The 282,819-nt window shown below is 40.2% G+C and overlaps 69 protein-coding genes across 69 annotated transcripts; 34 read left to right on the forward strand and 35 right to left on the reverse strand.

The window, feature by feature from the left end:
- Positions 1 to 711: 711 nt before the first annotated feature.
- N7459_005002 (putative serine/threonine protein kinase) lies at positions 712 to 4,311 on the reverse strand (the record flags this gene model as incomplete). The annotated part of the gene is made up of 1 exon (XM_056944186.1): positions 712 to 4,311. One exon carries the CDS (start codon positions 4,309 to 4,311, stop codon positions 712 to 714), a length of 3,600 nt encoding a protein of 1,199 aa, XP_056801069.1.
- A 6,804-nt stretch (positions 4,312 to 11,115) lies between these two features.
- On the forward strand, positions 11,116 to 13,824 carry N7459_005003 (ankyrin repeat domain-containing protein; the record flags this gene model as incomplete). The annotated part of the gene is made up of 1 exon (XM_056944187.1): positions 11,116 to 13,824. One exon carries the CDS (start codon positions 11,116 to 11,118, stop codon positions 13,822 to 13,824), a length of 2,709 nt encoding a protein of 902 aa, XP_056801070.1.
- Positions 13,825 to 14,959: 1,135 nt separating this feature from the next.
- On the forward strand, positions 14,960 to 17,857 carry N7459_005004 (uncharacterized protein; the record flags this gene model as incomplete). The annotated part of the gene is made up of 1 exon (XM_056944188.1): positions 14,960 to 17,857. One exon carries the CDS (start codon positions 14,960 to 14,962, stop codon positions 17,855 to 17,857), a length of 2,898 nt encoding a protein of 965 aa, XP_056801071.1.
- Positions 17,858 to 18,606: 749 nt separating this feature from the next.
- Positions 18,607 to 19,938, reverse strand: N7459_005005 (bifunctional chorismate synthase/riboflavin reductase [NAD(P)H] ARO2; the record flags this gene model as incomplete). Its single annotated transcript, XM_056944189.1, has 3 exons — positions 18,607 to 19,430; positions 19,488 to 19,849; positions 19,904 to 19,938. 3 exons carry the CDS (start codon positions 19,936 to 19,938, stop codon positions 18,607 to 18,609), a joined length of 1,221 nt encoding a protein of 406 aa, XP_056801072.1.
- A 277-nt stretch (positions 19,939 to 20,215) lies between these two features.
- On the forward strand, positions 20,216 to 21,660 carry N7459_005006 (putative lipoate--protein ligase; the record flags this gene model as incomplete). Its single annotated transcript, XM_056944190.1, has 3 exons — positions 20,216 to 21,187; positions 21,247 to 21,354; positions 21,409 to 21,660. The coding sequence occupies 3 exons, from the start codon at positions 20,216 to 20,218 to the stop codon at positions 21,658 to 21,660; spliced, it is 1,332 nt and encodes a 443-aa protein (XP_056801073.1).
- A 217-nt stretch (positions 21,661 to 21,877) lies between these two features.
- N7459_005007 (bZIP transcription factor) lies at positions 21,878 to 23,120 on the reverse strand (the record flags this gene model as incomplete). The annotated part of the gene is made up of 5 exons (XM_056944191.1): positions 21,878 to 21,965; positions 22,034 to 22,333; positions 22,388 to 22,876; positions 22,930 to 22,984; positions 23,063 to 23,120. The coding sequence occupies 5 exons, from the start codon at positions 23,118 to 23,120 to the stop codon at positions 21,878 to 21,880; spliced, it is 990 nt and encodes a 329-aa protein (XP_056801074.1).
- Positions 23,121 to 23,653: 533 nt separating this feature from the next.
- N7459_005008 (uncharacterized protein) lies at positions 23,654 to 23,965 on the forward strand (the record flags this gene model as incomplete). The annotated part of the gene is made up of 1 exon (XM_056944192.1): positions 23,654 to 23,965. The coding sequence occupies one exon, from the start codon at positions 23,654 to 23,656 to the stop codon at positions 23,963 to 23,965; it is 312 nt and encodes a 103-aa protein (XP_056801075.1).
- A 266-nt stretch (positions 23,966 to 24,231) lies between these two features.
- N7459_005009 (uncharacterized protein) lies at positions 24,232 to 24,912 on the forward strand (the record flags this gene model as incomplete). The annotated part of the gene is made up of 1 exon (XM_056944193.1): positions 24,232 to 24,912. One exon carries the CDS (start codon positions 24,232 to 24,234, stop codon positions 24,910 to 24,912), a length of 681 nt encoding a protein of 226 aa, XP_056801076.1.
- Positions 24,913 to 27,632: 2,720 nt separating this feature from the next.
- N7459_005010 (uncharacterized protein) lies at positions 27,633 to 30,364 on the reverse strand (the record flags this gene model as incomplete). Its single annotated transcript, XM_056944194.1, has 3 exons — positions 27,633 to 29,282; positions 29,333 to 30,172; positions 30,242 to 30,364. 3 exons carry the CDS (start codon positions 30,362 to 30,364, stop codon positions 27,633 to 27,635), a joined length of 2,613 nt encoding a protein of 870 aa, XP_056801077.1.
- A 293-nt stretch (positions 30,365 to 30,657) lies between these two features.
- Positions 30,658 to 32,289, forward strand: N7459_005011 (glycosyltransferase family protein; the record flags this gene model as incomplete). Its single annotated transcript, XM_056944195.1, has 5 exons — positions 30,658 to 30,741; positions 30,810 to 31,447; positions 31,854 to 31,967; positions 32,027 to 32,231; positions 32,287 to 32,289. 5 exons carry the CDS (start codon positions 30,658 to 30,660, stop codon positions 32,287 to 32,289), a joined length of 1,044 nt encoding a protein of 347 aa, XP_056801078.1.
- A 283-nt stretch (positions 32,290 to 32,572) lies between these two features.
- On the forward strand, positions 32,573 to 33,848 carry N7459_005012 (SDR family NAD(P)-dependent oxidoreductase; the record flags this gene model as incomplete). The annotated part of the gene is made up of 8 exons (XM_056944196.1): positions 32,573 to 32,622; positions 32,696 to 32,840; positions 32,915 to 33,001; positions 33,039 to 33,125; positions 33,179 to 33,286; positions 33,373 to 33,564; positions 33,631 to 33,693; positions 33,753 to 33,848. 8 exons carry the CDS (start codon positions 32,573 to 32,575, stop codon positions 33,846 to 33,848), a joined length of 828 nt encoding a protein of 275 aa, XP_056801079.1.
- Positions 33,849 to 34,038: 190 nt separating this feature from the next.
- On the reverse strand, positions 34,039 to 35,459 carry N7459_005013 (methionyl-tRNA formyltransferase; the record flags this gene model as incomplete). The annotated part of the gene is made up of 4 exons (XM_056944197.1): positions 34,039 to 34,780; positions 34,841 to 34,968; positions 35,019 to 35,089; positions 35,150 to 35,459. Coding segments are annotated over 4 exons (1,251 nt in total), but the record flags the coding sequence as incomplete, so codon positions are not given.
- Positions 35,460 to 35,554: 95 nt separating this feature from the next.
- N7459_005014 (uncharacterized protein) lies at positions 35,555 to 38,209 on the forward strand (the record flags this gene model as incomplete). The annotated part of the gene is made up of 4 exons (XM_056944198.1): positions 35,555 to 35,829; positions 35,886 to 35,979; positions 36,034 to 37,311; positions 37,367 to 38,209. The coding sequence occupies 4 exons, from the start codon at positions 35,555 to 35,557 to the stop codon at positions 38,207 to 38,209; spliced, it is 2,490 nt and encodes an 829-aa protein (XP_056801081.1).
- An 885-nt stretch (positions 38,210 to 39,094) lies between these two features.
- rho1 (Rho family GTPase RHO1) lies at positions 39,095 to 40,106 on the reverse strand (the record flags this gene model as incomplete). The annotated part of the gene is made up of 5 exons (XM_056944199.1): positions 39,095 to 39,262; positions 39,336 to 39,470; positions 39,572 to 39,769; positions 39,916 to 39,943; positions 40,039 to 40,106. The coding sequence occupies 5 exons, from the start codon at positions 40,104 to 40,106 to the stop codon at positions 39,095 to 39,097; spliced, it is 597 nt and encodes a 198-aa protein (XP_056801082.1).
- Positions 40,107 to 41,840: 1,734 nt separating this feature from the next.
- On the reverse strand, positions 41,841 to 42,317 carry N7459_005016 (uncharacterized protein; the record flags this gene model as incomplete). Its single annotated transcript, XM_056944200.1, has 1 exon — positions 41,841 to 42,317. The coding sequence occupies one exon, from the start codon at positions 42,315 to 42,317 to the stop codon at positions 41,841 to 41,843; it is 477 nt and encodes a 158-aa protein (XP_056801083.1).
- A 71-nt stretch (positions 42,318 to 42,388) lies between these two features.
- On the forward strand, positions 42,389 to 42,667 carry N7459_005017 (uncharacterized protein; the record flags this gene model as incomplete). The annotated part of the gene is made up of 1 exon (XM_056944201.1): positions 42,389 to 42,667. One exon carries the CDS (start codon positions 42,389 to 42,391, stop codon positions 42,665 to 42,667), a length of 279 nt encoding a protein of 92 aa, XP_056801084.1.
- Positions 42,668 to 43,901: 1,234 nt separating this feature from the next.
- On the forward strand, positions 43,902 to 45,388 carry N7459_005018 (uncharacterized protein; the record flags this gene model as incomplete). The annotated part of the gene is made up of 3 exons (XM_056944202.1): positions 43,902 to 44,200; positions 44,254 to 44,653; positions 44,876 to 45,388. 3 exons carry the CDS (start codon positions 43,902 to 43,904, stop codon positions 45,386 to 45,388), a joined length of 1,212 nt encoding a protein of 403 aa, XP_056801085.1.
- A 540-nt stretch (positions 45,389 to 45,928) lies between these two features.
- N7459_005019 (MFS general substrate transporter) lies at positions 45,929 to 47,621 on the forward strand (the record flags this gene model as incomplete). The annotated part of the gene is made up of 2 exons (XM_056944203.1): positions 45,929 to 47,187; positions 47,249 to 47,621. 2 exons carry the CDS (start codon positions 45,929 to 45,931, stop codon positions 47,619 to 47,621), a joined length of 1,632 nt encoding a protein of 543 aa, XP_056801086.1.
- Positions 47,622 to 48,246: 625 nt separating this feature from the next.
- N7459_005020 (mitochondrial 54S ribosomal protein uL24m) lies at positions 48,247 to 49,391 on the forward strand (the record flags this gene model as incomplete). Its single annotated transcript, XM_056944204.1, has 2 exons — positions 48,247 to 48,663; positions 48,738 to 49,391. The coding sequence occupies 2 exons, from the start codon at positions 48,247 to 48,249 to the stop codon at positions 49,389 to 49,391; spliced, it is 1,071 nt and encodes a 356-aa protein (XP_056801087.1).
- A 342-nt stretch (positions 49,392 to 49,733) lies between these two features.
- Positions 49,734 to 51,351, forward strand: rtt106 (putative negative regulator of DNA transposition (Rtt106); the record flags this gene model as incomplete). Its single annotated transcript, XM_056944205.1, has 4 exons — positions 49,734 to 49,836; positions 49,925 to 50,272; positions 50,344 to 50,700; positions 50,780 to 51,351. 4 exons carry the CDS (start codon positions 49,734 to 49,736, stop codon positions 51,349 to 51,351), a joined length of 1,380 nt encoding a protein of 459 aa, XP_056801088.1.
- A 1,782-nt stretch (positions 51,352 to 53,133) lies between these two features.
- On the forward strand, positions 53,134 to 54,689 carry N7459_005022 (casein kinase I; the record flags this gene model as incomplete). The annotated part of the gene is made up of 5 exons (XM_056944206.1): positions 53,134 to 53,262; positions 53,318 to 53,387; positions 53,450 to 53,598; positions 53,649 to 54,054; positions 54,106 to 54,689. The coding sequence occupies 5 exons, from the start codon at positions 53,134 to 53,136 to the stop codon at positions 54,687 to 54,689; spliced, it is 1,338 nt and encodes a 445-aa protein (XP_056801089.1).
- A 3,744-nt stretch (positions 54,690 to 58,433) lies between these two features.
- On the forward strand, positions 58,434 to 59,100 carry N7459_005023 (putative arsenate reductase (Arc2); the record flags this gene model as incomplete). The annotated part of the gene is made up of 3 exons (XM_056944207.1): positions 58,434 to 58,604; positions 58,681 to 58,795; positions 58,922 to 59,100. The coding sequence occupies 3 exons, from the start codon at positions 58,434 to 58,436 to the stop codon at positions 59,098 to 59,100; spliced, it is 465 nt and encodes a 154-aa protein (XP_056801090.1).
- A 464-nt stretch (positions 59,101 to 59,564) lies between these two features.
- Positions 59,565 to 60,194, reverse strand: N7459_005024 (uncharacterized protein; the record flags this gene model as incomplete). The annotated part of the gene is made up of 1 exon (XM_056944208.1): positions 59,565 to 60,194. One exon carries the CDS (start codon positions 60,192 to 60,194, stop codon positions 59,565 to 59,567), a length of 630 nt encoding a protein of 209 aa, XP_056801091.1.
- A 2,019-nt stretch (positions 60,195 to 62,213) lies between these two features.
- N7459_005025 (uncharacterized protein) lies at positions 62,214 to 62,510 on the reverse strand (the record flags this gene model as incomplete). The annotated part of the gene is made up of 1 exon (XM_056944209.1): positions 62,214 to 62,510. The coding sequence occupies one exon, from the start codon at positions 62,508 to 62,510 to the stop codon at positions 62,214 to 62,216; it is 297 nt and encodes a 98-aa protein (XP_056801092.1).
- Positions 62,511 to 63,225: 715 nt separating this feature from the next.
- Positions 63,226 to 64,278, forward strand: N7459_005026 (regulator of G-protein signaling domain-containing protein; the record flags this gene model as incomplete). The annotated part of the gene is made up of 1 exon (XM_056944210.1): positions 63,226 to 64,278. The coding sequence occupies one exon, from the start codon at positions 63,226 to 63,228 to the stop codon at positions 64,276 to 64,278; it is 1,053 nt and encodes a 350-aa protein (XP_056801093.1).
- An 865-nt stretch (positions 64,279 to 65,143) lies between these two features.
- Positions 65,144 to 67,369, reverse strand: N7459_005027 (RUS1 family protein; the record flags this gene model as incomplete). Its single annotated transcript, XM_056944211.1, has 6 exons — positions 65,144 to 65,980; positions 66,031 to 66,075; positions 66,181 to 66,521; positions 66,582 to 66,682; positions 66,866 to 66,975; positions 67,238 to 67,369. 6 exons carry the CDS (start codon positions 67,367 to 67,369, stop codon positions 65,144 to 65,146), a joined length of 1,566 nt encoding a protein of 521 aa, XP_056801094.1.
- Positions 67,370 to 68,147: 778 nt separating this feature from the next.
- Positions 68,148 to 68,589, reverse strand: N7459_005028 (alpha-ketoglutarate dehydrogenase subunit KGD4; the record flags this gene model as incomplete). The annotated part of the gene is made up of 2 exons (XM_056944212.1): positions 68,148 to 68,431; positions 68,514 to 68,589. The coding sequence occupies 2 exons, from the start codon at positions 68,587 to 68,589 to the stop codon at positions 68,148 to 68,150; spliced, it is 360 nt and encodes a 119-aa protein (XP_056801095.1).
- Positions 68,590 to 70,968: 2,379 nt separating this feature from the next.
- On the reverse strand, positions 70,969 to 72,297 carry N7459_005029 (zinc finger protein; the record flags this gene model as incomplete). The annotated part of the gene is made up of 1 exon (XM_056944213.1): positions 70,969 to 72,297. One exon carries the CDS (start codon positions 72,295 to 72,297, stop codon positions 70,969 to 70,971), a length of 1,329 nt encoding a protein of 442 aa, XP_056801096.1.
- Positions 72,298 to 74,027: 1,730 nt separating this feature from the next.
- N7459_005030 (uncharacterized protein) lies at positions 74,028 to 75,471 on the forward strand (the record flags this gene model as incomplete). Its single annotated transcript, XM_056944214.1, has 2 exons — positions 74,028 to 74,030; positions 74,080 to 75,471. 2 exons carry the CDS (start codon positions 74,028 to 74,030, stop codon positions 75,469 to 75,471), a joined length of 1,395 nt encoding a protein of 464 aa, XP_056801097.1.
- A 973-nt stretch (positions 75,472 to 76,444) lies between these two features.
- Positions 76,445 to 77,331, forward strand: N7459_005031 (mediator of RNA polymerase II transcription subunit 18; the record flags this gene model as incomplete). Its single annotated transcript, XM_056944215.1, has 2 exons — positions 76,445 to 76,947; positions 77,010 to 77,331. The coding sequence occupies 2 exons, from the start codon at positions 76,445 to 76,447 to the stop codon at positions 77,329 to 77,331; spliced, it is 825 nt and encodes a 274-aa protein (XP_056801098.1).
- Positions 77,332 to 77,742: 411 nt separating this feature from the next.
- On the forward strand, positions 77,743 to 79,640 carry N7459_005032 (putative DNA 3'-phosphatase Tpp1; the record flags this gene model as incomplete). The annotated part of the gene is made up of 9 exons (XM_056944216.1): positions 77,743 to 77,833; positions 77,898 to 78,058; positions 78,144 to 78,256; positions 78,319 to 78,624; positions 78,686 to 78,813; positions 78,872 to 79,011; positions 79,064 to 79,124; positions 79,199 to 79,431; positions 79,476 to 79,640. The coding sequence occupies 9 exons, from the start codon at positions 77,743 to 77,745 to the stop codon at positions 79,638 to 79,640; spliced, it is 1,398 nt and encodes a 465-aa protein (XP_056801099.1).
- Positions 79,641 to 80,473: 833 nt separating this feature from the next.
- On the reverse strand, positions 80,474 to 82,029 carry N7459_005033 (uncharacterized protein; the record flags this gene model as incomplete). The annotated part of the gene is made up of 2 exons (XM_056944217.1): positions 80,474 to 81,663; positions 81,747 to 82,029. The coding sequence occupies 2 exons, from the start codon at positions 82,027 to 82,029 to the stop codon at positions 80,474 to 80,476; spliced, it is 1,473 nt and encodes a 490-aa protein (XP_056801100.1).
- Positions 82,030 to 83,650: 1,621 nt separating this feature from the next.
- On the reverse strand, positions 83,651 to 85,602 carry N7459_005034 (polysaccharide deacetylase family protein; the record flags this gene model as incomplete). Its single annotated transcript, XM_056944218.1, has 5 exons — positions 83,651 to 84,107; positions 84,462 to 84,593; positions 84,646 to 84,761; positions 84,846 to 85,423; positions 85,497 to 85,602. 5 exons carry the CDS (start codon positions 85,600 to 85,602, stop codon positions 83,651 to 83,653), a joined length of 1,389 nt encoding a protein of 462 aa, XP_056801101.1.
- An 838-nt stretch (positions 85,603 to 86,440) lies between these two features.
- N7459_005035 (FMN-dependent dehydrogenase-domain-containing protein) lies at positions 86,441 to 88,071 on the forward strand (the record flags this gene model as incomplete). Its single annotated transcript, XM_056944219.1, has 5 exons — positions 86,441 to 86,468; positions 86,515 to 86,573; positions 86,636 to 87,797; positions 87,855 to 87,928; positions 87,982 to 88,071. The coding sequence occupies 5 exons, from the start codon at positions 86,441 to 86,443 to the stop codon at positions 88,069 to 88,071; spliced, it is 1,413 nt and encodes a 470-aa protein (XP_056801102.1).
- A 1,947-nt stretch (positions 88,072 to 90,018) lies between these two features.
- Positions 90,019 to 90,903, forward strand: N7459_005036 (uncharacterized protein; the record flags this gene model as incomplete). The annotated part of the gene is made up of 1 exon (XM_056944220.1): positions 90,019 to 90,903. The coding sequence occupies one exon, from the start codon at positions 90,019 to 90,021 to the stop codon at positions 90,901 to 90,903; it is 885 nt and encodes a 294-aa protein (XP_056801103.1).
- Positions 90,904 to 92,064: 1,161 nt separating this feature from the next.
- On the reverse strand, positions 92,065 to 93,977 carry N7459_005037 (MFS transporter; the record flags this gene model as incomplete). The annotated part of the gene is made up of 7 exons (XM_056944221.1): positions 92,065 to 92,297; positions 92,353 to 92,640; positions 92,696 to 93,066; positions 93,120 to 93,266; positions 93,317 to 93,633; positions 93,687 to 93,738; positions 93,787 to 93,977. 7 exons carry the CDS (start codon positions 93,975 to 93,977, stop codon positions 92,065 to 92,067), a joined length of 1,599 nt encoding a protein of 532 aa, XP_056801104.1.
- Positions 93,978 to 100,205: 6,228 nt separating this feature from the next.
- Positions 100,206 to 101,327, reverse strand: N7459_005038 (uncharacterized protein; the record flags this gene model as incomplete). The annotated part of the gene is made up of 2 exons (XM_056944222.1): positions 100,206 to 101,023; positions 101,072 to 101,327. The coding sequence occupies 2 exons, from the start codon at positions 101,325 to 101,327 to the stop codon at positions 100,206 to 100,208; spliced, it is 1,074 nt and encodes a 357-aa protein (XP_056801105.1).
- Positions 101,328 to 102,653: 1,326 nt separating this feature from the next.
- Positions 102,654 to 103,926, forward strand: N7459_005039 (uncharacterized protein; the record flags this gene model as incomplete). Its single annotated transcript, XM_056944223.1, has 2 exons — positions 102,654 to 102,683; positions 102,790 to 103,926. 2 exons carry the CDS (start codon positions 102,654 to 102,656, stop codon positions 103,924 to 103,926), a joined length of 1,167 nt encoding a protein of 388 aa, XP_056801106.1.
- A 5,844-nt stretch (positions 103,927 to 109,770) lies between these two features.
- N7459_005040 (phosphotransferase enzyme family protein) lies at positions 109,771 to 110,786 on the reverse strand (the record flags this gene model as incomplete). Its single annotated transcript, XM_056944224.1, has 3 exons — positions 109,771 to 109,965; positions 110,410 to 110,537; positions 110,774 to 110,786. 3 exons carry the CDS (start codon positions 110,784 to 110,786, stop codon positions 109,771 to 109,773), a joined length of 336 nt encoding a protein of 111 aa, XP_056801107.1.
- Positions 110,787 to 110,795: 9 nt separating this feature from the next.
- Positions 110,796 to 111,007, reverse strand: N7459_005041 (uncharacterized protein; the record flags this gene model as incomplete). Its single annotated transcript, XM_056944225.1, is given in 2 exon segments — positions 110,796 to 110,948; positions 110,966 to 111,007. The coding sequence occupies 2 exon segments, from the start codon at positions 111,005 to 111,007 to the stop codon at positions 110,796 to 110,798; spliced, it is 195 nt and encodes a 64-aa protein (XP_056801108.1).
- Positions 111,008 to 117,365: 6,358 nt separating this feature from the next.
- Positions 117,366 to 118,479, forward strand: N7459_005042 (uncharacterized protein; the record flags this gene model as incomplete). The annotated part of the gene is made up of 3 exons (XM_056944226.1): positions 117,366 to 117,616; positions 117,685 to 118,034; positions 118,115 to 118,479. The coding sequence occupies 3 exons, from the start codon at positions 117,366 to 117,368 to the stop codon at positions 118,477 to 118,479; spliced, it is 966 nt and encodes a 321-aa protein (XP_056801109.1).
- Positions 118,480 to 119,739: 1,260 nt separating this feature from the next.
- N7459_005043 (calcium-independent phospholipase A2-gamma) lies at positions 119,740 to 120,206 on the reverse strand (the record flags this gene model as incomplete). The annotated part of the gene is made up of 3 exons (XM_056944227.1): positions 119,740 to 119,764; positions 119,827 to 119,911; positions 119,990 to 120,206. 3 exons carry the CDS (start codon positions 120,204 to 120,206, stop codon positions 119,740 to 119,742), a joined length of 327 nt encoding a protein of 108 aa, XP_056801110.1.
- A 2,929-nt stretch (positions 120,207 to 123,135) lies between these two features.
- On the reverse strand, positions 123,136 to 126,692 carry N7459_005044 (uncharacterized protein; the record flags this gene model as incomplete). The annotated part of the gene is made up of 6 exons (XM_056944228.1): positions 123,136 to 123,357; positions 123,500 to 123,507; positions 124,151 to 124,550; positions 124,611 to 126,110; positions 126,161 to 126,401; positions 126,487 to 126,692. 6 exons carry the CDS (start codon positions 126,690 to 126,692, stop codon positions 123,136 to 123,138), a joined length of 2,577 nt encoding a protein of 858 aa, XP_056801111.1.
- A 297-nt stretch (positions 126,693 to 126,989) lies between these two features.
- Positions 126,990 to 127,730, reverse strand: N7459_005045 (DUF3716 domain-containing protein; the record flags this gene model as incomplete). Its single annotated transcript, XM_056944229.1, has 1 exon — positions 126,990 to 127,730. One exon carries the CDS (start codon positions 127,728 to 127,730, stop codon positions 126,990 to 126,992), a length of 741 nt encoding a protein of 246 aa, XP_056801112.1.
- A 2,238-nt stretch (positions 127,731 to 129,968) lies between these two features.
- On the reverse strand, positions 129,969 to 131,329 carry N7459_005046 (uncharacterized protein; the record flags this gene model as incomplete). Its single annotated transcript, XM_056944230.1, has 2 exons — positions 129,969 to 130,345; positions 130,396 to 131,329. The coding sequence occupies 2 exons, from the start codon at positions 131,327 to 131,329 to the stop codon at positions 129,969 to 129,971; spliced, it is 1,311 nt and encodes a 436-aa protein (XP_056801113.1).
- A 470-nt stretch (positions 131,330 to 131,799) lies between these two features.
- On the reverse strand, positions 131,800 to 132,103 carry N7459_005047 (uncharacterized protein; the record flags this gene model as incomplete). The annotated part of the gene is made up of 2 exons (XM_056944231.1): positions 131,800 to 131,984; positions 132,073 to 132,103. The coding sequence occupies 2 exons, from the start codon at positions 132,101 to 132,103 to the stop codon at positions 131,800 to 131,802; spliced, it is 216 nt and encodes a 71-aa protein (XP_056801114.1).
- Positions 132,104 to 133,073: 970 nt separating this feature from the next.
- N7459_005048 (uncharacterized protein) lies at positions 133,074 to 133,441 on the forward strand (the record flags this gene model as incomplete). The annotated part of the gene is made up of 2 exons (XM_056944232.1): positions 133,074 to 133,090; positions 133,144 to 133,441. The coding sequence occupies 2 exons, from the start codon at positions 133,074 to 133,076 to the stop codon at positions 133,439 to 133,441; spliced, it is 315 nt and encodes a 104-aa protein (XP_056801115.1).
- A 1,147-nt stretch (positions 133,442 to 134,588) lies between these two features.
- N7459_005049 (uncharacterized protein) lies at positions 134,589 to 135,003 on the reverse strand (the record flags this gene model as incomplete). Its single annotated transcript, XM_056944233.1, has 2 exons — positions 134,589 to 134,931; positions 134,981 to 135,003. The coding sequence occupies 2 exons, from the start codon at positions 135,001 to 135,003 to the stop codon at positions 134,589 to 134,591; spliced, it is 366 nt and encodes a 121-aa protein (XP_056801116.1).
- Positions 135,004 to 137,512: 2,509 nt separating this feature from the next.
- On the reverse strand, positions 137,513 to 137,775 carry N7459_005050 (uncharacterized protein; the record flags this gene model as incomplete). Its single annotated transcript, XM_056944234.1, has 2 exons — positions 137,513 to 137,654; positions 137,696 to 137,775. The coding sequence occupies 2 exons, from the start codon at positions 137,773 to 137,775 to the stop codon at positions 137,513 to 137,515; spliced, it is 222 nt and encodes a 73-aa protein (XP_056801117.1).
- Positions 137,776 to 236,941: 99,166 nt separating this feature from the next.
- On the reverse strand, positions 236,942 to 237,970 carry N7459_005051 (alpha/beta hydrolase; the record flags this gene model as incomplete). The annotated part of the gene is made up of 1 exon (XM_056944235.1): positions 236,942 to 237,970. The coding sequence occupies one exon, from the start codon at positions 237,968 to 237,970 to the stop codon at positions 236,942 to 236,944; it is 1,029 nt and encodes a 342-aa protein (XP_056801118.1).
- A 1,747-nt stretch (positions 237,971 to 239,717) lies between these two features.
- N7459_005052 (putative short chain dehydrogenase/reductase) lies at positions 239,718 to 240,850 on the reverse strand (the record flags this gene model as incomplete). The annotated part of the gene is made up of 5 exons (XM_056944236.1): positions 239,718 to 239,994; positions 240,046 to 240,486; positions 240,538 to 240,603; positions 240,663 to 240,711; positions 240,763 to 240,850. 5 exons carry the CDS (start codon positions 240,848 to 240,850, stop codon positions 239,718 to 239,720), a joined length of 921 nt encoding a protein of 306 aa, XP_056801119.1.
- A 785-nt stretch (positions 240,851 to 241,635) lies between these two features.
- On the forward strand, positions 241,636 to 242,780 carry N7459_005053 (Peptidase M12B ADAM/reprolysin; the record flags this gene model as incomplete). The annotated part of the gene is made up of 2 exons (XM_056944237.1): positions 241,636 to 241,708; positions 241,780 to 242,780. 2 exons carry the CDS (start codon positions 241,636 to 241,638, stop codon positions 242,778 to 242,780), a joined length of 1,074 nt encoding a protein of 357 aa, XP_056801120.1.
- A 731-nt stretch (positions 242,781 to 243,511) lies between these two features.
- Positions 243,512 to 244,656, reverse strand: encD (Fe(2+)/2-oxoglutarate-dependent oxygenase encD; the record flags this gene model as incomplete). Its single annotated transcript, XM_056944238.1, has 4 exons — positions 243,512 to 243,711; positions 243,746 to 243,851; positions 243,903 to 244,381; positions 244,431 to 244,656. 4 exons carry the CDS (start codon positions 244,654 to 244,656, stop codon positions 243,512 to 243,514), a joined length of 1,011 nt encoding a protein of 336 aa, XP_056801121.1.
- A 1,133-nt stretch (positions 244,657 to 245,789) lies between these two features.
- Positions 245,790 to 249,723, forward strand: N7459_005055 (MFS transporter/fungal specific transcription factor domain-containing protein; the record flags this gene model as incomplete). The annotated part of the gene is made up of 5 exons (XM_056944239.1): positions 245,790 to 246,158; positions 246,206 to 246,597; positions 247,239 to 247,348; positions 247,439 to 247,810; positions 247,871 to 249,723. The coding sequence occupies 5 exons, from the start codon at positions 245,790 to 245,792 to the stop codon at positions 249,721 to 249,723; spliced, it is 3,096 nt and encodes a 1,031-aa protein (XP_056801122.1).
- Positions 249,724 to 249,762: 39 nt separating this feature from the next.
- On the reverse strand, positions 249,763 to 251,028 carry N7459_005056 (alkene reductase; the record flags this gene model as incomplete). The annotated part of the gene is made up of 3 exons (XM_056944240.1): positions 249,763 to 250,370; positions 250,425 to 250,755; positions 250,810 to 251,028. The coding sequence occupies 3 exons, from the start codon at positions 251,026 to 251,028 to the stop codon at positions 249,763 to 249,765; spliced, it is 1,158 nt and encodes a 385-aa protein (XP_056801123.1).
- A 610-nt stretch (positions 251,029 to 251,638) lies between these two features.
- Positions 251,639 to 254,784, reverse strand: N7459_005057 (uncharacterized protein; the record flags this gene model as incomplete). The annotated part of the gene is made up of 10 exons (XM_056944241.1): positions 251,639 to 252,520; positions 252,579 to 252,889; positions 252,935 to 253,301; positions 253,353 to 253,527; positions 253,577 to 253,695; positions 253,844 to 253,975; positions 254,026 to 254,082; positions 254,138 to 254,498; positions 254,554 to 254,729; positions 254,776 to 254,784. The coding sequence occupies 10 exons, from the start codon at positions 254,782 to 254,784 to the stop codon at positions 251,639 to 251,641; spliced, it is 2,589 nt and encodes an 862-aa protein (XP_056801124.1).
- Positions 254,785 to 255,081: 297 nt separating this feature from the next.
- On the forward strand, positions 255,082 to 256,664 carry N7459_005058 (uncharacterized protein; the record flags this gene model as incomplete). The annotated part of the gene is made up of 4 exons (XM_056944242.1): positions 255,082 to 255,787; positions 255,822 to 255,976; positions 256,009 to 256,172; positions 256,226 to 256,664. The coding sequence occupies 4 exons, from the start codon at positions 255,082 to 255,084 to the stop codon at positions 256,662 to 256,664; spliced, it is 1,464 nt and encodes a 487-aa protein (XP_056801125.1).
- Positions 256,665 to 257,011: 347 nt separating this feature from the next.
- On the forward strand, positions 257,012 to 258,289 carry N7459_005059 (aromatic ring-hydroxylating oxygenase subunit alpha; the record flags this gene model as incomplete). The annotated part of the gene is made up of 2 exons (XM_056944243.1): positions 257,012 to 257,811; positions 257,863 to 258,289. The coding sequence occupies 2 exons, from the start codon at positions 257,012 to 257,014 to the stop codon at positions 258,287 to 258,289; spliced, it is 1,227 nt and encodes a 408-aa protein (XP_056801126.1).
- A 930-nt stretch (positions 258,290 to 259,219) lies between these two features.
- On the forward strand, positions 259,220 to 260,254 carry N7459_005060 (Alpha/Beta hydrolase protein; the record flags this gene model as incomplete). Its single annotated transcript, XM_056944244.1, has 1 exon — positions 259,220 to 260,254. The coding sequence occupies one exon, from the start codon at positions 259,220 to 259,222 to the stop codon at positions 260,252 to 260,254; it is 1,035 nt and encodes a 344-aa protein (XP_056801127.1).
- A 151-nt stretch (positions 260,255 to 260,405) lies between these two features.
- Positions 260,406 to 261,124, reverse strand: N7459_005061 (kinase-like protein; the record flags this gene model as incomplete). Its single annotated transcript, XM_056944245.1, has 2 exons — positions 260,406 to 260,990; positions 261,023 to 261,124. 2 exons carry the CDS (start codon positions 261,122 to 261,124, stop codon positions 260,406 to 260,408), a joined length of 687 nt encoding a protein of 228 aa, XP_056801128.1.
- A 1,947-nt stretch (positions 261,125 to 263,071) lies between these two features.
- On the forward strand, positions 263,072 to 264,460 carry N7459_005062 (M20 family metallopeptidase; the record flags this gene model as incomplete). Its single annotated transcript, XM_056944246.1, has 1 exon — positions 263,072 to 264,460. One exon carries the CDS (start codon positions 263,072 to 263,074, stop codon positions 264,458 to 264,460), a length of 1,389 nt encoding a protein of 462 aa, XP_056801129.1.
- Positions 264,461 to 264,778: 318 nt separating this feature from the next.
- Positions 264,779 to 266,938, reverse strand: N7459_005063 (glycoside hydrolase family 47 protein; the record flags this gene model as incomplete). The annotated part of the gene is made up of 2 exons (XM_056944247.1): positions 264,779 to 266,418; positions 266,479 to 266,938. The coding sequence occupies 2 exons, from the start codon at positions 266,936 to 266,938 to the stop codon at positions 264,779 to 264,781; spliced, it is 2,100 nt and encodes a 699-aa protein (XP_056801130.1).
- An 874-nt stretch (positions 266,939 to 267,812) lies between these two features.
- Positions 267,813 to 269,175, reverse strand: rpt4 (proteasome regulatory particle base subunit RPT4; the record flags this gene model as incomplete). The annotated part of the gene is made up of 4 exons (XM_056944248.1): positions 267,813 to 267,933; positions 267,989 to 268,445; positions 268,505 to 268,891; positions 268,959 to 269,175. 4 exons carry the CDS (start codon positions 269,173 to 269,175, stop codon positions 267,813 to 267,815), a joined length of 1,182 nt encoding a protein of 393 aa, XP_056801131.1.
- A 514-nt stretch (positions 269,176 to 269,689) lies between these two features.
- On the reverse strand, positions 269,690 to 271,609 carry N7459_005065 (uncharacterized protein; the record flags this gene model as incomplete). Its single annotated transcript, XM_056944249.1, has 3 exons — positions 269,690 to 270,609; positions 270,688 to 271,307; positions 271,365 to 271,609. 3 exons carry the CDS (start codon positions 271,607 to 271,609, stop codon positions 269,690 to 269,692), a joined length of 1,785 nt encoding a protein of 594 aa, XP_056801132.1.
- Positions 271,610 to 272,151: 542 nt separating this feature from the next.
- N7459_005066 (MFS transporter) lies at positions 272,152 to 273,645 on the forward strand (the record flags this gene model as incomplete). Its single annotated transcript, XM_056944250.1, has 2 exons — positions 272,152 to 272,827; positions 272,885 to 273,645. The coding sequence occupies 2 exons, from the start codon at positions 272,152 to 272,154 to the stop codon at positions 273,643 to 273,645; spliced, it is 1,437 nt and encodes a 478-aa protein (XP_056801133.1).
- A 671-nt stretch (positions 273,646 to 274,316) lies between these two features.
- On the forward strand, positions 274,317 to 275,426 carry N7459_005067 (carbon-nitrogen hydrolase family protein; the record flags this gene model as incomplete). The annotated part of the gene is made up of 3 exons (XM_056944251.1): positions 274,317 to 274,486; positions 274,548 to 274,987; positions 275,032 to 275,426. 3 exons carry the CDS (start codon positions 274,317 to 274,319, stop codon positions 275,424 to 275,426), a joined length of 1,005 nt encoding a protein of 334 aa, XP_056801134.1.
- Positions 275,427 to 276,581: 1,155 nt separating this feature from the next.
- aspf22 (enolase acuN) lies at positions 276,582 to 278,089 on the forward strand (the record flags this gene model as incomplete). Its single annotated transcript, XM_056944252.1, has 4 exons — positions 276,582 to 276,705; positions 276,771 to 276,827; positions 276,893 to 277,232; positions 277,294 to 278,089. The coding sequence occupies 4 exons, from the start codon at positions 276,582 to 276,584 to the stop codon at positions 278,087 to 278,089; spliced, it is 1,317 nt and encodes a 438-aa protein (XP_056801135.1).
- Positions 278,090 to 278,533: 444 nt separating this feature from the next.
- On the forward strand, positions 278,534 to 279,532 carry N7459_005069 (eukaryotic translation initiation factor 3 subunit J; the record flags this gene model as incomplete). Its single annotated transcript, XM_056944253.1, has 3 exons — positions 278,534 to 278,552; positions 278,685 to 278,755; positions 278,828 to 279,532. 3 exons carry the CDS (start codon positions 278,534 to 278,536, stop codon positions 279,530 to 279,532), a joined length of 795 nt encoding a protein of 264 aa, XP_056801136.1.
- A 355-nt stretch (positions 279,533 to 279,887) lies between these two features.
- N7459_005070 (uncharacterized protein) lies at positions 279,888 to 280,376 on the reverse strand (the record flags this gene model as incomplete). Its single annotated transcript, XM_056944254.1, has 1 exon — positions 279,888 to 280,376. One exon carries the CDS (start codon positions 280,374 to 280,376, stop codon positions 279,888 to 279,890), a length of 489 nt encoding a protein of 162 aa, XP_056801137.1.
- Positions 280,377 to 282,819: the final 2,443 nt, after the last annotated feature.

Genomic DNA, 282,819 nt, shown 5'->3' on the forward strand with positions numbered 1-282,819 from the left:
TTCAGTGTTTCATCTAGCGTGCTTTAAATTGACATGGGTATGTCTGAAAAAGTGAAAAAAGTAGACCTACAGCGGGGAGAGTGATGTGATTCGAAGCGGTGTAAATTCCCATTTTCATTCGTCACTTTGTTCTTGCAACAGGCGTCTCCTCGCCTTGACATCATGTATCATGCAAGCATCATTGACAGAAATTCAACAAAGATTGCGGGGCCCCACCCGGCATCATCATTACATACAGATAAAATGTGGAAATAAATAGAGCTCGACAAGACCTGCGCGACCCACGTCAGGCTAAAAACACCAGGTTGAGTACCGCAGATCGGGTGAACCAAACAGCGTCAGAGGCATCGAGGGCGGAGGATGATAAACCATCAAGCCTGCCATGGTCGGCATCGCTGTGGACAGCCAGGAGCAACGAAATCTCACAGCATGGCGGAGGTGGGCACCACCCAGACGAAATGTATATGTACAAGCCATGTAGAATGTATGTCAATAGACTCTAGGAGGCCACGAAGTTCAGAAAAGGGGCGAGAAATGGCCTCGTGGGCGAGCAAGATGATATACAACGACCTCACAGTATACAGGAAGAGTCGAAGTGGAGCGTGGCTGTGACGGAGAAGCTTGTAGACGTGGGGGAAGATGTTTCAGGGAATTTGAGTGATTGATTTGTCGAAGGGCGTACGGGTCAGAGCGTGGATCGGCCGGACGGAATTAGCTCTGCGCAGCCTTTGGAGCTGGCTTCTTTGCGATCACAAGTCCTTCATCTTCTGACTCGTCCTCGTCCTCATCGTCGCAGTAATACCTGGACTCATCCTCTTCAGATGGCCGGGGCGAGGCGATGTGGTGGGCTTTGACCGTTTCTCCAGTGCGGAGGATTGAAGGTATCTGGGTCGAGTCATCCGAATCTTTATCCTTCGACTGCGGGGACGAACCATCGCCAGAAAGAGACGAAGCACCAGAAACGACAGATGGGATGCTGGGGTGAGAGGCGCTCTGAGACATGCCGCTGGTGAAGTCGTCGGCGGAGGAAGAGGAGATCGTTGCAGCGGAAGGAATAGAAGTAGTGAGCCCGCTGCTAGCGGGGTCCACAGCATACCCAGGATCAGGAGGGGGGTTTATTGACGGCAAGTGAAGGGAATCGGTTGAGTACATGGCACTTTCAATCCCGGGCGCTAGAGTATTTTCTGCGCTCGGCTCGATGTCGCTCTTTCTGCGACGCAGGAGTGCCTCCTTGGTGAGATGAAAAGATTCTGCCGAAGACTTGCAGGTAAGTTGCTGGGATCGATTGCGCCGATGCACTACAGATGCCATTGCTGGAGTATGGGAACGGGTCGGGGATTCAGCGTGCCATAAGCCGGTCGACCGCATATGACCAACAGCCGAAGCATTGCTCAATGCAAGACTGGGCTCAGAGCGACGATCTCCATCCAGAGAGGCGGAGTCCCCTGAGGGAGAGGTGCGCCGGCTGCGACTACTAAGAGCGCCTCGTGACGAACGTCTATGCGCGCCACTAAAGAGGCTCCCTAAGCTGGTGGTACCCAGAGCTTCGATGATCGAGGGTGCGCCCGTTCGGTGTCGATAGGTCGGAGTTGCATCCATATTAGATTGCGTCACCGTCTTGGTAGACTCGGCGGTAGACATGGAGGACTTGGCTCGTCGGGGAGGACCTGGTCGAGGTGTCACGGTTGAGGTAAGAGCAGGCTTACTCTCGGGAGCCAGTCCAGCATCGAAGTAAGATCTCCAAGAGGACTCTTCTTCCACTGGACTGGCTGTGACGCTCTGAGCGAGAGGATGTTCTCCTTGGCCACCAAATCTGGAAGTCCGGAAAATTTCCTCATCGCCCCGTAAGCTTGACCGGCGACTCTCGCGCGAGGTTTTCCCAAAGGTGCTCGGGCTCGAGGTCGAGGACAAGTTCTCCGACGAGGGATTTGAAGTGCGCTTGCGAGGCTCCTTGTCTTTGGATGAACGACCGGTAAACCATTTCGCCACATTCGATCGCACACGCTGAATGAATGGCACCTTGCTAACAGCACTCGTGACTTCCTCGTTCGAAACCTCAATCCGCTTGCCCTCGCAATGGTAGCCAGGATCGGTCTCTTCCACCCACGCGCGGGGGTTGGGCAGACCGTACAAGGTCCAGGGGTGATGTTTGATCTCCTTTAAGGTGATTCGCTTCACCGGATCCTTGGTCAAGAGTCGCCGAAGAAGATCGTACAATGTATCGTCAATTTCTTCGTACACAAGCTGGTCGCTATCACGGCAGTTATTTTGGTTGGCGTTGGCGCTCAACGATTCGTCTTTGACAGGCACAAGGCGCTTGCGTGGGATGAAGACCTCTTTCTTCACGATAGTCTGGAACATACTGTATTCGTCATCCGAGACAAATGGAAGACGGCCAAAGATCATTCCATACAAGGTGACTCCCAAAGACCAAACGTCAATGGCGCCAGTAATTTTGGGGACAGATCCGATAGTATCCACAAAGTCATCACCGGTGTAACACAGTTCAGGGGCATAGAAGGCTGGGGTGCCAACTGTCTTGGAAAGCTCACGGGCGTCATCCAGCTCCGCGGCATCAGTCTCGCCCACTTGCTCTTGCTCTTGCTCTTCCTCTTCATCACGCATTGGCCGTCCAAGGTAAGAGACACCGAAATCGGATATCTTGACGCGATGGCTGCTCGTCACCAGAAGATTGGCCGGCTTGATATCGCGGTGAATGATGCCTTGGTAGTGAAGATAGTCCAGTCCAAGAACAGAATCTCGGAATGCGCTGCGTGCTTCATTGATAGTCAAACAGGGAACATAAGACATATCATCCCCATCAGCAGACCACTCTGGCTCAGATGGAGCGTAGCCGAAACTGCTGGACGCCGTGCTAAAGCGCCGCTCGAAAGGATAGTCTGAATAGGCACCGTACATACTACCCTCGACCGCAGCAAGTGACTCATGGGTGGAGGATTGACTGAGGGAGTTTTGGTCATCCGTTACTGCGACGGAACGAGTGGATGCCCGCCTCATTGTGAGCCCAATGTCTCCGTCATCTTCCTCGTCCGAGGACTCGGCACCATGTTCCAAACTCCACGCGGGTATAGGTCCCTGCTGTGCATCGGCGGCCTGCGCTTCAACTCGTTCTCGTGCCCGTTCCCGTTGTCGACGAAGGTGCTGAGCCGTCCGAATGAACTGGTGACTCTCTTCCAGAAATGCAGGAGTATCAGGGATACCGGCCATCTCACGATCGAGCCGTAGCTTATCAACGTGGACAATCTCGCGGAGACCCTTTCTCCGCCAGACAATTTCCCCATTCTCGACGTACTCCAAGACAATATAGACTTTTTGCCGGTTGGGGTCGTCAATAACCTCCAGTAGACTGACCACGTTGGGATGCCGAGCCTTCTTCAGGATAGCGACTTCTTTCTTAACCTTGTCCTCCGGGTTTCCCAACTTGCCAAGCCGGCGGCGTTTGGAGTACCGTTGAACAATCTTGATGGCAACTTTCTGCTTTGTTGTGACGTGGCGGCCCAGCTTCACTTTGCCGTGCTCCCCACGGCCAAGCTCCTCGAGAATCTCGTATTGGTTAATGAGTTTGTTTCCAGTGACCAGGTCGCGGTCCACCTCGGCAGTGTGTGTTTCCTTTGGTGGTTGCAGGTGTGTTGGGTGGAGGTAAGGACTTCCGATCCACCCCTCTTCATCGGAACCGACTGGTGGAGTTGTGCGAGGGCTCCTCATCGAGAACAGGCCTGGACTAGAGATGGGAGTGTTCCCCGCAGTGCGAGCGGCACGAGCAGCTCGGGCTGGAGGGAATCGAGTTGCTGATTCGGGCTGAGATGGGTAAGAGCTGCGCGACCGTAGGTGTGGTGGCTGGTAGGTCGGATGGATCTGAGACTGGAGGGAGGCATAGGATTGATCGGGGTAGACAGGGTAGTCGGGTGCGGTATCTGAATGTCGAGAGGCCCTTCGGGGGCTGCGGCCAATGCTGCCATGCTCGGATCGAGCATCCACCACATAGTCTTCGTTGAGGGCTTGAAGGGAGCTCGAGGAAGAGCGGGTCGACGGTGCTCGTGAATAGACGTGAGGAAAAGCCTGGCGGAGGGTGGCTTGCGCCTCAGAGATTTCTATTGGGATGGTCGGTTTAGAAGGAGCCTGTTTGGTCGTGGTTCGGGCTTCAACCTTGTCGTTGGATGCAGACGATGTCTGAGACGTTTCATCGGCCTGGATGGGATCCCGCTTGGGGTCTCCCAAGACTTGCCCATTACGAGTCACCAACTGGTCCCGTTCTCTTGGACCAGTTAACGATGACCCGCGATCCACCATTTTCATCCCTGAGATATTATATGTATTTTTTGATGGTTTAGGTGTGCGGGCCGGCTGTGCCAGGATTGGCGATGAGCATTCTCTGTCACTTTTGGTCCCTTTTGGCTTTGGAGATAATTTCAACGGGAGCTGACAAGAAGCTCAGAAGGGATACACGAGTGAACCGGCATTACTTTAGGTATAAGGCGTTGGGGACTCGAGGAGAGACAGGGGGGTTCGTGGGACCGTGTACCGGACAGCGGCCAGCGGGGAGAGGAAGGGAGCGATCGAGGCGATCCTAGTAGACCTGCTACTGCACGAGGGACTCGGGCGCTCCCACACACACGTGGGAGATTCGGGAGTCGATTGGAAACGGACAACCCAGACGATGCTAGAGGGACTCGGCGTTAGCGTCGGAGGCCTGGCTCGAGAGGGGGAATTGCCGCGAGATCGCAGAACGCACAATTCGGAGAAGGAATGTCGACGAGGAACCAAAGAAAGAATGCTGAGGGAGAAGAGAGAAAAAGGAGAGCTGTAGTCAGGGTCGCAAAGTTGGAGGGGAAGGGAAAGAGGAAAGGGAGGTTGGGTCCCGGTGGGTAATAGGGCAGAGCGAAGATCGGATGCCAAGGCAAGTCGAAATGCCAATGACGCCGCACCGCTTTCCCCCAAGAAACAACACTTTTTTTTCTTCAAGGGCCGATCACCGATTCGGGGGCTAATTTGGGGTCAAAGTCCCAGGTACCTCCATCTGATACAGCAATACGAAGCGGGTTCAGTATGTACAGCCAGAAACTTACCGGTGGTGGGGCAGGAATTCTTCGGCCGACACTCCGGGTGGTCCGTGAGTCGACTTTACATCCTGACGCCGGATGCTGATACATTTAGATTCTACGAGAGCATGGTGGACCACGCGAGCATACGAGAACCCCGTTGGATTGGGTTCCATTCGTGAACGGTCGAGTGGCGCATTCGCCGCCAAGCACCCTGCAATGGCCTCACCTGGGTTCGCGCGTGGGAGGCGAACCCCGAATGCCTCTGTCGAGGGGATTCCATGGTGCCGTCTCCGTTGACCCAATACGTTCAGCAGCCACTTTTGACCTTCCCAGTTCAAAACTCGCGGTTGTGAAAGTTGAAGCCCAGAGCCCAGACACGGTGTCGACATCATACTCGCTTCTGTGGCTGAGTCTTCACCGCGACGTTCCCGATCACGGCCCACGGTAGCCGGTCCGTTTTTCTGTCTGGCTTTCGACATGACGACGCTTATTCTATCGACGATTCGGTTCTTTTCACCATGGATGACCCGTGCAAATGCCCCTTTGGTCGACCGACATCCATCTCACGGCCTTGACGATTTCGTCGCCCCGTCAGACCAAGGCCTGTTCTCCGCGCGCACCAGCCTACCAGGCCGAGCCGGGGACCAATCGCGCGCATTCCCCAGCTTTTCCAGCGGGACGGCGATGAGTTCAGCTTGGTCAAGTCGCAACTAACTTCTGGTAGCCACCCGAGCTGCCGGGAAAGGTTGAAAGTCTGTCCTGCCCAGCTGCCCAGCTATCCCAAGCCCGGCCCGTGGACAGCACCACCTGGGGATGCAGTTTTGCCTTTTGATGGGCTGAGGTTGACCGTACCAGCGTTTCGCTCGGATGCGGGCGGCGAGCCAGGGGTGATCTGGATGCACGCGGAGCCATAGGGGGGGGGGTTCGTTTATCGTGTAGAGCAATGAGTGTGATAAGAAAATGAGTAGGGAGTAGACATGCCGAGTGGGATATCATCTCATACCATCGAGTTTACCGGGAGGCGCCCTGCAAGGTGCACCTGGGGGAATGCCCGAGCGCAGAATACTGTATGGAGAATACGGAGGATCGACTGGCTGACGCGTCCGTGCACGAGAAGCGAGGCCGGATCGAACGATTCTTACGTCATGCAAGGGTCTGGGCCCCTGCCTAACTAGGTAAGTAGGTAACTATAGTTAACGAGTTATTTAGCGAGCTTTCCTGCGTATGAATGGCGGTACAGTTAGTACAATTAAATCCTGCTCAGATCTTCTCTCCCTCTCCCTCTCCCTCTCCCTCTCTCTCAGCCCATGGATGCACCTGGCCCGTTGCGACCAAGGCTCACCCCATCCTCCAAGCACCGCGAATTCCGGCCAAACCGAAGGTTGAGCGCACAGCTCAACTCTGATGCCCCCCGATCTACCCTGGCGGAGTTCGTGGTTTTGCTTCCATTAATACAGCGGCCTACGTACCTCGTCTGGGTATCACTAGGATGCACAACAGGTCTGTACACATTCTTGAACTTCGTAGTGGCGGATCTACCCATGGTGGCCCACCGGAACAAAGAGAAATATACTCCGAGCGCTGCAGAGCCCAATACGCCCCTGAAACGGTGCCCGATGGCGGGGAGTTGCAGACTAGATGGTATCGTAGGATCATCGCCAAGGTCTCGGAATCACTGACTGGAGAGACGACCTATGGCCGGGCTCCAACTCTGTCGTCCGCGTCGACTCCGAACACGCCCTCCCCAGAATCACCAGTCATCGCAACCCACGGAGCACTGATGCAAATCGCTCGACGATGTTCTTTAGCGCCTCGACCACCGCGCTAGTTGACGATTCCGCCCCAAATCGCGTCGGTAACCCCGCAATCATACTGATGAATGTGGAGATCGGGCGTGGTGTCCAGCATAGACTCTCGCCCGGCAACGGAGAATGACCGTTTCCCAAATGCGCGACGCAGGCCCAAGGCCTCACGCATTCTCATTCTCATTGGGCGCTGCGTGCGAATACGGGCCCCTCGGCCTCCGCGCCCGTCGAGTCTCCGGATCATCGTCAACGCTGGCTCAATCATCTCGTTCTTTTCACTTCGGGTTCATCTTATTTCGCTACCATCCCTTCCCCGCCCGGTACGTTGCCAAATTGTCGAAATTCCCGCAGTTGAACTTCCTCCTGCCTCGGAGCTCCCTTTTACTGGTGCGATCTTTCTGTTCGCCCCAATGTCCCAGGCCCGGAGCGCCTCGTGCATAACAGAGCGATCAATGCACGCGCGTGTTCCTCCCGCAGCGAATCGCTCCCCCGTCCGGGCATTGCTCGTGTGTATGTAATGGCAATGTAGCGCCCGGGGATCTGCACTTTCGGCCTCACTCTCGTTGGTCCGTCTGCTGGGTGACACAAGCGGCGAGCGCCTTGCACACAACCCAGTCTACTGGGGCGAGCCACATCCTGCTCTCTTAATACTCTGTGCTAACGTCCCTCGCGGCCGATTCACAATGTGGCAGGGTGCACCGTGCTGCAGGCACGGTGGCACGGTGGCACTGCGGATCCAGGAGGGTGGACGGAGAGTCGCAGAAGCGAGAGAGAAAAAGGAAGTTAGCGGGAGTTTGGAATAAGAAGCTAACGAGGTGGACTCGAGACGTGTGCATTATCCGGATTGGGATGCCTCCTCATTCTAGAGTCGGGTGTGCCGAAAAGAGGATTTGATCTTGGTGTCTGCCAAACCTAGTCCTGGCTTGGATGCACCCGACACGGAATAACGCGAACATGGAAAGGAATATATTGGCCATTCAACGTCTATATGCCCAGCGAAGGTATAGCGGCCATGGCCAGTCTACGCAACAGGGGGCCAGAAACTGTCGTAACCTCGAAATCCCATCGTCCTTCCCTTCGAGCAACGGACGCTTCGAGCCGTTGAGGGAATGGAGCCTCAAAATAAGCCGAAAAGAAAACCAGATACTCCCAGACAATAATAGTCTTGATATTCAGTGAACCAGGGTCGACAATAGGATTATTCTCCGCAAGCTCATTGGGGCAAATGCATATTCCTGGTCTACACTTAGCTCCCAGAGCTCACTGTGAAGCCACCCCGTTTGCAATGCGCTTGTTCATACTCCATTCGTCGGCCGAAACAGTGAAACTGCCAATCTCGCTCGGGTTTTCCCCCCGCTCTCATTCGTGTCCTGGTTCTTGTGGCTGGTTTCTGACCTGGCTCCAACGAGATGCAGGCGTTAGCTCACACCGAAGCAATTCTAATGCAACCTACCGTAAAAGCTAGATTGCATGACTGCACTATACTTCGCAACATGCTATGGTCAACTAATCCTGGTGAATACTATGGGATTGATTCGGCCTTCAACGATAATCAGGACCGATTGGCGGAGGGTAGGTGGTCTGATAGAATCCACTGGGATCTCAGCTACGTAGGAGATAGCAAGAACTCTGTACGAATCGAGTTCAGTTCTCACTGACCAGAGCACGGTCTGAGCACCTGCATCACAGCGGCAGTCTGGACTGGAGATGAGACTATTTTGTAGAAGTGCATATCATCCCGGCCTGGCGGGTCAATATCTACGTGAACTATTCCACGCACTCGGCCGGACGGCGTATGGATTCCTCTATATCGATGGAAGGTCTCTTTACCTTCCCAATCACGCCTTTTGCTCCGGAATCGTATGGTAGAGCCTGGCTCTTTTTTTTACCTGCAATAAGCAGATATCATGAATCGCTTGCGCCAATTGGAGCTAGGGACGTCAGCTCAGAAGACTGAGCCCCCCCCCTGACTCTCTGCTCTACGTATGCCATTGTTAGCACACCACCACAGTTGGGTTGGCCAGGGCAAATGGGGGTAAACCTCGGATTTGACATACATGGCCAGCTCGGTCGCGCTTTCTTGGGATGGACAATTTGGCACATTGGCACACGACAAAAGATACGACGCAGCGCATGGCTTGGAACGGCGCACTTAACAACTCCATTCAAAACGACTGGCCTGTTGTGAAAGTGTGGCATCACAATGCATAGACTGCGCTTGAGGTAATTTGAACGCTCACTAGATGACCCTTGAAAGACAGGGGATAGAGGGTATCGCATGCGCCTTGGCTCGGACTGGCACCGCCCATGTAGCAATACATGTGTACCAGATCCCCGAAAAGCTCACGACAGGCCATGGGCCCTGTCCGGAACGTGCATGTTGATCCGTCAAGGCCAGTTGGAATGGGAATTCCGGCGTGATTATAATCCCATCTATGCTGCGAACTGGGTACACAGATCATTGAGGCCGATTCCAATTGTCTCTTCGAGGTGAGCGCGCCATGGAACATAGGATGTCGGAGAAGTTTGGGGCTCGCGCGGGGGTTGGCGTGCCAACCCGCCAGTGTTCGTCCACGGTTCACAGCGAGTCTGAGCGTAGACCTAGTAGAAACGCGGGCTGCTTTGGAAGGTAGTTTCGGAAATCGATTAGTGTTACTAGCACGATGTAGGTTGTTGCCCTCTACGTTGAGCGCAATTGGCCTGCCTAATCACTCAGGCATCCGACATCTCAATGACATCACCCTTCTCCTGGCTGGGTTGAACATGTAAAGAATGCAATTCCAATGGATGGACTATGATTAGAGTTTCAATTACCCATGCTCTCGTGGCTCGAAAGCTCTCTCGCGACTACTTGTCAGGCCCAGAAGTTGCTAACTGAAAGGCTGATCATATGAGTGTCTGTAAATTTCCCAGCAAGTTCTCGCAATATTCTGTGGTATTTCAGTTGTAGACTATACTCGAGCGCTGTGCCAGTCCAACACAATCCAACAGAGCATGGAGAACAGAGTGCTGGGCGTCTAACAAGTCCTTGCGAATTGTGTCAAACATATCCAGAATGGAATCATTGCGACATTTTGTAGTTGGAAATCCACGCATTATTATTGCCTGTGTAGACCACATCCGTTTTAGGGCTGATTTGTTGCCGTTTGTGAGTCGTCGGGTAGATGCTAGCACTTCGAACCACTCCCTTCCAGCGAAAAGCTGAACACAGCTACAAAAGTATAGCAGTTGTCGTCTTCTCCTCTTTCTCTTCTTCAACAATTAGGGTTGCGATCCAATTAGATCAAGTCTTTCTTCGCCTAGTCCATGCATCGAACTATTCCCTACCATGTGGGTTGCTTCTATAGATTTACCCCCACTGTTCCCACAGAGCCCCCTCCCTTTTGTTGTCGGCCAAGAATGATTCATCCTCGCGATGGTCTATTTGCACTAGTTAAATTCGCATCACTAACGCATATATACTACTTTAATTCAGATTCTCAATGATTCCCGAGTGCCCCACCCCACCCATATGGGAGAGTAATATTGAGAGTCCAATGAATTCCATCCCGTTCAGGCAGGTGAGCAATTGTATTCGACGCTACAAGTTTAGGTCCACGGGTACTTCCGCCATTCCTGAATGATGATAGCTTGCGAGGCTACCCCCTCTACAGGTATAGCCATCCCTCGGTTGGCGTCCGTTGATTGGTTCCATAGAACGTTGAAGGCTCCGTCTGATCATTGCAGCCGAGCGCCCGAAGACTTTGGCCCCTCAATTCAGCTGTGGCTGCTACCACTAGTGAAACAATGGATTGCCACTTTGCCGTGCCTCGAACTCAAAAATCCTTTTGACAGGGATGCTGAGACACCCGACGAGTAAGTCGCGCAGTCTTGCCGTTCCAGATCGTTCCAAGCTTCCGTTCCGCGGTATCATTTAATATCCGTTAGCCTTATCTCAGCCATTGCGCTCGCCAACAGAAACCGGCGTGGTAAGAACGGAGCCACCCACAATCAAGATGCGGATCCTGGCAATGGAGTTTCCAAGATTGTAGGATCCGATCGGGTTTGGAGCCCCAGTGTGAAGCGTGGAGCCACATGGGCTGGCCCCTGCCCCAGGCCCACCGTTCGAGATACTGGTTAATCTAAGCAGGCCACCGGCATGAGCATACCCTACCACCCCTCACGCTCTTTTCCCCCTTCTCTTCCTCCTCCTCTGTCTGTCTTTTCTATCTCGATTGGGAGCGTGCCTCTCGCCTTTGGCGCAAATCATGCCCACTATGGCAGAGGAAGCCATCCGCTCGATCTCGGCTCTCGCCACGCAACTCGGAAACCAGATTTCCGTACAAATGCTCAATTACCTCAGCACCACCCAGGACTTGCCCGATGGCTTTCACGATCTCTCCCATACCTTCCTCGATACCTGTCGCACTCTGTGGGCCATTGAAGCCGGACTGACCGAGTTGGCCGCCGCCAACCGCGCTCTACCGGCGGTCATTCTCGACGAGGTGGAAAAGAAATTCATTACCGCATACCGCGACTTCCAGCATCTTGAGAAGGCCATCTCAAAGCTCATTCAGTTTGAGCACCGTGGGACGCTGGGAAAGCTTCAGCGAGGATTGCATCGCCCCGGTCAAGAACTCGGCCGCATTCGCGAGTCGCTGAAGAAGACCACCGAAACGCTCCAGATCAGCGTCATGGCCTTCCATTGGACTCTCGGAGAAGCACGACCAGAGGAATCGGTGGGCATTGGATACGCTAGTTTGGCTGCCGCGCTCGAACGCATAGCCAAAGGCCGGTCGGTGATGGGCGTCAACAAGGCTCAGTCTCTTGAACAGGTCAGGACGGCGCCATCAATTCAAAAGCAGCCGTCCATTTCCGTGCAGTCGGCTTCGCCGGCGCCCTCCGTGCCTCCAAAGGAGTCATCCAGTCTTCTCGGTACGCCGAGATATGTTCCGTCCGAGAATCACAGCCAAAGCAACCATACTCGTATCCCGGACAACATCTCAGATACCATGTCCTCCACCCTCTCCCTGAACTCCTTTCTTCTCTCTCAATCCGACCGCGAGATTGACACACCACCCTCCATTGAACATGCATCGCAACACCGCCGACAGAACAGGAGAAGCTCGGAAGCGTTGGGCCCGGAATTTCGCAACCATACGGATCGCGAGATAGGGCTAGCCGGAAAGCCCACTCTACCGACGGCTGACCCGCAGCTCCGTATGGTCAACCGGACCAATTCCGGTGTTCGTCCAAGTATTAAAAGCACACTCCCATCCGCCATTCGGGGGCAGAATCACACCATAGTCGAACAGCTATTGAATAGTGGGGTGTCGCCGGACAAGGGAGAGGACTTCCACCCGCTCAACGAGACTGTGAGCCAACGCGATATTGAGGGGATGCGGCTGTTGCTAGCCTTCGGTGCGAATCCCAACATCCCAGATTCACCGGGCAAAACGCCGCTCCTTCTAGCCGTAGAGGAGTCATTCGTGGATGGAGCGACGTTGTTGCTGAAACACGGCGCGGACGCGAACTACCGAGCTAAGCCAGAGCTTGAGTCGCCCCTGAGCTGGTCCATTGCCAACGGCAAAATCAATCTGACACAATCACTGCTTGCCCATGGCGGTAACCCGAATGACGAGACGCGCAATGGCAGCACGGTGCTGATTCGGGTAATCCGCAAGCGGGCGCCGGAGCAGCTCACCAAGATCCTGCTGGAAGCTGGCAGTGACCCCAACCGCAAAGACAACCAAGGCAAGACTGCGCTGTGCGAGGCGGTCCAAAGCGATCAACCGGCCGCTGTGGCGACCTTGTTGGACCACGGCGCGAATCCAAACTTGCCAGGCCCCGAACATGCCCTCTGGTCTGCTGTCTACCGCCCAGACTGTTTGCGCGTCCTGCTTGCGCGCGGCGCTGATATCCGAAAAACTCCTGGCATCATGGAGCAGGCGACGAGTATCAACAGTCTTGAAGCCGTGCGTATCCTGCTCGAGGCGGGCATCGACCCCAATTGCAAGAAAGACGGAACATATACGCCGCTGTGCTCGGCCATTCGCGATGACCGCGCCGATATTGTCGATTTGCTACTGGCTCACGGCGCTGATCCGAACTTGATGGCATCCGAGTACCCGGCCTGGAAGTGCATCACTCACGACCGCCTGCATTTTCTCCCAGACTTGGTGGCTGCCGGCGCTGACCTCCACCGCCCGCCAGGAATCACAGAGATGGCCGTGCAGGTGAATCGCCCGGAGGGTCTGCGGTGGCTGGTGGAGAAAGGGGGCGCTAACCCGAATGACCGCAATTCCCATGGCCACACGGCACTGACTACGGCCATCCGGGAGCAGCGTTTGGAGCTGGTGACTTGGTTGCTGGCCCATGGCGCGGATCCCAATCTGCGCGGCCAGGACTGGCCCGTATATATGGCAGCTCAGTCGCCGGCCTTGTTGGAGCTACTTCTGCCCTCCATCACTGATCTAGCCGGTCACAAGGGGGTGATGGAGAAGGCCGTACAGGCAAACCAACTGGAGAGTATAAAGCTACTGCTGGCAGCCGGCGCCAATGTCGAGTGGAAGAACGGTGGCGTGTTCTCACCCCTGACGACGGCGCTGCGTGAGCGCCACTCGGATATTGTGCGTTTCCTTCTAAATGAAGGGGGTGCCGACCCCAACGCCCCCGGAGAGCATCTGCCCATTGTGAAGGCAATCCGCCGATGCGACGACGGTGACTTTTCTATGATCGAGCTGCTCCTCGACAAGGGGGCCGACCCGAACAAAACCTATCGCGGCTGGAGCGCCATCATGCAGGCCATTGAGGATCGCGACCTCCGGCTGCTGCGCCTTTTAATTGAGAAAGGCGGACGCGTCGATCTCGCTCAGAGGGACGAGGAGACGGGCAGGTCAATCCTGGACATGGCCGATGCCGCAGGCTGGTCAGAGGGGACCCAGCTTCTTCGAGAGAATGCTCTCGCAAGTGACTGATGTCTTTGAATAATACACGATCTTTCAATCTTCTATGGAATGGATGCTGGTAGCGTCGCGTCCGGCTGATTGGGATGTGTTCAGCGATTCAGCCTTCCTCCCGACCCCGAAGGAATGCTATTATGTATTTTCCGCGGGCTTGAACACGACTGTCTCTGTTATTTAATCGAAGAATAATGAATGTACCCTATATTAGAGAAGTTTCACGGTTCCTTTCTCGTTCTCTCGTTCGTTTGTTGCATAGTCCAGGTCTGTGCCCGTCTCACGCCATACGGTTAGGGTTACGTTCTCGCTCCGTCGAAAGGGAGAATTGGCGGTGCATGTGGCGTCTGCTGTATGTACTTCCATTTTAGCTTGATCATTGCCTTGATCAGTATGCCGAACATGACCAAGGCTTTTTCCTCACAGAGCATAGGATCTTCTACGAAGCGAGACCAACATGTAGTTAGGCAATACTGGCAAGGTACTTCTATAGGTCATGTACCCTGCTCCCACGGTTGCCCAGTACTTTACATGGAACGGAAATTATTTTATGTAAGTGTATAGCAGCCTCTTTGACATGACGCTAATATTTATTAATTTAACTCACCTGTATTTGGCCCCACGGCGGTCAAATTCTCCTCAGCGTATTCGTCCAGCGGTCTTGTTGTCCTCGGTTACGCGCAATGCGACCGCCACATTCGGCCCCGTTGCCGGCGCAACTGTGTTGATCTCACGACGATCTGGCTCTCGGCACTCCATTTACCGTCGGGTTTGCCTATGGCGGGCCTCTGGCCACGAGAAACAAAGGACGGAAATCTGGACAAATAGAGTCGGGTCAATTTGATTGGTTCCATCGGAATGGTCGTGGAGGCTCGGCCCCGATCGGCCGTGTTTACGCTGGAGAAGCTGTAGCTCCCGGATGATGCCATCCACCACTGTGTACACCTCTGTATCTTCTCCCTCACATCGCCTGCACCTTTGCATTACCAACTCAAATCCTGCCAAACTAGCTTGTGCTGGCAATGTCTACTGTTGCTCTGCAATAGACACCTCTTTCTTCTCCTGTCAACCGCGTGGCGCCATGCTCGCCGATCCTGGAATGCATTGTCGCCCTTGATCAGAGTGTCTCAGATAGCGATCGCAAATGCGCGCCATGGAAAACCACCGCCGTCACCGTCGAAAGCGCAATCCCCTTTCCCTGTCGGTGATTCTCCTAGCCTTGCTCGATCCTGCTGCGGCCGTCATCCCATACACGCCCTCCTACGCCTTCCTCTCTGCGGAACACAATGATTCTCTCGCATACCTCATCCAGCCCAGCAGCACCACTGCGGGCAATATTGAATTCCTCTCCCTGAACATCTCGTCCAGCATCGACACCAGCAATCCATCCTTCCACACGTTGCTCGCAGAAACCCCGTTTCAGAGTACGAGCGAGGGCTCGGCCTTCCTGCCCGCTATTGATGACCATGGAGCAATCACCGTCTATGTCGGAGATTGTCACAATTCATCCGCACAGCCGGTATTATGGCGCTTCCAGCCAGACAACAGCAGCTATACCGGCAACGGCTCCTGGAGCCAGGTCTCTGTAGGTTTAGGCCAGGGCGACACAAGACCCAACTACCTGGCAGCGGGGTTCACATTCGCTCCCAGCAAGACCAGTCAGAGCTCCATGTACACCTTTGGTGGCATGTGTCCGTTCGAGAACACGACAAACCAGACATGGGTCTCCGCCGCAAACTACTCCCAATCCATGGTCATGCTGAGTCCAGCCACCGGCCAGAGCACCAAATATGATGCTGTCACGACTGGAAACCGCGCGCCGCCTGTCGCAGAGGCTGGGATGGCAATTGTCCCGCTGTCAGCCACCTTCCCAAAGACCGAAACGCAGCAGAACTTTCTTTTGATCGGAGGACATACTCGTCAGGCCTTCCTCAACATGTCCCAACTTGCCGTGTTTTCGGTACCGCAGGAAAGTTGGAGCTTTGTCACCGTGAATTCCGAAGGAATACCGAGGACTGAGCTTGCTGTTCGACAACAACCGCCCGTGGAGCCTCGCTCGGGTCATGCTGCTGTTCTTTCTGAAGATGGCACGAAGGTGTTCGTTATTGGAGGCTGGGTGGGAGACACTTCGGTTCCTGCCGATCCTCAACTTGCGATCTTAGAGCTTGGAGAAGAGTATGGTGGTACTGGTGAGTGGACGTGGACAGCTGCATCATCAGAAGGAGCTGGAATCGCCGACGGAACCGGCCTGTTCGGCCATTCGGCGGTAATGCTGCCAGGTGGTGTGCTGATGATCGCTGGAGGATACACTATCCCCAAGCAATCTTCCAAGCGGTCCGCCTCCTCGGCCACGCACAACTCCAAAGTCTACCTCTACAATTCCACTTCAAGCAGTTGGGTTACTTCTTACACCAACCCTTCGAGTCTTTCGTCCCCGGCATCTCGATCGCATGAGGGTGGCCTTTCTACGGGCCAGAAAGCCGGATTGGGGGTCGGAATCGGTCTGGGACTACCTCTCGCCATACTAATCCTATTTTGTGCATGGAAATACTATCGACGTCGCACAGTCCGAGGCAAAAGAGACTCGCAACTCCGTGAATTGGCCCTGGGCGCTGAGCGCTCTCACTTCTGGGGTCGAGATGAACCCTACCAAGCGAGTAGCATCCGCAGCTCCCAGATGAGCGAGAAACAAGATACAGCCCTCACATACCCCTGGGCAGGAAGCCGAAGCCACACGACACGGCCTTCATGGAAAGAACAAGGCGATGCCTCGGCAGAAAGAGCAGGTTTGCTCATGGATTCCCACAGCCCAGGGAAGAATAGTCGACCAGAGAGCCGGGCCGAGGGCCGACCTCATAGTCAAACGAGACCCTACCGACCCTCAGGGCACACTGACTGGCGCCGCAGCGATACCCCCAGTAGTGAAATCCACCCCATCGACGAACGCGAGGAGGACGAGGAAATCCTCCGAGAACGTCTAATGGCAACGATTCCCACCGAGAGAAACCCTCAGGTCCCCGAACCAGAGGATCCATTCACAGACACCCCATTTGGTACGCCGCGAAGTACTATCTTTGGCGTCGGTCTAGGTCCTTTCTACAGTCGACGAAAGGACATTGGGGCTGTTGAAGGAGATGGCCGCGTCTCTCCTACCAGGAGTGATCGAACCTCCACAAACCTCTCAGATGCCTCCAGCTTCTCCTTCTCTTCCAAACGCACCGGTCATGTCTCCCAGGCACGCGCTGTCTTGGTCGATCGGCCCTTGAGCTGGGCGAGCCACGGCCGTCAATCATTTGAGCAGCTTGCTTTGAGACCAACACGCAGCAGGGAGACGACACACAGCAATGTGGATGCAAACGGTGCACCTTCAGAGAAATCATTCTCAACCGATTCCTATTCAACTGCACACACTACGATTTCTGAGCGCGCCGCAGAAAACACCTCTCTACTCTTTGACGCAGATACTACTATCACCCCAATCACTCCCACAGAGTCATCACCCTCCAAACTCCCGCGTGAGTCGAAGCCCACAACGTCCGAATGGATGCTTCAGACCGTCCGCCGAGCTCTTACTCTTACCCGGCGCAGCACAGCCGCCCAGGAAGACCCCGACATAGCTCCGCTCGCCTCCGGCATCGACCGTCGAAGTACCGTCATTGGAGCTGGGCCCAATCCAGCTGGGAGCGGTGCCAACACCCCCCGTCGAGCCGTCAGCGCATCCGCTGAGTTGTTCCGCCGGAAACAAGGCGCCAGGGATTGGAACGCGAAGAAGAGATTGTCCGATAATACCTTCAGTGCAGCCCGATCCACACGCGACGACCTCTTCATAGGGGCCCCAGGCTACCTTGGCGACGACGATACCTTTGACGACGATGACTGGGATGTAGAAGATGCCGCCGAAGGCCGCCGTGTGCAAATGACCTACACCGTCCCACGAGAGAAGCTGCGCGTCGTGAATGCTACGGCAGGAGATATGGACAACATTTCCGAGCGCTCTACCAGCCGGAATTTCAGCGCACCGATAGGTCCGCGCCGTGTCAGTAGCAGCTAGTCTGCGCATCGCCCTTTTTTTTCACTTCCTTCCTGTACTTCTGATACTGTTCTTTTGCCAACGCGCGATGTTATCCACGACGGATTGATTAAGGGGAAGATTGTACACACAAGATACTGATTTACGTTGTCACGGCCATGGCACGATCCTTCTAGCAGGCGCACATATTTTTGGATTGATTGACTTGGCTTGATTTGTTTGTTCCTGTGGTTTTGTGCTTAGCTTGATATCCATGAGGTGTTGATGCCTCGCCCTCGACTGCGCAAGCATGGAGTGGATGTCTGTCCTGTTGTTTTTGACGAGCCCTATCTGTCTAGCGTCGGAGACCGGACTAGCCGATGGGGCGGGTGCGTGGAGTGAACGGACTGGCGCTTGTCTAGATAAATTGATACGGCAGTACAAATGGATCTCCTGATTTTGCTTTCACTTTTCGATTTACATTGGGGGGTTATTTCCGAGGTACCTACCTACCGATGATGCGGTCTAGGGTGGATGCGTAGAGTGTCTAGTAGAGAACTGAGTCTCATGGAATCATGGCTCATGCATTTCATTCACAATTTTGTATCTGGCGCACTTCACATCATCGCAAGGATTTATAGATACCCCAGCAGAGTGGACTGGTGCAACAAATCCAAGTCAAGATCACAAGGGTGGGCAATTCAAACAACGATATCTATAGAATATTTCCTCGTCCCCCCGAAATAGACCACGGCTACTTTTTATCTCGACGCCCAAGCCGTTAGTGTTGCTTAGGAGGAGGGGGCGCCGTTGGTAGCCGGCTTGGTGGGCAGCGTCTTGGGCAGCGGCGGGAGCAGGTTCTTCGCGCTCTCGCGCGCATACTGGGCCATCAGGGCATCCATGATGACGAGCGAGGACATGGCCTCCACAATGGGGACAGCGCGGGGAACGACGCAAGGATCATGACGACCCTTGGCCTCGAGCACACCCTCCTCCAGACCGTAGGTGGCGGTAGTCTGGGCCTGGCCGATGGTGGCCGGGGGCTTGAACGCGACGCGGAAGTAGATGGAGGCGCCGTTCGAGATGCCGCCTTGAATACCGCCGGAGTTGTTGGTCTTGGTGGTGAGACGCTGCGTGCCGTCTTCAGAAGCTGAGGCGATGAAGGGATCGTTGTGGATGGACCCGGCAACCTCGCAGCCGCCGAAGCCAGAGCCGATTTCGAAGCCCTTGGTGGCGGGGATGCTGAGCATGGCATGGCCGAGCTTGGCCTCCAACTTATCGAAGCACGGCTCGCCCAGGCCGACTGGCACATTGCGGATCACACAGGTGACTGTGCCACCGATGCTGTCGTGGTTGTCGCGGAACTTCTCGACCACCTTGGTCATGCGCGCGGAGGCCTCCTGATCCGGGCAGCGAATCGGGGCGAAGCTGTCCACTGTTGGGCGGTCGATGGTCTCCAGCAGCTTCAGGTATTCAGGGTTGGTTGAGGCGGTAGGGTGTTCGGGTGTGGGTGGGAAGAGGTACTCGTTGCCGACAGAGGAAACGAAGGCGACGATCTCGACGTTGTGCGACAGTTGGAGATACTTCTCGGCGATGGCGCCGGCGGCGACCCGACCTTGGAGAGTGTTAGCCTAGAGCAGGAAATATCATTCTGAATGTTGGGTCCACCTACCAATGGTCTCACGAGCGCTGCTGCGGCCACCGCCACTGCTAGCCTTGACGCCGTATTTCTCCAGATAGGTAAAGTCGGCATGGCTAGGGCGGGGGTACAGGTCCATTGTGCTACCACCATAGTCCTTCGGCCGTTGATCCTCGTTGCGGACCATCATCCCAATTGGTGTGCCCAGCGTAATCCCAAACTCTGTGCCAGACTGGATCTCGACTCGGTCCTTCTCGTTCCGCGGGGTCGTCAAGGCGCTCTGTCCAGGACGACGGCGGGTCATCTGGGGCTGGATGTCATCCTCGGTGAGTTGCATGCCAGGAGGGCAGCCGTCAACAATGCAGCCGACTGAGCGGCAGTGCGATTCGCCATAGCTAAACAGGAATTAGCAGGCTGGAGTTGCTGCGATATTCGAGGGGCTCACGTACGTGGTGACTCGGAAATGTTCACCCCACGTCGACATGTTTGCTGATGGACTGGACAGTTCAGGGTGTGCAAGTAGGAGCAGGAAAACACCAGGCTTAAGTAGAGAGAAAAGAACAATAATTGGCAGCGCCAGCCACCAAGAAATTCGACTGCAGGCGTGAAATGATGCTCGGCCCAAAAAAGCGGATTGCAGAAAATCGACTCATCGATGTGCTTCCTATCTGGGACTAGCGCGACCGACTATCGGCCGCGGCGTTTTGGCGGCGATCATCATTATTGATCCCGAGTCCATCAATGCAACTCCCTTGCTCCCAATGCTGCGACGATGCTGCTCCACGACGCTCCGTGGCGGTAGTGCGACGCAGAAACTCTGGGCTCGCCATAATTCTTCATATCCCGTCACCCGCTTTGCCGAGCTAGTCTCCCGCCCGGCTTCTGTGCACCAGATCTACCAGTCGCAGTCGACCGACCCTTACGTGAACCTTTCGATCGAGCATTTCCTATTGGAAAACGCCCCAGCCGACTCGAGTATCCTCTTTCTCTACATCAATCGGCCATGTGTGGTCATCGGACGCAACCAGAACCCGTGGCTAGAAACAGACCTTCGCGCGCTCTACAATGACCGTCGACCCAACACCGCCCTGGCCGATGCGGCCGTCTACGTTCGACGCAGATCCGGTGGAGGCGCTGTTTTCCACGATGAAGGAAACCTGAACTACAGCGTCATCTCTCCGCGCACCTCTTTCACGCGGAATAAGCATGCGGGAATGGTGGTTCGCGCGTTGCACGGTATAGGGGCGCGCAACACGAGCGTTAATGAACGACACGATATCGTCATGACACCGACAGAGGAATCACAAAGTGATGCCGACGAACCTCCATTCCGCAAAATCTCCGGGTCTGCATTCAAGCTTACTCGACACAGAGCCCTGCACCACGGCACCTGCTTGCTGGATTCGCCCAACATTCATGATCTGGGCCGGTTCCTGCGCTCCCCGGCGCGAAGCTATATCCAGGCAAAAGGCGTTGAGAGTGTTCGATCACCCGTGGGGAATGTCTCGAGTACATTGGCAGAGTCCTTTTTCTCTATGCAGGGAGTGACGGCGAACGTGGTTGAAGAATTTGCGCAGCTGTATGGGGTTCATTCGGATGCCGTCGTTCGCGCGCGGCGTGCCCATGCCGTCGAACCAGGAATTTTTGCTGGAGAGAGCTGGGTTGTAGGTACGGTTGGAGAGGTGCAAGGCGAACAGGAGCCAGATATTGGGAAGGGGATTGCTGAACTGCAGGTGAGTACTAGAGCTCTTATCCCTGAAGGTATCCAATTCGCTGACAAAGCACATGGTAGTCTTTGGAATGGAAATACACGCAGACGCCGCAGTTTACCTTCTCCACATACCCTATCGAGGAGGATCCTCGTGAACGGCCCCCATTGCCGCCGTCACTTCCTCCCTCGGTAAGATATTAGAATAAACGGATGCCTCTAGGTGAAGACTAACATCACATCTAGACCCGTGTCTTCCTTCGTCTAAAACACGGCGCCATCATCGAGAGCAATGTCTCTATTTCGTCGGATGCGTCCGTCGCCTCCGATCAAGCCAGTCGCATGCATGAAGTTCTAAACGGTCAGCATTTGCATGAGATTTCGATCGAACGCTGGAAAGTGATGTTACAACAGGGCTTGAATGGGACGGATGGAGTGGATGACGCTCTGGTGCAAGAACTGGCCCGATATCTAGGGGCTTTACTAGGGGGCCATTGATGCCCTACCTTGAGCATTGTGTATCAGTTCGTGCATTCAATGTATATACTATTATCATAACCAGCCACCATTTGCTGGCGCATCAAGAATATAGTAACACGATCAATAATCTTCACGCCAGGTAATCTATAACCATTACCTGTCTACATTGGTGCCTCGGATTGAGAACTCTCGTCACCGGCGATTCACAGGCTCACCCAGCTGGATACGAGGATTACTATCGAGAGGCTGTATCTCCAAGTGGCAATTGAGGAAGCTGACACAGTATCGACTCGAAAGCATCCCTCCGCATGACAGCGCCGAATCTAATCGACGGAGTCATTGCCACGTCAGCCTCGACTATGAAAGAACTGCAATAGAATAGCAAACATACCCATGACACTCGATGATCTTCAAAAGCGAGGCGCTCAGCTTTCTGAGCTTGCCTATATCCAAACTATAGATCATGGGTTGTGCGAGAAGGTAAGACCACGCCTGGGTTGGGCTCAATTCATCTTCCTGCACGAGGTCTTTCGATAGGGCGAGCAACCTGTCAAAGATGACGACTGGATCCTGTAACGACGACACTGTATGTTGGTGTTGCGGGCACGAGAAAGCAGTGGTCAAAAGGAGGGCATGGCCATTGGGCTTGTCCTGGTGAGATTCAAGATGGGGTAGACACGGACTTTCGAGCCTGGAGTTTTAGTCAGAAAGTATTGACGATCTTTGGTGATTTGCTGATACTTACGACAACACGAATTCCATGCCCATGTCGGTCAAGTTTGGGTGAGATAGAGGGGAATGGGGCTGTGGATAGAGCAACGGTGGTTGGCTATGACTCTTTGTTGACTCAACGTTGCCATGAAGATTTGGGGCGTAGTCAGATGTGGTATCGCTGTCTGTTAGCTGGCCGAGCAGATGAACGGGCGGAGTGAATCCTTGAGAATCCGTCCCCAGCTCGAGATCACCGAAGTTCAGTGCATCGTCACGGTGGTCGTGGTCGTAGGGTTCAACTGGCTTCATCACTCCCATATCGGTTCCAATGCTAGGACCATTCGCCTCGCCATCGGAATTGGCGAGTTCGTATAATTGGTGCTTGCCCAGAATTCCTTCGAGGCGTTCGACATGGTCGCGGGCCTTTTTCAGTTGACCCAGGAGATCGGCTTCACTAGCACGTAGACGGATGACCTCCTTCTCGAGGCTCTTGAAATAGTCATCTTTTCGCTGCCGATACGTGCTACTAAACTTGAGTCTAGTTCTTGATGGAATGATCAAACAGGCACTGCGTACCGCTGGGCATTTCTCAGTTGTTCTCGCCGCTTGGAGAAAGTTGAACGAGTGTCGCCTGTCAATTTGTCAGCGTATGATGCTCAAGTGGAAGTGAGACGCTGCCCCATTGGGAAACCCATTAGAAGCGTTTTACCTGATTTGGGCTCCTTGGCGGGTCGATGCCCAGGAAGGAAGGTGAATGCTTTCTTCATGCTGAGTTTAAGAGCCGGGCAGGTCGATCGCGGGCTTCTAGTTTCCGAGTAGAGAGTGCCGTGCGAGAAAGGAAAAGGAAGCGGGAGAGAACAAAAGGAGATAGTACTGGTAGAAGCTACCACTAATCATCGTGGAGCCTAGACTCGTGATTCCATCATAAAGTTGGAAGGCTTAGACTGGCCGATCTTTCCGCTCGCAGGACGCTAACTCGAATAACGGACCCTTGTTGACATGATTGTTTTCCCTCTTTAGGTTAGCGTTTAATGGACTCGGAATGGTTAACTCACTAATTGACTAGTAAGCTGGTCAACGCTAGTTCACTGCGGCAGGACATTGTGGATTGTTGAGATGATCATAGTTTCCTAGATCTATCCATGAACTCAATGCAGTTGAGCTCGGGTCCGTCTGAGAAAGAGATATAAAGGGGGAGGAGGCTGCCAACAGAATGATCATATTCTCGACAACCACTTGATTGCCATACCGCAGTTCATTGTGACAGAGACCCTCTCATATCTTCACTTCTTCACGCACCATGTGGTCGACTTTGGCTATTCACGTTTTGTGCACGACGCTCCTCGCTCAGGCTTGTGCTGAAGGTCCTCACCATGCATGGGCTGTGGGCAAAGCAGTCTACCTCCAATCGAATGAGCAACACAACTCTGTGATTTCCATCCCCATTGGAAAGGACGGCAAGCTCCATGGAGGTGTTGTTACTGCTACCGGTGGTGCAGGAGGTGACAGTATCGACGGCTCCACCAATGCGCCTGCTAGTCCAGATGCCCTTTCATCCCAAGGATCGGTGGTAGTGAGCGACGATGTAAGCTGCTACACTTTCACCTCATAGGAGGCTTCCTCCCTCGGACTTAGGAACTGATATCTGACTTGCAGTACCTGTTCGCGGTCAACGCTGGATCCAATTCCTTGAGCATGTTCAAAATCAACCACCATGACGGAACGAGCTTATCGAGAATTGGTGAACCATCCATAGTCCCTGGTGAATTCCCCGTCACCGTTGCAGCCTCCATCAAACGGAACAGAGTATGTGTGGCATATACAGGAGAAAAGGCCGGTGTCTCTTGCGCTTTCTTCTCCCCGAAAGGACTGAGTCCCATGGAAGAAATGCTGGGATTTGAGCTGGGCCAGACCACGCCTCCCCAGGGTCCCACGAATACCGTTGCCCAGGTGTTCTTCGCTGCAAATGATACTCGCCTGATTACCACTGTCAAAGGCGATCCGAACACCAACAAGACAGGCTTCATCTCCGTTCTGCCTTTCAACAATTCGTGCTCCTCCACTTTCGCAAGTCGGGATACTCGCTCTTCTCCATCCGGCACTGCTGTTCTGTTCGGCGGCGTCAATGTCCCCCATACCAATGATCTTTTCCTGACGGACGCCTCGTTTGGAACTGCGCTTCTCACCCTCAATCCAACCACAAACAAAGTGTCTCTGCAGCAGAAGACCGTCATCCCCGGCCAACAAGCAACCTGCTGGGCGGCTTATTCTCGGGCGATACAAAGCTTCTTCGTCACAGATGCGGCCGTCAACCGACTGGTCGAAATCAGCGCTAATGGTTCGAGAATCATTTCAAATATTGACTTGGAAAACGGCGAGCCTGGAAATGTCGATCTTCAAGTTTCCGGTCGCTTTGCCTATGTCCTTGCACCCGGAAATGGCAGCATGCCTGCCGCCATCTCGGTGGTGGACTTCTTTGAGGGTCGGCAGATCCAGAACTTTGCGTTGGACAAGTTGGGCGCCGGCAAACGCGCTCAGGGTCTGGCGATTCTGGAATAGTTTTAGAAGAGGAGGTATACTTAGAGATTTAACACAGCTGGATACTTAGCTAGAAGGATGGCTTTGTTACAATTCGTTAGAGAGAAATGTCGAGGATAAATGCAATGGTTGCAGAAACCGCCCACAGTCAACTACAGACAGGAAGATAGAATACAGAAAGCATGCTATGCTCTAGATCCGTTGGTGCGTGTAGGTAAGGCGGAATTTGTCACCTGCAAGCACCTACCTAGGTAGTTTTGGGGAGCTGTGTGCGTGGTCTTGATTTCAATGCAGGACACCAGTCCAGTTCGCATACTCCAGTGGTAGGAAAAGGGCAACATCAGCTGGCGAATATCAGCTGGCGAATGCAGATACTGTACGGGGAAAACAGCAAAGTCACCTTCAGTATTTATGGAAGACAGTTATCTGTAAAACTTCTAGAGCCACGAGGTGCATTTTGATGCCCTAAATGCAGAGGGTCTTCTGCCAGCAAAGATATTGGTGAGTTGTCCAATTATTTTGGGGATGATAGCAAAGAGAGGCGGAAAAGAACCCCAAACATACTATATCGACACGGAATGCTCGGAGTGCAAAGGGCGTGTGAGCCAAATGGCTCCATAGCCCTGTGCCTCAGCCGACCAAGATACTGGAAGCCTCAGCGGTCCACAACGTAAAGTCTAAGGGAATGAATCAGGACATCTCTCACCTCAGAAATATCAGAGTCACGTATGTCTTGATCGGCAAAGTCATTGCGGTCGATAATTTGAGTTGTGGTACCTAAAACAGAGGAACAGAAAATGCCCCTGCGTCAGCTTTTGCTGGTGAGTAACACCCCGACCTTCACAGGAACGGCCACCGTCATCAGGAGGATTGATACAACAGTGTTAAAAAAAGTATGTTTACTGCACGAGTGCAGGAGGAATGTCCATCGAAATGGCTGTGAGGGCCCTCACCTTGTGATTTTTCAAATATCAAGGACAAACAGGCAAATCTTCATCCGTCAATTTGCAACCAAGGTCAGACCTAGAGAGTCTTCAAGCAGAGGACCGGAAAGCCCCTGCGTCAGCAATTTGCTGGTAAGTGACACCCCAACTCTCACAGGAACGGCCACCATCGCCAGGGGGATTGACATGACGGTGTTAAAAAAGTATGTTTTGTGCACAAGTGCAATAGAAGAGTCCATCGAAATGGCTGTGAGGGCCCTCACCTTGTGAATTTCCAGGGCATCAAGCCCAGGCATGAGCACGATCGGTCAACAGAAAACCTAAATAATCTTCAAGCAGAGGAACAAAAAGTGCCTCTGCATCAGCAAATTGCCGGCAAGTTCACCCACCCAACTCCTCACGGGGCAGGCCACCATCGCCAGGGGGGAAATAGCACAAGATGGTGTAACAACAAGCAAGAGCTGTTGGTGGAAAGGGCAGTAAAAGAATCCATCGAAATGGCCGTGAGGGTCCTCACCTTCTTCAGACAAGGCCGTATTCCAACCTCACCGGAGGGAGTCTCTTGGAAAGGTGAAAGTTCAAGAATTTGGGGCCCTAAGAAAGGAGACAAAGCATCTCCTGTCAGCACAGATGCTGGTGAGATCTTCCACTCGTTCTCGCGGTCACTGAAAGGAGGGAGATGTGAGGGTGTGACTGGGAGGGCTGATCGAACGACGTATTGTCAAGAAGGGCCTCCAAGTCGGAGCAAATGCAGCCTGGGCATTGCGACCCAAGCTAGAGGATCAAATGATCGAGAGCGATGAAGGAGAAAGCGAAAGCGAAAGGCTTTTTTGTAGGACACGGAGGAAGAGTGTGAGGATAGTGGGGGGCGGTGATGGCAGCAGCGTGATAGAGCAGGAGGGGTCGCTTGAGTTCTCACCTGTGTTGATTGAAGACGCTCCTGGGGACAGCAAGGTGATAGACGCGCCAGAACGTGTCTCTGTGGACATGCAGTTGATAAACAAGGGTCGGGACAGCAAGAGTAAGATGTTGATGAATAATGGATCGATATAATGGAAGATGGGAGAGGGGAGAATGGACCTGGCTGGCTGGGAAGAAGAAGAGGGAAGAGGGAAGAGAGGAAAGGTGAGGAGTTGAAGAAGGGGATGAAGAAAGGATGAGAAGGAGGGATGGTGGTATTTATAATTTTTTCAGGAGAAGGAAAAGGTGAGGGAGCGCAGTGAATGGCAGTTGCGACGAACAGGCAGAGTGATACCTTCCTAATCGGGAGGGGGGGGAGGCCACAACAACAATAGAAGCAGTCACATGCACAGCTTTGGGTGTTTGGAGGTCCATTTCGGTAGAAGGCCTTGCTCATTCACTGCGTTGTTCTAGCAACGAGAGTCCTCAAAGCACGGTAGGCAACGATCAAGCCGAGGATATGCAGCCTTGGGAAATGCTGCGTGCAATAGAGAAGAGCGTCAGTCTGGGAGAAGCGTTTCGGGGCAAGAAGAAACAACTCATATCAAAGCCGAGTTACAGCGCAAGAATTTGTAATGAATCAATCATGTCGTTATTTCATGCAAGTCGTCAAACCTATGTACAGCCAAAATCAGAATGAAATAGCACACCCATCGCTATGAACATGACGCTCGCTAGAATCGATAGCCCAAACCCAGAAGAATGCACACGGCGGCAAGAGCGCACCGATTAAATATGCTTTGACAGAGCCAGACGGAAAAAAAACAAGAAATGACCAGATAATCTAGGCGGTAGACAAAAAATGTAGGCTTGAGAGCAAAACAGAACAAAACAGGATTAGCGGGCAGAGGAAGCTGGGAATCTCCGCCCCATTAGACCACCCTGTGTCTGGCTGCGAGTGATGCGGCGAGACGAAGGCCGGTCTTCCAAGCTCAGACCCCCAATTCCTGGACCAAGATCGTTGCGCCGTGGAGAGAAAGAGGTGTTGTAGGTCTGGTTCGGATTCCGTCCATACCGAATGTTGCGGGTGGTGGCATCTGTCATGGTTGTGGCGGTTGTTGCGACAGTCTCACCATCTGAGTCTTGTTCGTAGTCTGACGGTGGTTCGCTCTCTTTGAGTGACTGCATTGTGAAGCTGTGTGGATTCTGTTTGTACGCCGGTGGGAAGGAGGAAAAGGTCTGGGACGAAGGAAGTTGATACCTTGGCGCAGGAGAGAAATTCGATGAGAAGCTGGGATTACCAGCCGATGATGTGAAAGAAAGGGGAGGAGGAGCGGACTGCTGCGAGATAAATGATGGAGCATTTTGCGAATTGCTGCGGGTCGTCTCTGACGGGGACCAAGTGATAGCGCCGCGGTGAGGTGACGATTGTTGCGACGACCCAAGATGCGGCGAAGCAGAGCCCGAGGGCCCTGGGTCTTCTGACAGAGGGATGGTCGACATTCCCAGATTGGGGGCCCCCAGACCAAGAAGTTCCTGCACGGCCATAAAGATGAGAAGCAGCTTGCCGTAACGATCGAAATACTCGCGCGCGTAAGGCTCTTGTGACAGGTGTGCTCCAAGGTGGACAGCTGCTGCAAGCTCAGTGATGTAGATCAGTATTTCCATTCCGTTCCAATGAGGAAGAGGCTTCTTGACGGCTTCAAGCAGAGAAAACCCTGCAATGAGGCTTGCACTACCCAAGGCACCAGCCTCGATATAGTTCCCGCGAATCGGCATTAGTCGATTCTCGGAAAAGTACCAGGCTGCGATGGCACCAAGCAAAAGCGACAGCCGGAGATACTGGAATGGAAGGTGACTTCGAGCATTGCCGGAATAAGGTCTTGAACTAGATTGCGGCTGTGTCCGATCTCTCTTGGGTTCATCATTCGTATCGATAGTGAATGCCTGGTCAAACCAAGCTTCAAGTCCAGTGGAGGTATCATGGTCAGTGGCTGGGAAGAAAGTTGGTTCCTTGAACATCTGTCTTGGTTCAGCACTTTTCTGAGGCCATGGGTTCGGCTGGCGAGTCGGAGTTTGCTGGAACGGGTTTGGTTCAACAACTTGATCGATTAACTTTGCCGGGGTCTGTGTGCGGAGTTTCCATGCTGGAGGTTTGGGTGCCGATGGTATATTGCCATAAAATGGCAGAGGCCCGTCAAGTACGGACGGTTGGTTTCGCTGGTAGACGCTCACTGTCGGTCGAATATCTTGAGGAGCAGATGGAGTCCAGTCCATGTCATCATTGGTTTCGGGAGGAGGGGTTGGAGGAACAGCTGATGGTCTCTCGGCTGATCGGGGCGAAGTAGCCAGCTTTTCAAATGGGAACCGCTGGCGAATCTGACTCTTCTCAGCTGCGTTTGTATTCATAATACCCCGTTGATTGCGAGACGCAATAACAGGGGATGTTTCAGTGCTCCGAATGGGTGCCGTCTCCCAAGAGTTGTCTGACCAATTAACCAAAGGGCGAGCATCATATTTGACAACACGGCGAGAGATAAAAACAGACTGTTTTGGATTAGCCCGGATTCAAGAAAATGGAAATTGGATACACCCACCAGAACAGTGAAGGCGATCATAAACATATGTAAAGCTGGAGGTAAGTTGGGCTCGAGTCCACTTGCAGATGGGTCCTTGAGTAGCGCCCAGAACACGCATCGCACCACCAACGCAATCAGCTGCACTTGGTAGTACTCGCCGAGACCGGTAAATCTACCACCTCTTCCCTCTATCTTGGTGCGTATTTTGGGGTTCCACCATAAAGAAAGACTCCCTGCAAGAAGAGCGAGTCCTGCAGAAGGCGCCAGGTCCAAAACGCAATCACCTGGAAGACGACGGGTCTGTGCAGTGTAGCTTGCACAGATAGTGCGAGAGATAGGTATTTCCAGGCGCATGGAAGGATCATTTAATGGAGGGTCGACCGGGATAGCGCTCACTGCATCCCATGCAAGCTGACCAAAGACGCTGCCCCAGTAACCAAGGGCTCCGATATAAACAAGCATGCTCTGCCAACTGCGATGCCTCGCCTGTCGTGCAGTCTTGCTAGCCCTGCTTTGATCCATCATACGTCTGAGATGATCTGCCTTTGCCTCGTAGCCGGCCTGTCGAATTCGCTGTCGCACGCGAGGCTCACAAGAATCGCACACTTGAGGATACCTATTTTCAAGGTCTTTGCGATATCGATCATAATCACGGTCATGCTGGGCAGACGTAGGATCGTCGGTTGCCGGGAGATATGATGCCAGAGAGCTAGTAAATAAATGCTGGTTGCGAAGACATTGGGAGCAAAACAAGTCGGTTTCTCGAAATTCAACCGACTCAAAGGGCGGGCTAGATGCGCCAGGCCCGTAAACAAGGGGATTTGTGTCTGCAGTCGGTGGATCTGTAATTTCACCATTCTAGAAGAGTGTGAAAGCCTCATTAGCAGGCTTTCGACGAATTTGCGGCTTGCGTTTCGGGTAGCGCACCTGGTCAAGGTAGTTGTCAGCCTCACAGTGGTCGCAATGAAATTTGCGGACTGGACCACGCGTGGGTTGGGTGGGACGTCGCCCACAGTAGAAGCAGGTCAGACGCTTGGAAAAGAGCGCCATGTCATAGTAGAATGGGAAAGCCAGACGTGGGCAAGACGGTTCAGCCAAGGGAGAGAAAGAATCCAGAAAATAAACCTGGCGCGGCACAGACCAGGCGGCACGTGTTGACGCTGGCGCGGACGCGACAGCTTCAGTTTTGCCCAAAAGAATCACTTGGGAATGCTGTGCCGGCAGGCAAGATCCTCTTGCTTCTTGTTCTCAGGCCCATTCTTTCCCACTGACCATGACTTCTCTTTAGCAATCTGCATCTACTCCTGCTCATATCTGCCTGACCCTGCAGCAGCAGTGACATCATGGCCTCTATTCCGCAGTCCCTCTGGGAGGTTTCCCTGAAGTTTCTTGTCCCCGCAGCGACCATTACGGTCCTCACAGTCATTGTACGCTTTTTCTTGCCCATTGATATTTATGGCTGTATTCTGGCGAAGCTGATTTTGGGTTCTCCTAGGTGGTTCTTCTATCTCTCGCCATCTCCCAGAATGCCCCGATCCCCCGAGTCCGCCGGAGATGTATGCCTGTCCATCTGCTCGTGGTGCTGGGAAGTGGCGGTCACACTGCAGAGATGCTCTACATGCTAGATCGAATGCCTCTGGACCGCAGCGTTTACACCTATCGGACCTACGTTGTGAGCTCCGGAGATAACTTCAGTGCCGCAAAGGCCGTGGAGTTCGAAGCAAATCACGGCAAAAAGACAGGAGACCAATCAACAGTGAACAGCTACAGTATTGTCACTATCCCAAGAGCACGACGGGTTCATCAATCATACTTGACGGCACCCTTCTCGACCCTTCAATGCCTGTGGGCTTGTCTGCTTGTCCTCCGTGGGCGATATCCAGGACAACCAAAGCTTCCCGCCGAGTATTCCTCTGCGCACCCCGACATAATTGTCACAAATGGCCCGGCCGTATCCGTGTGTATGGTACTTGCTGCGAAGCTCATTCGATTCCTGATCTTTGTCTCCCGCTGGATATCGGGCAACGGCTTTACACCATCCGTCTCGAGACTTCGGACTATTTTTGTGGAGTCGTGGGCGCGAGTCAATAAACTGAGCACGTCGGGAGTCCTACTGCTTCCGCTCGCTGATGCGTTCTTGGTTCAATGGCCTGCATTGGGGGGGCGACGGGCCTGGTGGGGGATGAAGAGAACAAAATACGTAGGCTGGGTTGTCGTCTGAGCCTTCGAAACCAGAAGTCCGTTCCGTGATGACCATTCATGATCTCCCATACGAAAACTCTTTTTTTCTCGCATCTTTGACCTGTCTGCATCTACATATGCATTAGTCGGTGGGCCGCTGGCTAAGCTCTCGATGAGTTGCGCGCAGTATGATCGTAGTATGATCAACAAAATCCAAATGTACGACCACACTTTTCATCCCCTAGAATTGCAAGAAGCCAAGACAGACATGCTATTCGCTGCTTCGCTCAGTAAGAACAATTGGCATTTTTGCGCAGTTAGAACTTGGCAAGTTCTCGAGATCCATTCACGACTTTAGTGCGCTTCCCTCTCTCATTGAGGAGGCCACTGCGGCAATGGGCCTGGGTCAAGACAATGCCTTCACGAAGGATGTTCTGATCATTGAGATCAGTGGGCCAAACCTACCACAGCTGTGGGTTTCATGACTTTCAACGTGCTTCCGGTACCAACAGCTAATGCAATCTAAATAAGGACTTTGGTGGATCTCCCTGGCCTCATGCATTCTGCGAACAAGGCTCAGTCAGACGAGGATATCGACGTGATCAATTCCCTTGTCGAAGAATACATCACGGCAGAACGAACCATCATCCTTGTCGTCGTATCCGCCAAGAATGACTACGCCAACCAGGTTATCCTCAAGAAATGCAATGTCAAATCGAACTGTGGCCAGACTTGTGTATGCACGTGGCTGATAGATACATACTATATCGTGGTTCTAACTCCCTCCGAAGTGAGATAATTTGCAATAATCATCAAGGTCCAGGAGAATCCCTAGCCAGGAACCACACTAGCCCGTCGCATCGGCCGCTTGTCAGAGCCGAGGCTTGGTTCCACAATCTCCACATCCCGATAGATCGCCCGCCTCTCATTCGCAACGGCGCATCACGTCCCGCCCCACGTCTCCCCGTCGTCGGACTCTCCGCATGGTCGTCGGAGCTGCCTCCTCACTCGTCTTCTGCTATTTCAAACAGTTCCAAAGATTCCATTCCTTGTCAACTCCCATTCAACGCGTCCAGAATGCCTTACTCTCTGCTCGGCCGCAATGTCCTGATCACCGGTGGCTCACGGTACGGAAAGCTGCTCGGCGGGGAAGCAACTATTTCCCCGATTCGAAGACCATGGCTAACCTTGCTCGACCAGAGGCCTCGGGGCCCTCGTGGCTCAGAAATTTGCCGCCGAAGGAAGCAATATTGCCATCAACTACATGTCAAACAAAGAGACTGCCAATAAGGTCGCTTCGGATATTGCGAACAAATACAATGTGAAGACAGTCGTTATCCAAGGTGTAAGGTCCCTATATCCTCCCCGCCGTGTATCAGAGCAAGTGAGACTGATTCCGCACTTCGATCTCCAATGCAGGATGCCGGAAACAAGGATGCCTGTGCCAATACTGTCAAATCCGCAATTGAGCAATTGGGTGGCTTGGATGTTGTGGTTTCGAACGCTGTATGTCATCGCACATTTCACAACCTGCGATCTGTAGATTGTCGCTGATAATTCGTCGAAGGGTTGGACCAAAATGACCAACTTCGCTGATCTGGACGCAATGGACGACGCCGACTGGGATAAGGTGATCTTGCGCTGCGATCTAACTGCTCTTTCTTCAGCTGACAAAGGATTAAGTGTTGGAACATCAATGTCAAGAGCAGCTTCCATCTGTTCAAGGCTGCTTTGCCCACCTTCAATGCCAATCCTGAAGGCGGTGCCTTCATTATCACTTCGTCAACAGCGGTAGGTCGAAATCGGGCAAGGCGACTGTGGCTGATCCTGGCCGCGCTATACACTGGAAAGCTAATAGGTCATTGTTGCTTCTCCAGGGTGTCACTGCAGCCGGCAGTAGCTTGCCATATGCCGTGACCAAGGCAGCGCGTATGTGGAATAATATCATCATGCCGAACATCTCGCTGATACAATCCACAGTTATCCATCTCATGAAGTGTCTTGCATCAAGTCAGGGAGAGAAGATTCGTGTTAATGCCGTATTGCCTGGGCTTTTGCTCACAGAATGGGTCAGTATAATTGGAACTGATTTACATTCTTATTCTGACGAGAAATGATTACTTACCGTATCGTAGGGTCAGCAATTTTCGCCTGAAAAGATTGATGCCTGGAAGGGAAAGACAGCTCTTCAACGCTTGGTATGTTACCCCTCCTTTCAATGGTAGATTATACCCAATACTAATTGCAATCACTACAGCCCGAGGTTGAGGACACTGCGGATATGTATGTGACAATTGCGAAGAATAATTCTATGACTGGACAAGCAGTCAGAATGGGTATGAGCCCTCAATAATCAGTGTATGCTAGATGACTGACCATTTCACTATAGATTCCGGGTTCGCGATTTAATAGACACCAAGAACGTCTGCTGGAAGAACTACCGAGGTATCGACCTTCGAATCATAGTTCCCGCATTATACATGGTTTATTATGAAGGGTATCATCTTGTTAGCAAAGACAATATCGTACATTTTCTATTTAACTTATACAAGAGGATTCCGGAAAGGCGTAAACTCTGCACCGCCCACCTGGAAGGATCGATCACCAAACATACGCGCCTTGATGGCAGCTCGCAAGCCCTCGGCTACTTTCTCGCCTTCTACCTTCATATGATTGATGCGTAGGAGCTTACCATCGCGTGTGAAAACATAGAGCTCTCTTCCCTTCTTCGGTCCAACGGGGTGGGAAGCATTCGCGAAGGGTAGTCCGGGGACAACCGAGAAAGAATCACATCCTTTCGGAGGTTCAACTTCTTCGGTGTCGGTCAAGATCACTCTTTTCAGAGAGAATGAGGGAGGACCATCTGCAGGATTTGTCGATACAAGAGCGTTGCTCCACAGAGGCCCGAGAACCCGGTGGCGCCGGCCAATGTCAAGGGAGGTCCAGTTATTCCAGTCGATATGTCGATCCTCAGGTTGAATCTTCGTGGCGTGAATGGGTGTCTCATCATCCTGCTCAGAGCGCCATCCGGCGTCCTTGACTGGCGGCACAAAAAGTCCTTCCTGGATGCCATCCACCAGCAATTGCGCCCCCTTTGGTGCAACCAGATTCAGCAATTCGGGAACAGTGCAAGACTCTGGATTGGGGATATCAAAGCCAGGCATTGGCGTCTGGGAAAGGATCAATCCACGGTCAAAGTTCTTATAGTGCAAGGTCTGAAGGGTCACTCCAGTTCTGGTTCGACCGGCTAGCAGAGTGTGATGCAGCGGGGCTGGTCCATGGAAGCTAGAGCGTGGTCGTCAATACTTCTCTCTTCCAAAAAAAGATAACCACAAATATACTTACTCTGGCAGCAATGATGGGTGCACATTTAGCCCTCCATATGTGGCGGCATTCAAGATACGCGATGGCACAAAAAGCCCAAATGACACAGCAATAATCAAATTGATAGGGCCATTCGCTGTAGTAGGTGGCTAGCAGAGTCAGTCAGGGCGAAGATCTAAAAGATTTGAGGGAGCCATACCGTCCAGTCCGTAAATGTATCGATTTCATGGATAGGGAGAGAAAGTGCAGACGCGGCCTCCTTAATGGGCACTAGTTAAAGTTTCACGTTAGAGCCATAAGCTTGAATTGATTCTTGAACACGTAGCTAACCTTCCCTGATTTTTTTCAGTCCTCGACCAACGCGTTTACCCGGGCGACAAACCACATCAATGGAAGAAATCCGACTCGGCTCTTTCAAATGGTAGGCATGGAGAGCTTTTAAGGAGGCAATACTAAATTCGTCGGAGCCGCAAAAGAGAATTCGGAGCGGGTCGTAGGATTTGGTTGAGTAAAATCGCCAGGGATTCCTTGGAGCAGCAGATGCATGTCTGCAGAGTGCAAATGCACTCGGTCCCCGTAAGAGCAACATGTTGACACCGAAACAACCTGGGAACTTCAAAATGAAGCTGGCAGTCGCACGGCTTATCGATAACAATGTCACGTGATGTCAACATCATATCGGTCCCACGTCTTGTTGCTCCGCAATAACTGCTTCCATTGGGCTGTGGTCTTTTGATGCCAGTTTCTCACGCTAGCGATGCGATGCCTGAAAGCGACTCCGACTCGGCGATCCCCGCGCAGCTGTCTTTCCTTGCCATCTACAACCCAACCCTCGGACCCACCGACGAGACGATAGAGGATCAGATTGTGTTCTACACTTCAAGATCGAAGCAACTGCAACGTACGGATAGTTCTGCTGCTGAGGAAAAAAGTAGCAAACTATCTGAAGATGGAAAAAATGAGCGACTGCGCCAGATAGGCCTAGCGCAGGGGATGGTGAGCTTCGCGAGGTGGGCATCGCATCCTTTAATACGAGACGCAGAATGCTCATTCGGTTTTGATATAGTAACTTCTCGCCTGACAAGTCGCTAGAGTACGTCGAGACAGAAAAGGCGCGGATAGTTCTCCTTGAATTGGAGAAGGATTGGTGGATTGTTGCCGTGAGTATAGTTCAAATTCCAATGCTGCGAATACCATGATTGAGCTCCAATTAGTCCATTGACTTCACTCGGCTTCCTGCTGAAGGTCCTTCAAGCGATAATTCTGCACTGCCTTCATTTCAATACTCGTCCAGAGAAATGGGACCACCGCACCTACTCATCCAACAACTGCGACGCGCCCATTCGATATTCCTTCTCCTCCACGACTTCTCTCTCGGGGATCTATATAGCCGAGTGGGCAGGCTCTCGTTCTGTATCTTCCTAGACCGCTTCTGGGAGAATTTTGCTTGGAATTGGGAGCTTCTCTTGACTGGAAGCCCTATCGTGGATATCTATAACGGGATCAAACTAGCCGCTGGCGGTGAGTTAGGAATTGGAGTCGGAGAGGAAGAATGGGGCAGTGGAGAACGGGAGGTCCTTGAAGATTTTGTGACGAGAACCGATGGCCTATTGGACTTGGTTGTCTCAAGGTTCGGTGACCCGTCACTTCAAGCTGGGACATCCGCGTCCATAGCCAACTCTGGTGGCGAAGATGCATGGTTGGGCTCGGACACCGACCCTCGGCCGGCTGACGGGGTCATTTTCTCTGGTGTCAATGCTCTTGCTCGATCATCTTTGGTGCATGTTTCGCACTGGATGGAATGGATCTACCGATATGGGGATGCAGCTTACGGGGTTGGGCGGGACCCAAGCTCGGTGCGGCGACGAAGACCACGGAGACACCGAGGGAGGCAACGTTCCGGGACGAAAAATTCCAAGGATCGTCACGACAGTGCTCAGCCTTCGACCCCCGAAAGCAGTCATACGCCGGGTATTCCTCGTCCGCTTGTTATGACAGCGCCACAAGCCATTCCAGAGACCCAGGGGAATACTCCCGAAAGGAGTGCTGAAAGCTCGCCACCTGGAAGCGATCAAAAGACTGGGATGTCCGCTTTTGGAACCGAAGCAGTCATGAAATACCTGACTCTTGGGTATGGCTCGTCATGGAGTCTCTCTACAAAGTCGACTTCTTCACCTCCACCTGGGGTCTCTCCTGCCGAGCCAGGCAGATCATCCACGGCCGAACCGATCACCGATGCCACACACCCTCCAACAAATAGGCCACAATTTGGAGTAAACGCAACGCAAAACAAGACTCCTACGTCGGGTCGTTTTGTCCTTGGGCCTCGTGACGATCTAGACAGATTGGATGACCTCGAAGAAGAGAGCCCGGTGTCCGAGTCTGATGCTCACAAAATCAAGTCTCGTATAGTTCACCGAACTCTTCACGTCCACATGGATACCTCAGATAACAATGGTGATCTGAAAAAGCTTCAGGCTGTAATATATGTGGTATGAATTCCCATCTAGAACAGCCATGCTCATCGGCTAACTGGACTCTCAACAGCACCAACCTTTTATGTTCACCTTTCTATTCGAGCCCAATACCCCATCTCTATCATCCCCGGCGCTATACTCCAGCATCCACCATCAACTGGGGCCTCTTCAAAACCCACTTTTATCATCCACATCGCCAACGACAGCAGCCTCCCGTATCGCCATGTCCGACAACACCGGCGATCCCAGTAAACGATTCTCTTCACGAGCCCAGCCACTTTACGACCTAGTTTACGACCCATCAAACTTGACCATCCGCTCCTCGATACCCAACATCCCATCCCTGAACCCACCCTCAACCCACCCAGAGAACCATAATTCTCCGCGCACCCCGTCCTCGTCCCCTTCCCAACTCGCAACCAAACCACCCCTCTCCCGCGTTGAGAGCCTCGCCATCCACCACCGTCTCCTCACCACATACATCGACAGCCGTACCCGCCCCCAAGAGCTCGAACGAACCTGCAAAACCAACCGCGGATGGTGGATCGTCTGGGTCCGCCTTCCACAACCCACACCCCCGTCTCCGACCCCACCAGCCCTCTCCTCCGCATCCTCATCCGCCGCGCTCTCCTCCATGACCGAAGAACCCCGCTCCCCGACTCGTCCCTCGCCGAGCCCGCCTCCGCCGCAGGCACAGGAAGCATTCCTCGTCCGCAAAGCGAGCGACTACACCCCGCCCGCCAGCCACGCCCGCATCAGCAGCGGCGCGCGGTTCTTCCGGGACCTGGGCGGGGCGTCATCGTCGAAGCTGGGTCCGTCACGGGGTGCTGATACCACGCCCTCGAAGCTGGTGGAAGGGTTTGGGGTAGACGCGAGGCGGTACGTGGAAGGATTGCTGCGGCTCAACCGATAACGGGGTGTCCATCGGTATGGGCTTGAGTCTGGCTGAATGGGATGTTCTTTTGCGTTTAGTATATCAGGCCATTTCCTCCATCACTTGAACTTACGATGTATGTACACTGCGTACGGGCTGTGATACGGATGACGTGTATCCACGATGCAGATTGGCGTCCAGATAGATAGATTGTTACCTGACATGCAATGAGATCTGCCCAGTGATTCGTGGCGAACTACAGGATATTCTGTTTACATTTGGCGCGGGCGTCCCAAGACAAGATCAGAAACGGTTCCATGCATTAGCTTTGACAGAATCAATATAGTAAATAAGAAAACAAGTTGGAGCTCTTCGCTGGGGGAAAGGGGAGATATCCGAAGGGGAAGACGGAAATCATCTATCATCACACGGGGCGACTCCATGGCAAGTCAAGGGTGTTGCCAAAGTCCCCAACCGGCGCTACATCCGAGACCTCTCTCCTCTCCTCTCGCTCTTTTTTTTTGATCTTTTTGTCTCTCTTTTTTCTGGCTTAGGGAAAGGGGGGATTTATACTGCCACCGACGGGGCAACTTTGTCATTTGAGATCCACGGTGTCGAATGGGGAAGAAGAGACGGGAAAAGAAAAGCCCACAGGGTTATGATGAAGACAACGCCTCCCTAGACAAATTCTGCAAAATAAAGGCAAAAAGAGAAACACAAGGTCGACCAACTGCAGGACGGGGATGGAGGGCGCACGGAATTCCTCAATTCAGGCGCCCGGGCTCGAAATTATCCACGATCTCGCGTATGCAGGCCCAGCCGCCCTCCCCGTTCGACGAAGAATCGAAGAAACCAAATCTGCCCGAGTTCTCGACTGTTGATCGGATCTTCGCTCGAGCTGGACCGCCTCACCACGGCTGTAGTTTACAGGATCAAGCAGGGGCGCTTCTTGCCGCCGGGCTTGCCAGGCTTGCCAGCCTTCAGCAGAGCCGCACGGGTGGCAGACTCGAAGACCTCACGGACACCCTCGTTGGTGCGGGCCGAGCACTCCAGGTACTTGTAGGCACCGATCTTCTTGCGAACCTCCTCACCCTGTATTGAATGTGTTAACTGTGTCCGGAGAATGGCGAAGATCGAGGAAAGACAAGGACAAAGGCAGGCATACCTGGTCAGCGGTGACGGGGCTCTGGGAGGTCTTGTTCAGCTCCTCAATGGTCTTGGGGTCATGGCGCAGATCCTTCTTGCAGCCAACAAGGATGATAGGGAGACCCTGGCAGAAATGCAGGACCTCAGAAATCCACTGGATGAAACAAACATGGGTCAGCACGATGCACTCTTGTTGGGCGAGACCCGTAATCGCCTGAAGGGGGGGGGGGACAGGGGAGGATCCCAGGCACTCACCTTCTCCTGCACGTTGTCGAGCGAATCGGGGGAATCGACGGCAAAACAGATCAGGATAACATGCGAGTCGGGGTATGACAAAGGACGCAGGCGGTCGTAATCTTCTTGGCCAGCCGTATCCCAAAGAGCCAGCTCGACGTGCTTGCCATCAACCTCGACATCGGCGACGTAGTTCTCGAAGACAGTGGGGACGTACACCTGAAGAGAGGACAGCGTTAGAGTCGGGTCTGGTCAGGAAGTGGGTGGATGCGACTGCGTCAGCGACGGCCGCAGCGCTCGCCGTGGTCGTATCAAAGATAGGAGATGTTATCAGGGATTGGGATCGGAGCCAGATAGGAGCTCACCTCAGGGAAGGTGCCCTTCGAGAAGACACTGTGAGGGAATGGTCAGTTTCGAAGACAAGGCGAGGGGAATCCAGGAGATGCGGAGGGGGATTTGACGCCTGATATCAGAGTCGGGGGACTTACATGAGCAGACAGGTCTTACCGCAGGCACCATCGCCCACGATGACGAGCTTGCGGCGGATCTCAGCCATCTTTAGAAGGCAGTTAGTGGGAACAGCAACCAGGGAGAGCAGTCAGGGAGTGAGTCTGGGTCTGGAGAATAGTATATTTGCAAAGCGTGTGATGGGGACAGCGGGGAGGGGAAGGGGGAGGAGAGATGGATGGATGGGAAAGGGACGAGTTCAGGCAGCCGGGGGGGGGGATGGAGAGGGAAATAGGGAGAAGGGAGATCGGTCGCATACTGTGTGTAATTAAGTCTGACGCAAACTGTGGGATAGGAGGGATATCACAGAGAAGGGTAGCTAATGCACGATGCAAAAGCCAGGGGAGAGGAGGATGAAGGGAAGAGGAGAATTATGTTGCGCTTGTCGCTCACGCTGTTCTCTTCACGCCTCGTTGTGGTGACTGGGCCAGAACTGGGCGGTGGCCGGTATGGGCCATACCCCATTACACCGTGTTGGGGGTATTTTTGTGTATGGGCGGTTTCTTTTTTTTCTCTCTCGCTTTCTCCTGGATACAGTCTACGAACGGGAGAACAAAGTGCTAGGCAGAGCATAGATGGGTGAATCTGGAGGAATACCCTGAATATCCATTAGAATGGAGGTTACTCCATACTATAGAGTCAACACTCCTTTTGTCCTCTCCAGCTTTCATCCTCCCTCTCTTTCTCTGACCCCTTAACCACCACAATACTCTCACAGCCTGTAATACCATGACCCAGCCAGCCCTAGCAGGTTATGTGTGGCTGAGCGAGTCGGTATCCGCGTCACAACCGTCTCTCATAACAGTCACGGCCCACTTGGGACTCAGCCACCGAGGGTGGCTGTGCACCCGTGAGGTCAGTTGTGCAATGGACAGAGATTCTGATATCATCCTGAAGAAAGGGGGGATTCATGCACTCGAGCATCCCAAATTGGCGCTGGGAGGAATCCCCCGGGAAGCTGGAAAGGATAGTCGTGTTGCGCCCGGGGGCAATCGCCAACAGGGAGAGAAAGGCTACTAAATACGTACCTGATAACCGCTGGTACCTATTTAGTAGTAGCTAAGCACCGACCTCCGTACTCCCCTATCACCATCACACCAAACGCTCTCTCTTTCTCCTATGGTAGTGACAGATTGAATCGGGTCCGTCAGGTCTATCGCGGACTTCTTATCCGTACTCAAAACATCCCCCGTGCAACGTTGAGATCAACGGTGCCCAGCATCCTCCAAATGCTTGACTCTCCTGCGACGATCCCACCGGTAGTCTCCTGCGCCCCCTGTCCTCCATTCGCACATGAATAACCCCCCTCGGCCGGAAGCTCTCGGCTGGCACTAAAGCGCGGCTGAAAATCTGAGATGCGACCTTCCTCCTCTCTAGTCTGATAGCAGCCTCAACTTCCAGGGGCCCCGGCTCCACAGGCATCGCGAATTTGCGGATGTGTCCGTCTCCAGGCCAATCAAGCTAGTGTCTCATGAATTGACGGCGAGTCTCCAGGTCTACTCCGTAAATGTCTGCGTTGTCCCCATGCAGAAGTACATCATGTCCATCCTCCAAGCCAAACGAGCATGGACTAAAAATAGGAGACCGATCGGGGCCAAAATCCTCGAGCTATCGATTTCTCGGAGTCCGGAAAAAGAAAGGGGGAGAAACCGGGGGTTACGTGGATAGGCAGAGCGTTTTGCCTGGTTCTCGTGCATGGACTCCTACACGCTATCGCTCCCCTACTTATTCACCAAGCATCAGCCTGCTCCGGTTTTTCAAAGCACCGCCCCGTTGGCTCTCGTTACCATTGGATCACGCCTTCTGCCTTTCTGCTCCCGCAAACCGATCGACGAGCATGACTAGCGGCTCCCTTCTCCAGGACCCATCGTGCCAGGTACCTAGACCCAACCTTGGCCTTGTCCGACCGGTATGAAGCTTTGCAGAACTTGGCTCGCGCGAGGAGTATACCACCCCACTCTGTGTCTGCCATGGTTTCCCTCGGTCGCGGCTGGATGCAGCCGGCTTCCATCGCGTGGACTGCGAGGTGAACGCGTGTGTCATCGGCATCGACCGTCCTGTCCACCCCACCGCTGCAGCGCAAGCTCTCGGACTGGCCCACCGATGCACGCGAGTTGACGTGCCATCTCAAGCTGCCCCGGTACGACATGTTCGGCGTGTCGGGCTTAGGCCCGTGGCGGTTGGGCACCAGCGACGCATCGTTCGGGTTGCGCCTTCTGCTGAAGGCCATGGTGTATACACCCTGGTTGGCTCGTCTCATGTGGGTGGCCCTGTTCGGCAGTTCGTCTCAGGCGTCGGATCTAGCCAAGCCCAAGGAGTTGGCTGGCTGCCATGACGCCCAGGGATCGCGAGGTCATTGGTGAACAGCCTGGAGTTATGGGCCTCGTGATGGCATCCCTCCAAGAGGCTTATCCGAATGGCGTGGTGCCCATCTCGGACGACGGTCGCGTCTTGATGTCAGACTGGGGGTTTGCGCTGGACCGGCTCGCTCTCAAGGATCTTCGTCTCTGGTACGGGACGGACTCCAACACGCCTGCCATGGTGGGTTGCCATATGGCTGAACGAATTCCACATCCGGTCTTGAAAGAGCTGGATGGAAGAGGTATTTGACCATCTAGAGTCATCTCTGATGATCTTCGGGATTTGATGGTGACCGAGTAATCTACCTTTGATCCAAGTGATCTGGCGTGCTTTGTCAACCCAGCCGGTCAAGGACAGTTGCCGCCGTAAGTATTAAAGCAACATTGATCTGACAATCTTCAAGTGTCTCATAGTCATCCAGTCATGAGGCACCCTAGTGATCTATTTTACAAAGAGCGTACTGTGGCTCTTCTATGTGGCGACATCAAATCCCTTTTTGGTTCGGAGAAGGCGCTGGTAGTAAGTAGGTGCCTCAGTATTAGTTGACGCCACTGTAACCAGCAATCTACAATAATTCTCCAAAGCCGCTCTTCCTCAATTTCAATCGAGATCGCATTCTCGGCACCTTTCACGATGATCCAGAATTGACACGAAACGACTGGAACCAGTCAATTTCCGCCCGCTTAGTGAAATATTTCCGATCAACACCAGCCTGGATCAGACAAAGATTCCTGACGGTAAGGGAGCAGGCCATGTCTTCGCCATCTCTGGAAGGTATATGATTGGTGCTCAAGGCCCCGTTATGAGAATGGGGAGGTAGGAGCAAGTCAAAGAATCGTACGTTTTGTGGTTTCGGCCCCAGGGGACCCCTGAGGAACGATGTATATGCGAGTGTCTCTGCTCAGCGGTCAATGACTGCTAACACTCTTTAATGCGCCACCTGGACGTTATTGAGCTGACACCATGGAGGATTGATGGTTTCTAGTTTCTTAGACCTATTTTTTCACGAGCTTCGAGGTCTCTTGCTTCGCAATCTTCGAGCCCGAAAGTCGCCCATCTTGACTTTACGTGCAAGAAGGTATGCGCTCACGCGTGAAACCCGTGTGTTCTGAAAATTCTCAAGCCTGCCGAGAAACCTAGGTCACTATTTTCGTACAATTCGGAGACAGACTACCCCTCTGCGTATGAAAGAAAATGCCGAATCGGAGAGGCATGGGCATCGATTCGAGGAAGACAAAGAACTCATCATCCCGGATTACCGTTCAAAGGCACATTTGACTCTACGGCTGGCGTGTGGAAGGAATTTCCCGTCTATGGAGCATCCAAGTCCAGTGCCCGATATACAAAGAAAACTCTTCCTCGAGCCCTCAAGATAGCCACTGGAATATAAGTGCAACGATCTGGTTTCGCCTATTGCTTCAGAGTCCCATACATCTCCATCTTCTTTCCGTTTACTACTCAACATCCTCTCCTATCATTCAGTATGGCCAAAGGCGGCAAGCGAAAGAGGCAGGCCACGGATAAGAGTCAAGGCGAGCCACCGAGAAAAAAGCCCCAACGATCTACCGTCCAGACTATACGCTCCAAAATTCACAATGCGACGGAGAAGATTCGCCGAAGCTCGACTGTGGAGGATTCTTCTCTACAAAAATCAAAAGCAAAAACAAAAGCAAAAGCCGGGCCACCTCGATCATGGCCTAAACAGGACCCTCCTATCACGGATATCACCAAAATCCCAAAGGAGTGGGAATGGAGTCTCAATGAACCTGATCTCCACGAGAGGTATGTGTCCCACATGAGTCTGTTATCAAGATACTAAGCTGAAAATCCACAAGCGACATCGAGGGCAACATTCAACGTTGTCATGAGCGTATCGAGACCGGGATTCTCCCCAAATTCTTTGAAATCAAGCTGGAGAAGTATGAGAAGAAAAAGGCGTTGCAGGACGAAATAGCTTCGACGGCGCCAGGCTACAGCTTTGAAGTTTGCCAGCGGCTTCACTCCCTGGACTTCATCAAAGAGAGCCTGGAAAAGAAGGGCGATCGGTACGAACAACTTCCTAACGTATATGCCCTTATCAAAGCATACCAGTCGGGCAATTTGGATTGGTATGGAGACAAGGTCACCTTCTGGTCCCAGGGGCGGCAAATTGGCGGAGTCCGAGATTTCGACTGGGATGAATTTGAACAGGTTGCTAGTGAGAATAACGGTGAGAAGGGGTTCTGGGTGGAAGGTGTACGTTAATCCTCCCATTGCTATGCCAGAAATACATCTGTACACCTGTCGGACTAATATCGGAGGCCAATTCTTCAGACGAGAGGACCGGGGCCTTTGCCAAGCTATAAAGGCTACCGGCAAGAAGCAATTAAGCTGGGTCATGGCTACATGCATCATAATGTATCATCCCCTAGTAACCTACCTTGAATATCAAATGCTAATGAGTCCGGATGATGACAGGTGTATCTTGAGCTTCGCGTTCCCGGGTACGACGGGGAGGGCATCACGATAGAATTCTTGGACGATACCGGGTCTTCTTGCACTTCCTTGTGGGATAGCGATGTAGATATGATACGGTCAGTAGCTGATCCCTCGCGCCCGTACCTGTTTACCTTAGGGCCGACTACGACGGTTACTGCCAATGGCCTTGTGCTCGTTGACACGATCCAAGTCAACTTGAGAGTGTTGGGCAATACTCCCGATCGTCCCCTTTCACGATGGGTACGCAGAGAGATCCTGGTATTTCCAGACAATTATCGTTCGCCTACTACCATGCGAATGAGTGGCTCGTGGTGGCGAGAATTGGTCTTTAGTGCTTACGTTCCGAATAATCGTCGCCAACTACTCCTGGCCGATTCAAGGCGCGATCTCATCGCGATGATTGAGAATGCCGACCCTGGGCTGGCCATACCTGGCGGCCGTCCTGAAAACCCTCCAGTCCGAAGGAGATTTTTGACGTCGCTGTTTTCCTAGTATCTCGAGCTCTTGTATATGGCCGTCTATGGAACTGACGGTGCATCGTTTCCGGTTTCTTTTCGCTATACGTGCTGCTGTTTTTTAGGTCTCTTTTTTCGCAATTCTAGATTATTCGTTGCTCTTTGGAATTCATCTCATTGTCTTGTTTCCTGAGCCGGCTCTGCTCTTGTATTTTCAGACCAGATCAAGTAGCCCAGAGCTATCTACCTCAAGTCTCCTCGGAGTGAATGGAGTGAATGATATCGCTGTAGCATATTTGTGATATTTCGGTGCGCAGACTTGACTTTTCAGAGTCGTGTCAGAATTAAAATTCAGAAGTAAGTTCAGAGAAAATGCAAACCCCCTGGAGGCCTCATCTTATCAGCCCAAAATGAGGGTGTCCGTCGATCTTTCCCTGTCCATAAAGCCGCCCCCAAGTTTTCAAACCTTACCGCGCTCCACGGGGCTTTAAGTATATGAAATTCTCGGCTGCCCTACCAATATTTGATCATCGCTGATATCCAGCCGGGCTGATTTGGCTTGCGCTCACACACGACCATGCAACTCCCAAGTCCTTCACACCAGAACTCGGATGGCGACTCTGAAGCGTCGAGCCCGGAGTACCTTTTCTTGCATACGAAGTCTTCAGCTCTACAAATGCTGCCAAGTTCTAATACTGACAGCCAGAAAAGCATTTCCACGCCCAACCCCTCGATTCTGCAGAATATTCGACGCCATCCTAAGATCACCGCATGGGCAGTTGGGCTAGCTACAGCTTTTCTTTTGTCCGGCTATGATAGTGCCATTGTGAACACAGTCCCGTCGGTGACCCAGTTTCAGAAAGACTTCGGCGAGCAATATGGCGCCAATCCGAGCAACTACATCATTCCCTCCCTGTGGCTGTCCTTGTGGAGTGCATCGGCATGTATCGGCCAGATCACAGGATCGCTCATGTCAGGCCCCTGGCAGAACCGTGCCGGCCGAAAGTGGCCATTGGCCATAGGGACTATAGTTTCAGCTGTGGCGGTGGCTATTGTCTATACGTCCTATCTGCCGAGGAATATTGGCGCAAGACGAGGCATGTTCTTGATCGGCGAGACGGTCCAAGGGATTGCGATTGGGGTTATCACGACAACTGCCCGGACCTACATCTCAGAGACAACACCTCCGTGTCTCCGTGGCTCGGCACTGGCTCTCCTGCCTACTTTCACCATGGTTGGCGAGCTTGTGGGGAGCATTACTATTTTCATGTCATCTGGAGGGGACAACAGTAACTCATACTTGGTGACATTCAACTCCATGTGGCCATTCTCCGCGGTCGTATTCCTCATCGCTCTTTTCGTCCCTGAGAGTCCGACATTTCTTACGCGCACAGGAAGAGTGCTTGATGCTCATAGTTCCTTGCAGAAGCTTTATACTGTGGATCAGGACTGCGGACAGCTTCTCAAGGAAATGCAAGGATCTCTCGAGCTGGAGAAGCAAAGGGGACGGCAGGCATCCTATTGGGAGTGTTTCCGGGAAGGCAACTTACGGCGAACCATGATCGTGGCCTTTGCATCGTTGATGCCCGCCTTATTTGGACTCCCACTCCTTTCACACGCCAGTTACTTTCTCCAGCTGATCGGCATGAAAGAGTCAACCAGCTTATTGATTCTTATCCTCGGCGTTAGTCTGGGACTCGTTGCCAATGCCGCAAGCGTGTTTGTTGCCAGCTGCGTTGGCCGCCGGCGGCTTATCTTAAGTACCTTGTCCGTCGCCACTCTTCTATGGCTTGGAATTGGTATAGCTGGATGTTGGTCCGGGATGGTTTCTGCTTGGTACGACACTCCCTTCTCCTCGTTTTTGAGTCTTGCTATTCTCAGCTAACCTAAGAGATAGGTACACTGCTATCACGATGGTGGTCATCACTGTGGTCTGTGGAGTGGGTGTATGGCCCGCCTCGTACATCGTCTGTGGAGAAACTTCGTCTCTGAGACTGCGAGCCAATACTCAGGGTATTGGCAGCCTAGGCTCCCAGGGCTCGACTATCCTGCTAAGCTTCGTATTACCCTATCTCTACAACAAAGACGCGGGAAACCTCGGTGCCAAAACAGGGTTTATTTTCTGTGCGCTCTGCTTGGTGATGGTTGTGCTGGCATGGTGGACAATCCCGGAAATGAAGGGGAGAACAAGCGATGAGATTGACCAGATGTTCAATTTGGGCTTGCCAGCAAGGAGGTTTCGGCATTGGGTGGGGAGGGAAAGAATCTGATGGGACTTGAATCCTCACGGTTTGGGATTTATAATTTAAATGCCTAATTAGCTATATGACCGCTGCTGGCAGCATTGAATTATCATATTCGGCATCTGATATATGTACTCAACTACGGAATGTGAGTTCTCATGGACATGGTAATCTCTGCGCTCTGGGTTGGGGGTAGTATCTGAAGATTCCAGGGGCTTTTAGTTGACTCTTAGGGCTCCATGTCTGAATAAAGGAATAAAAAGCTCCAAACCTAGTTGATTGATGCAATATATAGTCTAGCTTTAAACACGTTAATCTTGCTGCTGTAGGAATATATTTCTGCTTATCTCGCTGTTGAGAGACTCCAAATTGCAGATTAGTTTTTCAGTTCGAGCTCCATGTCAATAAAGCCTTTCTACTCAATGACGCCTAAAAGCTTGAACACCGAAAAAAGAAACACTACCATTTAATTCACAGTTTCTAGAACAATTGCGCAGAGTAGACACTGTTGGAAGTAGATCACGCTTAACTAATCCCCTATTTGGCGCCGCTGCACGTGACTGGCGATGCGGCCGCAATTTTCCCGTCCGCGCATTGCGAGTTACTGACGAGCAGCCACGTTCAGCCATTGCTGGGCCACCAATTCGCCACAATGCAGAAGGTCATTCAAAGGACGGCCACTGCCCGGAAGCAGGCCCAGTCAAAGATCCTGAGGGCCCAGCGAGAGGAAGCCCTGGCAGATCGCAAGGACACGATCCGTGTCCGCAAGGATTACAACAGAGCGGTGATCGACAACATCAAAGCAGCACGAAATGCCCGCTGGGAGGATTGGAAAAAGGGCGCTCTGGCACCGCAGCGAGATGTCGGGCCAGAAGCCCGGACATTCGGTTCACTCGACGCTGCGTTGATGCACCCTCCCAAGATCCCCAAGCACCTGCGCCGGAAGCACATCCTCTTCGCTGCTGGAGACCGAGTCTGTGTTATTCGAGGTCGGGACCAAGGCAAAATCAACGAAATTAGCCAAATCAACGAGGATAGCGAGACCGTTCTGATTAAGGACGTCAACATGGTGCGACTGACCCTTCCGTCGTCCCGATTGCCTTGTCCTTAGCAAAGCCACTGACCAATTGGTTCCTCCTCTAGGCCGATATCAATGTTCCCGAGTGGGCCAAAACCGCCATGGGAATCAAGTCCGATGTTCTCGCCCAGAGCATGCCGGTGCCCATGGACAACATCCGACATGTCATCGCGCTTGAGGATCCGAACGGAACCACGCGAGACCACATTGTACAACATGCTTATGCAGGAGGGCCTTACCTCGAGCGGCCATCCTGGAGTAAACTCCCACGCCATTCCCGCTACGTCTCCGGACTGAACATGGAAATTCCTTGGCCGAAAGAGGAGGAGCCGAACATTGAGACCGGGAAATGGGATACATTGTTAGAGGAGGCTGAGTTCCCGACCTGGGTACCTTCTTTGGAGAACTCTCCTTTCCCGCCCAGCGTGCTTGACGAACTACGGGGCAAGTACTCCAGGTTCCGGACACGCCACGATCCCGAGTATGTGAGGGAGAAGGTTATGGAAGAATACCGGCAAGAATACCTCCAGAGCCAGTCCTTACTCACTCCCAAGGGAGAACTCAGACAGATGCTTGCTGCCAAGAGCACCGAAAGCAAGAAGGCCATGCTGAAGAAAAATGGCAACATGAAGCTGAACAAGGACACACGCGAGTTCATTGAAAATTATATGAACACGAACCAGGCGCAAAAGCAAACCGCGGCCAAAGAGTCTGCTTAACTGCGCCGAGAGGATCGCTGGAAGGAGTGCCGTTTGTTTTTAAGATAGCGATGTGTACAAACTCAACTGTATTTTAGTATGGCAACTATATCGAATTCTCTATTTCCCAAGGGAACAATCATCATAGCCTTTTCTTTTGATCATTGTTCTCAGCGATTGAATTGACCGAGTACACTGCAGCACGAGCTGAACGTAGGGGGTTTTAGCTCAACGCCGATGCGCGGCCCATCAGGGGACCACAGGCGGGTTCCGCGTCTCGAACGCCATTCTTAATCCTCGTTTCCGACCCTTCCTCACCATACCTTCCAGCGCTGCTTTCACCTCCGGGCAGCTGCATTCAAGATGGCATTTGCTGCAATTAACTCAGCCGGTGCGCCCATCGCCGCTATTGAGGAAGCATTCGCCTCAGAATCTTCTCTGAAGAAACGAGTCTACGATGCGATCGGTGCGTACAACCAACAGCGCATCCACGCCCACACGACCGAAATGACTTGCCGACCACCCGCTGACCGTGCAACAATTCGATTCTCTAGGAACTACTCCGCAACACAAACCATTGTTTGAGGACCTTGCTCAATATACATGCACCCTGCTGGCCAGGACTGCCAATACTTCTTCCCTTCCGCCTGTGCCGCCGCCCAGCGACGGCCCTGCCGCAAAGAAGCGCAAGATACAGAATGGGGACTCGGCACAGACTGCGCAGGCGCCAGTTGATGTGAAGGACAGCAGTGCGCCGATTCAGTTCTACGCCCAGGATATTTCGTTTGCGATCCCACAGCGCAAGAAGCTCACGCTCGAGGTTACTGCCGGGAACAGCTGCTTGCGTGCAAGGAACCAGACGACCAAGGAGATAGAATTTGGGGCCTCGATGGACCGGATCCGTGAGTCTTTCGTTGGAATACATCTGATGAGTGGGGAGGGAGACTGACGTATTGCAACGTTTTACGACCAGGCCATGCCCTCGTCCTTCCTGTCCCAGAGAAGACGCAAAAACAGTTCAACTTTTGTATCATTCCCGAGTTCGCCGATGGGATTACGCCGCCGCCGGAGGGTACTCCGGCCGCTGAAGCTATGGTTTTCACCGTCGCGGATGGACCGGCCAAGGCCGCATTCAATGGATCTGGACAGCAGATTGGCCATAACGCGGGCGAGACGGCCGAAGGGCTCATCCGGAAGATCCTGAATGACAATCTACCCAACATAAACGTCGTGCGACCCGATGAAAGAGAATTCGTGAGCGCTATGCCGGAGGCACACCGTAAGGGTGAGAAAGCATTTCATGTCAAGGCCTTCCGGGGCAGCAAGGAAGGTACGTGCGGCTCCATGCGAGTGCAATTAGGGGATACGGCGAGTGTGTATGCATGTTATACTAATGCGCTGGCTCGTAGGCTACCTTTTTCTTCTCTCGACGGGAATCCTGTTCGCATTCAAGAAACCGTTGCTGTTCTTTTCCTTCGACACGATCGATTCGGTCTCATACACATCGGTGCTGCAGCGCACATTCAACCTTAATGTTCTCGCCCGCCCGCGCAACGGATCCGAGGAGGATACTTTGGAATTCGAGTTTTCTATGATTGACCAGGCCGATTTCAGCGGCATTGACACGTACATCAAGCGGCACGGTTTGCAGGATGCCAGTTTGGCGGAAGCACGACGCGCCAAGGTGTACAATGTGAATGGCAAGAACCAGGATGCTGCTGCCACCAACGAGGAGGGGCCTGTTGGTGAAGAGGAGAGTGAGCTCCAAAAAGCACAGCGAGAGCTCGAAGACCAGGAGGAGGAAGACGAGGAAGATTACGATCCCGGTAGCGACGGGGATAGTGAGGGGAGCGGCTCCAGCAGCGACGAAGATGATGACGAGGATGAAAACGAGGATGCCGATGCGGATAGCGATGGGGATGAGGACCTCATTCACCATGAACTTGGTAGTGAAGCCGAGGGCATTCCGAATGACGAATAGGCGTTGCCCTGATCGCTGCTGGTGTTCGCCCGGCCTTATGTCGCTCCCCTGTTACCCGCGTACTCTGAAATATAATGGCCATGCATGGCAATTGGGCCCTTTCCTAGGCCCTCTTGGAAGGATTGATTTACCCATGTATCTGCCGTATTCTTGAAACTGCGACCCTATCTCTACACCGTATCTTGCAGCTCCGTCGAGAATCCCCGGGTGGGCCGTGGGTCGAAGACGTGTCAAATCCAGCATAGAGCTAATCCGTCTGCGACGGCAGCTGTCAATGGAGGCAGATGCATTGCATATATTGACTTGCCCTGGCGGTCACTTGGGTCGTAGGGTAGCCCATAGATGCATAAAGATCAAATCTACGATCATTGGCGTACTTCGGACTGGATAGTTAACTAGACAGTTGGTTCTGGTAGCCGAATCCTGCACCTGGCGATCGTTGAGAAGCTTCGGGTGCCAAGACGCCGTAATCTTACCGCTTGATTAAGCGCATTCCAGACCGAGTCTGGCAACTAGCATGAATGGGTCAATGGAGCCTGTCTCCAAAGGCCCTGAAAGAGGAAAAGAAAAATCGGCACCGCCGTGGGCTCTCATTCTTGGGCCCCTCCGCCCCGGCAATGTCAATCTGTTAATGTTAAGCCTGGGTGACCTCGGACCTCTCCTCTCCGTACGGACCTTCTGCGCATTCTCACTACTACCATGACCACCCAGTACCTGGCATGGTCGGTGATGCAGGGTCGGAAGCGCCGACCTGAGCACCCTCGATTGGGGCGTTTCACGAGCACCGAGGGAAGCAGGTTCTGCGGCCGCGGCCGAATCACCGTCTCTCGCTAGCTGTTCGCGCGCTAGGCCTGCAGTGGTCGAGACAGTCAAGGTTCATGGTTGGCCCGCGATCCACGTAGGGCAGAAGAAGGACGCCTCGCAAAGAACACTCAGTAGCAGAATGAATTGGACTGCGCCGTCGAGCGCCTGTAGTTGAGAGAAATGGCGGATCAGAGTTCCCAACGTTCGATAATAACGCTGGTGACGAGGGCAATACAGGTCATTACAGGCTTGTGACCGCAAGGCCCCGTGCTTCGCCGAGGCGGCGCAGCGTCTTGCGGTGTTTCCCACAGCCGGCCCAGGCAGGGGTGTGTCTCCAGGGTACCAAATACGGGCCCAATACCCTCCGCTCCCTTCTCACAGAACTTCTCCCTCTCCTCCTCTTCCACCACCCTTCCTCCTCTCCCTCTCCCTAACCACTGTCACCACCTGCGGCTCGTACTCGCAGAAGAGTACCCCGGGTGCTCGTCGCTTTCTCTTGCGTTTGGCCCTGTTCCGCATTTCGCCCCTTTCGTTGGCCGCGGCGCTACGCCCAACCTCCCCGAAAGCACCTCCAGTGTGTGGCTTCGACCAACCCCCGTCAACTTATTCGGTTCTCAAGCACTGTACTGCTCGCTCAATTCTGCCTGGACCGCTGTCACAGCACTGGAAGCTGCCACCGTCCCGCGATACGCCGTCGACGTCCTTTAGTCGTCACCTCGATCTGGCGGGTACCGTTACATACGTGGAGCTGTTGCGTCCATTGAGCTGATCGGGCTCCCTGTGGTTGAACGTCTGGACTCACTGAGGTGTATGTTGGCCCGACTCGTTCCCGCCGTGGACTTCTTGTTCGTTCAATCGACACCCTACTGACTGCGCCCCGTGCAGATAGTGAATCGTCACGTGCCTGCGTCCCTTGAAGCCATTGCCCCGTGATCGAAACCTGGGTTCTTGATCGCAACCCTTGATTCCCCGTCAACCATGGCGTCGTCCTCCTCGAACGTGGTGGGTGTCCACTACCGCGTGGGCAAGAAAATTGGCGAAGGTTCTTTCGGTGTCATCTTTGAGGGCACCAACCTTCTGAACAACCAACAGGTGGCCATCAAATTCGTGCGTGCTGTCTACACATAGGCCAGCGGAGCTATCCCGACTGACCAGAAACTAGGAACCTCGGAAGAGTGATGCTCCACAGCTCCGTGATGAGTACCGGACGTATAAGATCTTGGTTGGATGCCGTGAGTGCCGAGTTTGAAGAACTCTTGTCCTTTGGTCGCTGCCTACTGACCATCTTTCCTAGCTGGCATTCCCAATGTCTACTACTTCGGGCAGGAGGGATTGCACAATATCCTGGTGATCGATCTTCTCGGAGCTAGTCTTGAAGATCTTTTCGATCACTGCAACCGCCGGTTTTCAACCAAGACAGTAGTCATGGTGGCCAAGCAGATGGTATGCTCGATCCGGCTTCTTCGAAAGACACTCCCGCTAACGGTTTGTAGCTCTCGCGGGTGCAAACGATCCACGAGAAGAACCTCATCTACCGTGATATCAAGCCGGACAACTTCTTGATCGGCCGGCCTTCCACTAAGGCCGCTAACGTCATTCACGTCGTCGACTTCGGTATGGCTAAGCAATACCGGGACCCCAAGACCAAGCAGCACATCCCCTATCGAGAGCGCAAGTCTTTGTCTGGTACTGCTCGTTATATGAGTATCAACACACACTTGGGCCGCGAGCAATCACGACGGGATGACTTGGAGGCACTCGGCCACGTCTTCATGTACTTCTTGAGGGGTGGTCTCCCTTGGCAGGGACTGAAGGCTGCTACCAACAAGCAGAAGTACGAAAAGATTGGCGAGAAGAAGCAAACGACCGCAATCAAGGATCTCTGTGAGGGATATCCAGGTACGTTGCCCAGCAGTTTGTTTCTGGCGCATATCTAACGTTCAATCTCAGAGGAGTTCAACAAGTATCTCAGCTATGTGCGCAATCTTGGTTTCGAGGACACTCCTGACTACGATTATCTTCGCGATATCCTGACGCAGGCCCTCAAGAATGCCGGCGAGGTGGAGGATGGCGAGTACGACTGGATGAAGCTGAACAATGGACGGGGATGGGACTATAAGTCATATTCATCACAGGCACACCTCCACAACCAGCACCAAACCTCGTCGGGTCGCGATCTGCACGGAAACCAGCTCCGCAACAGCCAACGGCCTGGTGTGACATCTGACCGTTTAAACGCCGCGCAGCCCCCGCCCCCTTCTCCCGCCAAAGCTGGAGCTGGGAAGACGCGCGACCGTCCAAGCGCCGGAGGCGGGATTCCGCCCAGATGCCAGAGCGGCGGACTGGAAGCGACGACTCCGGCCGCGTCTACTCAGGCACAGTTTCAGAACTCCAACGCTCACCTCCCAAGCCGTATCGGAAGCCCCGGAAACCCAGGGATGAGCAGTCAACAAGTCGGCGGCGTTCAAGGGAACAATGACTCGCAGCCCACTTTCGTGCAGAAAGTGATGAAAGCTCTGTGCTGCGGTAGGTGATCTGGCTGTGGTCCTCTCTACTCTGGCTCGGCCTGCTCATTCCGCGATCCAGGTTGAATGTGAACAACGCAAAGTGGCGGCAGATTCTGGATTTGAACCCGGTCTGCTTTCTTCTGTTATCTCTGCTCACAACGTCTGAATACGGCCGAAGAGAAAAACAAAAATGTCGGCATGGGATTGCCACTGGTTTCTTTCATCTAGGCCTTTTATTGCATGGGGTGGAGGGTCATCTGCCTCTCAACAAAACTCCCTATCAGTACTCCTCGGCCTCCTTACCCTTCTGACCCTCTTTCCTCCCATTCGACGCTTCAGCCTACATTCCAACTGTGGGTAGAACGACCTTCTTCTCATTGATGTTTACGTCTCATCACTCTTTTCATGGTGCTACGGCTGGGCTTGGCGAACTTGAAAGATTTTTTTCTTTGTGCTGTGTCCGTTTTACTCCCTCGTCCTTATACTCGGCGTCAACCGTCTTATACCAACGTCTCGTTCTTTGCAAGAGAGAGGATGGGGTATTGGGTTTCTCAACTCCTCATTCCATTGATCATCGTCTGCAGAGCCGGCTGTCTCGGGAGTCGCTCGGGATGGTGAACCTTGTGAAGTTATTCATGGACCCGAGCGAAGGATAGGTGCTGCTTTCTTTGCTATGTCCGAACCACGCAATGCGGCTCGTGTTCCCCGGTGACAGGCGAAGACCGTCGACCAGACTCACAAGGTCGGAAGTTACGACACAGTTTCCGAGAGCAGCTTTGCCAGGCTTGGTTGACAGGGTGCCAGCTCCATCATCCTTTGTTTCCCGTTGGATTTTCAAGCCCTCCTTGGGCTGTCATGACCTTGTCTCGTCATTGTCGTTCCTCACGTCCTCGCGACTGGCTTTTCCACTGTCTTGCAGAAGCAAAAGGAGCGACACATGTTGCATATATTCCCACCTGGTCTCTCGATATCCCATCCACCTCTTGTTCGCGTGTCTTTGGTTGTTTCACCCCCATCGAATCTATTGTCCGTGTCTATAATCGTCTTCATCGTTTGTCCTTGCTCCGTTTCAGAAGCGAGTCTCCTTTCGTGTTACTGGTAGTGTTTGGCATAAGATAGCATTGTTCCCTTTTTGTCTCCCCCTGTGGTCTTGTCTTGGTGTTAAGCTTCTGCGCGCGTTAGTACAGCGTACATAATCTTTGTGTCTTCGGAGAAGACGCCTCATAATACATTTCGCGACTCCTTTGAGTGCTTTGTAGGCTTCTGATCTGTAGACTAGCTGCGATTGCGGGACTCGTCCTCAAGTGCAATATGATCGTCAGGTGAGGTCGGAGGTGCGCTCTTCCTCATCCACGCTAACCTGCGCATCCTGGCGGTCGATGTCGCCAAGGTACAACCTTGCAAGAGCATTCCTCCCCACCCCGAAACCGAGGAGGTCCTGTCCATCCTTCATCCCACGCAATCAAGACGATACACATGCCACACTCTCTCGACCCAACACGCCATAATCTGACGTGGTGCCTTCCTGCCCAGTCACGACACCCCAAACGACGAAACACCGTCGCATTGTCGCCCTGCAGGTACTTACTGGATCCGGGGTTGACACCGAGCACAGCGTGCATCACTCGATCCAATCACTCTGGTTTTCCAGACATCAGACGAAAGACCGGCCTCGCCAACTGGGATCAACCCCGGCCGTCCATCAGTGATCGTCAACGGCTAATGTTCGCATACCCTAGTTTCCATTCTCGTCGCCCCCCAGACGGTATCGTACCATGCAGGTAAAAGTCAATCCCGAATCTGCATTGCTCGTTCTATTCAGACTCGGGCAGTTGACATGCGACCCTCCGAGGGACACAAGTACATGTACATACCACGGCATACGACAACCATCCCCACACGATGTGCAGTATCATCAGTGACGACCCCCAGGATCTGGATTCCTATTCCGGCCGCCACGCCTGCTCCCCGCTTCCCATCGGGCCTCGGCTGCGCGGTGGCCTCGCTGCATGATTGACTTCTCGGCCACTCACGCCGGGCTTTCCCCGCATCGCCGGCCTTGCGGGCGTGCTTGGCGGTGCAGCAGGCCGCACTCGTCTGGCGCTAGCCAATATTATGGCCAGGCAGCGGCATTGGCAGGGCTGCGTCGATGGGCTGATGTAGTCGGGGTTGTGGGGAGCTGGCTCGGTTACTACCCAGGGGGCTACGCCTAGCTACGTCTCACTGTACCGGCTGTGTACATGGATGGGTACGTCCTGGACAGATGTGTCTTGCGAGTGCGTGGGTTGGATGAGTCGAGGACGTGGCGTCACTTGGGGGTTTGACGATCCTTTCAAGATCCCTGTGCGGACGGTATCACAGATGTGCTTTCTGCAGCAGTACATCGGCGTGATTGGTATCGTCGGCGCCGTCGACGACGGGGTCTGTAGTATTACCCAAGATCTCGCGAAGCCTTGTGCAATGAAGTCACCGATGCGTCAATCGCACGTTATGCTTGTGTCTAGTTTTTGTGCTATGGGGGACAGTTTTCCAGGCATTATATCGACTTGGTTCCTCTGGTGTATGGCGATTCATCGAAGGAATGGCCTTGTGAATGGCCACATCAAGTGGTCGCTGCCTCAGAAGCATCAACACGGCTCAGAGGTCTTCTACTTCCCGATGCTCTCCTAGAAAGTTTCATGAGAACTTTACTTCTGCTATGATCCCACCTCGCTAATCACAGCAACTCTCATCTGAAGCGGCGTCACTTCGTTCTCCATGCTTGGGCAGATAAGCGGCCAGCAATTGACCAGGCGGGACTAGGGAATCGTCTCTTGGTCCACGAAGACACTGAAGTCAATTTGGACTGACACCCTCTACATCAGCCACCAGGATAACATAGGCCTGCGTTTTAACGCAACGGAGTATCCAAATCTGGGGAGACTTCGGTTATCACGACAACATTTCCAGTTGGATTATGGCATCACTAACGACATGGAATGGCGACGTTGGTATGCTGATCTCCTCCACCCCTTTTGTTGATGATTGGGGATCTGGGCCACGATTTCATCAATGATTATAGTTGACCAGGGGAGAGACTGATTGAGAATCTGGCCTGTGCTGCATTATTCCGAGGCTCAGCTCTGAGAAAGATCGATATCTTGTTCACGCCAGCATCATCGGTGCCCTTGTCTTGAAGTGAAATATGAGAACTGGGAATACGAATGGCCATAGGACCGCATGGGCTGATTGAAGGAGTAGATCCGACAGTATGGAGTGGAATTCGAGTACACGGAAAACTGCCTGCTGTGGAGCGCGTTGGATGGATAGTGGCTTATTGAAGCCTTGGGCCTGTCATAAACATATGATGATAGTGCCCTCCGAGATAGAAAAGACAAATTCTGTATCCATGACAAGGCGATTGGCAAAGCTTCGAATTATTCATGGCACAGATCCTTCCTTCACACATTCCTCTCCGTAGTCTGCCCGGATGGGCAATCTCTCGGGTGCCTCCCAAACGGCAGACTTACCTCCTACCACCACCTCAACTCACTACTGTTCCGAGTATTCCTCGGCAAAGCAGCTGGCCCATCCTTAAACGGGCTATGTGCAGACCCGGTGGTGCTCTCCAGCGCAGAAGAGACCTCGATCTCGACCGAGCCAATCACATCTCGAAGGTGACATGCACCCAAGCTATTACTGCCACAGGCAACCCTTGGCCCAGCTCTCCATGATTCCCAATTCCCTGCCCTCCCGACCGGTACGTGACTCGACTATACATATGACGCCGTGATGGCTGCATCCTCAGAGCCCGCAGCCCAACCGCCGTGGCACGCAGCGTACCCCGCCCCGACGTGCATCGCAGCCCAGCTGGCTCGCCAAGAGCTCCTGCAATGGCTTCGCGAGGGCAAACACGCGGGCAAGAAGTTTGTGCTGATCGATCTGCGGCGGACGGATTTCGAAGTAGGTCCGAGTCGTCCTTGCGAGATGCTTCCAATGGGATACATATACCTCGGTACCTACTGATAACACGGCGCAGGGCGGGACGATTCGCGGATCCCTGAACCTCCCAGCGCAGAGTCTATACCCGACGCTGCCAACGCTGTACACGGTTCTCGCGAATAGCGGCGTGAAGTATGTGATTTGGTATTGCGGTGCGTATCTGCCCGACCTCGGATAGACGATAGACGACGGATCCCGTTGGACCCTGCAGCTCCCGACGGTTTTCTTCCGTTTGGGTCTTATCTTCGTCTCGATCTGCACTGCTGACTCGCATGCAGGCTCGTCTGCCGGCCGTGGGACGCGTGCTGCGGGGTGGTTTGCCGACTACCTCGCCGCGCAGCAGGACGCGCATTTGCAAAGCCTCGTGCTGGAGGGCGGCATCAAAGGCTGGGCCGGCGCCGGACCAGAATACACCGAGTGGATGGACGAGTATGACGCAGGTGTGTGGCAGAAATGAGGACTACCTGCAATGGTGGCCTGCTGCGAGTGACGACAAGGAGTAGTTTGGACGGCTAGGGTGGTGTTGTCTCGCCCCCTGTTGGGCAGGGACAGCGATCATCGACCGTGCAGATTGGAGTATACTACCGGACTGCGCATGCGGTCCATTTGATTCGGCAGATACATGTATGGTCGTTTGAGGTCTGAAGCTATATCCAGCCTTGGATGGAAGTGGACACGCACGGCGGCATCGTCAATCTGAAACCGGCTGTCAGACCAGCGCTTATATCAAATCAACCAGTCATTGATCTCGTCCCGTCCCTGGTACCCAAGTCGTCTGTGTACTCCCGTACATACCGAGTACTTACCGCAGCGAAACCTGACGCAAACGAGCTCGCCCCTAGCGCAGATCTTCCAGCATCACCCGTGGACGAGTGCATGGAGACTCCACTCACATCGAGGAGCGGTACCTCAAGAGCTGCATTAGGTTGCAGGAGGTGCCACCGTAGGTGATACGCCGGTCTGGAGGATAGTTTCATAGCTTGGAGCTAGCGCGAGCTCACACGGGGAATGACCCTGGAGAGGCCAAGTCGAGCACGACGGGAGTCTTCGTATCGCAGCGGCGGGGTCAGCACGCCAACATGCACAGCAGAGACGTTTCAAGTAGCGCCGACGGCATCGTCGCCATGCCGTGTACCCCCACTCTGCCACTGCCACTTCCTCGAACCCGTCCCGAGTCAAGTCGGAGTCGAGTCGATTGATGTCGTGAAACGCATCGCGCCAAACGTGCTCGCGGTCGTCGGCCTCAACACTTGCAGACGATCCCCCCTGCCCTCCAAAATCTTGATTTGGGCCGACCGCGTGTGGGGGCGATGAGGTCATTTGCGGCGTCTGCCGTGCAAACGGGGAGTCGAGCGTCGAATCATTGCGATGTCGCCGGTGGGGTGGAGTCTGTGCGAAGCGGCGCCGGTCTAGAACGTGGTGGGCGATGGCCAATCGCTGGCGAGTCTCGTTCTTATCCTTTGTTGCGAGGTGCGGGATACCGTGGTGCTGATGATGCTCTCTAGGATTCTTACATCGGTGCAGGTCTGCATCTCGATCGGGACGTGTCATTGCCGCTGTTGCTTGATGTCTGTCATCGCAGAAATGTCGATGCGCGTGGGGGGCTTGACGAGAATGGTAGGCATGATCTTGATGCAGTACCATATAACCTAGGTAGCGCTATGATCGAGCCAGGGACTTCGAGGGTGGAATATGAAATAAAGATGCCTAGGTATATCCCTACACCAGGGGTGCCAATCCCCCACGTCCACCAAGCCACCGAGCGGAAAGTCGCCTGGAGTGAATTGCATACCCCATACACTCTCGACGACACAAGCGGCACTCGACATCGTAAGACACCCCGCATGAGCATCCTAGTATATACCACCTGATAATATCGTAGAATGATAACCACCGTACGAAATACAACGGACCAACGGACGGACTCCAAGGCTGCGATGCACTTTCCCGGAGCCGAGTCGGCGCCGTTCTAGACGTCCCTTTCCATTTATTCCCAGCAGACTATGTACGACAGTAATAAGAATATGAATATCAACATAATCGTACATACTAGCCGTCCGTGATTCCGTGCGCGCCGGCGTGGGGAATCCTTGCGGCCGAGGCTGTCGGGGAAATTGTGGATCGCTGGGAGAGACGTCGCCAGCTTTAGTGCTGGACAGTGGGCAATAACTACCGGAGATATAAGATTGGGATAATAATAAGAATGGGTAGGGGAGTGGTAGGTGGACTCCGAGTAGGCGCTAGGCCGGAGGCTGCATGGCGCGGGTTGAACCAGTAGATGATCAGTAATGCGAATGACAATCAGAATGGCGAATGGCGAGTCCGGCATGGACGGTGCAGGGAACCGACAGACAACGTCCATGTAGATACATATATGCATACTTCGTTCCTAGGTACTTACCGTACTCGAGTCGGGAGTCAGCAGGCTGCAAGCTGCAAGATAAGGGGTTTGGCTCGAGGGTCGTGCGTCCGGAGGCCAGAGTGCGACGCGAACAGATCCAATTCTGCACCTTCTGCAGCCTGCAGATGGTAGATTGGCAGACTAGAGTCTGCACGGGTGCCATTGTTGGCCCTTTCTGCACTCGCCTAACCTTATCACTTCGGGACAGAGAAAGGGAGAGTGAACCTTGGAAAGAGCGGGAGGACATCATATGCGCATTTTCCCGCTATCTCCCAGTATTCCAAACTTCAGATATCCTCCTGGCACGGGCTTATCGGGGCCTTCCGATTCGCGCCGCCGCTGTCGGCGATCGCCAGTGCTTATCGAAGCCGGCCCCAAGGTCGCCCGTCCGGATATAATCTCCAGGCCGCGCAGGCTCTGATGGAGACTCCTGACTGGTCTTGGCGCTCGGCTTCAATCGGCGTCGGTCGCGAGTGGAGTAGGACTGGAAAGTCTTACCTAAGGCAGGATTTTCGTCCTGAGTAGTGCGGTGACAATCGTGGTAGACTGAGGGGAAGCTGATAAGGAACCCGGGAGTGGCGACTCCAAATTCAAAATTCGATCCTGGGAAAGAAAACTCTGATCTGGGCGATCCCTGTCAGTAAGAAAAACGAACAGCACACAAGAAAAGGAAAGCAACGTAAAAAAGAACGGGTGTGGCGATCGTGGGTACGCGAGGGAAGAGTAAAGTGCTTCGGTGGGGATTCTAGAATTCTAGAAGGGCGGCCAGGATGAGGAATGCTGAATGATTCTAGAAGGGCGTTTGCCGTTTCCGTCTCCAATTTTTCGCTTCCTGATCGCAACGTCGCAATAGCCCCGGAGAAGTCCAGGATGCGGGAAAATTGGGCCAGATACTACCGAGGATTCATCGCAAGGGCGTCGGGCACACAGGGGACAACATTTCTACTGCCCTGTTGCCACACCCTACACCTCCCCGGCCATTCGGACATTCCGGGAGACGCGGTGCACACGCATCCCCGAGGATCATGGTCCGGAAGAGTGCAACACACATACTTGGGCCTGCGTTTAAGCAATTCGATCGTCGCAAAACATGGAAAAGGAAAGCTTGAAGGGAGATCGGCAGGGCGCGTCTGGAGTGACGTGACTGAAGACGCAAGGGGATGAGTGTGTCACTTCAGACGGGCGTGGGATCGACCATCGGACTGCTGATTGGCGCCAGTCTGGCTGAACCGTGGGTCGCGCAGGGATTGCGCATTCCGAGACCGGATAATGGCGTGCTTAGCGTTGCGCTGGAGGGCGTGGGTCCGTCCGCGCTGGGGATTGGGTGATCCCGTTCGGCGGTTCTTGGCAGTCGTGTGGAAGTCGTGTCCAGAAGCCATACCTAGAGGGTCCTCTGGGTACCTTCGGGGTACCCACGAAGGTGCCCAGCGCCAGACCGGCAGAGACCAATGCCCACGAGGGAACATCGCCACGCGGTGGTTCAACTGGGCGCACGCACTGTTCTTTTTCTTTTTTTTTTTTTTTTTTTTTCTCGGGTTCCAGAAGGCGCCCTTCGTTCTGGAAAAAGTAACTAGTACGATACACGGAGAAGTCCACCTCCTGTAGGATGAGCACCACCGTCGCCCCCGAGCCTTTCATCCCTTGCGCCCCGGCGCTTCTTCTTACACCTTCGAGTTGGGCGTGGTATAGTTGCCACAGTTCACAGCCGGGGTATTCGTAGTATCCTGACACAGGTGTGTCCCCCGTCGATCCACTCGGGCGTGTATACAGGGTAATAACGAAATACCGATTACCTTGCCGTCTCGTCATGGATCGACCCATCGCCCGTTTAGTGTGCAAGTGGAGCCGGCGCCCTTTTCCCTTTCTTCTAATAATTCCCTCCCGTGTCATCATTCTATTCCACTCTATCGTGCCGTTCTCTCTATACTTCTCCCTCATTTCCCTCACTTCCAATAATTCCCTCCCGTGTCATCATTCTATTCCACTCTATCGTGCCGTTCTCTCTATACTTCTCCCTCATTTCCCTCACTTCCCTCGCTACCCTCCCATGCTGCCATCCATTTCCCTCGACTCATAACCCATTCTTCTCTCCGGTCCACGCTGGAGTCCCGTCCAGCTCTCAGGGGAGGGCCGGTGAGAAAACGACGCAGGTCCCAGGCTCCCCGCCGCACGCTATACGCAATGCTGAAGAAGTCCCTGGCTCCGTCTTTCCTCTGGAACTTCGCCTCCCCAACCACCACGCCTGAACTGTCGCCCACTTCCTCGGATAGCGACTCCGACGAGGATATGGATTCCTCGGGCTCCCGACCCGTCAGCCTGGCCGTCTCGGCGGGAGCCTTCTGTCCCATGCGCCCTACCCTGGACGACGTCCTGGCCAACACCGCCCCGCCGCCTTACACCCTCAGCGCCTTCATGGCCTATCTCTCGCAGAACCACTGCCTCGAGACGCTGGAGTTCACCATGGAGGCCAACCGGTACCGGGACACCTATGATTCGCTGGTGGAACGACTCGGTGACACCGCCGTTGTCGATTCCCCCGAAAGCCAACACTTGCGGATGCTTTGGCAACGTCTGTTGATGGCCTACATTCTCCCCGGCTCCCCTCGCGAGATCAACTTGTCCAGCGAAGTCCGGGACGGCTTACTTCAGTACCGGGACGCCGCCACGCCGCCTGCTCCCCAGACCCTCGACTCCGCCGTCAAACGCATCCACGACCTGATGGAGGAGTCCATTTTTCTGCCCTTTCTCAACAGCCACACCGTCTCCCCATCCATCATGCCGTCCGAGCCACCCCCAGGTCCTGACGACGTGATGAACTTGTCGAGCACCACTCTGGACGAGAACCCGATGAGGAGGGTCCGGTCACGCGCCCGCAAGACCTCTCCCCAGTCCTCCACCAAGGATCTCCCGGGTACGGTGGGCCGCTCCAATGTCTCATTCGGTGCTATGCAGGCTCTCAGCAAGCGTGCCCCTGGTGCACTGCTCAGCACTAGTGGCGACTCGGTATCGCTGTCTCTCACCGACGACTCCAGCCCGCAGTCCAGCCCGACAGCCGAGGAGCCCATGACGCCGCCTACCACGCCTCCAGCCAGTGAGCCCCATCTGCCAATGCACAGTCCCAAGTTGCGTACCGACAACCCCTGGAAGAAGATGGGCATGAAGCTGGGCTTCAAGAAACGGTCCGGGGCGGGCAGCGGCTCGCGTGATCCCAGAATCCTCGGCCTGGACGACTAAACTTGTCCGCATTCGCATCTCCCGTCCTTCTATAGAGACCGACTCTACGATCTTGACCTACATCAAGTCTTCCGCCATCACGCTCACCACGACTCAAAAAGTCTCGTTCCCCTCATCGACCTCAACCCTTGCATGACTCTGAATCCACCCTCCACACTCCGACACGCCATAACCATACTTCCACATGACCTGCTCCGATCTCTTGTTAGCGTTTATTGGCGGTGTATGAGAGCACGATGCATTGAAAGCATACGACCCGGCGTTGTTTTGTCCATTTCTTTATTTGGCATCCGACATTCTCATTTCCACGTCTTCTCGACCGGTGTCTCCGAGCGAGCATTTTGATGTCTTTTTCTATTCACTTCTTGTTTTTTTTTTTCTGTTGGAGGCTCCCGGAAAAGAACCCACATATTTCATACCACCATCATATATAGACTGGATGGGGTCCGGTCAGGCGTATGTCTGATGCGGCCCCGGGCGTTTTTGTTCATCTCTTCTCCCTCATCTTCCATTTTGCGCACTGGTGAATCTGTGTCGATAGCTAGCTACGATAGGATGGTTCGGTGTTTTTGGAATCAATAGACTTGATACCCCTGTCATCTTCTTCCATATGCAGATGGTAAGCGAAGCGAATGGTTTCCATTTCGTGAGATAGTAGAGGACCTCGGTGACCAGAACACGTGAGTTAGAACTTGAGAGCGAGATCAGTTAGCAGTCAACTGCAATGCTATTGCTCGGCTGTGGTTGTGGTGTACACCACGGCACGTAGTGCCCATATATCCGTACAACTATAGCATATCATCCAGCACAGACATACCTCTCGGCTATATCAACTCCAAGGGACTCTGCCCACGCCCTCGTTATCCTATAGAAAGGAAATCCTCCGCCCGCGCTTCGTCTCCAAAGCCGCAATATCTACCTCCCACCCTGCACCCACCAAAGCAGCCAGGTACCCCTCGAACCTGGCCCCGTCATTCAAGAACGACAGGGTACCCGCCACAGCATCAACGACAGCATCGACATCGCGGGCACGCGCTCCGGACGCGCATAAAACACGCGCAGCGAGGAGCGCATGCAGCCACGCTTTCAATTGGCATCGCACGGTGCACCCCGTCAGCAGGAGAATAGATGCGTGCCACCCCGTTCCGGCGGTGGTTTTGTTTCTGGGGAACAGGAAGAGGATGTATGATTCCTTTTCGAAGAGGATTCTGAGTGATGCTATTGGGATGCGCGTGTGGAATGACGCGCGCTGGGCGGTTTGGCAGAATGTCGGTAGTGCGACGCCTATCGCGGCGGTGCCGAGGTGTTGGTGCCGTTGGCTCGGGTGGGCTGGTAGGTTGTGGTGCCATTTGAGCGCGCTGGCGCAGGGGAAGATGTATTCCTTTTCGGCCACTTGGGCAGGCGTGAGGATGGAGTAGCTGTGTTGTCGGGAGGGAAGGGAGTCCACTTGTGACTTTGATCTGGCTTTGTGGCTGATGTCTTTGGGGCCTGGTGTGGGCTGTATAAGTGCGTCGAGATCTAGCTCTGGATCTGAATCTAGGATGGCGGAGAAGGCGATGTTGGCTCGGTGTCGGTTTAAGCTGGTCATCTGGACGGAGCGGACAGCTGCGTAGTTGAGGGCTAGATGGCAGGCGAGGAGGGCGAGCAGGGCGGCCCAGGTGGTTCTGAAGCCGGTGACGTGTGAGACGACGACGGAGCCGACCTGCTAATGTCACTATTCCGATGCTAAATGGTAAGAATGGAGGAGCTCACCAGCATGCCTAGAAGCGAAATTATGGTCTCCTGAGAAGAATCTTTCTGCATCGAAACGAAATGTTAGATACAGCTCGGTGGCGCGAGGTATAATCCTGGTATCTCATCTCATCTTATATGATAGATAGATAGCCAACAATTAAAACTTACGGCATTCAGCTCAGCCAAGTTCCCCCACTTGGCAAAATGCGCACTCAAGCTCGCTTTCGAACTCCCCCCGGCGATACCGCAGAGAGCCCGCAGGACCCCGGCCGTGCTGAGAATACTCACGCGCATGACTCCGGCAGGGACCATAGGCGACAGACAGTCCAGGACCATGGCGATGTCGTTGAAGACATCCGCTGCGAGTCGATAGGTCTTGCATTCCGGCTCGAGGGCTGTGCCGGCGCGGTGCGCAAATAGGATTGTCGCAATACGGCCGGATGTATCTTGGAGGATGTGTAGGAGGAGTGCAGATGTTGGTGAGGCGTTGGCGTTGCCGACGCCGACTCCTGTGTTGACTGTTAGAGAATATGCTATTGAGCCCGAGGAAGGAAACTGGGTTGTTTTACCTTGGAGGACAGCTCGAGATGATAGGAGGCCTGCTATTGAGCTGCAGAAGGCTTGGAGGGAATCCTGTGAGTTTCTTGCCTCAGCGTCGAGCTCCTTGTGTCTGGCCCCGGGGTACCTAGTCAGGCACAAGGACTCCGATCCAAGCCGCGTAAGGCATATATAGGATATTTGTACTTACAAAGATTTGATATCTGCAAATACTTGTTAGTTACTAATATAAAGACGATTTCGTGAAGGCAATCTTGGAAGCTGGAAATCGATCCCACATTCGAGATAGACTTACGGTAGGTAGTCATCGCTCACGCTTTGTGGATACCCTGAGGGCAAGAAGACGTCACTAAGAGAAGCGACAAGAGGTTTGGATGACCACGAGGAAGAGGGCACTGCTGAGCCCTGTTCAAAATGATTAGTTCGATGATTTGGCTTTTTAATAGTCAATAAAGCAGTCCAGAGACGCAGATTCAAAATCTAGAAATGATATGAAAATGCAATCGGACTGAGCAGTTGTGCCTTGCGGGCACCGGGTGAACCTCGAGGTATTGATTGCATTTGAATGCAAATAGAAACAAGTGCCATATAAGAGAGACCAATTGCGGTAGTTGCATGCAATTTCTTTCGAACATCGAATCGCAAGGACAACAGACAAACTACTCACCATTTCATCCACCCTCCCCTCTATCGACGCAGTGCCCGGTGGTGGCGCATCTTGCTTCGAGTAGATATATGTCGCGATGGCTTTACCTGCCTCGTCCGTTTCACGGAAGGTCAGCCGGTCGTCGGGGGACATAACGGAAGGTTGATATAGCTGAGATGGACTAGGAAGTTAAGCTTGAAATGGTAGGAAGTCGGTTTAAGGCCAGGGAGGCACGTGCGGGGAACGCGTCCCCCAAGCTCGAAATGCGATCGAGGAATTGACGGCTACGAGGGCGTCGATGATTATGGGGATAGATATGAATGATTTCTTCATTCCCAAGCATGTCCCCAGAGCCAAATATGTCACAGGAAGAAAGAATGATCTCCAAGCCGAGTCCAACAACCCAGAATCCAGGATCTATGAAAAGAGGAAAACGCGCGCATCGCTTTTTCAACCTCAAGCCGAGAAGCTTTATGTTGCGCTCGAAAACGAATAGCACACACCGAAATACAACCACCAGCGCCAGATTCAGGGAGAATAAAAGGAAAAGTCAAACAAGAACCCAAGGAAATGAGAGCGGCAAGGAAAACCCTTCGCAGAAGGTGGAGAAGCTCCTTGTGAGACGGCGGCTGTGGACCACTGGGTGAGCAGATGGTCAGAAGTTGATTCAAAGAGCGACTGAGCAGAGTCGGTATCGTCATCGCATCTCAGTCGCAAGCTCCGAGAGCGCCTCGTCGAGCTAATGTCCCTTCCAGCAGTGGCCAGTCGCCGGCAACCAACTGCACCGGCACCCGCAGCATATCGTAAGAACCGTCCATCACACAATTTCCATCATGAGAAGTGTCGTACCCCATCGCTCATGGTATATATATTATCTCTGCCGGCAGAAAACAAGAATGGTTCGCACTTTTCTTCCCCATGGGAGACGTTTTTACGCGAACATGCTGGCACCGCCGGTCTCGATGGCCTCCATCTCGGCCTCACTCCAGGGCAGACGACCGAAGCGAGAGGGAAGCTCTGCGCGGTCGAAGAACTGGCCGGTCTGGGGCGCGATGGGGCCGAGGGAGGCGCCCGACTGACCGCCGATGCCGCTGTTGAACGAGGCGCGACCGAGCGGGCCGTGCTGCTGGGCCTTGGCCCGGTAGGCGGCGAAGGAGTCAGGCAGGGCACTGACGGGAGAAGCAGGGTGCACGCGAGGCGTGTGGTCGACAGATTCTACCAAAAACCAAAGATTAGCTGCGTTGAACGCGTTTTCGGAGCTGAGCGGGTGCCCGAGGGAAGGCAGGCCGGAACATACGAGGCACTGAACGCTTTCCGACAAAGCGGATCAGAGGAGTGCGAAAAGCGTTGCGAAGAGCGAAAGTGGCACGCATGGTGGATACTAAAGAGGTGTTCTTTTCGGGGGAGTAGTGAGAGGATTAGAAGGACGAGGTGGTCGAGGTCAATTCCACGAGGAAGTGTGCGAAATCCAACGGGGTTCAGTAGTGTCCGAGCCGACCCGACCGGACGCGACAATGGGGAGTGGAGCGCGTTACGAGCGAGGGTTGTCGAGTTGGATGAGTTGATGAAAAGGAGAGAAGCTGGAGCTGGAGGAGCAGTGGAAGAAATATGGGCGAGAGGGGGGAGGAGAACGAAGCGAGGTGAGCGAGATAAGTCGCGAGGCGGAAGCGGATAGTTGCCGCATTGGGCCGAGCCGGTGATTTTTCTCGGAGCCGAAGGCTTTTCCTCATCGACAGAGTTGACTTTACCGCGAACTCCCCGTCACGCCATGCATCACACTATTGGCCGGCGGCGCCGCTGTGCTGCCCTGATCCATGAGGCTTCCACCTCTCGTCTCCCATCGTGGTGCTCGATTCTCCCCCGCACGTTGAATTGCCCAGCTCCGACCTCTGGCTTCTCCGACGCTCCGATCTTTACCCAATCCTGCCTCCCCGGTGAAGCTGCTGGTCCTTGCGGCCCCCCCGGGGTATCTTGCCGTCAGTAAGCTCTGGCGCACCAATCATGCTCTCTATCTCATTCTCGTCCTTCTGGTCGCGGTTTACCAAAACCGTTCTGCCCCAGCTTTGTGGCCCCCGCAGTCGGAGCGCTGACCAACGCACATTCTTTGTGCATAACTCTCACTATTCGACTGCCCGTTGAGTCAAAGATCTTCGGCTCTGGCAAGGGAGAGATACATTGCAGAAGACATTGCTGACTACCATCTGGTTACCGCACAGAGACGATCCCCGGTTCCCGAGGGAAAAGTGTACCTAATGACATTACCCAATTCCCGTCACACATCGTTATTGCGGTGATAAGGCGCGGATCGCGCCACCTTCACTGACTAGCCCGGCTTCTTCCGCCGCGTTCACGATCATATGAAGAATTGAATCGAAAACATATGATTCCCACGAACCCTCGGTGGCGAGGTGCCGGATTCTATTTTGGTGGACTTGCCTGTTATACTGTCATACGACGTCTATTTGCAAGCATTCAACGATATTCAAAATGACTGTGCTGCTTACATTGCGTCCGTTCTAGCTTCAATTCATCAATCACCCTGGCGTAGAGCAACATGCCACTGGATTTCTTCGGTATTCCTGGACGGAGGTCACACATGTGACACCAAATCAGAACAGGGATCTTCCACATGCAGTTTATCATGAGACCTGAAGCGATGATCTCTCGGAGAAAATGAAGTTAAGATAGTATGGCATGGCCACCGTCGCTCCACAACTCGGGTTATAGAAGAATAGAAAAAAGAACCAGGAAGAGATTTGATGCACACCCCAAAGCTGTCTCAATTAAACTTCGTTGATCTTCCTCTTCCACCCGTCCTTCACCGACGCAATCCAGTCCTTCCACAGCTTCTCTTTCCTACCAATTCGAATCACACCATCCTTCACCCCCATCCAATCGTCAATAGGTTGCAGCAGATACTGATGTCGCCTCCAACAGCACTTGAACCAAAGCCCCCTCCCGCCTTGTCGTAAAGACTAATCTGCTTCTGATAACAATACTCGCAAAAGTTCATGTTCGGGCAGTCGAGACAATAGTACATCTTCTTGTTCTGCGGCCGGAAGTTCTTAATCTCAAATGGAGGGTCCATGCACGGCCCATTGCAGCTGATTAGGGTCTCAATCTCGTTCTGGAAGGCCGATATATCTGGAATTCCTGATTGGGTGGCTCAGTTGATCCTTCATTCTCATTCGCAACTCGAGGAAGGAGGCCTAGTGGTTCTGCGTCATCAGTCCCGTGCCCATTGACTTTTGTATTTTCGGGCGAGGAGTGTCCATTGACGGTCGGGAATTCGCCCGTTGTTTGTATTCCCTGTTGGACGCTAGATTCCTCTTCCACGCTGCTCGTCTTGGTAGTCCTCTTTTCTTCGAGTGGGATCGATGTGGTGGAGCTTTCATGGCCCCGCTATAATATAGATCTATTTGACTAGCTAATCAGATATAAGTCTATGTAACTAGTTTATATGATATAATGTCTAATATGTATATATCATATCCTTCTTGGATCTCGCAATGCCGAGCGTGGCGCCAAAGCTGCCGCCGAGTTGGATCCAAGTGGCACGTCGGTTGAGTGACCGACGATGCATCCATTCAGCAAGCAGTGGACCGAGGACGGCGTCAATTTTTCGAGGCACTCTTTACGTAACCGTCCTTATATAGGTAGGTTCTAGTTAAACAATTACACAATTTCAGGTCATCACTTTCCATGGATTGTATCCGGTATTGAGCTAAAATAAAGCGACGGACTTGAGAAGTTCAATCTTTGTGTTCCCGGTGCCCATGACCGAGGCCTTTGCTGAGGCTCTCTTTCTCTCTGGAAACACAAGCGTTAAGGAATTTAGCGGGTAAATCGGTAAGCCTTGGGTCTTTTCTAGGCGCCGTAAGAATATGATTTGACACTGTCAAATATGCGGCGGCAAAGCTTTCCCAGAGGTCTTTGTCGACGTCGTCTTCCATCAGAGGAAGGGGATAGTATGGGTCGTTCTCAAAGAATGCCAGGACAAGATGTGGAATCAGAGCTTCCGGCTTTTCCCATCCGACCCTAGGTTCCCACGAGTTGCAAAGATTGAAATCAAGAACCCACATACGTGTTGTACGTCTCTTGAAGTTGGTTTGTATCATGGCTTCGAGGTCGGTATGGGGTGGCATAGCAGCTAATTGCTCCGCCGTCAGGCCAAGGGATTGTGAAAGATCCCGGCTATAGCGGGTGTCACCTTCGCTGCCGAGGACAAATTCAATATCGTAGCCGTCTACAGAAGCCGCCCAGTGGATTACAGCTAGGGCTTTACCCATGGTGACGGCATAGGATTTGATCGGGAGACCAAGCTCGATCATTTGGTCGAGGCAAAGGTTGAAATTACGTAGTGTAAAGTTCGGAGGAAGAAGAGCAGGCGCAGGGCGGCGGCGTCCTAAGTAGATCCGAGCGAGACAGTCTCTATTTGTAGGATTAGCACTGGCGGTGGCTTGGAGGTTTTGCGGACAATATTTGGTGATCAGCGCCTCGCGAGCGATCTTGGGAAGGGGCAGAATGCGCTCCGTGATGAGCGCCATAGCAGGAAGTGTTGCGGACTTAGGCGCGTCAATGAAAAATGGCTGATTTTCCTTCCACCACTCTTGGTTGTTTTCTGGGACGTAACTGAAGACGCGCGGCACACGGCATTCAGACTCATAGTGGTTGAACGCATGCCACACCTTGAGGTGGGCTACTAGATCCGTCCAGAGTGCATCCATGTAAGCGGACATAGCGAGCTTGACCACGTAGTCTCTTCCGGGTCTTTCAAAGATGAGCCCGCACTGGCCAAAGCCAATAATACGGTAACCAGCAGCCAGCGTCTGACTGCCCTGGTTGAAGTTGGTGAAGGAAGAAGCCGTACTTATGACCGAGTCTGGGGATAGAACTCTCACTAGGATGTTGCTGGGTGAGATGTCATCAGGGAAATCGAGGTGTTGCTCCAGGGTCTCATTCCGTTGTTGATCAAGGAGTGCGGAAAGCTGATTCGTAAGGTTAATATCCATAGGTAGAGAGGAGGAGATCTTCGACGCAGCTGACTCCTCGCTTGAGTCTTGGAAGCGTCGGGATGACATGGTTGAGGTCATAATTAAGCTGGAGAAGGTAAGTTTGTAAAGCTATAACACTCGGCGATGGTCGAGTAGCGCTTGATTTGGCTTAGCGTGACTAAATTAGGTTAGCTCCACGTGACTGTCGAGCACCCACTTTTTCGGTGTGGCTTACCTTCGACTTGTCTTCCTAATCTGCACCCTGCCCTGCAGATGTTACGGGGCATCATGTAGGAGATCTTCTTTACCACCCTTGCACCCAAATTTTTAAAGAAAATCCTGCCTTTCTGGGATACCCGAAATTTACACAGCCAAAACATACAGGGATCAATTATAATCAGGCTGTACCTACCCCCCATATCTGTTGATAATCTCCAGTAGGCGAGCTAGGATACTTCTTACCAGCTAAAGCAGCAAATCTCTACTAATCGATTCCTATGCCTTTTCAACAACCTTATATAGCTATGCCTCACGTGTAATATGCTCTAGATCGTGTACCTACATGTATTCCTACATCATATTCTACACGGTTTCAATCGGATTCAATTCAACCCTAAGTAATAATAGGTTTAGTGGTATAGATATTACTATGTACTAAGTTCACTATAACAACTCCTTTAAAAATTTCGTTGCAGGGGTAGTATGTACATCGCCGTCCTTAGCATCTTACACACTTACATATCTTCTACGTCATCTCCTTCTATCAACTGGTAGTTAACATGTCTCTGGTTCTCAGGGTTCTCCGAGTCAATTTTTTTTTGTTTAGCTGATCGACATCGAGTCTTCGAGTCCAATCCTCCCTCTTCCTTTTCTCTTTTTCCACTTTTTGAATTCTTCCGCTTCCTTCTTGACTCGGTTATAGGTGTCCAGCTGTTGTTTGATCAAGCTTGCCAGCTCCTGTGCTTCTTGTCGAGGCCGATTTGTCCGGGGCACAAATAATTTCAAGTGATCGAAAGGATACTTGCCGACTCTCAAGCTTGAGGTGATGTCGTTCCGGATGGCCGATCTTCCTTTGTTCAGAATTCTGGCCACTATATAGGGCCCTGCCCACTTACCCGCGAGTTTGCGACCCAGGTCTTTTGCGACTGAGACCCTCCACAAAAGGACTAAATCCTCCTCTTGGAAAGTTTTGGTGCGTTCGACTTTCTCCGCATTCTTTTCGTCCAAATACCTCTCTCGATGTTTCCGGCGTCTTCTTAAACTTTTGACTAAGAGGTTATTTGTTACGGTGCGCAGCCATCTGGCAGCGATTCGGCACCAAACTGCCGATCGGAGACCCCGAAGGATGCGCCATGCAGCATGTAGTATACACCATGCGAGCTGCACGCCGGCCAGATGTGGTATATAGAGCGGGGAGAATGGATGGAACGTGATGTATCAGGAGAGTCTATCAGAATAAGGCGGAAGATGGCATTCTGGTTTGCATACTCAAGGGCCTGTTCTATGATGCAGTTATCTTCTTCTTTTCTTCCTCTCCAAGGACTAGTTCATTGAACCAATCAAATCATCTCATTCCTTGCCTGATCCTATCAGCCATAACAGGGAGATTGTCGACAGCAAGGAGGCAAAGAGTAGGTGAGAATCAGTCCTCGTTAGACGATATTAGCTAAGCGAAGATAAAAGATAAAATAGTACATCTATTTACGGTGATTTATGTACTAGATTTATTTATGACAAGCTAGGTGGCGGTTGATCTCGGAGGGTCAAATATCTCTTCTTTGACAACCCCTCATTTACCCCTCTAACAGCTTCAAGACATGGTGAGTCTAGATATAGGCTTCAATAACGTCAAGATAACCTTTCGTCTAGACTAAACCAACGCTTGAGGGCGTCCCGGTTGAGCTCAAAATTCTCATTTTATTCCGAGTGTCAGATAGCGACACCCTTCAATCCCTCGTGCTAGCATCCCCCGGATACTACCAAGCATACCTTGCGGTGAGACCGGAACTGCTCGAATCTCTCGTTAAACGACAATATACTGGATTCCTCGACCTGGCAGAGGCGCTTGCTGCGGTGCGGTCCCAAGGCGTGCATTTTAGCTCGCGGAGGGAAGACGCGATCTTCTTGCTGGATCGCTGGCGCCGAAGGAATGAGATTCATGTGCTGAGCCAATCCTTCTCGGGATTATCGCTCGAGCCTGATGGCGTGGAGGAAACGACTAAGCTTCTCCATTTTCACAAAGTGCTGAGTTTCTTTCTCGAGGACTATTCCCTCAACGCACCAAGCCCCCCATGGATCCCGTCTACGCAATGGGAAAATGAATACCTGCCTCTGAACTTGACCCCGCTAGAAAAGTGCCGTTTTCTTAGGGCCATATGTCGATTTCAAATTCTGAAAAACATCTTTGGGGACCCAGTCTACGAAGTCGAACTCGAGGATAATAACCCATACGGAGACAAGATGGACTGGCAAATAGGGGATGGGGACCGAAAAGCCCCTGCATCAATACGCAGGCCTTGGTTGATTCAACAACAGGCTTATCGGTTGTTCTATGCCGTAATGCCCCCTTGGGAATACGAAGAGATGGGCAGCGTGTTTGGTTATCTTATTTCTAAGATCAAAGCTATCGTCGAGGAGATTTCAGATGATTTACGACGCCTCAGCAAGAACACACCGTGCAAGTACTTTTGGGACATCCTTCCTAAGGAGCAACGGCCACCTCCAGGTTGTGAAATTGACAAGGAAAGTGATCTTCTTCATTTCGACCAACACTTCAAAGGGCTAGCGGGGCTAGGGCCAGAATTTCTATATCACATTCTCCATCTAGATCGGCTCTCGCGACGTAATATCGTTTGCGTCAACACTAGGTGCTACTGGCCGGGGCCATTCATCGGACTCCAGATGGGGCTGTCGTGGGACGAACGGTTCCCATTTATTGATCCAGCGGATCGGTACGAGGTCCAGCCTTTTGGGAATTTTGAACTCTGGTCTACTTGCCCGCCTATTGAACAGCCTAGTGTGGGTTGGAAGAAGGCGTGGCTGCTGCCCCACACCGGGGAAGACTTCCTGGAGGGTTCCATGGATCTCGATCGAGAGCATGAACAAGACTGGGGATGGTGTTATGCCTTGTGGGATGAAAGACGGTTGCAGGAATGGGAAGCGCCATTTCTAGAGGATGGCTGGAGTAATGAACCCCCTCGCCCTCTCCGAGAGGTAAACGACATCCTACAAGAAATCCGTCAGCGAGTTCTCGCTCACTGAATATGCCCATGTTCATAATTGTTTCATTCAACTATCATTCTTATTTGTGAGGGCTCTTACCCAGAGTAGTGCCAAGATAGATACTATATACAGGTAAGCACTATCTAGCAGATCTAAATTTTGGTGGCAAGGTGGGGTTATACACTGGGCTGTAAACACCGTGAGCGCCCCGCCATTTGAACGCGTCCAGAAGATGCCTTTTGCCTACTTGCCATATATATGGGCTTCTCTCCGTACATACGAGAGCACATCCTCTCCTGCCAACTAGAGGTCTGGTATTTTGGGCATGGCGCGGGGAAAGGATCAGCATCAAATGTGACTGAATGCCAAACCGCCCCGGCGCTCCTCGGTGTCAGCGAGTTTGCCCAGGTGGCTGGGATGGTGCTTACCGTGCATCAAATGCGGCGCCCCCTATTTGACGCGAACTCTAGCTCCATACTGTATCTGTGGCCAAACCATTCCGCACCCTAAAGGCATGACAGGCTTGCGCCCACCCCTGTCGAGTCATTTGCAGGTGTTTTTCTCAGCCGCGATGTGATAGTTTATGCGACTATTCGGGCGCTCGGCCCTCAGAACAGGCACTGTACTGTGGTTTATCCACATCGGATTCTTGAGAACGAAGATTTAAACCCTTCTTCAAGTTGACCTTGTTCAGGGATTCGAGTTCAAATCGGGGGCATCAAATCCGATAGATGCCGATTGTTGGTACATGCTGAGTGCTGACCGGATGGTTACACCCCGGAAGAGAATCCTCGCACAGGTTTCCTATAAATGAAGCACGAAGACATGATCAAGTCCCACTTGTTGCAAGTCCGAAAGACAAGGAATGCTAAACCATGCCGGATTTGGAGTTGGAAGAAGTTACCTCGAGGTAGAGTGAATGGTCCCCGTCCCAATCGGGATTAGCCCGTCGACCTTTAGGTATCCACCTTCAACTGTCGCGTCGGCGACCTCCTCTTAATCCACACACATCATGCACGAGCTCCTGTTATTCGCCTCGGTTCCAGTCCACCAGCACCATGAGTTGCTCCAGCAGCTAGCTGGCCTCACAGCCATGCAACCCCGCCACACCCTCGAGCGCCGGCTAGTTTTCAAGGCCTATCGCAAGCCTGGCCTAGCTGCAGCGCGCACCGGAGCCAGCCAAGACCTACAGTCGGGCGACCTCCAGAAGGTCAACAAGATGCTCAACGGAGGCATGTTCTACACGCAGGTCGTGGGCCCCGTTGTTGAGAAGGATTTTGGCTCGTCGGCTGCGACAGGGGACCCGGACACAGATACCCAGATGGCGGGGATGGAGGACTCCAAGCCACAACCCCAACCAGGGAAGAGCTATGATTTTGAGTCGCAACTTTGGAAGCTGGAGTTTCGCGATATTCCCGAAGCAGGTACACGTTCTGCGGTCACATCGCGGCTCATGGCGAGTGCGGGGCTGCCGCGAGGGGATATTGTGCCTGCGATGAATGCCTGGGGTTATGGGTGAGTATTTTGTGGTCCCAGCAGAGCTCATGACAGCAAGACATGCTAATATGGCGCCACAGCTTTGTGACGGAGTACTTGGTCGAGGGCGACGTCTTCATTCACAACGACATTGTCCTCTTCCTGCATCGTGTGCTGCACTATCCGACTGGTGAGCAGGAGTCTCGAGAACCTCGGCGACAACTTCCTGCTTTCAAGGATATGACGCCGCTCGAGAAAAGCGGTAGCTATGTTCTGCAGGCTTCTACCACTGTCCAGGATGGCAGTCATCAGGAAACCATGCGGGCGGCATCGCAACATCTGTTTGGGCTGCGGGAACAGCTCAAATCAGCCGTTCGGCTGGAGCAGGCGGATCGTCTGTCGCTCGATACGCGGGCGAAATAGATGTCGTCTTGTCACGTGTCGCATGCTTTTGACGAACCTGCTGTCATGAATACCCGGAGAGACAGCCTCCAGCGTGTTGGTGGACCCATAGAGCATTTTGAAAGCCGCGAAAATACCCCGCCATGTACAACATCTCCAAAATTATTATTGAACTTGTCTTCATAACAGCCCGTCTTGATCTCCCAGTTTGTCTTTTTAGATCTAAATCGTCAGTTGTGTAAATTTCCAATTCTGCTGGTACGGGTCGACCATGTGACTTCGTGAAGCCCCCGCGCGTTTCGGCGCGTCAGCTCCGTCCAGCTCCAGCTCAACTTCTGCACAGCATCTGCACCACACCAGGCGATTCGCATTCGCACACCCAGCGTGGACCACGCAACCTCCAAGACGTCTCCTCTCGCACGAGCTCTCAGGATGGCCGAGGGGGGAGCTAAGAGACCCGCCTCCCCTACTCGGACGATATCCCCACCTCCACTCCGGCGCAAGGTCGAGGCGACAGTGACCAGTGAGCAGCCTATTCCATTGGTCCCTGTATCCTGCACTAAATACTCATGAATTGGCCTACCTAGAGAAATCAGTCGCCAATTTCTTCGCTCCCACGTCGCAGAAGAAGCCGGAGCCAATTACATGGCGCGTTATCGGAACCAGCGCCATCATCGGAAAGTATGTGCCGGAGAACAAGGCTCAGAACCAGCCGGATAAGGAGCGAAGGATAGCGGCATTTGATCTTGTCAGTCATGCCCGATATGGATGATGTAGGATGCACAAGGGAGAAGGGAACAGTCTCGCTGACTAGAATACCGTGGCGGGTACAGGATTCGACATTGATTAGAACGGCCTCCGGGAAGACATTCCCCAGATCGGCTACAGACTGGAAATGGTGGGATGCTACGATTCCGGGTCGGTTGCGAGAGCTTGACTCTGAAGGGTACGTTCCACATGCGAATCTGGGGTCTGAGAGACACAGTACTGTCGACTGACTTCTTGCAGATACCAGGTCGTAATATTCTCTAATCAGAAAATGATCAGTATTCAAAAAGATATCAAGGCCGGTAGGGCTGACTCGAAAAGCCTGGCCATGTTTAAGGAGAAGCTGGCGACCATAATGACTCAATTGGAGATTCCGATGAGTGTGTACGCCGCGACGACAGACCCAGAATATCGCAAGCCACGGCTGGGCATGTGGCGTGAATTCATCGATGACTATGATCTTGACGTCGCTGGGATTGACTTGGCAAAATCTTTCTTTGTCGGTGATGCTGCAGGGCGACCGGGGGATCATTCCGCTGCGGATCGGTAAGGTTCATCGATCATTGCTATTGTATGTTCGAGGGTCACCAACTGACTCTGCATTAAGCGGGTTCGCTGCAAATGCAGGCATGCCTTTCAAGACGCCAGAGGAGTACTTCCTTAAACAAGCTCCTCAAGCGGTGACTGGAGTCTTTGATCCTACCTCCTATATCAAGTCCGACCCAAATGAACCTCGTAAGTTATGTGATGTCTTACATCTAACCCCAAACTGATGCTGATAATCATTCACAAGCTACCGCGTCCTTCACTCGCAAACACCCTCTGGAACTAGTGATCTTCTGCGGTAGTCCCGGCTCAGGAAAGTCCACATACTTCTGGAACAACCTACAGCCGCTTGGCTACGAACGAGTTAACCAAGACCTTCTCAAAACGGTGAGCAGTTCTTCCTTCGCCCTGCGGTGAATCACGCTCTGACTCATAGCAGCGTCCCAAATGCGTCAAGGTCGCTCGCGAACACCTCGAGGCCAAAAGATCCGTGGCAGTCGGTGAGTCACAGGTCACCAGCACTTCGTTGGGTAGCAACGACCACCCCCTGCTTACCAACCACCACGTACATTAGACAACACCAACGCAGACCCCGAGACAAGACTCGTGTGGACCACTCTAGCAAAAGAACTAAAAGTTCCTATTCGCTGCGTGCACTTCCTTTCCCCACCCGAGCTATGTCGACACAACAATGCCGTGCGCGCGGCAAACAAAGAGCTGGTCAGTAGCCTTGCCTTGTACACCTTGCCCTATGTCCCTCTTCTTCGCCCGAACAGGAAATATCTCCGCATTCTTGCATGCTGCATGGTATGTCCGTACTGCACATTTGACTAACATCCTATCTACTATAGAACCCCGAGTCGAGGAGTTCTCTGCCAGGTATTGCATTTGGCGACTTTGCACGGCGCTTCCGCGCACCGACGCTCGACGAGGGCTTTGAGGACATTGTACCTGTCAAGTTCCGCTTCCAGGGTGATGAAGAGGCGCGGAAGCTTTGGGGTCAGTATTGGGTTTGAAGAGGTGGATCGAGGCCACCTCGCAGCACTCACCGTGTGGTTTGCTCTGTGAGTTGACGTGTTCGGTTATTGTCGCGCTAAGGGGGATGCTCCGCGCCGTCTATTGCCAGGGGAGAGAGGTGGCTGTATTATATGTTTTAACCTGACGCAACTCAGTCCAATATATTACATCCAGGTGTCATGCCCGTGGTTTCTCATCTCAATACGAACATCCTAGCTAGCAGAATGGGGATCAAGGTAAAATACTTAGGTATGTGTATTGTGTACAGGCTGCTTCACTATCTACCCGAGAGCGGGAGCGTATGAGCCATATGTATATACATACAAGTGCGCAAGAAGATCAGAGACAAGGATTTTGGCTTTTTGTCTTTGTCGAGGAAGAGATGTCAAAGTCTATGGGATACAACATCTGCTAAGGCAAATGGGTGGGTATATCGTGAAACAAGGAACGGACGGGCGGGAACCCAGCCAGCAGGCTTCTTCTGGAAACTCCCGGTTATCGTTGAAGAAAACCAGGCAGGAGAAGACCCGCATGACGGAAAATCAAAAGATAAAGGGACAAGAGACATGACTCAAGAAGCGAAGGAAGACGAAGGAAAGGCTTGACCCGGCGCGAGAGCAGTAGTCGCAGTTCCGAGGTCGGGAGTCGGAAGAGTCATCATCAATATAACGGGGAAAGAGAGACATTAAATCGTAACGGGGCGCACGTGAATACCGCGAAAAGGATTTGCAGATGTAGATGTTCGTCGAAACGCCGCGCTTGAAGTCTATCGGTCATTATCGTAGGCAGTTTTGCTCGGAAGCAGAATCAAGAAGATAGAGAAAAAGGGTGTCTAGGGGCGAGAAACCAAGTCCTGGAAGAATCGGAAAAAGTTGCGCTTCTTCACGGACTTGGTTCGGCATGGGCCGGCAATCTCGGTAGCGGGGGCAACGCTCATCGGGCCCACGATGTCCTCGTCTCCCATTTCCGGGAACTTGGCATTGTCGTGGAGACGGGGGATGCGGACTTGTTCGCATGGGTGGAGGGACTGCGTGAGGGTCAGAGCCACACCATCCACAGACCCAAGCTGGTTGAGCATTGCCTGGTGTTGGGCCCTCCACTCGCGGTTGATGCAATCCCATTTCTCGACAGTGAGCTTGTAGATGTTGGACGTGACGCCGTAGTGCTCACCGGTGCGGACGAGATGCTTGGCAAAGTTGCAACAGGCAACGTCCCAATCGGCACGCAGCTGGTGGAGATTATCAAGATCACAAGTCGTATGCTGGTAGGGCTCAGGTTGGATGGTAAAGTTCGCATGTCCCAACTTGTTGGCCCATTCGTCATTCGGATCTGACAGCATGAACGGGGCCGCATCGCCCGAGACGGTGCGGACAGTGCTTGCGCGGGGCCGACTGATCGATGCCACGGATGGCTTCGAGGACAGCGGAGGCGAGGGGATCCCTGCGAGACGGGGGTCTGAAGCCAACGCGTAACGCCCCGAATCACTTACGTCCGCAACGGAGGGAGACTGCAGCGGGGATTGCACTCGGGAGGCAACCACACTCGTTGGCTCATCACCCATGAAGGGGGGGAGTAACGGGGTAGTCGCTTGCTGGGTATCGTTGTCATCCTGACTCAAACTGTTGACGTGGGAGATGTCGATGGGGCGTGCGCCAGAGTCGCTCACGCGCTCCTCGAAGATCGTGCGAGCGGGAGACGGGGGAATCTGGGAGTCGATGCGGCTGATCGGGCTGACAACGGGGCTTGCGAAGGCGGACGAGGCCGCCGAGTTGGCGCGCGATCGCAGGGCCTCCGGGAACATGTCTCGCTCGGGACTCCCTGAGGCTCGCCTGGACCTCCATTTAGTGGAGATGGTGGAGATGTGTGAACCGATGCGGGAGACTCCTTTCATGGACAAGCTATCTGAGCGGCGTTTCTCCGGGGAAGAGGGAATCTCCATGCCCGTGTCACTCAGATCGTAGCCGTCAGTGGCATCGAGAGGGAAGGGGTCATCGGCTATCGACATGCCGCAATCAAAATGCTCTGTGCAAAGTCAATTAGTGATCTGCATCATTCGCGTAGGACAGTACTAGTGGGTGGCTGGCCAAGCAGGGCTCTTCACATACGGAAATATTGGTCCTCCAGCGAATCTCGGGCCAAGGTTTCTTCTTCCTTGACCCCGGTAAGAAGACTTCGACTTGGACTATCCATGGAGTTCCCCAGACCGGTAGACGAGACCAGTGAAGAAACAGAGCTGGAGATGCGATTGTGACCGGCCGCGGAGAAGAGAGAGAGAGCAGGCGAAGCCGGGGCAGAAGTATTGACTGTTAAAGGCGACTGGAGGCGGGGAGCATCCGTCGCGTCGAGAGGTTCTCGTTGCGCGTCGACAATCTGAGACAGTTTTCGCATTGCGCAGAGGGCGAGGCCGCAGGGCGTCGCGGTGGCTGGTGGGGATGGGGATGGTCGCCGTTGAGCATTGAAGGTGGGGAGGTGGGCTGCAGCGCTCAGTTATGAGCAACGAGGCACAGCCGCAGTCACCGCGGTTCCCGTTGTCCCGAAAGACACGGTGAGCTTGTTCTTGGGCGTCGAAGAAGGAAAGAGAGGTGGCGGTGTGATGGGCAACAGTCGGGAGGAGCTCCGGAAAGCGGGAACTGAAGGACAACGCGGATGAGTGACGGAACGAAAAACCAAAGCACCACAGACAACGAGAGAAAAAGAAAGCGCAGACGTGGACCAAACAAAGTGAGCGGTGCGTTGGCGCTGGGCAGGAAGTGGGCAGAGAAGACAGAGTGGGATGCGATCTGTAGGAGGATTACTCACCTAGCGCAAAGCGCAAATCGCAAATCGCAAATCAGCAAACGGACTGGTGATAATGCGCCTGCCAGGGAGATCCCCGTTCCAAGTGCGACCGAGTGGCTCTGGTGTGTTTTTCTTGCTTTCCTTGCAAGCTTTTCCTCGTCGAGGATGGGAGAGAAGAGGATGAAAGGAAGAAAAGAGAGAGAGAGAGCCAGATCAGCTCTAGACCACACACTAAGTCGACCCAACTCAACGACCCAAGCGTTAGTGGATTCTTTGTTTCGACACACGCGACTCTCGTCGATCCCAATTTGTGGCCAATCAATACGCCCGACAGCATTTAACAGGCCCGAAATGGACCCATTGCCCTTGAATGGAATTTATAAGAGCGTCGATTATTTCAGTTACTCCAAGGGAGTTCCGGTGGTTGTGCCGCCGCAGACCCATGGTTCGCCGTACCTTCCATCCCGTTCTTTTTCGTTTCTCTCCTCACATCTTCCGTTTCTCCTGCTCCGCGGCCGCTTCCCGATGTCAAAGTATCAACCCCAACGGCGCAGGGCTCTCTGTGCAACCCTCCGAACTCCCTCCATTTGATGATATCCCGATATCCCGATACCCCCGATCGTGGAGAGGACAACCCTAGCCCTGACTCTCTTCTCCCGTCCCGAGCCTTGATTGGCCCCAAAAGTGGGCACTGGGGATTTTTACTGGTGTGTGCGAGATCGGCAAGCAGTTCTAGACTGCTGGCCGTGGAGTCCCAAGTGGGCATATGATGCCATCCGCCCCAAAGCTCAGCTTCCTTGTCTTTGAGACATCACAACTACTACATTCCCGCCCATCGTCATTTGGCCTGCGACCAGAGAGACCTGTCAAGGGCGATAGACCACTCTGTCCCATCTTTCAGTTCTGACATCGTCCACCTTGGGCTTGGGGATTCCCCTTTGTCCGGGATCCGTGTTCCCCCCCAACCTCCGCGGGAACGTAATGCACTCACCCGCGAAGACCAAAGAGAAGGTCGCACGGCATGACGGTCGAGCGACGGAGGAGCCGTACCCGTCCGTGGACGCCATAAGAACCTTAGTCCCAGGACCTTTATAGCTGGTTCATCGCCCCCTCGCCGTGTCGCACGGGTCTGCTATCACCCCGACTCTCACAACGTGTCCGTGTCCGGCTCCGACCGCACTGTAATCGGACCTGTACTCTGTGCGCCAGGCCGAGGTGGTATTGCCATGTCTCACGTATCAGTATTCGCCTGAGAGGACAGAGGACAGACGCACTGAATCCGTCCTGTTCGCTCCGACCGCAGTCCCCCATGGCAACGCAGTAGGATATCCAGGCGAGACGGCAGGGTACCTCCGGTCGTGTAAACCCTGTCGACGTCAGATCCACATGGCCACAACGTTTCGGGGAACTCGGGGACCACGTCCAGCGCCAACGGTGATTGGAAGACCCGTCGGGTTACTGGCGGGCGGCAAAGGGGCAAAGGTGCCTCATCCGACGTTCCGGTGGTTCTGGGGCTTGGAGCGAGCCCTGGGTCGTTGACCACCAGCAAAAAACGATCGCGTAAAATGCAGCCGTCCAGCAGAGGTGACAGATCGTCCTCAGAGCGCACATTGGACGTATCACCCACCGCTTCCTGTCCATAGCCTGTGTCCGTTGATGCGTCTGACATCCCCTGATGGCGCAGGGTCCTGCGGTCCGGGTCAGCGCAGAAAAAAATCTCAAACTCAATGGAGTGGATCGGCCGACAAAAGCAGACGGGCCTCTTGCTAGCTCTGTATGAGCAGAAGTACACAAGCCTTTACTTGCATCCTCGAGAACTATTGTGATTATTCAGAATCCGGTCGCGATCCAAATTTCTTGCAAGCATTGCTTTGCTATAGGCATGGGGAGTACGAAAGCAGGATGTGACCCGGGATCAATGTGGCAAGAAGGGGTGCAGTCATACGGCATATATTGGATGTATACCACGTCGACACAAGCCATAGTGGAAGGCGAGTTTCTAACACAATACCCACTACGAGCATGAATAATAGCATCTTCACTTGGTCAACGCGCCGGGAGCCGCCGGCATCAAGGCCCCCTCGGGAGGCTGGTTCTTTTGCTTAAACTCGTCGCACATCTGCTCAAAGGTCACCCACTCGACCCCCTCGTGCTTATTGATGTGCTCGATGATTCTGCAACGCGTCAGTGTCTCTTCCTACCGACGGATGCCATGCCTCGTCTCACCTCTCATGCATGAGTAGCACATGTGGCCGGCCAGACACGTCCGGATGGATCGTCATGGGGAAAACGAACTCGTCGTACTCCCTGTAAAAATAATCGAAGTGATCCTGCGCGCAGCCCTGCCGTCAGCACGCCACACTCGCCCATGACAAATCCCGTCGCAAAGCAGAGGCAGAAACACCAGAAGAGGAAAAGGAACCTACCTTCCAGATATCCTCGACGTCGCGCGGATTGACCCACCCGTGGCTATTCGCCGAATTCTTGATAAACATCATCGGCGGCAGATCATCAATATACCAACTTCCGGGGATCTCCACGAGCCCGGTCGTCTGTCCGCGCACCAGGGGCTTCATCCACGTCTCCGCCTTTTGGCTGTAATCGATCTTCGTCCAGGAATCCCCCGTGCGAAGCCAGTACATCTGGCAGTCCTCATGCGACATGGAATGGTCATACTCAATACCGTAGGCCAGCAGGAGCTCGACCATCTCCGCGCTCGCCTCCCACCACGGTGCCACGATGCCGCGCGGTGGCTTGCCGCAGAAATCCGTGAACATGCGGTAGGTCTTGTCGAGGATGTCGCGCTGCTGCTCTCGGGTCATGGACGCGGGGTTCTCGTGCGAGTAGCCGTGCAGCCCAATCTCGTGCCCGGCGTCGCGCACCGCGGCGCATTCTTCCGGAAAGGTCTCCAGCGAGTGGCCCGGGATGAACCAGGTGGCTTTGATGTTGTGCTTTTCGAACATCTTCAGCAGGCGGGGTGTGCCGACATGGCCGGCCCAGAGTCCTGGGGTGCGAGGCTGGGTGAGCGTCGTGACGGTGGGGGTACGCTTCAATCGCGAGGGAACCGCGATGCTTACCTCGACTGATGTCGCTGACGCTGTCCTCGCCGCCGTACGAGCCGAGCCACCCGGCGACTGCGTCGATGTCAATGCCGTAGCCGACGAGAACACGTTTCTTGCCCATTTTGACTCTGGGGTGGACGGCAATGGACTCGATAGGGGAGTCGGTTGGTGCAACGCGATCTTTTTTTTTCCCTGTAGAATACAGCCAGCTACAGACAGGGTTGTAGGATGCCCGTCAAGGGAAGAGATGATCACACGCGAGGGGAGCAGTTGAAGAAGATACTGAGGGGAAAGAGGGGCTGGGCTGCTGTTATCGAGCTTCCCCCCATCATTGCGAACATCGCGGAAGCTCTATCAAAGGTGGGGGTTGTGCAGCTTCCAAGGTTGCAGGATGTAGCTTGCGTCTCAGCGTTTAGTTAGCGTGGGAACGGTAAGATTGACGTCGAGCAATGGCTATCGCAGCAGTGGTTCTTCTGATTGTTGGATCAGTGCAGCTTTATTAGTGGAAAAAGGTGGTCCATAGAGCGGCGCGAATTGTTGATACGTCAATTGGATATTTCGATTGAAGTATTATTTTATGCTGACAGTTCGTTGTGCATTTCGCTGTAGAGAATTGATTCTCGCTTGTAGGAGGGCTAAATGCTTCTATCGATGTGGTGAAGACTGTTTGTCGCGACTGACCCCAAATAAAAGGTAGAGCATCCTCTTGAAGCACTAGTTCACAGAGACTTGTTAGAACTTCAGCTAGCTCTTCGCTTCCAGCTGGTCTAGCCATACCTCCATGATTCTTCTCCAACTCGCCCTTCACGAGTGGGGTCACCCTATGCGCCAATCACGATTAACCAGTGTCGGAGTGGCCGACGATAAGAGCGAGAGCGAGTTTATTGACGCAGCGCTCTGTCTTCATATCGGCACTCTCCTACCTGGTGGCTGCGCGTTGTAGTATAGACCGTCTCAATATGACCAAAATAGTCACCACTGCCGAAGGTAAGTCATCCAATTGACTGAAGAGGACCCATTCTAACAACCCCAGTCTCCCAGCATAACACGGAGGACAGTTGCTGGGTTATCCTCCATGGAAAAGTGTACGATGTACGAGCATTTCCAGATTCAAATCCTCATATCCAAGTGTGTCTCTGATTGACCCATCCCAGGTCACGCACGTCCTAGCTAGCCATCCAGGCGGCGCCCATGCCATTCTTCGACTCGGAGGCCAAGATGCCACCGAAGACTTCGATCCCATCCATCCCGCCGAAACCATCGAAACCCTCCAGCCTGCACTGGTAGGGTCCATCGACCCTGGTGAGCAGCCACGACCAACGCGCCAGCAAGGAAGTCCTGCATCTCCCGCCATCCCAGTCAACACCCTCCTCAATCTCGACGAGATTGAAGATGCCGCCACGAAAGTCGTCAGCAAAAAGGCATGGGCGTATTACTACTCCGCCGCCGACGACAAAATCTCCAAGGCGTTCAACACGCAGGTCTATCGCTCCATCCTGCTGCGTCCGCGGGTCTTCGTCGACTGTCGGGACTGCCATCTCGAGACCGAGCTGCTAGGTCACCCTGTCAGTTCCCCCCTCTACGTCTCCCCAGCCGCCATGGCGCGCTTGGGACACCCGCTCGGGGAAGCCGGGATCGCAGAGGCGTGCCGGTCCTTCGGAACGCTCCAGATCATTTCCAACAGCGCGTCGATGTCGCCCGAGCAGATCGTCACCAACGCCTCCCCGACCCAGGTCTTCGGCTGGCAACTCTACGTGCAGCTGGACCGGCGCGTGAGCGAGGCCATGCTGGAGCGTGTCAACAAGCTGGACGCGATCAAGTTCATTGTTCTGACCGTCGATGCCCCCGTGTCCGGGAAGCGCGAAGATGACGAGCGCGTGAGCATCCAGACGAGTCCGGCTGGGAGCGTCAGTTCGCAGCTGTTTGCCGGGACGGACCCGTCGATCTCGTGGAGCCAGACGCTGGAGTGGCTGGCGCGGCATACGACGAAACCCATCGTGCTCAAGGGGATCCAGACTCATGAGGATGTGCTGCTGGCAGCTCAGTACGCGCCCGTGATCAAAGCGGTGGTTCTGTCGAATCATGGCGGCCGGTCTCTTGATACCGCGCCGCCGGCTGTTCATACACTTCTGGAGGTCCGCAAATACTGCCCTGAGGTCTTCCAGAAGCTGGATATCTGGGTGGACGGAGGAATCAGACGGGGCACGGATGCGATCAAGGCGCTGTGTCTGGGGGCGAAGGCGGTTGGTATTGGGAGGCCCGCCCTTTGGGGTCTTAGTGCAGGCGGAGTAGCAGGGGTGGAAAGAACGCTTCAAAGTAAGTCGTATTTTGAACGGAGCATTCCCTGGCTGTATACTGACATGGCCATCATAGTTCTGTCGGATGAAATGAAAACGTGCATGCGTTTACTCGGAGTTAAGACGGTCAAGGAACTAGGACCTCAACATGTAAAACCCCTAACTTGGAATACATATACATTCTCTAACTATCTGGTCGACAGGTCAATACGAGCATGGTGGAACAACAAATCTACAACGGACCATCAAATATCGATGGTGGAGGCTTTTCGCTGCTGAAGGGAAAGCTATAGTCGAGCAACCACTCGGGAACTGCTTTCCTGAGTTCGATCATTATTGTCGTTTTCATTCCGTCGTTTTGCAAATGCTACTGGTTGCGTTGGTAGACATAATAGAAAATATTACTATTCAAAAGATAATAAGTATCCTTCTATAATGTATTTTTATAAACTATAAGACTTTAAAGAAAATTATATTAAATAGAGATAAGCTATTTACTAACAAAATATAGAAATTATTTATAGATTAGATTAATATGAATTATAGACTTTTAATAGTCTATTATCTTTAAATAAATAGATAAATAGAATAAATAAACTAAATACTAGAATAGTAGTTATAATATTATATATATATATATATTTGAACCGACAAGGCCTAAAAAACAATGTAATTTAAGAAATTATAATAAATTCATTACTTAAAGAACCACAGAGCTCTAAGACAGTCTATGTGTATTTTGAAATGTTATAATATAAATTTTTAAGCAGAATAGACATGCTGGTTGAAATATAAAATCATGGTTACTATGTGTTTTGGGGTGGTCAGCTCGCTTACCGGTTACGTTAGACTACGCTTTCTTCAAGATTAATGTAAACTGCATGTTGGCCTAGTCCTATGGAATCAATTTGGCTACAGCCCTTCACATCTATAGGATATTTATTATCGACAACGCTATATACAGAGTAAGCTATCTCTGAATAGCTTTAAATACACAAAATAAGTTGCTTATCGTCTTAGATAGGGCAATCCGGGCTTATAACTGTCAGGATAGGGAGGGAACCCAACCAATTGGAATCAAGGAAAAAATCCAAGTTGCTCCTCCGCCTAATCTGCCAATTTAGGGGCATACGTTTAAATAATCATAACATACAGGAACAGGATAAACTATTAATGCGAGTCTCCACACACTCATTCCAACATATTGCTACTAAGGGACGCTAGCGTCTACCGATATAGTGGACATCGCGAGTGTGGGTCGCTGATCTTTCCTGGAGGGTGGGAGATGACTAATGGTATATCCTTGCTAGCCTGGATTGCCTACCCCCGAAATTGTCTATAAAGCCGTTAGCGGTTGCCTATATACGCCCCATTTAATCCTCTAAGGCGTGCCTTTACTTAAGGTCTGTACCAGGGCGTATATCTCTTCCAAGCCGAGGATGATAATATATCAAGGGGTCTATACCTGCTCAGCGCAGCGTGAATACCAATGGCAAAATTCACTTATATGTTCCATTCCTTTCCAAAGGCCCACACAGGAGCCATGTCTTATTTCTGAGACAAGGCGATGACTTATCGATGTGCGCGTAGCGTCTATAGCCGATCAGTACAGCATGAACACCAATAGCAGAATTGCCTTATATATCCCCAGGGCGTCTTTCGTCTACTATAGGCGTTCAAGCGCCCCGTTGGATCAACTACAAATGATCACATACAACAAGGCTGTGTAGCAGGCTACATGATGACTCCATTAAAGTCGCTGCAAAAGGATCCGGTTAGTGGAATAACGATATAGTTATACTTGTGATTATAACCAGGGCGAGAATACTCCTGCATGGGGTTGCGATAATTGGGACCTAGGATTATACAGACTCTGTGTGGTTAGGGTGTAACTGCTGGCCCTGATTCACTGGAAGCCCAAAGCAACTAATCCACCAGACCAGCTCATAACGACATCCGCATATCTAAAAAATTCGATCAAGCCGCCCCCAACGTCCCTTCTACGAATCGCGGGTCTTTCCACATTAGGGCCAACCAACACCCGAAGTAGTGGGTCTGACTATAGGGGACGCCCCCGAGTACCCTCTTCCTCCTGGTTTCGTTCTCTGGCCCCATTTCTTCTATGCTGGTAGTATATTAGTAGTGATGATACCCAAGGTGTTAGCTTCCTCCCCGCCACGACTTTTCCCAAGAGTTACTCCAATTTTTACATCGAGTCCTCATCAATAATCTCCTAAACTATGTTTCTGTGTCGATCTCAGGCCCAGCCACCAGGAGCAATATGGGCTTTTATCGTTCTTCTATTTTATATTACGACTTTTGTTACTGCCGCGCCACCTCGTGAACTCGCGCAACTCGCCGATGACACTGAATATGATTTCAACCTACCCGATACGCTCAAACCGGAGTACAACCAGGCGGACCCAAAAAAGCCATTGCAGAAGATAACTGCGATCTTGGACACCTATTCCCGCAACGGTCCCCTTGATTATAGGGTGGGATTTAATCCCAAGACAGAAATCCCTGCTCCTGCCTTGTTTCTTATAGCTGGCACAGAAGGAGAGATCATGATTCGATTCCCACAACCGGAGCAATCCAGCCCTTTTAGGTTTGGCAAAAAGAAGGCAGAGGATATCCTGAAAGAGCCAGTGTTTCAGAACCTGAAGGTTGAAGTTGCGAGATACGCAAAGCCTGACTCATGTGAACAAGAACGCAAACGTGAATCATGGAGTTTGCGATCATTGGAAGAAGCATTGGCGCCATTAACAAGCAATGGCGGGGAATTCAAGAGTGTTGTGATTTCAAATTCCAAAAAAAAGGAGGCAATTACCGTCAATGGCCAGCCCTTTTACCCTATGCGCCATGAACAATTAATGGTGGCCTTTGGAAAGAAGTTTCAGCAGATTACTGGGGTCCAACCATTCTATGATGCATACCGTCCCATATCACATGCCGCTGAGAAGAATCATCTCATGTTATATCGACGTGTCTATGATCCTGCCACCGGGGACGTAGAGCTCACGTACAATCGAGGAGGCAATGAGATATTCGCCTGTCCGATTCCGTCAAGTGGTGAAAGCACGCAGGTTCATTATGGTGTGAAGGAATACCACCCTCTGCAATAAGGGATTGTTCTTCGGCAGGGTATGTGAAATTAAAGGGCTACCTCTTATCATGTACGAAAAAACCAAGATTTAGGTCTTGTATCTGAATACTACTGTATCGTTACATCTGTCATTGATTCTGTACCTGATCGACAGGCTTTGTACTCTGAAAAGTAGATCTATAACACGATTATCGAGTTGCTGTATCCCCTAAAGATATTGACGGAGGTCGTAGCTAGGCTCAGAGTAAGGGAGACGAGGCTACTGGACCGCTGGGAGGAGAGAGGTCAGAGAGCTGAAGATGGTCATGGATGAGGCTATTCGGATCTATACTTCCGAAGACCACCGCAAGCGCCTCCTGGACTTTCACTCGGCAGGGATAATATAGGCGCCTGACTCTCCTTGGTGAGTCTATATCTTTCATCGTTATCCAGACTAGCCTCTCCGACTAAGGGGCTGTTATTCTGGACGCTTTGTATTGTGGTCACTATATCCCTCGAGACTCCCGCTGGATCTCTGCAGTTTTCCGGCGCGGCCTTAGTGTCGTCCACGATAGGTTCATCATATATGATGGTCTTAGGGCCAGGCCCCGCTTGTGGGGGCTGCCTTCCCAGAAAATCTGGCGAGGGTGATGGCGAGGCAAGCGTGCAAGCAAATCTGACTTCGGGCGGAGTAAGATTTGCCTCGTCGCAGGTTCCTGACGACAGGGTACTGCCTCGATGCAATTCCAGCCTATCAGTTGGGGAAACAGGCGGGCCTACTACATATTAGGGAAACGGAAACAACCCGAACAAAGAGATGACAGTTATACCTACCTAAATGATAGGTATCTGATTCTGCTGGAATGAAAGTCGGATCTAAGTCACTAACAGCCTCTACTAAAAAGCAATGGTCTAGATACTCTAGTGAAGGCTGCCATCGCCGTCACCTTATCCTTGTTGTGTGGGTCTAAGTCAACTACTCAGCCGCACATAAGCTCGCAAGTCCGGGCTCACCTTCTCTTCCCAGCATAGAATATGATTGATTTGAGGACATGAGTATTAGACCAAATGGCGCGGCATCTCACCAACGCAGAATACGCTCTTACAATGCCCAAATCAAGTTCAAGAATTCAAGCAAGGTGTCCTCTGGCCTTACTGCCAAGAGCGCCTTCAAGCAACCAGAGTAATCTACAGCGTATATCTAGAGCGCGTCATGTCCATGGGTCTCAAATGGCAGTCCAAGACAGAAAATACCCGCAACAACCCAAAGCCCAGCACTCACGTAGATAGGGGCACTGCTAAACCCAGTCTGCGACGAGATAAGACTAGCCACCAGACCACCTAGCCGGAGTAATGTCGCTGCAGTCCCTGTTCCAGTGCCGCGATGAGGAGCAGGGAAGGACTCGGGCGTGAATGCATACATGATGGCATATTCTGTGGTCGTTTATTAGATTGAATAAACCGATAGATCCAGTGCATAGAATCCTACCAAAGTTTCCCAGAAGACTGGTGATGCAAGAAAATGCCAGACTAGAAGTAGAGTTATTGACTCCCACGTAGGCAAAGAGGAAAATGGCTGTGACGACAGCCGAGATTCCCATCATCCATCGCCGGCCGAGCCGTGTGTTGACCGAAAAGGCAGCGGACAAGGGTCCCACAATCCCGACCGCCGAGGTGATGCAGTAGTTCCGGTATGTGAGATAAAGAGAAGAGTGTTGGGTGAACTTGGTGGCCAAGTAAGAAGGAAGAAAGTTGAAATATAGCGGGTACCCGATGCCTGGTATGTACATTAGAGTCGTGTTGAAGAAACAGCTGCCACCGAGTACACTCACCGACAGTCAACCATACGGCCCAGATGATGAGCGTTTGACGGGTGAGTTTTGATGTTGCAAACAGAGCACGGTAATGCTCGCCTCGGAAAGCCTGCATGTTCTCCGATATGATCTCCTTTGTAGAGAGCCTAGTGGCCGGGCCGTCCTCGCTAGGCGTTGTCCCTACAGGAATATCGATCTCGCGAAGCATTCCTATAGTCAGGGGTTCGGGCTTCTCATTCTGTCGAGCGACGTAATTCACGGCGTCGACGGCCTCCTGATCTTTTCCTTGAGACAGGAGGTATCGGGGCGTTTCGGGAAGCTTGAAAAGAAAGATGCGAATAAAGGTAAAGGCGAGCGCTAAGCCTCCCAGGGTGATCATCGTGTATCTCCTGACAACGCCGTTAGTTCGTGGACAACACTTGTAGCTCCTGTTTCTACGTACCATCCCATGTTATCAGACCGCGGACACGTCGCTGGCGTTGCGTCGGTCGCACAGCTGAAATTGGCCAAGAATACCCAGGCAACCAGCGAGACAATCAACTGAGCTAGATTCCACCATGCGGAGAGAGCTGTGAGGAGGTATTGATGACTGGCTGAGGTTAGCCGCAATAATGACCTTCTCACTTGGAGGCAACTCACCTCCCGGGCACAAACTCCAGAAATATCATCGAGTCGACAGGCACGTTCCCACCAGCAGCCGTGCCAATAACGGCCCAGAGGGCACTGAAAGCAACAAAATTCATCGAGCCAGCTGCAGCGCAGAGGAAGACTCCGGCAATGAGAAGAGTGCAATTGAACGCCGGCCGACGGCCGATCAAGTCACTGGAGATACCCCAAAAGGACGCGCCGATAATAAGGCCAACATAGTACGCGACGGAGCTGTAGCTGACTTTGGTGATGTCCGAGAATTCCTGCTCGATGGGAGGCTGGACACTGCCGATTCCCTGAGATGCGAACTGGGAAGGGAGCAATCAGTATGATGAATTCAGGGTGCGAAGGAAGAACATACGTTGTCGACAATCCAGCCAAAGCCTGTGACCACGAAGAGTTTCCATTGGAATCTGGAATTGTGAGTATAACTCTCGATAGATGGAGTATTGGATTCATACCTTCCCATGCCAATCTCCTCCATGCATTTGCCTACCAGTTCTGACTTCAGGCGGTAGGCTTGGGTGGTGGATGAGCCATAGAACTGCTCAACTTCATGGTCCTGGAGGGCAATGACCTTTCCTGTGCCTTCATGCTCCTGTGATGCATCAATGGGCAGGGTATGCTTCTCGTCAGAGCGAATGTCATCCATCGCGAATCGTTGAATCTGGAGTTCACTCGTTCTCTCATACCCGGCTCATATACTCTGGTATCAAGCAACTTACTATGCCTATAGAAACTAACTACTCCGCCCAAACTAGATTTCAGCCAGTTACGAATTCTGAACGATTGCAAAGATGGGGGGAGAGTGATAGCAGGGTCAGATCCCCCACTCTTGAAGCGAATGTAGGGTCTAGACCCGGAACCAGCACTAGATAGTAAATTCTCAAGGATATAGGACGGAAACTTCCTAGAGATAACTACCTATTGTCAGTTGGCACTGTAGTATGCTGCTGTCATCCATGGTATTGCGTTCTCCCCTCGTGATGTTAAGAATTCTAGAGCCCTACAACTGAACATTGGGAAATCGAGGCCGGGCAGTGCATTGGAGGGAACTGAATTGGTCTGGAATGTTGCAATCTACCTTCTCGATTTCTCTCCGGGAAGATATTAGTAACTATCTTGTACCGAACTTCCGGCCACACATAAGCCTCAGCCTCCCAGCTTCACGCCTGAAACGAATTGTCGATCGCATTCTGTTCGTATGTGGGTGTCACATGACCCACACACTTAAGCTTCCTCTCAAGTAGATAGATCCTCCATCATCATCATTCATATGCATGATCATCGTACATCATACTCTCACAGGTTATGAGCCCTCCTGCTCGTCTTCAGTAGAGTCTCGCACCTCTACTGTGCCCCTCGCTCACGCGTGCGCTGGTGACCTCGCCGTCGCTGGTTTTATCTTAACCTTGCTGTCGCTCGGCAGCAGCACTTTTCTGGGCAGTCTTTCCTGCCTACCCCCTACCGTCTCTAGTACACTTACTCACTGCTGATATGCGTTAGCGGAGTCCCTGTAGGGTTTATGGTCTGGTTGGCAACTCCACTGGAATATATATATACACTCACCTCACTGGTTGACTCTATGTTAACTATCTACTCTATTGTCTTTGCGACGCTGGATTCGAACTCTATGTAGTTAGTTCTACTGGAGCACTGAGTTTCAGCTTGATTTATCAATAAATTACCTTGCTGTCGCGATTCCCTATAAATCTATCGACCTGTACTGATCTATACTGGATTTTAACCAATCAGCTTCTATGCTGCTTCTTTGTTATTATGGGTGAGGAGAAGATCACTGACACTGTGCTAAAGCTCTAAGGAGCTGTGAACTGGTATCTATGGGTATACGCCCTATGTATTACGCTTAACGCCTGAGATGAAGAACTCTAGCGTATTATTACTGGCTAAAATTAGTTAGTTTACTAGGACCTAGTCGCTATACTGTCTTAGGTGGAGATAACTTATTGTATAGCTCTCTAACTTAATAAATCTGAGAACTAAGTCACTATTGATAATTGGTCTAATTGGGTGTAGGAGTATATAATTACTCTTAATGAAGAATATTAGATCTGGCGACCTCTCTAGAACTAAGCTCTTTATCTGTTTAATGCTACCCTAGATAATAACTTATGATTGTTTATCACTAAGTATGACCTCACTACTAAAGTATACTAATTGCTAGTTGTTAACTTTGGCACTGCTATATCTGATACCTTTCTAATCTGCTATAATGAATAAGTCTTATACTATTATTATAGAAATAGTGGTAACCCTACTTAATTTGTCACTAAGTGGCATTATCTCCTAAATAAATTAGTTAAGACTTTTGGATCTATTTAGTATCTTTTAGAATATTAGCAGTTTAGCTAGTTTATAACTGCTATATATATAGCACTAGAGACTAAACTATAGTTTTAAACCTTTAAACCTAATCTAATAAAACCTAGTTTTATAAAATATATATATACTGACTTTCTTAATTATAAGATATATAGGAAGTGCTTAACTGCTGTATTAGTTACTACTTAGTAATAGAAGTCTAAGAAGAAGGATTTAAAGGATAAGGATAATAAAGAAAAGAAGTTCTGCTGGTATATATATTATATTTAGAAAGTTAGTTATACTAAGGCTGAATGCTTTTTTAATCTTAAGAATACTAGAAAAGATTAATTTACAATTTTTTTATAATAGAATTAGTCTAAGTGTGGAGGATATACTAGTTATAGATTTTATTAGGGTAATTATTATACTGCTGCTATATTAATATAGGACTGTGTTTAAAAGATTAATAATAATAATTTACTATAGCTGTCTTAATAATTTCTGAATGCTGCTTATATATAAATTGCCTATATTTATATATTTATTTTATCTATTAGTGATAGTGATCTAGAAGTTAACTGATAGATGCTAGATTCTGGTGTATCTAACTATATAATACTATATTATTTAAATTTTGTTAATTTTAATAAATATTGTATTTTAGTTTTTATAGCTAATAATACTATTTAATATATTAAAAGGTATAGTGATATTACTATCTCTGTTTAAGATTAGTGCTCTGATTGCTAAGATAAACTTTTATTAATTGTCTTAAAGAATTACTAGTTAGTGTTAGTGATAGTATTTAATCTGATCTTTTACTATAAGCTTTATAATAATAATTATATCTTTTCTGTTTTTAGTTTATATATTTTATTAATTAATAAGATATCTAATAAGGTTATAGCTATTAGCTATAAAAAGAATTCTTAGTACTAGATTATAATTAATCCTAATATATAATTGACCTATTTTATAAGAGTTAATCTGTTTATTTATTTAGTATCTATATTAGGTGCTAAGAGTCCTAAATCTATCTTAATAGACTTTATATATCACTGTATATACTATATTAATAAGTATAAAGTCTGTTATATACTAGAATATATAGATAGAATTATTATTAAAAAAGACTTAGCCTTTAAGTATCTTTATCTACTATATTTATTTAAAAAGGGTTATTTACTTTTATTTAGTTAATCTAAGCCTATTTATATCTATCTAGGTGATATAGTTTATATTAATATATAGGGATCTATTAGTATTATTGTCTATAAAGGCTATTGTTTCTATATATCTTTTACTGATAATACCTTTTATTTTTACTAGGTCTATCTTCTTTATATAAAAGATAAGATTATATAGTGCTTCTGTAATCTTAATATTTACTTTAAAATATAATTTAGCTATTAAATTAAGTGTATATAGGGTGATAATATCTATAAGTATAATTTATTTACTAATTACTGTTAAATATATAGAATTAAATAGGAATCTATATTACTCTATATACTATAGCTGAATAGCATTATAGAAGTAAAAAATTGCTAGCTTATTAAGCTATTTATTATAGTAATATCTAAATACTAAATTTTAAAATATCTCTAGGGAAAGCTATTACTTAGTGTAAACTATACTATAAATAGGTTATAGTATTTAAAGGTGGATATAATACTATATAAAGCTTTTTATAGTAAATAACTAAATCTATTTAATTTATATATACTAGGGTGCTAAGTATAGTATCTTATTCCTAAGGAAAAGTATATAACTAAGCTATCTCTTTATATAGCTAAAGGTTGCTTATTAGGTTATAACTATAATAGTTTATATTATATTTATAATATATATTTAAAGAAGACAATAGTTTTCTATTATATTGCTTTTTAGGAGCTAACCCTATAGGAGCTTTTATACTTTAATTATAATCTAGATACTCTATTTAGATATACTAATCTCTATCTAGAAGAGATAAAAACCCTATTAGATTATAACTAATTAGTAGCTTACTGCTATATATCTATTAACTTTATTAACTAGGAGTCTCTTAAACTAGTAATTTATCTTATATAAGAACTATCTATTTTAATAGCTATATAATCTATACTATAAATACTAGTTTTAATTAACTATATATTTATATCTCTAGGACTTATATACTATTTATCTATTATTTCTAACCTTTATATTCCTATTATCTATATACTACTATCTAAATATATTTATATACTAAATATTGCTTTAGAGGAGAAGGTAATACTATAAGAAGAAGTTTTAGATAAAGTCTAGCTAATAAAGATTACTACTAAAGAGGTAGAACTCTATAATACTAAGATAGAGTGGGGTAATAAACTAGTTCTAGTAATCCTTTTTAAATCACTTAAAGAAGGCCCTTAATATTTAGTATATATTTAGGAATAAATACTCTATTAATAAACTATATCTATATATATTAAAGATATTATTAATAAAGCTTATTTAATCTTATAATCTACTAAATTAACTAAGACTTAATTAAAATTCTGAATTTATAGTATAAAGTTATATATTTATATAAGAAAGCGAAATAGCTATCTGCTACTAAAAAAGAACTACAGTGTTAACGCCTAAATAGAATCTAGTAAGTTATTAATTAAGTCTATAAAAAAAAGACTCTTTCTTTTTAATAGATATTTAAGATTAAAACTAATAGTACCTATAAAATATATTTAGTGATATATAGTTTTAAATAGATACTACTAGACTATAATAAGATCTATTTAGTTACTGCTAAACCTATTTCAATAAAAATCTTTATAGCTATTACTATAGTATTAAATTAGAAGATTTATTATATAGACTATATTATAGTATTTTTTAATACTAAACTAAAAAAAAAGATTTATATTAATTTACCTAAATTAGAGTAAGAAGACTATCTTAGTAAAATAGAATAGCTAATTAAGACCTTTTATAGGTTAAAATAATCTCTTTAGGAGTAATATAATCTAATTTCTAGTATCTTAATTATATTTAGTTTTATATATTTCTAATCTAATAATTTAGTCTTTAGTCTTTATATAACTAATTATTATATCTATATATTTATCTTTATAGATAATATATTAATTCTATTACTAACTAATTTAAATATTAATTAGGTAAAGACTAATTTTACTTATTACTTTAACCTAACTAATAATAAATATATTAAATAGTTTACTGATATTAATATTGATTTTAGAGCTAATAGATTAATTTATCTCTATTAAGTATCCTATATAGATAAGATTTTAATATATTTTAGTATAATAACCTATAAACTAGTGTTAACTCCTTTTATTGATAAAAATATCTTATATCTTTTATAATCAATAGCTTTTAGTAATAATATTAACCTATACTAAAAAATAGTTAGATCACTTATATAGCTAATAGTTTTAATAAGACTAAATATCGCCTATACTATTATTAAACTTATATAGTATATATATAATCCTTTTTAGGACTATCTAACTGCTCTTTACTGTATTTTTTAATATCTTTCTAGTACTAAAACCCTAGAGATTATTTACTATCCTATATTAATTAATAGCTTATTTAGCTACTATAATACTAACTAAGCAAGATAACACTTTAAGGACTATATATTAACCTCTAGCTATATCTTTAAGCTCACTAATAGCCCTATTACTTAGGTATTAAAGAAACAGACTATAGTTATACTAAATAATATAGAAACTAAATATATTACAGTATCACTTTTTTATTAGGAAATAATATAGATTTAATAGTTCCTTAATAAGATAGGACTCTCTAAACTAACACTATAACCTATACCTATCTATAGAGATAACAAAGGATATCTTAATTTAACTAAGAATCCTAAATTCTATTAGCGTACACATTATATCGCTATTAAATAGCATTATCTATGCGACGAGGTGTGCAAGCTTATCTGCATATTCCAATAGGTCTCCTTAGTTGAATAGGTCGCCAATAGTTTAACTAAACCACTTAAATAGACTAAATATAACTGTTTTATCAGCTTACTGGGTCTTATAACCTAAACTGCGCTTTCCTGCGCTGATTCCTGGCCTCTGATTGGTTAGATCAAATTGCATACTCGATGGACGTCGATATCATCTGTATCTATAGCTCAGTAGCTAGGGGGGTGTTCGTATGTGGGTGTCACATGACCCACACACTTAAGCTTCCTCTTAAGTAGATAGATCCTCCATCATCATCATTCATATGCATGATCATCGTACATCATACTCTCACACATTCATGTGGGCGGGACCTTTTACGATATTATTAGCTATGGGACATTCTATTAGCGTGGACTTGGTGGTGATGTAAATTAAGCAAGACGAAATCCAAGAATGTACCGCCACCACCTTCCTCTTTGCGCGCTTCCTGTAGGGAAGCTCCTTTCTAACAACCCATTTCCTTCGTGCTAATACTTCGCCCCTTTGTATCCCACTGGGAGCATTGGGATTGGGGCAGAGGTTGAATTCCTGTTGAAAGCCACTAGGCTATTGATGAAGTTCTCTAAACCTGATTCATCCTTCCCTTAGTCATTGGCATCATCAGGCTTGCGCGCTAGAATGGACCGAGTCTGAGCAACAAAATCCTCACGTGTCAGCTTCCGATCATCCATGAGAGACTTGAGCTCCTCAATTCGATCGACCCGTTCGTCATATCGCTTCAATTCGAGCTCCTTGCCTTGCGCAAAGACTTTCACTTCCTCTCGGTCTTCAAACCTTTTCAAGGTATCCAGCCACCACCGTAGGCCGTGATGTCTTTGCAACTGACCGCATGGAAATGATTCACAGTCAAAAAAGCCAGCAGATAGTATCATATGGAGCCACATGGCTCCTGTGCTCCTGGACCATTCAACAAGGGTTGAGAGCTCCTTCTTTTCGTGCCCTAATATCTTCATCTCTTCTTCTTTAAGCACCGATGTGAAGATCTCGAGATACCTCATGTACCTGCTGGCAACTCGAGGAGGCTTCCCCTCCTTATAATCCCATGCTTCATTAATTGGGCGATCACCCAGAAGCCACCATGGTCCTGACGCAAATAATTGTGCGGGGCCAGCGTAGATCCACTCGAGATCTACTACCCCGACAACAGTGAGATCGTCGTGGCCCCTCACAATTAAGTTTCCGAGGCCAAAATCAGCGCAGATTAGCTTAAAAGGCCCATGATTGAAGTTTGGCTCAACAAGGTCCGGTAATAAGGACTTTAAGACCTCCAGAGATGCGTATGCTTCACAGGCACTACGCCACCCCGTTGCTGAATTTGGCTGGTCTTTAAGCTGCTGGTGATCTTGGCGAAGGAGATATTGAAAATACTCAGTGGCCGAATCAAATCCTTTATTCCGGTCACCTATAACTGTTAATCTATGGAATATGAATATGGGATTCATAAATATACCGAATACATCGACTCCGCCTTCATGGAGAATACCATGGGCCTTCCATGTCAAAGGGCGTATCGGCGCTGTAAATCCTGTTTGCGGCGTTGGAATGCTGCCAATTTTGTCGAAGTTGATTTGGAAGAGCTCCAGCATGAACCTGGCCATTTGTCTGTAGATACACTCTATGTCGTCGTCACGAAGATCCTGTTTGAGCAGTCCGGATTGACTATCCACAAATAGGTTGTCAAGACTGATGCCACGGATAAAGTCCATGAGTAGAAAAGGGCCTAGCCCTAGTGGGTTGTCATTTGAATAACCCCACGCCCTGACAACTGGGACGGGTATAGACGTTTCCTCTCGAAGTAAATGAAGACCCTCTGCCTCCATCATAATCTTCTCATCAGCCAGATTTGGGCTCACGCTTGAGACTCGCGGGAGGCGTAACACCCACGTTGTTTCGTCATCGAATATAAATATCTGACAAAGATTGTATGAGCCGTTCAAGAAGCCCCCTTCTATGCGGCAGGGGAGTTTGCAAGGGTGGAAAGTCGACACCCAAGAGCAAAGCTGGCCGTTGAGCCGGGCTTCATTCACCTTGTCAACCCATTTGGACTCTTGAACCTTGTGAAGGTGAAGAAAGCCTTCGTGGGGATACATGGTAACAGTCCAGCAAAGATTGGATGGGGATAGGTGGAGCAGGAATGTTATGGCTGATGGGATCAGGCAAGGAATGAGATGATATGATTGGTTCAATGAACTAATCCTTTGGGGGGGAGGAAAAAAGAAGAATATAACTGCATCATGGAACAGGCCCATAAGTATGCAAACCGGAATTCCATCCTCCGTCTTCCCCGCTCCATATATCACATCTGGCCGGCGTGCAGCTACATGATATATACTACATACATGACGCGTGCTCCGGGGTCTCCGATCGGCAGTTCGGTGCCGAATCACTGCCGAACGACTGCATGCCGTAACAGATCATTGACCCTGAGCGGAAGATCAGAGCGCATAACAGGCAGTATCGCCCTTTTAAAGGAAATCCAGTATATAGGTATTATCACTACCGGTATTTTCGAGCCAGTGATAATCTCGTTGAGTCAGTACGTGTAGGGAGCAATATTATCGAGTCATGGATTAATATGGATACCTTTGTCGACCAACCACAAGAACAGCATAAGCAGCAGCGCTGCCACTGACTCCGTCAAGACAATCCACTTAAACTATTCCCACCAATAACAACACGATACCTGTATGGAACTGCTTCCTTCAGGTGCCAGAACTCCACAAGGGTTGCCCGGTCCAATATTATGTAATATAAAGAGGCGTGTAAGGTCTATAGCGTGGGATGCAAATATTTAGTAACGATTACACTGTCCTCCAGTTCTCTCGGATAGTTTCATGCCCCTACCCGAATCTCACGTTGTTCTCTCTATGCCCTTAATTGACTGTAGTAGTATATTATATAGCTGGTATCGAAGATGCCGGGTTTCCCTCGGTTTGTGAGATTTCCATTATACAGCGAGTCATTTTGATTCGCATTCACAGCCCTTAGTTCTCAAATATTTGCTAACAGTATAGTTCACTAGGTCCACCACCATGAGCGTCATCTTCGGAGTGCTGTCCCTCGTTTCTTTAATCGTTTCCCCCTTCCTCGCGACCTGGGCACTACGCGCATACCATGCAACAGTCCAAGATATAGGAGGGTCATCTACTATCTATACACCCGCTACAGGCAAGGGATGAGAACCCATTTATGAACATTATCCGAGAGGCCAAAGGACAGAGCAATCTACTCAATCCCGATGCAACATTCAACGGAATCAATATTATCGAGAAGGAATTTGGAGAAGATGACTGGACAATCGCTTTTTATAATGGGCGGAAAAGCACCACGTTTGCGGTAGTTTTGGCCGGGGGGGCTGCTATCGTGGAGATCACAGCGACTGAGTTGCTTAAATGCTATCGCAATGGGAACTCGCAATCTGTGTTTTTACCCGATGTATGCGACCAAAAGCTTCGCATGCCGCTGAGAGCAGCACTAGCTGCAATTACCAATGGGTGGCAAAGAGCGAACATTGTCCCTCTTAGATTGCTCTTCCACACCCAGCTGATACCTTTAACAAAGGCGCAACAAGAGCAGGGCCGCAGTGGTGTCCGATGCTCGCTCGCTGTGGCTGTTGTCGAAGATGAAGCAGTGAACTTTCTGGATAACGGCAAAAAGAATATAGTTCCTACTATTCTTTCTGAAGATCGAATGCATTCGGCGCTGATTCAGAGACCACGTGGACCCGCTGCGTATAAGGATGGCGAAAGCAATCTTCATTCTGCGAACGTGATTGCAATCCAGTGGAAATGGACTGAGACTGCCACAGGGTATACACTCTGGGACGGCAAGGCCAAATCAATCAAAGATGAACTGCTTTATAAGCATGATGATGGGGGATGGTATCCGTTTGGGGTGTTTCCTGTACAGCTGCAAGGCCACTCGCAGAGCATTCAACATGAAGATCCACATGTCACTACTGGTGATATTCAGTACGAGGGGAACTGCGGTCCTGTGTATCATACTGCGGGCTGCCCCGGAGGAGGCCAGTGCCATTTCAATCCAATTTATGAAGAGTGGCAACAAAATCACCCCAGTGACGATCCGGATCCAATGGCAATTACCGTCAATGGTGTGGCCTACAACAATCCCGGCGAGGAGTACCTGGGCTCGATGGACTGCATGCCAGGATGTCAGGACTACGACCCTGTTGATTGGCGTGTCTGGACTATCTTACAAGACTCCCTGAAAGACGACTCCTCGAAATGGGAACAAGAATTGAGTCTATTGGGCGGGTTTGTGGAAGGAAGTCAGGCTCATCTCTAAATATCGGGATCTGCATGCTATCTCGGGGATCTTGTCAAGTCCATATTCATCTCGGTGAAGACTTAATGGGTTTATAAACATGCTAAGCTGGGACCTGGTGGTGTGAGTTATTCGGTGTGACGTGTGATCATATATATTGCTGCTTTGATGCTCCTCTGATGGCGGCGCTGAAATGGAGCAGCACAGACTAGGCCACGTATTGTGACGCAGGCAAGCCTACAAAAGACAGGGAAGAAAACCCGAGATGCAGGGTCCAGAAACAGGTAGATCAAAGCTGGGGAGGAGAAGGAAGGAGAGTTCAGGCGGTGCCGAAGGTCCACCTTTGTGGGCCGAACTCTCGACCAATCAGATCTCCCTAGGGTAAGCTAGTACTAGCCCTAAATATAAACAATGTAACCAATCTAAACCAGTCAATGTATATAAACTAAACAATATTTGTAAACTGAGTAAACTAGATCTAGAGGTCCTGGGTTTGAACCTAGGCGAGGTCGAATCTTTTCTTTTTGTAAACGAAGTAAACAGTATCTAAAAGTCCTAGGTTTAAACCTAGGCAAAGTTAAATCTTTTCTTGCTTCTAAGTATACTGTTATTAGCTAACTAGTTTCTCCTGCTGTATACTTAGGAACTATAGTGAAGTATAGTGATAATAATTGGTATATTTAGGGTTATTATATATCCTTTTAGTTAAGATCTAAGCTTACCTTTAAGCTCTAATTTATAGTTATCCTCTAAGTCTAAATTAGCCTATATATTATTTTCTATAGTAGCTAGTTAGTGATCTAGATTCTTTAGTCTTAGTTTATTTAAATAAATATTATAATACTTTTTTAGCACTATAACTATATTTTTTAAGATATTTATATTATATTAAGATAGATTATTATTATAGTTTATCTAGTATATCTAATACTATAGTTTTTAATTATTATAGTAAAAGCTAAAGATCTTTTCTACTTTAAACTCTTCTTTATTTTACACTTTAATTAGTAGTAAAGGAATTTTAGTTTATCTTAATAAAGATTTTAATTTTAAAACTAGATATAGTTTTTTAGAGTAAAACTAAAAATAAACTTATATTAACTAAAAAAAGTCTAGTTTAAAAGCACTATTATATTCTTTTAGGATTTTAAATAATTTAATTACCTATTTATTAAGTTTTTAAAAAGGTTAGTTTATAGTAAAGTGTTTTATTATTAAAAGTATTTAACTGCTTTTTTTAAAGTTAATCCTTTATTAATATTAGTTAGCTTATTTTTTTTAGTATTTCTATACTAATAAAATATTTTCTTTAATCTAATTCTAGATATCTTATATCTAATTAATAAAATCCTATATCTCTATATATTTAGTATTTATTTCTATTTTAGAGATACTAAATTATTAGTCTAAAAAGGTCTTTAGTTTATATCCCTATTTAATTATAAATAAAAATATTCTTATTAACTTATACACTAATACTATCTATATAAAATTAACTATAAATAGTTTATCTAATTAGTTATTTTAGTAAAAAAATATTACTATATATAGCTTTTATTTAATAAATTAAATTATAACTTTAAACTACTTATCTATTTAAAAGTAATAAACTATTAAAAATCTTTAGTTAATCCTAAATACCTTATAGAGATACTTCTAGAAATCAGTAATAAATTAGCTATCTTTATTAGAGATAATAGTTTTAAAAAGGCTATTATATTAGTAAATATAATATAAAAATATATTTACTAAGTCCTAAATAATAGCTATATAATAGATTAGTACTAAAATATAATATTTTAAAAACTAATTTATAACCACTAATATTATATTAAATCCTTTTTAGTCCTTTAGTAAAAATATAAAGTCTATACTAATATATATTTATAGCTAAAAGGGCACTAAAAGTAGATTTAATAGTTTAGGCTTTTTATCTTACTAAGTCTTAGTTTATTTATAAACTATATAGTTATTATAATATCTTTTAATATCTTTTTTTATATCTTTTTACTAAAAGTTCTTTCTTTTTAAGAACTATTTTATCTTTTTTAACTTTAAATAAGCTAATAAAAATTAATAATAAAATATATTTAGTAGCTTTATTTATAAGATTTTATCCTCTAAAACTATAAATTAGTTTTTAAATAGTAAATATCCCTTTTAGACTAACCACTTTTTAGGATTATCTAACTTTATAATTTACTAAGCTTAGTCTAAAAAAAGGTAATCTTTATTTAATATTAAGATTTTTTAAATTAGATTACTAAAAGCTTAGATCTTTATAATTTTAACTATATATATTTAATTATCTAGATATATTTTATATTTAAAAATATAGTATAGTAGTAGTTTATATTCCTTTTTTTAAAAGTTAATAAATTAAACTTCCTTCTAAAAGAGAATATTAGCTACTATATTAATTTTTCTAAATTAATATCTAATTAAAAAATAGAACTAAAAAAGTAATTTTACTTATTTAGCCTATTTTTAGCTAAAATACTATTTAGTTATAAAATATTTTAGTATTTTATAATTAGTAAAAATATTAAAAAGTTAACTTTAAAAAAGACTAAATAGTTTTACTTTTTATTTTTATAGAGCTTAGATCACTATAAATATTTTTTTATTATAGATTTTATAATAAATTTTTAAAATAAAGATAGTATAAGAAAAAAAATAGACTAAATACTAAACTCTATTTTTTAGTTACTAAAAAAAAGCACTTATTACTATTTTATTAAAGGTATTAGTATTTAACTAAATTTTTATTTTAGGATTAAAATAGGCTAAAATTAGTACTTTAGTTAATACCTTTTTAAATTATTTAAAGGCTCTTTTATAATCTAATATTTAGTTAAATAGTTAATCTTTTTAAATAAATTAGTAAAATAGTCTAATAATCTAGTTATACTTTTTAATAAACTTTTAGTAGAAATTATAAAATCCTAAAAATAATAAGACTCCTTTTAGGATTATAAAAGTCTTTTAATTTATTAAAGCTATAACTTTTTTTAGGTTTACTTTAATATTTTTAGTATTAGTTGACACGGTGAGCGGGGCGCCGGAAACGGCTCCCATTGTACCGCCATGTTGCCGTCCCCGACCGCCTGCCCGTCTCCGCATTCCCCCTTCCTCTTCGGGTATGGCGCCCGTGGCCTGGCTCCAGTTCGGGTTTAGCCCCATTCCCGGCCGCTTTGACCGCCCTAGCCATCTGCCATCTATCTATAAAAGATGTATCGCCCTCTCCCTTTCATCGACGCACTTTCTCTTCTTTTCCCCTCTCCCCCTTTCTTTCTCGGGCCCACTGTCGGTTGCGCATTGGCTTTCAGCCCGATGCACTGCCCCTTTCATTCGCCGGAGATGACCGCTCCATTAGAACCCTCGTGCTTGTTCTGGCCCGCGTTAGCTGCAATGCTGTCTAGTTGACCAGGAGCAGAAATGCTGGGCCGATCCAGTTTTTCACTGCATCGTGTTGGATGTCAATACTATTTCCCCCAAGAAGCCACTATAGATCCTGCTGCAGAGCTCTCTTAATCGTCTTCTACTGTTGAGGGCTTCTCGAAGGTCTGTCTTCTCGCTTGCTTCCCTTGTTGCGAAGTCGCCTCAGTTGCCTTCCTTGATGCTCGATGCTCCGCTTCATCGCCCCGTCTGACACCCCTATCGAGGTTACATTGCATAGCCCTTAGCGACGCAGATCTCTCAGCTGTTTGCTTCCAAACGCCTCGGCCTCGCAGTTGTCGTCATCGTCGGCTTCTCTGGTCCATCCGTACCCAATCGATGAATTTCGACAGCATGCAGCGGTGATGCGAGCCAATAGCGAAAATACCGTATGTTCGTCTGACCCAGGTCGATGCCGCATCAGGAGGTGAATTCTTGGTCGGGTGGCGGCAAGACGACATGATCATGCAATCTCGCGAATAGGACAGAGCTGACGACGACCGTGAGCATATATCATTGGTCGCAGGCTATCAGCGAGATAAATGGGAATTGTTGTATGTACCATTGAGCCTCCTGGGTACAAAACTAGCGTAATACCGCAACTTGTGGGTGCAGCGGCTTCAGTTATAGGAGCTGGTTGGCGTCTTCTGCGCTGTGAACAAAAGTGGATTACGCCTGTGGTCTATAAAGGAGACTACAATTCCACCTAAATAGCAAACTGCCACACAACCCTCCCCAATATCTTCCCCTTCCCCTTTCCTACTGTGCCCTATACACTGCCTCCTGCCTATAGTCCTAATCCTGGTTTCTCCATCTTTACCTTGCTTAGTTGCCTTTTCTTTTATGCAATATACCAAGCGATACTTTTCGCTTAGACTCTTTCCGGCCATGGAATCCTTTCCAGGACAAAACGCAGCCTCCGCAAGATTCTCTCGATGTTTATCATTATCCAAATCCTATCTTGATCACCACTATATCTATTTCCTTAAATTCTCGTGACTCACTGAGATACCTAAATATTCATTCTTATACATCCAAGCGACACCCCCTTCCTCCCTGACCGCTGGTAGAGGTTTGCTTGAACAATAGCCTATCATAGGAGATAGACACCCTGCACTAACCCACTATAGAGAATCAAACATTATATATAAACCCTAGAGTTAAGGCCCTCGACTTCAAGGATTTTCTGTACTTACAGGATTTATCCAACCCTAGAGATAAGGTATATCCGCTGAGCTACAATAATCTAGGCCAGGATTCTCAGTACCTACTCAGCTTTAAATTAAACAACCTAGGGCTCGCTCGCACTACCAGTTAGCACTCTTATATTAGCTATACTAGAAGTTCTATTCTGACTTAGGAATGTCGCGACACAGTGATTGATCCAGTAATTCTGAACAATTATCCTTTGCGAGATATTGAACAAACTCCAGCTAGTAAAGAAACCTTGGATATTTTGACCCTTTCTTGCTCGCCAGATAAAACCATATGTGGCCGTAGTATACGACCAAGATCGCGAAGGGCGATAAAGCGGGGGCGGCAGTGGTCCAAAATCGAGAAAGTTTCTGTTGTTGTGAACAATCGCCCTATGAATAATACTGGTTAGAGCACTCAGGTAAGCGGCCCTATGAAAATATCTTTTTCTATTCTTCAGGATCAATTCTCTTCTCTACCGGTCGAAGAGCGACTACAGTTCTTGTCCTGGTTATTTAAGGGTGCGCTGTCTCAATGCCTCTATATGCCTTCCCGCTCTAACGATGCATCAAAATCGAATAACATCTCTGAAGAGGAAGGGGTCACGACCTTACCAGCTGAGAAATCAAGCGGAGAGGCTAAAGTTGTCTATGGAAAACATACTTGTTCCTCAAGAAAAGGATTACCTTGGTTGGCAGAAGAGAATCGACTTCTGGTGCAGCTTAGGGGGGAAGAATCTCTTCCCTGGTCAGAAGTGTTTAGGCAATTTGATCAGAGGTTTCCCGGGAGGAGTCTAGGCTCTATACAAGTATACTGGAGCACGTCACTCAAGAAACATAGGCTTTCTTAACGGAGGACGTGGAATATGCGGTCTTTATCAAACAATACAAACAACGCCATGCTGTACAGGCTGTACTTTTATTTGTGAAGGCATAGAGGAGTATTAGCTTCCAGTTATAGTATTCTTGCTCAATCTACGAATCGCATAGCGAAATACGACCTCAGCTCTATCATAGCTGTATATTCGTCTCCTAAGCACATCCTTATCTGGCGCCTACTGTTGACTAGACTCACTGGGAAAGAAGCATTATCAACTCAAGACATCTACGGCCACCGCAATATATAATGTATTTTGTACTGTTGATATCTAATTTCTGACTTGGCATTGGAATTATTGAATCAGAGATAAATGAATTCTTGAGATGGATAAGTATAATGTATTCACAGCAACAGCTAGCTATCCCTAAAGGGAGGCATGCTGTTATCCTCTGCATCCTTATAGGGCCAATTCCGCCAACAGATTTCCTGCTGATCCACCCCTGACTGCCTAACTATTTCTATATAAAACTGCTGATTGCCCTCGATTGCCCTCCTATAGTTATCTAGCTCGGTCCCGCCTTCTGGATCGATATCAAGGTATCCTTTAACCTAGGATAGTAGTTGTTCAGAGTCGTTCCATTCACGTAATTCTGCTATAGCAACCTCTCATTCTTTGTCGCTGAACACAACTGGACAAACTACTAAGGAGATACTACTCTATACTAATGCAGTTATAATACCTACTAATACAGCATATAGGTTAATTACATCTACGTCCTAGGGATATCTAGTCTAGTAAATGAGATACTGCCATATTCCGAAATAAGGGAGCTTCAATAAATCTATATATTTATCATTGTGTACACCTATCACAGCTATATAGTAGAGGTTAGCCTCTTCTAAACAGAAGTTAGCTCTAGCTTATCTCTGTTGTTCGATACCTATCTTATTAAAATCATTGGGGAGAGATAGAATTCGTAGACTTTAAGGCTAGAAGGAGTTATACTCACAAAATACAGGATAACCTACTTATATAAAGTGGGGAAATATCACGGCATCTTGCCAGTCAATAATACCAATAATTTTAGTTAACCCAGGTGCCAATAAAATATTACTTAAACTCAAATTAGGATACCTCAGTGTTAGAGCACTGTAAGAACCCAGTCGAACCAAATAAGGCGCTAATTATAGGAATTATAAAAGTAACAAAATATACTTAGATAGATAAATATCGTAGTTAGTTAGTAGAAGGAATATCTAGCAAGGTTAAGCCTTAGCATAATACTAAATAATAGCTATCTCACGGCAAGCTACAGAGGTAACATAATCAACAGTAAAGAGCCCTATAGCAATAATTAGCCCTAGTCTTATTTCTAACAACCAAGAATAAACCAAGAACAAAGAGGGGAAAGGAGACCTATAGGGCCCATAGTTAATTTCTATTCTGCTTCATTCGCCATACCAAAACTGCCGGGCAGACACAGGACCAATACAGAAATCTTCCACAATAGGTATTTAGGTCTCCCTGCTAAGGTCCTTATTATAATATAAGCATCTATACGCAGGAAAATAGAAGTCAAAAATTTTCCTTTCTATATCTACGATTTACCTCATGATGTCTTTCACCTCCTCGGTTATAAGAGATAACCATCATAAGGACAGACTCTCCCCTTCCACCCACTCTATTAGAATATACTCTGCTCCAATAGGATTATCCGATGATATTGAATATTCCAAGACCTTTAGCACTAGCAGCTTAAGGATATCTCATAAAAAGTCCATTGTAGCTACCTCACTAGCAGTTATATAACAAGGAGGCCTGGCAATAGGCGTAGGAATTCGCGCAATCACTTCACAGCCATTCTTTGCTCGCAAAATAAACACTTTATTGAAGCCTCCCTCTACAAGCTTAGCAATATTAGGGCAAAAGTCTTATTCTAGTGCTTTACCAGCGATCTGTTGGAGCTCTATTAGTCGAAATTTGACGTATCATTCGTTTAAACGGTCGGCCTCGTTAAATCTAGCTAACATTAAGTAATTAAAACCAAAGCTATAACAAATATAACCCACATCCATCATCTTAATGTATTTCGAAAGAATTCCTTATAGGGTGCAGGGGAGCTAGTGGTTAAGTGACGGCGTGCCGAAAGGGACATAGCAGGCTACTAGGAACAAATCCACGGCTTACGGAAACAGGAAAAGAGTGATATGCGTCTAGCAATAGCGAGTCCCTAAAGAACGTTCACCATTTTTCATTTGGATAAACGAAGAAAACATCGAGCACATAAAGATATTAATGGAGGAGGGGTTACTTTTAAGGTGAAGGATGAAGCAGAAGATGAGGTCAACTCCATACGCTGCCAAGCCCTCACCGCCTTCAATTTGCATCTGATGTCCTATACCAGTCTATTATTGGACGGCTGTATTCTTTTGCCCAAAAGAAAATCCGCTTTGCATACTACTATCCTTCGGCAGTATTTGTCGAACCGGGAGAACCATGTGATATAAATCCAACCAATAGAACTGAGCAAATCGAAGCAAAACAGTGTGACTTGGAAAATATCTCCATAAGCGAATTTGATACCAAAGGCAAGCCCTACTGATTTAAATGGCCTCCAACCCATATGATTTGGCTAGACTAGCGAACCCACATACGTTATTCTAGATTTTACACGCGACACTTTACTCTAGGCGACACAATAGAAGGGAAACGAAGGACGAATAGGGAACAGAGAGTAGTCAAAAATAAATAAAAATATGGACAAAGCTTAAAGGCGCGGAGTAAATGGTACTGTGTATCCGACCGGCGAAATCAAGTGATATCAATCCATGAATATATCGGCCTAGCATATAACGGGAGTCTGATTTGCAAATATCCCCAGTGTGCACCAATTTAAGGGGTAAAACTGACTAGAACATATAAACTAAATACAAACGGTTTCAAGAGAAGGAATAATTACACTGGGATTTCTTTGCTCCGAAAGTTTATCCCACAGTTATTTTCCACACACTCAGGTGGTCAGCTAAGACCAAGGGAATCAGGTCCGTCTGCCCAACAGAACATCATGATCAGGCCTACAGCTGTTGACTGTTGACACACGAGTACCTTAAGTGCCTAAGATGAAAGGCACCTTATAGCTTAGAGATTTTTTGCTGCTGTTCTCATGATGTTCTCGAACTCCTCCTTGGTGGTATCTTCTGGAATTTCAAGTGTCTGGATCACTGCGTGCGACCCATTCTTTTTAATCCAGTCCTTAATCGACTTTGACTCGGCTTGCGCAGCTGCTTGCCAGTGGAAAACGTTGGCGGTTCGCGTAGCGCCTGGTTTCGCATTGGGCCTGGTGTCGGGCACTTAGCGTGTGTGGTCCCTAAGGTCGAAATGAAACCCGATATTCTTCAAGTCTCGCTGAGAAGTTGGGAATGTAGGCTTGCCAACCCCCGCGGTAGGCCTGGTAAATTTCTAGAGAGCGACGTCGACTTTTTGTGGATTCAAGATGGCATCGATTGCCTTCTTCCCAGAGTTCTTTAGTCCAGACATGGCTAACAGACCTAATCAGTCCTGCTAATCTAAAATGAAAGAACCTCACCCGTAATAAAACTCACCTTGACTAGAAATCGGCACGTAATAAGGCAGGGTTATTTCAGGGCAACTGAACGAATAACTATCAAAAATCTAAGTCTACTGACCAGGAGGGTGAACAAGCTGTTTTATATCTTACTCGGACAGTGTGGCTGTCTGGCTGAGTTTGTGCCTTGACGCCGTGGCTTAATTGATGCGCGATTTTTTGAGACCCTCGCCCCTGCATTTCTGTCGTTTCGTCTCAAGGAAGCTATGGATTTATTTGATTGGCTTGCCTTCGGAACATGGGCGCTAAAACACCCGTACTGTGGTCTGGAGAGGACTAGGGCGCTTATAATATTTCCCTCGATAAAGCCATGTAACCTCTTTACGCTTCCTGGAAGCACTGGGATAAAGCGTTAGCATCGGTCCTGTAGATAATCCGATCGTGCCTGACGGCGGGGGTTTGATTCTTCCGTATCGTAAGAGGGGACTCGGTATGTAGCGACTTGATATTTAAAGTATCCATCATATGATAACAGAGTATCGGAGATTGCTGGAGTAATTCATGGAACTTTTGCTGAAGACGCAAGTTGCCAAGGCACCAGGCAGTGTACTGAGCCATCCAACCAGTGCGGTGGGGCTAACTGATTGTTCACGTGCTTATGGCAGTTGATATTCTGCCTAACCCCGCTATCCCGACGATGACTTTGAGGCCCATCCCTCTCGCCTTCTACCGAAGCAATCCTCTAGAATCCCTGTTGCAACATACAACGGCGAATCTGGCTGCCCACGGGACGCACCTATGGCCTATCTTCGTCTAACTGAGAAATCCTCCGACCAGGGTCCCTGTGATGATCTGAGGAATTGGCTATCAAGTGCAGAGTTTTCCTCAACTGATGATGCGCCGCATATGAGGTTATGCTGGAATGTTCCCGCAGAGCTTCTTAATTATTTCAAGAAGGGGGTGTGATTTCAACAAGATTTTCTAATTTGTTTTATGTACATGCTGATGTTTAACCTAGAACATGAAAACAAGCTTGATCCAATTTGCGAACGGTGCATCCCCGCGGGAACCTTACGGCACTCTTACAGCAATTTCAGTGTAAGGAGGAACTGCAACCATCTCACTCGTTAATCACGACGCGAAAATCACCATAGCGAACGGCGAATCCATAGAATGGAGTGGAACAATTGAGATACTCGATTTGTGTATCTGCGTGGTTACCTGGAGCCGAGAAACCATTTGAAGTTTGCAAAACTCAGAGGAGATTTTTAGGGAGATGGTATGCCCGTTATCTGAGAAAAGGAGGGCAGGTCAGGCGGGGTGGATGGAAGAACGAAACCTTCGTCTGGCTCTCGCAAATATGAAGACAACAAAGGAATCTGAGAAATCTCGCTGAAAGATGGAATTGCATCTGAGTTTGTCACTGGTGTCTCTATTTCTCCGGCAGGTTCTTTCGGAAGTGAAGAATTAGGGACTGCATAGTCTTAGCTTTTGGATCTAGTGGGATTTTATCAAAGAGAACCAACTTTGATCGTTCTGCTGACTCCTTTCCTCACTTGTGGAAAGAGTATCGATTGTATACTGCGATGCCCCGATAGAAGGTAAGAGTACAATCTCTTCTCGTTGCATCACAGGACCTGGGAACCTTCCAGGTGGTTGTATCCTTGTATTTGGCATTTCGTGACGACGATCTGGGCAATTAAATGTTAGGCCATATGTATGTGAAACGTTATCTCGAAAACTCACCTAAAAATACCTGTTGAGACTGAGTGTCTTCTCCATTTTGGGCTGGCGTATCCCGCTCTTCGGAAATCGTTGTGGGTCTAGCTGCGTTGAAAGTCGAGAATGAATACAAAGCAGGCGATGCAAGCCCAGCTTCACAGTTAGTACTACGCCTTTTGTGTGCACTATTAAAATGGCTCTGTGAACTATTCGGATTGAACTGGGCCCTCTCGGTTGTAGGCGTTTGTGTTAATGGAAAGCAGAGCTCTTGGCTTTCCACATCCCCCAAGGCGTTCACCCCAAAAGGCTCCCAATACCATTTAAAAAATATGGCACGGGCGATCATAAAGTCGCAGTGAAGGAATATGCAGACATCCGCAAGCCTGTAAATATTAGTTGAGCTCCCTCTAAATTTCTTCTTCTAGCACACTCACTGAACTTTCTTTCCAAGGATGCACTTGATTATGCATGGTATGTTACGAGGCAATTCAATTCCGGGGAAGAGAGTCCATTCAACGAGAACAACAAAGCTAAAGAAGGAAGAAAGAGAAGGAAGAGCTGGAGATGTCTACATCCTGAAGGTCACGTGCCATCCCTCGGATTGGTCGAGGGATTTCTGCCGAAAAGCGATCTCCATTCGTAACAAGTATAAATCTCGGATAACCCATCGATTTACACCACCACGAGCTGATTGAGGGTCTCCAAAGAGTGGGATAAGACCTGTACGCCTTGTAGACCCAGAGAATGCAGCCCAAAACATTTGCTTTGTCTGCTTACCTTTGGTTGGAAGTCCACGGATATCACGGGCTAGAATCTGCTTCGACGGTGGAGTAAAAGTATACTCCCGACGCTCGCTAATCCCACGTTCAATAGTACACTCATCGGACCAAAAAACTCGGTCCCAATCCTCGGGGGTATAATCACGATAGGTTTGAGCCTATTCAAGATGTTTCGAGGCATGATAAGGCGTTAAAGCTGGTCGATCAAGGACAAGCCATTTCCGACGACCTTCCTCGTGTAGAAGACGCCAAATTGTAGATCGATAAGCTTTAAAATCAACCGTAGCGATCAATTCTTCGTACGTAACGCGTGGATTCTCGTTGATACTGTGTAGAAGCTTTGACTTATCATCATCATCGAGGCTTCGAGGGCGTCCAGATCGCGGGGATGTTTGATTTTCAACTCGCTGAGACGCTCGGTAGATGGTTGATTTGATCGTGCTGATTGGAATTGAGGGGTATTTGGCGTGGATCTCTTTGAACGTCCAACCAGCAGTCTGGCGCAATTCGACTAGCTTGGTGCGTATATAGGGATCTAGCTCGCAATTGCGGCGCCGAGGGGGTCTGACTGGGGCCCTAGCAGTGCGAATAGGAGGCATTATTAGCTAGTTTAGCTAATATAGGAACCATAAAGCGAGGATATACCAGAGCGAGCGCAGTACGCGTAGGGTTCGCGTGGTAGGCGGTGTGGGCGGTGAATAGAAGGCGGTAAAAAGTAGGACTCAGACTTTTGAAACGCCACTGTAGAAGTCTACCTAATACTTAGTTTACTAGTAAAAACTCCAGTTTTACTAGTAAAACTTACCAATAGACTCCTGCTCTTCCGCAACTGTATAACGACCTCCTGGGCCTGAGACTGTCAAGGTAATTCCTGGGTGGGCAGCTTTGTAGTGCTTCCGCAGGTTGTTCAGTGACGTAGATGGGGTCTATTTTACTAGTAAATAACTAGTAAAATGAATAAATTATAAGGTAACCTACTGTCTTCGCGCAGTCTGGGGCACGACAGAAAAGCTCATCGCAGTAAATCCGATACGTGCCGAGAAGTCTTGCCTAATTTGCCCCAAAAAAGGGTTCAAAGCAGACGCCAGATGCCAAAGATGGGTTACTATAGCGTACGTGACGCACAACGCAGTATTGCGGATCGGTTGGCCAGAGAGCGTGCCCAAACCGACCGTCGCATGCAGCGTGATGCCAGAAAAGCAGTCAATAACACCACACCAACGCCAGTGCCGCCCGATCTAGCTAGACAGAGAGAGAGACAATTGGCTGGGAGCCCGGAGATGAGATTTTTTTTTTTTTTTAATTGATTCGGTTACTTATAGGTAGAGAGAATCCAAATTGCTTCGAATTGGTATGTTGGGGTGTGGGGCGCCACTGGGCACGAATATTTTTTGAAAAAAAAAATAAAGTGGGGCTGGTTAGTCTATATAGTAACGACCACGTTCTGACACGCGATTCGCTAGCTGGTGGATTACATTATCAACAAGCTGCTTGTGCCACGCCTACCCAGTATATTCATGTGATTGTTTGGCCCCGAGTCCGTCCTCTTTTTGTTCCACTGAGCCCAAGAATAGCATGGGCTGTCAGCCCCTATATAATTGGCCCCCACTTTGAAGGAATGGCCTTTGAAGATCCTGAAGGAATATTACAATGGTTTTCGCCCCTAGTCTGTCCTCTTTTTGTTCCACTGAGCCCAAGAATAGCATGGGCTGTTAGCCCTTATATAATTGGCCCCCACTTTGAAGGAATGGCCTTTCAAGATCCTGAAGGAATATTACAATGGCTGAGCTGCAACTGAGGTATTTTTTCTCTCTTTTATCAATGACAACACCGGAGTTTTAAAATCGTGTACGTGGCCCCTGTGTCTACCCTTCTCTTTTCTTTGTATCTGCATCCGGATTCGAGGTGAATTATTATCGACTTTTCTCATTTGGTTCTCATAATGAAATCTCTCCCCTACTTATTAGCCCTTTTCGGGTGCATTCTTTTGGGTGCTATCGGGTCCCCAATATCAACGGATGTCAGCATCCTCACGAAGAGAGGGCTCGAGGTGACCGATGGGAAAGAGATTGTGTTAGTCAATACAAAGACTGGCTCAAAGAAAGATATAGCAGCAGTTAGCGATAACGACAAGGAATGGATCAACAAGTATGAAGAGAAGATCAAAGGCAGAAACCTTCCGTATACCCCCGAGTGAGTTTGTTCATTATTCCGCAGGAGCCTTTGTTCATCTTGAATACTAATATGGTTTGTGCCTATAGATACCAAGCATACTACGACTACGACCCGTTGGGTGAAGGAAAGGAGCCCACAACGAAAGCACAGGTTGGATTCTACCCGCCAAAGAACCAGGATGAACAACAGCAAGGAATCATGAAAACAAAGCTTGATGCTGCAAAGACAGAATGGAAGAAGACGGACACCTATAAGAAATTCAAGGAATCACTGGATGAGCTCAGTGGGGAGGTTGCCGTATCAAAGATTCTCGGTCTAGGCTGTGGATCGTTAAACGCTATAAATCCTTTCTCTGAAGCAGCCGAAACAAGAAACCAGGAGCAATCCTATATTCAAACGGCAATTATGCTTACTATACAGGAGGATCTGAAGAGCGGTAAGAGAGTTCTTGATATCATTTGGAAGATGATAATTCAAAACAAAAGCAATACAAAACAGATCACTAACACCCAGTAGGCCCGACGCTAATTTTACAAGATCCGACCTACGGAGAGACCGAGAGCGGTTTCTTGACAAATTCCGCGTCGAAGGGCAGTGTTCAAGTTATGAGTGACCCTGATGGATTCGACGCGATTGATGACAAGACCATCGTATTCAATATTGGAGGATACGAAGCTTTCTGGTACCGCATCGACAAGGGCCCAACGCCAGTCGCGATTATCACCGAATCTCTTGATACAACCATCGGAGACAAGGTTATGCTGAAGCCGCAGTCGGACCTACTCAGTAAATACGATAGCGACCCTAAGGAAGTGGCAGAGAAAGACGTTGCTGGCCTAGGTAGAAAACCAACAAAATTCTGGACGAGAGCGTGTAATTAGACATACTGAGGGTGGTTATCTACGCTAGAAGCTTGCTCGATAGATCTGCCGTATTTATTTGTCTCACCGCATGAATGACGGACGTCTCTTCCACAAGCGATTCCTCCGTATCGAGCTGGACCTACATCAGAAGCAACCGCCTCACTCCGCGCTCCTTCGCTTCCCGGCTTGTATAATGTGTGTGTCGTATGCGTACGGCTAATCGGGCCTTCGACGCAGGAAAAAGACACTTGGAAGGGCTGGAAATGGAGATATGTGTCGATGGGCTTCGACCCGCTGAAAAATATCCCTCGAGAAAAGGCAGTGCTATAGTCCATTCTTGCTGTTGGGAAGTTGTATAGAACGTTCCAAATCATCTACTGAACGACTTTACGCGCTATCTTATCTTCTTGAGGCCTCATACTGAGAAAACCCCTTTCGATTGTGAGACAAGCGACGTTGATCATGACTTTTGGGCAGAAACACCGTCTGACGCTAAAATTAAGTGGGGTAATGAGCAAAAGACTTACTCTCCAATGCTTCAAGAGGCTTATTCATAGCTTGACTGCAATCCCGGTTGGATTCACATAGATAATGTTCAAAATGTGGACAAATTTCTGGCTTTTTGTCTCATCAGAAAGATTCCATATCAGCTGTCCACTAACAAGAGCACGAATGTTAGGCCTCATTTACAGAGAGCCCTGCAAAGCTTCAAATCTAGTTGTGCATCTCATAACTGAAGATCAGATCCTTCCGGGGGTTGTCCCACTCATGCTCCGAACCGTTGGTTCCAGATTCAGGTGCTCCATACCATGCACTCCATCGTTGACTGTCTCTGACCTGAATCACTGTAATGCTGCCGACCCTGACTTGAACAATGTGAATGCCTCTTAAGTGATTGCACTCTCAGAACATCAGTAAAACCGCTGAGCTCAGAGCCTACTATTTTTTCCATCGTAGACAAAACTCGCGAGCCCCAGTGTAGGTCCCGAGCCGGGGTATGCGCTGGGTATGATTTAAACGAAACATCAAACTGCAGCATTTTCCTATTGGGACAGAGTATTCGGTAACGGCTGCAATCCGCATAACTCAGGATTGAGCCTCAAAAGCTGGGGCGCAGGTGAGCTTTGAAGGGTGTTTAAGGCACTCGTCGCGTTGTGCCATGCGACCCAAAGGTTGGAGGTCTGGTAATCGCTCCAAGATCTGATTAGATTTCTACCTCCTCGCACAAGAAACATCTCCTAGCACCACATTGCTGACATGAACTATATGATTCCCTGCTCATTGGACCATAATCACATCTGCACTAGGATCAAGTTAGCGTGTATGAAATTGAAATGTTATAAAAGTCGAGTACTAACGCAATACCACACGAAAGGCTCAATGATATAGTAGGCCCGAGACTTGTGATCCAGTGCTATATCACCAAGATCATCTCCAGTTATTGGGTAGTCTGCGATATGAGATTAAGCTCAGCTTGCTTGTCTGATTTTGCTACTGTCAGAGTAATTCGGTTCGACGCCAGACCTACCTATTGATGAGGCACTCCACGTGAAAACGTCAACGGGCTTCTCAATTGTCCTGGTCTGCTCAGAAAGACAGCTTCGGGTGTGCACAGGGGCAGTGGTATCCTGCTCCCAGCCCAATAAGGTGATATCGAGGCCACGATCTACGTTAAATCGAACGCACTTGCTGCATTTGGCCGCATCAGTGAGCCGGAGTGTGGACGACGGTAGGTAGGGTGCCATTTGTATCTCAAAAAACCAATGAGTGCTGACAGATAAATGAAAGATGGTTCACATCCAAGTCGCATAAAAGAGGGGCATCGAGGCTATGCCAGTTTTGTAATGTCATCATATCAAAAGAAGTTTAGTGCCGAACAAACTTTTTATGGCTGATTATAGATGTGAAATGTAATGTAAGATGAAAGAAAGTGGTAACAAAGAGCGTTGATGCCTCAGGTTGAGAACCCCACTTAACCTTCAAAGGCACCCCCCTGACCTGTGTTCACACACCGTTTCTGGACCAAACTTGCTGCCTCAGGCACTAATCCACTCTAAAATCATATTAACAAAACTATAGCCTTTCTTAGGAAGCGAGTGTTCCCGCGACATAGGTAATCTGACGATCAAGTGTCCTGGGATGCTTAGGGTACTCAGAACTATGGCCTTTCTCAAGTAATAAGAGTTCCCACGACAGAGGTGATCTGACGATCAAGCCTATCGTAGGGTGCTTAGTGTACTTGGAAAACTATGGCCTTTCTCTAGAAACAAGCGTTCCCGCGATGTAGATGATCTGACGATCAAGTGTGTCGTGGGATGCTTAGTGTACCCGGAAAACTATGGCCTTTCTCAAGAAACAAGCGTTCTCGCGACCTAGGTGATCTGACGATCAAGTGTGTCGTGGGATGCTTAGTGTACCCGGAAAACTATGGCCTTTCTCTAGGAACAAGTGTTCCCGTGATGTAGATGATCTGACGATCAGGTGTGTCGTGGGATGCTTACTTTCCGTTTCACCCAGAGCGCTACCCTATATCAGCGCACCTGCACTGCTTTAGGCTCCAACAATGCCGCCTCTCATGATGCCCAAGGTTCTACCTGAATTCAAGGCTGGAGACAGGAAAATAAAGGAAAGATGTCATTTGCTAATATAGTACGTTTAGGAGCCTTCTCGATGACACAATAAGTGGACCAGCTATCTTTATTAAATACTATAATAGAAAAGCATGCAAAGACAAAAATATAGATATAGAAATTATATCTGGACTATAACGCATGTATTGAAATATTGATTATTCCATAATAAAACTCGTCTTCCTCAGTCTTTGCCAGGTGCTGGACCGTAATCAAATTTTGGAGTTGGGTAATGGCGACCCTAGCAAGTTAGCATTTTCTACAAAACCGAATTTCCACAACATACCAGTTGGGAATTGAGAAATGCCCAAAATCCCGAGTCATCCAAGGATAAAACATGTACCTGACCCGTTTCTCGGAGGCGAATACCCACGTATACATCCGCATCACACATCTGACTATATTCGTATGCCTTCTTCATTAGGTTCGTCCGGCGGCGACATTGTTTCTGGTGTATCAACTTCCTCTTCGATGATTGATCAGAGGTTTTAGCAGCCATTGAGAGCGATTTCTCTGTTCGGTTTCTGGACGGTTTATAAATGCGACTGAGAGTGGTTATAAGGTATAGGCTTGTTGATAGGAAGTAGCAAATTATTTTTCAAATACTGCAAATGCGTAAAAGGGAATTTTTTAACTTTTGTATGAGCAAGAGGCCACGATTTCCTTGGGCAAACCATGGCCACATGCTATTTGCGTTCGGCGCTTAACTAAGGGTCCGACCAGGATAAGGAGGATATCAAAATATATACCTGCAATTCTAGCTGCATTGCTATTCTCACCTGTAGCTCACCTTCGGATCAATATTTGGGATAAGCTAGAATGTCTATCGTAAGTCATGATCTTCCGAAAAAGAATTTTCTGCTTATCCTTTTATTCAAGGCCAACGTGACTTGACGTTAGCGAATCGCCGACGGAACAGCGCTTAGGTTAAATCTGGCGTAACATCGAACAGCGCTAAGGTTAAATCCGTGGTAACACCGAAGAGAAATAATATTATAGAGAATAAATATTATACCTGCTTTAAATTTATTGCGTAGTTATTTTAGAGCACACCTAAAATTTCCCCGTGGCAAATATTTAAGTTCTTTAATTTTCCCATCCCCGTAAAGTTTTCCTTTTCACAATATTCCCGATTTTTAATATTCATACACCCGTAAACTTCCCTCCTACCCAATTCTCCCAATTTTTAATATCCCCGCATCTTTAATTTTCTCTATTCCATAACTAATCCCATGGCTCGGGTAAACTAACAGGTGCTAAGCAGACTCCCCTTTCGAGCTGTAGCGCACTTCTTGATTTCCGTTCTATAGATGACGTCATGGTGAAACTCCAAATAGGGCCAGCAGGACTAAGAGGCCCAGGGAGAGGAGAACTTAATCGAATTGTTTTAGTTTGGTCGATCGTACTCTCCCGCTGGCCCTCTCAGTCCCGCTGGACCAAACCGAAACAATTCGATTAAGTTCAGTGGGCCCCTTAGTCCTGCGGGACTAGGAGGTCTAGCGGGACTGAGAGGGCCAGCAGGACTGGGAGGGCCAGCAAGACTAGGAGGGCTAGGACCAAACCGAAACAATTCGATTAAGTTCAGTGGGCCCCTTAGTCCTGCGGGACTAGGAGGTCTAGCGGGACTGAGAGGGCCAGCAGGACTGGGAGGGCCAGCAAGACTAGGAGGGCTAGCAGGACTAAAAGGGATAGCGGGACTAGGAGGTCTAGCGGGACTGAGAGGGCCAGCAGGACTAAGAGGGCCAGCAGGATTAAGAGGGCCAGCGGGACTAGGAGGTCTAGCGGGATTGAGAGGGCTAGCGGGACTGAGAGGGCCAGCGGGATTAAGAGGGCCAGCAGGACTAAGAGGGCCAGCGGGACTGAGAGGGCCAGCAAGATTAAGAGAGCCAGCGGGACTAGAAGAGTTAGCTGGCCCTCTCAGTCCTGCTAGCCCTCCCAGTCCTGCTAGCCCTCTCAATCCCGCTGGCTCTCTTAGTCCCGCTGGCCCTCTTAGTCCCGCTAGACCTCCTAGTCCCGCTGTCCCTCTTAGTCCTGCTGGCCCTCTCTAGTCCTGCTGGCCCTCCCAGTCCTGCTGGCCCTCCCAGTCCTGCTGGCCCTCCCAGTCCTGCTGGCCCTCCCAGTCCTGCTGGCCCTCCCAGTCCTGCTGGCCTTTATAGCCCAGCTGGTTATCTAGGCATTCGTTTTCCATTTGAAAGTCATCTATGGCCAGCGGGACTAAGAGGGCCAGCGGACTAAGAGGGCCAGCGGACTGGGAGGGCCAGCAGGACTGTGGAAAATACAGCTTACATAACTTAGGTTTACGAGCCACTTGGGCCCATACTGTTAACTGGGTCCAACGGGTAAAAAGCACTATCAACTCCATACGCAGATCCTCAAAGGCAATGTCCTGAATAAGCAGGCTAGCTTACACTTGACACTACAGTGGTCTCAAATCGTCAGCCAGTGAGCCGCCCTAGTTCCAGCCCCTCAACAGAATCCGCTCTTGTGAGCTACGAGGGCCTTCACGTAATTTAGTTAATAGCTAATTTGTAATTAATAATAACCTTCCGAACGCCTCCGGGGAAAAACTCCCTGGGGGCAAAACTCCCTGGGGAAACATCGCATGTGACCGTCGTCTTGTTGGACGTGCTCGTGAGCGAATCGCCAAGTGGGGCCAAGGAACTGTCAACGCGCAAAGCGCAAATCTTAGAGGATTTATCTCATGAGAACAAAGGTCGAGAATTAATTCCAATAGCTTGATTGGAAGGCTCTCAAAGTGATTGAAACACGCCATGTCTTTCTAGCGTCGGTTTCTCTGTCTGTTCCAAAACAGAGGAAATTATTCCACGAGGCCAGCGGTTTGGCGCTTTTAAACTCGGTCATAGTTCCTGAGTTCATCCGCTGGGGCCAAAAGTGCTACCATTCCAACCTAGGCTAGCTGCTGTGGAGTCTAGTGACGTTTCAGGATCGGTCGCTGTTTCGATCACCCTCACTGCCGTTTCGGACCAGTGGTTTGCTTTTCTACCCACTGGCCCCAACCCACGATGTCTCTAAAGTGGGCGCTTGGCCTTATGCCCTACCATCACACTGGAGCTCTTGTCGGGTTGCTTGGCGCTGGATGATCTGCTTCTCCACATCGGAGTCTTTGGTCAGCAGCCGGACCTGATAGACATAATCATTCATCTGCCCAATCCGGTGGATCCGTCCAAACGCCTGATCCTCGGTGGATTTGAGGAGGCTTGGCTCAAGAAGCACAGCGTGGAAGGCGCGGACGCAGGTAAAGCCCAGTCCAAGTATGCGGGTTGTGCTGACCAGAATACCAGGGCTGGTCTCCCACTCGAGCTGACCGCAAGCAGCCTCCACGGAACGCTCCACCCCAGTGTTCATCTCATTGAACGCGTCGACGTATCGCTGATTTCTCTGAAGCTGGCCGGATAGGAGAAGGGCAGGGTGCTGATCCGGAAACTCTGCGGTGAGGCCCTGGAACTTGTCAGTCAGTCCATTGCCACTCTTGCCTCCACTAGCGGGGGGTAAACCTACTAAGTATGTAATGATGGCCGCGACAGGAATCTCCGACATAACTAATATCTTAGCGCGCTGGCCATTACAGTCTAGTTCTAGGCTTCTGACCAGAGAGCAGAGCTGCTTGAACTTGGCGGACCCTTCGAGGATCGCCTGCAGGTGCTGCTGGAAGGGGGAGCTGCGAAACTCCCCATTATTGCGGGGCCAGGGCTGTCGTTTGATATCAGTCAGGGTCAGCGGGAGGTGCTCCTGCTGTGACACCTGTGCCAGCGCAGGGAATGTTGTGAAAAGGCGGAGTCGGTGGAGGATATTGACAGACTTGCCAACAGCGCGAGTCTGTGTTTGCGCATACTCTCTCTCGAGCTTCGTCCGAGCACTACGAAGGGCGCAACGCGTAACTCGGTCTAGAGCGCAGATTATGTCCTCTCTCTTGGCTGTAGGAAGAGTCAAAAGCTTTTCACCAAACCACTGGGAATCGACGGTACGTCGGATAAAGCCAAGGGCCTGGAGCCGTCGCCGGAACTCCGCCACGACCACAGCGGTGCGCTGCCGATCACGTGCGGAATTGAACTGTCGGCCCAGTTCCTCAAAGTCTTCCCGCGAGCAATCCGCGAGCTCTGGTGTCCTTTTCCACGCCTGGCCCCAAAGGCAGTCGACATATTGGGCGAGATCGGCGGGCGAGATCTCGAAGGGGGTGCCGGACAGGAACCAAAGCCGAGTCCCTCCCCGAAGGCCCTTTAAGATCTCACAGGTCTTAGCCTCATTCTTCTCCTGGTGGCACTCATCCCGGAAAGCACGACCCCAGAGGGCACCACACACCGATCTTGTTGCCTTCTCCCCAGACGCATCCTCTACCGTGGCTTCGCACTCTAGGGCGTTAGCGACATGCCTGCCATAGGACTGGGGGGTGGTGAGGACCACCAGGCGATCCTTGCCTCCATTCCCTTTCCATAGCTGAGGACACTCGCCAGAGACACGCCGATCCTTCGTGCTATTCCACTCTTGGATAACCTGCTGGTCCATTTGGCGGAGCTGACGGCTCCCTTTCCCCAACAACGCCTGCCACGCAAATGCCCTGGCCAGCTCCCCAGAGCGCGCAAAGCGGAGACTAGGGCAGTCCGGCTGGTTCTGCGCACAGGCCTCCCACTGCTGGACATCTGGTTGTTGTAATGACCTGCTATCCCGGTGGCCAACCAGAAGGGTCATCCGCAGGCGAGGGTGCTTGGTGTCTACCGCTTTATTCCATTCATTCCCCCAGTTCCGAAGAAGTTGTGCGGGCACAAGAATTAGCGTCGGCCAGGCGAGCGGCTTCATTGTGATTGAGGGGCCCATCCCGACGCATGGACAGCAGATAGGGAACAGGTGGGCGCTCGGGCAGTGGGCCGGATTACTGGAAAGATTCCCTTCCGGTAGATGACGAGGGTGGCTGCCGGTACGATCCTTGCGGTACTGAGTAACCTCGTCATGCGCAAGAGTGAGCCAGCGAGAAAGGGCGCAGACAGCGAATACGGTAATAGTCTACACCACGATTAGCAGGCCATAGAAGAACGCCCCACGTTGTAGCCTACCTTCCCTAAACCCATTTCATCTGCCAGGAACCCACCATGGCGCCTCTTTTCTGAATGGAGCATGTAGAACGCAGCGAATGCCTGGTGTGGCTTCAGAGGGACCCGGAGTCCGTCGATATCGATCTGGTGGCTGGGCATCTGGCCCTCCGTTCCCTGGAGCTTAAAGAAGCGCTGACACATCCACCATAACTCACGGTCGTTGAGCCGGTCGAGCTGGAAATTCGCGGTTGCTTCGCCAAGACTAGCCGCAAAACTTCTAGTCAATTGGTGGTGGGGGGAGAGGGGGTGGAGGTGAGGTTATCATTCCCACTAGATGTCTTGCGTACCGTGTATCACTGGCCTGTCCAGCCTGTGTGAGTAACGTCTGCACGAAGTCCGGCACAATGTCCCCATCTGTGCTCTCGCTGGCGTCGGTGGTGCTGTCAATAATGATAGGCGCGTCATAGGTGTGACCAGCCACGTCTCGGTTCGGTACTCGATCTGGACAGTCTCGCCTTGCCTGACGGCGGGGACCACCTTCCAAGGGATCCATAGTGAGCGAAGTGGTGTTAGGTGTACCTCTGTAGCTTTAGTGGAATCAGCGGTAGATAGTGATTGGTGGGGGTAGGAGGGAGGCTGTCTAACTGAGATTCGAGTAGAGACGTTGTGATTAAGAAAGATTATATCGAGGACAGGGAGAGAGAGCTAAAGTCTCATACGAAGCCTTGAGCAATTCCTCAACAAATCCATCTTCCACTAGCAAAAATCAATTTCCTAAGATCTCCCTTCTTCACTATCGGCCCTAAGGCCCACTCTGTCTTTTTTCTTAGATCGATTATCGGTGGACAGTTCAGTCGATCACCAAGAGAGGCTCCAGCAGCTCCAGTCTACCATTCCCCCTTACTCGATACAGTGCATGATCTATCAGGATCACTGGGTACGGGAGCGGGAGGTCCAATTGTCGTGGGCCATCGAGGTCAATATCCTCAATCAGCGGATCTTGCGGGGATAGGCGGGCGAGAAAGTCCCAGAGACCCAGACGAAGGGGAGAATCTCGGGCGGAGCATTGACGGCCAAGACCTAGCCATTCACAGTTCCCACAGCACCCGCCAAAAAAACCAGAGATCCGTACACACTCCTGGAATGGAAATGGGCCATCGACCCGAGCCGCGCATGCGTGGCACATTGGCTGCGAGCGTCGGCCACGGGACTGGGCAAGTAACGCATTGATATGAGACAGCTGCCCGGAGGTGATCTGGGCCGCCTGGATGGCCTGGGGGGCAATGGCCACAGGGTAACCAGGGAGGACCAACAGGTCCTGGTGGGCTTGTGTTGTACAGAATGGCCGGAGGATGAAGTGGAACTGGAGGGGCAAGGGCTCATTCCGCTCATTGGCCAGACGAACAATGTGTATGATGATCTGCTGGCTGGTTGTGGTGTCTTGGATGGCTGACTGGCGGGGGGAGGAGGAGGAGGCATCATTATCAGACAGTGAGTGCGGAGGGACAGACGGCACGGATGCGTCATAAGATGCAGACAGATGGCGGAGGCGAGGTTGGTTGAGGCTAGAGGTAGGGCTCGAGGCAGACATCTTGGATCTATAAACAATGAGGTTAGTGAGCATTAAGATGATGAATATGAATCATACATGAGGATTGTAGGACAGTGCGGACAGGACAGAAGAGAGATATAGAAGGAGAGTTTAAAAAGAGAAGAGAAGTTCTTTTATAGCCATGGAAAATCCAAATAAGTTTCCGGAAATTTCCGCATGGTAGTTAGACAGTGCCTAGATTCATCTCTTACCTGTTTTGGAAAGGGGCAGACAGTGCCTGATATCATAAAACTTTCAGCGGTGGAAGCCTGACTGTGAATAGTTGCATGATTACCTAAAAACGAAATGCTTGGACAATGCCTGATTGAAACTAGGGCTGTGGCCTGTTATATCTAGACAGGGCCTTAATTTGTAATCCACACCTAGCTCTAGGGCCTACTTCTATTTTCTACTGCCGTGACCATTTTATAAATTTGCTTCTCACGCTCGCTCTTTGTGTAAAAGATTCACATTTCCAATGTATTCGGTGAGCGGTACAAATATATATATATATGTTTGTAGTACAGTGGCCAATTATATCTTCTCTACCCCTTTCCCTACATTTCGGAGAAGCCCTTCAGCGCACTCCGATTTTGTGCCGGCATTATGACCACCGAGTCAGATGTGGGGTTGGTGAAAACTAACACATCGTTATTGCCAAACCTCCCTCGTCAGATCCCTCAGCTGCGTCGCCACCGCCAAAGCCCCCTTTTTACTCCTCCGTTTGTGTCGCCGCTACCAAGAACTCCCTCTTCGCTACTACCAAAACTCCCTCCTCGCCACTGCCAAAACTCCCTTCTTTGCTCCCTCAGCTGCGTCGCCGCTGTCAAGTACTCTCTTCCCGCCGCTGCCAAACCCTCCATCATCTACGCCATCGCTGCATCGTCCTACCAAGCCTCTCTGATCATTGCCCTATCATCACTACTGCTTCATCGTCACTACTGCTTCATCGTCACTACTGCTTCATCGGGCTATCCACAACCAAGGAGGTGCCATAGTCAGTTTCATTGACCTGTTGAAACCGACTACGCCGGTATTCAAAGCGTCTGACTTGGTACCACTGACGGACACGGCTACACATGGCTAGGAGGATCCTGTGAGTGCGAGGTCTGGGGCCGAATCCCGAAGGATGCAATAATTTGCACCTTTGCGATTACCGAACTGGAGGCAACTACTCGAAGTCGGAAAATCAGAGAGTTCCTCCAGTTGGGACTTATCAGGTTCCACAAAAGGTGCAACCGGGTTTTGTATAGAGCACTCGCAGACAACCTTGGCTTGAACGAAGACAGGATTTGGCGAAGCTTTTGAATATGCCTCAGACATATCCTGATGGGGTCATGACCATTTGGTAGGCTCAGCTGGCAACGCTGAAACCGAGCTCCGATTCATAGGAGTACGTCCCCGGAAAAAACATGGGGACTTCATTTGGTCATCGAGGCGATTCCTGAGATCACCAAGTTGAGCGCCGCCTGGATTGTCCGCGACATAAGAGGCGCCAAGGAACGAATCTTGGTGTTAGCCCTCAGGTGACAAGTCCGCAGATCAACAGTCATATTCAGCCTAGAGAAATTCGTCCACACATCGGCATCACACAAGTACGTCGGTACGCAGTCTAAGTGGTCCGTAGGGTGGCGAGATTGCGGACAGCATGTCTACACGAAGTGTATTCTTCACTCAAATCAAATACACCACAGTCGCATGACCGAGGGATTGGAAAAGAGGCGTCGCTACAAGGAGGACTTGGTAGAAAGGCCCTACTATACTATTTTAGAGCTATGTCCTAGGAAAGAAAACGGGAACACAGATAGAAGTGACACTTTCTATGTGGTGATATAGTGAGGATGAAGCAGTAGTGATGATATAGCAATATTATCAATACTGCTTCATCCGTGCTATTATTACCACATGTTCTTGTTACCACTACTTCCTTGCCTCTGGTCTATTACCCTGGATAGACAGCATCTTAATACTTGATTCTTGTATTATATTTTCAATCGTTCATGACCATCTAGCTTCCTCCAGAAGTCTGACGATCGTTGATCTACCCGGCTTAATATCGGTTTCCGACAATGAGCGCGATATGCAGCTTGTCAGTGTAAAAAGCACTATCGTACGCAGACTCAAAGGTAATATCCTGAATAAGAAGGCTTGCTTACAGTACACTCAACGTCGCACCATGACCGCATTTTCAACCAAAGTGACTAGTCGCTCCGAAGGCACCACAGTGGTCTCAAATTGTCAATCAGTGAGCTGCTCTAGTTCCAGACCCTCGACACAATCCGCCAGTTTCACGAACATGGATTTGAAGGAGGCATCGGAGCAATTATGCAGGTCGTGGGGTTCATAGATCGAAAAACGCAAGGTGTTATACCATCTTGGCGATGTGAATTTCATGACCGTCCGCACAAGATGATTATAATTCAAATTTGGAAAAGGTGCCTTGGGCTTCGGCAGGAGCAGGTTGTTTGACTGCATCTGTAGAGTAAGACCCCCATACATGATTGAGCGACACTCGAAACAGCAACCTCTAGAGCCGCGTAAAAAGGCATCTCGTGTGTCATAAAGAAGGACAATCAAATCATTGATAGCCTTTTCTCTGCATTCGTTCATTGAACCTGCAATTCTATTAGTTTTCAAGCACCTGGGAAAGTTCGTCTACCCTCACCTATGACATTGTCTGGTACCGGAAGTCCCAACATATCAATCCAGTCATCGCTCTGTGACATGGCGATGGAAGTTGTGGATTTGAATTCGGAAGGGAGTTGAAAAAACCAGGCGATCCATAGCCATAAAATCAAATCCCGAGAAGCCGTTGTAGGAATATCCTCTTCTGTGTTCGTGATCCACATATCTTTTAGGAAGTGCAAAGCCTCCTTGCAGTCATAGTAGTCTGCTATAACAGCAACTTTGGCAAGCATCTCAAGGCTCAACTTTTTGGGTATATGATAGAATTGACCATGAATAGCCTTTAGTAGAATCATGAGCGCTTCAATATCCCAGCTTTCCGCAGTGACCTCAACTGAGCCTTTCTGAAAGTAAGTTATACTTTCTTTCCAGCCACCAGCCAGTATTCTTTTAAAAACCGGGGAGGAAAACATCAAATGTTTCGCAGACACCTGAATACGAAAGCAGCTGCAGACCTCTAATTCAGCAAAGTTCCCTTCGGTAGCAGCCTTTTTATAAGCGGGCTTATCAGCAGGGTATTCTGCAGCAACAGATGCCTCGGGAGCGGGCTCTTCAGCAGCTTCTTCAGTAGTAGGCTCTTCTTCGACAGGGTATTCTGTGGCAGCAGATTCTGCAGGAATGGGCTCTTCATTTGGCAAAGTGGACTCAAGAGCCGTCAGAATTGTGCGAGACTTTCTTTTCTTTTCCTTCCTTTTCTTCCTCTTTTCCTTGGGACTCAGCTCTGGCTCTTCGACGGAAGATTCCGGCGCCCCGGTTACCCCGCGAGGACTTTCGGTATTGCCAAAAAACCACCCAACGGTGTTGGAGTCCCTAGTAGATAGACTTCCCGCCAGCTGTGCAAACGGACTGTTTGCATTGCGCAATATTATGATCACTTCACCGTCTGGATCTATAGTATAAGTCGGAAGGCTCATACTGATTCGATGACTCGTTCAAAGCTGATGTATTCGCTTTATATGGTGACGGAGAATGGACTAAGATGGTGTAGTTGAGCACCTTAAGCCGCTGGTGGTGATATTGGGGCAGGTGGGCAGATCGTGGCCCAACTCACCCTTCGGGTATCCGTGCATTGACTCCTTTTGGGCAGAACTACTAATCGATTCCATGAGTTTCCATTAAGTTAGAATTTCTCGAAGTCGACCTGATCTAGCATCATACTGTCTATTCACGGACGTCCTTCGCTTCAGTAGCCGCTCCGCAGAGCTATCGCTCACTATTTAGGCTCGCCGGTCAGTGGTTAAACCATCTTAAGGCTCTCTCTATCTAGCTTTTCGCTTGTGAGTTGGTCGCATCGTGATCGTACCAACTCACTCGTGTCATGGATAAATTATAGCTTGCTCGACATAACAGATGGCTGTCAAAGTAGGTAAGACTAATATGGGGCTTATAATTGAGCCTTGATCCATGCTAGGCCAGCACTTCCCACAGCCATTGCAGCACCTCCTAACTGTGCAGCTCCGTTAATAATGACCAAGCCATTTCCTCCTGCACCAGCACTCTGTCCTATAGCCATCGCGCTCCCCGCTACAATATTTCCAATCCAACTATGGGCGGTTGCGGCCGCAGACCCTGCATCTCGGAAACAAATGGTCATTCAAGCTTCATAGCATAGGGGATAGTTAGCAATTTGTTGAGTTTTCTACTACATTGCACATACCTGCTTGTATACCGCTCATCGTGAAGCCCATACTCGAGAGTACTAGGGCTGTTGCAAGGCCGGGAGCCGCCATAATAGTCGCTCCAGTGGTGCCGACAACTGCGTAAGCAGCGAGAATTGGGTTTTGAGCACTCCAAGTTGCTGCCTACCGGATTTTGATATCGAGCATTAGAGCCTTTTTCATATCTAGAAGGTGTGTACCAACCTGAGCTGTCAAGTTCGCGGACTTTTCAAGGGCAGGTTTGCTGTAAGCTACGACAATCTTACCGCCCTCCCACCCCACTTGCATGATTCTCGTACCCACCGCCATCACATCCTCGGCAGAGAGAGTTCGAAAAGACATGGATAAAATGATCTAATTGTTGGTAAATCAGCTGAGAAATGACTTTTTGGTTCCCAATAACCGGTAAAACGAAGAATTGTGGGAAAACCTAAGAGTTTGGTGTCTCGAAAGGCAGGCTTTGCATCCACACGCAGGTGTTGGATGTCACGTGATCTAAATAGAACTGGGTTATTACTATGTAATGACGTGATTGATTGTCCAAACGCCTCGCCATAGCTAGTGACGAAGGGAAGAATATTTCTGACACTCTGTAAAATTATTTGGCGTAACAATTATTCTACCGGCTATCATAGCGTTGAAGAGTATTTCGATGCCTTCATAGAGCGAACAAGCCAAAGTCCGCTCCACAGCACCATCTATAGCCGGCTGACACGTCACAGATGCCTGTAAGACCAACTCATACTTATATTTCCCCGCTTCTCGCCTTTTAATATTCACATAAATCAATGCCTATTGCGTACACAATCTTGCTTCCTGCTTTATGCACTCCTGCCTGATGTCCGCTTCATTGACGTTACCCGACATCAACATCCCATATATAAAAAAACTGGTTTCTAGAGTGGGCTCGATGACCAAAGTATACCCAGATTTTCCGGCATTATCTATTCCCTCAGGTGAAAATAGGTCGGGCTTGAAGCAATATAATTCTTTCATAAATATGAGTGACTTCAAAAGGTAAGTCTCTACCGTGGATAGTACTGTACTCGACTGGGGACTGATATGTCAAGTATCATTCGATCGCCCGTTTTTCACTTCCTCGTAGGAAACGGAAAGGCCCGTCTCACAGTCCACACAGAAGTCACACGCAACCTGTCTTTTCCACTCTTCAACCTTATCAACAATGGTTTGATGAAAGAGTCCACCGAAGGACACGCCGTGTTGGAGGATGTGGAGGAGGATACGTTCCTCGGTTTCTGCGAATTCGCCTATCTTGGGGCATACAAGACCCCGCAGCGCAGTGAAAAGACATATGACACGAACCAGAAACTCTACCGAAAGAGAGAGCGAGCTGGCCGAGGAACATAATCTACAACCCGAGCCTGATCCCGAGCCTGATCCCGAGCCTGAGCCTGATGATGTGCTAGCACAAGCATGGGATCCAATAGACGGACCTGCGCTAAATGGACGTGTCTGTATGAATAATCAGGACATATATACGACCAGGAAAGATTGGATCAGCTTCCGAAGAAAGCTTGCCTACGGTATTCCGCTTCCAGAAGAGAAGAAGCCGGCGAAGCACGTAACTTACGTTCAGTATCCGTACGATGGACTGTGGGAGCAGTTCAGAGAGCTGTGTTTTACTGGTATGGAGGCCTCGCAATCTACGATCCCTGACCTTGTGTTCTATGGGAAGCTTTACGTTTTCGCAACCCGTTATCTCGTCGACTCGTTGCGGACTCAGTGCCTTAAGTCACTACACCGTGACCTCTGCGAATTTTCACTGAATAAGCGAAATATCAATCATGTACTTGATCTAATTGAGTACGCGTATCAGGAGTCCGGGAGAGGAGAGCCTGAAGGAGAGAGCACTCTAAGGAATTTGGTGATATATTACGCTGCTTGTGAAGCTTGGACTCTGGCTGAGGATCCTCGTCTTCGCGATCTCTTGAATTGATTTTCTGAAATGGGTTCTGATATGGTTACGAAACTTGTGGGCTCTGGGTGAGGTTTTTTCTTACGTGGTTTTTTCCCTTGCCCTTTCGCGAATGTGGGACCCTACATATGTCATTCATTTCTTATACTTTACTTGCTTTGCAGTCTTTAATATTTATATTATGCTTATTTTCCATGGACTTGAATGTTCACCCTGTGTATTCGCCTAGCCCAGTAAACCCCTAAGCCACGAAATATACTGTGTAGGCGAACGGCAGCAAATCAATATTTTGATCTACCTACCACAAAAGTCCATGCTTCGTCTATGTGCCACATTGTTACACTTCGTGGACATGTGCCGCTGCTGAAATTAGGTTGGATATGATGTAGAAAAACTTGATGTGAGCGGTAATTCTGCCCGAAGAGCAAATATTCTTTTAAAAACATTATAGATAGGATTAGCAAGAATGAGTAGATCAAAGACAAAAGCTATCAACTTCCAATAGAAAAGACATGCATCACACACACAGCTTTTCAAGGCCTAGCTAGTAAAGGTTGAAAGGCAATATAAGCTTGGTATTCATGGCATAGGCAGGCCAAGAGCGGGTAGAGGTAAGTAGGATATGATTCTATGCACACCTTGTATATGGTTCAGTAGAGCCGATTTTGATTCTAATTGCTTTCCATAAATCATACACTCATATTGCATACTATTTGGGAATGGCTTGATATGTTTGTTCACGAAGTGTCGGCTGAGGGACCTAGAGTTCTTAAACTTCTGTAGTCGTTCACTTTCTAGCAATATTTGATTCCTAAGGTAGATAAAGCAAATCGTCGGTCTTTCTTTTAGAGACTTAACACAAACTAAAGTAATAGCTTGAGAAAAAATATTGTCCTTTGCATCTAAAGCAGTCAGCCTCTGTCTTTTAGGCACAGTATCAGCTGGTAATATATCAATAATATTAACAGAACGTTTTTATATTGTATAGGGCCATAAAGGTGAACCCTCTTCTATATTATAAATAGCTATCACTATATTAATTATAGCAATTCTTCGCTTATACTCTTTCTCAATTATTGCACTAGGTATAGTTAAAACAGTGTCAATAAGCGTTATATATTGTGGTGTTATATAGCTAGTACTTTCTAGTACAACCTTAACTTCTTCATCGACTATCTTCTTAGATAGCTGCTATTCACTGTTAATCACTGGCTGTTTATTCTTATAATGTTCTAGGTTCTTATAAATCAGAAGGTATTATTGTCGACCCTTTTTATTATATAATTGCTTCACTGAGAGCTTAAACTTCTCCTTAATATATTCGTATTTCGTTTAAAGCTTCTTTATACCCTTCTCCTAAGCCTTCTACTATTTATAGATCGTTTAGAAGTGAGGACTATTTCATAGTAGACCATCACTAAACCTCTAATTCAATACTTCCTGGGCCTCTTTATAAGTACGCTTTTTATTGTCTTAGGTCCGCTTCCTAGCCTACTTTTTGTTTTCCAGAGTATATACGCTAGGAATATCATTAATATAGCTCAAATTATCTAGCTGCTAGGGTCTACAAGGATCAATAGACCAACTTATTAAGCTAGTAAATTGTATAAGCTCCTTCTAAGCAGATATTCCCTATACAATTGCCTAGGTATTAATATAAATATCTACACTGTAATACCAAATAAATATATCTATACTAGTATATTGCAACATCACATTCTGTAATTCATTTAATATATCCACTGATTAGAAAAACAGTTAGCTAATATATCTATTAATTCAAAGGTCACTTATAATTATTGTTAAACGCTTTTGCTGCACTATATTAGAGGTAATATAGTCTCGCGACTTCTATAAACCCTATGATTAAACCAGCTTATTTCATTTGATAGTATAGCTAACTATCTGTGAGCTTCTGGTCTAATATGATATAAAATCCATTGGGCTCTTATAATACTTAACAAAAGATATAATTATCAAGAATCTCGTTTTTTAACTTTAGTTCCTACTAGCCTAGTCTATCTAAGACTTAAAGACTATATAGTTTTTTAGGACCATCTAAAACAAGGCCATCCTAAGATATATTCTTGAATATATAGATCCAAAATAGTATACCCAATAGAAATATATAAGGGCTAAGGGCTAAGGTGGGATCAAAAATAATTTTTAGGATAGGGAATGTGTTCCTATTCAAAGATAATCAGTAGAGGAGCTTTAGGCCAGACTTCAAAAACTTCCTAGGCAATATTGAAAGGTAAAGGGAGTATAAGGCGTAGAGAAAGGAAGAGCGGGTTTCTTATGACTCTTTTTTACCGAGGAATATTTTTATAAATTTAGGTCTTAGATAGATAAACAATCAAGGGCGTCTTCTATTTAGATCCCAAATCAATATTAGTATTAGATCCCAAAAGTATAGTTCCAATAGTGCCCTAGGCTAGCTACCAATAATAGCTGCTAACTGGTAGAAGAAAAAAAGCTATATCCAGTACTAACCACACAGAAATATTATCTCTATTGTGGATAGGATCACTTATATAAACTCAGCTATATCTTCGATATATATAGTCGCTTTTAGTCGGGGTTAAAGAGAAAGTTTTTCTTCCTTCGCCACTATCACGAGCACCTATAGATGGTTAGTCCAGTTTAGATTATCGCAGTTTTTAAATATAGAAGAGATCTTATATTACAGATTTTCACCTAGATATCTTTACTCAGTTTATATCTAACCTCGGCCTTATATATCAGATACCACTATTTCTATAATAAATCAAAGGAGGATTTATACTTTAATCCTAGATTACAACAGCCATTTTTCCCACATCACTGCCTACAGCACCATAAGAAAAAAGCCTTAAGAAAGCACACAGTTATTTCTGTATCAAAGAGTTAAGATAAATATTTAACTAAATCATACTTTACGCCTTTACAGAATCTAAAACAATCAGTCTAGATAGCATAAACAAAAGACTTGAGCTATATCTTACCTATCCCAGAGATCTTACACCTTATCCAATCTCTCTTACATATTTAGACTATAGCATTTCTACCAGAGTTGAGATATATCCAGAGACTTAGCTTCCTAGAAGAAGTACTTAGGTAAAAGTTATTCCTCTTCATTATCAGAGGCCAGTTTATCCTCAGAATCCTCAGAATCGGACTTAAATTCGTTACTAAAATTGGAGTCGCTAGGTATAGCGGAGAAGTCAGTATCAGAAGTATTATTCAAGAATATTATAGGCAAGCCTAAGCTAGCGTCGCTCTTATCATCAGACAGAACAGAACGTAGACAATATATAGCCATTAAGCACTACAGAGACAAAAAAAGTACAAAAGAACAAAGATAAGTCGAAGATAGGTAGTATAGACCATACTAATTATCTTTACACCAAAGTAACCAGACCTTAGGCCAACTTGAGACTAGTAAGAAGACTGCTGCAGAGAGAAAACAGATCAATCGGGGGGCATAGCAGTCAATACTTATAGAAAACCAGAGAAGCACAGCTTTAAAACAGGGGAGCCATTTTTGGCTCCCTCACTCCACCAGGAGGGGGTAATAACAAGTAAGGGAACCTACGGCGGCTACTGCACAAACGGACATAGGCTAAAATAATAGACCCAGGCACCAGGCACAGCCAACGCGAGGCACTAGTGGCAGTAAATCAGATTAGCTGTGGGCTTTAATACACATAACACCAAGACCGCCTACAGTGAGCGAGCGGCCGAAAATGGCGTCAAAAGCAGCCATTTCTGGCCTCCCATTCACCATCTCAACCTTATATGTAGTATTAATTAATATTTTTATAATATATATCTAATTATCTTAGATAATTTATATAAGATAAATAAAGATTTTATTGTTTTTTCTAATTAAATAGATTAGATCTAATTTATATAAATTAATATTAATAAAATCTAGAGAAAAGACTTCTTTTCAGCCTAAGCTTTTTTTAAATCTTTTAAATCTAATAATTTAGTTATAGTATTAGATTTTAAGATAAATACTTCTACTATAAAAATTATATATTAAAGATAATTAGTAAATAAATATTTAATTTCTTTATAGATAAAATATTTATTTATTTATATTAATTATTAATATTTCTTTATAAAAAGGTAAAATAATTTATATAATAGTATTAGCTCTTTTTATACTAAAAAAAAGATATTAATCTTAGTTAAAATTAATTTTATTATTTTAATAAAAACCTCTTAGATTTAAATAATATTTTTAAAGCTATTTAAGATTATTTAGATATTATATATTTAAAAATAAAATAAATTAAATTTTTTAAAATTTATAGTAAGATTAATCTTAATTATAGTAGTTATAATTTAGAGCTAAGATATTAATTAGTTTTAGAGTTTAGTCTTTTAGTTAATAAAGGCTATTTAGGCTTTATTAGCTAAATATAAAAAGGTTAAAATAAAAGATTAGTACTTTTTATTTATTTTTATATAGAGTCTAAAAAACTCTATTTTAGTGTTCTTTACCTAGTTAAGATCTTTAAAGATAGTTATAAAATAATTAAAGACCTCTTCTATATTATTATAAGTTATTATAGCCTTATCCTATATTTAAGTAAAGATATATTTCTTAACTAATTTAATAATATATAAAATTATATAAATAATATATAATTCTATAGTATTATAGTAGTTAATATTAACTTTAAATTTATTATATATTTTAATTTATTAGTATTTAAAAGGGGATTTAACTTTATTATTTAGAAGTAGTAAATTTAAGATTTTAGTTAATTTAGGTTTTTTAGCTTTTATAATTAGTATACTAAAAGATTTATTATTTAGTCTAAATTAGTAGATTTATTAAAAAATCTAATATTTAATAGTTAACTATAGTACTATTTATAAAGTAGTAATCTATTCTTAATTAACTATATTTTAATTATAAAAGGCTATATCTTAATTATAAAAGATAGTATCTCTCTCCTTTTATACTATATTATATTATTCTATTACACTATAATATATTTTTTATTAAATATCTTAATACTAATAAAGCTACTTTTAGATTTTTTTAATATTTTAGTATAGAAAACTTAGTTAAATTTAATTTATATTAAAGTATATTTCGGTTATTTATTATCCTATAAAAAAAGGATTAAATTATATTATAAAAATTTATTTAAGTTTAATTCTTTATAGGCTAAATATACTATAGTTTAAATAGGGTTTATCTATATATAAATAGAGCTTAGTAAAATTTAGGATTAATATAGATTAAAATATAAAATATATTTTAGCACTAAATATAAAGATAAATAATATACTATAAAAGACCTAAGTTTTTAAAGAAGTATTAAATCTATATTATAATAAAAAAAAAAAAGCTTTAATCTTATATAATATAGATAAACCTATAAAAAATAGAGAAGAAAACCTAAGATATAAGGTCTAAAAATAGATAGATTAAAGCTAAAGAGGAGAAAGAAAGAGAGTTTAAATAGTACTAAAGGTCTACCTTTATAAGCTAAACTCTTAACTAATTAGATCTCCCTAAGGTAAGCTAATACTAGCCCTAAATATAAATAATATAACTAATCTAAACCAGTTAATATATATAAACTAAATAACACTTATAAACTAAGTAAACTAGATCTAGAGGTCTTAGGTTCGAACCTAGATAAGGTCGAATCTTTTCTCTTTATAAATAAAGCAAACAGTATCCAAAGGTCCTAGGTTTAAACCCAGGCAAAATTGAATCTTTTCCTGCTTCTAAGTATACTGTCATCAACTAACTAGTTCCCCCTACCAGTTCATACTGTCTGCCTTGTGCAGATAGCGAAGATATATGCTTAGGAACCATGGTAAAGTATAGTGATGACAACTGGCGTGTCCAGGGTCGTCACAGCTACTTATATCGGTCCTGGGCATGCTAGAACATAGAGTTCTAGCTGTTCATATATGGGTGTCATATAACCCACACACTTAAGCTTCCTCTCATATAGATAGATCCTCTATCATTATCATTCATATACATGGTTATCCCTTCCATTATATAACCTCACTCTTATAAGTTATAAGCCCTCCTGCTCGTCTTCAGTAGAGTCTCACACCTCTACTGTGCCCCTTACTTATATATATACCAGTGACCTTGCTATCACTGGTTTTATCTCAACCTTGCTATTGCTTAGTAGCAGCACTTTTCTGGGTAGTCTCTCCTACCTACCCCCTACTATCTCTAATATATTCATTTACTGCTGATATATATTAATAGAGTCTTTGTAGGGTTTATAGTCTAGTTAGTAACCCCACTAATATATATATATTTATTTTATTGGTTGATTCTATATTAACTATTTATCCTATTGTCTTTTTAATACTAGATTTAAACTCTATATAGTTAGTTCCACTAAAGTACTAAGTTTTAGCTTAATTTATTAATAAATTATTTTACTATTATAATTCCTTATAAATTTATTAGTCTATACTAATCTATACTGGATTTCTATCTAATTAGGGATTTAAGAAGATATAACCTTTTTTATTTAACTAATTAGCTTTTATATTATTTCTTTATTATTATAGGTAAAGAGAAGATTACTGATACTATACTAAAACTCTAAAAAGTTATAAACTAGTATCTATAGATATATACCCTATATATTATATTTAATACTTAAAATAAAGAACTTTAATATATTATTATTAGCTAAAATTAGTTAGTTTATTAGGACCTAGTTACTATACTATTTTAAGTAAAGATAATTTATTATATAGCTTTTTAATTTAATAAACTTAAGAACTAAGTTACTATTAATAATTAATCTAATTAGGTATAGGAGTATATAATAACTTTAAATAAAGAATATTAAATCTAGTAATCTTTTTAGAACTAAGCTCTTTATTTACTTAATACTATCCTAGATAATAATTTATAATTATTTATTACTAAGTATAATCTTACTGTTAAAGTATATTAATTATTAGTTATTAACTTTAACACTATTATATCTAATATCTTTTTAATCTACTATAATAAATAAGTCTTATACTATTATTATAGAAATAGTAGTAACCTTACTTAATTTATTACTAAATAGTATTATCTTTTAAATAAGCTAGTTAAGACCTTTAGACTTATTTAGTATTTTTTAGAATATTAGTAGTTTAGCTAGTTTATAACTACTATATTGTTATAGACCCTGCTACAGCTAGCAAGATAGCGCAGGGTGAAGGAGACATAGATGCCAATCAGCCTCAGGAGCAGCCCTGGTATTATAAACCAATTAGGCTGCTAGGTTATATAACATAGTATAAAGGTATAGAGGTATAGTGGTATAGAATGCCAAGATATATCTACCACCTATACTGTCTATGACTACTACTATAAAGGACTAGATATATAAGGATACTTATTCACTAGTATATATTTAGTTCTTTGCGTTCAATTTTGCTTAAATCACTTAAGACTATTTTTTTATTATTACTTAGAATAACTAAATTAGAATATAACTTATTCTATTTAACTTTATCTTATCAACACCCTTAATAATATCTAACAACCTTAAGAGCTTATTTAGTGATACTAGATCCCTAAATAACTAATTTAGTTAGTGCTTTTAATTAATATACCTTTTAGGATAAACACCTTAAGGACTTTAAGCCTATATAAGGCTAAAGCAGCAGTAGTAATAAAAGATAGGCAAGCTTAAAGGGACTATAGCTACTAAAAGAAGTATTACTTTTAAGATAGTAAGGCTAATATAGCAGTGGATAATCAGCTAATATATAATATATTAAATATTAGTTTAGGGATTTAACTAAAGTTAAAGGAAAAAGAACAAGATATTAATGCTCTATTATAAACTACTAAGTATAACTATAGTAGGAAATAGTAGTATTAATATAAATAAGTAAAGCTAAGTATAACTATCTTTTACTAACACTAAATTAATAGATATAGTTTTATAATTATAAAAGTAATTAGTGTAAAGATTAGCTTTATCTATAAAATTACTAAAGCTAGATTTCTTCTATAGTAATTAAGCTAAGCTATAAATATTCTTTACTTAGATAGATATATAGTTATATATTATTAATTATATAGCTAAAGCCAATAAAATAATCTATATATCTATTTATTTATAAAGATAAGCTTTTAAATAATTTAAACTATATATCTAAGAATTTAATAAAAAACCTATAGCTAACTAAGGTAATATAATAAAAGAAATCTTTATAGTATATTAAATCTTTAAAAAAAAACTTAAATAGATATTTAGAGATATTAATACTTAGTAGATAGCTAAAAGAAGACTTAAACAAATCTAATAAACCAGTTTAGTAAATATCTATACTGCTAAATTCTAGTAGATTATCTTATATCTAGACTATAATAATAATATTTATATCTAGTTATTTAAATAAGGTCTTAAAAAAGAAGTTAAAGATAAATTAATATAGATTAACTAATCTACTAAATTTTTAAAGATAATTAAAATTATAGTTAAATTCGATAATTAACTATATAAATAAAAATTTTAATAAAGTGAAGTATAATATAGTAGCTAACACTAAAATAATAGATATTACTGCTATAAAGGTAAGCAAGGACTAAAGTAGTCTAAAAAGATATATAATAACCTTTATAAACTATAACTAATAGAGCTTAATATAGTAAGACTCCTTACTAAGGAATAGAAATAGTAAAAAGATAAAAAGCTATACTTTAACTATAGTAAAATAAGCTATATAGTAAAAGAGTACTAAAATAAATAAAATAATAGTAAAAAGCTATAATAGATCTATATTACCTAAAAAAGAGAAATATATAATATAACTAGAACTATAAAAACTAAGATACTTTATATAATATAAAATAATTTAAATCAAAGATTTAATACTAAATAGAATCTAAGATAGAATCTAAAACTAATATATAGACTATTAAAAAGATATACTATAGAAATATAAAAAGCACTTAATAAGATCTATAAAGGCTTTAGAATAAGAGTAGAGAAAGCTAGTTAAGCTACCTAGATACTAGAAGCTATTTATAAATAATAAAATACTATTAAGATAGAGAGTAAATAATCTTAAAAGTTATAAAAGACCTTAGATAAGATATAAAAGCTAAAAATTAAATAAATAGTATTAAATAATAAAATATAATTAAAGGCTATAATTAAGAAAAATTAAATAAACTAACGCTAAATTTAAGAAGAATTATAATAAAATAATACTAAACCAATAAATAAATATACTTAGAGATTTATAAAAAACCTAGATATAATTAAAAAAAGCCTTAATAAGATTAAAGATCTATACTAAGAATTAAGAGTTATAGATAATAAAGACCTTAAAAATAAAGAACTACTATAATCTAATAATAATAAAATTAAAGAATATATTAACAAGATTAAAGGAATATATTAATAATAGATAGAAAATATAGACTATCTAAAGACCTTAATATAAAAAGGTATCAGTATTATTAACTCTAAATAATATAATAAAAAATAAAAGACTAAGTTAGCCTATAAAAGAGTTAAAGAGTATATTAATATTCTTAAATAACTTAATGAACTACTAAATAAAGAAGCTAAGCTATAAAAGCTTTAAGCTACTAATAAAATACTAGATAGTAGATAAACTATATCTAAAAATAATAGTAATTATAATATTAAAAATAAATAAATAATATAGCTAGAGTATAAAGACTTACTATAACTATACTCTAGATATAAATAAGAGATAAAGATCTAGGAAAAGATAGGCTTTAAAACCTTAGTTAATTTATAGCTTAAAGAGTATAATAGATAGAAATAGTATCTATAGATTAACTTAGAAAAAATAAAAATAAATTAGAATTAGGTTTAAAATAACTATTAAATAACTAACTTTTAAGAGCTATTAAAAGAAGAATCTAAAAGATAAAGAATAGATATCCTAAAGACACTAACTAAAATACTAAAAACCCTAAAGATCCTAGAAACTCTACTATTCTAAAGAACTAATAAAATACTTTTAATATTTTAAGAATCTTTTAAAAATAATAATAATCTAGAGATTTAAAAGGAATATCCTAGTTAAGATTATAATCTTAAAAGATAGTTAACTAAAAAAAACCTATAAAAGGCTCTATATAATAAATATAATAATATAGATAAAGACTAGTTAGTATTATATATTAAGGATATAGAAGGAATATATCTATATCACTAAGAAGATTATACTTATATTAGATATATATAATATCTAGATTATACCTTTAAAGCTATAATTAGTTATTATAATAAACTATATATAATATATATAATTAGAAAATTAAATTATAAAGGAATTAACCTAAGACTATTATAGTATATATAATAACTATATTAGAAAAAATAGCAATAACTAGTAGTAATTATATAAAGAAAACACTTAAAAGTATAGGCTTTTATAGTGTTCTTTAATAGTAATAGAACTCTAGCTTAAGTTATAATTAACTCTAGAGCAGTAAATAACTTTATAAACCTATAATTTATTATAAAGTAATAAGTCCTAAAGATTTAGAAGAATTAGATTATACTTATCTTTAGACTATATAGTTAAAAATTAGGACCTAAAATCATTTATTATATAGAATAGCTATAAATTATTATCAATAATTATTTTAAGTATATTTATTTTAATATTACTAAATTAAGATAATATAATATAATAATTAAAGTGCTATAGCTAAAATAGTATAACCCTAGAATTAATTAGTAATAAAATAATATTTACTTTAAAAACTATAATTATAAATTAACTAAAAAGAGATAGATTAAAAGAGACTTATTAAGTATTAAAAGGCCTAGTTTTAAAGAGATAGATATCTATTATAACCTATATAAGTATAAAGCTAAATAGAGTTAATAGCCTAAAAATAGGGTATTATAAAAAACTATAAATATCAGTATTATAGTAATAGTTAAATAGTCACTAAAAATAATAGATAATAAACTAAAAGAATATATTATAGTGAACTATAAATTAAAATCCCTCTATATAACTAAAGAAAAAATATAGATACCTAAAAAGTACTATAAATACTAAAATATATTTAAACCACTAAAAGATAGTAAACTACTAAAATATAGTCTATTTAACTATAAAATTAGGATTATAAAAAATAAAGAGCCTATATTTTAACTAATCTATTAATTATCTAAGTTTAAATCAGAGATATTATAAATATATATTAATAAGAACCTAAAAAAAGATTATATCTAGAAATTAATATTATTAGCTAAATATCTTATTATTTTTATTAAAAAAAAGGATAAAAGTCTATACTTTTATATAGACTATTAATAATTAAATTTAATTACTATTAAAAACTAATATTTATTACTATTAATTAAAGAGATCTAGGATTAGATTTAAAGAGCTAACTACTTTATAAAATATAATATTATAAATATATATAACTAATTATAAATTAAAGAAAGCAATAAATAGAAAATAGCTTTTTATATAAAATATAGATATTTTAAATATATAGTTATACTATTTAAGCTAACTAATATATTTATAGTATTTTAGTAATTTATCTTTATTATACTAAAAGAATATCTAAATATCTTTATAGTTATTTATTTTAATAATATTCTAGTATTTTTTAAGATAATAAAAAATATATTAAATATAACAGGAAAGTTCTTTAGAAGCTTTAAAAAGCTAAAGTGACTTTTAAGCTAAAAAAATATAAATTCTATATCTAAGAAACTAGATTTCTTAGATATATAATCAGTAATAAAGGATTTAGTATAGAAGAAGAAAAAATATATAGTATTTTAGAATAGCTAATACTAAAAAACCTTAAAAAAGTTCAATAATTTACAAGATTTTATAACTATTACTAAGATAGTATCTATAACTTTAAAAAAGTTATAGTTAGACTTAATAAGATAATAAAGAAATAAAACTATTAAAAATAAAATAATAAAATATAAAAAGCGTTTAATAACTTAAAATAGTTATTTATAGACTAAACAATACTAATAGTATTTAACCTAGAGAAACTAATAATAATTAAGATAGATATATTAGACTATATATTAAAAGCTAAAATAACTTAACTAAATAATAATAAAAAACCTTAACTAATTATATTTTAGTTATAAAAAATAATCTAAGTAGAGTTTAACTATAATATTTATAATAAAGAATTATTAGCTATAATATTAGTATTTAAGGTCTAGAGACTATACCTAGAAAAAGCAAAATATACTATAACTATAAAATTAGATTATAAGAATCTAATATCCTTTATAACAATAAAAAAACTTATTTATAGATAAATAAGATAGGCTAAAATTCTTTTATAGTATAATTATAAGATTAAATACTATAATAAGAAGAATAATAGTTAAGTAAATACCTTAAGTTAATAACTAGACTATAAAGAAAGGACTAAAGAAGCAATATCTATAATCCTAAAAATAGATAATAAAAAGAATCTTATATATAATCACTAGATTCTAGTAGTAACTAATAAAGCTATTAACAATAAATAAATTAAAAAGATTAAATAGGCCACTAAAAATAATATAAAAATATAAGAAATCCTAGGTATAGATCTAGATAATATAATCAGAAAATAAAGAGATAGATTAATCCTAATCTATAGACTAATCTATATACTTTAACTATTAAGAAAGGAAGTTATTTAATAGTATTATAACTTACTTATCTATAGATATATAGGGGTTAAAAAGATGTTAGAATATATCTCGCGTAATTACTACTTCCTAAATATATATTAGAAGATTTAATAGTATATTATAATATATAATATTTATTAGAAAAATAAAATAGCTAGATATATACTATATAGAGAAACATAAAATAGTAAAGTACTAAAATATCTTTAAAAGTAGATCACTATAGACTTTATTACTAAACTACTAAAATCCTAAAAAAATAATATAATTATAGTTATTATAGATAAATTAACTAAATATATATATATAATTCTAATAATAGAAAGAATTATAGTAAAAGAGATAGTGAGTATTTTTCTATAATATATTTTTATAAACTATAAAACTCTAAAGAAAATTATATTAGATAGAGATAAGCTATTTACTAATAATATATAGAAATTATTTATAGATTAAATCAGTATTAATTATAGACTTTTAATAGCCTATTATCTATAAATAAATAAATAGACAGAATAAATAAACTAGATACTAAAATAGTACTTATAATATTATATAAACTACTAGTAAAATAACTAAATAAGACTATTGTTAATTATATAATTTATATATAATAATATAATATATTTAATAACTAAGAAATCACTATTTTTTGCTAACTATAAATATAATCTTATATTAATTAATAAACTAAAAGGTAAATATATAGTTATAGAATTAGTATAATTACTAATAATTAGTATATAATAGCTATAACTTTAAATAGTAAAAGATATTAAATTTCTTAACTTATAAATAAAGATATACTATAACTAAGACTATAGAGAGGGGCCTAACCTTAAAGAGGGGGAAAAAGTCTATCTATTATAATAAAATATTAAAACTAAGCGACTAAATAAAAAGCTTAACTATTAAAAACTAGGACTATTTATAATTAAAGAAAAAATTAGACTAATTAATTACTATTTAAAACTACTAGAAAATATAAAATAAGTTTATCTAATATTCTATATATTATTACTAGAACTAGTGCTAAAAAATATATAAATTGCTACTAATATTAAAATCAAAAAAAATATAGAAAATAAATATAAAGTTAAAACTATCTTAAATAATAATAAGATTAATAGTTAATAGTATTTCTTAATTAAATAAAAAAGGTATTTTACCTTAGAAAATATATAGGAATCTATTTTGAATTTAATAGGCTACTATTAGTTAATTTAACAATATCTCTGTTTAATAAAAAAGACACTTTAGGAACAGAAACAAAGAAAGTATTAAAGTTAACACTATCTTAGAAACTAAAAAGAATATAATCTAACTCTAATAGAATCTAATTAAACTTCAGATTCTTAGTAATAGAAAATAACTACTAGAGATATAGAGTAGATAAAAAATCCTATTTAGGGGACAATTTCCTTTTATCTAAAATTACTAATAACTTAGTATTATATTCTGATATTTTAAAACCTTTTTATTTAAAAAAAGCTAGTTATTTATATAGACAATATTATTATAATATAGCTTCTTAATATTATTTAGTCTTATCTAAGACCTATTAATATAACTTAGTAAAATAATTTTATAACTTACTTAACTTAGATTCTAAGAGACTAAATTTAGTCTTATTATTCTTAATATTATATAAAATTTTTAATTTAGCTTGACTAAGCAAATCCTATTTATTATTAGTATAAAAATCCTGCTTATAGATATAACCTATATAAGTATATAATATATATTTTAAATATTTTTATAATTAGTCTTTTATATATAACTTATTTAACTTTTAATAAAAATTATAAAGGAAAGATATTCTAAAACTATTAAAGAGGATATATATCTCTTAATACTCACAATAGATAATTTAGTCACAATAAAAAGGGAGTTTTAGAATAACTTTAGGAAGAAAATTAGCTTTATATTTAGGTATAATAAATAACTATTATAGAAGGAAATATAAGCAGTAATTTACTAAAAAGGAGAAGGTGCTATTTATATTTTTAAAGATAAAAACCTAGAAAAGAGGGGATAATATTATAGACCCTACTATAGCTAGTAAGATAGTATAAGGTAAAAAAAATATAGATACCAATTAGCCTTAGAAGTAACCCTAATATTATAAACTAATTAAGCTACTAGGTTATATAATATAGTATAAGGGTATAAAGGTATAGTAGTATAGAATACTAAAATATATTTATTACCTATACTATCTATAACTATTACTATAAAGAAGGACTAAATATATAAGGACGCTTATTTATTAGTATATATTTAGTTTTTTATATTTAATTTTACTTAAGTCACTTAGGACTATCTCTTTATTGTTACTTAGAATAACTAGATTAGAATATAACTTATTCTATTTAACTTCACCTTATTAATACCCTTAACAATATTTAATAACCTTAGGAGCTTATTTAGTGATACTAGATCCCTAAGTGACTAACTTAGTTAGCATCTTTAATTAATACACCTTTCAAGATAAGCACCTTAGGGACTCTAAGCCTATATAAGGCAAAGGCGGCAGTGGTAACAAGAGATAAGCAAGCTTAGAGGGACTGTGGCTACCAAGAGAAGTATTACCTTTAAGGCAGCAAGGCTAACACAGCAGTAGACGATCGGCTGGTGCGTGATATATATATATAGTATTAAAAACTAAACTATAGTTCTAAATCTTTAAATCTGATCTAATAAAACCTAGTTTTATAGAGTATATATATACTGACTTTCTTAATTATAAGATATATAGGAAATATTTAACTATTATATTAGCTATTATTTAGTAATAAAAATCTAAAAAGAAGAACTTAAAAGATAAAGATAATAAAGAAAAGAAGTTTTACTAATATATATATATTATATTTAAAAAAGTAGTTATACTAAGGCTAAATACTTTCTTAATCTTAAAAACACTAAAAATGATTAATTTATAATCTTTTTATAATAGAATCAGTCTAAGTATAAAGGATATATTAATTATAGATCTTATTAGTACAACAACCATTTGTGCTGGCACTGCTGGATTCGGCTCCCCCCCTAGATCGGGTTTAGCATCCACCCCCATCACCGCCCTATTCAGTCTAGTCCGCCCTAATTAGGTTTAGCGTTCCACTATACTTTAAAAGGCAATAGCTTTCTACTAGCCCTTTTTGGTTTAGTCTTTCCTAGAGAGGATTAGCGTAATCCACTATACTTAAACTAGTCTAGTGTGTCTAACTGCTTACCACTGTGGTCCTCCTGAGTATAAAATATCTAGTGTATTGCTTAATACTCTCCTCTCCTACTTAACCCGTCCTTCCCCCTCTTAGCGCCTTACCCACTTATTCCTATTACTATAAAATAATATAGTATTTCTGGATTATATAGTATAGTTACCTCTGCCTTAGCTAAAAACTATTATTATTATCCCTACGCCTCTGTCTCTACTGGTCTATCTACTATTCTACGTCTTTATACTAACTTCTATAACTCTTTATTAGGACTAATAGCTGTTATATTTGCTTAGATAGGACCTTTTTCTTCTTTGTTTTTACTATAACTGTTGAAAATTAGATTATAACTTATATAAGTTTAGGATATGATAGTAATAGATTCTAATAGCTATATAGTAGTTATTTAGACCTTATCTTTAGTTTATACTAATTATTATCTATAGTTAAGCCTCTTATAGGGGCTATAGCCTTACTTAGATATTATATATAGCTAGGATAATACCTTGACTGATACTAAAATTTACACTAATAATTAGCTTTTAATTAGTTCTTAGTAAATTAGATATTACTAAGAGGATAACTTAGTTAGATACTATAGGTAATTCTAACCTATACTAAATAGACTTATACTTATTAAATATAGTAATAACCTTTATACTAGCAAGGTATAGTAGTGCAGAATAGACTTATAGATAATACCTCTATCTCTAGTTTAGTATCCTAGCCTAATAACAAAATTGCTATATAGTATAGTAATTATATTAGGTAATATATTATGTTTTTTAGTTCTATTTATTAGAGATAGATAAGATTAGATATTAAGAGGAAGTAAAGCAATATATAATTTAGTATACCTTAGGCTTTAGTATAAAGATAATATTTATTCTAGCTATAAAATTACTTATTTGCTATTAACCTTTTACTTTTATTTTTAATTATATAATTTATATTATACTTTCTCTTTTAAGGTATTATATTATAGTTACTATTAACTTAAATAATATTATATAATACTAGCTATCTACTACTAAGCCTTCTTATAAGGCACTAATATAAATATATAACTCTACCTTCTAAGGTTTAGTATATTCTGTTTTAGATATAAGGTTTTAGGTTTACTAAGCTCTATTTTATATCTTATAGTCTTTTCTCTATCCTTTTCTACCTATTTCCTCCCTATAAATAGATATTAACCCCCTAAAAGGTTTACTCTCTCTATACCCTAGAACTAAGCCTATAATAAATATCTTAGATGATATATTAAAAGAATTTCTACCTTAGGATCTAAATAGATATTATTAAGTATAGACTAAACTTAATTATAAACTAAGTAGTACAGAGATTATACTAGACCTAAATTTAATTAACAGTTAAAACTAAGGTTATCTTTTTAGTGGTCCTTATAGGTAAGATATTTACTATTAGTGTAAAACTAATAAATATAAATAGTTCTCCCCTCTACCTCTCCTAAGTTTCGTCTTTTAGCCTTACTATCACCCCTACCCTTCTAGAAATAGACTAAAAAGACTATTAGGTAATAAATATTAACTAATATCTTAAAATAGATCACTAAGATAGTTATAGTTAATAGTAAAGGATATATACTTTATATAATATATTTAAGCATAACTAGCTAAATAAAAAAGATATTAATTAATCTAAATAGTGTCTATTATATAATTAGTTACTTTAAGCTATCTTTAGTTTTGGATATTATTTTAACTCCTAAAAACTATAGACTAAATAGCAATAAATAATATAGTGGTAATTAAGGTAATAAATATATTTAAAAAAGTGGGTATTTATACCTTAAAGAAAGGTGATTATTAAGATAGTATTAATATATATACTAATTTATTATTAAATAGCCCTAATCCTCTAGTTATCAGTATTAATAATAATATAAATATAATAGCTAAGAAGCCACTAGCTAATGTCTTTCCTAAAACACCTATATCTAATATACTTAGCAGCTAATTACTTAAAGAAACCCAGAAAATACACTATATACTATAATCCCTCTACCTAAAAATAACAATAAATATAGTATTTAGTATAATATTAGCCTAAGATTAGCTTATTAAGCTTTTTTAAGTAGAACCCTTACTGTTTTTCACTTATCTATACTAAGCTAAAAAAAAAAACTATCACTATATATCTTAATCATTACCTTAGTGGACTTATTTTTATCTATAGCAAATCCAACTAATACACTTTATTCTTATTCTAATAATAAAGGGCAGTTAAAAGATTATAGGGATCCTATTAATATCTTAGACAGTAAAAAACAAAATAGCAATAATCCTAATAATAATAACTATCTTAAGGTATAACCTAATAATAGAAATGATAATAATAATCCACTTTGTCCACAAAAGAGGAAGAGATAGGTCCCTAAAAGAAGCCCTACTTACTAAAAGTATAGTATTACTTTATTCTACCTAGTTACTATAGTAGATAAACCTAATATTAATATAGATATTCTATTAATAAGCCTATATAATATTAAAACTATCCCTATCTAAGGCTTTCTTATATAGTAGGTCCTACTTTTAAAGGTTATCTACTTAGTTACCTTTAAAAAACAGTAAGAATATATCTACTATAATAGATCTAAAAAAATATTAGTGGATCTTAAAGATAGATCAACTTATTTCTATACTAGAGCAAAAAAGGGAAATACTAAACAGCCCTAGACAGGAATTTTAAATATAATATTATATAAAAACGACTAGCTTTTAATTAAATTAAAGGAACAGTAGGAGTTATCCTAAAGTAAAATTACCTAATATTTTCCCAGTAGATTAAAAAGATCTCTCTAAGTACACTATAGCACTAAGCTTAAACACCAGACTTTTAACAATATTACCTATAGCTTTAATATAAAGACTAATTCTAAAGACAGTACAAGAGCTTATTATAAGTTATTCTAGCGGGATATTAATATATAAATATTATCCTAAATAAGATATAGTCTATCCTAAATAAGATATATAGTTAATAAGTATTTACCTAGTTAATAGATATTATTCTATTTTATATTAGTCTTTTAGAGTTAGTATATAAACTAAAAAAAAAGAGTCTAGAAAATACAAATATTTAAACTATTCCTTAATACCTAATTAATATAGGATTACCTTTATAATCTATTTAATTAAATATATTATATAACTCCTTTTCTTGCTGTATTTATTAAAATAGCTATAAAATGTTTTGTCTATAGAGTCTCCTAAGTTTAGTGATCTTTCTATAAATACTATAAAACTAGCTTATAATAATGGAGATATTTAGCTATAAATAAAAGTTAATTACTTTAGTAGGTTAAATAGCCAGATATCTTAAAGATCTCTTTTACCCTTAATAGGTTTATTATTATCTAGATTTTTGTTTATTAGTATAGTCTTTAATATCCCCTTAAATATTGCCTTATTCCCTATTTTTACTGTTTTTTAGCCTTTTAAGAGAACCTATTTATTAGATATAATATTAAGTAAGCTTAATAAATCATACTTTAGGTTCTAAACCACCTTAAAATATCTATATTCCTTCTAGTGTAGAGCTATATCCTCTGCTAATAATAAAGTAAATTAATATAAATTAATAAATCTAAGTATGACCTAGTCTTTAAAGGTTTTAATAAGCTTATATTAAAAAGTAATAGCACTATCTTTTTATATTCTATAATAATAATAAAAAGGTTAAAATATATTTTTATCTATTAATATTAGAAAAGTAAGCTTTAGAGTGAGAAATTAAATATAGACCTTATAGGCTTTTGTGTATAATTTATTATTATTTAGTCTTTAAATAAATAAAGATAAGGGTTTAGTGGTTATAAAGTCTAGAATTTTATTTATATACTAAAAAGCTAGCTCTATATTAGATAACTGTTAATTAATAATATTAGTTATTACTAAAGGATTATTTTCTAAAACGAATATATTCCTTTTATATAGGTTAGGGTAAAATAGGGTTAGTATAGCTATATTATAAACTTAACTATCTACTAATATTATATTAAGCACTATATAACTATATTTAAGAAGAGCTAAATATATCTAAAGTAAGCTATAATAGAATAGTTAATCTGGAAGCTTAGAGTCTTTTAGGGGGACTTGTGAAATGCCTATATTAATAAGACTATTGGAATATATACCTATTATTATCCTTATATCCCTAATCTTTAGCCTTTATATTCTTAAGAATAGGTATAAGAACTAATTTATATAGACTTTAGTTAAGAACTATATATTAGTAATATCTATAGTTCCTATAATCCTAGTATTTTATTCTATAATAGGGCCTAAGGTAAAAGCTGTTGTCTAGTGATATCCTAGAGGAAGAATCTAATAGTATAGTAGAAAAGTATAAGTTTCTATAGGCTAGAAAGTTAAGATTAACTATCTCTCTGAGTGTTTTATAGATAGTATTTATATATTTAACTTTCTAATCCTCTAATATATAGGGCTATTTCTGGTATAGCTAAATACTAGATATATATTCTATAATAATATATTTACTACTAATACTGTTTACTGTGTTGTTGCTCTATTTAAAGATCTTAGGGATTGGAATACTGATATTTCTTTATACTGTATTATATAAATTATTAGTAAGAGGTATATATTCTTTATAGATTAATATTTTATTTATAGTATTAGATTATTATAATCTTAGAAGCTATAACTAATTTTATAGGGCTAGCTAATATAAATAGTAGCTGTACTATAATATATAAACTATTATCTATAGTAAAAATAAATATCTTATTAAAGTTACCTTCTTTCTTCTTATATCTCTTAATATATTTTCCCTTATTAGATAAATCTACTATCTTCTAGTAAAGTTTATTAAAATTAAGATTTATCTAGTATAATTAGTATTTATATTTATTATTCTAAAGCTATTAACCACTAATATATAAATAAAGATTAACCCCTAAATCTTATTACTATTATTAAATACTATATAAAGGTTATTTAGGCTTACTATCTACCTTTACCTAGTCTATTATATACTATAAGAAGGATTATATATAATTAAGCTTAGAAAAGAAGGGTTTAAATATAATACTGTGAATAAAAGAAGGCTGGATATAATAAGAACACTAAAAATAATAAGTTAAAGAAAAAAACACTTATAATACTAAAGATACTTTTATATAGCTTATTATATAAAAGATAAAAAGTGTAGTATTAAAGGTAGTATACTTTTATATACTTAAGAAGAGGTCTATAGGCTTAAAGTTTACTAAAACTAAATAGCGAACCTATAATAAATATATTATCCTTAGCTATATACTAATATAATATAAATAAATACTATACCCTAAAATATCTGTTATAGACCTAGTAGGGTAAGCTTTACTAACTAGACTAAAAGACTAAAATACTGAATCTCTAAGATTCTATATATCTACCACTACTTATTAATATTACTTTATAATAATATTATAGTAAAAGCAATTTTTATAGATCTATATCTTAACTATAATAAGCTTATAGTAATAAAAATCAAATATACTATATATAAAAGGAGTATCTAAGTTATATACTAAAGTTTAGAATTATTTTACTAAAATTTTTAAGTAATTATAAAAAATACTTATTTTAATAGATATTAAAATATATATCTAAACTGTAATATATTAGAAGCTGCTAAAATTTTGTTAAAATACTCTAAATATTACTAGGAATACTCCTTTAAATCTTAATATTAAATATATAAGTGTTAAGATCTTAAACTATAAAATATTATCTTAAATATAGCTCGAAAATTTTTTATATTTATCCAGTATACTACTTTTATATCTACTATAATACTATACAATAAAGTACAATTATTGAGTTATAAAATTATAATTTATTGCCTTAAGTATAGTGTTTTAGGGTGTCTAGCTTGCTTTTATATCTAACTTATTTATAGGTTATATTAACTATAGTTAACTAGACTAGTTATTTAATTATATTAAGAATTTATAGGTTACTTTATAGAGTGTATAATAACTAGAATTTACTAAATATATAAATTTATTAACAATAACTTCTATTTAAATCCTTTATCCCTTCCTTCTCTATATATATTTTAAGAATTATTAACTATTCCCTACTCAATAAAATTAGTAGACTTTTAATATATTTATCTAAGCTTCTATTTACCTATTTATACTAACTCCTTCACTATTTAAGTATATTCTGTATTTTTATCCTTAGCTATAGTATTAAAAGTCGTAGTTATAAGCTTTTTATAAGTTATATTTTTTTTAACTTAGTTTTTTAGCACTAAGCTTTTAGCTTATAAATTAACTTATAGGTTTATATTAAGATATTTTATATTCTTATTGTAATAGCTTATATTGATATAGAGTTAAAATTATTTATCTTTAGTTCTTAATAGGATAAAGCGGCTGCCTTTAGTGGCAGCACTTATAAATTTAAACAGTATATTTTTAATATTTTACGCTAGTTAAGAAAAGTTTACTAAGACCTTAGATATTTTATTATTTTATATATAATAGGTTATTATTTTAATAGTAGTGTAGATATCTAAATTGTTAGTATAGTCTTAACTAGTAAAGAAAATAGTTAATATACTATAGGTAAACTAGACTACCACTGAAACTAAATAGAATTGGTTTTATTAAGAAATATTAACTAAAAGGGTTAGGTATTTATATATTATAGCTGTTATAGCTTCCTTCAATAGATAGTTGTATTATATATAATAAGTGCTAAAAAAAGAGTAAAATTTACCTTAAAATATAATAAACTGTAGAATATTATTGTGTTAGTGGCTATAAATTTAAAGACTAATAGAAAAAATATATCTTCTAATTATAGTACTGTTAGTTAGGCTAAAAAGTACTTTAATGTTACTAAGTGCTCCTTTAAATAAGGGATGATTTTATATAATAGGGTAGAGATAATAATATTATAAGTTATAATTTTGTAAAGATGATGAGTTTTATATAAGGTATAATAGTACCTTTAATATATCTTGCTGGGTAAAAGAAGTGATGATAAAATTGCTTTAATTAGTAAAAGTGTTATATTCTATATATAAAGTGTATTGCTTTATACTAACACAGTGTGTGAGCTTAAAGATTTATATATACTTAAATACACTATAGGAGCTTATACCTAGCTATTAACGAAATAATTAAATCTGCCTAAGGAGGCTAAAATACCTATTCTAGTAAGCTAAATTATACTATTACTATTAACTTTGCCCTATATATAAAAATTGCAGTGGGATGACTATATATTAGAGCTTAGTAGCTATAGAGGGAGAGATAGATAGATTATTATTCTAAATTAGACTCTATTACTCTGCTATAATAGTCTAAGGTTACTAAACAATATTATATATATATATAATATAAGCTATCTTTGGGTATTAGTAGAACCTAGATTAGTAGATTAGATAATACTTAGGTAAACTTTTATTACTGCCCCTCTTGATCCCTCTAAACCCTATCTCTTTTAATATAGAAAGAAACTATAAGAATATAGTGCTATTAATATAAAGGGTAGGTAGTAATTTAGTCTTTTATTAGAAATATATTTTAATTACTTATTTACTTATATAAGTATATCTTATAGGTAAATTTTCTTTGCTCTTTGATAGTGCTATATTAGCAAATGATAGTCTATTATCTGTTATTCTATTATTATAAAGTATCTTTTCTTTCTGTAAAAGTAAGGCCTAGAAAAAAGTAGGGAAGGATATAGAGGCTATAGCTATAGATGCTATTATAAGGTAGATAAAAACTACTGTATTTTAACCTAGATTTATAGATATCAGTGCCTATAATGAATTTATTTATAGTATAGTATATAATTATAAAAGGGTATATTTTATAACGCTAATTCTTTTATTAACTGACTAAGATTTCTAGAATATAGAAAACTTCTTTAGCTGTCTTTAGATAATTTCCTGCTGTAAATATAGAGGTCTTATTTTTTTGCCTAGAAATACACTAATAGGAACTAACTTTATAATAATAGAGCCTTTATATTGCTAAAAGAAGTCTTTAATTAGGGGTGTAGAAGTTAATATAAATTATTACTATATTATATTAAAGGAATATAATATTTATATTAAGAGCAACAGAAAGCTAATAATATTAGCTATATTAGATATTCAATAATACTCTATATTAGTATATTATATAATAAATCTAAGTTGAGCTTTAAAAAAAATTTATTATCTATTATTATATACTAGGACAGTCTTTATATTAAGCTAATAGATTATCCTACTAATTAAATAAATTAAACTACTGTATAAGCTATATAGCGTTAATTTTATTAATTAATAATTCTAACTTAAACCTATCTATTAAATTAGCAGTATTATTTAGTGTATTTATATTTAAAGCTAGTGGATTACTCTAAGTAATATTTATTTCTATAGTTAGAAATCTAACTAGGATAAATTCCCTATTTAGGGATATTTAGGTGCCTTCTGTGTTATTTATATGTATAAGGGAGTTAACTTAGGAAATTAACTTATTGAGATAACTAGAAGCCCTAATAGGAGGGAAGAAAACTTAAATTATTTATCAGATAATATATAAACTGAGTATATATATAGCGAAATATACTATCTATATTTAATAGGCCTAAAGAACCTATACTATAACTATTCCTTTAAGAACTTTTATTAAAAGTATCTAGGCTATATCCTAGATAAGAAATATACCCTACTATTAAAGTGTTAACTTAATTAGGATTCTTTAGTCTTTTCGAGGATTGTCTAGCTAATAACTTAGGATAGTAGCTATATTTATATATAGGCTTAATAAAATAATAAGATATGATCTCCAATTTAAAGATAGAAACTTAGCTATTAAAGTGATTAGATATAATACCTATTATACTAGTAGCTATAGATCTTATAGAAGGTTCTAGTTAAAATCTAATTGATTTATAATAAGTGAGAACAGTGTTTATATCTTTACTCTTATTTAAGTACTTCTTATATCTTATTAAAGATTAGCTCTAGCTTAAATGTTAGTGTAGAGAATCAGTAATAAAGGGGGTAAAGACTAATAAGGTATATAGCAAAATAAAAAGATAGAAAAGTATACTGCTTCCTTCTTTCTATATATACTAATTATATATATAACTAATCTTAAAATTAGATCTTAGTTTGCGTATAATATCCTGTTTTTAGATCTTTTTATTATTAAAGTTATATAAAATTATATTAGTGTAAAATAATATAATATTCTCTGTAAAAGTCTTTAACTAGTAAAGCTCTATTATACACTATAGAATATAATAGAGGGCTATACAGTAAAAGGCTTAATGAACACTATTAGCGCTAGCACTTTATTTATTTATATAGTAAAGATTAGTAAGAATATTATAGAAAGCTATCTTTACTAAGCTTAATATTTTACCACTCTAAAATAAATACCTATTCTTTTTATAAAAAGGGACAGTATCACTTAGATATTCTAGAATTTTGATATTATCCTTACTTAGGTATTTCACATAACTAAGGGCATCTTTATAGCTATATAGCAGAGCTATCCTCTTCTATTTCCTAAATACCTTATATAAAAAATAAATAATATATTAGGGAAGGTGATTCTTATTATAAATAATAAATTTAATAAACTTCTTAAAGTCAGTTTTCACCTTAAATAAGTATAAAAGTCCTTTATCTCCTAAAGGTATTCTAGTTCCTAAATTATATCTATATAAAGGGCTAAAGCTCACTTATATATAAGATTCAGATCTATTATAGTAAGAATATTTTAGAATTTAGTTATAGCTTAAAAGGCTCTATAGTCTAAATCTATATAAATAATATAGGAACCAGTATAGGTAAATATAATAAATATTATGTCTCTATATAGGTGTTAGTTAAAAGTAGGAAAATATATCCTATAAGGGGTATATTTTAGATATTTCTAGTTTAGTATATAATCAGAGGGGTACTTTTACCCATTTAGTAGAGATATACCTAACTAGTATACTTAACTCCCCTTATTTTTTATCAAATCATCCTAATATCTATCTATAGCACTTTATATAACCACGTGTATATACATAATTATATATATACTAAAGCATATTCTGATTTTTTTTTGGATTTATATAGGGTTATAAAAGTCTAGGCTCTTTAAATAATCTAAGGGCTATAGAATCTAGTTACCTTGCTAACCTATCTAATAAACTCTTACTTATAAATTGCTACCCTTTAAGAGGGGTTAAAAAGGGATCTATTCAGAAAATAAAAATAAAATACTATTCTTTTAAGTATAGTCTACTTTTTAAAAAATAATCTTTTTCTATTAGCACTAGTAAATAAGATATAGATTTTTATATAAGTCCAGAATCAGTATTAGTATAAGCAGATCTATAAAAACAAAAAGGCTTATATCTATATATATAAAAGTAGTATAAAAGTATTCTACTATATTAGTAAAATCACTTAATATATAGTATAATAGTGAGTAATCTAATAAGGTTATTAAAATACTAAATAAGAGCTAATCACTGATCTTTTTATAGTAACTTAGATTTTTTACTAGCAGAGATCTCCTTTAATTAGGAGTAAATCCACTCCTTCTATAAGTATTATATAGTTAACGACTTTTTTAGCTAAATTATTAGCTATACTAAATTACCACTCAGCTAAAATATTATAGTAGCTTTTTAGTCCTATAGTTCTAAAGAGTTTAAACCCTATAAAGGAGCTTATAGTTAATCTAAAAGAGCAATTCCTAGAACTCCACTTCTTCTTTTATAGTATAGTAGATTTCTATCTTAATATTAGATATAATACTAATTTTTATTTAGTAATAATAATAAATAAGAATAGCTTTATTATTATACCTATCTCCCTAATACTTTTAAGAAGATATTAGCAGAAGTTTTTCCTATAATTAATACACTTTAGCCCTACTTAAATCTATATATATAATAGAAATTTCACAAGAAAATACTTTTAACTTAGTAATAAGCAAAATACTTTAATTAGTTATAAAGTATAGCCTATTAAATATCTATTTTAGAAGTATAGATATAGAATCTTTTATAAAAATTACCTTTAAGTTTTAAACCCTAGTCCTTATATATTTTAGTATAGCTTTATTTAATAAAGATAGACTAACTATAGAACCTATATAGTATATATTAAAGTGTTTTAGTATCTAGTATAGAGTATAAAGGGAAATTATTAGTTAATAAATTAAGTTTATAGCTACTATATTTTAACTTCTAAAGAAGGAAAGTGATTTAATAGACCTTTTATATATATTTAACTAGGGTTAATTATAGTTATAAATCTAGCTTAGGTATAAAGAATAAAAATAAAATTATCTTTAACTGGTTTAAGAAGATAAAAGCCTACCACTTTAGGATACCCTATAATCTTTATATAATTTATAATCTATTAAGTCGCTTATTAGTTACTTTTTAAATAAGAATTTTTTAAAAGTGCTTAAATATATAATAGAGAAACTAAAAGCTAAAAGGAATAGTGATATAGACTAAGTAGATATTAAGTCCTATACCCTATATTCTATATTCTTTTTATATTAAAACTAACTAGTTTATACCCTATAGAATATATCTACTAGTTCTCCTTTATTTTTATAGATAGTTTATCACTTAATACTATTATACTACTAATCACTATTCTAATTATTTCCTCTCTCCTTTAAATTCTTCCTTAGCCTTTATAATCCTATCTTAGTATTCTTACTTAGTACTATAGATCTATTAAAATTTAAATTATAAAGTAACAGAAAAATAACCTAGTTTAGCTTATTATAGGATTTTTAAGCCTCTTAATTATTCCCCCTAGGTCGCCTTCTTTATATATAGATAAATATCTTTCTATCAAAAGCTCCTTTTACCCATAGTTACTCTATACAATAACTCTATATTAGTTATACTACCTTAACTTTACAATACCCTAGAGTATTAAATTATAAATAAATTACCTAAATACTATAGTATATTGTTGTACCACCTAGAGCCTATAATAGATATAGATAAATATATAAATATTATTTAACTAAGTAAAGTGCTTTAGGCCTATCAGTAAATAGTCTTATTTAATTAGTATAAAGGTATAATTCCTAAGATTAAAATAAATAAATTAGCTCTACTATTTAATATAACTAAGACTATAGTTCCTTTAGTCCTTATAAAAGAATATCCTATATAAGACCAGTTTTTATCTTTAGATAACAGTCCTATTAAAGAAAATAACTATTTCTATCTCTACTAGCTAATAAAAAAGGCCCCTTAGCCTTATAATAGTAAATTAATATTATCTACACTATTGTTAAATAAATATAGTAAATACTTTTTATTTTAATTTCTTAGCAAACTAGTAGCTAAAAGATCTAGTCTTAATCTAAGATATAAAGTAGATTTTTAGAGCTAAAACTAATCTCTTTTTAAGCTAACCTTTATTCTATACTATTAATATTACTAAGTAGAAATAATAGTATATAATTCAGGACTTTTAACCCTAAAAATCTCTAAGATTATTAGAGCACAGTAGAGAAATCTCCCTAAAAAAGATAAAAGAAAGTGAAGGGCTTTAGTAGCAGTAAGAATTCCCAGATAAACTTTAATCTATAATCTCAATATTTACAAAATATCCTTAGGCAGAGAAAGTTTATTATAGTCAGTAATATCCTAACTATCACTACTAACTATAAAGGGTTAGTTAAAATAGAGGTTCTTAACTAAAAACTAGCTATAATCCACTAAATAAAATATATTATACCAACTACAGCAGTTATATAATAAATACACTATCTCCTCCAATAAATTTATTCACACTAGCTATAAATCCTATAACCTAATCTTTAAGCTTTTTAGCCCTATCACTACACCCAACATCTAGCTTTATAAAGAGTTTATAATATCGCGAGAAAGACCTAAACTAACCCTTAATACTAATTAAGATTAATTAAATCAATTCTTATACTTATTATCACTATATAAAAGATAACAGTACACTATCTCCTAATTTAGAAGGTAGTCAAATTTCCTAAACTTCTCTTAAGCCAATAAATCAGTTTTATCATAATAAAAGCTAAAAGTCCCCTTACACTGCCTACCTAGAAATATAGCTATCCTATAATATACTACCTCTCCAGACTTTAACACTCCTATCCATATAGTAAAACTATATAAAAATCAACTCACTACTTAATCTATCTACCTATAATAATAAATACTCCACTATAATCAGCTTGCCCTATACCCAATATATAAACCTAGCTTCCTTATTATATAGCACTAGCTACTTACCCAGCCTAAACCTATACCAGCTATATAAGCGCACTAACTATAAAGGCCTACTATATCATATATATAAAGAGGAGGAGATATATTTTATCTAATACTATTATATTAAATTATATTAGCAGTAAAAGGAGGTATACAAGAGCTTTAACTATTAATTCCCTAGCCACTAATATAGCTTCCTAGATATATAGAATCAGTTCTACCAGTTTATAAAAAAGAAAAATTACCTACTAATTTATAAGCAATAGTAAAGCTTAAATTAGAACAGTTTAAGCTATTAAAAATGAATATAAACTAATATTACATTTTTTACTTTATTAAAGGTTAGTTATAGATTTAGGTAATATAATATAGATAAATATTAGATTAAGATAGCTAGCTATTATAATTATAGAAGCCTAAAATAAAGAAGTAGATCTTTAATTAGCTTATAAAAAAAATATAATATAGTAAAAGTTAAAAAGCTATTAAAAGTAAGTTTAGAAGTAATTTTAATAAAAAAAGATCTTATATAGTAATTTATACCTAGGCTAAGTAGTATAAAAGCAATAGATATATTTAATATCTACTAGTAACCTTATAAAAGATTACTATATTAAGGATATATTAACATTATACTAATATAAGACTGAATTAGGATATAGTTAAATACCCTAAAATCTTTTAGCTAAATAAATCTAGTAAAAGTATTAAAAGCACTGATATTTATTAGCTAAGTAAAGCTAGTGAAAAAATAGAAAAAAGCTAGTATTATAGATTATCTAAAATCAGAGAGTAAAGTGAAGCTATTAAAAACACTGTCTCTTTAAAGCCTCTTAGGGCTATAAGAGAGTTTTATTAGTATAAATCTGGATAAAGTGAATATTTACTATTTATAAACCCTAAAGCTTTACTAAGTAAATTCACCCTATATCCACTAATAGATCTAAGCCTATTCTTAAGGTTAAATTATATTAAGAGTTTATCTATTAGTATTATTTTTATAGCTTAGTTACTTTTATTAATAAACTAGCCTAGTAAAAGAATCCTAAATATATTAACTTTTAAAAGAGAGAAATATACTATATCTTCTTTCTTACTTCTAAATATTAATAGCCTTTTATAATTATATTAATAGTATAATATAGCAGAACTAAAAAGAAACTTATAATAATTATCTTATAAACTTTTTTATTATTTTATTCTAAAGGTTCTTCTTTTATACCTATTTCCTTTCTTTTTCTTCTTTTAAATAATTTATTATATATAATTTATTACTTTTTATATTAGAATACTATATAATTCCTCTATATAAAATAAGATTTATAGGGTATTCTTTTTAAATCTAATAGAATAATTTCAGTATTTATAATATTCTAAATATTAATTAATCTTAAAAAGTCTTTAATATAATAAAAAAGCCTTTTATAAATAGACTAAGTATTAAATCTATATCTATTTATCTAGAAAAGGGAAAGGTATATAAAATATCTATATAATAAAGAGTAATAATCTACTAGTTTTAAGTAAATATAACTATAATTATTATTTAAATTATAATAGTAAATATCTAAAGGATTTACTAATTATTAGTATATATTATAGATAATCTTAATTTATAAAGCTTTCTATTTTTGTCTACTCTATTCTACTGCTTTTTACTATTTTTAATTTTATTTAGTCTATATATAAATCTTAATATTTAACTCTAACTTAGGCTATTACTTATAGCTATAAAAAGATAGATATATTTAAGAGCCTTTATAAAAGAAATTCTTTAAACTCTATTATAGCTTTTACTATAGACTATCTAGTTATTAAGCTATAGTTTACTCACTTAAATAATACTTATTAACTAATAAAGTACTATAAATTAAACCTCCGCGAATTATAAAGTCTAAACTTCCTATAAATTAAATATATTCTAGAAAACCTTTAAATTAACACTATAGATATATAGTAAAAGTACTAAAATTACTAAAATCCTTTTAGTAAATAGATATACTATATAATCTATCACTATACTAATAACCTTATAGTCTATAAAATTATAAATCTAATTATAGTAATATATTAAAAACTATACTCCTTATTTAATAGAGCGGCTAAGTTCTATATATAAAAATTAGTATTTTTAGAATTTAAAATAAAGACTCTTAAAAGTATTCTAGTGATTAGGGGTATAGAAGAGAAATATAAAAAAAGATAACTAAATAAATCTTAATAATATTTAGTATATAACCTTTATTAACTATACTTATAGATAATATTATAATCTAGTTTATAGTAATAATAAAGAGAAAGGAAGTAAGGTAAATAAAGACTAATAGTTCTTTATTATAGAAATCTATTAAAAAAAAAAAAAGAAGAGTTAGATAGAGACTTAATAATATAGAATCTAGTTAAAGTAAAATAAACTATTTAAAAGTATTATTATTAATATATAAAATTAAATAGCTATCCACTTAGTATATATAGTATATAAGTTAGTAAATATTAGCTTAAAAAACTCTTTTTAGGTTAATTTTTAAAGAGTCTCTTAGAGATTATTCTTTTTTTAGTATTAATAGTTTTTAATACTAATATCCTATAAAAATAAATTATTATATATAGCTAGTTAGTAGGGCTGCTTTATTTAAAGATCTTTTAGTATTAATATAAAAACTTATTTATTAAATATAAATAAGTAAAAGTAAAGATACTAACCTCTTAAATATTTTAACAGATAAAAGCGACCTTATTACCTATTTAAAAGTTATATTTCACTATAGACACTTTTTTTAATAGGTATTTAGTTCTAGGCTTAGTCCTTTTTTACTATATTATTATTACTATAATCTTGCTATTAATTTAGAAATAGTCTTTCTCTAGTATATAAGCTCTAACTAGCACACTATAATATACTAACTTACTATAGGTTATTTAAACTAAAATTATTTATATAAGATTACTTAACTAGTTAACTTATTAACTCTATAGTATAAAAAGATAGGTATATTAATATTAGTAAAGGATAGAAATTATCTAGATCTAATACTAAATCTTTGGCCTAAAGCTATATATATTATCTTAGAGAACTATTCACTAAAAAATAAGTATAATATTAACAAAGCTAGTAAGTGCCTCTATTACTTCTATATATATAATACTGATATAGAAGAAGTGTTAAGTTTTTTTATAAATATTATATTAGCCTTTAAAGGTAAAAAAGGATAGCAATCCTAGATAGACAATAGAATAAAATATAGAGTAGGACTTTTAAATAAACTTTAAGTTTTATAATTAATATTATTTAAAGATATTATTTTCTTTAGTGTAGAGTATTCTAGAGATAATCTAGTTATAACTGCTTTTAATTAGTAAAGATATTTCTATATCCTATAAAAGGAATTTAAAGTAATATATAAGACTAAAGCCACTATAGCTATTAAAAAAAAGGCTAAAACTTATATAATTTAAATAAAATATCCTAATCACTCTTTAATTATAGTATACTTAAACCTAGTTAACTAAAGAAATATCGCCTAAAGGCAAAAAGAGCCTAAGATAGTGTTATTTTAAAGAAACTATATAGTATATTTAATTAAAGCTGATTTATAAATATTTTATTTAATATTATTTCTAAAAAGAAGTAGCTCTTTATATCTCTATAGGCCTTATATAACTTATTTTAATAACTATTATAACTATACTGCTTATCTATAGCCTATTTAATAGGTCTCCTTTAACTTAAAATAGTATCTATTTCTTTTATTAAAGTCTTTTTAATCTATAGTATCTTTAGTAATAATATAAAAATAAACTAGTATATGGTTAATAGCTATTATTAATAGTTAAATCTATCTCTCTCTTTTTACCTTATCTTACTATCTACCCTCCTCTCTACCTTACTATCTATTTTTATAAGACTGCTATAGCTACTTCTTTTAATCTATATAGTTCTATCTTAGCCTATTATAAATATAATAATTACTTAGTTTCTTTATATAATCCTTGCTAATTAAAGTTCAGTAGCTAATAGCTTATTTACTAAGACTACTAAGGCTAAGAACCCCTTTATTAAGCCTTACCCCCTCCCTTTCACTAATTAGCTACCCTATATAGTATACCTTAAGAATATTGCTTAGTATAGTGTTTTATAGCACTAAACTATTAGCTAAGCTATAATAATAGATAATACTATATATTTTATTGGGTATAAGCTAATCCTAGGCCCCTTAGTATACTTATATATTATCTACTAATATAAGTAGACAGTTTACCAATAGATTTATTTACTTTTAGCTTATAAATTATAGGTTATACTATATTAATACTATATCTATCTATAGTTAATTAGTGATAATAATAATATTATAGTAGATAAAACTACTAAAACAGCCTATAAAACCCTTTATAACCTACTTATTTAATATTACTATTATACCAATAATACCTAATATCTAATTATTTAGTAGATTAAAATAATAATTAGCTAGGCTAGAATAGAACTCCTATATAGTAATCTCTAGACTATAAATATTATATATAGTTACTACTATCTTTCTTATAATTAATTATATAAACTATAAACCTAAAATAATAACTAAATCTAACTACTATAGAGATTAAGATAGTTATTAAAAACTATAGATTAAGCACTTTACTCTGTATATATTCTATAGTATATCCTTTTTATAGCTAAAAGTCTAAAAGCGTTATTAGCCTTTTAGTATTATCTATACATTAGTATAATCTATAATTTAAAGCACTCTAGGCTTATATAATATTAGCTTTTTTAGTTATTTAGTAAAGACTAATATATCTAATTATACCTACTTTATTAATAAAAGAGTCTCTTTTTATATTATATTATCTACCTAGTTTATATATAATATATCTTCCTTTTTAACCCTAAATTTTCTTCTTAAATAAGCCTAATCTATAGTCTAAGGCTAAAGAAAGCCTTTTATTAGATAACTTTTCTATTAAAGGGTTCACTATTTATTATAATACTATTTATAGATAATAAGTCTTTATATCTCTAAATTATAGAGTCAGAAATATATATTTAGTATAAGTCCTTTTAGTTTAAAAGTTACTAGTTTAATATAGCCTCACTAAATTTTTAGTTAACTAAATAGATTAGCTTTATTTTAAAATTAAGTATTCTAAGGTTATATCCTTTTTTATTGCTATCTACTCTGATATAGACAATTTCTTAATAATAAGCATTTAAGACTATTTTTAATATATTCTAAGATAGAGTATAGAATATATATCTAAGAGACTTATATTATCTTTTATTAAAGAGAGTAATAATAACTAAGATCTAGAATATATAGTCTTACTATTTAATCTTTTAATATAGGGCTTTTTATTTTTTAGTGAATCTTTATATACCTAAATTTAATAAATTATATATAGGGGAGATAAAAAGTAACTTATTAACCACTTTTTAGATAATAAGACCTTTTATATAACTCTATAAAGCTATCTAAATATATTTAGCTTATAGACCTTTATAAGACTATTATAGGCTTATTTTATATATTGATATTCCTACCTATATAGCCCTTTTATACTAAATAGATATATTCTAGGTTCTTATACCTCCTACTCTCTCTATCTCCTCTCTTTATACTCTAATATTATATCTCTATCTTTTTTCTTAGTTTATAAACTAGATTTTTCTCTTCTATTAATATAATCTTTAATTATACTTAATTATAATCTTTTTACTATTAAAATAATATTTAATATTAAATTTTATTAGTAACTACAATTTACTAAGTACTAAGCAGTCTTTTTTAGTTTATTTTTATAAATTTAAAATATAGTATAAAATAACTAGGTTACTCTAGGCTAATTAAGTCAATCTCTAAAATATATAGTAAATAGCTTAAGCCTTATTCTAAGTCCTTTAATTTTAAATTTAAGTATATTATTAATAGTGAGTAAATTGGATATTTAGACTGCTAGGTTTTATATTTTAATAAAGTCTTTAGAAAGTAGTTCTAGATCTAGATTAATAAATCCCTAGACTTATTATAATACTGCTCTAAGAATCTTTTAGTATTAATCTATAAAATTATAGATTTTTATTAGTAAATATTAATCTTTTATAATATATAATAGACTTAACCTATCAATTAATATATCTTAAATTATTTTTTTTAAAAGAAATTAGTATAATATCTTTATTATAAAGTGTGCACTATATTTAAAGTGGTTCTTTTTTAGCCTATATAATAAGATATCTTTAGTATAAAAGTAAATTAGTTTTGTCTCCTAACTTAGGATCCTAAATTAGAAGATTATATATAATATTATCTAGGACTGGATTTATTATACTTCTAGATTTAGCAGTAGATTTAGTAGTAGATTTATCTATATATTTAGATATTATATTAGGAGAGTTAATAATAGTAAAGGCTTATATTTAGGTAATATATAGATTAAATAATTTAATAGGTATTTTATAGTAAGTAATCTATACCTATAGGTCTAAAGTTTCGCCTTTATACTATATATCAGAGAATAAATTTCTATAATATACAATAAAGTGGTCCTAAAGCTCTATTTATTTAAAGAATTTCTAGCTATACTACTACAAAATTTTATATCTAAAATAAAAGATTTTTAGATAAATATAAATTTTGCTTATATAATTTACTATATAGCTAGGTAAGAAAAACTAGAGGTGATTTTAAAATATAAAGGGATATAATATAGTGTAACTTTTTCCTAGAAAATCAACTAGGGAAATAGGCCCTTTTATATTATTACTGTGTTAGCTACTACTAAATAGGAATCTAGACCTAATTTAAAAAGGGACTTATCTATTTATCTTTAAAGCCCTAAATATTTTTAGTATCTTAGGATATTAGACTAGTTTAGCTAACTGATCCCTTTATAGTATTTATATCTTTATTTATACTCCCTTATTTAATCTAGTAAATAACTACTTTATCTCCTTCTATAATGTCTTCTATACTAGTTAAATTATATAATATATTTTTATAACTACTAAATAAAATTATCCCTTTTTTATGAGAGTGCCTTAATATTATTATATCTAATCTTATAGGTCTTATATAAAAGGCCTAGGGTAAAGATTCTAAGAGGATAATATATATATTCTATATAATTATTAATAAACTTTATAATAAAGTACTATTAGTTATATAGACTATTTTAGAAGCAATTTAAAGTAAAGGTAACTAAAGTAACACTAAAAAACTTATTAAAGTATAGATAAAAATATTTATAGTGCACTATAAATAAAAGCCTAACTATAATTATTTATTTCTGCCCCCTAAATCTGTAAAATTAGGTAAGTATATCTCTTAGTGACTAAAAGAGCTTATAGATAACTAATATTTTACTACTATTAGTTTAATAAAAGTAAGATCTCTATAAATAATAAAAGTAAAATAACTTAAAAAATCATACTCTAGATAAATCTTAACTAAGCCTAGTACCTATATAATCAGAAAAAAAGTATTTATTAGGTATATCTAAAAAAGGCAATAAACTATATCTATCTAAAAGCACTTAATCTAATAAAAAAGCTGTGCTTAAGGATATTCCCTCTATATATATACTAACTCTAGAGGATAAGGGTATAAAATTTAATACAATTCCACTTTAATAATTTATTATTAAAGCAATATAAATACTCTATTAGCTTAGTAAATACTATAATAGGGTTCTAGATTTAGTATATAAAAAAATAATTAACCTTTATAAAAGATATATAATCTTATAATAAGCCTCTATAAGGTCTAATTAGTCTAATAGTGCTATATAAGCTTATATCCTAGAAATAGGATCTACTTAATATAATAAGCTAACTATTCTTAATATAATTAAATATATTAAGGCCTAGGAATAGTTTAATAGTTAATTAGAATATAACTAAAAAGACTTAAAAGACGTTAATAAAAAGTATATAAAGTATACTAAAAACTAGATTCTAGATAAAATATAAAAAAATACTAACTAAAAGTCTTAGATATCTAGATAGATAAGTAGGCTTAAACTAGTTAATCTTATTAAGTCTAGCCCTATTAAAAAGCTAGCTAGTCTAGCTAATTAAAAGCAAAAATTACAGAGAAAGTGTATAATTAATTAACTAAGCTAAGGCTGAAAATTATAGACTAAATTAGTAAAAGAGCTAAGCTTAGGAATATTATTTAACTTAAAAATCTAATTAATTTCTATTTAAAATTTAAATAAACTTTCACTAAAAGATCTAAGGGTTACTTAAAAATAGATAATAAAACTTTAGAAGAGACTATTTAAAAGATCTAGGATGATGTATACTACCTAAGACTATTTAGTGTGCTTAGCTTATAGATAAACCCTTTTCTAGAAAGTAGATCATTAAGTATATCTACTTTTTTTAATAATTTAAGGGCAATAAACCTATTATTATTAACTAAGATTTATAAGCTATATAAGACTTTTATAGAATATTATATAAGTTAATATATCTATTATCTATAATATATAAACTTATACCTAGTTTAGGATAAACTACTAAACTCTAAACTTAATTTAGTTATTAATAAACTAAATAATAATATTAAAAAAAGGGTTATAGATAAGCTAAACTTAAATATAGATGTTACTATATAAATCAGTAGTAGTATAGAATTTCTATATACTATATTTAAGTATCTCTATATAAATAAATAGTTAGATTCCTAGACTATTGCTATAGCTATATATATTATAGATAAGCCTCTTTATATATAATATAAACTTAGTATTATATTAGATAAAAAAAATAGAAGTTATAACTTAATTATAATAAAGAATCTATTTAAAAAGTGGGCCAGAGAAATTAAGAAATACTAGGAGAATACTAAGATATTATCTAAAGGATTAGTGTATTACTATCTAGTTAACTATTATTATAGCTATTTTTTACTTTTTAAAATTAATAAATAAAAAAGAACAATCTTATATTTTAACTTTAAAGTAAATATAGCTATAAAAAAATCTGACTAAGAAATCTAAATATTAAAATTAGTTTAAGTGAAATTTAGTTACTTTAGATTTAAATATTATAAAGTTATATATAGAATCTATCACTTTTAGTGGTATAATTAAGTTAATATAATTAACTTACTTTTTAATAGACTAATAAATAGAGCTATAGTATATATATTATTTTAGCCTTTTAATGATTAGTGAATAATCTATTAATAAGAGATTAAAGTACTATACTTTACTCTAAATAGCTAGTATTTAAGACTATTTATATATTTTAAAGCTATATTAAAAAAACTAAATAATAGGCTTTAAATAGAAGGGAAATCTAATTTAAGAGTGATTATAGATCTTAGTGCCCTCTCTCTAAGATAAATAACTACTACTTTTTTATATACTACAGAGAATTTAATTAAATAATTATAAATAGAGCTATAAACTAAAATAATAAAGATCTATTAAGGCTAGTTATATATACTATATAGAAAAAAAGAGAAGTTAACTCTTATAGTGTTAATAGTGATAACTATAATAATAAACTCCTAAAAATAAATATTTAATTAGTTATATAGTTAGTCTTCTATAACCCTTAACTATCTCTATACACTACCTAATAAGCCCTTTTAAAATAAACTATATAGTAGCTTTTAAATCAACTTTTATTTTTAAAGGCTAAAAGTTAAAACCTTTAAATTTATAAATTATAATAAATATACTTAATTAGGCTTAGTTCTAGATTAATAAGGTTAAAGGAAAAGCTTTTCATTTTTTTAAATATTAAAAATTAAGACCCTCTTAAGGGTTATAGATTTAAATCTTAGGCTTAAATAAAGGCTACTATATATCTACTATAAAGTATTAGTTTCTTATAGTTCTGCAGTAAACTATTCAGAATATCTTTTATAGTTATCTATTTTATTAGTTAGCCCTTAATTCTTATAATTTATTACTCACAATTAAATATTAGCCCTATTTTTTATAAATAAAGTAAATAAATTATATAAAAATAGAATTAGTTCACTATTAATAAGAGGGTTTAATATAATAGTTAATTATATATAATAAAACTATAGTCTAAAACTATTCTATTTAAAAAACATTTAAAATAAAGGCTATTAAAGAGTAATAAATAACTTAGTTAAAGTACTCTATATAGTTTAACTGAAATTATTAGCTAACTAATAAGCCCTTCTCTATCTAAAGCCTAAATCTATATATTTCTTAATAAAGTTAATTAATAATCTCTACCTAAATAAGCCCTTAGTTAACCTAGTGTCTTAAAAATAAATATATAGTTACTAAAGCAATAAGTTGCCCTATTATATATATTAACTAAGCTAGCCTTAAGATTCTAGTTAATAATAAGTTTATTCACAAAATAATAAAAGGTTAGAATATAATTATTAAGATAGACTAAGTCTTATTTTTTAATATAACTATATTATTTAATAATATCTAAAAAATTAATTTAAACTATTAATTTTAGAAAGCTCTATACTAATAGCTAAAAGTATATACCCTCTTTAATTACCTTATATATAGCTCTTTTTAGTGAGCTAAAAATAATTTATTAATATTTAGTGTTTACTAGAATTTTAATCTAAATATTATTAATATAGTAATAATAATATATCTACTAATACTCTATTTACTCTTTATATAATTTCCTTAATTCCCTCCTATATTCTCTTTACTTATTCTATATATTCTTAATTACCTTATAGTGCTTTATCTTCTAGAAGAATCTCTAACTATATTTCTATAAATATTTATATATAAAATAAAAGATCTTTTAGTGGATATATATCTTATTTATATAGTTTACTATATAGCTATATAAAGAATAGCTAAAGGAATAGTGCTAAAATAGAAGGGGTATTATTTTAGATAGCTCTTTTTTAAAAAATTAATAAAAAAAATAGATCTTTTTATATCTTTACTGCTCTAAATAAGGTAAAAATCTATATTCTAAGCTACTAATACTTTCAGCATCTTTAGATACTAAATAGCTTAGCTAACTTTTAGTACTTACTAAAAGAAATATAGTCTATAGTATTAATATTTAGATAAATTATAATTTATTATTTTACTAAGTATTTATAGTTAAAATAAATCCTAAAACCTTTTATATTAAGTGTCTATTTTTTATATTATATAATATATATATTATATTAATCCTCTTTCTAGGGATATAAAAGTGAGTATTAAAAATACCTAAACTTTATATATTTATTAATAAATAACTACTAGTTATCTTAGAGTATAGATAGTTTAAATAAACTAAAAAATAATTTAGGAGAAGAGAAGTTCAGGATTAAATTTCTAAAAAGGCTATATAGCTTTATTTACTATAGGTATAGGGGTAAAATAATCTAAATCTTCTTAATTCACTTTATATATCTATAAGGCTAAAGTAATAAATAGCTATAGTAATAATATAAATAGAGCTCACTGCTTTATTGGCTTTTATACTATCTAAACTTTTAATTCTTTCTCTTCTCTTGCACTCTTCTAGATTAAGGCCTTTTAAAAGGCTAAGCTTATATTTTACTATCTATCTTAACTATATAATTATAGTAATTATTAATATCTTAAAAATAGCCCCTATTATTAGATAGAAATATTTTAATAACTTCTTTTATATAGTATTTTATCTACACTAAAGAACTAAAATAAGCCACTAAATGCCTATATTTTATTAAATAATAAATGATATAGAGTATCTACTACTTATATACAATATAAAATAAAATAAATTAAGGTTTAAAAGATAGAATATAATTTATAATTATTACTAATAAAATAGTTAGTGTTTAGGAATAATACCTTATCTAGCTTATATATCTAAGTTAAATAATTATATATATAAGCTAGATAGTAACTAAAAATAGAAATCTTTTATTGCTAAGCTTTTATCTTTATAAACTGCCCTCTATTAATTAGTTAAGAATATTTAGTATAGTACTACTAAGTAGATATTAAATATAGTCTAGAATATTTAAATATTATTAATAGAATAAGATATAATTAACTTTCTTATAAAGCTTTATAATAATAAATAGATTTAGAGCTAAAAGCTTTTAAATTAATATTTTTTTAAAAGAGATAATAAATTACTATAAGTATAGCTTTTTTATATAAAAAAAATATAAAAATATTTTAATTCTACTAAAGGCTAAACTATTAGATTCTATAGTACTATAGATAGACCTAGGTAAAATAAATTAACTGTTTAAATCCCTACTTAAGTAGGTTTTATTTATACTATATATACTATATATATCTACTTAGAGTAGTGTTTTTTAGAACTATATTATAATTATTTAATAGTACTTAAGTGTTTATATAGTAATTAATAGTCTAAGGTGCACTACTAGAAATTAATAATTAGCACTTATCTAAACTTAGTATTTTATAAGATATTATCTAGATAAAAATCTTATAAATAATACTAAAACAATAAATTTTCTTCACTGACTAAGAAATTATATACTAGATAATTATCTATAGTCTTACTACCCTAGCTTATAAAAAGTATATAATAGATCCTTCCTATACTATAAAAGAAGTAAGTTAGAGCTAAATTAATCGCCTTAAGAAAGATAAGAATAGCCAATCTTTATATATACTAAAAGACCTAGTAGATATTTATTTTATATAAAACCTCCCCTTAAAGTCTTAATATTATCTTTTTCCTAATAACTATATATCTAAAAATAGTATATATAATCTTAAATAGTGTTTTAAAAGACCTATAAAGGCTGATAGGAGTGTAGTTATAGTCTAGATCTTAATCTAGCTATAGTTTAAGTATTTTTACTAGATTAATAGTGCTGATTAGATAGTAGTTAGCCCTTTTACTAAATATATATAGCTTTATATTAAAGCACTTTAGATTAAGTATACTGCTTTACTATAGCCTAAAAAAGCATTTTTGTGTGTAATAAAGGGTATTATAGGAGTGAGATTACCTATTTTAGTTCCTTTAGCGAACTACTTATAATATTAACTATTAGATAAGAGGGGATAATATAACCTTACTAAATCCTCACTTCTATCCTATAAATATAGTAAGGTTGATCTTAGAATCTAAAAAACTCTTATAGTAAGATAGATAAAAAGATGATATATAGCTATAGTTTAAACTATATAAAACCTAGATAATATATATAAACCTACTAACTATATAAATAGGATAAACAATATCTAGATATCTTAGTTTAAATCTAGGAAGGGTTATTAGTTAAGAGAGATATTCAATATATATTTATATAAGGACACTGAGATTAAAAGAGCTTATACTTAGGAGAGAGAGAGGAAATTTATAAAAGACTATAATAACTTTAGTTTCTATTTTATTAAAAATATTTATAGGAAATTCCTAATAAAGGTATATTTACTAGTCTTAATAAATATAATAATACTAATTTTATTAGCCTTTTTTATTAAGGTAGCTTACTAAACTATTTATCTCCTATATTATAATCTACTCCTACTAAATAACTTTAAGTAATATCTTATTAAAGATTTTAAGTTTTTACTATAGTATATCTAATTTATTCTTTAATTTATTAAACTAATAATTTATACTATTAAGGTGATTATTTAACTTTATAGTTTTAGATTTAATTATCTAAGATATAGTTAGATAATTATAGCTGCTAAGTAAATTACTATCTAAATAAAGGGGTACTCTTAAGTCTATTATAGATAATAGTGATATAACTTTATTTAGTTAATTATTTAGGTCTTAGTATCTTAAAATATTAATTATAAAGATAAGTCTATCTATACTTTTTAGGGCTTAAGATTAAAATTTACTAGTTTTAGTAGATATCTATTATTTATAAATCACTTAAGTAAGAGCCCTAGGGTATCTTAAAGGAGAGACTTCCACTTTTTATAACTAAATCGCTTTATAAATATATAGTATTTAACTAGTTATAAATTTTACTAGTAAAATATTCTATAAAAGTGCTATTATTATCTTTTAAGACTAAGGAGGGATTTACTGTTAATAGTTTAGTTAAAAAATTGAAAGTTATAGAGGCTTAATAATAATATCCCTAGTTAAAGTCAGATATTGTTTAAGTAAAAATAAGTATAGGTCTGTTGTAACTACTAAGGCTAGCTAGACCTTTTATATCTTTTTTATGCTTTTATATATTAAGGTGTAACTTAGTAAAAGGCTAGCTTATAAATTATTTTCTTTACTATCTGCCTTTATATCTTTTTATCTGCCCTTAAACCCTAGTTGTGCTAGTATATCTTTTACTATATAAGATAAATAGTATAGAAGGTATTATATAGGAAGGTAAAGGCGCTAAGAAGCTCTAGTATTAATCTTATATTTTTTATCTGTTATATAAACTAAAATAAAGTATAATAATTAAGGAATAGGCTATAGATATAGTCTGCTAGTATAGTTACCCTTTAAAAGTAGAGAAAATAGGAACTTTACTGTTAGAGATAAATAACTTAGAATATTGTATTTAAATATATATTATAGATAATAAGATTATTTAGCAATATAAGGATTATTATATTATTTATTGTGATTTAAATATAAATATATATAGTTTAACTTTAATTAAAGATATATATTATATACTAACTGTTAGTTCTATTTTAAAAGTATTTTTTTAGGTAAAACAAAAAAGACAGTATAAGGTTAAAAAAAATAGTATCTAGTATTCTGTTTAATATTTAAAAGTAAATTTAAAGAAAATTAAGAAAACTATAGAAAATTAAAATAGATAGCTTAACTATAAAAATAATAGTTTATTTAAGCTTATTTATAACAGAAGTATAAAATATCTAAATACTCTATTTATTAGCTATTACTTACTATTTTAAATATCTTTAGGGTTATTCTTTTATCTTTAATTATTAAATCTTTTACTTAAGGATTTAGATTTCGTTTATATTATTATTTCTCTTTCTAGATACTATATTTTATTCTTTTTAATAATAAGTTAAGTATTAAATTAGCTTACTATAAAATCTTTTATATTAAAATTAGTAAAATAAAATAGAGCTATTACTTTCTATATTACTCTTATTGCTAGTTTTATATTAAATTTAACTTCTTTTTTTTTATCTAAGTAGAGTTAAATAATTAGCTAGTTTATTTTAGTGCTTTTAATAGTAGATTAACTAGAAAAAGCAGTAGTTATATTTTTTACTACTATCTTTATTATTATTATTATTAGATTTATCTAACCTATACTTTTTACAATATATAGATTCTAAGTTATAGGCCTTTTAATAGAGTATCTTATTGCTATTTAAAGCTAAACTAGAAGTAATATAATAAATAAAAGATCTCTCTTTTAGAGTTAATTTACTATCTTTCTATTTAATAAGTGTTTAGGTTTATAGATAAATAGCACCTTTTTTAGGCTAAAATATAGTTAAAGTATCTATATTATTTTTATCATCCCTTTTAACTTTTTAACTAACCCTAATAAAATCTTTAATATATTTATATTTATACTTTTAATACTCTCTAAAAAGACTATTTTTAATCCTAATTATTTTAGCAGTATTATAGGTCTTTATAGTTAAAATATATTCTATATAGTTTAGATTATAGCTTTTATAGGACTTAGCTTAAATATAATAGATTAGTGTAGAGCTATCTCTATAGTATATAAAGATCTAAAAGCTAGTACCTTTAGGCTATTAGTATATTATTTTAGTTAAAGTTAATTAGTGTTACTTTTTTATAGTTTTTACTTCTAAAATATTAAGCCCTATTTACTTAACTTTAATATTAATCTTAGATTTAGTGCTAAAATTTTTACTTACTAATAGCTAACTAGCTAAATTAATTTAGCTATTTTTATTATTAGAAGTAGTATTAATATCTATATTGGTCTTAGGATAAGGATTTAGAGTGCTAATCTCTTCTTAAGCCTATAGCTCACTAATATTCTAGGATTTTAAGAGATAATATCTCTTATTAAAAAGCTATAAAAGTCTATATATCTAGTTAAATACCTACTAAATATCTTATTTAGCTTCCTTTACTTTTACCTTACTATATTATTAATACTAGATTTAGTATAAGTCAATATATAAATATTTAAGAATAATACTAATATTAATATTAGTGACTTTATGCTTTTTATTAGCCATCTAGATTTACTAATTGAGTCTTTTAAAAAAAAGCTTATATATTTTATAATTAAATTCAGCTAATATAAAGAATTCTTTAACTATTTTCTTAGGCTATTCCTATATTTCACATTAAATAATATTTTTAACTTAGCAACTAATAAGATTAAATTAGTATTTAATTAAAAGGTCTTACTCTAATATATTAACTAGTTAAGAGTCTATTTTATTATTTAATTTATAATTATCACTCTCCCTTAAGATAAAGTCACCTTTATAGGTTAGACTATAAAAAAAATTATTTTTTTAGTTAAAACTAGAGTCTTAAATAAACCCCACTATACCTTCTTAGTTAGAGGTGGATATTTATATTTTATAGGCACTTCTTTAAGCCTTTAAAGCTTTACTGTTTTTATTTTTCTTAAATATCTTTAATATAAATAATAATAGATATAAATATATAATTATAAAACTTAAGATTTAGGCTTTTTTATAAATTTTATTTCTATAGTAATCTAGTTATATAATCTAAAAATAAAATTCTATATTATTACAGCAGACTTTATAGATAGTATTATAGAACTTTATTAGATATTATAAACCCTATAATATATTATAGTCTAAAAAGGATATTATATAGTGTTTAAAAGACTAAATAATGTTTTAGATCCTATTACTATTAGCTTAAAATATTAAAGATAAAGGTATTCTTTGCTACTTTTAGTTTAGCTTCTATCTATAAAAGTATAAGTATTTTAAGAGAAAAATATATAACTTACACTATTATAAGATAATATTACTAGAGGTATTATCCAGTATTCTATAAACTTAAAATAACTTTAAATATACTATATTCTATTTTATTAGTATTAGATTAAATACTTTTTTAAGGCTAATTAGACAGCTTTATATAGGTACTCTTTTAAAGAAATAATATATATAAGAAATAGAAGTATCTATTTTAATACTATTAAGAAAGAGCTATTTAATTTAAAGCCTTTTATTAGTAAATTTAAATTATTATTTAGGCTTTTTTAGTGATTAATATTTAAGTTTTAATCTTATCTTCTGTTTCTATAGCTATTTACTAATATTAATATTTTTTTTAACTAATATTAATTTTTTACTAAGTTTAAGATTTTTAGTTTATATTTAGATAATATATCTAAGGTACTTCTCTTTTTTCTTACTTTAAGATATTATTAAGATATTATTAAAATATTTATATTAATCTGATTAAAGCTATATTAAGTTACCTCTAAAGGATAGATTATATAGAATTTCTAGTATACTCCTCTATAAAGCAGTATATATCTTTACTAATTTCTTATTTAGATCCTTTTTAAAAAAGAGCTAAAAAAAGGGTTATTATGTATAGTATAGATCATCTTTTATCTTTTCCCTTTAGCTATTATATAAACTATTATTAGTGATATATCCTGAGATCTTATATATATATTAAAGAAGTTAATTTCTATAAATATATTATTAAAAAGACTATATTTTATTTTCTAAAAGATAAAGTTATTTATTTATATTACCTATAAGTTAGTGATTATAAGAAGATTAGGTTAAAGGTATTTTATATCCTATAAGTTACCTATTTAAGCTATTATTAGTTAATAGAATCCTTTATAAACCTTATTAGCTTAATACTAGTATTTAGGGCTAATAAAATAAAAAGTTAGTTAGTGATAGTAAAGAGTGTAAGCGACTGAATTATATAATTTTAAATTATATTTCTATTTAAGTATTATATACAATAACGAGGTTTTCTAATCTATTAATCCTTCTAGTATTAGAGACTATTTTCTATAAACCCTTTATATAGTTTAAGTAGCGACTATTCTCTTTAAATCTCTTATAAAATAAACTAACTTTATAGAAGTGTATATACTATATAATTATATTATAAGATTCTAGGAAATAAATTAGGCTAGATCCTATAAGCTAATAACTTATTAGTTTAAACTTTTATATAGATAGTAAAGGAATAATAGATATAAAGTCTAGTAAGCTAGAACTTTTTACTAGCTTAAATTAATTAATATATATTAGAGTTTACCCTATAAGCTTTAGAATATAGTTATTTATTAAAATAAAGTTAAAGTGAATACCTTTAATCTTAATAAATTTAATAAATATTTTATTATATTAAGCTATAACTATATCTCTAAAAATTATTTTAAGGTAGATAAGTACTGATTTTTAGCTTTTAAGAAATAATCTATTAGAGAACTATAGAAGCTAATCCTTTTTAGCTTTTATAAGAGATAGTTTAATAGCCTTTAGGCTTAAGAGATAGAGAAGTAATCCTAAAAATATTTAAATATCCCTTCTTCTTTTAAAAAGTGTACTTTAGTTACTAATAAGTGCTTTAAAATAGGACTAAATTACTTTATAAAAAAGATCTTTCCCTTAAAAATCCTAGTAAAAGTCTATCTAGTCTTTTATATATTTCTATAGTATATATATATAAGTAATAAAAAATTCCTAATATTGAATTACTATAGAAATTAGCTAAAAAGCAATACTAAAGTATACTTATAATATATATAGATTAAATAGCTTTACTATATTATAATATAGGACCTTTATATATAATACTAAAGGAGATCTTACTAATTTCTCTAATAATATAAAACTATATTCTAAGAATATCACCTTAATTATATAAAATAAATTAGGCTAACTTACTGCTCTATATCTTTTATCTACTAGGTATAAAGACTTAAAAGAGGAGATATTAAGATTTATAGCTATTAACTTTAATAACTTAAAAGGTAAATTTATAAATTCCACTATTTTACTTAAAATCATCTAATTTATATTAAAGGGATATTCCTAATCTTATTATAATCCTTCTATTATTCTAGAGCTAATACTAGAACTAAGCTTCCTTAGCTTTATAAAGAGTAAAGATTTTATATTAGTGCCTAAATAGATATAATAGACCTATAGATTTTATATTTTACTATCTTATCCTATAACTAAAAATATATAGTAATAACCCTATAACTACCTTTAGTGACTAAGGATTTTTACTTATAGGACAAAACTATAGCTATATCTTAACTAGAATAGTGTTATACTTAACTGTTAATTATAAATAAACCTATAGTATTAAAGGGGTATATACTAAAAGAAATATATTAAGTAAAGATAGTTTAGCTATTATATCTATAACACTGTTTTAGTGTCTAAAAGTAGATAAAAGTCCTAGTTTTAGATAGCTAGGCCACCCCTAGGATCTACTCTTATATTAGCTAATCACAAACCTTAAAAACAGCCTAAGCAGCTAATCTTTATAGGAGATAGTTAACCAATATATATATATTTTATATTATATAATATTTTTAATCCTAACTATATATATCTATTAATCACTAATTTAAGATAATTAGATTGATTTAAATTATACTATATAACTGCTTTACGCTTAACTATAGGTATTTCTATCCTGTTTAATCAAAATCCAGACTTCTTTATATATAGGTTGTCTCAAAATTAGTATCACTACCTATACTCCTTAATTATTTCTTAAACCCTAACACTAAGCCCCACTAGTCTATATTAGTGGTTTATCTAGAGTATCCCTGTATATAAGATCTATATTATTCTTTATAGAAATTAATTAATACTATAGTAGGGTATATTCACTTATAATTATAATATATCTAAGACCTCTATACCCTATCTTAAAACCCTTCTCCTTTAGTTTAGGAGACCTTAATAATTAATCATAAATAGTTATAGTAGGATAGCTCTAAACCTTACCCCTTTAAAGTATAAGCTTATCTATGATATAATCCACAGTAGAGAACTATCTGTATTATAGATGGTATAAGCTGCTAGCTATAGTAAATATACTATCCTAAGAATCTCTTCCAATATATAACTGTTTGGTAGTATTAAGGCGCCTTCTAATAAAGGCAGACAGCTATAAAGCCTTACTTTATTTATACTAGAAGCTCTTTATAATCATCTACTTAAAAAGCCTAATCTATATCTTAATAAGATAGGGATTTTTCTATAGGACGAATTTAATATTTAAGCAATAAAATCTAGTATTAACTATACTTTTGTATTGAAAGGCTAGTTAAAAAAGACTATATATATTAAGGCTAAAAAGCGCAATCAAGACCTATATAATAAGTACTTTTATTTTATCTCAGATTTCTATTTATATCACTTTATTTATATAGATAAATCTAGATATGATAAAAAGATAGGCTTTAGGTAAATAGGTTAGTCTTTACTAAGAATAACACTAGTTTAAGTGTTTAAATTCTATTGTGATTAATAATATTAGATACTGCCTATATACGCCTAAAATAGTATTATTTTCTCTTAAGTGTTCTAAGGCTTAACTGATATATCTATCTTTAAGGATTTTATTAAGCAACTTCTCTAGTATTGTGGAAAATAGCTTAAGCTAAGATCTGTATTAGTTATAGATAATATATCCTTTTACTACTTAAAATAGATAAAGTAGATATATTCAGAAGCTAGTGTAAAGCTAGTATATCTACCTCTGTATTTTTTAGACCTAAATCCTATTAAGGAGTTCTTTATAGAGCTAAAAGCCTTTATTTAGCAATATTAGCTATCTTATAAAGATAACCTAGATTAAGGATTCAATAACTTCCTTAAGTGGTGTGTTAATATGGTGGGAGTAAAGGAGGAGAGCACCTAGGGGTACTTCTAGTATATAGGCTTAACTATTAAGGTATAGCCTCTCTATTATTATAACTCCTCTATAGTAATTCTTAAAATTAGCTTATCTAATGTATTCTGATTAACACTTTTACCACCCCACTTCTATATTAGTGTAGAATATCTATTGAATAGTTAGTATTATATTACAGCCCTTTAAAAATTATAGATTATGTGCTAGACTATTATTTTATATTAAACTATATTATTAAGCTTTATATATTAAATAGTAAATTATAATGGTATTAAACAATCTTAATATAAGTAATAAATTCTGATAAAAACATTAAGAATTGATAAAAAACTAATCTTTTGTATTTATATAGCCCCTCTTTTGTGTGGTTAGGTTAATAAATAATTTACACTAAGGACTTAGCAAAGGGTCCTATAGAGAGTTTCTCTGTTTAAGTATTACTACAGTAATAACTTTTAGACTTAACTTTTATTATTAAGGCTTTCTATATTAGCTAAGGTACTAAGCAGTTATCTAAAACTATTTTTACTACTCTTATTATTTTAGAATCCTAATATTAAGGTCCACTAAAGACCTAATCTATAAATTCTTAGATAATGTTGAATATATAATAATACTAGGCTTATTGGTATCTCTTTAGAACAGAATTATATTAAACCATCTTTAGCTTCCCCTTAATAAAAGTTAAATAGATACTACTTAGCCTAGAAGCTAATATTCTCTTTACTTATTTTAATAAGATAGCAGAATACAATCTTAATAAAAGATATAGGCTTCACCTAGTCACTATTATATACTTATACTATATTAGTTTTAGTGGTAAACTATTTATAGAAGAACAAAAAAGGTAAAACTAAGACAATAAATATAATACTTAACTGTAGGAGGGATACAATAATTTATAATAAATCCTTATTAATATCCTTAATAATAAAATATTTCTTGCTGATAGCCTTAGGCTTATAGCTTCACAGATCTTATAAAGAGTGTTAAATATCCTATACTAGAGTCTTGAGTATAAAAAGACAAATAAAGAGCTCCTATTGCTAGAAAGAAAAATAAATTATTAGAAGTAGGCTTATCAATACTAGTTTAACTTTACTAATAGATATAAAAATACTTAACACTCTTAATAAAGTCCTTTTAAGCCAAAGTTTTAAGTACTTAGATCATCTTGAGCTAAATACTCTAGATATCTTCTATTATATAATTTGGTTAAGTAGCTATAGTTAATATAATAAATATTTAGTTTCTATTCTTTAAGGTAGCTATTTATACTATCTTCTGATTATAGAGGCCCTCTATATAAAAGCTTATTGGTTGATAAGGAGATTTTAAAAAATCACTGTAAGGGGAATTAACCTTTAGATCTTATTATAATATCTGATAGCTTAGTAAGAATATTGTATTTTATTAAATATTAGGATTTTAATAACTTAAGAGGAGATATAATAGCTATAATTAATATTTTAAAGCTTTTTGTTATAAGAGTACTATTTAGTTGTATAACTACTTTAGCTAAGAAATTTCAGGTAGAGACTTAGACTCCCTCTTAGAAAAAAGGTCTTAATTAGGTAAATCTAAAGTATTAAGTTACTTATTAGTAGGTACTGGCTAAGTATATAGAATTCTGTATATTAGTTGAATTGCTATGAAGTGCTTATAAGGAGTATAAAATTGGTAAGTAATCTAGGGCCTAAGAACAATATATATTTATAAATTAAAGGAGAATTTGATTTTGATCAGTAGCTTTTAATAGAGGATTTACTCTATAAGAAAATGGAAAACTTAAGTGTTTAAGCTGCACTTTATAAAGGTTAGATATATTAAATCCTTTTAATGGTTTTATTATCTGTGGTATTATACTACTATTTATATATTACTACTATAGATATTAGATTATAGTATTTTATTAATATTATAAGCCTATTTATAAGATTAACTATATTTAGCTACCCTAGTAGACTGTAATATAAGGTATAGAAGCAGTATAAAAGTATAATAGATATATAAGAACCCTTATTCTTTATTCTGGAGACCTAATTAATATATAGATAGAGTCTTTAGCCACTTACTAAGCTGAAGGCTAGTAAGATATCCTAAATATATTAATCTATCTTCTCTGATATCCAATTCCTCTATATTATAGAGAACTTTCTTAATATATTTACCTATAGTGCTTAATTTTATAATAAATACAATAGTATAATAGATATTAAGAAGCTAGGTGGAAAGAGGGTTAATTATATAATTGGGATTTAGGGTTAGTAAATAAGTGATGGGAAATAAAAAGTTATATAAGAAAGGACTCTATTCTATTAAGTTAATCTTATATTGGTATAGTATTTTAGTGTATTTAAAATATATCTGAAATTCGCTAAATAATTGGTGATAGTGGAGTATTAAGGTAAGGGCGTTTATAGGGCTGTTAATTTTTAGGCTATTAATAAGATAGCTGATACTAAAATTAAATATATCTAAGATATAGATAATATTTTTTTTTAAATTACTCTAAGCGCTATATTAGTGGGGGGTAAGTTATATAATGTTAAAAATTAGACCTACTAAATCTATTTCTCTGAATACCACTGTAGTTAGACAGTGTGGTAGAATATAGGTAACCTCTAGGTACTAAAATTAGTTACTAGATTCATTCTTTAGTAGATTCCTATTATTATTTGTATAATATTCACTATCTTAAGTGAACTAGTTTCTAGCTTTAGCTCTATTAAATTTCTAGGATATTATATAGCAATAGCGATTATGTATAAGGTAGCTCTGTTGTAAAACTGATATATACTGTTTTATCCTAGTTAGGGTTAAGCTCTGTAATAATGATAATGATATAGGCGTTAGTTGTGGTATCTTAATAGATAAAGCCCTAACTGTAATTGATAATTAATATATATTTATTATAGCTATTATTATATAACTAAAGATATAATATATAGGGGAGTAGAAAATTTTCAATGATATACTTAGTGAAGTTTTCTAGAGCTTTATGGATGTTATTTATTTGTTTAAGTTTTTATAAAGAGAAACTGTTAAAGTATGATAAGGTGTGAGTAATATTGGAAGGTCCTTTTTCTAAATAATAGTCCTTGTAAATGTATAAAAGGAAGAAAGTTAAAAAAGTATCTAGAGACGCAATATGTTTGAGGGTAGCTTAGATAAGTGCTGTAGGCTTATAGCCCTTTTAAATAGTCTTTTTAGGGCTATAATGATGTATAAGCCTGATTATAAGGTTTTTGGCCGACTTATACTGCTATAGTGTTAATAATAAGGGTATTAAGAAATCCAGAACTCCTTTTAGAGAGGACTAGTGATGGTGTGTTACTATTATAGTAATTTCTTAGAGTCTAACTTAAGAAGACTATAAGGAATAATAACTAAGGTATATGATAAGATGACTTATACTAAGGTTAAATTCAGGCTAATATAAACTTAGTGTGCTTAGAATATAAATACTGGAGCTTTTTTTAATTTAGTGGGTTTATCTGTAAAGCTATCTATATAAGTATAATATAGATATATATAGGTGTGTTAGTTGGTAAACTAATAGTATAAAAGTATACCCTAAAACTATATAGAGAGATAAATATAGTATATAGTATATTGGTAGGCAGTCTTTTATTCAGTAATATATTTAGACTAAATTACTATTATTTTTGTTGTAAGTGATATCTCTGTATTATTTCACCTAGAGGCCAATGTCGCGTATAAGCTACTGGGCTGTATCTACTTTTATACTATACTTAACAAAAAAACCTAGGTTTTAATCTTTATAAATCTATATAAGATTAAAATAATTTTCGAGAGTTATATTATATGCTTTAGTGAGATTATCCCTAAAAGTCTTATTACTCACTTATGACTGTTGCTATTTAGTATATTTCTCAATAGTGATATTAAGCAACCTATAAACTATAATTAATTTAGTATAGCTTAGCTTAGTAGATATAGCATTATTAGTAAGGGTAGGTATTAATTGCTTAGATATTTTAGCTAAAAGGATATTGATATTGATTAGAGGGTATATTGAAATAGCTACAGAACTATCTATAGTTTTCTTCTGTTTTTTAAGTTATTAATTGTCCTTAGTATATAGCTGTTTATGAAGGCTATCTAGTATATTATTATAGGTCTTGATGACTCCTCCTTACTCTATATATTTAATAAGGTCCTTTAGATAGTGTGTCTTTAATTTATAGTGTTTTTTATTCTCTAAATCTTACTAGCAATATTGTCCTTAGTGGTAATATAAAGGCCTAGGGTATTGTATAATATAATATACCTTATGCTAGATAGAATATTAGCTAAAGACCTATTTAGTGTTAATCTAAGTGTTTTAGTAAGTATCTGCTTAGTAACTGATGATTTTCCTCTCTTATTGGTTCTAGAGGGAAAAAGCCCACTATCCTTTATATAGTTAATTGATATCTAGAGTCTAAGCTTTTTACTAAGATAATATAGATAGCCCTATGTTAGCAGCTGCTTTTCTACCACTATCTAATTAATATAAGTGCCTTTAAAGTATTTTATAAGATTATATTGGGAACAGTTATTTACAGATAACACTAAGGAAGTATTATCTAGCCTGATTTGTTGGCTGCAGACTATCTTTTGTTATAGAATACTTCTGGTATCTTCCTTAATCTATTCTTAATAAAAACTAGGTAGAAAAGTTAGGTCTTATTCTATATCCTTTACTATAACTTAATTGTTTAATTTAGCCCTCCACTTAATCTGATAGTGAATATAGTCTAGAAAATATTTATCCTATACACTTCTATCTTTATATTTAACTGCTATATAAAAAATTAGTTAGTTAAGTAGATATTAGTGCAAAAAGTTTAAATATTTACTAACTATATTCTTAGTATTGGGTAAAAAGTAGATTACTGATAGCATTTATTTATAGTCTAAATAACTAGGGGTAGAGGTATATAAAGAGGTCTATTCTTAGAGATCAGATAGTTCAGATCAGTAGATATTATTATTATTGAAAGGAGTGTAAATTATCCCCTAAAGGCAGAATATACTACTAAAAAGTCTAGTAATATTATTGTGTGTTAGCTTTTACTAAGGGATATTATAGAACGCAAAGTAAAGAGAACTGCAGCTGATAGGCTAAGAATATTAATAAATAGGTTTATAAGTACTCTATATATAAATAAGGTTATATAAGTTACTATTAGCAATATCTAGTAAGTAAGCCCCTTAGACTGTTACTTTAATATTTAAATAATAAAAAGAAATAGCACCTCTCTTAGTCTAGCATTTAACTTATTTGTATTACTATAGAATATTCTAGCTACCTTAAAATATAGACAAAATTATAATATAAAGCCTTATATTATAATTAATAGAACTATTTATATTGATATTAATATAGGAATATTATTTTTTTTAGGCTATATCTAATATAGACTAATAGGGCTTAGCATTAGGGTTTAAGAAATAATTAAGGAGTATAGGTAGTAACACCAATTTTAAGACGACCTATAGCTTAATAAAAAAGCCTAGAAATAAGATATAGTGCTAGATTCTTAGAATTCCTACCTGGTAATAATATTATTTAGAATAAAATTATACACTATATTTATATCCTATATCTTAGCTAGTATCTACTCTTGCCTATAGTTATCGCCTCTATTTCATACAATTTAAGAGAAATTTTATATTTATATACTATAATTAGGTACTGAGTTTTATAAGTATAGCCTTAAGGCAATAAATTAGAAGTTATAGTATTATATAGTATCCTGGTTAAAGTTTATTATTAAGGACCTTCTCTATAATGATTGTAATAGACAATACCTCTAATAAGCTATTATTTATCTTATTAATTATTAATTAATCTTTATTATTTTAATTAAATATTGCTAATTATAGCTCTTATATAGTATACTTATATTTATTAAATATAGATTAAAGGTTTATAATTAACTTTTTCTGCTGTTAATTTTTAAATAGGAGATAGCTATTTTCTGCTTTACTATATATTAATCTAGCTTTATACTCTTCCTAAGATAACTTCTAGAGTAATAAATCTATATTTAGATATAATTTATTAAAAAAAGATTTAAGTTCCTATACTTTAGTTCTCTATAAAGTAAGGTCCTAGGCTATAGTTTAGTAGACCTCTACTATAGAGGCTAAAGAAGTCTTAAACTGTGATTTATAATACTGTACTCTAAATACTATTCTCTATAGCTATAGGTAATATATATATACTTACTAGTACTTTATAGATTTAGTATAAATATAGGACTTTAGCTACTCTTAGTAATACTTTGATCACTGCTCTTAGTATAGAAGATCTTTAATAAGAAGTAAGGTATCACAATTATACTTAAAGGTATTTATATTATCCTAGGTATAGGATAAAATATTAGCTAGACTTTATCTAGGTTAGATTAAGGTATTATCTAATAAGTTTTATTTTTATATTATAATACTATTTTAAAAGCTTAGTATAATATATTAACTTTTAGCAGTTTAAATATTTACTTTTTTCTCGATCTTCACACTATAAAGGAATTAATTATATCTATAGAATTACTAGGATTATAAGTAAATATATCCTCTATTGATTAGTAAGAATAAAGAAATTTTAGATTTTAGGTCTGATTAGGTGTTATAGAGATATTTTAATTATAGGGCTATTTCAGTTATATAGCTTTTTTCTAATTATATAGCCAAATAGGCACTATATTTTAGATCCTAGCACTAGCTAAATATATAATATAATTAAAATACTATACACTTAAAGAATAGTGTTATAGTCTATATTATAGATAAGAGCTCCTAATAATAAGATTTTAGATATAGCTTAATATATATATTATAGCTACACTATTTATACGCCTAAAGTGATTATAAATTAGAGCCTATCTTAGTGATAGAAGTCTTATTACTACTATTTATAATCCTTTTAGGGCTTATCTATACTTATATTATTAGATAATATAAGAAACCCTTAATAAATTTTACCTCTTAAGTATACTGCTATAGAATTATTGTAAAATTATTACTAAGACGTAAATCTGAATATAAGTCCTAGCCTAAGCTCTTATACTCCTTATTCTTTTATTATAGATTTAATTTTATACTTATATCTCTATAATAAACTAATATTCTTACCACTACTTTAACCCTATCTCTAAAAAAATCACTCTAATAGATTATTAGGTTCTATATCTCAGAGGAACTTTATATAATCTTAAAAGACTACTATCCTAGCTATAGTATATAAAACGAATATCACTAGATTTAAAGGCCTAATTAAAAGATTTTATATATAAGATAAATTATCTTAAAGCAGAGCTTTAGTGGTATAAAAAGATTAAATAGATACTTCTTTAATTCTAAAAAAGGGTACTTAATATTTATATATCCCTAAAAAATAAACTTTTTTAAGCGACTACTTATCTACACTAATTAAAGTAGTAGTATCTAATATTTTAGGAATCAAGCTTAATAAGTAAAGGTAGAGGCTATCTTTAACTAAGTAAGATTTATTATTTAAAATAAATTTAATAAAATATAATAAAAGCTAGCAATAAAAAATTTTAATATACTATTAAAATATATTTAAATCAATTATATTTAGTTATTATTTCTTTAATAATAGAGTTATATTATTTTTATTAGCTAGACTTAGTCCTAAAAGATACTATAGTAATAGATTAATTTTATATATATTATATTGCTAAGATTAAAAGATAAGATCTTTATATTTTCTTTCTATAAAAACCTAAATTATAAAACTATTATATAGTATCCTACTCCTACCTAATAACTTTAAAAAGTAATTTATTAAAATAGCTAAACCTTAAATCTAAACTTTCTATTTATTTATCTATTTTATCTAAACAGTGCTTTAACTTATTAAGATAATATTTTATATAGCTAAGGCTATTATTCACCTCTTAAATTATAAAGCTAAACTAGTATAATAAGGCACTATATTAGTTTATTATAGCTATACATTAATTTATAGTAATAACTAATCTTTTATCTATATTTAAGACTTTGCTATCTAATTTATAAAGGAGCTAGATATTTATTAGGGAGGAAGATAGTAGGATATAATCTAGCTCTCTTTAAGTTTATTAGTTCAAATCTAGGTATATAATAGACTATTATTTATCTATAGTTCTATAATATATATATATATTTATTTCATTTAACACTTATTATCTCTAAAAGAGGCTCTTAGAATAACTTAGAGGTATTAACTTTTTTACTAGCTAGCTCTTACTAATAATCTATACTATCTATCCTATTATTAGCTATATTACTGTTAGTAATAGCTAAAAGATCTTTATAAAGATTAAAGTATAAAAATAAATTCTTAAAATTCTATAGCTTATCTAAAGTATAAAGTGCTATAAAATTCTTATTAATATATTCATCCTTAATATTTAATATAGTAAACTATAAATAAAATCCTATAACTACAACAAATAGTTTTTTTATTACTATTTCTCTCTATACTTCTAAACACTTACTAATAATTAGAGTACTTTATTAATTATATATATATATAAAGATATTATAGATTAACACTATAATAGTACACTATAAACTCTTTTTTTACCCCTTTATCTAGTCTTACAAATTTTGATACTATTTCACTAAAAACTAGATTCTAGTAAAAATATATACTGTAAATTGCTATAATTAATAAATATATATAAATTAAAAGTAAAATAAGAAATAACTAAGTCTTAAAGTCTTAGTATATTAAGTCTAGATAGATATATCACCTAAGTTATAAAATATATCTGCTAAATAACAGAAATATCCTCAACTTAAATATTTTTTATAGCCTCTATATATAAAGAATTAAAATATATTCTTTTTTCTAAGCCTATATTATATATAATATAAAAGAAATTAGCTAACTTAATATTAAGATTTAAGAAGACTCTAGGCTTATAATTTAGGACTATAGCCAGCTCTAATATATAGTCTATAATCTATCTAATCCTAATAATTAATATCCCTCTTTATATATTTTCTTTAGTAAAAAAACCAGAAACTATACTCTTTAATAGATATATATTTTAAACAATATTAAATAATATATCTTTAAAGCTTAAATTAAACTTTAGTATAATATTACTTCCTTAGAAAGCTATTAGCCTATCTTTTTAGCCAACAATAATATCTTACATCTAAAGCAATTTTTTACAATAAAGAGACTTAATACTAGTATAAGTCTACCTATATATTAAGATAATTATTTTATAAATAGGATCCTATATATTCTATAGTCGCGACTGATTTTTGTCTTTATAGATATAGTTTATATCTTTATTAATAATACTTCTAACCTAGAAAAGACTATATAATTCCTAGTTAATTGCCTCTAGCTTTATTCTATATCTCTTTTCCCCTTATTATATTTACCAAAAGTGATTTTTATCTATAGTTTAAGACTAAAGACTAATAAGACTAACCCACTAGGTATTAATCTAATTTACCAAAAAATTTAAAGCTAAAAATATAAAGATCTATCTAGCCTATTCTCAAGTACAATATCTATTAATATATAGAATAATTATTAGTTAGATACTACTAAATTCTAATAACTAAAGGCTCTAATAATAAAGTAGCTAAATATAGTTTCTTCTTTTTAATAAAAATACTAAGCTTCCCTAAATATAATACACTTAGTAGCACTATTTTAATTAGTATTCTAGTATACTCTAAACAACATCTATAACCCATTCAATATAGTATAAGCAATATAAGAGGATCGCCCTATTAATCTCTATTTAGAACTATATCTTATACACTATCTAAAGATCAGTCTCTATATAGATATCTACCTCTATAAATTAGCCCTATCTATTATATCTACCTTTTTTATAAACCACTATATACCAGAGATACTTAGTAGATACTACCTTTTACTCTTCTATAGATAAGTACTAATCTCATAAAGTAATAAATCTATATATAGTTTTCCAGTCTTTATATTAAACAGCTATTATTAAAAGGTATCACAGATCTAAAGCACTATAGTATAGATTATATCCTATAAAACAGACTAATCTAGTTAAATAGTGTTTCTTAAACCTCTTCTAGTGCTTCTTATAAACTATAACTTTATTAGTAAATCTATAGCAAAAACAACTATAATCACAAAGTGGTTAAATATACTACTTATAAAATAATTATATTTATCTATATTATCTTCTATATTCTATATAATATATTCTCACTTATAGATATACAGTATATAATCTCTATATCTAGATATTTAGGGCCCTTATTATTAAATTAAAGTACTAATTTACCCTCTAAGGCTACTTTTATTATCTCTATTAGAGGCTATTAATAGTCAATATTCTACTACTAACTATAAGCCCTATCATCTTTACTATAGATAGTAAAAGGGTTTAGGGAGTTATTCTATTAGAGTTTCTTATTCTAGTTTAGAAATATCTCTACCCCTACACCATTTAAAAGGTAGTTAATCTTACTATTAGCACTAATTCTAGTCAGTTTAACACTAAAGCTATTATATAAAGATTTTAAATTAAAAAGAAATACTAAAGTATACTAAAAGGTCTTATTACCCTTAAATTATTCACTATATCTTAGAATATTATAAAGTGCTCTTAGCGCTTTAATATATTAGTATAGTATATTTTTTATAAAAGGCGCCTATCTACCTTCTCTCAGCTCCTTTATTAAGTCTTAAGCTATATATCCCTTCTTAGTGAAATAGCAAAATAGGTCTAATAGCTCCTATATAATAGCTACTATAATTTATAGGTTTTTAATATAGCCCTTAAAACTACCTTTAGAGAAAATCATTTTATTTTTAATACTATATAAGATAACCTTTTTAGACCATAACACTTAGGCTTAAAGGTAAAAGTAGTCACTATAAGTATCTTAAGAGATATAAGTACCTTTATAATCAGAAATTTTAATACCTCTTATAATATAAAGAGTGAATATAATAAATATTCTAAGTCTTAATAATTAAGTTATACTGATATAAATAGATCACTAAATAATATAGCTAAATAATATCTACTATAAACTAACCCTATAGAGAGTATATATTCTATCTCCTCCCCCCTCCTTATATATATAGCACTAACAGATAGCCAGTACCTATACTACTATAGCCGCCCTTTTATAAATCCTATATATCAGCCTTATATAGATAAAGCTAAATAATTAAATAATAAGCTTTTTTATTTTAGTAGATCTATAAGGAATTAGCTCTTTTTAAGATAATAAACTAAAGTATAACTTTATAGGGGAGATAGTAAATTAAATCTTATACCAGATCTAGCCTTAAGGTATTAACTCTATATAAATACTATTACTAAAGACTAAAATAGACTAACTAAATAATTAGACTCTATATTTCTACTATATATTTTAGGATAGTTTTCTATGCTAAGGGTTTAATATATAGATATTAACTATAGAGATTAATAGTAATTAAAAAAAATAGAGAAGTTATTTAGCCAATTTAGTTAAAAGAGACTACTACTACCTTAATATCTTATTAAATAATACCCTATATATAATAAATACAGTTAAAACTATAAAGGACTATTACAATCTTATCTACCTTTAAGATAGAACTATATAAATAATCTAGGATACAGTAACTATATTATTAATCTTAAGGTTTTTCTTTTTAGTTAACTTATTACTAAAAAACACTATAATACTATTTTAGTATTATAGATTAATACACTATAAAAGGCCTACTTAGAAGGTAATTATAGTATTAGAATATCTTTACCTAGAAGGGCTTAGCTATATCTTAGATTCTAGATTAATTAACAATTTTTAAGGTCTTAATAGCCTCTATATAGTTTATAGGTACTATAACCACACAATTTTATTCCTAACCTACCACCTAGACTATATAGTAAATATCTATATCTAGACTTACTTTAAAAGGCGCTAAAGGATTAAGGGATTCCTAGAGAGTATAGCTATATTTACTTCTAGGTAAGGCCTATAGTTATTATTTAGCTAAAAAGACTATAGATATCCCTACTATAAATCTTACCTTAGATATAATACTGTAAAAGATCCCTAAAAAGACTAGAGATAGAGACATAAATTAAAAGGCTTAAAGGATATTAGTTCTAGGAAATATATATTAGTTTAAATTATAATTCTATAATAACTAGATATAAATATAATAACTAAGATTAGTATTAATATATAAATATAGCACTTTTTTCCTAACTAATATAACTAATATATATCCTATAATAACTATAGTTAACTATCTCTAAAGCCTTTACTCTATTAGATAATCTAATTATTATTTTTACACTATATTAAAAATTATAGATAGCCTTAATCTTAACTAAAATTCCTAAATTAAATTTATAAAATAATATAAAATATTAAAAACTAAAGCTTACTAGCTTACTAATTTATATAATATAAATATATATCTTATTATTATTTATCCACAAGAATTCTATACCTATAACTCTATAAAAGATAGCTTATAGCCCTTTTTAGACAAGATACTAATAAATTTAGCTAGGCCTAATTTAGCACTATAAAATTAAACGCCTAATAAAAATAATACTATCCCACTTTATAATGAGAGCTATATAAAAAAATAAAATACTTATAAAAATATACTAATACTAACCTAAAATAGCTTACTCAGTATTTTACTACTAAATAGCAGCTTCTATATTTATTAAAGGAATACTACAATACTATTTAGGAAGGTACTTTAGATAATATTTCCTAATAAACTTAGTTATATTTAGTTACTTAGTTTAGATTATTAGCAATAATAGTCTAGGTTTAGTAGGCTATTTTATAGTTTTTAGTGTAGTATATTCTCAATAAATATAATTAAAATATATATAATAGGATCAGAAAATTTTAGATTAAGCTACTAACTATAACTAATTAATTAGCTTAGTATATAAACTGTTTTAGATATAATAGGCTACCTTAAATATAAATATTAGTATCACTAGTGGTTATCCTTTTATATCACGACTAAAAATATAGAGTTTTAAATTTCTACTTATTTAAATAGCTTTATTAGTCTATCCTATAAATCTCTAGAAACTTACTATATATAGATAATAGTAAAAGTAGATAAGATACCCTAGTAATATAATATCTTTATTAGTGTAGTATACTGGATTCTTTTTACTAGATATTTAGTTATTCTAGGCACTTTTATGTTTTTTTAAAGATTAGATATAGTCTATAATAATCTAATAAATAATAAAGTAAAAGAATTGATTCTAACTATAATCTAGAATCCTCCACTTCTTATATTAGTATATATCTTCTTTATAGTAAGACTACTAACTATAAGATACCTTTATTAGGAGTATTAAGGTAATTATATTTAGCTTATTAACTATATATTTATATATATCTAACACTAACTTAAAAAAGAATTTACTAATTAGTCTAGGCCTACACTTCTAAATATATTAGCTAGTCTTCTTATAATAATCATTAGTTTATATACTATTTATAATAGTAACTAGTTAATTATAGTCCTATTAACTATAATTATATCTAGTCTTTTAACAGTCTCTTCTTTTAGCTTAGTGATTATATATAAGTTCAGGAAGTTAGTAAATTTAAAATAAAAATATAGTTAAAAAGCTTATACTAGTGATCTTTCTTATACTTAGAGGCAATTTTCTTATTATAATAAATATAAAATAATTTATAGAAATAAATATATAGGAAATAATAGAGTATATTAATATTTATATATACTCTAAGGTCCCTTTTAAATATAAAATTTTATAAATAATATATAAATTAAGATTATTTATTTTTATCTTAGGCTAATAGGAAATCAAAAAGAATAAATAGTAGAGATATACTATATTACTTAACCTGATTTTATTAAATAATAGCCAGTTAAGTACTAGATTTAGCTATTAAAGTATATATATTATAAAATTATATTATTTAAGTTATAAGTATATTACTAATACCTTTCTAAATAGTATTATTATATTAATATATTTCTAGTAACTATTATTAGTTTATACTATATAGTTATTTTTAATAATTAACTATAGCTTTACTAGCTATAATTATATATAGGATTTTATTATAGTTAAACTAAGGGTATATTATAAATATAGTTTACACTAGATTTAAAAATTATAATTATCCTATACTTTTAAGCTTTATATAGAATATAAAAGATAGAGATATTACTCTAATAGATCCCTATAATCACTAAAATAGATTAGTACAACTATAAATATTTTTTTATAGCCTTTAAAATAAAATCTTTAGTCTATACCCTTAGATTAGAATAATTTTTATTTTTATTATTATATACTAAATAATAGTTATAATTTCTCTCTTTATTTTATTAAGATATTACTAGGCTCTATCTTTTTTAACATATTTAATCTATTATTAGCTTCTAGAGAGATAATATAAATCTCTTAGATCTATATAAAATAAAAATAGAGGTCCTATAATAATAAAAATAATACTATAAATATAACTAGCTTTTTTTATCTTCTATTCCTATATATTCTAAACTATAGATCTTATACCTTTTTATATTATTACTATAGAGGGTATTCTAGCAATACTCCTTTTCACCTATTTAACTTTATCCTTTATAAAATTTATAACTATTATTTTATTAGTTATTTTAAAATATCTTATTTATCTCTATTTATTAAGTTACTATAAGCTCTTTAGCCTTTAGACTTATACTAATATCTTACTATATCTTATATACTATATATTTAATATATTCTTTATCTTATTTCAAACTCCTTTAACAGTAATAATAGGATATTATACTAGAACTCTATTATTAATTAATATAGCTTTACTTTTTCTTATAATATATCTAAGCTCTTTTACTAATACCCTTAGTGTTTCTCTATTAGCTTACTAGTAGATATATTAAATTATAAGTTAAATAATAAGTATACTCCTAGCTTTCTATATTATAATAGCTTTAACTGTTTAATAGCTAAAATAGAACCTAAATAACTAATATAATATATTTACTATTATTATATTCCCTCTAGCTCCTCTAATAAAGTAGGTAGTAGCTAACTGATTATAGAGTACTATATTAATAAGAGTGCTTTTACTATTTTCTCTTCTACTTTTTTACTAATTTACTTATAAAATATTTCTTTAAATATATTAACTTATTATTATAATTTATATATATTCTACTTAGTATTATTTACTATCCTAATCTATCCTATCCTAAATATATATTTATATACTATTTAGTATTTTATTACTAATAACTATAGTATATATTGCTCTTTTTATATTCTGAAATAGTATTCTTTTACTATAGTCTTATTCCTATATATCTATTAGATATAAGAAATTAGGGCTACTATCAATAAATTCTAGCTAAAAAAGAATACTATTAAAAATCTATATAGTGCTTTTATAGCTACTAATAATAAAAGTTAGTTAATATATAAATATTTAGTTACCTATAGCTAGTCTTTTTTCCTAGATCTAAGCTTATCCTTTTATAGTAATATTTTAGTCTTTTAAAAAATAGGATATTTTAGAGCTTTTTATTTAGTCCTATAGAGGGCTTATAGAGATTATTTATATTTATATAGTTTTAAAAGGATTTACTTCCTATACTGCTTTTATAAATAGGCTATATAGAGTTAGTATTCCTATAAATTAATATAAATATATCCTAATAATTGCCATTAATTTTAGTGTTACTAGAATTATACCCTATCTAAAATAACTATTCTATAGATATAACACCTCTACTTTATATATCTATTATATTTATTTTATATAGTAGATATAAATACTAAATAAGAATTAGCTAATTAATATAAATAAAATATAAGCTAACTATAGTAGATATTGCTATTACTACTTAGCCACTACTAAATAACCTTTTAAACGACAATATCCTAGATAATAGTTATATAAATTAGTCTTTTTAATTTTAGATTTACCTTACTAATTATATTAATAAGATACTTAAAATGTTATTTTATATTATATTTAAATAGATAATAAAAGATAAAAAGCTATTTAGTAAGTACTACTATATAATAGTTTTCAATAGCAGCCTAAACTATATAGAAATAGTGTCAGTAAAAGCCTTTAGTTATTATATCACTAGAGTTATAGATACTTATAAATAATATAGTAAAGTACTTATATTAGGTACAATCCACTCCTCTTAATATAAAGTTTTATTTATTTATTTTTTAGTATTAGCACCTACTTAATTATAAGATAATTTAAAAGAAATAGTTAATAAGTACCTTTAAATAAAGATAAAATTATATAAAATAGAGTTTTAACTACTTTAATCTATTAATATAATATAGAAGGCTTTTTATAGTTAACTAGTTAACTAGCTTTTTTTACCACTAAAAATAAATATCTTTACCCTTAATCTTTTATTATTATCTACTTTTTATAAAGAATTAGCTCTAAAACTTTTATTCCTTTTAGCTATAATTAAAGTAAAAATAGCTACTATATATTATTTAGATATTTTTTTATAGCTCTAGAAAGTATAGCTATTAAGAATTATAGTATATAGAAAATAAATTATAGCTATTTAACCTATAATACCTTTTAGTATTAATTTAGAGTAAAAATTAAAATAGCTTATATCCTCTATATTCTAAAATATTACCTTTAAAATAGTTTCCTTTAACTAAAAACGCTAAAAGGATTATTCTATATTTTATCTTCTTCTCTTTAAGCTTTTATACTGCTCCTACTTTTATTACCCTCCTATCTACTTTTTAGATAATCTTAGTTTATATCCTTTTTAGTGTAGTCCTATATTCCTATATCTTCCTATAGTATCTATATCTTTTTAGGCTTTATTATGTAGATAGCAATAGTCTAATATTAAGATTAAACTACTAATACTAATAAGATATCTCTTTTTTAGCTAGCCTTATTAATATTTTATAGTTATAGCTTTAGCAATATTTTTTCCTTTAACTAAAGCTCTAACTTTTATAGTTTAAAAGATCTAGTTAAATAGAGTACCTAGCTCACTTCTGAGGTACTTAAAAAGGAACTATATTTAGTAAATAAGACTAAAAGTTGTAAACTTAGCTTAAATATCTTTAACTTTAGCTATTAGCTTTTTTAGATATTTTCTGTGGCTAATTTTATATTTTATTAAAGGAAGCCCTATTTTCTATACTCTTAAGACTTTACCTTCCATCTAATAACTAGATTTCTAGTTATATATCTATAATTAAATATAATAGCTCTTAGAGTATCTTATCACTAATAAGTTATCTATAAGCTATATAATTTATTATTATAAAGGCTAAAGATATATTATAGACTATAAATATTCTAGTATTAAGTTTATACTTATCTAATTTTATAGATTTAAATATTAGTAGTAAAGATAATAATAGCTATTATTCTATAGTTAATAAAAGAGAAGAGTTTACCCTTTAGAGCTATACTAAACTACTATCTAGTTAATCTTTTCTTTCTTAGCCTAGATATACCTATTAAAGATATATATTAGAATCACTAAAGGTAACGAATTATCTTAAATTGGAAGATAATACTAGAAGGGAAGAATCTCCTAATATAGAGTTAGAAATAACTAATTCTTTTACTCTATAGGATAAAATCAATAATATCTAATATCTTACCAAAATAGATAATATTATTATATCTATCTAGTTAATATATAAAGCTATAATAGATAAACTATTAATTATCCAAAAAGTACAAATTATTAAATATTATAATAATAATATAGTTTTAAGAAGACTATCTAGTATCTTTATTAATAATTTAAGGGATATCTTAGTGGCTTATAACTAATACTAGCTATTTAAAATCTATATATTAAATCCTATATCCTCTTTAGTGGTATATATTATATTTTATTAGTTATTAAGCTTAATACTAAAGAAATATTTAATAATAGACTGTATACACTATTATATTATTTAAATATAGTTTTATATCTATTTTAAAAATTATATTAAGGAATTAATAGAAAGCGAGAGAAATTACTTTCTAGCTATCTATTAATAAGATTAAGAGATATCTATAGTTACTTAAAATTTAATTCTATAGATCATTTATAGGGAATATTATAGACTATAAAAATAGGAGTAAAATACACTAAGTAATATATATTACTAAGGAGATTATTAGTAGAGAGTTACTAATTATATAGGACTTAGTGTGATTTTTTTTGTTAGTAAAAAACTAATAAACTAAATATTTTTCCTATTAAGGCCCTAATCTATTTAAATTTAATTATTATACTAACTTAGATTAAAAGAAAATAAATAGTATTTTAGATCTATATAGTAGATATATTAGTAAATTATATTATTAATTACTACCTAAGTATTATTTACCTTTTCTAGATATTTAAGCCTTTAGCTCTAAACCTTATATTTAGCATTAAATTTACTTATTTAACAGAACAAATAAATATTCTCTTTAAAGCACTAACAGTAAATAATCTATATACTCTATATAACCTAGGAATATAGTAAATAATTAATCTAAAGTCAGTAGCTACATCTCTTAACTTATATCTTATTTCCTTTTAATAGACCTAAGCTACCTTAAATAGTAGACTTTACACCTTTATAAGCTATATTAGCCTTATTTTTATATATATTTCTAATATTTAATAGATATAAATATTATAAGCTATTATTTTTCTGTTTAACTTTAAAGATTATTATTACTCCTATAGAGACTAGAATAGCTCTTAATAAAACTTAAATATTATTATAAAAATTAAAGTTTAACTTTATATAAAGTATTAAAAAATAAATAAATATCTAAAAAATTAAAGATAATAAGTATAATATATATAACTAAAAACCTAACTAATATCTAGATATAGGCTACTTATATTAAAAATAAATACCTATAAATTTAGTGCCTATATTAATAAGCTAAATTTCATATAAATAAAATATCTTTATAGAAAATAAAACTAACTAAACTAAAAAAACTAACTCACCTAATAAATAATACTTTTTATAGATAAATAGTTACTTATCAATAATTAGCTATTTAATATATAAAACAAGCTAGTAAGGATAGAGATAACTTACCTACTTTAATACCTTAATTAACCTTATAATTAAGATTACAAAGAGAAATCTAAATATATTTAAATCAATAGGCTATCAATCTAAATCATCTACCCTAACTATTCTATTATCTTTCTTATACTTCTATATAAGCTCTATAATAATAGAGGTAAGCACCTTTGAATACTTACCTTATAGCTAATTAAACAAATAGTTAATATAGGTCTCTAGACTAACTATCAATTATTAGCTATATTAATATATAAAAAAGATCTATACCTACCAATCTTAATAATACTATTAAGACTAAAGAGAATATATCTATATATTAAAAACTAATAATCTAAACCAATCCTACTAAAATAATATAGACTATCTAAGATCTATAGTTATCAATAAATATTATAGGTACCTATATAATATATAATATACCTACTAAACTATAGAAGCCAATTCCAGCTTAGTAGGGTAAAGAGTATAGCACCCTATAAGGTACTCTAAAATAAATAAGAGATCATCAACTAAAATATATATAGAACTTCCCTTTAAAAAATATTCCTATATAAATAAGATATTTATATAGTAGAGACTACAATAGTGCTCTAGTATTATATTTATATCTCTTTTAGTATATTCGCGAATTACTATTACTTAAGATAGATAGGAACAGTAAGCTATAAAGAATATATTGCTTACTAGCTTATAGTAGAAAGTATACTAATATATATCCTAAAGCAACTTACATCTTATAATAAAGGAATAGGGCTTAATCTCTGATTTATATAACTAAGATAAGCCTAGGCTCTTAAGGCTTCCCTTAATAACTTTCTTTATACCCTTACTGAGTGGAGAGGCTTTTCTTTTCCCTATTTTAAAAATCCAATATATATATAACTCTCTATTAGGTTAACTAAGCTATTTACTTAGGAATATCTACTATAAAAGAGCTAATTACTCAATATTATCCTTAAAATATTTAAAGTTAACTATAGTAATATATTTATTTACTTTTCCTAATATAGCTTATAGTAAATATAGATAAACTTTAAACTATTACAAAGAATCAGGAAATAAATAAAGCAGATATATAGTATATAAGATAATTATATTTATAATAAATATATTAAAAAATTATACTATATTATATAACAGTTTTAAAAGCTAGCCCTTAGTTTCTAATTTAGTCCTACTAAGAGGCTAAATCAGTATTAACTAAACCTATTTTAAAAGGCTAAGAACCACTATAAATATAAAAACACTCCTCCTCTTAGATATACTTTCTTACTTCACTTTTTTATTCCCTACTATAGATAAATCTATATATATAGATAATAAGCTATAATTTACTATAGAATAAAGCCAAAAATACTAAAAAACTACTAAAATTAATATTAGTTAAATTACTCTTTACTTATTAATCTCCTAATATATAGACTAAAAAAATATAGAATAGCTTTATAAAATATTCAATAAAGAAGACTATTAATAACTTAATATCTATAATCATATTAGTACTATAGTATTAAAGTAATATCTTTAGGATACACTTTAAGCAGTATAAGTAAACATAGCTAATATACTAATAAACTAACCTAATTACTATCTATATCTATAATTCTATATAGGCTAAATAAAGTATCTTTATAGTTAATATTATTTAAAGGCTAAAAAGGGGTATTTATCACCTAATAATCAATAATAAATAGTTAATCTATATTTAAATAGTAAATTAAAAGTTCTAGGATCTTAAATATACCCTTTTAATATCCTTTTTTACTATTAATTCTATTTTTCTTAGCTAAAAAATAGGAAATCTATATTAATAGACTATAGATATTAGTCTAGACCTTTACACTAACCTTATTAATAAGTACTCTAACAAAAAAGCTCTAAATAATAGCAAGATTTACTAAAAAATTCAGCAGTACTAATATAAAATAAATATACACTTTAAAAATTAGTAGTTATCTTAGCTATCTAATAATAAAGCTAAATAGCTCTATAAACTTAAGTCTTATATAACTATTTAAGCTACTTTTAATTCTTTATTTATAGTACCAGTATTAGTTATATATAGAATAAAAATTAGTTCTTTTCTATAGATATTAGTTATTTACTATAATAAGATAAGATCAATTTAACCTTTATAAGCCTAAATATTAATTTTATAAAAGTTAATTTATAGTCTAAACAAGCTATAGCAGTATTAGTCTTCTTTTATAAAATATAATTATATAAAAATACTTAAAGTTAATATTTATATAGTAAAGACTTTATAGCTTCTAGCACCTAAGGTCTTTTTAAAAGATACCACTACTATAAAAAGCCTTATATATAATAGTAAAGTCTTTTTAAACTTCACTATATCAGAATAAATATTAATTTAAAGAAAAATAAAGAAAAAAAAGGGTATTATTCTATCTCTTTATATATTCTTTAAAGACCTTTAGTATCTAGAATCTTATATAAACTATCTAAAGCATCTTATTCTGCCTATAAGGTCTTCATCTACTATTAAAAGTGCTATATATACTACCTTTATAGCTTTTAATCCTACTAATATATAATACTTAATACAGACTTCTAAAACAGTATTTCAATATTATCTATACTTTTAAACAGACCCTATAAAACTTAGATATAGATAAATTTAGCTCTTTACTATATATTATTATCTAAAATTATCTAAGAAACAATAAAAAAAGGACCCTATAATAAAGTTTTATTATAAGATAAACTAAATAATCTTATATAATATAGCTATTCTTACTAAAAGATTTAGTTTTAAGTTATTATAGATTAAATAGCTTACCTAGTAATTACTAGATCACTAGATTATATATAATACTCTTTTAAGAGCCTAATAATTAAACTATTATTAGTATAATAAAGGAGAATTTAAGTCTCTTATTAATTAAGTTACTAAATACTTTTTAAAGGCTATCCCTCTTAACAATTAGCCTTAATTACTATATACTAATAGAAAAGAAACTAAAAAAAAGTTTTATTATAGACACCTATAAGCTAAAGCCTAATTATAAGATTATTAATTCCTTTTTATTAACTATATTTATAGTAATCTTATCCTAACCATATAAAGGATCTTTACCCTTTTAGTAAGATATAGTGTCTATTTTACCTTTTTTAGTAAACTATTAATCCCTAATATAAATAATAGTATAGATAAGTCTTTTAATTATAACTTATCTATATCTCTACTTTTTATTCTTAATAAGCTCTAACCTTAAGATAAATAACTAAGCAAAAAAAGTGATTTTATTAATAAAAAAAGCAGATTAGATGATAGCTTAGAATAATAGCATCAGAAAAATATATATTAACAATAATACCAGTAAAAGCAAAACAGAAAGTTATAGAGACAAAAGTAATAAAAGCTCTAAGCAATATACACTAAATATTATTCAATACTTAATTATAAGGATTTATTAAACTTAGCTCCTATACCCTATATAGAGATTACTAATATTAATTTGATAAATAATAGAAGGTTAAAAGAGAAGTTAGAGTTAACAATCAAATCTAGTATTAGATTAATTTTAGGCTATAATAAAATAGATAGAGATAAATAAATTATATATAATATAGCTAAAATATTTAAATAGGAGTTATTAGTTAAAAAGAATATAGCTAATAAAAAGGAAGAATCTAGACTTAATTATATTAAATTAAAATCAGAGTAAAAATAGCTACTAAAAGAAGCTAAAAAGAGTATAGCTATAGGATAGTCTTTAGTAAATACTTATATAAAGGAATTAGCCTTAGATACAGTCTAGCCTTTTTTAAAGGAAAAACTAGAAAAAATCCTAGCAATAATAAAAAGGACTAAACTAGATAGCCTAGCTAAAGCACTAAGGTTTATTAAATTAACTAGCAAAAAGAGTATAGCTTTAATAAAAGAAGCTAAATAAAAACTATATAATAAAAAATAATAGCAGTATTAATAAACTACTTAGTTATTAAAGCTACTATAAAAAACACTTAACTAGTAAATTTATATATTATTATAACTAAATTATATAAAAACCTAAAAACACCCACTAAGGCTAGTAACCTAAATTAACTTTATTAAAGCACAAATTCACTTAAATAGCTTAGAGTTAATAAAGAGCCTACTAAAAGTTATAATAGGATCACCCTACTATACTATTCCAGCTAGTTAAGATTTCTAAACCCTAAACTACTAAAAAAGTGTATCCTAAGAATCAGAAAAAATATCACTATCTTTATAAATTAAAACTAAACTTTAACCTAAGACCTTTAGTCTAGTTAATTAATAATCTAGACAGAATAAAATAATATTTACTAGGCTAAAATCCTAGCTATTATCAACTAATCCTACACTAAAAAGTAATTTACTATATATTTATATCACAGTAAGCAAAAAATCAAAAAGAACCAAACTCACCTTATTAGATAATATAAACACTCAGCCTATATAAGCTAGCGACTAAATATTAACTAAGCTAACTAATAGCTTCCAGGAATATATTAAATCATCTATATCTACTTTAGCTCTATAACATTAAATCTAAACACCACAGCCCCTAAGAACCAACAAAGCCAAAAAAAAGGCTAAAGAGTATAGATAATAGATATAGCAATAATAACAGAGTCAATAAAACAGCTACTAAAAGGATAAAATAAATATAAGAATTCTTAGGAACCTATAGTCTAGTAGCACTATAAAAGTAAAGATCAGTAAATACCTTAGATTATCATATAAATTAACTTTATTAATCTAATTTAAAATAGAAATACTATATAACCCTTAGAAGAGCTTTACAACCCTAATACCACCTTATAAGTTAAAAGGTATATATAATATAGAAACTCACTAAATCAGAAGATATATACACCAGAAACCAGTAAGATTATAACTACACTAACTAGTAATTAATAGCCTAGACTACCAATTATTCTAGAGATTAAAGATACCAACCACAAAATACATATTATAATTAGGTTCCTAGTATATAATAAAAACAAATAGAATTATATAGTCTACTAAATAGTAATAGATCTATCTAATCCATCCCTTATAGAATAAATAGCTAAAAAAAGTATATAAGTATAGAAAATAACCTTTTATAACCAAAATCTTTATACAATTTCCCCTACACAGTATTTTACTACAGTAATTAAGGATAATATAAACACTATCTTTATAATATATAGTAATATATTAAATATAAATAAAGAGATAATAGAATTAGTCTTATAGGCCCTTTAAAACAATAATAATAAAAATAAACTAATAAAACACTAACTATAATCTTACTAAATATTCTAGTAAGAGATTTAAATTATAGGATTTTAATCTTATATAAACTATAATTAAAAGATATAAAACTAGTAAAGCTAATAAACCATCCTAGATACTAATTAGCAGACTAAAAGCTTAATAGGACCTAAAACTAAAGATATATAGCTAAATTAGATATATATCTATAGCTAAAAGTCCCTAGCTAGAAGTCACCTACTCTAGATCCTTATCCCTATAACTAGAGCCTTCCTACACTAAACCTTAAACCTATCTAGATACAGATCTATAGATTTTAATCACAACTAATCTTATAACCACTAATAAACATCTAATATAGATAGTTAGCTACCTAGGCTTATAGTTACTATCCTAAAATCTATAAAAACCACTAATCACTTTTAAATAATTTCTTTATTCTACTTACTAAATAGCAAAGCTAAAGCATTTAGATCATCTATAGCTTTATAAATATCTAAAAAACCTTTTATCTTTATCTAATAAAATCACCTAATAAGGTAAATATCCTAAACTTAGGTTTAAACAGAAATATATTTAGAGATCTAGCTAGATAATCTAGCTAGATAGATATTCTAATCTAAAAAGGGAGATTAGATAACTGCTTATATATAGGCTCCTATATAGTTCTCTTTACCCCTTTTTCCCTTCTCTAGCTTTATTATTCTTATTAAATAAAATTATCTTTTTAGGGTCTAACTATCTTTTTAGATTAAAGGCCTTCTTATTTCGCCTATTTATAGAAATACATTTTAGATATAGAAGGCAGCTACTACTATATATACTATATAGTAACCCTAATATTAATATAGAAATAGATATAAAAGACTTTATCTCTATCCTTTATTCTATAATTATTATAAATATAATATATTTAGTATAATAGTATATAGATTAAAATAATAAGCCTAATTATATTCTATCTATAATATTTCTATACTACCTTTACCCCTACTTTAAACTATACTTAGCTTTTATTAAAGCTCTTTAATAATCAGCCTTATATAAAGATTAAAACTAGAATAATATAATAGCCTAAATAAATAAACTAGGCTCTTTAGTTATTTAAAGGTCATTTTTAGTTCTTTAAATAAGAGTTAAATAATAAAAGCCCTAATAAAGTAAGATTATATTATTAATAACACTAAGGATTTTCAGGACTATATACCAATTAAAAACCAAAAAAAGACTAAAATCCTAATAGATCTACTAAGAAAAAGAACACCTTCCCCAACTCTTGAATTTAGATATATAAATATAAATCAGCCTTATATAATTTACTATATTTATAGGTCTTTCTCTCTAGGTTTATCTTATATTAATCTCTTTTCTGTTAAAGTGATTTTATTCTTATACTAGTGGTTTAAAAATATTTATAAAAGCTTACAGCTATTTTATTATTAAAAGGCTAAATAAATTAAAAAAAATAATATAGCTTTTTTAGCACTATTAATTAGTAAAAAGCAAAAAATACTAATAATATAAGTTCTTTCTTTAGAAAATCACAGTTAAGATTGTAAAAAATAGATTATATATTCCTAGATCTTAGTTTACTATTTTAACTATAGTTAAGGTATTATATATAAAAAAAGACTAGTTTAAATTAATTAAAATAGGTTAAAGATAAGACTATATACTAACCTAATATTATAATTAACCTTTAGAGGCTTAAAAATATAGAATAAGGTCTATATATCTTAACTACCCTTAGTATTAAAATTAGAATTTACGCTAATAAATAGAAATAGATAAAATCCACTTTAGTGCCTATCTTTTATTTAAAGCTAAAAGACCCCTACCCTATCTAAGCCTAAAACTATATTATAGCTCTCTATATATAAATTCTAATATATAACTTAGTCTTACCCTTTTTAAAAAAGTATAATCTAAAATAGTATTATAAGCTAATATATATTATCTTAGTAAATAATAATTCCCTACTAATTATATAAGTTAGAACCTATTATAATTGGCTATTATATTAATTAAAGGGTTAGGGTTATAACTATTAAATAGGATTAAATAAGAAAGCCAAAAACCTAAGGAATTGCTCCTTTTTATATTTATTACTATACTATACCCTAGTCCTTTATATCTTTATCTTTCTTTCTTATATAGATAAATATTATAGACTATATAGCTATACTCTTATATAATTAGTTAATTTAGCCTTATAAAAAATTATCTTTTTTCAGAGACCTAAAGTTATTCCTTTTCTAACAATAGTATATCTATAAGGAGAATAAAAGAGCTAAGTATATTACTTTTAATAGATCTTAGTCTCTATATTCCTATAGCAATTAACCTCTTTTATATTATACCTAATTTCTTTTAAAAGATAGGGTTACTCCTAGAATTTATAAAAAAAAACATTTTTAAGTCTAAACCTAAAATATCTTTATTTTAACTTAATATTTATTACTAAGATAAATAAAATAACACCACCCCTTATAGTCTATAATTAACTATTACCCTAATATAATAAAATAATTTAGTAAACTTAGACAAATAAAGGCTAAATTTTAACTTTTAGGACTATATAACTAGTGAGGGGAATATATACCCTCTACTATATATCTAAATAGAATTAAAAAAGGCCTATTATTAAGTCTTCTCTGAGAAAAACTACCTCTTAAATACTCTATAAAGAATCTATTCTTTTAAAACTAGGTTTTATCTAAATAATATCTTAAAGACTTAACTTATTTACTTTAATATAACTTAAATTATAGTAATAACCTATAGAAATAATATATAAAGAGTAAAATTAAATATTCAATAACTAGCAATATATTTAGAATAAATAATATATATTTTCTATTATATAAAGACCCTCTACTTTATTAGGGAGAGATATATACTAAAATAAAAGTTATAGTTTTTAACTTAAAGTCTAATATAGTAACTAATATTACTATAGTTAAAGAAGTCAAAATAGAAAATAAATCAGTAATAGTTATATATTTAGGATCAAATATATTATACTAGCTGCTAGCTTTAAATCTATAATTTAGAGTATATCCTAATTTATCACTGTTTTAATTAAAGAAAGTAACTTCTCTAGTTAGATTAACTATTATCTAAACAGTATCTTTACTATTTTTAATACTATATACCTTTACATTAAAAGCAGAGAAGTCTTTATATATACTATTTATAGCCTTATTTAGCTCTAAAAAACTATCAATATAATAGTATTTAATTCTAAACTAATTTATAGCTTATACCTAAGTAATTAGTTCTATTAAACTCTACAAAAAATACAGAGTAACCTATATATCTATAGTTATTATTAGACTATATCATATATTAACAATCCTAATCAATAACCTTAAAAAAGCCCCTTAATAAAGCGCTAATAAAGACTTTAGAGAGAATTACTTAGGCTAAAAAATATATTTTACTAGGCTTAAAATAGAGTATATTTAAACATAGTAAACAATAAAAGAAATTTTATAACTCTTTATATATTTAAGCTATAATATTATTTTAGACACTTTAACTTATATTCTTATTATTTTATTATAAAAACTCTATTATATATAATTAATATTATTTAGCTAGCTATAGTAAACTATTTTTCTAACTATAATACTCTTCTCTATTCTATAGTCTTATATAAATAATTATAATAAGTAAAATAGGGACTAAAAAGTATAATATAAATTAAGAATAAATACTAAATTAATAATCTACTAGAAATACTCACTTAATATAAATAAACTATAGTAATAGCTAGGTCCTAAGGCCTTCTAGATAGCTAAATAGGTATAGATTAACACAAAAAAATATCTCTATCCTATATATAACTTTCTAAGAGATAATAAAATCTTAAAAAATATTCGCCTTAGAAGCTACTAGCTAGGTTTAGCTATATATAAAGTAGATTAACTATTTTAATCCTTATTTTAGTAGCTTTTATTTATACTATATATATCTACTTAGAGTAGTATTCTTTAGAATTATACTATAATTATTTAAGAGTTCTTAGCTATTTATATAGTAATTAATAGTTTAAAGTGTATAAATAAAAATCAATAATTAGTGCTTATCTAAGCTTAGTGTTCTATAAAATATTATTTAGATAAAGATCTTAGTAGATAACACTAAAATAATAGATTTCCTTTATTAACTAAGAAATTATATACTAGATAGTCTTATTAAAAAAAGGATCACCTATAGTCTTACTATCCTAGCTTATAAAAAGTATATATTAGATCCTTCTAGTGCTATAAAAGAAGTAGATCAGAGCTAAATTAATCACCCTAAAAAAGATAGGAATAGCTAATCTTTATACACACTAAAGGACCTAGTAGATATTAGCTTTATATAAAATATCCCCCTAAAATCTTAATATTATCCTTTTCTTAATAACTATATATCTAAAGGTAGTATATATAATCTTAAATAGTGTGCTAGAGGACCTATAAAGGCTAATAGGAGAGTAGTTATAATCTAGATTATAATCTAGCTATATTTTAAGCTTTTTTACTAAGTTAAGTGCACTAATTAGATAGTGGTCTGATCTTCTATTAAGTATATATAGATCTATATTTGGGTATTTAGGGTTAAGTGTGTTACCTTATTGTAGCTAGAGAAGACAACTTTGTGTGTAATATAGAGTGTTATAGGAGTAAGATTACCTATATTAGTTCTTTTAGCAATCTCTTTATGGTATAGATCACTGGGTTAGAGGGGACGATATAATCTAGCTGAACCCTTACTTCTATCCTATAGATATAGTAAGGTTAGTCTTAGAATCTGAAGAATTTTAGTAATAAGATAGATAGAAGGGTGGTATATAGTTAGTGGCTGCTTATATGGTCACTTAAGGGCTAGTGGTGATAGGGGAAGATAATATAAGATATTTAGAGGTTAACTGTTTAGGACTAGTAAATTTGGAGCTGGTATTATCTATATTTAGGTCCTAAGGTAAATCTACTATTATAATCTAAGAGAGACCACTATTATAGCTTATACACTATTTTGGTAGGTTATTCTTAGTAGTATTCTACTACGCCTAATTATGAATAAATAAGTAGAAACTTATTAAATAGAGGTAGAGTATCCTTTTAATTTAAGTTTTAGGAATTATAGGCCCTATATTATCTACTATCCTATATATCCTAGGATTGCTTAGATAGTAATATAGGGTGGTTAGGTTATTATAGGGTATCTAGAGCTATATATCTATTAGACTGTTTATTAAATATAAATACTCTAGACCCTTTTAAATTATTATATGGAATATTTATATAATAATAGATTTAACTAGTTGCTCAGTATAATACCTTAATTTCTCTGGCTCTTTAGTCAGTATACTGTTTGGTTAGACTATTTCTCACTAGAAATCTATTAATCAGAGGCCTTACTGTAGGTTTATAGCAGAGAGCTTATAAAAGGGTTTATACTTAACAGTAATAAATAAGGTCTACTAGTTACTATCCTTTTAATAGATATAAAATTAATCTAGCTTTAAAGGTTTAATAGTTAATAGTTAACTAGTATTAACTTTATTATTATAGTCTAATATATTAAAGTGATTATTAAACTATACTCTATTATATAACCAGAACTCCCTATAAGCCTCTAGTATTTTATATAACTTAGCAATAATATTATATATATAGTCTTCAATAGTAAGTCACTTATAAGTCTCAAAGTCCTATTCACTACTAATAGGTTAGTATATAAATCATCAGCTATAGTCTTCCAAAGTAATCAGTAAGATAAATAATTTTAGTATATACCCTTCAATCAGTTATAGGTAGCAGTAGATAGATTTATAAATCTCCTACTATATCTCCTTATAGTCTATCTATAGATATAGTTATAGGGGACAGTATTTTCCAATCAGAATAGGAATTTTACCTATTATAGAGTAAAACAGTATTTAGGTTTAGAGTGGCCTCTAAAGGAGATTATAGCAATATTAGATAAACTCTAGAAAAGTTATTAGTTAGTTATAGTCCTTTTATTATCTCTCTCACTCCTCAGCCTATCTCTCTTATTCCTCAGCCTATCTCTTTTACTCCTTAGCCTATCTCTCCCTTTCCTCTACCCACTTCTTTTTTTCCTCAGCCTACTATCTAAACAAAGCTTCCTTAAGGAAAAGCACCCTATAGTCCAGGAAGCTATTTCCACTTATCACTACTATAAATATAGGAGGGAAAGATAGATAACTCCAGTATAATAATAAAGAGAAGTATCTTATCTAGAAACTCTCCTCCCTATTATAACTATTAGCTTAGTAGTATCTTAGTTAAAATATTTATCTATTAAATATATATAATTTTAGACAACTTATTATATTATTACTCCTATACCCTATCAACTAAGAATATAGATTACCAGATTATCTATAGATAAATCTATTAAATCTATTACTAATAGAATATATTATAAGGAAGTATACTTAGAAAGATTATTTATTATACAATAAGAATATATAAAGACTTAGTCTAGTATAATACTACTACACAGCTACTATTTATAGCAATAAGCTAATCTTTTTTGAATAATAAAAATATTCTATTATTAGTTTTATGGATACTTAAAGAGCTAGGGCCAGTATCTTCTATAAAACACCTATAATTCTAATCTATTTTATTAAAAGAGCTATAAGCTACTTTTTATAATTAATTTACAATCTTATAGTAGAAGTACTTCTAATAAAACTCCTATAAAATTTCTATTTCCTCTATAAATATATTTGCCTATTCTATATATACTAAAAGATCTTAGTTATAATATAAGCCTTAATAGATAATAGTTATAGGATAGCCTTAAAATAGAAGGATTATCAACTTTATCTAAAGTAGTTTAGTATCTCTTAATATTAAAAGTTTAGAGAATATTAAAAAGTCTAATAGTAACCCTAGTTTCTAGAAACCTTATAGTATTAAAACAAAAATAGGGCTTTAGTTAAATTATATCCTCTTTATCTACATAAGTAATAAAAAAACTAAGTAGATTATTATAGGAATCACCTTTTATAGTATAGAAAATATATAGTAGCTTTAAAAAGTATCCTCCTTTAGGAGCTAATAGTGATTCTTAGGAATAAACTCTAATTCCTAGAAATACTATTTATCTCTTAGGAGTACTAATTATTAGCTTTTAAAATAGTAAAGGTATAAAAGGTGTTCTTTTACTTAATAATATAAACTATAACTAGATATTTTAACTTAGCTATAAACTATTCTAGTTAAGAAATAATTAATTAAATAAAAGGCTACTATAGGACCTATATTTTTAGTAGGCTAATAAGCTAATAAAATCAATCTTTACTAAGACAGTATAGTTATCTAGCTAAAAAGCATTATCTATATCTACTAACTGTCTTAAGACTATCTTAAGATTAGTTTAGGCCTAAAATAATTAGACTAAAAAAGAACTAGTACTAAAAAGCAGTTTATATAATATATAGCCTACTATATCACCTATACTCTTCAGTAGGCTATACTATAACTAATTTTTTTTTAAAAATATTCTACTATAAGCAGAGCCCTCTTAAAAAAAGTCTTCTGTTTTTAGCCTCCTAAAAGGCCTTTACTCTTGATATATACTAGCTAAAAATAATCTATTATTAATATCCTCCTATATTATTTCTTATAAAATACTCTATATAGCTCTATTATAGATATAAGATCAGTCTCTTATTCTAATACTACTTCTATTAGATTTCTCTTAAGGTGCTATATATCTTATCTATATTATACTTTTGTTTTAAGCAATATAGGCCTATATAGGGGTTATAGGGTTAGAACTATAAAAACTAATATCACCTTTACTAAAAGCTATCCTATATATTTACTAAAGATATTTTAAATATTTATAGGCTTAGGCTACTTACTTTAACTAAGCAAACCACTATAAGTATTTTATTAGGGTATATAGTATATTCTAGGGGCTATATTTTTCTTAGTGAAGTATAGTATTAACAGATTCAGTAACTAACTAGTTAATAAATATAGAAACAAAATTCCTTTAATTTCAGATAAACCCTACAAATATCCTAATTAATTAGTGTCAATATCTAACCCTATATCTTCTTTAATATAGTAATTCTATTAAATACTAAGATAATAGATTTCTTCTATATACCTATAAAAATATATCTTATAGAGTAGATCTTTATTATATATATAACACCTTTAATCCTTTAAATACTTTTCTTAAAAATATTATAAAGTCGACTTATACTCACTATATTTCTATATTCTGCAATAAATAGGAAGTCCAGTATCATTATAATATTAAAAATACTACTAGGGCTTTTTAGCCTTTTTAATATAGTCTCTAGCTTTCTTAAGAAGAATACCCTCCTATAAAGGCTCTAGAGAACTATATTTTTTTTAGCTAACTCTAGTACTATATTAGTCTATTCTTTATTAAATCTATCACTTAGTACTACTTATTTATATTATCTATATAATAGGCTACCTTTAAGGAAATAACAATATTAAGAGATTATAGCTATAATAGTGTTCTTTCTTTATCACTCTATCTCTAGGGATTAAAAGATAGGCTATATAAATAAGTTCTTAAAAAGATTAATCTACTTTAGTAATATCTAGTTTTTTACTTAAAGTACCTTCCTCGCCTTTTTATTATTAACAGTAATCCCTAAAAGCTATTACTTAATATCTATTATAGCCTATTTACAGTTAAACTTATAATAAACCTTTTATCTTAGTGCTCTTTCTAACTAACTAAATATATTAGAGGTTTTATATATTAATTTCTCTAATCACAATTATGTAGCTACACTAGGATTATATTTACACTTTTTAACTTACTCTTTTATTTGCTACTGGGCTTTAAAATATTCTAAATATTTATAAAAAGATATTCACTGCTCCAAAATAAGATATTAAAGATATCTCTTATCAATCTATCTACTTATATAGGTAATTATATATATTAGAGATTTATTAGATTCATAGTTATTTATAACACTCTATATATCTATATCAATATAGTATAGAAGATAATAATTTAAGAAAATACAAATATCAGTATATTTTATAATTAGATTTTACTATACTTCGCTGACTACACTATTTTTATTTAATATCTTCCCTCCTTTATAGTAAAAATAATAAGCAAATATTAACTAAAGAAAGCTATAGATCTCCTCTAGATTTCTTAGATATCCAGATATAGTGCTTTTAGTTATTAGCTAATTCTATTAAAAAACTATATAGCTATTAACTACCTCTATCTTATAAAATATATAATAGTTTTTAACTTTATATTTTAAAAGTAGTTCTATCTATTATCAACCACCTTTAATAAATAACTTTTAAAAACACTCTATAAACAAAAGTATAGGGACTTCAAAGGCTTAAAGCCAAAAAAGTATACTAAAAATAAATATATAAAGGCTAAAGATAAATAACAGATCATTAATAATTTCAGGAAAAAGAAAATTATTACTAAGAATAAATAGTGATATTAGGATCTTTATTACCTAATTTTAATATATAATATATATATTTATAAAGTTCTAAAGAATTTCTTTATATACTCTGACTTAATCTCCACTAATAGTATAAAAGATCCTTTATCTAGATTATATTATATAGAGAAATACAGATATTTAAATTATAGCAAAAAAAAAATATATAGCCAGTTTACAGTAAAAATACCTAGTATATTAAAGAGACAGAGCTAAATCTATTTATATCTAAAATAAAATCACCTCTCCTAAGTTTAGAGGATTATCTTATTTAATTCAGTTAAATCTTAGATATACACTAGCTCTTTACCTTACTCTTATTAATTAAGATTAAATTTATCAATAAATTTCTAGATATTTTAAAAATAGTCAGCTCTTAAATATCAGTTTATAGTGAATAACTTATAGTATTAATCTCTTTACTATCTTTAAAAATAATCTTAATCTATATAATTCTCTAATAATAACCCTAAAATCTTTTCCAGTTAGCTTTTAAAGCGCTAACTTTCAATATTCCCTTAAAATATTAACTACCTTTACTATATTTTAGCTTTATATAGTAATTAAAAAATCAATATATATTATTAAGAGTAACCTTATATAATACCTCCTCCAGATTATCCTATTTCAAAAACACACTAGGCTAAGCAGCCTTTACTCTATAGTATCTATATTATATATCAGTAACTACCTTTATTACATAAATCTAAATTATTACTTATTTATACTAGTACTTTTCTATTTATCGACCCTAAACCTTAGTTTGATCAGAGCACCTATAATTAAGCAGTATATCTATAAAGTCTTTATCTATATTATTATCAGAGTTATTGCTGAAATTAGGCAAAACACTAATATTTACTAAGCAGTATATAGGTCATTTTAAATAAATTAATAATTTACTATAGTTATTAAGTAGATAGCTAGGTTCTAGATTAGTTAGCCTAGTTAAAATTAAAACGTCCCTAGAATTAGAGTCATTAGTAGTATTAAAGTTAAGCTAAAAAGACACCCCTAAAATATCACTGTTAGTCTCTAAAGATAGATCTATAATATCACTTATATTACCTTTAAAGAAACAAAAAGTGGTATATAAAAGTGCTCTAGGCAGATAAATAGCTAAATAGAAGGGATAAGCAACTGCGAGGCATAGATTAAAAGAGGGACTAATAAAAGATAAACACTAGAGGAAAGAAGGGCTAGATAAGAGAGTAAAGAGAGAGGGACTATTAACAGCTTTATAGCTATAAAACCCCTATTACCCTAGCAACCAATAAATATCTAATAGAGTATACCATTTTTAGCAACCTCACTATATAAAAGATCACAATAGTACTCAGAGAGTAGGTCTCTAGAGGGGGGTAGAAATTGATAAAAAGTATAAGCAGGATGTAGATATAGGGGAAGGGGAGCCACACGCCTAGGCACTAATATAGCTGAACAAGAATGTGATAGTGCGTATTACAAAAGGGGCAGTTAAGCGGCATATAGCTCTAGGGCGAGAGTATGTATATAGAAAGATTGTGCCAAGGAGGCCAGAAATAGCCTCCTTTAACGCCAGAACTAGCGGCCTCAGCACAAATGCTTTTTGTTAGGGGGGATAATTATTATACTACTATTATATTAATATAGGACTATATTTAAAAGATTAATAATAATAACTTATTATAGCTATCTTAATAATTCCTAAATACTGTTTATATATAAATTATCTATATTTATATATTTATTCTATCTATTAGTGATAGTAATCTAGAAGTTAATTAATAGATATTAGATTCTAGTGTATCTAATTATATAATATTATATTATTTAAACTTTATTAATTTTAATAAATATTATATCTTAGTTTTTATAGCTAATAACACTATTTAATATACTAAAGGGTATAGTAATATTGCTATCTCTATTTAAGATTAGTATTTTAATTACTAAGATAAACTCTTATTAATTATTCTAAAGAACTATTAGTTAGTGTTAATAATAGTATCTAATTTAATCTTTTACTATAAGTTTTATAATAATAATTATATCCTTTTTATCTTTAGTTTATATATCTTATTAATTAATAAGATATCTAATAAAGTTATAGTTATTAACTATAAAGAGAATTCTTAGTACTAGATTATAACTAGTCTTAATACTTAATTAACCTATCTTATAAAGGCTAATCTATTTATTTATTTAATATCTATATTAGATACTAAAAGTCTTAAACCTATCTTAATAGACCTTATATATCACTATATATATTATATCTATTATATACTAGAATATATAGACAGAATCATTATTAAAAAGGACTTAGCCTTTAAATATCCTTATCCACTATATCTACTTAGAAAAGGTTATTTACTCCTATTTAATTAATCTAAACCTATTTATATTTAGCTAGATAATATAGTTTATATTAATATATAGGGGCCTATTAGTATTATTATCTATAAAGGCTATTACTTCTATATATCTTTTACTAATAATATCTTTTACTTTTACTAAGTATATCTTTTTTATATAAAGGATAAGATTATATAGTGCTTTTATAACCTTAATATCTATTTCAAAACTTAATTTAGCTAATAAATTAAGTATATATAAAATAATAACACCTATAAATATAATTTATTTACTGACTACTACTAAATATATAGAATTAAATAGGACCCTATATTATTTTATATACTATAGCTAAATAGTATTATAGAAGTGAAAAATTGTTAGCTTATTAAGTTACTTATTATAGTAATATCTAAATATTAAATTCTAAAATATCTCTAAAAAGAGCTACTATTTAGTGTAAACTATATTATAAATAGATTATAGTACTTAAAGGTAGATATAACACTATATAAAGCCTTCTATAGTAAATAACTAAATCTATCTAATCTATATATACTAAGGTATTAAATATAGTATTTTATCTTAAAGGAAAAATATATAACTAAGCTATCTCTTTATATAACTAAAGATTACTTACTAGATTATAACTATAATAGTTTATATTATATTTATAATATATATTTAAAGAAGATAGTAGTCTCCTATTATATTATTTTTTAGAAGCTAACCCTATAAAAACTTTTACACCTTAACTATAATCTAGATACTTTATTTAGATATATTAATCTCTATCTAGAAGAGATAAAAACCCTATTAGATTATAATTAATTAGTAGTTTACTACTATATATCTATTAACTTTATTAACTAAGAGTCCCCTAAATTAATAATCTATCCTATATAAGAACTATCTACTTTAATAGCTATATAACCTATACTATTAGTATTAGTCCTAATTAACTAAGTATTTATACCTCTAGGATCTATATACCACTTATCTATTATCCCTAACCTTTATATTCCTATTATTTATATATCACTATCTAAATATATTTATACACTAAATATTACTTTAGAGGAAGAGGTGATACTATAGGAAGAAATTTTAAATAAAGTCTAGCTAATAAAGATTACTACTAAAGAGATAAAACTCTATAATACTAAGATATAGAGGGGTAATAAACTAATCTTAGTAATCCTTTTTAAATTATCTAAAGAAAGCCCTTAATATTCTATATATATTTAGGAATAAATACTCTATTAATAAACTATATCTATATATATCAAAGATATTATTAATAAAGCTTATTTAATCTTATAATCTATTAAATTAACTAGCTAAGATTTAATTAAAGTTCTAAATTTATAGTATAAAGCTATATATTTATATAAAAAAGTAAAATAGCTAGCTACTACTAAAAAAGAACTATAATATTAATATTTAAATAAAACCTAGTAAGTTATTAACTAAGTCTATAGAAAAAAGACTGTGAAGGGCTGTAGCTGAATTAATTCAATAGGACTAGGCTGATATATAGTTTATATTAATCTTAAGGAAATATAGTCTATCTGTGGTAAATAAGGGTTTTTATATAGATATAGGTATATACCTTATATAATCTATATTAGGTATAAGCCTATTATAGTACCCCCCTCTTTATCTTAACTAGATAAAAGGTATAATAATATCGCTATTGGTGTTAGATTAATACTAAATAAGCCTAGGAACTGGCCTAAAATATTGTTTATATTTATCTAGTATAGTATAGTCTTTTACTATATCTATACTCTCCTATATTATCTTTATATACTTTACCTATTTAACTAACACTTCTATATATTATTTTTGGCTAATATATTATTCTTTTACTGCTAAGATCTCTTTTACTTTATATTCTAGTTTACTATTAATCTTAATTAAAGGAGGTTATAAATTATTAATAATTTATAATAAGAATAGGTTTAATACTATAAAGTAGATTAACTTTATATAGAACACTAAATATATATCTAATAGTATATCTAAATATATAGTATATAGTAATAGGATATCCTTAACTATATATTATATATATAACTAATCTAACTTCTTTAATAAATACTGAGAGTATATATTCTATAAATTTAGCTATACTTTATCTTCTAGCTAATAAATTAGTGTTACTTAGTAAGCTTAGTTTAACTGCTTTTACTATTTATTTTATATAATTATAATAGCTAACTATATCTAGTTAGTAGCTTTTTATAGTTAATTTATAAATAATTTACTAATATATACTAGTACTATATCTTAAAAGGTATTAATAGTTATCTTTTTCATAATTAGGGGGTTAATATAGTAGCTATATATAAAGAAGAAAAGGGATAAATTAGTAAATATAGTATTTTAGTTATTAATTACTATTATAATAATTAGTAATAGATTTACTTAGTTATCTTATATATATATTATAAATACTTATATTATCTTTTTAACTTTTTGATTTACTTATTCTGTTACTCTATTTATCTATAAATAGAAAATAGTTAATAATTAGTGTTAAATTAATAGTCTTTTATAGACTTTTTACTAAAAAGCTTTTATAAATTATAGTCCTTAATTACTTATTATTACTAATAAAAGACTATAATATATATAGAAGTGTATTATAAAGGTCTTAGTAATTTACTTTAAAGTGATTTTTTATATCTTTACTAAGATTATACCTTTTATTAGTTAATCTATAATAATTAATAAGTTTATTATTTTATCTTTATTTAATAGGGGAAGATCTATAATAAAATTTATTAATATTTCTGCTTAGATTTATTAAGGAATTAGTAATAGTTTTAATAATCTATATTTTATATTATATTATACTATATTTCTTTTATAGATTATATAGTTCCTTAGAAATTTATTAAGAACCAGATATCTAAGTTATCAGGATAGATAGCCTGTTGGTCAGGTAAAGATAATCAAAGTGAGGAAGGATAATATCTAATTTAGACAGTAACTGATTCTTATAGAATCTAACTTAAGCAGTGAGGGAGATCTCCTTTTCTATCCTAAATCATTAGAGAATTATAGGGATTTATTATTGACTAGAGTTTATTATGATATTGAAGGATATAGTTAAAATAACCTTCCTTTATTTTGCTTAGGGACCCTATCCTTTATAATAATTTATCCCCTCTTTTATAGTAAATAACCTAGCTAATAGATAAAGAAAGTATAGAAGGTTATAGAATATATTATAATCTTTTAATTAAAAAGACTTAATAGAAATATTACTCTCTTTTTAATTTATTATATTTTCTTATCTTAAGCTGTTTACTATATAATAAAAAAGTAACTAAAGATTATAGGATAAAGTATATAATAAAGAAAAGGTAGTATAAAATTATTAATTTACTATATTTTCTTTAATTTTTCTGTATTAATCTTTTAGTTATTATATTTTATAGTACTTTTTTAGTTACTATTAATCTGTAATATTATTTTTACTAGGGATATTTAAGTTATTTTATTATAATTATATAAAAAGTGGTTTTTTTAGTAGTACTGATAGTAATATATAAGATAGATTTAAAGGATTTTATTTTATATTGTTGTTATTATTCTAAGAAATCTTTATACTGTACTGTAAGTGTTCTTTTAGTTTAAGAGTAAATTATAAGTTAATCTAAATAGGTACTAATTAGGATATTAGCTAATATATATATTTTTGTGTTATTATTGGAGTTAACTGTAGATATTGTAGGTAGATATATATAGATCCCTATAATAGTAGTCTTTTCTATATTATTTATTTTTAGGCTAATAGCTATTATAAATATAGAAGTAAGTAGTGTCTTTTTAAGGGCTAATTTTAGTGTAGTATAGACTATATATATATTAGAATATAAACTGTTAAGGCTAAAGGGTGAGAGTTGTGTAAGTATATTAGTAAATGTAATTTAGAATAGTTTTATTGATAAATTAAATAGGCCTGTTAGGATAAGTATTATTAGTGTATAAATATTTACTAGTAAAAAATATTTAATTATCTAAATAAGCTGATTATACTAGTGTATTTTAATTTATATTTATATTTAAGTGATAATAGTTATATTTTATAGTATTGTATAATTTAGTTATTTTTTTATAATATTAAGAATAGAATAGCTATAGATAGAGAAACTGTGGTTAATTAAGAATAATTTTTTGGATTTAGTTCTTAGTTTATTTATAAGATATAGTGATATAGTATTATTTTATTAGTAAAGATATAGGGATATTTAAATAGTTTATTAAAGTTTTATAGTTTTTAATTTAGGTTTATTTTAGTTAGTTATTAAGGTATTTAGGTATTTCTAGCTAGTTTTATAGTAGAAGTAAAAGATACTATATTTTTTCTAAAACTTCTTTTTTTTAATCTTTTAAAGTTATATTTTTATTTATTTTTTATATTTCTAAAGTATTTTTTTTCTAATTTGAAAGCTTTTTTTTATTGAATTAAAGTGCTAATTTAGTTTTTAAAATATCTAAGGTAAATTTTACTCTATCTCCTATTTTTTTACCTTTTTTTTTACTATATAGGTTAATTAGTATTTTTTTATTACTAATTTACTTAGTGTATAATTATATTTATATTATTTAGTTTAATTAGTGTGGTTTTTACTTTTAGCTAGTTAAAAATAGCTAGGATAGTATTAAGCTATTCTAGGTAAACTATATGTTTAATATACTGAATTTTTAAATATATATATTTTGTTTAGTAGGGAATATTATATATAATTTAGTAAGCTTTTTATAATAATTTAAAAGTGGTATATTTTTAATATAGATTAGATTTTAAGTAGAATTACTAAGGATATTATTAATTTAATAAAGTTAATTTAGTTAATAGATATATTCTAGGATCTTTTTTACTCTTTTAATAGTGATTTAGTAGAGATTTTTAATTAAAATACTTAGCTAGATAATATTTAGTTTTGTATAGTTTTAGCTATTAAAGAGTTATATAGGGCCTTTGTATTTTTAATTATTTTTTATTAGTTTATTTATAGATTTTTAGCTATTTAAGTTTAAGTTTTTTTAATAAAGGTTTTTTAATTATCTTTTAGGGGTTTAATAATAATTTATTAATAATTTATAGATTATTTAATAAGAGTATTAGTAATTTTTAACTAAGTAGATTATTTTTTTGAATTTTTTGCTGTGATTTAACTTTTAGGCTATTTTAAAATAAATTATTAACTATAAGTTATTAATTTAATATTAAATTATATTTATAAATAATAGTTATATATTTTAGGTAACTATAAAGGTTTATTTCTATAAGGTAATTATAAAAATTATTTATAAAATAGATATTTTAGATAATAATAAAGAGGCTACTATTTTTTAGTTAGATATTTAGGATTAGTTAAAATTCTATTGGTTTTTTCTACTATTAATCTTATAAGGATTTAGTATTATTTTATAAGCTTTAATTATAGCCTTTTTATATAATTTTTTAGTTTAGTATATACTAAATTAATCTCTTTATTTTTTCTGCTTTTTCCTAAATTTATTGATTATAGCCTAAGTGTTCTTTATATCTTTATATATAATCTATTAGTTATATTTTAATAGTTATTCTGTCTATTTAACTAAGAAATAATAATCTTTATTAATAAGTTTTTTATTATAGATTTTTTTAACTTTTTATTTATTATTATTAGTTAGTTCTAGTATTAATAATAATTTAGTATTAATTTTTTCTTTTTATAGTTTTAGAAGGGATATATAGAATATATTATAGATTTAAGAATATTATTTTAGTAGTACTAAGTAGTATATCTAGGGTTTAACTATAGTTAGGATTTAAAAAGGTCTAATAAATTATAAGGCTAGTTTTTTAGATAGAAGCTTTAGTTTTAAATTATATATTAATAAGGCTACTAGATTTTTTTTTTAAATTTTATTAGTTTATATTTTAAATTATAGTGTTCTACTTAGGATTTATTTAATTTTTCTTATAATTTAGTTAATTCTTAGTAAAGAATTTTTAATTTTTCTATTTATATAGTAGTAGCTAGGACCTTTTCTATATATAAATTAGCCTTAATTTAGAGGTAAAAGTTTAGTTGGTAATTATAAAAAATATTAAATAGGCTTTTTTTAGTTATTATATTGACTATATTATTATATATAAATTTTATAGTGTGTAGTAGATTTAGTTATATTATTTATTATATATTAATAAAGTATTATAGGTATTTTTTGAGGGTTTAGTTTATTTATTCTGTTTAGCTATTTATTTGTGGATAAAATATAGTAGATAGTTATTATTTAATATATATTATTTATACTAAGATTAATTAGAATTTGCTAATAAAAATAGGGCCTTTATTAGATATAATGCTATCTAGAGGTTTAAATTTTAATTTTATTTTATTATAGAATAATTTAGCTAACTTTGTGGAGTTAATTAATATAGAAATAGGGAAGAAAAGGTATATTTTTATAAATTTATTGATAATAACTAGAATTAAATTAATAAATTAATTTTTAAAATAGATAGTTAGTAATTTTATAATAAAATCTATTAATAGTTTAGACTAAGGCTTATATAGAATTAGTAGTAATTTAAATCTGCTATAAGGCTAATATTATAGAGCAACTATTCTTTAATAAACTGTGTAGTCTTTAATATATTTAACTATATTATTATAGAGGTTTATCTAATAGAATTTTTTTAAGAATTTCTTTAGTTTAATTTTAGCTAAAATATCCTATAAAAAGATTATTATAGTATAATAATAGTAAATTTTACTGTAGCTATTTTTTAGCTAAGATATATAGCTATTATTTATAGTATAAAAGGTCTATAGAATTAATAGTCTAGTCTTTTTATAGATTTATCTCTAAAATAGCAGTTTTTCTGTATTATATCTTAGGTTTTTTATTTTAGATCTTAAGGATTAATAATTTTAAATTATTATTTACTTCTATAGTATAAATCTATTTATCTATATATATAGTTTAAACTATATATTAGGAAATTTATTAGTTATAATCTAATTCTTTTTAAATAGCTTAGTTAGCTATTTTTACCTTTTTATCTTTTTTTTTAGACTTATAGTGTAAAAGGCTAAAAGGATCTCTTTTAAACTAAGATTTATTAGTAATAAAGTCTATTATATTTATTAATTTAACTATAATATCTACTCTATTTTTCCCTAAATTAGTAGTAAAATAATCCTTTAGTGGGTTTAAAAGTTTAGTACTTAAAGTGTTCTTTAGGTCTAAATTTACTATTTAAGATAGTATATCTATAAGGTTTTCTTTACCTTTTTAGTGCTAAATTATAAATTTAAATAGACTTAAAAATATATATTATTATATTTAATAGTTATTTAATTTAGGTTATTTTATAAATATTTATAAATTAAAATAGTTAGAAAGGACTTTAATTTAATATTTAGTGCTTTTAAGATAGTGTTATTAGTGTTTAAATAACTAAATAATAGTAAATAGTTCTTAATTTAGTATTTTATAATTAATTTTAACTGCTTAGAACTTTTATAATTAAAATAAAATAGGGTGATAAACTTTATTATTATTTAGCTATAATAGGATATTAGCTATATTTTGGTTAGAAGTATTAGTTTTTAAGTAAATTTATCTTTTTAGGTTAAAATAGTGAAATAAAAGGGTAGTCTTAAATACAGTAATAAGATTATAAAATACTATAGTTTTAATAGTGTTTAATTATATTAGCTTAGGTTTTTTTTTTTATATTATCTCTTAGTAAAGAGGTTAATAGTAGTATAATTAAAAATAATTTTTAATAAAATATTAATAGAAATTATAAAATCTAAGAAATACTTAAATATTATAGTATAATTTTAGAATTAGCTATAATTTAATAATAGAAATCTATTAAAGATCTATTAAAATATCTTTTTAATTAATAATATATCTAAAAAATTCTACTTTATTAATAAAAGATATATTTTAAAGATTTTATATAAAATTTAGTATTATATATTTATTATAGAATTTTATAAAAATATTAAGTGTATAAATCTTAATCTGCTAAGAAGATTAAAATATTATTTAGATATACTACTATAAAGATATTAAGATATCTATAAAATACTGTATAGATATAGTTCTAGAATATTATAGGTATATTAGTTAATCTAAAAGATATTACTATATATTTAAAATAGCTATATTAGGTATAAAAAGCTATTTTTTATTTATTTTTTTCTTTAATTTAAATTTAATAGTATATATCTTAAATATTAATTTTACTAAAGTATTTTACTCTAAAAAGCTAGTTAAGGATTTCTAAAATAAAAGATAATAAGTATTTATTCTTAACTAAAACCTTATTAAGCCCTTAATAGTCTATATATAAATATAAGCTACTATCCTTTTTAGGAATAAAAAGGATTAAAGCATTAGTAGGACTTTTTAAGTATTAGATACAGTAAAGTGTAAGATTTTTATTAAGGTATTAGTAGAGTTCTGTGAGTTTTTTTTATAAAAAAAGGTAAATTAGTCTATATAAAGGATTTTTATCTAGATTTAGGTTAACTAAATAATTAGTATTTTTGTTAAAAGGTAATATTTTTAATTTTTAGAAGGAAAAGATATTAGTAAATTAGTATAGTTCTAGTAGTAATTTAATAGATTTTAGTAAAGGTTTTAGATTATTATTTAGAAGCTATATTTTTTTTAGTAATTAGACTACTATATAAATATATACTTAGTTCTAATAAGTTTTAGTGAATTTATATATAGTAAGAATAGAGAAAGCAGACTATTTAAATTACTATTAATTATTCTAAAAAAATAGATATATTTAATAATTATTAATAGTAGTTTAAAAAAGTAAAATAAGACTACTTTATAGTCTAAGGTCTTAATTAATTATAATATAAAGCTAAATAAATATTTTTTTAGTGCTTTTACTATTAGTTAAAATAATAAAAATTTTTTATACTCTATATATAGATATAGGAGATTATAGAATTTTAGAGATTCTAGAAGAATTAAGTTTTATTTATTAAAATTTATATTTTTATATAAATTACTAACTAACTAAATTAGCTTCTCTATAAGTATTAAGATCTATATATATTTTAATATTATTTTAGATAATAATTAAGATATAAAATTATATAGTAATATCTACTAATAACTATTAAATAAAAGTAGTAAATTTTACTTTAGCTTACTATTATTTTCTAATAATTTTATAATTTAGTTTTTTAAAGATTTATTATTATCTTATTAAAAAGATTAGATAGTAGCCTTTTTAGGTTTAAGATATTTAGAAAAATAATATTTAATACTCTTATAGTTATAACACTAATTATATTCTCTATTTAGTCTATAATAGTTTAAATAGGGTTTTAATAATAATTTATTAATATTTTATAAAGAGGACTTAGAAGATTAAGTTAATTAGTTAGAATTCTTCTATCTTTTTATAGATAAATATCCTTTATACTAAAAGGATTTATATTAATCTTAGAATTTAAAAGATTTTTATTAAAAAGAGGATTAAGATTTTTAGTAAGATAAATTAGTATAAGAAGTGTTAGTCTTAAAATAATTAAATTGTTAATACAGTATTAATTTATTATAGTTTCACTTATAACTCTTAGAGTTTATAAAGCCTTAGTATTAATAAATAATAGACACTATTTCCTAGTAAGTCTTTAGAAGTTATAGTATATATTCTTAAATATAATTCTATAGGGAATTATAGAGTTTAGTAAAAAATAAGAGTATATACTTTTTTTTAAAAGCCCTTAAAAAGTAATATTCTAAGGTATTAAGGTAAAAGTGAAACTTTTTTAGATCTTAGCTAAATTATTATTAAGCTAAAATAAGCTTTTCTATAGTCTCTATTTTTAAAGAGGTAGTATTCTTAATTAAGGTAAAGGTCTATTTCTTGAACTCTTTCTATAAATTCTAACTATTATTAGCTTATTTTAGTGCTTTATTATCAACTTTTTAGTACTATTAGTTATAATAGTTTTAGTCTAAATAGTCTAGATTTATAATAATTTTCTTTTTATCTATAAAATACTATTTCTAGCCTCTATAGAATAAGGTTTTTATATCTATAAGCTAGATTTATTATTATTAAAAGGTAAAATAAATATTAAAAGTATTAATATTCTTAAAAAGGATATCCTTTTCTTTATACTATTCTAGATATAAAGAGGATTTACTAGCTTACTGATTTAATAGTGATTTAGATATAGATTATACCTAGATAGTTAATCTTTTTTAAAGTAACTTACTCTAAAGGCGAGTAGAATTTTGATATAGCTATTATAATTATTAAAGCTTAGTAATTCTTACTTAAATCCTATTAAGTTTAGTTTTAAGCTAAGCTATATTAAGCCTTTCTAGATATATTTTAAGGAAGCTTTAGTTTTATATTGCTAATAATTTAGGGTTAGCTCCCTCTCCTAGTGGAGTCTTAGTAGTAGCAGGAAGCAGAGTCTTAGAAATAGTAGGAAGTGGAGTCTTAGCAGTAAAAGGTTCCCTTTAAGGGTAATTATCTAGTCAAGTTTAGGGTGCTATAATTATCCTTAGATAACTAAAAGAGAAGAATTAGAAATTATTAAGAACTAGATATCTAAGTTATTAGGATAGATAGCCTATTGGTTAGGTAAAGATAATTAAAGCGAGGAAGGATAATATCTAATTCAGACAGTAACTGATTCTTGCAGAATCTAACTTAAGCAGTAAAGGAGATCTCCTTTTCCATCCCAAATCGTCAGAGAATTATAGGGATTCGTCATTGACTAGAGTTTGTTATGATGTTGAAGGATGTGGTCAGAGTAACCTTCCTCTATTCCGCCTGGGGACCCTGTCCCCTATAACAAAATTATTATATATCTTTTACTATATTTAGCTAAAAGAATTATTAGGATAATATCAAATAGATTATATTCTGTTTTAGATAGCTAGTGATATAGGAATTATAAACCTTCTAAATAATTCCTATCTATAAGGGCTTACTGTCTAGAATCTATATATATTATTAGAAATATAATAAGCTATATTTATCTAGATAATATTTAGATAGGCTTATTTTTACTTTTATTTTTGTGAAGGGCTGTAGCCGAATTGATTCAATAGGACTAGGCCGACATGCAGTTTACATTAATCTTGAGGAAACGTAGTCTATCTGCGGCAGGCGAGGGTTTTTATGTGGGTGTGGGCACGTGCCTCACGTGATCCACATCGGGCATGGGCCCGTTACAATTTTAGTAGTAATTTTGTGGTCTCAGGACCCCTATTAATATATAAGCTGCGGCAGGATGGAAACCATTCAGATGGTTTCATTCCTGGACCTTTTAGTCTATGGGAATAGTGGTTATCTGCAGCACCACGTTTTCTCAATTTATTGATCTCCTTTTTATAGCACTTCTGAGTAAGCCTAATAAGCACTATTAGTCCTTCTTACTTATTACTATTTTATCTATATTATTAGTTTATTAAATATTAAGATATTCTTTATAAAATCTATATAGGCCTTTTTATTATAATTAATTTAGTTAGGTTTTACTCTATTTATATAGATTAATATATTCTTAAAAAGTTTTTAGAAATAATTTAATAACCTCTTATCAGTAGTATTTTATAGTATATCCTATCTATAATAGGATAAGGTATTTAGTTATAATATATACTTCTTTAGTTAATAAAAAAGATTAAAATTAAACTTATTTATTAAATCTATTTATTATATCTATTATTTATTAAAATACTATACTTAATTAAAATAATAAAGGTTCTTATAGTCTATAATAATAGTGAATTATAGGACTATCTTTAATTTAGACTTTTATTTTTATAAAGTATATATAATTATAAATAGTTTTTTATTATAGATCTTATAGTTTAATTTAATAAAAAAGAACTTCTAAGATATAAATATATATAGTATTAATTTACTATTATTTTAGCACTAAAATAATATAGCTCTAATTATCTATTTTAATATATTAGTTTTAATAATTATCTTATAGTCTTCTTTAAAATACACTAGAATTAGTATAAATATAAATAACTCTTTTAGTTTAGTAAATATTTACTGATACTTTTTATTTTATTAGAATAAAATATCTTTTTTTATTAAATTTATTAATAAGGCCAATAAAGCTATAAATTAAAGGATAAATATCTAATAAAAGTTAGTAAATCCTAAAAATCCCTATATATTATAGACTATCTATAGAGCTTTTTATATATAAATAGCTTTTACCTTTTTTAGATTAATATAAATACCTTTACTAATATATATAATAAATTTAAGATATTTTATTATTTACTACTTAAACTCTAACTTTTTAATATTATACTATAATCTAATATCTTTTAACTTCTATAATATTTTACTTACTTTTTAGTAGTAATTTATTAGTAATTTATTTAAATATATAATAATATTATTAATATAAATAAAAATAAAATTATTAAGATACTTTTATAGTATTTAGTTAATAAACTATTAAAAAGTTATTAATATACTAATAAGTCTAAATAAGGTAATATTCTATTTAAAAAGGCTATATTATATATAAAATATAGTCTTTTACTCTTTATTTAAAGATATTTAAATCTTATAAAAAGTAATAATAATATCTAGTTTTATAAACTATTATATTTTAGATATATTCTTTAAGGTCTTTTAAATTAATAGTAAAAGGTACTAATCCTTTATATTTTATTTATTAATCTTTTAGTAATTAATATAAAATTATATATCTCTTTTTAGTTTTTATATTAATAATACTAAAGTTACTATAGGAGACTTATTTATATAAATAAAATTCTTATCTAAAAAGTTTATTAATATCTTTCTTAGATATAGTAGTTCTTTTTTATTTATACTATATAAAGGACTATAAAATAATATCTTTTTAATACTATTTTAGTTATATTTTAATAAAATCTTATAGTTAATTCTAGGCTAATAAAGTAGTAGCTTTTTTATTAGCTATTAATAAAATATATTTAGCTAAAACTAATACTATTTTAGTAACTTTTCTTTTAAATTAATAGGCTTTTTAAGTTATAGAGTATAATTAATATTATCTAATATAACCTTTTTAATCTATATATAATCTTATTATAGATTATTATTAAATAGCTATCAAATTAATATAGCTATTACTTTTTTTACTTTTAGCTTTTTTATTTTAACTAGTTTAATTATATTATTTTTTTTATTTTAGCACTATATTTTTTTATCTATCTTTATAAAGATATCTATATACCCTTTTTATAGTAAGTATATTCTATTTATATCCTTTATCTAGGGTATATCTAAGATTATAGTATCTATTTAGTCTTTAATAATATATATAAAGATAGTTTTTTATTAATAGCTATAAATATTAATATTAAAGTATATTATATGTATAATTTAACCCTAATTTAGTATTACTTTATTAAGTTATTATAGTTATATTAATATATATAAGAGATTAAAAGTTTTAATAAACTTTTTATTTATAGTTATATAATTTAGATAATCTAAATTAATTAAAATCTTAATAAACTAAATTCTATTTACTTTAATATTAACTAGAAATAGTGGTTTTTTACTCTTAATTAGTTTTTTAACTCCTTTTTATTCTTACTTATAACTAAGAATAGAAGCTATTTATTTTCTAACTCACTTTTTTTAATAAATAATACTTTTTTTATACTACTAAAATTATTAACTTTTTTAATAGTAAAATATAACTTTTTTATATAGTTCTTTTATTTTATCTTTAATAATTTATTATTAATATTTTAGTTTTTTAATAATCTTTTAATAATATAGCTTTTTTTTAGTATATAGTTAAGGTTTTATACTAAAAGGACTAAATATTCTATAATTATATAATTATATTTATTATATTATAAGTATCTTTTTTTTATTTAGTAATAATTAATTTTTTCCTTATTAATTTATCTAGTTTATTTAGATTAATTAGTTTTATTTTAGAAGTAATTTATATATAATTTAATATAGTTTATAGAAACTATTAAGATCTAATCTATCTTATTTAACTTTAATTTATAGGACTTATCTAGATTAAAAGCTTTTATATCTATACTAATCTTATAAAAATAACTAATTAAGCCCTAAAAGGTTAAAAATATACTATAATTTATAAGTAATCTACTTATTATTTAGTTTAAATAGCTTAATAAGATTTATCTTTTTATTTTATCTATTTAATCTAATATATCTATATTAATAAACTCTTTCTTTAGATAAAGTAAGAACTTTAAAAAAAAAACTTTTTTTAGCTAATAGAGTTAGTATAATTATCTAGCTATTTATATTTAAATATTTAGGTCTCTATAAATCTTTTTTAAATACTTAAAGAGATTATTTAATCTAGTAATATTTTAGTAGTACTTTATAAATATTCTATAATTCTTCTATACTAACTTTTTAAAATAAAAAAATATATATATAAACTAATTATTTAGTAATCTAATAGCTTTACTATTAATTACTAGTTTAATTTTTATTATAATTCTCTAAATTAGCTAATTATTTATATTTTTTATAAATAAAATAAAGTTTAGTAAATAAGCCTTTAGTTAATATTATAATATTTCTAGAATTAGTATTATTTTATTAAAAATTCTATTTATTTTTAATATTAGTTTATCACTTTTTTTTTCTTACTAATTTATATTTAGCTATTAAAATATTTCTTTAAAGTGCTATATCTTTTTTTTTAAATAATAATATACTATTAGTGCTATTTTATTATTTATTCTTATATATTTATTAAATATTTAATTATATATTTTTATTAAAAGATAATCTCTTTTATTTATAAGGATATTTACTAGGATTTTATTATAGTTTATTAAGAATTTATTATTAATTTATATAATTCTTAGTTTTTTTACTATATATCTAAGATATAGTCCTTCTAGATCTTTTTTAATATATCTTAGAGACTCTTAGTAAATATAAAGTATTCTAATATATTTTAAAGACTTATAATAAATATAAGGTATTTTAATATATCTTAGGGGCTCTTAGTAAGTATAAAAGATCTTCTACTAAGCTAAATCAGTAAAGATTTAAGTAGGCTTTTACTATATACTTAGGATAAAGGTCCTTTTAGGGCTTTTCTAATATATCTTAGGGACTCTTAGTGAGTATAAAGAATATTTTTGTTATTATAGCTGAATTATTAGCGATTTAGGGGTAATTCTGCTATAGGCCTAAGAGTAGGACTTAACTAGGGCTTTTCATCAGTTTTTATAGTTTAATAATCAAGGATCAGAAGATTAATATATATAAAGGGCTATAGCTAAATTAATTCAATAGGACTAGGCCAATATACAGTTTATATTAATCTTAAAGAAATATAGTCTATCTGCAGCAGGCAAGGGCTTTTATATAGGTATAGGCATATGCCTCATATGATCCATATTAGGCATAGGCCCGTTACATATAATCCCTTTTAAGACTATCTAACTACTCTTTACTATATCTTTTAATATTTTTCTAGTATTAAGACCCTAAGGATCACCTACTATCCTATATTAATTAATAGCTTACTTAGCTACTATAACTCTAACTAAGTAGGATAACACTTTAAAGACTATATATTAACCTCTAGCTATATCTTTAAACTTACTAATAGCCCTATTACTTAGATATTAAAGAAATAGACTATAGTTACACTAAGCAGTATAAAAGCTAAATATATTATAGTATTACTTTCTTATTAAGAAGTGATATAGATTTAATAGTTCTTTAATAAGATAGGACTCTCTAAACTAACACTGTAATCTATACCTATCTATAAAGATAATAAGGGATATCTTAATTTAACTAGGAATCCTAAATTCTATCAGTATATATATCACATCGCTATTAAATAGTATTATATACGCGATAAGGTACACAAGCTTACCTATATATTCCAATAGGTCTCCTCGGTGGAATAGATCGCCGATGATTTAACTAAACCGCTTAAACGGACTAAATATGACCATTTTATTAGCTTACTGGGTCTCACGACCTAAACTGCGCTTTCCTGCGCGGATTCCTGGCCTCTGATTGGCCAGATCAAATTGTATACTCGATGGACGTCGATATCATCTGTATCTACAGCTCGGTAGCTAGGGGGGTGTTCGTATGTGGGTGTCACATGACCCACACACTTAAGCTTCCTCTCATATAGATAGATCCTCCATCATCATCATTCATATGCATGGTCATCCCTTCCATCGTACAACCTCACTCTCACACTAGCATATTTGGTCTTTTGGCCTGTTGGCTAAGTGCGCCCGGGCACTGAGTCGTAACAGGATCAGGCAAGGAATGAGATGATATGATTAGTTCAATGAGCTAATCCTTTGAGGAAGGAAAAAGGAGTCTTCTATAGTAAAAATTGCTAAATCGGCACTAGATAAGGTTATTAATAGCTTAGGTAGTACTATATTTGACTATGAAATATATAAACTAAGAAGATCTTAGAGGATTACCTTATATATACCCTAAATATATATTAGGCATAGGAGTATTTATCTCTATACTAACCTATAAAGTGTCATGATAGGAGGGTACGCGACCAATTGGAATCAAGGAGAAGTCTGTGTTGCTATTCCGCCCAATCTGCCAATTTGAGGGCTTAGAATTGATCAACTATTAATGCGAGTCTCCATATGCTCATTCCGATATATCTTCTTTGCCCAAGAATCGAACGCGAGTACCCGGACCCCCCAATAGGAAGCTAAAGTAATACCAAGCCGGATACGGATCTGCCATTTTGCACCGGCAAGTTCTTTCTCGCTTCAAGTGAGGCTCGTTTGGAAGAAGCGAATGAGCTTTTGGAATGGGATGAGTTTGGTGCGATCGTAGAGGTCGACATGGCCGGCACCAGGAACCCAGAAAAGTTCCTTTGGCTCAGCGGCGCGCGAATAGGCGTCTTCACTGAATTGGCGAGAGTGTGCCTGATCTCCTGAGACGAAGAGCATCGGGCGTGGCGAGATAGTCTCGATGCCGTTGAATGGATAGAAGTTCACGAACTTGGTGAACGTGGAGAGGGTGGGATGAGTAGTGAGCTGTGGTGTAGAGCCCACAGGCGTGAATTCACCACGCTTGGTGCGGTAGTAATCGTAAAACTCACGTTGGACTGCAGTGGCGTTCGTAGTGAGGTGATTCAGGGTGCCGCTGGTGTACTGAATTGCGCCGCCATCGACTTCGGTCCAGCGTTGCTGAGCTGCCTCGGCGATTATCTCCTTGAGCTGAACTGTACTTTGCGAATGGCGTAGACCCTGGCGGGCCAGAGTGCCCATGTCGTACATGCTGGTTGTAGCAATGGCTTTTAGACGCGGGTCTAACTTCGCCGCACTGATCACGAAAGAGCCACTGCCGCAGATACCAAGACCGCCAATTCGCTCTCGGTCGACGAAGTTCTGGGTACCAAGATAATCGACTGCTGCGCTGAAGGCCTCTGCGTATAGATCTGGTGACACGCCGTTGCGCGGCTCACCCTCGCTGCCACCCCAGAACGGGATGTCGAGAGACACCGCGACGAAGCCCTGCTCGGCTAACTTGGTCGCGTAGAGATTGGCACTTTGCTCTTTCACGGCGCCCATAGGATGGCCGACGACGATGGCTGGCCAACTGGTGTTGTGGGACTGGTCTTTGAGAGAGAAAAGGTTGCCCGCGACCGTCGTCTGATACTGGGTCAGGAAACTGATCGGCTGAACTGACACGTTGTTGCTGCGGTAGAAATTTTCGGCTCCGTAGGACATATTCTGGGCTGTAGCTGACATTGCCATGCCAAGCGCAGCGATACTGGCTGTCATTGGCTTCATAATGATGCTTTTGGTGGCTGTTCACGACTGCACGGGGTAATGAGAGAAACTTGGGAAGGAGAAATGTTTTTCTTCCGACGGCAGCGCCTCGGTATTATATCAAGGTCAGGCATATCGGAGTTTGGCTCAACCTGAGATTTGCATCGATTAGAAAAAGATCGAATAGAACCTCGGCTCATCCAATTTGGCAGCGGCACTAATGTACGTTGCTTATCCTCAAGAAATTGGAAACCAATCAACAGGGGTTATCCAAGACGATCACTCCTCGGCATTCATCACCATGCCTTTTGTACCCGATCCACAAGTATACATCCGCTACTTTTGTTTTGCTTCCCGAGCAAGTGCCGACTTATGGGAGCTTAGTTCTTCAGTAACAGCATAGATTCCATCATTTCCCCTTGATGGTCGTCCTTTACAGGATTTGTCCTTAATATTACGTCCGTGACAGATGCCTAGGTACCTAGGTAGGTCAACCGATATCCATCAAGAACAGAATGTGAATTCGCGTTCCCAATTCTGCGATATAAGAAAGAGCGCTAGTTCTATTTAGGCTAGCCCTAGTAAGCAGGTTGCATTAGCGTCTCCTGTGGATCAACCTTTTTTCATGAACCAATGATGTCGATCGACAAAGATCGCCACTGAAACTCGCACCAGACCGGACCGTAAGCCGGTTGCGTTGAAAACATTAAACCCGTCCACTTTTCATTTGACTTTCAAGGATTGTCACTTCGATAATGTCGCTAGACTTGACTGCCGTTCAGCCAGAAATACCCTTGGCTCCGATGCCGCAACAAGAGCGAGTGTTGACACCCAAGGATGACTGGACAGGAACTGTCGACCGAACCGAAAGAAGGAAACTACAGAATCGACTTAACCAAAGAACGTACCGTATGATGTCCACTCTCTCCAAGCAATCTCCTCGACGCTCTTTGACTAACAGATTTGAAGGATCCCGACAGAAACTAGCTCGGGAACTGAAGGACCAACCGCCACCAGACAATCCAACGGCTCTCGTCGCTCCACTACGTCCCCACCGTGTTGATCAAGATGACAGTGGATTTGTCTGCACAATTGCTCCTTCTGCGCTATTCGATATGATGCGCCAATTTGAATCAATGTCGTTGTCGAATTACACACGCAACTCACCTAACGTCGATCATCTCCTTTCTTTGTCAAGATTCAACATCCAACGTGCAATCATTGACAACATACACTCCATGGGGATGACAATGCAGTGGCTGGAGCGAGATGACGCTATCTCCATATTCAACATCCCACAATCCAACGACCACGTTTCCAATTCTGAATCAGCCATCCCTCCCAGTCTACGGCCAACTACCCGTCAACGCCAAACTTTCCACCACCCCTGGCTGGACTTTTTCCCGTTTCCACGTCTGCGAGATAATCTGATAGCCGTCCAGGACGCAATCGATGAGGATGATCTATGTCATGACCTAATGGCATTCTGGGACACGCATAATACCGGAGCAACCTTACTAGTATGGGGCCCTCCATGGGAACCCACAAGCTGGGAAGTCACGCCAGGCTTTCTGAAGAAATGGGGGTATTTGCTGAGAGGCTGTGGAGACTTGCTGAGGAGTACAGATCAATGGAGGATCAAAAGAGGGGAGAAACCGATGGTTTGGACCTCAATTTAGAGGTTAAGTTGCGTCCAAGTTCTGTAATCTTATTTGGAAGATTTTAATCTGTGAAATGTTTCGGAATTATGCCATAGATTGGCCGTTGTCTAGACAAACAAGCCCAATTCGACCGGCGCAGACTTCACTTGATCTTTTTGGATCTCCTGAAGCAAAGAGTTTTCTGGATAATCCTCGATACCCAGGTCGATATACCCTCGCGGGGCCCATTTCCTTGGAGAGATAAAGAACGAACGGCCATTAATCCCTGTGTCACTCAGGATCCGTAGGAGACATTCGCCTGCATCCGTCGCCTCTGCAAATTGCACTCCGACGCCAGTGACACGTGCGAAAGCCTCGTCGGACAGTATGTTGGTCTTGACGTACCTATGTCGGGTCAATATCTTTCTCGAAACGAGAAACAGTTGGGATACTTACCATGGCGAGATCACGTTGACCCGACTCCCATAATAAAAAGCCGTTCTGCGCAATGAATGCATGATTCCTCGCATAGCCCATTTGGTCGCACAGTACTGAGGAGCGCGGGGGCAATCTAGGAATGCTGCGCCTGATCCAATTAAGACCAGGCACGTATCTTCCTGTGTTTCCGATGCCTTTTGTCCGTTCTGTTTGATGAAGTAGTGCGAGGCTAGTTTGGCTGTATACAGCACCCCCGTCAGGTTGACGTCGATGGTTGTCAAGTCGGGCTTTTGAGGTACAGCGTCGTCCCCAGCGTACGAGAAGACCTCATCTGGGCGGTGAATTCCGGCGTTCGCTATCACGTAGGAGATTTTCCCCGTTGGGGAAAAGGACGCAGCTTCCTGGAATAACCGGACTTGATGAGCCCAGTCAGCAGTATTGCATTCGATGGATTTCACGCTTTCAACATGTCAACGCAAACTCTCAAAGAGATGCCACCTAGGAACTTACCCCGGAAGCTCCGCCTCAAGCTTTGTCCCTTTGTCAACATCTGGGTCGCCGATGCATACTGTCGCCCTGATTGATATATCAGCCAAGTGTAAACGGTTCAGGCGGGAAATCGGTGGCTTCAATACCCTGCAGCGACAAGGGATCGAACATAAGCTTCCCCGAGACCGTTTGCGCCTTTGTGAATTATTAGTTCAAGTGTTGCGGGTATATGAGCTTGGAACTTACCACCAGTGACGATCGCTGTCTTCCCTTTGACATGGACAGGATCAAAATCCATATCGCAGTCCACTGGAGTAGAGCTGTATGGAGGCATTGGATTCCAAGAGGGCTGTGTCAATACCGATGCCAAGAGGCTTTGATAATGTGTGAAGCAGGGAGACACCTTATAAGCACTCATACAACGACATATGTAGGTAGTTAGGTAGTTTCTCATCGTTGTCATGGCGCTAACGCCTGCAACCTGCTTACACCCGAACCTTGGGTCTTTCCAAGGACCCATATAAAGTGGGTCACTGGGAAAAGAGCTCGCGAATGAACACGAGGGACTGTACTTCACTAGATCGCCCAAAATTCTGGATCGTGGCTATGGAAGGCAGCAGAATTTCCAGGTCGCCGGCAATGCAAGTTGCTTACAGGCCAAGACTGGGTGTGGCTACCCAAGTGCCCATTTCCCAGGTTAACATCCGTCAAGCTCTTCAATAAAACATGCTTGACTGAGCTTCAGGAGAATTTCGGGTTTGTTTTTAAGCTAGCGTTCCCGGCGGCTTTTACTTGGATGCCCTTGGATGCCGTTATTCCAGACCCGAGTTATCGCTCCAGTGCATTCGTGGCCTTCTGCTTGGCAGACGTCTTTTTTTTCTTAATTCCGTGAGGCTTAGACATCGTCGCTTGGAGATCCTAGTTTCAATGATGGCCGTAGGTCAGCAATGGATTCTCTTGCAGGTATCATTCAGGTTTCAACACCGCAGTTATGAAGTGCTGCCGAGGTTCCGGATATAATCAAAGAGACAGAGAGACAAATATATATATATATATAGCATCGTATGGCCTGGCGTTTATACACCCAATCTTTGATCCTCTCATTGGAAAGCCTGTGAAATGAAGTTTCTTGGTCTGTATTTCAAGCTCCTGTTCACAATTGCATGTGTTGTGCCGACATGGGCGGCTACAAGTAAGCTGGAGACTGCCTTCTTCTATCGATTGTCCCAAATCATACTAACTATTGTCTTCATTTACCATAAGACGCATTGCACCTCATCAATCCAGTTATCTCTGATCCAACGGCAACAATCTTCAATATCACTGTTGAAATTGAGAAACACGAACAGAAGCTCAGGTTCCATCTGGAAACCAACCAGGATCTCATTCCACCAGACGCAGAGATACATTATTCGGATTTGCATGGGAAGAAAAATGACAACGACAATCTTCCAGGCTCTAAAGTTCGATTTACTCGAGGCTCTGCCTGGACACAACATACACCTGGCGATGGTTGGCAGAATGTTGGATGGGCAAGGCTCGCCGTGTCCCAAGGAGATATCATTTTACTTGATGGAACATTCAGTCTTATCCATGTCCAGTACAAGATCCGCCTGGAGGATGATGGCAATGGATCGACGCGAATGACAGCCCACGAGATAGAACCATTCTCCCCATTTGCCAATCAATCATCGATCCACCCCATCTGCTCAGTTGCCCCAAGACACTCACGGAACAAGCGGCAGGGATGGAATGCGTGGGAAAACAACGATCTGATTGCGAATATCGGCAGTACATACGGGTGTCCAGATACAAGGCAAATAGCCTATATTGGCATCATGACCGATTGCACATTTACTGCCAGCTTTAATTCCTCCGATGCTGCCCGCCGATATATTCTCAATATGGTCAACACCGCCTCGGTTGTTTTTGAGAACAGTTTTAATATCTCACTCAGCATCCGGAACTTGACTCTCAGTGACGCTGAATGTCCGACAAGTGGAAGTTCCACCGCGACAGAATGGAACATGCCGTGTTCGCAGGGCGACCTCAACTCACGTCTCCGGGATTTCTCCTTATGGAGAGACGGTGTTAGCGACAATAATGCATACTGGACCTTACTAACTGGGTGTTCAGTTGCTGCAGGCGAGGTCGGCGTGTCCTGGGTAGGAGCGCTGTGTAGCTCGGGCTCTGGGTATAGCTCCGGCCAAGCTAGTGCTAATGTCGTTGCCCTCACACAGACAGAGTGGCAGGTTTTTGCGTAAGTCTACCTTTCTGTGTTGCTGGACAGCTCTTGTTCTGTACTGACACAGCTAGCCATGAATCGGCTCATATGTTTGGTGCCATTCACGACTGCGACTCTGGGACCTGTGGTACGGGCACCGGGGAGAATGAGTGTTGCCCTCTATCATCCACCACCTGTGATACTGGCGGACAGTATATCATGGATCCAATTACGCAGTCCGTCATGACCAGGTTTTCTCCATGCACAATAGGCAATGTTTGCGCACAGCTGGGCTCTGGTGATGTTGACGGCCGCTGCTTGGTGGACTCTCATACTGGAAATACCACAGGCAGCAATGGTCAGTGTGGAAATGGTATAGTTGAGCCTGGAGAGGCCTGTGACTGTGGAAATGGTGCATGCAATGAGCATGATACTGAATGTTGTGACTCGTTGACCTGCCAGTGGAGGGGAGATAGCTGCAATAGATCCACCACGCGACCAGGGAATGAAGGGGGAAGGCAAGGAGAATCAAATGGCCATGCTCGATCGTGGGCACAGGATCATTTGTCACTGATCATTGGGATCGCAGCTGGAGTTGGAGGAGGTCTGCTGTTGCTGGTTTTGGGGTGCATGATCTGGTCTTGCATGCCCCGTCGCAGACCAGAAGCAGTGATCAAAAAACACGCAGCGACTACCTAGATACTCAATGAACCAGTTACATTCAATCAACATTGGGTGTTGAATTTCGAAATACAGATATGCAGACAATGACTACGCTCCAACCGCAGCCACAGCAGCTGTCACGCCCATTTTATTCATCCCCATCTCCGTCTTGTACTTCTCTGCACGACCATAGCTCTCTTTGTATGACGCTGTGACCATATCCTGGACGGTAATGGGTGGATACTTGGCCACCTCGCCAACTTCCACGGCAATTCGGAAGGCATTCACAGAGATAGTCCGGGTTGCCGCTGAAGAAGAAGGGGATCGAGTATCGTTCCAGACCCGACTTATTGATCACGCGATGCGTGTTGGACTTGTACTTGTCGTTGGCCATACGCATGAAGAGATTGCCGAGATTCACAACGTAGGCTCCTGGAACTGGCTTAACCTATGCAAGAGATCAGCTGGGACTGGAGAAAGTTTAGTAAGCACGACACACATCGAGCCATTGTCCTGTCGGTGCATCCAGCACCTGCAATCCATCGACTTCATCCTGCAAGAGCAGTGTGACGCAGCCAAAATCCGTGTGTGCGCCAATGCCGCGGTTGAGCTTCTCATCCTCATCCTTCGGCTGGGCAGGATAGTGCAGATATCGCATCGTGGCGACCGCTCCGTCCGTGAGAGGGTCGAAGTAGCTCGACTCTACGCCCAGTGTCAAGGCAAGCGCTGCTAGAACATCCTTTGCCAGATCAAAGACCGCATGGTAGTATTCCATTGTAGTCTTTTGAAACTCATCCTTGTCGGAGACGGTCTGGGGCCACTGATTGGGGCCACTGTTCAGTTTCTTTTGCAGAAAATATGGATGGTCCTTGGGGATCTCTTCGCCGATGTACAGCCCTTCTTTGAGCTCTGGGCCGGTGCCCACTTCAAGCATCTGCGATCGGAGGAGCTCGTAGCCACGATTGAAGGAGTTGAGATCTACCCAGTCAGTATGACATGCATTGAGGCCGCCCTAGAGGAATCTCACTCTTGTCGATCTGCAGTTTCTCTTCCAACGGTAGATCGAAGAAGCGCTTGGAACACCCCAGCACCCGGCGCTGCAATTCCGGTGGCACGCGATGGCCGGTGATCTGAAAGAAGCCATTGTAGTGGCAGCACTGACGGATCTCTTCCACGAGTTTCGCTTTCGCGTCGCTATCTCCGCCATAGAAGGGAGCAAAGTCCAGAATGGGAGGTGCGGCTGGTGTAGTCATTTCGATCAATTCTGATGCGTTTGGTCCGGCCAGGGCGATCACATCCAACCTGAATATATCCCCGGGGAAGACTCATGAGAAACTTCCACTGCCAGCGATCGGCCAGAATGCCGATGTTCTTGCCATCCGCATCGCCATGATCGAAATTGGGGTGGACGTCAGAGTGGGGGTTTAAGTCAAAGATGGGGTGATAAGTGTGTTGATCGCGTCGCGCTGATAGACGACGATCTGCGGAGAAGTCGGAGGTTGTTATCTCGCTAGAAACTGATTGGCCCTGGCTATGAGCTCGGGATGGGAAGACCTTGTTCTCGACGAGAAGTCGTTGCGAGAAGCAGTATCGATGGGGTGTGATGATGATGGGGGATTTGGTGAGACGACCAGGGATGCAAGGGGGCTATAATAAGCATTCGACGTACCATCATCCATCGCGTGTCTTTGTTTTCTTAGTAGACAAACCATGGTATCTGATATGACTGGACATGCTAAGACAACAGTAATGAGCAAGCCTTCTGACCCCGAGGCCAGTGTGGGAGAGAGTGATCTCTATGCAGATCATGAAGCCGAGAAGCAGTACTGTAGAAAGGTGGACATTTGCGTGCTGCCTTTGCTATGCTTGGTGAGAGACCCTGAATGATTCCGTCCATATTGATGCTAACATCCCAGATGTACTTCTTTGACTGCATGGACCGAGTTGGTAGCCCGGTATCACACATTGTTCGTCATCGTGTTAACAGGAAGTAGAGCAATTTGGCAAATGCGAAAACGGATGGGCTCGACGAAGACTTACATTTTCAAGGGAACGACTACTCCCTGCTGATTCTGCTATTCTATATACCCTTTGGGTTGTTGGATCTGCCGTGGAATCTGTTGATCAAGCGCTACTCTGGCCGCATCATGCTATCGTTCAGTGAGTTCAGTGACCCCGTTGTGACAACTTCTTCTGACAAAGATGGTGACTAGTGTCGGTTGTCTGGGGAATCCTTGCTCTCTGCCAGTGCGCAACCAAGAGTTTTGGTGCCCTCCTGGCCGTTCGAATCATCCTAGGTGTCTTCGAAGCTGGATTCTTCGCCGGAGCCACATTCTATATGACCCTTTTCTATACCCGAGGGGAGATGGGATTTCGTCTCGCGATTATGCAGTCATTTGCAGTTCTTGCATCCGCATTCAGTGGCCTGGTCTCTTTCGGCGTCTTTCAGATCGATAGCTCTGCAGTCAAGGGATGGCAGTGGCTGTTTATTATCGAAGGAGGAATGACGTTCGCTATTGGCATCGTGGGAATCTTCGTGCTACCAGACTCGCCTCAGACAGCGTGGTTCCTGAATGACCGAGAGAGGAGAGCGGCATCCGCTCGACAACTGCGAGACTCATCGACCGAAGTCTCGACCGGCTTTGATCTGAAGGAGTGTTTCCGGACCTGGTCGGACTGGAAATTCCCTATATGGTGCGCCATCACGTTCACTTATCCCGTCGCTTATGCGACGGCGATGAATTTCTTCCCTCTGGTAAGTGATCTTGTCAGTCCATACAGCGTTCGATCTGACCCTTCCAGATTGTCGAACGCCTCGGATTCTCGACGGTCAAGACCAACCTGTGGACGGTAGCACCCAACCTGGTTGGCGCGGTAGTGCTACTCTGCGTCGCCAAATCCTCAGACTATTTTCGCGAAAGAAAGTTCCACATCATCTTCTCCCTGACCATTTCGCTGGTGGGCATGGTCATTCTGGCCGCCATTGACGTCCTGCACAATAAGGGAGTGGCCTATTTTGCCTGCTTTTTGATGGCTGCCGGCTCGTATATTCCCTCATGCCTCGTGCATGCCTGGCACAACAACAATAATATGCACGAGAATTCCCGCGCTGCGAATACTGGGTTCTTCGTCGGCTTGGGCAATCTGGCAGGAATCTTGAGCGCGGCAACCTTTCGGACTGAATATGCTCCCAAGTATGTGGCCTGTCGCCCTCAGATGGACTCGAGTACTAATTCCGCAGATATATTCCCACTTTGGTGGCAACTTGCTGTTGCAATGCCGTCTGTATCGTGTTTGTGACGGGATTAGGGCTGTGGATGCGGTTCGAGAATCGTCGTCGCGATCGAGAGCAGGGGCAACGGTTGCAAGAGGCCCAAATTGATACTAGTCAGATCAAAGATGAGCATGAGAGCTCGCAATGGCGGTATTTCCTATAGATAATGGGAGTAGCGATGTGGACACTCAGCAGTACAGTGTACATACCTTAGTATTGGTTGCGGACGGAAGGAATTCTGGAGCGCATTGCACACTACAATACACTCGGGCTGGAACATAATTTGCCAATATAACTATTTCCCTTTCTTTCAATCTGCACTCTTCGCGCGAGATCCGCCGTAAGCTCATTCGAAGATAGCCTGGAGAACATCTCGGGGTGACACCAATCACCTTGCAGCGCTCCCCCGCATGCTTATCAGTGGCTTCGGTCTTTCCCCCGACAGCTCTTGCGCTCTTCATTATCCCAGAGGAGAAAGGGCGCTCAAGACTCACTTCCCTCTCAATAATTCCACACCCCAATGAAGACCCACGCCTGTCAGTATCCCAGTTGTGGCAAAAGCTTCACCCGCGCGGAGCATCTGCGCCGACATGCGCTCAACCATGAACAGCCACGCGATGGCTTCACATGCGAGCGCTGTTCCGTTCACTTCCAGCGTCCCGACCTGCTAGGTAAGGCATAAGGTATTATCTGTGGCCGGCTGGTGAACTTACCAACACGATCAGACCGACATATGCTGCGCCATACTAAACGCGACCAAGAAGCCGGTGGCCCTGGGCTAGGAGTGCTCAAAACCCGCAAGAGAACCCGCAGAGCTGGCGACGGAACCATCGTTGTGCGTCCGTCGCAGAGAGAGATGCGATCAGGGGCGCGGTCTACAATCTCGACTGAGAGCTCCGACCAGGGGCTAATGGAGGAAGAACAGCACTTCGAAGAAGCACCCTTATCACCACCCGGGTCTGGCTCGGATCCGGCCCTGCCTATCGATGAGACCGACTCATTTCTAGCACCTATGATGCCTGGTGGTCCCTTCGAGCCATATGTCGAGCCCATGCCCGGCCAATTTGACGCCGCCGATGGATCGTTCAACATTGGCCTGGATGGAATGGGCGACTTCTTTGCCATGGATACAGGTATGGGCTGTGCTGCTTCCGACGTCCATGGATCTCTAGAAACTTGCTGACGGGATCAAGCGACCGACTTCAATCTTCCATTCGCCGCGACGTGCAACTATAACTGGTTATTCGATGTCGCGTCGCTCGATGATGCTTTCCATCATTTCGACTTTCCTCTGGGCTTCGATGCCGGGCCATTCCCTGATGTCATGGATAGCGTGCAGAGCCCGGCGCTTGATAAATACGATGGCCCATCAGCACTACTAGAGGTGGCTTCCATGATGAACAAATCACGGACATCACAGCCCACAATGTCACCGGGGACCCCTGACACGCTGGATATGGACTGGCTGTCTGGGTCATCCTCGTTGGGTCCCAACCCACCAACATATCTCCCACGAGTGTCAGAGGAGGCTCAGACGGGGATACTCTCTCTTGTCGCCCAGTCCCAGCCCATGGGCATCGATGGACAGCCACTGGCCTTGGACTCGCCTTTGCTGAGTCTGGCTGCCTTGCAGAGTTACTGCGATCTCTTTTTCTCTCGGTTCAATGTCACATATCCACTCGTTCACCAGCCAACCTTCAATCCAAATACCGTCGATCCAGTCTTCCTTGCAGCGATATTGTTCATGGGTGCTACTTACAGCACACGAGAAGCCCACCAGCTGGCCGTGGGAATCCATGACAAGCTTCGGAATCACCTTCTCTGTCATCCAGACTTCTCTCCCCAGCCAGATCTCTGGGTGCTGCAGACGATGCTTCTGATTGACTGCTTTGGAAAGATGCGAGCGGGTCCCAAACAGCGAGAACGGGCACAGCTGTTCCACTGCGTGCTGATAAAGCTCATTCGCCGCAGCAACTGCTGCAGCATTCAGGACTCGTCCCACCTGGCCAGATCAGTGGATCTGGACCAGGCATGGAGACAGGCCATGGAGGAGGAGCAACGAAAACGCCTCGCCATGCACTGTTTCATGTGGGACACGCAGCATGCAGTTCTCTTCTCACAGTCTCTCTGCATGTCCGCGTTCGAAATCAGGTCCTTGTTGCCCTGTAGCGCTTCCGTCTGGGAGGCATCCTCGGCCCGGGAGTGGGCGCATCTGGCTTCCCGCGAAACCAACCGCCCCTTTCTGGCGGTGCTGAAAGGCTACATCAACCCGGGAGCGGTCTCACGGCCGCGCGAGCTCAATGTCTTTGCTCGCACCGTCATCCTACACGGCTTGATGTCAGTCTCGGCCGACCTGAAACGCCGCGATCAGACAACGCTCCGGTCAGAGACCCCCGAGCGAGTGGGCGCGTGGACTCCCCGTATGAGTAGGTCGTACGACCTATGGAAAGTTGATTTCGATGCAGATTGTCTAGCCATGAAGCTGGCGCAGACTGCCGATCCGCGACGTTTCACCGGGCTCAAAATGGCTGCGTATGCCTTTTACCACGCTGCGTGTCTCGCGTTGAACGTCGAGGTGCTGGATTTGCAGGTCGTTGCAGGAGCAACGCAGATCTTGGGACGGACGATCACTCCGACAGACCAGTCGCGGTCCCAGAGAAATATTCTCAAATGGCTGCATGATGACTCTGCGGCGTCCTCTAATGCTGCGCGGCATGCCTCCCATCTATTGCAGGATGCCGTGTTGAGTCTTCATGATTGGGACCACACAGATGCCTTCCATTTCCCCTGGTGCTTGTATCTGGCTACATTGACCTGCTGGATCTTCCACCGCGGAATGGACCCTCCGTCCGAGCACCGCATCACAACGGATCTGTCGTCGCTGATCGTGATGATGACGAACTGTCCCAGTGTAACAGAGCTGGCAGCACTGTCGGGGAAATATGATCCCAAACCACTGGCAGCAGCCATGGCTCAGCAGCTAGCAACGGTTCGATGGGCCGTAGTACATGATGCGATGAAGGTTCTCGTAGGCTTGTCTTCATAGTGTATACTCCAATGGTATTATTTATTTCTGAGGTCACCTCTATTTAGTGTAGAATGGATAGTCCGTGTATCCCTTCTCCGGCGGATCAGCTCCATAGAATGTCGACCGATCGTACGCATTCAACGGCAGACCCTCCTTCAACCGTCGCGGCAGGTCCGGGTTAGCAATGAAATACCGGCCAAACACAACCGCATCTGCTCCATCGCCGATCAGCTTCGGGCCCGCGTTCTCCGCGTTGAAGTTTCCAGCCGCCAGGAATGCAATGCCCCCTTTCTTCAGCGTCGGCCGGAACACGTCCAGTGAGGGCTTGTCCCCGACCAGAGAATCGATCTTGGCCTCCTCGTCCAGCACCTCGTCGAAGCGCGGCTCGACCATGTGCACGTACGCAGGCTTGGACTTTGCAGGAAGACCGGCGATCTGCGAGCACAGCGCCAGCCAATGCGTGCTGGGATTGGAATCCTTGGTGTCTTGGAAGTAGTTGTAGGGTGACAGGCGAATGCCCACGCGGTCAGCGCCGATTGCAGCAGAGGTGGCCGTGATCACCTCGATGACCATGCGCGACCGCTTCTCGATGGAGCCGCCGTAGTCGTCTGTCCGCTTGTTGACGTTGTCGTGGAGGAATTGATCGAGGAGGTAGCCGTTCGCGCCTGGGTCCAGTTAGTACCTGCGTCTTGATGTTGTTCAAGAAGAAATTTCTGTACCGTGAATCTCGACGCCGTCAAAGCCCGCTTCGGTGGCTCTTGTGGCCGCTGCGGCATACTCCTTGACGGTCTCCTGGATTTCCTCCGCCGTCATAGGCCGGGGAGGCGACGCCGCGTACTCGGTTCCATCCAGCGCCTTCCCACTGATCGGGATGTCACTGGCGCTCACTGCTTGGTTGCCCTCGAGAAACGCAGGCACAGTCGCCCGGCCGACGTGCCACAGTTGGCAGTAGATAAAGGCGCCCTTGGCGTGCACTGCGTCGGTGACTTTCTTCCAGCCGGCGATTTGGGAGGCCGTGAAGATCCCGGGGACTCCTGGATATCCCGCAGCCTGAACGGTCAGCCTCCTTGTCTAGCATGTACCGAAGTCGGGGAAATAAATTACCAATCGGCTGATGGGTGTGGCCTCGGTGAGCATCAATCCTCCCTGGGACGCACGTTGCGAGTAGTATTCGACCATCAAGTCGTTAGGAACAAACACGCCATCAGACTCTTTCGTCGCTCGCATGCGAGTACATGGTGCCTGAACGACTCGATGGCTGAGCGACAGAGCGCCCAAACGCAGCGGCTGGAAAAGAGGTCCAATCACGTCAACTGATCCCATAATGCGAGGTGGGAGAAAGGGAATTTGGTGTTGCTTTGCGAGCAGATGCGCATGCCATAGTTATATATCCCATGCGCGAGCTCCATTGCTGACCAGCTCGAAAGTGGGATAATAGTGGGATGAATCTCGATCGCCAGGTCGGATTGGAATCTCAATGCTGCCGAGCTTTGCAGAGCTCATCACCCCCACTGTCAAGCTCTGTTGTGCACCGTTGCCCCTCCCCCACTCTCGTAGATTGCCAGGCAGAGGTGGATGCACCAGCTCTGAGAAGTATAAGCATGAGGCGTACAGAGTTCCCAAAGAATGTTTGCGACAGGTACATCCGGCAGGAGGGATGGATACTCTACACTCTTGACAGCTAGTTCTTACTACGCAGATACTTATATCCATGGATAGGTAAATGTGGAGCTAGATACATTGTTATTATCTTTGGACTAATCGGAATGGAGTCTCGAACACAGCGAGAGTATCAGTACTGATCGCAAAATCTCCTTAGAACCTGTGGTGTTTTGTCTTGGAGAGGAGGACTGTTGTTACTTGTAGACTATTATTGGACCTTACCGGCGTTTGAATTGTATGAGGGCATTCGAGTATTCATTCCAGCCCAGGACTAACCCATGAATGCAAAGTATTCTTCCAGCCACTCCTGCGTCTGGGCTGCTGCTGTCAACTGCCATCGATCGAGGATGCCCACATATCCATCCGGTCGTACAACTACAACGCCGACATGGTCCCGCTCCAAGCCTCCACACCATTTCTCAGTACAGCGGGGTGTGTCAATATCATCGTAATATAGCGTCCATCGGCTGCTCTGCAGCATTGGTGGCAAGTCAGCAATCTCAAACTCTGACCTCGTGGATTGGGTGACAACGGCATATGTAAAAGCATCGGATGCTGCGGTATATCTTTGCGGTGAAATAAACTCGTCCGAAGGAGCCGGTCCTCGAGGCTTTTTGGAATAAGACTGTCTTGCCTGGGAGGTGACCCTGCTCAGCAAGCTAGAGCTGGCCAGTCTGTCGCAGAGAGCGTTCAGAAACCCCAGCGATGCTGGCACACTAGGCACAAAGAAGTAGATGCGGAACTGGCCCAGTAAGGGTATGTCCAGTTGGATATCGACCGGATTGGCATCAACGAATCGAGTCACCTTGGATGGGAGCTGGAGTGTGCCAGGTTGAAGGCGAGTCGATGAGAGCGCCCCATGGCGGCTCAGCATGTTTGTCGAGTACTCGGCTCCCACACCCGAAATGAAGCGGATGTTGTCATCGAAATTCTTCGACAGCGCTGCTTCACCCTGTTCAAAAGCCTTGCAGTGTTCGGCATCAAACTCAATCAGATCATTGGCAATCTTACGTCGTTCCTCTTCGTAGGTCGACAACAGAGATGGCTTTGCTAGCCTGCGGATGACGAGGTTAAGCTTCCATGCGAGGTTGAAGCTGTCATGCATGCTGGTATTGGCGCCTTGCGCGGCTAGAGCCGAATGGCAATGGCCAGCCTGGATTCTGTTAGCGTGGTTCCCTTTCGTATCTGGAACTTGATCAGAGGCAACACACATCACCGGCGATGAAAACCCGTGCCTCCGGATCCATAAAGTGCTTCGAGACACGCTGTCCCACGACGTAATTTCCAAACCACTCCACCGTCTTCCATTCCATGCTGTATGGATGCATGGCCTCCTTTGCTCTGTGCATCACATACTCCGGCGTAGTCTTGCTCTTGTCCACCCGCTCACCATCCGTCGCGCTCAGTTCGACGTACAGCCGCGTCATATTGCGTTCTCGCGGAATCCACAAGATCGAGCCAGCCACATACGAGCGCACGGCAACCTTGCTCCAGAGATCGGGGAAGTCCGTGTCGATGACACCTGTCTCTTAGTAAAATTCCTTGCGCGAGACTCAAATGAACTCACCATCCAGCACGCCCCAAGATGCGTTGGTCATTTCTCCCACAAGTTCAGCGTCTGGGATAAATGTCCGGACTTTGGACCGTGCACCGTCACATCCGACCAGATAGTCTGTCCGGATTGTCTTGATCGTCTTGGTTGACAGGTCTTCGTATGCAACGTCCAACTGCCCCGTCCCGGCTACGCGCGAACAAGACACGAACGGGCTGTTTCGGGTGACAAAGACCCCTCTGGATTCCATGTCGTCGATCAGAATCTCCTCAATCATGCCCTGATGTGCGAGGAGGATATATGGATCGGATGCGCCCACTAGATGGTCGGGGTAATGCGTCTGTCGGCCGGTTCGGTGGAGGGGCTTGTCAGCGGTGGATTGCTGGAGTCTGTCAGTCGAAAGCCAGAGCAAGCTGGAAGTGAGGCGCCATACCCAGAATGCAATATCATATACGCGTGCGGCATTCTTCAACAGAGGCTCTGCTAGCCGCATTTGCTTGAACGTCTCGATGGTCTTGGGCTGTATGCCATCGGCCTTGCCAGTCGAGGTTTTGTCCGGTTGATCATCGAGAAGGACCACTTCGATGCCGAAGCGAACAAGATTACACCTGAGAAAGTGTCAGAAAGCTTGAAAGTCATCGGTCGAATGCGACATACGCGAGCATCAGGCCTGATGGGCCTGCGCCGACCACCACGACGGTGGTTGTAGCATCGACGGGGTCGCCGACGCTGAATCCCTCATGGTCTGCACCGGGTGCCATTGCTGTGCTCGAGTTCTAAGGAAAGTGAACTGCATACTCCTGCGATCCACGACGTGCCGCTTCATTTTATTGGATTCCCACTGAGCAATTGGAGATGGGGAAGTGGAGGACCCCCACCCTTGGTCTACTTCTATCTCTACCATCGCGTCACTCCCCCATCTACCACGATATCCTGCCCCGTCATGTACGCGCTGGCGTCGCTGGCCAGAAACACGCAGGCCCCCATGATATCCTCCGGCTCGGCGATTCGGCCGTTCATCGCCTCGGACTCCCAGCCGGCGAGAAGATGGGGGAACTGTCCGTCAGCTCTTCGCTTCGTTAGAATGGGGGTCGTGGTCAACGTACCGACGCGGTCATCTCGGTTCGCACGTATCCAGGCGAGACCGAATTCACGCGGATTCCCTGTCGATAGTCAGATCTGGCACCGATGTCTTTGGCGCCGCCGCTGGAGTCTCACGTATTCGGCCAACTCTTTGGCGATCGCAGGACACATCGATCGCACCGCACCTTTGGTCCCACAGTATGCGCTGCACAGTTGGCTGCGCACCGCAATATGGCTCGCCATACTCGCCACCAGGACAATACTGCCACGCTTTGTGCCATTCGCGATCATTTGCTTCGCGGCCAGCTGGGCCGTGAAGTACAGGCCGAGCACGTTGATTGAGAGCAGGTCGTGGTGCTCTTTGTAGGTGAATTCTAGGAAGGGAAGATGGCGATTGATCCCGGCACAAGGGACACAGATATCGAGGGCGTTTTCAAATTCTTTTTGGAATTGGGCGAAGCCGCCTTGGAGCGATTCCTGGGACGAGACATCGACTCTTCGTAGATTAGCCAAGGGCGTGGTCGATGGACATCCATGGATAGATAACCCACTTGTAATAAGCGGTGCGAACACCGTAGTCCTTTTCGATTGCATGGAATCCAGGATCCGGGGGGATCATGTCGAATATCGCTACATTCGCGCCGGCTTCTGCTAGGCCTCTTGCAAAGGCGAGTCCACACCCTCGGGCGCCGCCCGTCACGAGTGCCGTTCGACTTTGGAGAGAGAACTGGCCGATTAGCTGGGATGTTGGGAATTGGCTGCAGAAAACATACCTTGGACATTGTTGCTGATTGACCCGCAGTGGAATGAGGGAGGGGAGTTTCTTCCAGTACGCCGCTGGATGGGCAGCTCTTATCCTCTCAGATATAGAGCAACATTGACCAGGTCTTATCGGGTTGCAGCAGCCTGCGTATGCAGACTAACCCCCATCTTTGGCTCGTGGGAGCTTCCCATCCTGTACACAGGTGAGTGGTTAGCGATCATAAATATCCCAGGAGTATATTCCGATCGAAATGAGGTGCTGCTTCCAGACGCCCTTCACATCGCAGTTCTGGACTGTCTGATCACTCTCGCTCGCCATGGCTCCTCGCATTCACATCAAACAACAACAGACTCGCTCAAAGCAATGCCAACTCCACATCATAGTCGTCGGTGCTGGTCTCGCAGGCCTGGGAACCGCCATCAGCTGCGCCCTGGCCGGTCACCAAGTCCACGTCCTCGAAGCCGCCCATGAAATCAAAGAGGTCGGCGCGGGCATCCAGGTGCTCCCCAACAGCTCACGTGTGCTCCAGCACTGGGGTCTCGAGAAGGCACTGACACCGCACATGACGAGTCCACGCGTGTGCAACTTTGTCGGCTGGAAGGGCAATGCGATCTCCTCCCTCGACTTCCACGAGTCCGAGAAGAACTACCCGGGGACGTGGTATGGAGACTTTCACCGCGCGGACCTGCAGCGCTGTCTCGTCAAGAGAGCCTCGGAACTCGGTGTGCAGGTGACATGCAATGCGCGCATTGTAAGTGTGCGTGTGAGCGCGGATGGCGCGACAGCGGCGGCCATGGCCACAGATGGGCGACAGTGGGAGGCGGATCTGGTGCTCGGCGCAGACGGCGTTTTTGGGAAGTTGACAGAAGAGCTGCTGGGCCACAGCGACCCGCCAGTGAAGACGGGCGATCTCGCATATCGTCTCTTGCTGTCGACGGAGGAGATGCGCAAAGATCCCGAGCTGGTACCGTTCGTGAATGACCCGCAAGTGAACTACTGGTTGGGACCGGGTGCCCATGCCGGTAGGTTGTTCCTTCGAATCATGCCATTTCAAAGCTAATGAAGCAGTGAACTATGTCCTGCGTGGGGGTGATCTCTTCAATATGGTCCTACTAGTGCCAGACGATATCCCCGAGGAATCCCTCGCCTCGACGATTGAAGGAAACGTGGAAGAAATGTGCGCTTTGTTCGAAGGCTGGGATCCACGGTGGGTGACTCGAGGATGCAACTGCATTTGTGGCAGATAATTGACGGACGAAGCATTCAAAAACTACTCAAGCTGTGCCAGTCAGTGCAGAAGTGGCGCTTATGCATTCGATTTGGCAACTTTGACTGGGCTCACCCTTCAGGAGCATGGGTGATGCTGGGTGACGCCGTGCATGCTACCTTGCCATATCTCGCCTCGGGGTATGTTTTATGCACTCCTTCTACCGAGACTGTTTCTCATGGCACTCTTACAGCGCCGGAATGGCCTTCGAAGATGGCGCCGTCCTCGGCGAATGCCTCTCCCGTCTCCCCGACCATCCTGATATCACCAAAACCTCCCCTGAATTCCTTCAGGCCAAGAAATATGCTCTTTCTGTCTTCCAGAAATGTCGCAAGGAGCGCACCAAAATGGTGGTCGAACGAGGAAATCTACAACAGCATCTATATCACTTGCACGACGGGCCGGAGCAACAGGAGCGAGACCGCAAGATGCAAATGGTGCCGACACCCGAAGGAGAAGCTTTGGCCTGGCGAGATCCTGGATTGGCTCCAAAGCTGCTAGGATACGATCATATTGCAGACGTATGTTTCTTTGCCAATGGAGGATGGAATGCCACTAACAACGACCAGGTGGATCGCCGTTGGGATAGAGTCGACGGGAATAGAAATGGAATAGCCGAGTCTCGCCTATAGTTGGCTACATAGCATTGAACGGCGCATGACTGTTCGCCACTAGTGAGCCATTTACGAAGTATCTCTTCTTCTGTGGTATCGATGTAGACTTCCTAGGTGCACTCTGGCACCAAGTGGCGCCCCCATCTTTGATAACCACTTCTCCAACTCCCAGCTCGGAGAAGATACGGGATTCATAGCGCCGAACACAACACTCCCCGCATCCCCATTCTTGATAGCGGTGCCAAGTAGACCATTAGATAGATCCCCGCCCAGCTACTAGGTTATATAGGTGCACAAAGAGAAGTGGTGCGGCATAGGTCCCATAGCCACCACTTTTCAAGGGCAAATTGATCCCGTCTTCCACCATGTGGCGATTTTTCACTCGCGCCTCCGACACGCCAGAGAAACAAGCTCCACGAGGGCTGCCGGCATCATGGTATCGATCCGAGGCCATGTACCAGCTCGAGCGACGGGCCATCTTCTCCAAGCGGTGGCTCCTCCTCACCCACTCCAGTCGATTTACCAAACCAGGCGACTTCCTTTCCTTCACCATTGCCAATCTACCATTCTTCCTTATTCGAGACCGAGACGGCAGGATCAATGGCTTCCACAATGTCTGCCGGCATCGCGCCTTTCCCGTCGTACAATCTCGTGCAGGAACAGCTTCAATCCTTAGCTGCAAATACCACGGATGGTCCTACGGCCTCAAGGGAAACCTCTCCAAAGCACCCCGATTCGAGACAGTCCCCGACTTCGACAAGAGCCAGCAGGGGCTCCTCCCCGTACATGTGCATATCGACAAGGCCGGATTCCTCTGGGTGAATCTGCAAGCCGGCGATCCGGAGGTGCAGTGGGCAGACGATTTCCAGACGGTCGACGAGGAGCCCCGAATGCAGGACTTTGACTTTGCGGGCGAGTACACCTTCGATCATTACTGGGAGATGGACGTGGATGCCAACTGGAAGGGACTGATCGAGAACTACAATGAGTGCTATCACTGCGCGACCTCGCATCCCCTGATCAGTGGCGTGTCGGATCTCCCGCGATACCGCGTGGAGCCGACTGCTGGGTACATGGAGCATCACATCTTCAACAAGGAACAGGCCGATACTCAGTTCCGGCGGGCTATTACCTTTTTCAGCCCGACGACTTCGATTACCGTCACGTAGGTGGATCGCGCCCGGTGGCATGGTGATGAAGCTGACTCGCGCAACAGGGACAAGTTCTTTTACATCCAGCGCATGATTCCAGTCACGGCCACAACAAGCAAAATTGAAAACGAGGTGTATCGCCATCAGAATGCCACGGATGAAGAGTTTGACAATATCAACGCTTTCTACCGCCAGGTACTCGACGAAGACAAGGAGCTGTGCGTTGGCACTCAGGGGAACCTATCTGGGGGCGTCTTTGTCAATGGCGAGCTTCATCCCAACAAGGAAAGAGGCCCGATTCACTTCCAGAACGGTGTGAGGCGGATGGTTATGGAACATCGGAAGCGAGAGGAGCAGCAAGGAGGACGAGAGATATGGCCGGCTCTCCCAAAGCTGCCAGAGGCAATGACGGAGAAGACCGAGGAGGAAGAGCGGTTCTGTTCAGAACTGGAAGCCGCCAGCTGCACGGCCAGACCGGAGCTGGCATGGTAATAATCAGCGTGTTGGGAGGTGCTTTACTCTGTGGAAAATCTGTCGGATATGTCTAGATTCCATGAACATAGCTACGTGGGCATATCCACAGTACCAACTAGCGCCCGCCAGTAATAACCAGTGTTAACTAGGATTATTAGATAGACTTAAATCACCTATTTAAAACCACGGGTTAAGCGCTTCGCATACGTTCCGCAATGCATCGCCCTACGCCTGGCGCACGGGGGCCACTTGTTGTCGTCAGAAGGAGACTCCACTGTTGCCCACCACTAGGACCAAGAGAGAAACAGGTTGCGATCCAAACATCATCTTTTCCGATTCCAGAATATCAAGAGGCGATGGATAGAACAACAATCTCTCTTAATGCTCACATGGTGATCTCCCCTTCACAACTCGGACATGGTCCTCTCGAGTACTGTCACACCATCTCGTCCACGGCATGCCGGTGCAGAGATGATCGACACCGTCAGAAGTGGCAAGATGTGATCCTGCCGATCATACAGAAGACCCGGCGGGGGCGATTCAGCCGTTCCTGATGCCGGCGATCTGCTTAACAACTCACAGTTCGTCTACCGTCAGCCTTCTACCATCCGTCTTTCTACACCTGTAGTGAGACTGGCACTCGAAGAAAGACAGAGATTCAGTCTTGCCATTCCACTATTCTACCATGAAAATGGAATATCATTCCTCGGACGGAATCGGAGAAAGAGTTCAATTGGCCCCCACCGAATCTACATGATTTCTGTTGGGATTGTGCCTGACTCGTGTCGCCCGTCCACGAGCTTTGAAATACCATCTCCTGGCGACCAATCCAACGTTTCAACGTACAATCTCAAACCGTGCAGCGGCGCGTACGTGGTGAAAACTCGACTTTCTTGATAGTCGTCGCTGGTTTCCCACTATCAAGCCTAGCACGCCTCGGGGTCAATCATGACGATGGAATCACCAGAGCAGAAACTGATTGTTGAGATCCCACCACTCCCCAAGGTCCGGCTTTCTCTGCCGCATCGCATCAATTGCTTCATCGGCCTCTGGTTCCTCAAGGTGATAGTGAGGATCGTCCTTTTTGTTGAGAGATGTCTCAACCCGCTGCCGCCTGCAATGCGCCCAACACTCGTGAAACGCTATGCTTGTCGACCTGGCCTTGAGTGCCGCGTATTCTTTCCACCCGACTACAAGCCCGGGACTCGTCTCCCCTTGTACTTCAACATCCACGGTGGTGGGCTTTGCTTTGCCAATGCGACAGTCGACGATCGATTCTGTGTGTCTTGGGCGGCGCGCACAGGCATGTTGGTCGTGAGCCTGAACTACCGGAAAGCGCCGCTGCATCCGTTTCCATATGCGGCGCATGACATCGCTGCGCTCGCACACGCTGTCCTGGCGGACGACAGTCTGCCTTTGGACCCAGAGCGGGTGGCTATTGGTGGCTTCAGCGCCGGGGCCCATCTGGCGCTCTCCGCATCTCAACTACCGGGCTTGAAGGGGATCGTGAAGGCTGCTGTTAGCTACTATCCCATTGTTGACTTCGGTCACGATCCAACCTACAAGCTGGACACCCGACCATATCGGGATGGACCGAGGGAGAACCTGGCGGGGCAGGTCTCGTGGTGGTTGGACTGGGCCTATGTTTCTGTCGGTCAGAATCGACGTGATCCAGTCTTGAGCCCTTGCTATGCGCGGAAGCAGGATTTACCCCCGTCGATATACATGGTTGGCGCGCAGTGGGATATCCTACGGCTGGAGGCGCAGTTGATGATCCACGACCTCGCAGGGCTAGAGAGCAAAGAGAACAAAGAAGAATCATTTGAGACAGGTCATTATAAGTGGACGCTTGCTATGGACTGTGCCCATGGCTTTACGCATAAAGTGGGAGGTGATTCAGCGAGAGCCACCACGAACAGGCTGCAGAGCGAGGCGATCTACGCAGAAGCACACGCCTGGCTCAAGAAGAGTGTGCTGGCTTGAATCTCGTTGCGACGAGAAGTAGCATGTTCATATTCAGTCTCCAAAGCTTATGTATCCCCAGTTGTTATTAATGAGATCAAGATCTGACAAATGGTAGGACGATACAGACCACAGTGTAAAGCATGTACCAGGTAACACCATAAGGGCTTCCCTATCTTTGCCAATAGGCAGCAATATCATCGCGTACGTCCGCCATCGATTCGTATTCATCGTTCCAGCAACGTGTGATTACATGCTTGAGCTGCAGCATTTCCATGTCCGGGTAGTCTTTCGCAGCGAAACGCTTCTCCACCTCCCGCATTAATTCCCAAGGTCCCAATACCTCCTGCAGTTGATGAAAGGGGACGTTGCCTGACTCGATTTCGAACAATGCTGACCCAAAGGCAAATATATCCGTCTTGATACCAAGTGTAGTAGTACCTGGTCGGTAGCTACACCATTCGTAGCAGACCAAGGGCTCATTTCCGTCAACACCAGAGCCAGCGAAGTCGATAAACTTAATATGACCTGATCGGTGGACAAGAAGATTATGGCATCCCACATCAGCGTGGATAATTCCCTTTTCATGTATGTAATGGAGCCCTTCGGCGGCTTCCAATGCCCACTGGAGCCGGGTATGCGATTCGACCGTTTTCAGTCCGCCTCTGAGTACTTGTCGTAGGCAATCTCCCCGTTCCAACTCTAGGCCGTCATCGGTAATCGCCCGACATTGTGCTATTAGGCGGACAAAGCGAAGCTATCGTTTGGCTTGGGAGATCGCTTAATAACCCAGTCGTTATTGAGCGCGTAGACCATACTGACGGTTCCTGCTGCAATTAAATCGTGGGTATCTTGATTTGAAACATGGCTGGGAAGAGGTGCCGCAGACATGGTGATACAAGACGGGCTGGCACGCTGTGCAAAGGAGGAAGTGAGAAGTGAGGTTAATGTATCCCGATATCTGCAGCAGGCATGACACGTGACTCCAGCTCTCAACCAATGGGCGTTCAGCTCATGAGGCCTAGAAATGGAGGATTCCATAGCTAGGTAAACCATTTTCATCCTTCCGTGGCTTTAATCTGGGTAACTCTAGTTGTCCCTAGGACGTTTAGCCGGTTAGGAGCTCTTATGTAATCATGCTTAATAGGGAACCAAGGGTGGTCGGAACGGTAGTGCTATTTAATAGGTAGTCATGATCACATATAGCTTCCTCCATCATCATCACTGATCGCTCCATCCCTCCCTCGTACTAGCGTACACCACGATTACGACACACGCTACAGTCAAAATAGTCACAAATGGCCTATCGTAGGAAGAGTCCCACTCGATCTGCATCTCGATTACGAATCCTGTCATGTACAGTGGCACCTCATAAATATTTAAGACATACTACTTAGACCCACTATATTATATAATATTCTGCCGCATAAAAACTTCAATATTTAGTGTACCAGCCATCAGCATCAATAATAGCTTGCACCCTATGTGGCATAGTCTCAGCCAAATTAATAAAATAATCTATGTCCAGCGAGTTCCACGCCTCCTATGCAGTATATATCAGATAATCTCTGGTTTGCTCATTATTGCGTATATTGTGTAACTCAGGAAAAAGCTTATATACCTTGTTTTTTAAGAGCTTCTATAAGTTCTCAATAGGATTCAAATCAGGCGAACGAGCAGGCCAATCCATTACTCCATTCCTTAATTCTTCCAGTAGCTCTCGGACGGTAACTGCAGTATACATTGAAGCATTATTATATATAAAAATTCCATCAGCGCGTTGAATCAAAGTTGGTAAAACTCGTTGGTAAAGATCTTAGATAATAAATCGATTAACACCACTATTTAGTGCATCAGGATTGCTAAATAATAGGATTAAACTAGATCGTCGAGTATCACTAGCAAAAGCTGCCTAGAATATCTGTTTTGTCTGTTTTCTGCGAGTCGGTAAACCTTATATATCTTAAAGTCTAATCTGTTCTAAAGGCTGATTAAAAGTCTATAAACTTTATACACTAATCCTATATTCAACTGTATATTTATTGGACCAGTAAACTTAAAGCCAATCTATCAGGGTATAATCTTAATATTGAAGTGCCTAGCGAAGTCGTGCAATAGTATAATAGGACTTAAGTTTTAGCTGATTAAGTTAATACTATTTTTGAAGATCTATTTTAACCAGAAGTCGACGAATTGACTCTTTTTTGACCTTATAATCAATCTTAGCTAACAGATCTTTATACTGAGTATGTGGATCTTCAAGAATTTTACCGTGAATAGTATCACAGTCCTCCTCTAAAAGCTTTCGTGGCGCACTAGGGCGTAGACGGGAGTAGTTATTTAACCGATTCTTTTCCTCGCGAAGCGTATATTCGATCGTTGATAGTGGAATATCAGGAAACCGATACTTTTTGATACGACGAGCACCCTATTTGCAGGTGAATTTGAGCTCGCATATTCGAGAGCGAGTCTCAGGGTCAAGTTCTTTAGATCGAGGTCTGCGAGGCATGTAGGGATAGATAATAGTAGTATGGAGTAGAAATAAGGGGTTTGTGCGCTTGGTTATAGTAGGCGGTGGGAAAAAGCGGTGTAGTAGGGTACGTACCATGTCTTAAATATTTATGAGGTGCCACTGTACGCTATCGTTACTACATACGGCCTGGTGCAATGGGATCGGCCCCCACTGCAGTATAGCGCAAGGCTGCAAGGGGGAGATTGTTTGAATGAATCCGCTAGCATCCTGCCCCGGGGCCTTTTCCACAAACCGCAAGTGAAGAAGAGGCTCTGTCCCCGATTCGATCCTCGACTCTTCAACAACCCTCACTACGACTGAGCGCAATGAAGCTCGCCTGGTATCTGGCCGCGACGGCCATCGCCGGCGCTCACGCTTCTCCGCTCCCCGCATCTGGGCAACAGCAGAAACCGCTCGGTGAATCGTCGCTGCCCACTCAGTCCAACAGCCCACGGCCGGGTCACGGAGAATTCGGCATTGGCAAGTTCATCAGTAGCTCCCCGTTGCTGTCCTTCCACCGGAATCTCGTCGAGATCGAGTCCATCTCCGGCAATGAGCACGACGTCGGCGTCTTCGTTGCGCAGTTCCTCGAATCGAAGAACTTCACGGTCATCAAGCAGAAGGTGGAGCCAGTGAAGAAGAAAACATCAAACGACGACGACGACGATGACGAGTCCGAACCACCCAAGCCCCGCTACAACATCTACGCGTATCCGGCCTCCCACTCCGAGCCGCCCTCCATCCTCCTCACGAGCCACATCGATACTGTTCCACCGTTCATCCCGTACTCGGTGCACAACCCCGAATCCAGGCGCACCGCTTCCCAAGAACCGGTCATCGATGTCGACAAGCTCATAATCGGCGGCCGCGGCAGTGTCGACGCCAAGGCCAGCGTCGCGGCGCAGGTCTTCGCCGTGCTGAGAACCCTGCACCAGAACCCCGCCGCCAGCGTCGGCCTGCTGTTCGTCGTGGGCGAGGAGATCGGCGGCGACGGCATGAAGACCTTCTCCGACTCGGCGCTGAACGCGCACAGCGCCTACCACACCGTCATCTTCGGCGAGCCCACCGAGGCCAAGCTTGTCTCGGGCCACAAGGGCATGCTCGGCTTCGAGGTTCTTGCGCACGGCAAGGCCGCGCACTCCGGCTACCCCTGGCTCGGCCACAGCGCTGTCTCGGGCATCTTGCCAGCGCTGACTCGGGTCGACGCCCTGGGCGACATCCCCGTGAGCGAGGGCGGTCTCCCTTCGTCGCCAAAGTACGGCTCCACCACCTTGAACATCGGCACCGTGCGGGCTGGCGTCGCTACGAATGTCGTTCCTGCCGAGGCCAGGGCGGATGTCGCGGTGCGTCTGGCGGCGGGCACGCCGGACGAGGCGCGGGAGATTATCCGTCGCGCCGTGGAGGATGCTACGCGCGAGGTGGAGGCCGATGTGGTCGTTGATTTCACCACCCACGCTGAATCTTACCCGCCGCAGGATCTGGATACCGATGTCGCGGGCTTTGAGGTGATGGCTGTCAACTACGGTACTGACGTACCGAATCTCAAGGTTCGGGCTGGCGTGAAGAGGTATCTATATGGGCCGGGGAGCATCTTTGTGGCCCATGGTGATCATGAGGCTCTTACCGTGCACGATCTTCATGATGCTACCTCCGGGTATACGAGGCTGATCGAAGCTGCCTTGAAAAGAGAGACAAGGTCGGGTCTAAATAGGTAGTCATGTATAATCAATATTGGCTTCCCTGGTAGGAAGACCTGATAGAGAAATTCTCTGTATGACCTTTCCGGTTTGAGGAAAACCCGCTTATTACCTGGACTTCCTTACGCTTGATTTGAGAGTTATGAATCGACTAAATCTGCCCAGGTGGCATTCCTATCTTTACTCAAGACTTGGCGATGTTTGTGTAAGGCGTTATAAACACGATAGATATCCTCAAATGCCAAGTGTCAACCGTATCAAACATGGTGTACATATGTAACAACGATTCTCAAATCAAACACCAGAGCATTCAGAAAAGAGAAGGCTCTACATGGTCTATGACCGAGCCTGTCGCTTCCACCCGGTCGTCAGATCTCCCCCAAGCTTGAACCGTGGAAGCGGGTGCGCCTCGGTGTTGAAGACATGCTCCTCCAGCGAGATGAACTCGCGGGGCGAGAACAATAGATAGAAATATTTGAGAGTCTCGGCCATCCAGAAACTCTCCATGTTGTCGCGCTTCTGGGGTGGGATCTTGTCTGCGTCTCCGAGGGAGGTGAAACCCTTGATGCGGTATGTTTTGGCATTCTCGACCTCTGAGGGCACTAGAGACGGCTTCTCCTCTACCACAGCTGTATGCTGGACGAAAGCCTTGAACATCTCCCATCCCCATTGTCGATAGATCTCGTCGCCTGTCACTCGGTACATGTAGAAAAGGGATTCGACAGTTTCCGGGAGTTGCAGATTGTGTTTATCCATCCGATGAATGTCAAGATCGTCGCGCCAGGGCTCAGAGCCGTCCTTCTGTGGGGCCAGAGGTAGGGAGATGCCTTGCAGCTCATGAACAGGGTGGCCATCCAGGGCAGCGGGATCCGGGTACTTGTCCGCCATCATGACCGGCTGGTCATCTAGAACAAAATGAGTAATCTCCGGTGCAAGGCCGGTGGCTGACTTCAAGTATGTTGCCCAGCAGGTTTTCATAACCTCCCGGGAAATGAGTATCTCTTCCTCGCGCTGTTGGGACCAGCCAGATGACTTCCTGGCCTCCGCTAATGGGCGACCTCCAGTAGCGCCTAGTGCGATGGTTCCTGGCATAAAGCAGACTAGGTGATCCATCTTGGGCGAGAGACTGCCCGATAGGCCCTGGGGTCGCTCGCCAAGCACCATCAACTGGGAGTTCTTGGAGAAAGCAAGCAGGTGCTTGCGAATGCCAAGCATGGACTCGTCCCACATCTCCTTGTAAATGGGTTCTTGCTCAGAGGTTTGCAAATACTGCTTTATGAGGTACTCTGGAGCCAAATAATTAGTGAAGTGGTGGGTGAAGATGTCCAGAGTATACGCACCGTAGTAAGAATCCCCCCGACTGCCCAGTCGGATATTGTCGCCCACGAACTGGCCTGATGAGGTAGAGATATAGATGGGGACAAGACCATCTCGCACCTGTTGCGCATCGACGACTTCCATAACGTTCTCCACAACCCGCCAGTATTCGGGTTCTCCAGTTAGCTTTGCCAAGTACTTGAACTCGAGCTGCACTGTAGTTGCCTCGGCGGTGGATGCAGCGCCAGCATCGCCAACACCGGTCGAGGTGTTGAGAATGATGCTCGAATACGGAATGCCAGAAGGAGAATCGAATGCACCCAGGATCCGGTCTCCGAGATCAGTGGCCTTTTCAATATACAAGTCCTCCCCAGCAGCGCCGGCGTCGTCATCAGTAATTGGAGCAAGGTCGGGATAGCGCGTTGACAGATAATGAGCAGAAAGCAAGCCACCCAGCATGCGAATGGTGGTTTCGAAAGTGCTCACGTCGTGGTTCTGGTCGTATTGCAACGAGGTGGAAATCCACTCTCGTGCATGTCGGACCTGAGACGTGAGGTTCATGATGATCATTGTGTCTAGCGAGTCCACAATAATCCAGCCCAAGCCACCCTGCACCATGTTTCGACTGTCTCCCGACACCGGGCGGTACTCGTCTGCGCCTGATTCGTTCGAAGGTTAGCCAGGTTCGCCCAGAGTAATCATTCCCAGCGTGCGCTTACCCCATGCTTCTTTCTCATAACCCTCGAAACTGACAATAAATGCATCCCGCACTTTTTCCCGACAGTCAGCCCAGTCAATCTTCTTCTCCGAATAGCCCTCTTGTTGCAGGCGCTGGGTCCATTTCCAAAGCTCCTCCCCTCTATCCTTTGGCTCTTTTGGCCCCGAGTCGTGACTCGATAGCAAGGACGATCTATAAATCCATAAAAATGCCAATGTACATAGTCCCACCACAAAGAGAGGTCTCCATCGTTTTCTTGGGGCTGTGCGACGCGGTTGGAAGTATGGCTTGTCTTTGTACATGGGAAGGGCGCGGTCGTTGTTGAAGAAGCCACCCACTTTATTCACCGACGTTGACGAAAGACCGAGGCCAGTAAGCCCGCTCTGCATGTTCTGGTTGAGGTAGCCCTGGTGGCTTGGGAACCTCTGCGAGGGATTGGAGTGCGGTGCCTGGAACGACATGGTGATCCTTGTCAACCCTCCTCTTGCGTCGTATCCGAGTTATGCGCTGGACATGGGGCTTGTGTAGCACACGAGCATATGGAGGGCGCGTCGAGGGTATAGTGCCGGTCTCGTTGGAAATGATGGTCCGGGGCCAGATGGCAATAGGGGAGTGGCGAGGACGTATTCCGTGTCCTTGGAGCTGTTGCAAAAACGTACAGCGATGATTAGCCAAGCCTTTGCGACCGATTAATCGGGGTGGAACTCTGGGTGCTCCAGCAATTAATACTTTTTATCATGAGAAAACTCCCCCTAAATCATATCAGGAAAAGTCACGGCAGTCGCACATCAGTAATGGGGCCGGTCCCAAACATGCCACCGTGTGCTCAAGGAAAGACGGGTCCGATCGCGCGTTCCTGCGGGTGCTCGAAGCGAGTAGAGTCAGGGCCAGTGGGGCCAGGTGATCAAAAGGCTTGGAAAGATGGAAGATTCTCTTGCTAATACACCGAGCGGCGACAATGCTGCTATCACGGCCAGGGATGGCCAAAGTCCCTGGGGAAGTGGAGAAAGCGATAGTGCACGTTGCCGCTCGATGGCCGAATCAAATGGCTCCAGTTGATATGCCGCGGCAATGAGCATCCCACTTACACTCATCGCCGCTATAAATACAAAGAGAATGGAGCGATACTGTCTGAGAATCGGACTTGCCAGGTGCTCACTGCGATTGGGTTGAAATGAGGCAATTGGAGTCGGTGCTCTACAACATCTAGGGACTGTTCAACAGTGCACTCTAAACGTGAACGTACTCCAGAAAATGGATTCATGATGTTCTTCAAAGTGAATTCCCGGCAGGCGTAAAGTATCCCCTGGGCGATACACTCAGGGGTAGATAGAATTACAGCTTCTGATATTCCAACTTGCCCTCCAGCTTCTTGGCCTCGGCCACCTTCCGCACGGCCTTGTTGAAGTCGTCCTGATTGATGGCGTCTCGGTAATCCTTGATGGTGAACAGGCCGCTGGGAGATGTTAGCCGTACTGATGAGAAATAAGAGAGACGTGCAAGGGACTTACGCTTCAGTCACCACGTTGCGAAGATCAGCGCCGTTGAGGCCGTCACTCATCTTGACCACACTCTCGAAATCGATATCTCCCTCCAGTTGTACTGTGCTAGAATGGATCTTCAAGATCTCTAGACGCCCGACCTCGTTCGGCAGGGGAATCTCAATCTTCCGGTCCAAACGACCAGCGCGCAGCAAGGCCGGGTCAAGCGTGTCGGGTCGGTTGGTCGCCATAATGATCTTGGTCTTTCCGAGATAATCGAATCCGTCCAGCTGGTTCAAAAGCTCCATCAGTGTACGCTGGATCTCTCGGTCGGCCGATGTACCCTCCGAAAATCGTCGTCCACCGATAGCGTCGATTTCGTCCATGAAAATGATGCAAGGCTCATGCTCCTTCGCGTATCCGAACATTTCTCGAATCAGTCGAGCCGATTCACCAATGTATTTATCGACGATGGCAGAGGAGACCACTAAATAAAGTAACACGTTAGGGATATTCAATAGAAAAGCCCAAGGGACTGGAACACACCTTTCAAGAAGTTGGTTTCAATGGAGCTGGCCACTGCTCGGGCAAGCAGCGTCTTACCAGTACCCGGAGGACCATAGAGCAGGACACCCTTGGGAGGTTTGATACCCACTCGGTGGAACAACTCCGGGTTCTTCAGTGGAAGTTCAATGACCTCCCGAAGCTCTCTGATCTGGTCGTTCAGACCACCGATACCGGCAAAGTTCACCTGGCCTGGATCCTCCAAAGACATGTTGTACACCATGGGATCAACCTCACGCGGCAGCATCCGCATGATAGTAAGGGTCGTCATATCTAGGGCCACACGAGTCCCCTGCTTCATCTTGGCCTTGTCCACCTTCGACCGACAACCGACCACGTATCGAGGTCCGGATGATGCCTTGACAATGACTGTAGCTAGTTAGAATACGGCGCTAGGCAATAAAAGGGGGAAGGATCATGGTGGTAGAAGACATACATCGTTCTTCATCCAGCTGCTTCAGCACTTCGCCGATGATCTGACCAACACTTTGTAGTGCCTTGATGTTCTCCTCTGAGACATCGAACTCCCGCTGCAGGTCCTTGATGCCCATGCGAAGCGACTTCAGCTTTGCCTCCCATTCTCGCAGCTCAAGCAAGCTCTTTTTATAATCTTCGAGCGCCTGCTCCCGCTCAGGGTCGCTGGCGCCGTTCATGGCGGACAGTGAGCAGTGTCACGGAATCGAGGACGGAAAGATAGCAAGAAAAGAACAGGCTAGGTCTTTGGAAGAGAGATAGGGCTTATAGTCCAACGCTGCGATGATTGGATCTGCAAAATGGTGGATGGATAACGGGATGTAATCTGGAGAGCTTCCAGCACGGCCCGTCGAGGAGCTTCCACCGCCATCACGTGATACCGCGTCAATATTAGTCAGTTGCGCTCGGGCCCTCTTCAGCCGCCTTAGGCATTCAAGTACGAGACCACTCGACCAATTGGAATCAAGAAGCCTGAATTGCATACTATAAGATGACGGGGTAAATCAGGTTTGTTCAGTCTAGCAGACCTGCCCCAATAGGATTTTCGTCGGTCTATGCAAGTTTATATGGAAGGGGAGCTCGATCTGATTCCTCTAAGCGAAAGGATGTAGAGATAGGGACCGAAGCTGTGTATGGGACATGTCTCTTGTCCATTGTTGGCCATCTCAAGAGCGACATGGGTCATGTTATTTTTCACATGTAATCCTCCTCACAAAAGTCGTCAAATATCCAATTTTCTAGGAGTCTGGCCCTCTCGTCCGTCGTTTCGGCTGCGTCAAGACCGTCTGCTTTCAATTTCCTCGCACGCCCTTTGGCTTCATCGTAGTGTGCAACAGGCACCCACCCCTCATTTCCAACCCCAATTGCTTCCAGGCAAGCCTGGTATTGTTCATCGGCTTCAGATTGTGCACGATCCAGCCGGAGGGATTCGCTTGACTCCTCATCTGAAAAGAAGATTGGACAGGGCCCTTTCGCGTCGCGGTTCACCTTCGCCCAGTTTCTTGACAGCGTGACTAAATCGGCCTTCAGGGTCACATTGTCACCCTCCCAAGGATCACTGGCATGATGATAAAGCCTTCGCCTTAAGGTGCTAAAATCATAGGTCAAGGCATCGTAATGCATAGGATTCATATCTGCTGTCGATTTGACATACAGATAGTTAAGTTGACGCCGGCGAAAAACTTCCGCTTGTTCGAACTGTTCTGCCTCCTGCAAGTCATCAAAGTTGCTTGGTAAGTTAGGGGTTTGCAGTGATTCTGATATGTCGTCGCCATAGTTTTGAAGACTGTGTGGAATGCCGCATTGCAGAAATAGTGGAAGAATTGTGCTGTGCTGCCAATCGATTAACCCTGTAATCTCCAGCTCGTTTGAGACGAACACGTTATTTGGTTGAAGATCAGGATGTCGTATGGTCGGGCGATGAAGCGTGGGACAATCACGAGGTATGAGGTGAGGTGCAATTTGGAGATATTTCTTTAGTGTTGCGATATGTTCAAGATGAGATTGAGCCTGGTAATTGTAGACTTCTCTGCGAAGACGCTGAAATGGCTGGAGGGCTCGCCCAGATTTTTCAAGGTATGCAATCTCTTTCGTGGCCCCAGCAGTGAGAGCCACTAAAGAATCTTGGTCTTCCCAAAACTATCATTAACGTCGTCTCTATATTTCGATATTTCAATCCAGAAGATACTCACATGGTCCACGTCCAATCGACAAGTCAAGTCTTTTCCCATACCATAGTCCAAACGAAGTATCGGGGCCAATACAAAAGTGGCGCGTTGAGCCGGCGCTTGTAACCATGACTCTATTGTCATAACCCGGCAAATCATCAGCGTAGTAGAGACTTCCACTTGCTGGAAATTGCAAACCAAAAACGCGGGACTCCAGCTGCACAAGTTTTTTAACCAATGTTATTCTCTCCTGTTCCGATAAATGATACCAGATATCACCTAGGTTTTGTCCTTGAACAAGTTCCATGAAGATATATTCTGTACCGGCGGCATTATCTGCAACGGCAGAGTAACCAAAGACTTTTGGAACTGGAATGCCATGAGAACGAAGAAAATCGATCGTTGCGACTTCACTTGCGACCAGTAGGGACTTTGGTTCGGCAACCGGGTATGGAACTCTCGCAACAAATCGGAAGCCATTTCGCATGGTGATCATGAAACTTCGGTTGAATCCTCCTTCCGCAAGCTTCTCGAAGCCGGCGATATCGTCTTCTTTCTGCTGAACTGCTAGGGCAGCTAGGCGCTTGAGTTCAGAGACGTTGAAAGCACGTCTTCTCTCCTGATGTCTTAAAGCATCATTATAGCTAGAGTGGTAAATCAGTTGCGAGATTCAGAAAGTAAGGCACTAGCCCGTAACGTACATCCATCGTCCGGTCGTGTAATCGAACAAGTCAAAAGGTTCAGGCGTTTGAATTGTCGAAAGCGCACATACATGGGCCAGACCTGTCTTGCGCGTGGAAGGGCGTGACTTGAGAATACTGGAAAAAGTTGCGCTGATTAAACGTTTAGCCATCGTCGGATCAAGTGAAAAGGCAGTGAGGGAGAAGTGGCAAGCTGGGCGGTTAAGTGCTCGCGACTCTTCAATCACGCGTCGGTCGCGTCCCATGCTGCAGGCAGGCCCGCAGCACTCCTGTATAGCAGCATATATATAGCGAGCTACAACAGGACTAATCATTCGTCATCATCATCATATCTGTGAAGGGCTATAGCTGAATTGATTTAATAGGACTAGGCTAATTTTTCTACTAGATCACTAAGTTTATCTGTAGAATTAGTGTTAAACCTAGTAAAATAATCATAATTGAAACATTGATTAATATCTATAATTTTGATTGGTTTATTCAGCATGGAATAACCATTCTTCTGACATAAGTAACAAATCCGGTGATCTTTGATAACGTGTGGTGGTAGTCGGAGGAAGTATCTCTCCGTATCTCTCCGCTCGGACACATTGTGACTAATTATATAGCAGGCCCCTGACGAAGGAATATTCCTACATACCATGGCTTACTTGGAAAGTCGCGGGATAAATAGAGATTCATTGAAGAATTTACTCCAGAGCTCTTTGCTCGCGTCGTTATTCACAGCAAGCTGTAAGTCTACGCCATCAATTCTTTGACTTGCAGATCTAATCGAGGTTCGAACAAAATGTTCAACAAAAACAAGGAAGACGCGTTCCATATCGGCAGCTTATCTCTTACGAGAGAAATTGTCATGCTATTCACGATATGTTCAGCTCAAGGAATGGTGCAGGCTTCGCTAGCACAGAGCTTTCTCCCGGGTCTAGTGATTGGGGAGGCTTTCGGGGCAGAATCGACTGACATAGCCTGGTATCCCGCCGCTTACGGGCTCACATCGGGTACCTTCATGCTAGCATTTGGCCGTGTGGGAGACATTGTCGGCCACAAACATCTGTTCGTGGCGGCATGGGGCTGGTTTTCGTTATGGGCTCTCCTTGCAGGCATATCTGTCTACAGTGGGTCACAGGTCTTTTTTGACATCTGCCGAGCCTTCCAGGGTATAGCTGCCGCCGCACTAGTCCCTAGCGCACTGGCTATTCTTGGGAGTATCTACAAGCCGGGTCCCAGGAAGAATCTAGCATTCTCGCTCTACGCGTCCGGGGCGCCCATTGGCTTTACCCTTGGGGCTGTATTTTCGGCGTTGCTGGCTCAGCTAGCAAGCTGGCCATGGGTTTTCTACATTAACGCTATTGCCTGTTTGATATACGGGGTTTTGGCATACCTCTTTGTCCCACATCTCGGTAGGAAGCCTTCACCTGCAAGGGAACCATTCGATTATCTAGGGACATTGACAATCATTAGTGGTGAGAAAATGAAAATAAAAACCTGCCATTTTACAACGTACTAATCACTTTCCCCAGGGCTTGTTCTCTTCAACTTTGCTTGGAATCGTGCCCCAGAAACAGGATGGGCTAGTGCGCAATGCATCACGACTCTCATCATTGGTCTGTTCCTCATTGTTGCATTCTTTCCACTTGAAAAAAGAACCGCGCACCCGATTGTCCCAGTGGCGCAAATCGACAGCGACGCTGCCTGGATCCTCCTTATAGAATGTCTTGGGTGGTCATCCTTTGGTATACTGTGCTATTATTCGATCAACTTTATGATTCGTCTTCGCGGCAATACTATGCTCTCAGTTGCCGCACAACTTAGTCCAGTGCCGCCGGCTGGCATCGTTGCTAGCATCTTGACCTCAACGCTTTTGACCAAGGGATGGAAGCCGCCAGTCATTCTCGCCTTCTCGCTTATATGGTTTTGTGTCGGCAACGTCATCCTTGCAACAATGCCAGTCCACCAAACCTACTGGCTCAACGTTTTCTGGTCGTATTTACTCAGCCCCTTCGGGATGGATATGAGTTTCCCTGCGGGTACTATTATGTTGAGTAACCTCGTACCCGTTGAACACCAGGGCATTGCAGCGAGCCTGATCGCGACCATCGTTTACTATTCGCAGAGTTTGGGCCTTGGCATTGCTGGCGTGGTGGAGGTCAATGTGGCAAATGGTTCGGTGCTCGAGGGGTACCGTGGTGCCTTGTACCTTGGAATTGGATTGAGTGGTTTCGGATTCATCGTCGGTGTTTACTATGCCATACAGTGCATGTGTCAAAACAAGATGAAATGAAACCAGGAATAAACGAAAAATCAGGATCTGCGGGGGATCCTCTACCATCACCATTGGCAAGAGACAGTCATACAAACACGCGATATCTAAATCTTTGAATGTCGAACCCGACATCGGTTATGGCAACGAGATTTTGAATCTAAATCATTTTTTTTCTGCTCATTGAACACCCCCCAATCCACGTGAACAGAGGAGAGAGGAGAGTCCAGGGGATTCTACTTCTCGTGGTGATACGCTTGGTTTGTATTTGTTCAGCTGTCGGGAAAGAGATGGCAATTGAATGATGAGATGTCCTTGACTGGATCATGTTGCTAGTGGTTAGTGATTGGCTACTGAAATTTGCCTTGATGAAACGCCGTTCTCTCAGTATATTGCTTGATTTATACTTTGGAATTGCCGTGGCTGTGAAACCAAGCTGGGAACAGCACGCGCGTTGTTTGGCCCCGGGGGGCAGATCTCGACCCCCAGTCCTAAATAGGTATGTTTGGTGTAGACGCCACATACATCCATGGATACATACTCGTTCGGCCCCGAGTCATCGGCCATGTGTTATCTAAATAAGCCAAACGGTCCTGTTTCCTATATCAGTCGCTCTGTATCCTTCATATATTTCTCGCTTCTTCCATCACTGGCCTTCAATTCTCGACGATAGTGAGATCCGTCTTCTCACAATGCGTTCTCAGAATGTGCGCGTCGCAGTCACTCAAGCTGAGCCAGCATGGTTGGATCTTCCTGCCACTGTGGCCAAGACGTGTGACTTGATGGGAAAAGCTGCCAAAGGCGGAGCGCAGCTAATTGCATTTCCAGAGTGTTGGATACCTGGATATCCATGCTGGATCTGGTAAGCGACCGAAGTCGGGCAGCTGGACATTTAAGCAAAGAGACTGTGCTAAGAAAAACAGGACACGGATAGTGGATCCAGAGCTTGGTATAGCCTATGTCAAAAACTCGCTTCGTTTAGACTCGCCAGAAATGAAGCAAATTCAGCTTTGTGCGAAGACCAACTCCATCGCAGTCTCGCTGGGATTTTCTGAGAATGACAATGACTCCCTCTATATTTCTCAGGTGACGATCGGTCCAACTGGTCAAATTGAGACTCATCGTCGGAAGATGAAACCGACGCATATGGAGAGAACCGTCTTCGGCGATGCCTCTGGGGAGTGCTTTTCAAGTGTCGCGCAGCTTCCGTTTGCCCGAGTTGGGGCACTTTCTTGCGCGGAGCACCTTCAGCCTTTACTGAAGTACCACACCTTGTCACAGCAGGAAGATATCCACGTCGCGGCGTGGCCTCCTGCTCCTCCGCATTCTGGGGGCCCAGAGACCTGGTTTATGTCAGGCGAAGGTAAGTTCACGATGTGAATAATGATAAGTGTTATCCACTTACAGATCTCTCAGGTTGTGAAACTCTCGCGCAGACATATGCAATTGAATCGCAGAGCTTTGTACTTCACTGCACAGGCTTGGTCACCAAGGAGGGAGTTGAGCGAATGAAAATATCAGGGATGTTGGGCCTGCCTGGTGGAGGCTGCTCTGCTGTTTTTGGGCCAGACGGAAGGAGACTGACTGAGCCAGTTGAGAACACTGTGGATGATATTATCTTTGCAGACCTTGATATGGACCTTATTGTGGCGATGAAGATTTTTGTTGATGTGACGGGGCATTATAGCCGACCGGACTTGATGTCCCTGACTGTGGATAAACGAGTCAGGAAGATGGTCCATGAGGATGAAGCTGTGAATGCTGCGGATATCACGAATGAGGCTGTGACAGAGGATAATTAATTGAAAGCTCCAGGTCTTCTACACCATTATATCGAGTCCGGACAGAACATCCTTTCTTGCTAGCCCGTAGCGTAATCAGCGGTGTCGAGTCCACACGTCAAGATTTCGAACCCTCGGACGATCACATAGCAACAACCTTGGGAAGAGTCAGTCGTCGAACCAATTGACACGAAGCTCCAACACAATCCGGATAAATGGATAAACGGATAAACCGGCGTATCCTTGGATGTAAGGCATCAACATGTGACACCTCAGGCTACAAGGTTTCTCTCTGCGTCATTCATTCTGGCGCCCGACGAGACTGGATACGACGTAGGATGAACGCCTGGCCAATGATTTCTGCTGCAAATGGATTCATAGCCTAGGAACAGATCAGATTTCTCTCCGTGGCATTTGAACTGTAAGTGTCTACAGCCATAGATGTCGACTTGTCGGCATCCAGGGGCAATTGGAGGGGCTCAGCTCCGCGGTTTCTCTTTGCCGAAGCGCCAGTGGGAGAGCCTAGGTATCCAGTAATCCAGGCACTCGGCACCGTAGACATCATTACTACCCAAGGTCCTTCCCGAGGGACGGGAGATCTCGCAGCAGCATCCGCAGCCGGTCGGGATCAGCAGGCGCTGGAGAAATGGCCGTGGAGCCCCACCGCCGCATTGGAAAGAATCGGAGGCAATGATCTTTCCCGGGGTTGGAGGGGAAGCGTTGAGAAGTACTTAAGCACCGGGGGTTTCCGCGTTGGTTCCCAGCAATTACTAGACTCTTTGTTGACACTTTCCGTCTTTTCCCCCAGGTGAGTTGGACATTGCAGCGCATACATCATACCCCGCCATCTTCCAGCATTGCCCCTCCTTTCCTCCCACCACGACATCACTCTATATCGTCGAGTCAAGGCTCCAAGGAGACATCCAACTAGAGGTTCGGTGAGATCCATTGCCGTGGCCAATCACCCCGTCATCATTCGTTGCGCGCTCGCAAATCAGACTTCCCCAGTCCCCATCCCCCCCCTTCCTGTCCGGGCATTCTTTTTAGGCCATCGGTGAAGCTCTCCCCCCGCCGTTAGTCCCACGCAGCATTTGCCATTAAACCCCTCCAGTGCCACCTCCTTTCCTCCTGCAACTGACTGAACTTCTTTCCCCCATCAGCCTGTCGAATCTCAAAATGCCCATCGCCAAGGTTCACGCTCGTTCCGTGTACGACTCTCGCGGTAACCCCACCGTCGAGGTCGACATTGTCACCGAGACCGGTCTTCACCGGGCTATTGTCCCCTCCGGTGCTTCCACTGGTGCGCACTTTGATGTTCCTGTTCGAACCCATCTTGGAGAATGGCCACTGATTGACGAACTACAGGCCAGCACGAGGCTGTCGAGCTCCGCGATGGTGACAAGACCCAGTGGGGTGGTAAGGGTGAGTGATGGCTGCGAACTCTGCCCGTACGTGGAGCTCAGAAGCTAACCTGGCGGCTTTCTTAGGTGTTCTCAAGGCCGTGAAGAACGTCAACGAGACCATCGGTCCCGCTCTCATCAAGGAGAACATCGACGTCAAGGACCAAGCCAAGGTCGACGAGTTCCTCAACAAGCTCGATGGCACCGCCAACAAGGGCAACCTGGGTGCCAACGCCATTCTGGGTGTTTCCCTGGCTGTTGCCAAGGCTGCTGCCGCTGAGAAGGGTGTCCCTCTCTACGTCCACGTCTCCGACCTTGCCGGAACCAAGAAGCCCTACGTCCTGCCCGTCCCCTTCCAGAACGTCCTGAACGGTGGCTCCCACGCCGGTGGCCGCCTTGCTTTCCAAGAGTTCATGATTGTCCCCGAGTAAGTTTTAGGTCTTATTTGCGTCGTTCGATGCCTCGACAGAGCTGACAACCCACTGTAGCACCGCCCCCTCCTTCTCCGAGGCCCTCCGCCAGGGTGCTGAGGTCTACCAGAAGCTCAAGGCTCTCGCCAAGAAGAAGTACGGCCAGTCTGCTGGCAACGTCGGTGACGAGGGTGGTGTCGCCCCCGATATTCAGACCGCCGAGGAGGCCCTCGACCTGATCACCGAGGCCATCGAGCAGGCCGGCTACACCGGCAAGATCCACATTGCCATGGACGTTGCCTCCAGCGAGTTCTACAAGACCGACGCCAAGAAGTACGACCTTGACTTCAAGAACCCCGACAGCGACCCCACCAAGTGGCTCACCTACGAGCAGCTGGCCGACCTCTACAAGTCGCTGGCTGCCAAGTACCCCATTGTCTCGATCGAGGACCCCTTCGCTGAGGACGACTGGGAGGCCTGGAGCTACTTCTACAAGACCTCTGACTTCCAGATTGTTGGTGACGACCTGACTGTCACCAACCCTCTGCGCATCAAGAAGGCCATCGAGCTCAAGTCTTGCAATGCCCTTCTGCTCAAGGTCAACCAGATCGGTACTCTGACCGAGTCCATCCAGGCCGCCAAGGACTCCTACGCTGACGGCTGGGGTGTCATGGTCTCCCACCGCTCCGGTGAGACTGAGGATGTCACCATCGCTGACATCGCTGTCGGTCTGCGTTCCGGCCAGATCAAGACCGGTGCCCCGGCCCGTTCCGAGCGTCTGGCTAAGCTCAACCAGATCCTCCGTATCGAGGAGGAGCTCGGTGCCAACGCCATCTACGCTGGCCAGAACTTCCGCAAGTCGGTCAACCTGTAAATGCAGCCTTGAATTGACAATCCGACTTTTTGACATGAGCAAAAAAGAGATGGCTAGCACCTCGTGAAACCGCCATCTGTGATGATTATGAATTTAATAAGAAGTTCTTCTGAATGAAAAATATATTCAAACATACACCTCCCAGTAGAAATCTAGTTGTCTTTTGTCCTAGATGGTCCCGATTTCCCCTTGCAATGAATCTATACCCGAAGTATGAAAAGCACAAAGAACCGTCCTGCTTGTCGGGCACCCAAGACCCGGAGTCACGTGTACATCCCACCTGCGATAAAGCGTCCCACATAAAATTTGCCCTTCCCCTCTATCCATTGTCGCAGCAGGGTTTCTAAAGCGGGCTTGTCCTCGGCTGGCTACATTTCGTCTTCGCGTCTCTTGCGCCCTCTCTTCCACTCTTTTCACTATCTTCCAAAAACTTCCTTGCCCAGTATGGCACCCTCAAAGTGGGGTATGTTCTTATCCTTGCGCGATTACCAGGCGCACCCCCTCAGATATCGCGGAACTTTGACCCAAGGCGATAAGACCTTGGATTTCATTTCACCTGGTGGTGGTTTCTAACGTATTTGATTTTTCCATGCAGATGACGAAGAGGAGAGCGTTTCGCCTCCCCCTGTTGCGCCGCGCCGCCGATTCGACGATGAGGAGGACGACGTAAGATTTCCTTGGCTTCAATAATGCGCATCCACAAGAAATGCGCTAACGTATTTGCTTGCCAATCAATAGGTCCTCGACTCCTGGGATGCTGCCGAAGACTCGGAGGTAGAGCGTGAGAAGGCGGCAAAAGCGGCCGAAGCTGAGGCCAAGGCCAAGGCCGCCGCCGCAGCCAGCAAGAAGTCCAAGGCACAGCGGATAGAGGAGCACCGCGAGCAGCGAAGGAAAGAGGCGGAGGCTGACGAGGATTTCGACCCCGATGAGACCGAGGCCGAGCGACGCGAGCGCCTGGCCCGTCAAGAAAAGGACTCCGATCTTCAGCACGCTGCCGACCTCTTCGACAGCATCGATATGAACCGCAACCGCGGGGCGCCCAAGGCCGTTGTCGTCAGTGACCACGCGGATCCCACCAAGTCCATCGATCTGTCCTCCATGCCTCTCTTCAAGCCAACCACCAAGGACCAGTTCGCGCGTCTGTCTGACACCCTCATTCCTCTCCTCACGCCGCACTCGAAGAAGCCGCACTATGCCCTCTGGTCTCAGGAATTCACTCGTCGACTAGTCAAGGAGCTTCCCAGTACCGAGATCAAGAAGATTGCTAGCGCCCTGACTACCGCTAGTAACGAGAAGATGCGCGAGGAACGTGCCGCCGACAAGGGGAACAAGAAGACCAAGGCTGCAAAGACCAAGGTCTCCCTCGTGGCCTCGCGTGAAAACCACATCGACAACAACTCATATGACGGGGACGATGGTCTTGGAGATGATGACTTCATGTGAAGGACGACTTGGGACTAATTTCTTTTCACGATCTTCTTTTCTTGTTGCTTGTCTCACCTTTTCTTTTCAATGGACGTGACCCTTTGAAAATACGCATGGTACCAGAACGGGTTTCCTTGTATCCTCTCATTTCCTTGCGGCTTCGGGATCTGCCCTCACCTTTCGATCCCAGTATATCCCCCTTCTCGATATCTTGTACATCGCCCCCCCCTCGACGAGACCCTGCATGAGCAACCATAGAAATGACTATATTCAAACATTCTTCTCACTGGATACATTAAGGCAGTGAGCTCCTGTCTCGGGTTGACTTTCCTCTGCCATTTGATCAATAAACAGTAACTCTACACCAGGGCTTTCAGCCCACAAACGCCCGACTCCAAAGCACCTTCCGCTCACCCTTGCTCTTGTGAAGCATAGCCAGGTATTTCGCCTCCTCCTCAATATCGTCCACCGCCCGACCCAGATTCACATAGCCTTCGTCATCCAAGGCAAACAGCGCCTCCTTCACCCAGACACGACAGCTCAGCTGCTCCCGGAATCGCACCGAGTACGAATTCACCGGGATCGTGGCTAGGCGCTCGGAGAGGGCATTGTGTAATACAGGAGCCAGGGAGCCAATCTTCAGCGCGAGCAGCAATCGGCGGAGCTGCGGCATCTCGTGCGTGACCACGCGTTCGTATTCCCACGCAACAGGGCCCGAGTCGTTCGTGATGTGGAAGGCGGTTCCTTCGAGCGTGGACGTGGCGAGGTACAGCTCCCAGTGGAAGAGGTAGGTGTCGCCACGGTCGAGGAGAAGGATGTACAGCGCATTCGGTTCGAAGAGTAGCGGCGCGGTGGCAGCCATGTGTATCCTCGGTTTTTTTTTTTTTTTTTTTTTGCTTGGTCAGGATGAATCCAACGTGGAAGAGGGCTCCAGCTCGCTTCTTCCTTGAGCTGCGCGAAAATGGTGCTGGATAGCGGGGGAGGGGGGTGATGGAAATGCTTCGCTCCGATCTTCGATGGGGGGTTCCTGGGTTTTATACACTATTGCATTGACGTCTGCGATTGCGTAGGGCGCAAGAACGCAGATATATTGAGAACCCCGGATATACTGACAGGAGCAATTGATCAATTAAGCATGCATCATGGAAGACCCGGTAGGAAGGTCGTGGGTCAAGAATAAGGGTTGGCCGTGCGATCTTTTCGACAGCTACGCAGACCAGATTCCAATACCCAAAACAACTGAGTCTCTCTGCCCAATTCGAAGACGTGCTCGGTTGGAGTTGGTATTAGGCATGATATAGCTTGTGTGGCACAAGGATCCGTGGATTGTTGTGAACGTCGCTATCTATATCTGCTCGGGCATGTTCAGCCCAAAAATAGACCTGTCACTTCGGACTCGTGGATCATTACTGAATATCGAAGACGACTTCTTATTGGAAGTCTATACTCGATATCTCGTATCCAACACTCCAATCCATCTCGAGAGATGCAAGCTTCTACCTGCCTCTACGCAGTGTCCATACCTATACGGCGTCTCTATAGAACGCCACCATAGTGCTGGCAGCAGCAGACAGTGCATTGAGCCCCTCAATTGAGGCTCTTCAGACTCCCTTCCATGCTCTCCGAGCCCCCATCTGGATATTCCCGACTCAAAAACAGACACCTGTCATATCTCTCCCAGTCTCAAATCTATCAGGTGAGCTGTTTGACGCGCGGCAATCACCCCGAAGCTCCGACTGTCCAGCTCCAAACCCCGGCAATCACATCATTGCCCGCTTCGCATACTCTTGCTTGCCTGTCACCCGGCACATCGCCCTGATTGGACGGACCAGGCGGAACAAGTACTCCCACACATCCTGGGTGTTTGTCGCAGCCGTCGGTCTGGCAATTGCGCTGTGATTGGGAAGGTCTGAGATGCTGCGCATGGGCACGCCAATTGGCCTTGGCACATCTTATAGGAATGGGGAATGGGCTGTGATGTGTAGCTTGGTTCCATTCCCTCGTCCTCTTGTCCTGTCTTTCTATTTTTCGAGCACCTGGATTGGCAGAAGACCATACTCCTGTCCATGATTTTTGCTGGATGCAAGCTCAAACTAGACATGTGCAAGTTAGGGCTCCTGTTCAGACTTACCCGTCGACTATGAAGAATCGCAAGCCTCTCGGAGTCGAGCCACATCACTCATGTATCGTAATGCACCATTTGCATTATCGACATGGGTACTCTCTGTAAGAGAGCTGGTCGTCAAGGTATCGGCTGCCACCTGCGCTGCTCTGCAGCAGTTCTGTTCCGGTTCTTTTTCGAGAACGGGCGGTTATCATTTCTCTGGCGGGTGCATGGTGTATCACGGCAGAGGACTGTTGATGGCCAGATTATCGGGTCATGTCCTGGGCAATGCGTGTCTGTGTACAAATGATATCTTCGATATCAAATAAGGTGCACGACTAAGAAGCCAAAGCATCTCCCTCTTTGCCAATCTGGTAATCAGTCCAGCGTCAGACTGGCCCACAGGTGATGTAGTGACAGGCTACTGCAATCCCATCGAAGCACATCGTCTGATAGTGAGTGGATGGCAAGAATGAACAATATCAACTGAAGCCCAGAGAGGACCTTGGGAACAACCCCAAATACCCTGCTCTTGTTCTCCAAGCTGCATTACAACTGCAGGTCAGCCTTATCAGCTTCGAGCCACCGTCGTAGATAGCCTAGCTCGGAGGTCTCTTCCTCCTTCTCTCTTCTCCCTCATGCACTGTCTCTCTATCCCTTCCTTTTCTTTCAGGGCTTGACCTACATCCTCTTGTCCTTTCTGTCTTTCCGCGTCTGATTTGACCAGGCACTCGATCAGGATCTGCGCGCCATCACATTTGAACCCCGGAGCCCCCATACATTGATATATAGTTCCGAAGCCAGCGGAGTTGGATCTTCTTAAGGACATAGACTGATGTGCCGGTCGAGGTGCTCGTTCCGGGGGTGCAGGGAGATATGATGCTGCGGACCCAGACGTGAGAGTCTATGTATGTCAGAATCATTTCTTTCGAGTCGACTAGATACGTCTCTGGCATCTGTGTATACCTAGGTATGTATCAGCAGCTCTGTTCAGAGAGCGAGGGAACGGGGCAGGTGTAATGTAGATTAGAATACCACAACACCACCGAGGCCAATTGGTGCCGTATTATGCCAAATAGGCCCCCAGCCCATCGGGTTCCCACGTCATGCGTCACTAGCTGGGAAAGGGCCATTGGAGCTACATACCTAGGATGTCGAGGTCTACCGGCACTTGGCGGTGACAGGGAGAAATTGCACGAAA

Source organism: Penicillium hispanicum (assembly GCF_028827665.1).
Source record: "Penicillium hispanicum strain IBT 35686 chromosome Unknown utg000004l_segment0_segment0, whole genome shotgun sequence".
In the NCBI taxonomy this organism is placed as follows: Eukaryota; Fungi; Ascomycota; class Eurotiomycetes; order Eurotiales; family Aspergillaceae; genus Penicillium; species Penicillium hispanicum.